Source organism: Nomascus leucogenys, chromosome 9, assembly GCF_006542625.1.
Source record: "Nomascus leucogenys isolate Asia chromosome 9, Asia_NLE_v1, whole genome shotgun sequence".
Classification (NCBI taxonomy): domain Eukaryota; kingdom Metazoa; phylum Chordata; class Mammalia; order Primates; family Hylobatidae; genus Nomascus; species Nomascus leucogenys.
Genome location: NC_044389.1, coordinates 90,250,019 through 90,538,376, shown reverse-complemented (window position 1 = coordinate 90,538,376; position 288,358 = coordinate 90,250,019). Strand labels below are relative to the sequence as shown.

Sequence of the window (288,358 nt, the reverse complement as noted above, 5' to 3'; positions counted from 1 at the left end):
TTGGTGTGATGCCCACTTCTGATCTTACCGTCTCTGTGACCCGATGTGTTATTGTTGGTCTCTCCATCTAGAAAATGAGGACCATACTTTCTTCCTCATGAGAATCAATGGAGACAGTCAATTTTAACTACACTAGAGCTTATAAATGTGCATCAACTATATCTTCATCAATGTATTATTAATATTGTTATGCCTATTGACAGAGTTCACATACTTGAAAGAAGCTCTGGTAAGGTGAGTAGTTAGTATACAGGAGATTTTATCCATGCATCTCCTGTTTATGTACCTGAGATAGACTTATACCAGGCTAAGTACCCTGTAATAAGAGGATAAATAGCATGGGTGCTCCTCTGCTTTTGAACTGTGCTTAACTTTGGCTTGGCATAGTTAACCTTGCTTTTCTGTAAAGGCAGGATGCTAAGCACTATTAGTTACAAAGGTGTGTGTAGGACAGTCTTTAATTTCTAGGAACACACAGGCCGGCTGTGGACAGATGTATCTCATACCAAGCACAGCATGAGTGCTAGCCCTGATGGGCATGCAGAGGACTATCTTGGTGGCACATAAAAAGTGGTTCAATCTAGTTAGCCTTCATCAAAAAGGGCATTTCAGCAGAATTTCAAGAATAGCACGGTTTTTAACAGGTGCTATGAAAGAGGCCTCACAAGGGAAAGGAAAAATATATGGCAAGGTACTGAGCTGTGAACATGCATAACAGAATCACAAAAAGGCAGAGGTGGAGAATAAACTATGAATGAAGGTTTTGTCAGATTGGGGAGGGCTTTGAACGCCTAGCTAAGAAGTTGGACTTCATTCCATAGGCAATGAGAAGTTATTACAGGTTTTTAAATAAATGAGCTATAAAAACCAAGATAAAATTTAGGAAGAAAACTCAAGTATCAGTGTGAAGAATTTCTTGAATAAGAGAAAGTATGTTGGCAGAGAAAAGAAGGAGGGAGCTGCTATGATTTATCTGGGCAAGGAAATGTTAGAACCTGAATTATGGAAGAGCCAGTGAGTGTGAAAATGAAGGAAGATATTTTAGAAACTTCTGCATATAGAATACAAATATAGCTTGATAAGTAATTAGATACGGGAAATAAAGAGAGGCACCAATATTTTTTGATAGAGTGACTGGGAAATTGGCAATAGCATTATTGAAGTAGAAAATTCAAGTAGAAGTACATGTTTGGAAATGAAGGCACATTTTTTACTTTTTGAGTTTGAGGTGCAGTGACACAGTGTGAGAGATGTTAGTAAGGCAACTGGAAATAAAGACGTCAAGTCAGAAAGAAGGTTAGAGCTGGAGATTTAGAAATCATTAGATTTCCCAGGGAGAAAATGTAGACGGGTATATAAAATTATGTGAGAAAAGATCCAAAAGTAATTCAAAAAGTACAGTTCAAAACCAAAAGAATCCAGAGTCACTGAAGCGAAAGAACGAAGGACTTTAAGAAGAAAGGTGTGGTCCCCAACTCACAGGCTGCAGAAAGAGCAAGAAAGAAGGAAGATGAAGAGCATTTGCCCACTAAAAGCTCAATCTGCCGATTTGACTTTAACCAAAAGCTTGCAACTTTTAAAAAATCGCATTGCATACATAGACACTTTTGAGAGTCCCCCCCGCAGGACTAGGGCCAATTAACACACTAGTTGTAAAACTAGATATTATAGAAATCTAGTACAGTAAGAATTATCATTTATATTTCTTAAATCCCAACTTCTTTCTCTAATATTATTTTTCTAGTTTTTCTCTCCCCAAATTACTCTGTTTCCAACAGAAAGTAACATTCGGGATTCGGGTGATTTTTTTTGTTTTTTTAGCCTTTCACTTTTAGGTATGTTTCTACTTTTAGAAATATTTTAGTCTGGGTGCAGTGGCTCATGCCTATAATTTCAGCACTTTGGGAGGCCAAAGTAGTTGGATCACTTGAGCTTAGGAGTTTGACACTGGCCTGGGAAACATAAAGAAACCCATTTCTACAAAAAATTTAAAAATTTGCCAGGTGTGGTGGTGTGCACCTGTGGTACCAGCTACTCAGGGGGCTGAGGTGGGAGAATCGCTTGAGCCTGGGAGGTCGAGGCTGCAGTGAGCTGAGATCATGACACTGCACTCCAGCCTGGGCAACAGAGTGAGACTATGTCTCTCTCTTATCAGATTTTATATATGTATATATATATATAGAGAGAGAGAGAGAGAGAAAGAGAGAGAGAGAGAAAGAGAGAGAGAGAGAGAGAGAGGTATATATATTTATATAAATTTATATTTAAATTTTTATAATATATAATAAATATATTAAATATATATATATATAGAGAGAGAGAGAGAGAAACCTCTTCCTTTCTGAAGAAGAGGTCCCTGGATTCAGGTTTTCAGCTGCCACAAATATATATATATATATAATAAATATATCTATACTTTGTTTACAGAGTGCTTATCTATAAATTATAATTTTAAATAGCTCTTATTTGAGAAAATTATAATTACTTAATGAGAGAGAATTCAAAATTACATCAGAAAACAGACAAAAAGGCCTTCGATTTCTCCCTGTTCTGGAAGCTCAGCAATGGGAGGAAATCCATGGAGAGGAAAATGAGAACTCCTTGGTGGATAGATATTTCTTACTTATATAGGAAAATGTTGCAGACCACCAAAATGGCTTGGCTGAAAAGATCCTCATGGTGGTCCACACAAGCTTTCTGTAGAAGTAAGAGGATGAGGTCCTGATGTCATGAACTGTCCTCTTGGATCCACCAGCACCACAGGTAGTTGTATTGGAGTTAAAGGTGGAGGAACAAGGCCTGGACACCAAGATGAGAATCTGATAAGAGAGAAAGGAAGAGGTTTCTCTGATGACAGCTGACCTTCTGCAGAGGACTGTGCTGGACTAGTCTCAGCTGGGTACTCTAATGCAAGAAGCTACCAGTGATTTCATAGGCTTGATTTTTGTCCTAGTGACTCTACATTTCCAGAAATGTCAGCCCTCAATCTACCTAGAGCTAACTATTTAGACTTATTTGTTTAGGTTTTGTTCTGTTTTGTTTTTTACTATAAAATCTATTTCACTCTGAAGTATAAAAATTGGTTAAATGGAATTAACTTTTACCAGTCACCCACCTCTGTTCAAGCTGTTCCTGATCACTCATTATTAAGGCTGACATCTTTTAAGGGTGACTTGAGGTCACTAAATGTTTATCTAAGTTTAAACATCTCAAGAATTTTACATTTTCTCTCAAATACTTTAGAAAGTTGCATAGCAAGGTATTTCCCCTTTCTCACAGCTAACTTCTTTTTTTTTTCCTCTTGCTTTTTTTTTTATTATACTTTAAGTTCTAGGGTACATGTGCACAACGTGCAGGTTTGTTACATATGTATACATGTGCCATGTTGGTGTGCTGCACCCATTAACTCGTCATTTACATTAGGTGTATCCCCTAATGCTATCCCTCCCTCCTTCCCCCACTCCATGACAGGCCCCAGTGTGTGATGTTCTCCTTCCTCTGTCCATGTGTTCTCATTGTTCAATTCCCACCTGAGTGTGAACATGCAATGTTTGATTTTCTGTCCTTGCAATAGTTTGCTCAGAATGATGGTTTCCAGCTTCATCCATGTCCCTACAAAGGACATGAACTCATCCCTTTTTATGGCTGCATAGTATTCCATGATGTATATGTGCCACATTTTCTGAATCCAGTCTATCATTGATGGGCATTTGGGTTGGTTCCAAGTCTTTGCTATTGTGAGTAGTGCCGCAATAAACATACATGTGCATGTGTCTTTATAGCAGCATGATTTATAATCCTTTGGGTATATACCCAGTAATGGGATGGCTGGGCCAAATGGTATTTCTAGTTCTAGATCCTTGAGGAATCGCCACACTGTCTTCCACAGTGGTTGAACTAGTTTACAGTCCCACCAACAGTATAAAAGCTTTCCTGTTTCTCCACATCCTCTCCAGCACCTGTTGTTTCCTGACTTTTTAATGATCACCATTCTAACTGGTGCCTCACAGCTAACTTCTAATTGAGTGAAAACTTTTGCTCCAAAAAAATTACCCAAAATCTAAGGATTGCTGCCCATGCCACCATTTCCAAAAGAAATCTGCAGTAATGAGGTCCCTGGATTCAGGTTTTCGGCTGCCACAATCTCATACAGCTTTTGTAGGAGAAGCCTGAACAAATCTAAAGCAGTTCACAGCCTCTTTGTGGCTATGATGACCAAATAGAGCTGCTTCTGGTTGCCAGTATCCTAGGAGTTACAACAAACAAGTAGGACACTCCACACAATTCAACCTGGTTCCCAAACTGCTCCCAGTAAATAGGAAAGTGCATCACTTAAGCTGTTCAATGGCAAAGGAGAGGCACATCCAAGGCGGAGCTATTCAATGCTCTTTCGTTCCTTCCTCCCTCCCTCTTTCCCTCCTTCCTGTCTTCCTTCCTCCCTCTCTCTATGTGTTTGTCTTTCTCTCTCTTCCCCCCTCCTCAACTTTATTAAGGGACAGACATAGAATAAGCTGCCCATATTTAGGTATACAATTTGATGAGCTCTGACATATGTATATAGGTATAAACCCATCATCGCAATCAAGGTAACAGACATTTCCATCACCCCAAATTGTTTCTTTGTGGCCTTTTGTAATTCATTCCTCCCCCTCCCTCTCTCTGCAGACAACCACTGATCTGCTTTCTGCCACTATAGATTTGTTTATATTTTCTAGAATTTTATATAAATGGAATTATGCAGTATCCCCTGCTTTTTGTCTAGCTTCCTTCAGCCTACGGATTTTTAGATTCATCCATGTTATTCTGTGTATCAATACTTCATTCCTTTTATAGTAGTATTCTAGTATCTTGATATACCATAATTGGCTTAACTGTTCACCTATTAATGAGCCCAGTTCTACAAATAAAGTTACTATGAACATTTATATACAAGTATTTGTGTGGAAATATGATTTTCTTTCTCTTGGGTAAACACCTGGGAGTAGAATGTCTAGATTATATGGTAGGTAGATGTTTGACATTTTAAGAAATTGCCACATTATGTGTTAGAACTGGTATTATTTCATCCTTAAATGTTTGGTAAGAGTTACAAGTAAAGTCATCTGGGCCTAGGGTTTTCTTTACTAGAAAAATTTTAACTACAAATGTAATATCTTTAAAAATATAAGATTATTTAATGTTGTCCCAAGGCTCATTAATACTGTTTGTTTGGGTTTTTTCTTTTACTTTTTCTTTATTTTGTTTTCCTTATTGTTTTTTCAGTCTTTTTTCTTTCTGTGCTTCATTTGAGATACTTCTATTGCTATGCCTTCAAAATCACTAACCTTTTCTTCTGCAGTGTCTAATCTCCTATTCATCCCATCTGGTATATTTTTCACCTGAAGCATTGATTTTTCATTTCTAGAAGTATGATTTTGGTCTTTTTAAATATCTTTCATGTATTTCCTTATCATGCTCATGCTTTCCTATATTTTTTTGAACATAAGAAGTGTATTTATAATAGCTCTTTTAACATCCTTATCTACTACATTTATGATTCATGTCATTTCTGTGTCTGTTTCTGTTGACTGATTCTTCTCCTCACTATATTATGTATTTTCCTACTTCTTTGCTTGCCTGGTAATATTTTATTAGATGCCAGACATTGTGAATTTTGGGTTGTGGGGTAATACATTTCTTTTGTTATTATGTTTAAGTATTCTTGAACATTCTTCTGAGACAGATACGTTACTTAGAAACAGGTTTGTTAGGCAGATCTAGAACAGCATTTAGTGTAGAGCTTGACTGCACTACTAAGGAAATGCCTTTGTGAGATCTCTACTCAATGCCCTATGTGTTAAGAGGTCTTTCCACTTTGAATGGTGGGAAGATGAACTATTTCTGACTTTGAGTGAGCTCCAGGGATTGTTCACCTGCTTCTTCCCACTGATTAGTTCCCTGGGCACAGAACTTTCCTTACATACATGCACTGATCAGTAATTAGGTAAAGACTTGGGGTTCCCCTTGCATATCTCCAGAGCATTTTCTCTGTGACTGTCTCCTGTTTGTATTCTGCCCTGTCAATTCTAGCCACTTTGGTCTCCTCAAGCTACAGACTCTTTCTCCTCATCGCAGGCAGGATTGCACTGCAGCCTGAAAACATTCACCGTGCAGCAAGCTGAGCCAATCATAGAGCTCACCTCATTTGTTTCCCTTCTCTTACAGATCACTGTCCTGTACTATCTATTTTTAAATAACATGATTGTTCCACATATTTTTGTCCTTTTGTTAAAGTTGTTTAAGGCAGAAGGGTAAACCCAGTCCTTGTTACTCCATCATAGCTCAATGCAAATAGCTGATTCAGGGGATTTAATGCCAGCTTCAGAAATCTAAATTATCATTTCTAAGGGTTAATGTTGAATAGTTGCTACAAATTTCTCAGTCCAACCCAGAGCCACATATGTGGACTAAGTGAATTCAGTGTTCCTTATATAAGTCTTATTTTCATTCCCATAAATTATGGTTCTAAGTATTATTGTGTTTTACGCCACATTTTCAGATTCAAGCCCAGTGATCTATTGCTATTTCCTCTCTGGCTGTGTGCATGTGTGCGTGTTTGGGATGTGTTCCTGTAAACACAGCATATATATTTTATATCCAGCTGTGTGCCTGGATTTAGGCTTAAAAGAAAACTTATAAGTACACCTTGTTTAATACCCATAAACAGGAAATAACTACTTGTGAATTCATTAATTAGAATCCTGTTTATGCAAGTATTGTAAAGGATAATCCTTTGTTTGCATGAGTGAAGTCCTGCTGTCAGTATGGAAAAAATATGGAGTGATGTTCTGCTAAAGAACCACCTGGGAGCTTCACCATACAGCCAGCCAGTCTCTGTCAAGAGACCTCTGCACTACCCATATCCTAAGATTAGGTGTTACTCTCAAAGGCATTAGCTCCTAGCTGGACTAGAGCCTTGCATGCGAATCAGTGGCCCATTGACCTGCCCCCTTCCTTTGACTCTGTTCCTAGAGCCGCCTTGGCAGCCTGCCCAGACCCTTGACATCTCAAGTTTGAGCCCACCTTGTTTCTCATGCCTGACTGAACCCAAGGCCATTTGCCTTTCCTTGACTTTTGGTATAAACTTTCTAGGCTCCTGTCTGCCTGTCCACCTGACCATTGCTTGGCTTGATGCCCAGCATATACTAAAAGCAAAAGGCAGGATATAGGAATCTACTTGTTTCCTCTGAACTACGCAAAGTCAGCCAGCAGTCAAGAGAGATGAATATGGTACGTATTTATAAAGTTAAATGAACCAATGACACAGCTACAATATTAATGCAATTCAACGGAACATTTCTTAAGCCAAGCACTATGCAGAGGTCTGTAAGACAAGTTGAATAAGATATTACATTAGCCTTGATGATGGGGCCTCACCCTCTAGCGTGGGAGACAGGCAAGAAAACAGATTATAATATACCACTGAGGGGACCACATCTTCTGTGTGCCTTTCTAGTTTCTAATTCACTACATTTATATATATATATATATAAGTTTATACAAAGACTATGTTACTACTTGATGACACTGACACTGTGCCCAGACTGACATCTACCAACAGTTTATATGTCTGTGTTTCTAACTAAATTGTAAATTCCCAAAGAACATGGGTCATGTCTTATTCCTCTCTTGTCACTCCCAGTGACCAATATAAATTTTCCTTGAATTGAAATACATGCGATGCATATACAAGGGTCTACTTCAAAGTAATAAACTCATCATACAAGCAACACATAATAAACTAAAGCACACTTCTTGATAAATAGTAATGATCCTAACTTAAGAAAATGTAGATTGTCACAGTTCACAATGGGAAGTGCTATAAAGGCTAACAAAGTAAACGCATTAAAGGTGTTCATTGTTCACCTTCTGGCAAGTTGCATCTTTAATTAATATATGTATGTGATCAGGTTACATCCACATATAAGCAACTCTAGCACTGCCAGCACCACACATTTGGGTGACTGACAAGATGGCAACTAGAATTCATATTTTCAAACAAGAAAAATCCTAGATCCCACCACTGTTACTATTTTCTGTTTCTTTGGACACGACTTCAGCTACCATACCTCTATCCTTGCCAGGAGGAGAGAGGATAACTCCAGATAATTTTGTGCCTAGGCAGCAGTAGTAAGGGTTTAGCTAGCCGTCAAGGAGAGGCAGGAGTTGGGGGCAGGGGGAGTCAGGCCAACTCTGGTTAGGACTCTTCCAAGTGACAAAAAGCCAGACTAAAGCTGCTAGAGCAGTAAATAAATAATAAATGGAAAAATATTCATGCTTCAGGCACAGCCAGACTCAGGGGGCTCAAACAGCGTCATCAGAACCCTGTCTCTCCATCATGTGGTTCTACTCTCCTCCATGCTGGCTTCATTCTCAGCCTGCATTCAGCTCATTGAACAATTCTCCCTTTGGTAGAAGCTGAATGCATATTTTCCAAAAACTTCTTAACGTGGCATTTGATAATGAATAAAGGATAAATGAAACTGTTTAACCACTCTTTGCTTTAGTAGGCTGCAATGTCAATCTCACTGACAACTAAAAGAATTAAAACACGATCTAACCAAGAGAGGGCTGGCACCTTCTATTTTGGCACTCCCTGAACTCAGTGGTGGTCAAGTCTTATAAACGCATACTATGTTATACAAAATGATGGATACACAGTTCTCTAAGTCTGTTTATAGATCTGAACCTTAATAAGCAATACTTTCACAGTTTATCTCTCGAAGTTCATGATAGGATTTATAATCCAGTTTGTGTGTGTGTGTTTTGGAGTTTGTTTGTTTGTTTGTAGACAGGGTCTCACTCTGTCATCCAGGCTGGAGTGCTGTGGCCCCATCATAGCTCACTGAAGCCTCGACCTCCTGGGCTCAAGTGATTTTCCGACCTCAGCCTCCCAAAGTGTTGGGCTTATGGGCCTCAGCCACTGCACCCAGGCTATAATCCAGTTTTTAATTACATTTTATATCCTCAGTTTTCCATTTCTCATGGTAAAATAATATCATTTGGTTCTTGCTCTTGTCTCTGCATTGGCCTGGCTTACCATGCATAATTTGCAAGGTCAGATTATGTTTATTCAAGTATTTTTCTCTAGGAGAGTGCTTGATAAGAAGTAGGTGAATAATACATATATTTTAAATGAATGGCCTGCATCTTCAACAGTCTGACTGTCAGCCTCTGCTATTTGCTGACTTTGCCAGTCCCTGTATGCCTGCTTGCTGACTCATCCAACACATATGGATCATATGCAGTGTGTGTGTGTGTGTGTCTGTGTGTGTGTAAATTAAGGTATAACTTACATACAGTAAAGTGCACCCATCTTAAGTGTACAACTTGATGAATTTCTAACAAGTGAATAGACTTGTGTGACCATCAACAAGCTCAAACATTTCCCAGAAAGCTTCCTTACACCCCCTTCCAGCCAATACTAGTAGTCAGATAACTATTATTCCAACCTCTATCGCTGTAGATGAGCCTGTTTTTGAACTTCAGATAATAAAATCATACAGCCTATCAGTTATCTTTGCTGCATAACAAACCACCCTGAAACTTAGTCACTTAAAACAACCACCATTTTATTTCCCCACACTTCCTTGGGTTAGCAATTTGGCTTGGGCTCAGCTAGCCAGTTCTTCTGTTTGTCTCACTTTGGGTCACTCACATGGCTGCAGCATCTGGCAACCCAATTTGGTGCTTTAAGATCTGATGGGGCCCAAATAAATATCTTTCAATCAGCTTCAAACTGAAAACAACCCAAATGGTGTTTTTGTGGGCTGTCAATTGTGCTCTATGTCTTTAGCAGGGTGGCCTGGGCTTTATCATATGGCATCCATGTTCCAACAGAGTGAGAGCTGCAAGCCTCTAAGGCCTAGGCTGAGAAGTCACACAATGTCACTTCCTTCACATTGTGTTGATTAAAGTAAGTCACAAAACAACCTGCATTCAAGGGGCAAGTAAACAGACCTGGTCTCCTGAGAAGAGTAATTGCAAAATATATGAAGACATTTTTGATTCACCACATACAACATGCACTATTTTGTGCATAATTTCTTTCAGCCAACTTCTTGTCTGTGAGATTCATACACAAGATTGTGTGTACTGGTAGTTCATTCTTTTGTATTGCTGTGTAGTATCCTATTATATGAAAACACTTCAAACCATTTATCTATTCTACTGGTGGTGGACATTTGGGTTGTTTTCAGTCTGAGGCTATTCTAAATAAGGCTGCTGTGGATATTCCTGTTCATGTCTTTTGGTGGACATAGGCACTCATTTTTATTGGGTATATAACCAGGAGTGAAATTATTGGATCATGAGGTATGTGTATGTTTAGCTTTAGTTGTACTGAAAAATATTTTTCCAAGTGGTTACTGCAAAGTGTTTTGGTCTAGAAGTTTCACAGTGGCTTTGGAGACTATTTCAACACTGCTACCCATGTGTCTTCTTGGGTTCTCAAACAAAACTATGGATTGTTTTTCTTCTGTCGGGGACCCCTGTTACTCCTTTAATGATAAAATGATTTCAACATAGCCATTTCTTAATTTATTTGATCCTAACCAAATTTCCTTGAGCATAAAAATATCAATCATTTTTTCCAAATTGTGCAGAAATATATGACAAATCTAGTCAGTGTAATTGACAACGTATGCAGCAGCTGACTCAAACAGACATGATGAGAATCACACCAACACCAAAGTAGGAGAGGAGGGGAAAGGGAAGGAAATTACTGTTTACTGGAGACCTCCTATCTGACAAGCACTGTGCTATGTACTCTGCCTATGGAATCTCATTTAATCACAACAATATTGTGAGGCTGGCTTAATGATTCCCATTTTGTAGATGAGTAAGTGAGACTCAAAGAAGCAACCTAAAATCACACTCATTTGCCAAGTGGCAAAGTCTAAATCTAAGTTTTCATATGTAATACCTAGCACTGTATCATATCGTTGTGAAATAAATATCTTTGAGATGACCAAGATTCATGAATTGTAGCAGATCAGGCTGAAACTAATTGCTTGATTAGAATGTGAATATATTGAGGCTCAGAGACAGCTAAAATGACAGGTGCTACAAATTCCTCAGCAAGTCCTCAAAACACAAACTAAAAATATCTCATACTTTGGTTTGAATGACTTTTCAAACCAAATTTCCTTCACCTATCTCAGGTCCCAGAGGGTGAATAGTATCTTCAACCTGCCCAGGAGTGAGAAGCATTGTGTGGTTGAAATAACCCAGGGTTCAAGGAAAGCATATCTGAGTCCACATTCATGCGATCTATTTCCTCACAGTATTCTCTCAGTTCTAAATTCTGTCTTGCCCCTAGATTGTAGCCTTTTAAGCTCCTTCATGAAGCTCTCCATGCCTTGTTGGAGTCCCTACTCCCACCTTCACCATTTACCCCTCACTCACTCTGACCCCAGGCATTGGATGAGTTTGTCTCTCTCCTGTGCACACTACACAATGACCTCGTAAGCCCTGCTGTCTTTGCTCAGTCCTTTCACTGGGCAAAACACAACCCAACCTAACATATACATGGGGCATGATTGCCATTTTTTTTTTTTTTGAGATGGAGTCTTGCTCTGTCGCCCAGGCTGGAGTGCAGTGGCGCAATCTCGGCTCACTGCAAGCTCCGCCTCCTGGGTTCACGCCATTCTCCTGCCTCAGCCTCTCCGAGTAGCTGGGACTACAGGCGCCCGCCACCACGCCCGGCTAATTTTTTTGTATTTTTAGTAGAGACGGGGTTTCACCATGGTCTCGATCTCCTGACCTCGTGATCTGCCCACCTCGGCCTCCCAAAGTGCTGGGATTACAAGCGTGAGCCACCGCGCCCGGCCTGCCTTTTTTTTTTTTAAGACAGGATCTCACTCTGTCTCTCAGGTTGGAGTGCAGTGATGCAATCCCAGCTCACTGTAATCCCCTCCTCCTAGGCTCAAGTGATCCTCCCACCTACACCTCCTGAGTAGCTGGGACTACAGGCACACACCAGCACACTCAGCTAATTTTTTTATTTTTTGTAGAGACAAGTTCTCACTATGTTGCCCAGGGTGGTCTCAAACTCCTAGACTCAAGTGATCTGGCTGCCTCGGCCTCCCAAGATGCTGGAATTACAGGAGTGAGCCACCGCGCCTGGCCAATTGACAATTTAAGAAGTAGTCTGTGCTTCCTAAGGTTTTGCCACATTAAGAAAACACTTGGTCTGCCTTGTATGCTATCAAAACAATGTGCCTCTACACACAACTGTTAATTCCCCCATACTTCCACACATACACATGCATGTGTGCACACAATTAACACATACACACATTAACACATACACACGCATGTGTGCACACACACATTAACACATACACAACATGCAACCCTCTCTTCATGGAAGATAACCAATGTTCTTGTCCTTTTCAGTCTGTCATTAAAGGAGGCATTTTTCTTCTGTCAAAGTTGAATAGGTTCCATAATTACCTAGGCCTTTCTTAAGAAAGAAAAAAAAAACAATCAATGCATGCTGCAATTGCCTCAGTCTGTGAGGTGCTTTTCGAGGCTGGGGTTCACTGTGCGGCTTTGAAGGTCACTCACCCCAGGCTAACCAAAAATGAATGTCCTTCTCCTGATAACTACCTAAAAGAACACAGGACCTGAAATGTTCTGAATTCTTAGAACTTTTACCCCTGGGTGACACCTAGGAAGTGTCTGTGAAAAAGCAACACTATGTGGGGATTTATTTTTGGGGTCTGGAAGTGTGATGATTAAGGGGACAGGCGCTGGACATTTGAATCCTAAACCTGCCACTGGCCAACAATGGGGAGGTTACTTCACTTTCTAGAAGACAGAAATGGTATTAATTGATTTCATATTACTGCTGTGGGACTCAGAGACAGAATTCATGGAAAGTGCTTCATACAGTGCTTAGCACATAATAAGACCTCAATACATGTTAGCTATGATTATTTCTGCAACCTCAGTCAGCATCACCATTTCATCTTCAGCCTGTCTCCCAATCTCCTTCCTCCTCCTAATCCTGAAATATTGCCCTAGATGGAAATAGTCACCATCGTCTTCACTTTCTACACTCTCATTCTGATCTGACTCAACCCAAACCTTCTCCACAAGACAAATCCCTGAACCCCTATTAGGCTGTTTTGCCATGTCCTGGGAACCTCTGTTCTAATGTAAACACACACCCTCTTTGTCCATTCTCCTTAACATTGGCTTATCCCTGAGGATACCATTTCCCTCATAACCCTTCCTCATGGTAACCACTCATCTTACAATCCATTGTCTTGTGAGGTGAGCATGCTCCAGTCACAATCAGGCTTCTCCCCACATCTGCTTACCCCTGAAATCAAGGCCATCCATATATAGCACCTTTTTCCATTTTCGTTGCTGCCATGTATCTTAGCTATTTCATAAATTATACTTGGTTCAAATTTTGTTCTTATTTACGTATTTAATAATTATATAGCATTAATGGGTGCATGAAATTCTACACCAGGCACTGGGGAAATAAAGGGAAATAAGACTTTATTCAGGTTATGGAGGAAATACCAGGTGAGCAGGAAGAAGGCAGACATAAAAAGAAGATAACCGTGTAATTAGCTTAATCAAGGAGATAAGTACTGGTATAGTGGAAGTTCAAACCCTATAGGTACCTCAAATATCCATATGTCAATTCTTCCTCACATTTTCTCGATCATCTCAACTATTCAACTTGCCCTTCCTGTAAAGAGACTCTCAATTTAGATCAGGTGATCTATAATTCAGAACTGCACACTTCCAAGATCTAAAACTCAAATTCCCTCTCTTTGCTGATAACCTCCAATCCCTATTAAACTTGCTGTCTGCTCTCATTTTCCTTCTATTCCTAAAACATTCCCCATTCTCACTATTCATTGGTCCTTTTGAGGCCTTTTCATAATCTCTATTTATTGCCATTAATTCTACTAGCCCAAGCTCTCCAGCGTTACTTACTTTAACAATTCCTAAACCTGGGTCTTCATCTTTACTCAAGTTTCCTCCTAAGGTACTAACCATTACTGGAGACACTAAAATTTTTTTTAATCTTTAAAAGCTGAATAGCTCCACTAAAATTCATATATCCAATTTCATCCTTCCCCTTTTCCTACTCAACAGTTTTTTTAACTCAATAATTCTCAGTCACATTCCCTACAAAGCCAATTCTACATAATTCCCTTTCTTCAAATCCTCCTACCACCTTGCCTCAAGTCAAGATATAGCTCTTTCAACTTCCCCAGTTTCTCCTCAAGATATCTTTAAATTTTGTCCATTTCTCTTCTTTCCTTCCCAGCACACAGAATGGTTCCCACTTTCCATACCTTATCCATCCCATTCCCCTTGAGCATCCCTATCAGCTATCAGTCCACAGGACTGTTCCCTTTCTCCTTCTCCACTGAGTCTTCCCTCTCAGGCAATAAGCAAGCTCAAACCTCTCTTCCTATCCTAGAAGAGCACTCTCTTCATCATACTACTCCTTAAGCTATCATGCGTTCTCTCTTCTTCTCTTCACTGCCAACTTCTTAAAAGAAATCTACTCTGCTGACTTCTACTTCGTGACCACCCACTCCTGCCTCATGGTTTTGCAATCTGGCTTCCAGCCCTGTGGTCTAATAACAGTGCTTTAGCATGAGCACCGAGGAAAATACAGGATACTAGAAGGATCACTTGAAACCAAGGTTGAAATAGAACAGAGTTAGGCCTTGTCAGTGGAATTCTTACAAGAATTAACCACCACCCAATTCTCACAGTGCTGTGTTGTTCATTTTAAAAGGAAAAAAGTGTTCTTAATTATTTTTCTGAAAGAGGAAGAAACTCCAAGATGTAAATTACAAATCATATGGCTCTTTTTCCTCTTCCCTCCAATACTCTAACTTTAGAGCATAATGACAATATATGGTGATTTGTATAACTATCTTGATTTATAATGAGTAACACAGTACTCTTTTACTTGTTAAGGTAGTTCCCAGGAATGGTAACATGGTTTGGCTCTGTGTCCCCACCCAAATCTCATCTTGTAACTCTCATTATTCCCATGTGTTGTGGGAGGGACTCAGTGGAAGATGATTGAATCATGGGGGTGGGTCCTTCCTGTGCTGTTCTTGTGATAGTGAATGGGTCTCACGAGATCGGATGGTTTTAAAAACAGGAGTTTCTCTCCTCTCTCTTTGCCTGCTGACATCCTCGTAAGATGTGACTTGCTTCTTCTTGCTTTCCACCATGATTATGAGGCCTCCTCAGCCATGTGGAACTGTAAGTCCAATAAACCTCTTTCTTTTGTAAATTGCCCAGTCTTGGGTACGTCTTTATCAGCGGTGTGAAAATGGACTAATACAAATGGTAATGAGTTAATTTAACGAATTCTTCCAGTAAGCCAGGAAAATAAATAATTAAAATTTGGAAAAACATATCTAATACGAAGATATAATATGTCGATCATCTCTAGCCCTTGCAAACAAGGACCAAGATACACACCCTTCTAACTAAGAATAAAATTCAATATTAATTTTCTGTTTTAGTGAGTTTGGGGAGGTTTGTACATGTAGCTGGTTCTATCCAAGCCTTTACTGTGACTCACTTTCACTAGGATTCTGCTGACAATTATCTCTAATGCATTCTTGTCTTGCAAAGTGTATCATTACTCCTGCCTTGACATATCTATCTTAGTGTCATCATCAATTAACCCCATGCTTGCCAGTTTCACAATATAGGATGCTTTATAATTATTATAATGACATTCAATCATAATATAAGAATCAACTGAACCTTCAGAACACTGAGGGTGTGGGCTGTTTGCCTGGTATCCCCATGTTTTAGACAACTAAGGACTTTTTTATTTTTGCCTTCTGCTCTATGCCTCATGCTATGTAGGGTGACATCTGAAAGCATCTATGGAGTGAGTCTTTCTGTCACTTTAAACAAATTTCAAAAGCATTGATGTATAATTATTTTAGAAAAAAATGGTGAGAAGAAAGTATGATTTGGAGAGTGTTAATACTCATAATCCTTGGTTCATAGATTTTATATCTTAGAGTGCTCCTTTTATGTGTACTTTCTTTTTTCTTTTCTTTTTTTTTTTTGAGACTGAGTACAATGGCGCCATCTCAGCTAGTGAGCTGCAACCTCTGCCTCCCAGGTTCAAGTGATCCTCCTGCCTCAGCCTCCCGAGTAGCTAGGATTATAGGCGCACATCCCACGCCCAGCTAGAGATGGGGTTTCACTATGTTGGTCAGGCTGGTTTTGAACTTCTGACCTCAGGTGATCCACCTGCCTTGGCCCCCCAAGGTGCTGGGATTACAGGCATGAGCCATTGCACCCAGCCTATGGGTACATTTTCAAGTAGAAGGAGCTCATTGGCAGGGCGCAGTGGCTCATGCCTGTAATCCCAGCACTTTGGGAGGCCAAGATGGGCAGATCACAAGGTCAGGAGTTCGAGACCAGCCTGGCCAACATAGTGAAACCCAGTCTCTACTAAAAATACAAAAAAAAAAAATTAGCCGGGTGTGGTGGCAGGTGCCTGTAGTCCCAGCTACTTGGGAGTCTGAGGCAGGAGAATAGCTTGAACCCAGGAGGTGGAGGCTGCAGTGAGCTGAGATCATGCCACTGCACTCCAGCCTGGGTGACAGAGTGAGACTCCATAAAAAAAAAAATGTAGAAGGAGCTCATTACAGTGACTATTCACCATCATATAATTAAGCAGGAAATAGGGCTCAATGCTGTTTGCCAGTACCTAAAAAACACAAGAGAAAGACAGTCAAGTTACATGGAAGCTATCCCCTCTACTGTAAGATCATGAAAGTAGAAAAGTACAGATAGCCAGAACTATCTCTTAGTTTCAATAATCTAAGAATACACAGTTGAGAAATTCTGCTTACTTTTATGTTTCACCAAGAGTATATTCAGTTAAGAACCTTAATTGTTAACTATGGAACAATAATGCACCTTTCCATGGCTATTTTCTGGCAAGTAAAGTCAGAAGCCTAAGGTAAAACTCCTCTACACTATAATTAAAGCTGGAATACATCTTATCCTTTGTCCAACACAGCTTAGTTATGCAATGTCATTCACATACCAAAGGGAATTCTAGTTGCAATGAAATACAAGCCACAGGGACGCTATAGAAATTTCCCACAATTATTTGTTCCAAAGTAAATACATTTCCTTTGATTTTGACAAAACCATAAAACACAGAAGTGTATTGTGAGCCTCTATTTAGCTGTATGTTTACCAATACCCTGGAGGCTTTACTCTTTGAAACACAACTAAATTACATCATGCTGTTTCATCTCTCTTCACTTGGCATGCATATATGTTATATCTAACAAACATCAGCAGGGCAAAACAATGAACTAATTCATGAATCAAGATTCTGTTTTATAGTTCACTTGTGAGGGATAATCATGACTTAGCTTAAATGATAACTCCATGCCTTGATTAAGGTTTCAAACTATGAACGTGTTGACTGAGCCTGGGTCCCTGATATAACACACAGAAAACATAGAACATTCATATTATCTTTGCTGAAGGACCCTAAAGGTTTTAGCTCATATATGGCATATGAACAAACAACTGAGTATACAGAAGACTGCCATCCTGAATTTTATCACTGCTTGGCCATAACAACAATAACTCTGTTTTCACTGAACTTTGTTTTCTCTTCCAATTAAAAAGGCTTCCAAATGTTCGAGTCTCTGTAACTCAAGCTTCCATAATCATACAATTACTTCAAGGGAGCACTTTGTCTTCAACTTAGATGGCCACATTTTTTCTCTCTTCATCTATTTTATTAGATAGTGGGTTAGATGAGATTATAAAAATAGCACTAAATGTTCATAAATCACATAACTAAAGAAGTCTCACTACTTTATAGTTTCTATTTGTGGTTACCCTTTTATTTATTTATTCATTCAGTAAATATTGAGCATCTAAAATACTCCAGGCACTAACACTTCAAGAAACAATACAGAAGGACCTCGTAGTTCCGTGCCCTCCTTTATCGTGGTTTGTTCACGTCCATTCTCATGAGCACGTCTTAGCTTTATTACCACCTGGAATTGGGCCATTCTGAACTCATAAATGCAAACTACATCTTCCTATCTGTGCCTCTCTTCTTTTCCTTTACTCTTTATAAACCTATCCTTTCATAGCACTGACACCTTTAGTTCCTCATCACTTGGATGTCTCCAAACATACCTGGGTTCAGACACCAGCTCACCTAGAGCCCAAAGTTATTAATAGTTAATCATTCTATCAACACTCTAGCCAGTAGGCTTCTTTCTGGCCTCCTTTGTCATCTCACTGCCTTCACCATAACCATCCCTAGCTCAGGTCAACCAAATTGGACCCACAGAAGCTGCAGTGGAATGGCATGGCCCCAGACAAAGTCCTGGCCCTTGGAGTCAGTCTGTGGTTTGTAGCTGCTTCTGTCACTTGCCAGCTATGTGACTTATATTAAGTGATTAACCTCCATAAGCCTCAGTTTCTTCATCCAAATGATGGAGATAATGACACCTGCATCACAGCCTTCTTGCAAGGAATATAGAACAGGCAACTGAAGCATATAGCATAGATCCTTGCATATAGCAGGCATGAATACATAGTAATTAGCATTATTTTTCCTACATCTTGTTCAGGACTGCTTTCTGGAGAAAATTGCATATTCATGTTGCTGGGCTCCATTATAAATTTATGAGTTCCAATCTCAGCTGGGCCCTCAAGGGTTTCTCATCTGCTCCATTTCCGTTCTCCATACAAGCTGTTCCAAACCTTTACTACTTTCCTCAAGGGTCCTCCCAGCTCCCTGCTTCCCTCACTCTCAGCAGGTGGCCTAACCTCCCCCTTCCCTGAGGTAACAGGTGTCTGTGAGCAAGTACAACTTCCCCTTCTGTCCTGACTTCTCCAATCAGCTCTATCTTCACGCCTCTTCTTCCACTTCATGCTTCTCTCAGACAAGAGGTATCCCTGCTCATTTGATCACTACCTAAATGATTCAGGAAGTATTTATTCGGAAGTATTTATTGACTGTATATCAGGCCACAGCTGGGTGCAAACCTGCCTTCAAACAACTATACTGTAAAGGACGAGACAGATCAGTAAACAAATAGGAACTAAACGTGGGACTCATGCTCCAATTGATGTAAAAACAGGTAGTAGCCAAGACTTAGAAGGTCAGCCAGGACAGCTTCCCATGGGAGACTGCATCTGAGCTAAAAGCTGAAGGAATAATAGCAGCCAGGTTGTGGGGAAGGGGAGGAAGCTTTAAGTTAAAGAAAGTGTGGTGTACAAAATTATGGAGATGTGGAAGAGCCAGGTGGTGGCCCTGGATTTCATTATAGACGTAGGAAACGTGGAGCAGCACAGCAATTGGATGTAACAGCAAGGCTCAATGCTCAGTTCATGGCACCAAGGGTGAGTGTCTTGGAGAAGCCAGACAGACCCTCTTGCCCTGCTCCAATCCAAGGCATCTCGTGTTATAGAGGATGATCAGGAAAACCCCTAATTGGGGCTTAATGCCCTGTGCTGGACATTATGGCTTTCCTGCACATGACTCAGGTGGGACGAATAGATTTTGACCATGAGCTTTAAGAAAGGTAGGCCAAGGTCCCTGCACCATTTTCTGTCTGCACTGAAGGAAATTGTAGTTAAAAACATTTTTGTTTAGAAATCCCATTTGCTTCCTTTTTTGCTATGTGTACCTTCATACATAGATTTGAGAGGAACTTGTTCTTTTGTATCCCAAATAAGGCAAAAGGAAGTTATAAATAACCTTCAAATTATGGGCTCACAGTTTCTTCTCTAAGAGTACAAAAAAGGTTGAAAACCTTCACCCTTTACTAGAAAGACAAGCTGTAGTGACCCTGCTATGGGCCATGGTGATTTCTGCCATTCACCTCCAGGCGCTGGGGCACCAGTACCTGCTCTGAGATCTGGGAACTTCCAGACAGCTGCAGTTTCTCATCTCCAAGCAGAGGGTTCAACACCATGGGGATCATATCTGAATGCTGTTTAGATATTATTTCTGAAAGGCATATAAAATCATTTGACTTGTTTCTATCCTGTTATGCACAGAATTTTGTCTCATTACACTGAAAAGAAGTGAAGTCACTCTCTTTTGGTGGTGGCTTCATGGCTTTAACAATATCTATATTCCAGTGTCCCTGAAATTTGTACCTTCAAAGCCTATCTGTCTCCTGAGTACTGATAAATTATTATTATTATTACTATTGAGACAGAGTCTGGCTCTATCACCCAGGCTAAAGTGCAGTGGCATGATCTCATCTTACTGCAACCTCTGCCTCTGGGTTCAAGCAATTCTCCTACCTCAGCCTCCCAAGTAGCCTGCCACAATGCCCAGCTAATTTTTTGTATTTTTAATGGAAATGAGGTTTCACCATGTTAGTCAGGCTGGTCTTGAACTCCTGACCTCAAGTGATCCGTCTGCGTAAGCCTCCCAAAGTGCTAGGATTACAGGCGTGAGCCACCCCCACCCCCAGCCTGATAAATTATGATTAGAGCCTGCTAACTAGTCTCCCTACTTTCACCCTAGCCCTATCAACACAGAGGCCAAGGAACCTCTGTTACGATGTAAGTCAGATCACCCCATTCTCTGCTGGATGCTCCCCAGTGGCTTTTCCTTTCACTCAGTGTAAACACCAAAAATTTTACACTGGCTACAAGGGCCCCACATGATTAGGCTTGCAGTGAGTGGCTTCTAAAATGGTACCCAATGAGCCAGTCCTCAGGTGGTCATGACCTTGCATAATACCCTCCTCTTATTGACTTGCTTCTAATTAGCAGAACAAAGTAGAAGTGATGGAATGTTACTTCTGAGATTTGATTTAAAAAGACAATGGCTTCCATCCTGAATTCTCTGTGACCTACCTCTGAGAGCAGTTGCTACTTTGTAAGCGGTGTATGGAATAGCCCGTGTGGCAGAGATCTGAGACCAGAAAGGACCTGCGACCTGTGAATGGCCCTGTGAGTGAGCTTGCAAGCAGATCCTTTCTGAGCTGAGCCTCAAAATAACTACAGTGCAGGGCAACATCTTTGAAGCTTCACAAGAGAACCTGAGCCAGCAGTACTCAGCTACCCTGTTAATGAGTACCTCTCTTCCTGAGACCCACAGAAACCATGAGATGATCAATGTATATTGTTTTAAGCTGCTAAATTTTGAGGTAATTCATTTTTGCCGCCACAGATAATTAACACAGTCCTCATTTACCTTCCTGCTGTAACTACTCTCTTCCTTTCTCACTCTTTTTTTTTTTTCCTTCAAGATGAAGTCTCATTCTGTTGCCCAGGCTGGAGTGCAGTGGTGCAATCTCTGCTCACGACACCCTCCGTCTCCCAGACTCAAGCGATTCTCATGCGTCAGCCTCCCAATTAGCTGGAACTACAGGCACACAACACCATGCCCAGCTAATTTTTGCATTTTTTTTTGTAGAGACGAGGTTTTGCCATGTTTCCCAGTCTGATCCCGAACTCCTGACTTCAAGCGATGCACCTGCCTCGGCCTCCCAAAGTGCCTGGACTACAAGGCATGAGTCACCACTCCCAGCCTCACCCCTTCCGTCCACACTGGCATCCTTACTGTTCCTTAGGCATGCCAAGGACTCTCCCTTAGAGTCTTCGCACTATTTCCTCTACCCAGACAACCATTTCCACATGGCTACCTTCCTCATCTCCTTCACCTTCTCAATGAAGCCGCTTCGAATCACCATATTTAAAATTGCAAACCTCCCCTCTAAGCTCTCTTTTTGCCTTCACTCTGCTCTACTTACTCTTTTTACCACAGTCTCCATCAGCTTCACATATATCACACATATAGCATTGTTGTTTTTTTTTTCTTTTCTTTTTTTTTTTTTTTTTGAGATGGAATCTTGCTCTGTCGCCCAGACGGGAGTGCAGTGGCACCACCTTGGCTCACTGCAACCTCCACCTCCCATGTTCCAGTGATTCTCCTGCCTTGGCCTCTCAAGCAGCTGGGATTACAGGCGTGCACCATCACCCCCAGCTAATTTTTGTATTTTAAGCAGAGATGGGGTTTCACCATGTTGGCCAGGCTGGTCTTGAACTCCTGACCTCGAGATCTGCCTGCATCAGCCTCGCAAAGTGCTGGGATTACAAGCGTCAGTCACTGCACCTGGCCCTCATTTTTATTTATTTATTTATTTTTACATAAAAGGCTGGGTAGGAGCCTAAAAAAATAATAGAGTGGTTGGGGACCCAATCGAGTTTTGAGACTATGAATTTATAATGCACACTAAGTTTTCTCAAGCAGCATGTGTAAAAGAGCACATTTTAAGAATTGTGACACTGATGTACGGTGGACATTTTCCAGGTGGATTCAATAGAAAGATAAGGAATAATAAGTTGAGGCAAGAAAGTGACAGAAGGATCATGTAGTTCATGTCAGATAGGGATGGACTACACAATAGGAAGGGGGCAGTTAAGAAAACAGAGGGCCAAAGAACAAGAGTTTCGAAGAGGTTGAGGAATAGATATACTAGGGACAAAGAGCTAAGCCCACCCCCAAACACTTGATCCCACCCACTCAAATCTCCTCCAAGCCCTGTCATATCAGTCATCTCTCCTCTCCTGGGATCTTTAGTCTTCTCTACGGCGTTCCTTCCTGTCTATCTACAAAAAAGCTTAAGTCTCTAACATCCCACAAAAATGTTACCCTTGAATAACACCCTTCAAACTTCCAGTTTCCTTTAGTATCAACTTTTTGAAAGAGACATCAATTGCTTCCACTTCCTCACTTTCCACTCAATTTCCAAATCAGTAGATTCATGCTTTACTCTTAACTCTACAAAAATTCCTCTGGCAAAAGTTGCTAAAAACTCAAATCCTAGATGTAAAATTATTTTTCAGTCCTCAAGCACTTGGACTTGTGCATTTCAGGCTGCTGACAACCTTGTTTGTTGAACTTTCTACTTCCTTATAGTTTAGCACTATTGTTGTTTTGAATCACCTAAAGAGGGTACATTGTGATCTTTTCCTTGCTAAAGCCTCTCAATATCTCAATCTGTGCCTGAAAGAAATTGTACCTAATATTTCTGTGTACCCAGCATGAAGCACAGCTCTGAACACATAGTAGGCACTTGACGGTTGTTTGTGAATGGATGTATGAATGGCTAGTTGGATGGATAGATGCATGTCAGATTTCCTGTCCCTAAGTGTTCATGACTCAAATGTTCCTATTCTTGGGCTTTATTTTCCACTCTAGCTTGCCTTGAGCAATATCATTCAATTCTATTATTTGACTATCTCCAGAGATAAGCACTGTTACCAGTTTCTTTCCAGTATATAAGCAAGCAAACAAACCAAGGTTAATACTATATGCATTGCTATGAAGTTCGCTTTTTTTCATTAATATGTCATGGAAATCATTCTGTATCATTGCATACCTCATTCTTATTACTAGATACTTAGTATTCCAGGGTAGAGATGTACTAAAATTTAATTAACTTCTGTTGATGACCATATTTTTCTTTATTACAAATAGTGCTATACTATATATCTATATATTTAGAGACAGGGTCTCATTCTGTTGCCCAGGCCTGGCCTCAAGCAATCCTCCTCCCTTGGTCTCCCAAAGTATTGGGATTACAGTTGTGAGCCAGTGCACCCAACCTAGCTATCTTTATAAATATGTGTTTGTACATGTGTGTGAGTGTTTCTGTAGGGTAAATTCCCTTTTTAAAATGAGCATATTTAGATGAAGAAAGATCTATCAATCAAATGGAAAATGAAAAAGAGCAGGGGTTACTATTCTTATTTCAGACAAAACAGACTTTAAACCAACAATGATCAAAAAGGACAAAGAAGGACACTACATAATGGTAAAGGGGTTAATTCAACAAGAAAACTTAACTATTCTAAATAAATATGCACCCAACACTGGAGCACTAAGATTCATAAAACAAGTTCTTGGAGACTTATGAACACACTTAAAAACCACACAGTAGTCTTAAACACACACACACATACACACACACACACACACACATGCAATAATAATGGGAGGCTTTAGTACTCCACTGACAGTATTAGACAGATCATCAAGGCAGAATACTAACAAAGATATTTGGGACCTAAACTCAACACTTGACCAAATGGACCTAACAGACACCTACAGAATACTCCACCCAAAAACAACAGAATATATACTCTTCTCACCTGCACAAGGCACGTGCTCAACCACTCAACCACACACTTGACCATAAAGCCATTCTCAATAATTCCAAAAAATCAAAATCATATCAGCCACTCTCAGACTACAGCACAATAAAAACAGAAATCAATACCAAGAGGATCTCTCAAAACCATACAATTATGTGGAAATTAAACAATCTTCTTCTGAATGACTTTTGGGTAAACAATAAAATTAAGACAAATCAAGAAATTATTTGAAATGAATGAAAACAAAGATACAACATACCAGAATCTCTAGGATACAGCTAAAGCAGTGTTAAGAGGAAACTTTATAGTGCTAAATGCCCATATTGAAAAGTTAGAAAGATCTCAAATTAACAACCTAACATCATACCTAGAGAAAGTAGAAAAGAGCAAACCAACCTCAAAGCTAGGAGAAAATAAGTAATAAAAATCAGAGCTAAACTAAATGAAATTGAGATGTAAAAAACAATGCAAAAGATCAATGAAACCAGAAGTTCAATCTTTGAAAGAATAAATAAGATCGATAGACCACTAGCTAGACTATTAAAAAAAAAAGAGGGATGATCCAAATAAACACAATCAGAAATGACAAGGGGGACATTACCACAGACTCCACAGAAATATAATACAAAAAACCCTCAGAAACTATTACAAACACCTCTATACACACAAACGAGAAAACCTAGAAGAAACAGATAAATTTCTGGAAACGTACAACCTCCCAAGATTGAATTAGGAGAAATCAAAACCCTGAACAGACCAATAATGAGCCCTAAAATTGAATAAGTAGGAAAAAGTCTACCAACCAGAAAAAGTCCTGGACCAGACAGACTTACAGCTGAATTCTACCAGATGTACTAGGAAAAGCTGGTACTAATGCTTACTGGAACTATTGCAAAAATTGAGGAGAAGGGACTCCTTCCCAACTCATTCTATGAGGCCAGTATCATTCTGATACCAAAACTTGGCAGAAACACAACAAAAAAAGAAAACTTCAGGCCACTCTCTCTGATGAACATAGAAACAAAAATCCTCAACAAAACACTAGCAAACTGAATCCAGCAGCACATCACAAAGCTAATCTATCACAATCAAGTAGACTTTATTCCTGGGATCCAAGGTTGGTTCAACATAGGCAAATCAATAAGTGTGACTCATCACATAAACAGAACTAAAAGCAAAAACCACGTGATCATCTCAATAGATGCAGTAAAGGCTTTCCAAAAAATTCAACATCTCTTTATGTTTTAAAATAAAAGAAAGCCCTCAACAAACTAGGTACCAAAGGAACATATCTCAAAATAATAAGAACCAAACCTACACCCAACATCATACTGAAAGGGCAAAAGCTGGAAGCACTCCACTTGAGAATCAGAACAAGACAAGGATGCTTACTCTCACCACTCCTATTCAACAGAGTACTCAAGTTCTAGACAGTGCAATTAGACAAGAGAAAGAAATAAAAGCATCTAAATAGGAATAGAGGAAGTCAAACTATCCCTGTTTGCAGATGACATGATTCTATATCTACAAAACCCCATAGTCTCTGCCCAAAAGCTCCTTGAGCTGATTAACAACTTCAGCAAAGTTTCAGGATACAAAAATCAATGTACAAAAATCAGTAGCATTTCTATACACCAATAACACCCAAGCTGAGAGACAAATCAATAACATAATCCCATTCATCATAGCCACAAAAAGAATGAAATACCTAGGAATACAGCTAACCAGGCAGGTGAAACATCTCTATGAGGAGAATTACAAAACACTGCTGAAAGAAATCAGAGATAACACGAACAAATGGGAAAACATTTCATGTTCTTGGATAGGAAAATCAATATTGTTAAAATGGCCATACTACCCAAAGCAATTTACAGACTCAATGCTATCCCTATCAAACTACCAAAGACATTCTTCACAGAATTAGAAAAAACTATTCTAAGACTAATTTGGAACAACAAAAGAGCTCAAATAGCAAAAGCAATCCTAAGCAAAAAGAACAAAGCTGGAAGCATCCCATTATTCAATTTTAAACTATACTACAAGGCTACAGTGACTAAAACAGCATGATACTAGTATAACAACAAACACATAGACCAATGCACCAGGTTAGAAAATGCAGAAATAAAGCCACACATCTACAACGACCTGATCTTCGACAAAACCAACAATGACAAACAATGGACAAAGGACTCCCTATTCAACAAATAGTGCTGGGATAACTGGCTAACCATATGCAGAAGATTGAAACTGAGCTCCTTCCTTTCACCGTACACAAAAATCAACTCAAGATGAATTGAAAACTTAAATGTAAAATCTAAAACTATAAAAACCCAGAAGAAAACCTAGGAAATATCATTCTGGACATGGCCCCAGCAAAGATTTCATGACGAAGACTCCAAAAGCAATTGCAAAGAAAACAAAAATTGATAAGTGGGATCTAATTAAAGAGCTTCTGCACAGTAAAATAAAGTATCAACAGAGTAAACAGCCAACCTACAGAATGGGAGAAAATATTTGCAAACTATGCATCCAACAAAATCTAATTTCCAGAATCTATAAGGAACTTAAAGCAACAAGCAAAAAACAAACAATGCCATTGAAAAATGTGCAAAGGACATGGACACTTCTCTAAAGAAGACATATACACGGCCAACAAGCACATGAAAAAAATGTTCAGTAACACTGATCATTAAGGAAATGTAAATCAAAACCACAACGAGATACTGTCTCACAACAATCAGAATGGTTATTACTAAAAAGTCAGTGGGGCGCCGTAGCTCGCACCTGTAATCCCAACACTTAGGAAGGCAGAGGCAGGAGAATTGCTTGAGCTCGGAATTCAAGACCTGCCTGGGCAACATAGAAACACCACACTCTTCACAAAAAGGAGAAAGAAAAGACAAAAATAGACAAAACATAACAGATTCTGGTGAGGTTGCAGAGAAAAGAGAATGCTTACACACTGCAAAAATAGACAAAACATAACAGATTCTGGTGAGGTTGCACAGAGAACAGAATGCTTACACACTGCTGGTGGGAATGTAAGTTCATTCATCCACTGTGGAAAGCAGTCTGGAAATTTCTCAGAGAACTTAAAATAGAACTACCATTTGATCCAGCAATCTCATTACTGGTTATGTACCCAAAAGAATATAAATCATTCTACCATAAAGACACATGCACACGTATGTTCATCACAACACTATTCACAATAGCAAAGACATGGAATCAACCCAGATGCACATCAACAGTGGACTGGATAATGAAAATGTGGGTACATATACACCATGGAATACTACGGTGCCGTAAAAAAAATAATAAGATCATGTCCTTTGAAGCAGCATGGAAAGAGCTGGAAGCCATTATTCTAAGCAAATTAACACAGGAACAGAAAACCAAATACCACTGTTCTCACTTATAAGTGGAGCTAAACAGTGAGTACACACAGACACAAAGAAGGGAACAACAAACACAGGGGCCTACTTGAAGGTAGAGCGTGAGGAGAGTGAGCATTTAAAAACTATCTACTGGGGCCAGGCGCAGTGGCTCACGCCTGTAATCCCAGCACTTTATGAGGCCAAGGCAGGTGGATCACCTGAGGTCAGGAATTCAAGCTCAGCCTGGCCAACATGGTGAAAGCCCATCTCTACTAAAAATACAAAAATTAGCCGGGTGTGGTGGTGCATGCCTATATTCCCAGCTACTCATGAGGCTGAGGCATGAGAATCACTGGAACCTTGGAACCCAGGAGGCGGAAGTTGCAGCGAGCTGAGATTGCGCCATTGCACTCCAGCATGGGCAAGAGCAAAATTCTATCTCAAACAAACAAACAAAAAACCTACCTATTAGGTACTATGCTGATTACCTGGGTGACAAAATTATCTGTACACCAAACCCCTGCAACACACAATTTACCCATGTAAAAAACCTGTACATGTACACCCAAACCTTTAAAGTTGGAAAGAAAATAAATAAATAAAATGGGCCCATTTAAAAATGTTCATAAATATTGACAAATTGCTATCCAGAAATAAATATTTTATCAATCCACATTTCTATCAAGATCACTCAAGAGGACTGGTTTCCTCACATCTTTACAAACACTAAAATATTAACTTTGTAAAAATGGTTGCCAATTAGACATGGGAAAAATATTTTACTGTGGTTTTAATCTGTATTTTTTTTTTACTATGAAGAAGTCAAGGACTTTTCAATATGTTTAATGAACATTTGTTTTCATCATTCTATGAACTACCTGTTAGTATTCTTTGCTTGTTCATCTTTTGGAGTGTTGATATCTTTCTAATTAATTTGTAAGAGCTTTTGTTTTGTAAGGCTGTTAACCTTTTGTCTGCCATATTGTTTGCAAATAGTTTTCAATTCAATGAAGCATTTTTCAGTGTATAAAGGCTGTAGATCCTTGGTGAATTGTATCTTTCATTAATATTAAAATAGTTCTCTATGTTTTCTTCAATATATCTTGTATCACATTCTTCTTTTATAAATATTTCTATCTCTAATTTCCTTTTGCATATATTTACCTGACACATCTTTCCATGGCTTGTTTTTAAAATAATCCGTTGTTATTTAAATTTTGTTATTTACTTTTAAGTATATCTCTTATAAATAGAAAATAGTGATTTTGCTCTTTCATTCAAAAAGACTTTGCTTTTTAGTTTAGGTATTGTTAAGTGGTGTGACAGAAGAATTAACTATTCACATTTATTTAACAATTAATATACTCTATGAGAATATATTAGGCAAAACACAGTAGCTTATGCCTGTAATCTCAGCACTTTGGGAAGCTGAGGCAGGAGGATTGCTTGAGCCCAGGAGTTTGAGGCCAGCCAGGGCAAAACCCTGTCTTTACAAAAAATACAAAATTAGGCAAGCATGGTGGCGTGCACCTGTAGACCCAGCTACTCAGGAGGCTGAGGTGGGAGGATTGATTCAGCAGGGGAGGTCGAGGCTGCAGTGAGCTATGATCATGCCACTGCACTCCTGCCTGGGTGACAGAGGGAGACTCTGTCTCAAAAATAAAAAGGTAATATATTAAATAAGGCCAGTTTAGCCTTTTTCCTGCCATCTTATCTTGTGCTTTTAATTTATATTTATTATACTTGCTTTTTCCACCCTTGCTTTTTTATTAGCTTTTGTTTATTTTAACTTTAACAAACATAACTAAAGTTGTATTTCTCCAGAAAAGTCAAGAATTATTCAGAATCTATAACCAAGCTCCACACAACCATCAAAATTGATCTTTAGCAGATTTGAATTCCTCTCCCCATTGTAAAGTTTAATATAATCTGCATTAGACTTTATAACTACATCATTAGCAAGCTACTATGAATTTTAAAGTGATTCTATCCTATATACTGGATTTCCCTTCTTGATTTCTTTATTATGTTACTTTTAATTTGGCTGGAGTACTTCTTTGAGTAACTTTTTAAATAAACAGTATGTAGGAGCATATTTTCTGTGTGTTTTCACATCTTCACAATAGCTTGACTGTGTGTACAATTCTAGGGCATCTGGTCTTTTATCCTTAAAATCCATAATCTCAGCATATATGGTTTGCTGATGAAAGGTCAGGTTCCAATCTAATTATCTTTCTTGGTAAATAATCTGGTTTGGTTTTTCTGCTGAGAAGCTTACACTAAGAATTTTCAAATGATATGAAGTCAAAGGTTACATAAAAAGAAACATTAATTACACAGCAAAAGAATCAACAAAATAAAAAGGCAAACTACAAATTGGAAACAATATTTTCAAGCTATATGTATATATATATATACATATATATATATGGTTAATACCCAAAATTTATGAAAAAATACTCATACAACTTAATAGCAGAAAAACAAATAACCCATCTAAAAAATGGTCAAAGAACCTGAATGGACATTTCTAAAGAGAAGACATAAAAATGGTCAACAGGTGTATTAGTCCATTCTTGCACTGCTATAAAGAACTACCTGAGACTGGGTAATTTATAAAGACAAGAGGTTTAATTGGCTCATGGTTCTGCAGGCTTTATAGGGCTCTATAGGTCCATCTGTTGATGGACTAATGGATAAAGAAACTGTAGTATATATATATATATATAAAATGAAATATTATTCAGCCTTTTAAAAAAGGAGCTACTGCCTAATGTGGTTTGGATTTGTGTCTCTGCCCAAATTTCATGTCGAATTGGAGGAGGGGCCTGGTGGGAGGTGATTAAATCATGGGGGCGGATTCCCCCTTTGCTGCTCATTGAGTACGTTCTCACCAGATCTGATGGTTTAAAAGTCTGTGGCACTTCCTCCTTCACTCTCTCTCTCCTGCCACAATGTGAAGGTTCTTGCTTCCCCTTCGCCTTCCACCAAGGGGAAGTTTGATTGTAAGTTTCCTGAGGCCTCCTAGTCATGTTTCCTGTTAAGCCTGCAGAACTGTGAAGTCGATTAAGTCTCTTTTCTTCATAAATTACCCAGTCTCAGGTAGTTCTTCATAGCAGTGTGGAAACAGACTAACACACTGCCAATTGCCACAACACAGATGAGACTGGAGTACATTAGGCTGAGTGAAATAAGTCAGACACAAAAAGAAAAATAATGCATGACATCACTTATATGTGGAATCTTAAAATAAAAACCTCAAATATACAGAGATAGAGAATAAAACACTGGTGATGCAGGTCAAAGGATACAAAGTAGCGGAAATTTAGGATAAATAAGTCTAGACATCTAATGTACAACCTGAGCACTATATGTAATAATGCTGTATTTTATTCGAGATTTCTGCTAAATTAGATTTTAGCTGTTTTTACTACCAAAAAAAGGGGGAGTCACTATGTGAGATGATGGATATGTTAATTTTCTTTACTATAGTAACCATTTTACTATCTGTATATATCCCCTAATATCATGTTATATACCTTAAATAGACACAATAACATTTTTTAAAAAGAAATATTAACATTTGTGATACAAATATAATTATTTCATAAAAGTGATTAATATTTACAAAGGCATAATAGCTTGCTTTTTTTAAAACTGGTTAGCAAAAAAGCAAATGTGGTTTATCTCCATAGTAAGAAAAAAAAAGTTAGGAAGTTATTTTCTAATGGCAATGATTTTTTTTAAGTCTGTAAAATTAAGCACTGCAAAAACGTTTCTCAATGAGGGTCTGTGGAATTGGGAGAGAACCCCTGATCCCCAGATTCCATCACACAACAATCAACAATGGCAGAGAATGTGTTAGGTACTTTTCCTACACTATTTTCTTAATGGCTCACAAGAAGCTTGAAAGGTAGGTGTTATTACCTATCTCCAACTTCTGGGAGGGGAAATTGGTTCTCAGAGAAGGTAAACACTTACTCAACACCCCACCACTAGTAAATATGTGGCAGAACTAAAATTTGAACCCAGGATTCTATGACCCCACTACACATCCTCTTTGTAGTATGCAATACAAAGGATCACCCCCATGTTCAAGGCATTAGTCTGGAAGCTGCGAACAATGAAAAGGTGAATGCCACAGAGGCCCTACCTTAAATTGTTCCTAGGTAGAACCTATTTAATTTACCACCAGCCCTCCACATCCATGAGTTCCACATTCGTCAAGTCAATCAACCACAGATCAAAAATATTGCCAGCGGGGCATGGGGGTGGAATCTGTACTGAACATGTACAGACTTTTTTTATTGTCATTATTCCCTAAACAATACAGTATAACAACTATTTACATAGCATTTAAATGGTATTAGGTATCATAAGTAATCTATAGGTGATTTGAAATATATAGGAGACGTGTGTAGGTTATATGCAAGTACTAGGCCATTTTATATAAGGGACTCGAGCATCCTTGAATTTTGTTATCTGTGGGGGTCCTGGAACCAATCTCCTGTGGTATGGAGGGAAAATTGTACTAGTTAAAAAAAAAAAAACTAGCATTTTTCTTCTTGATAGTAAAAATTAATTAGGCCATGAATCTGTGATTCAGAAGAAAAATATCCTTATCCAGGTGCATTTTTATACATTAGCATTTAGGGCAAATTGCCCAGAAATCCAATATTAATTTACCCCCAGGATCTCAGCCCATAGTTACTGTTGGAATTTTTGGCAAGTATATTTCCCTGGGGGTAATAGTCAAATTAAGAAGTCTTCTTAAAGAGAAGGTGTTAGACTCTTAGGCAGCAGTTCAAAGCTCAATGTTTAAAGGTGGAGAGGGATACCCAAGCAGGCAGTGCTCCAATGGCAAATGAGGTGAGAGACAGCCTGTTTTCCTGCCCTATGCTCCTGCTTAATGGATCCGCTGATAGTCTGATGTGAGGGTGACAATTTTTACCTTGCACTCAAACTTATAATGGACCATATTTTAACTTCTAATTGTCAAATTATTTTAGCAGATTTGGGAGATGAACACTTCCAGGGTCAAACCTGAACTCTCTGCAAGTATGAACTACCAATATGAGTTTCACAGTCCAAATAAGCATTTCCCACACCTCTACCCACTCTGACACTAGAGCGCAAGTAGATGGATTCTGCTCCTACTAAACTGAGAGTTCCCTTAGATCAACCAGGAAAATAATAATAGTAACAACAATTACTAACTTTATTGGTCATTTTCTATGTGACACACATTATTCTAAAAGTGTTACAATTCACTTAATCCTCCCAACAACTCTACGAGTTTGTATATCTATTTTATACATAAGAAAAAGAGAGATAAAGTGATTTGCCAAAGACTGTACAGCTTGTAAGTGGCAGACCTAGGATTTGAATTCACATGGGCAGGTCCCTGAGCATGCATTATTAACCATTGCCATTCACAAGTTTGCATGTGGTCATAACTGACCTTTATAGGCAATTTCCTTCATCAGTTAGATCAATCTTGCTTGGACTAAGTGCAAATTTGTTTGAAGAAATGGACTTACTTTAGTACTAACTCCTACAAGGTGAAGCAGTATCCTTTGCAGACTCCAAAGAGATCTAAAAGAAGGAATGTCAAGGAAACTTAAACATCAAGATTGGATAGGGTGAAAATCAGTCGGGGGACGATATTAGGAGAAAGCTACAACTAAATGGGCAGGTCAGTACGCATCCCCAAAACACGGTCTGTGGCAACAAGATTAAGTCATGCCCCATTACCTGGTAAGCCAAGGGTACTGAACCTGCTACTATCCTAATCAGAACTGAGTTATAATAAAAACTGGATAAAACTGAACCTGCAAATGGAAGGACTTATGGGCTGAGACGACAGAGGTTGGAAACTAGAATTAGCTTTATGTTCCTTTTATAGGAACAATTTTCAGGTCAATGTCCAATTCCAACTTGGGAAAACAACTACTTATAATTTCCCAGTTTGAATTAAAGTTCTACTCTCAAGATACCTGATCTACCTTAATGTCTCCTTAATGCAATGTCAATACAAGTTTGTTGATTGATGTCACGTATAAGATAGAAGGAAGGATTGATTGCATGTCATGTCTCCCTGTCTCCCCAGTGATCCTCTGGGAGAACCACTTTCTCCATTTTGCTCATAAGCACCTCCCCAAGATAGGAGCTTTAATCTAGAAAACTGCAGATGAACTCACCACCAGGAGCTAGCTGGCTATGTTCCAGCTGGCCCAGCTGAGCTCAACCAGTAGGATACAGTGTGTGGCAAGCCCAAGAAGCAGCAGCCCTGCATAAAACAGCTAATGAGGCATTTTTACTGTTTTAGAGTCACAAAAAGAATGTCTCACATTGATTAAAATTCCTCTTGTCGAAGTGAGACTGACCAGGAACCCAGAGATAAGAACGTCGGGTATGGGCATCCCTGGTTGGCTTTTTTAACTTACATGGCTGTGAAAGACAGGGGCTTGTTAGTTATTTGCATTTTCCCCACATTCAAGGTTTTCAGTCAAAGATTTCTCTGGCTGTCAAGGGAAGACATTGGCAGCAAGAAGGGGAGACTGGCCACCTTTTATTTCCATCAAACTCTAAGGCACTGCTTTCTGCCAAACTGCCCACCCCAGAGGAAAAGATCCTCTTTCTTCTGGTTTTGATCTAGTTCCCTGGCAAGATGGATGTGACTTTTCTTAGCACTTCTCTGCCTTCTGCCAAGGAACAGGCTGTTTGGACACATGGTCTCATTTCTACAATCCTTTAACTCCAGGAAACTTGTGAACCAGGGTTGATGTCAGGTCTGTTGGGCCCTATCTGGAATGAAGGTGTAGTCAGGAGGTCACTTCCTCATGTGATATATGTCTAGAGAAAGGCATAAGCTCCACGAAGTTAGGGTCTGTGTTGGTCTCATGCAGCCCTTATTCCTGGCAGTAACACATAATGGGCATGCAATAAATGCAGGTGTTCAATGGCATCTTTGAAGTGAATTTCTCAGTAAACTTACTTTTGCATAGAATCTAGTGGTGAGAAATGGCAATAAATGGGATAACGTGGAAGAAAGTGTATCCCGTCTTTATTCTGGGTGGCTATCACTGTAGGTTATAACATCTTTTCTTAAGGTATTTTGTGGGACACTAGACTCAAAAAGTCCTCAGCAAAAAACTGTTTTTGTGATCAAGTAAGCTTGTAAACACTGTATACCAGAATACCCATTCAACAGTTCCCATGTACATTAACCTATTAAAGAGACTCCTCTCTTTAGTACATTAACCTATTAAAGAGGCTCCTCTTTAATACATTAGCCTATTAAACTAAAGAGACTACTCTCTTTAGTACATTAACCTATTAAAGAGGCTCCTCTCCCTCCTCTCACCCTCCACCCTCAAGTAGGCCCCAGTGTCTGTTGTTCTGCTCTTAGTATCCATGTGTTTTCTTGGTTTAGCTCCTACTAATAAGTGAGAACATGCAGTATTTGGTTTTCTGTTCCTGTGTTAGTTTGTTTAGGATAATGGCCTCCAGCTCCATCCATGATGCTGCAAAGGAAATGATCTTATTCTTTTTTATGGCTGCATAGTTTTCCAGTGTATATGTATGACATTTTCTTTATCCAGTCTACTGTTGATGTTAAACCAGAATTTCTTAAGCTTTTTTTTTACCTCAGAATCTTCACCTTGCATCTATTATTTGCTATCCCATGGAACTAGTGTTCCTCTCAGCTCACCCTGGAATTATACTTGGAATCACTGAGTTATACCATGATTAATCCTCTGGCCCCCTCCACCATAGTCTTTAGAGTGGATATTTCAGACCTCCTTCTGAAATCATTTATTACATGACCCTGATGATCTATGGTTTCCAAATCACCCTACATGAAAATAGGAATAACAAGCTCCCTTATGCCTTTCTATGCAGGATTTTAGCACTATCTTCTCTCAGAAGAAGAGCTGGCTAAGGGCAGCTCTACATCAGCCCAGAAATCATGTACATTGCCTGGTATGGCACTCAAAGGGGGCTTAGGGGCCTGGTGGGAGCAGGACTCAGGTCACCCTTCATGAACACTGCTTCTTCTTGTGACTGCCTGTGATGGCCAGTCATGTGTCAGTTGGTCAGGCTAATGCACCCAGTCATTAAATCAAACACTAAGCTGGGCACAGTGGCCCACACTGTAATCCCAGCTATTTAGGAAGCTAAAGTCGGAGAATTGCTTGAGCCCAGGAATTTGAATCCAGCTTGGGCAACATAGTAACACCCTGTTTCTAAAAGAAAAAAATTTTTAACACTAATCTAGTTGTTACTGTGAGGTTGTCATCAATCAGTTCAGTTGGAAGACCTTAAGGGTAAAACTCAGGTTTCCCCGCAGAAGAAGAAATCCCACTTGGGGACAGCAGCTTCGGTGCCTGTGGAGAGTCTCCAGTCCCCTGCTGGTTCTGGGTCTGTGGGAGAACCTGGCTGACACACTGCCCATTGTGGCGTTCCCTCATCAGCATCCCTGCCAGACTGGCCATGATTTGAGCGAACACACCTCTCAGATGGAGTCAGGAGCCAGCAGGGATGATGACAGCATCTTCTTCCAAGGCTGGGGAAAGGGTCTGCCTCAGAGCCATGAGGAAGGATCAGAATCTGTAGGTCCAATAAGGCTGAGGAGCGGAGGCGGGAGGCCCTCTTGCCCTCCACCTTGAAGGAGCTGCAGTTTGTGTCTCTTTTACTGCTTTTGCCTAGTAGTGAGGCTGGGGGTGAATTACTTACCATGGATGTATATCCATGCCTAGGTACAGCCTGGTGAATTACTTTCTGGAAAAAAAAGTTTGCCTTAAGATTTAATTAATTTTCACAGTTTAATAATATCTCAGGGCATTTATTCTGCATTTAAGATAAAGAGCATAGATTTGTATATATTATGGAAATAAGTGGAATTCTCATTTTGATAAGAAAATGTGAAAGCCCAACCCATTTACCAGCACTGATAAGAGGGAGAGATGGGACGTGTTTGCGCACTTAGTGGATGCTCATTTGGCTATACGTAAGGAAGACTTTAATTTTCATAATAGGTATTTAGAACTTTAATATGTGAATACTAAATGATTCCATGTCTAAAATTTATCCTGAGAATGTATATAAAGTTATAACCTATAAGAAATTTCATCTCAGTTGTGAAAAATTAGAAGCCACTTGAATGTCCATCAGTAAGATATTAGTAAACTACAGTGCATCAATATACAATGGAATACAAAAAAAAATAGCTATCATTCATTGAATTGTGTGCCAAGCACTGTTCTATAAGGATTTCATACATATTAACTCACCGAATTGTCATAATAACCTTACAAGGTAGACTCTATGATCCTCTTTTTACTAAGGCACAAAGTGGCAGGGTGAACTCCCCGAGGTCACACAGTTAGTGAGGGATAGAACCAAGATTCCAACGTGAACATTTTGGCTCTAGAGTCTACACTCTGAGTCTATGCTGTGCCCCAGTCTCAAGAGCCAACATATGTCATTTAAAACATCCATATGGTCATTTACATATGTACAAAACAGAACAACAACAAAAAGTGGAAAATTCTATACTTTAACATGAGTGATCTTTTTTGCTAATCTGTATTTACTAAATTTTCTATAATAAACATCTACGATTTTGTAGTTTAAAAATAAAAATAATGAAATAATTTATTTTTTATTAGGAACCAAACTCCTAATTTCCCTGGTCAGAGACTAGAATCAGACTAGTGCAGACTGATATTTAGGGCAGCTCTCAAACCAATACATAAACCTAGGTGGCGTGAGAGGGCTCCCAAAGGGCCCAGGTCCCAGGCCCCTTGTCACACATACCACCCATGAGCCAGCAAATCAATGCACCCTGCAGGGAACAGAGCTAGTCAGACAACATCTTCCGGACCTTTTTTTAGCCAGCTTCCAAAGCTCAATTTTTTTCAACCCACCCAAGTTTTATAATTATCAACATTGACCATGAATTTCAGGTCCATAACATTTCCAAAACATTTTTAAATAAAATGAGCAATAAATGGGATAATTTGAGACTTCACAGAATACTTTGTGTGTGACTGCTCTGATCTCCTGCAGATGGTAAATGTATTGAATGATATGAGAAATAATTAAAAATGCAAAGGTTAGAACCATCTGGACCCTTAGAGATAAAATCTATGTATCTTCATTTGACATACAAAGATGCTAACACTCAGAGAAATTAAAAAACTTGCTCTCGGGTATTCAGTCTTTTAAAGGTCAAACCAGGATGAAAAGACAAGTTTTAGTTCCTAGTCCAATACTCTCTGCATTGAGCCATGCTACTTCAAGGGCTTGGGCTCAGTTGAAAAGAGGGAAGGAAGTATTGGTTATGACAGCAATCAATATTTTATGAAAATCATTTTCTATTCACTTCTATTACACTAGCAATATACACAAAAGAGAAGCATACAGAGTAAATGGTGACGGTCCCTAGCCACAAACTACAACTCCCTCCCTCCCCCCAGGTGGGGCACAGTGATTACCACAGTCAATCCAGTCAATAACTTGCCATTACATATGTATTTAGCGGTGTGCTAGAACCAGCTTGTACAGGTTCTTAAGAGCCAACTTAAATTTTCAGGAAATCTATGAGCTGGCTGTTTAAAATAAAAGCCATTATTAAATATTAAATTGCACAAATTTATAATCAAACTATATTAAAAACAAAGATAAGAAGTACTCAAAAAGCATCACCTTCCCCCTGCTTTTAATTACATTTTACCTTTGTCTATGTTCTTGGGGCCACTTATGTCTACTGTATCTGTCTTGTGGAAAGTCCAGTGGTGTGTTCCCAGCTTCAAGTCAGTGACTCATGGTGGTAGAATCCACCACATGGGGAGTATTTACACCACAGAAATTGACAAACGCTGCACAGCAAGGCCTTCCCTCCCTTCACCCCAGACAGCCAGTGCTTAAGCATTTACTAGCATATCATGATAGACACATTTTTTTTTTTTTTTTTTGAGATGGAGTCTTGCTCTGTCACCCAGGCTGGAGCGCAATGGCGTGATCAGCTCACTGCCACCTCTGCCTCCCAGGTTCAAGCGATTCTCCTGCCTCAGCCTCCTGAGTAGCTGGGATTACAGGCACGTGCCACCATGTCCAAATAATTTTTGTATTTTTTTAGTAGAGACAGAGTTTCACCATGCTGGTCAGACTGGTCTCAAACTCCTGACCTCGTGATCCACCTACCTCAGCCTCCCACAGTGCTGGGATTACAGGCATGAGCCACGGTGCCTGGCCAACAGACACATTTTTTTCAAGTATCTTTTTTCCTTACATCAATAGACTATTGAAAACTTTAAAGTTGGTTAAATGCATTTCTTTCCATTTGTAGAAATAAAGAAAAAGCACTCGCTAAAATAAGTGAAACATCTTTGCCATCAGCCAGTTTTTTAAACTACTACAGTCATGCACCACGTGACATTTTGGTCAAGACAGGCTGCATATACAAAGTGGTCCCATAAGATTGTAATATTGTATTTTTATTGTACTTTTTTATGTTTAGACACATTTAGATACACAGATACTTACCATTGTGTTACTATTGCCTACAGTAGTCAGTACATAACCTGATGTACAGGTTTGTAGCCTAGGAGGACCATCCCACATATCCTAGGTGTGTAGTAGGCTATGCTGTCTAGGTTTGTGCAAGTACACTGTATATTTGCACAATGACAAAATCGCCTAACCATCATTTCTCAGAACGTATCCCCCATTGTTAAGTGATACATGACTGCATTTGTCTTCCGTCCTTCATTGCCCTCCCTGTTCCCTTGATAATCTAGCCTTCTATTTTAACTAAATCCCAGTTCCTTTGAACTTTCTTCTTTGAGTACATTCTACCTCTCCTCTTCAATTCCCCACATCTCTCAAGCCTTCTTAGACAGAGAAATGATAAAGGTGCAGTTTTCTGAAGGTAATTAATTAGCAGGCAACCAAACAAGAATGGCTGGATTTGCTTTGCCACAGTAAGCACTAGATCCTGCTAGCTGCTACTTCCCCACTTCTGGGCTCCTGGGTGTCAGAGGGGGAGTGATATACTTAGTCCCTTTTGTTTACACACCAAAAGATTAGGTTTCCTTACATTCCTAAGTAATTTCAGAAGATTAACTTTTAGATAGGAAACTTCATAGGCTGAGCAGGCTGAGAAAAGAAAAAAGAAAAAAAATCATGTCACCCTCAAGCAGTTCCATCAAGGGATGAAATTTTAAATCACATCATGTCTCACACCCATTTCTTAGTGCAAAATAAATCACTTGAACAGAGTGCAAGCCAATTTTTACTTTAAAAATGTTGTGTCCTAAGGCTGTCTTCTTGAACTTCAAAAGCACACTTTGTAATTACTCTACCTATCAAAGGAAACTCAACATTTCACCTCCAATCTTCTTCAGCTTGTGTTATCATTTTTAATTGTTAATAAACCACGTTAATTTTAAACTGATTATTCTGTTTGGGAATTCAATGTTTTCAAGGGGAATATGTTGAATTATATACAAATAAACTTGTTTACGTACACTTCTTAAATATACTTGTTTACATAAGCTAAAGTTAAGTGGGGCTTTTTCTTGTTACCTGTCATTGGTTTTATTTTTAGTAATTTCTGTCATTTTGGAGACTCACAACATTTCATGTCCCTTGTTTTTTATTTTTTATTTTTATTTATTTATTTGAGACGAAGTCTTGCTCTTGTCCCCCCGGCTGGAGCACGATGGCACGATCATGGCTTACTGCAACCTCTGCCTCCGGGGTTCAAGCGATTCTCCTGCCTCAGTCTCCCAAGTAGTTGGGATTACAGGCACCTGCCACCATGCCCGGCTAATTTTTATATTTTTAGCAGAGACAGGGTTTCATCATGTTGGCCAGGCTCGTCTTGAACTCCTGACCTCCGGTGATCCGCCCGCCTGGGCCTCCCAAAGTGCTGGGATTACAGGCGTGAGCCACCGCATCTGGCATGTCTCTTGTTTTTTAAAGGAATAGTTTTCTGGAAACTGTTTTTATCTCTGAATTAAAAATGCCAGAGATTTTATCCACGTTTGTGCCCAACACTGATATCACTTGATTGTGAGTTGTGAGCCTTCCTGGGACTTTTTTTTTCTTAAGTAGAAATAGAGAGCCCAGAAATAAGGCCGCACACCTATAACCACCTGATATTCAACAAAGCTGACCAAAACAAGCAATGGGAGAGGATTCCCTATTCAATAAATGGTGCTGGGATAACTTGTGAGCCATATGCAGAAGACTGAAGGTAAATCCCTTTTCTTTAAACTATATACAAAAAGCAACTCAAGATGGATTAAAGACTTAAATGTAAAACCCAAAACTCTAAAAGCGCTGGAAGAAAATCTAGGCAATACCATCCTGGACGTAGGAATGCACAAAGATTTCATGACAAAGACACCAAAAGCAATTTCAATGAAAGCAAAAACTGACAAGTAGGATCTAATTAAGAGCTTCTACGCAGCAAAAGAAACTATCAACAGAGTAAACAGACAACCTACAGAATGGGAGAAAATATTTGCAAACCATGCACCTGACAAAGGTCTAACATCCAGAATCTATAAGGAACTTAAACAAATTTACAAGAGAAAAACAAACAACCCCATTAAAAAGTGGGCAGAGGACATGAACAGATACTTTTCAAAAGATGACATACATGTGGCCAACAAGCATATGAAGAAAGCTCAATATCACTGATCCTTAGAGAAATGCAAATCAAAAGTATGAGACAGCATCTCATACCAGTCAGAAAGGCTACTATTAAAAAGTCAAAAATATTGGCTGGGAGTGGTGGCTCATGTCTATAATCCCAGCACTTTGGGAGGCTGAGGCAGGCAGATCACCTGAGGTCAGGAGTTTGAGACCAGCCTGGCCAACATGGTGAAACCTGTCTCTACTAAAAATCCAAAAATTAGCCAGGCATGGTGGCACACGCCTGTAATCCCAGCACTTTGGGAGGCTGAGGTGGGCAGATCAGCTGAGGTCAGGAGTTTGAGACCAGCCTGGCCAACGTGGTGAAACCCCATCTCTACTAATAAATAAAAATACAAAAAAAAAAGGTCAAAAATAACACAGCTGGCAAGGTTGTGGAGAAAAGGGAACACTTATGCACTGTTGGTGGGACTTTAGTTCAACCATGTGGAAAGCACTATGGTGATTCCTCAAAGAGCTAAAAATAGAACTGCCATTCAACCCAGCAATCCCATTACTGGGTATATACCCAGAGGAATATAGAGCATTCTGCCATAAAGTCAAATCACACAAACGTTCATTGCAACACTGTTCACAACAGCAAAGACCTGGAATCAATCTAAATGCCCATCAATGACAGACTGGATAAAGAAAATATGGTACATGTACACCATGGAATACTATGCAGCCGCAAAAAAGAACAAGATCATGTCTTTTGCAGGAACATAGATGGAACTGCAAATTAACACAAGAACAGAAAACCAAATACCATATGTTCTCACTTATAAGTGGGAGCTAAATGATGAGAATTTACAAACATAAAGAAGGAAACAACAGACACCGGGGTCTACTTGAGGAGGGAGGCTGGGAGAAGGGAAAGGAGCAGAAAAGTAACTATTGGGTACTGGGCTAAATTCCTGGGTGATGAAATAATCTGTACAACAAACCCCCGTGACATGACTTTATCTGTGTAACAAACCTTCACATGTACCCCCAAACCTAAAATAAAAGTTAAAAATGCTGGGTGTGGTGGCTCACACCTGTAATCGCAGCACTTTGAGAGGCCGAGGCGGGAGGATCACTAGGTCAGGAGATAAGACCATTCTGGCTAACACAGTAAAACCCCATCTCTAGTAAAAATACAAAAAATTAGCCAGGCGTGGTGGTGGGCGCCTGTAGTCCCAGCTACCCAGGAGGCTGAGGCAGGAGAATGGCATAAACCCGGGAGGCAGAGCTTGCAGTGAGCCGTGATCATGCCACCACACTCCAGCCTGGGCGACAGAGCAAGACTCCATCTCATAAAAAAAAAAAAAAAAAAGGAAAAAAGTTAAAAAAACAGAGCGAAGGAGAGGGCTAAAAAAATAATTTACTAAACTCAGACCATAGTACCAACCTGTATGATTCATTCAGATTTGTTTAGATCCTTACTTTTTTAACAAGTTTTTTCCCAATCTGAAGCTAACTAGATAAGTGCTTTTTGTTATCAACCTGCCTGCCACTGTCAGCATGGATTATGTCTATTGAACAAATGCAATTATTTAACAACCATATCTTTCCACCCAGTCAATTTTCTCTCATGGTAACAAACAAAATGTCCTTGAGATAGAAACGTCATGCTTGTTTCCACTTTGTCACCAAGCTCAGAATTCAGGAGCTGGGAACAGTTCCTGCCTGACTAAAAAATTCTCAGAACATCCTTCTCTCCATTCGAACTGTGTCCATGTGCTGCATCCTCCACCTGAAGGGCACTCCCTCTCCCCTGCCCAATAACATCATGTTTCAGTGCCCTCCCTTGCCTCCTGGATAAAAGTGATATGAATTCCTCAGGCTCCCACTTGGAGCACTATCACTACCACCACCACCATCATCATCCTCTATCTAGGGCTTGCTGTGATGCCAGGCACTGTTTTATGTGTATTAATTCAAGTAACCCTCACCACAACCTTACTTCTTAAGTGCCATAATTATTCCCATTTTATAGATATGGACACTGAGGCACGTAGAAGTTAGTGCTGAAGGTCATTCGGCTGGTAAGTGACAGAGCAGGCCAGCTCCAGGGGCTATGCCCACAAGCATCCTACCATTGAACTGCTTAGCTACCTACATAGTTGTCTCTCCACTGGACTACACATTCCCAGAGGGCAGGCCCATCTCTTATCTATTCTTACATCACCCAGAGTGCCTGCCATGGTAACTGGTAAATCATTAACTGTTTATAGAATGAATGAATGGCTTTCCTGGCCTTTCCAGTGTGAACTGAAAGATATTGTCACAGAAAGACAGCCTGTGATGGCATCGGGGAAAGAGCACACCAACCTGGCAGCCCTGGAGTATACACATGGCCTGAAGCTAAGATCTGTCCATGCTGGACTATACAAGGTGACCAACATAGCTGACCTTTTCAGTCAAGTAAACACTGATCAAGTATCATCTCCCCTAGAAAGTGACAGTAAGTAAGGGGCCACAGATGATGCCTGACATAACATAATTCAGTGATTGAGGTTGGTATAAGCTAGCAGGGCTGATCCTGGGTTGTGGTAAAGTGGTGAAGGTTGGAATTGGCATATTTTTCTAATTCTTTTAGTGCTCCACTAGAAAAATGGCTGAACCTTATTCAATTTTTTATACATACTCCGTCTTTTCCCAAATACTATATATATACATATATACACATATATATACACACACATATATACATATATACACATATATACACACATATATACACATATATACACACATATATATACACACACACACACATATATATATACATATATGTGTATATATATATTCAGCAGATTTATAAACTGGAAGTGAGAAACAAAAAAACAAAAATAGAGACCAAAAATGGGACCTAGAATGAAACTAATACAAAAACATGTGCATAATAGAATCATTGTATATTTACTGTGGCTAGGAAAAAGATTGAAATATATATAGTACTTTATCACATATTCACAAAGGTTCTTCTTGTATCTTCAAAGTGGCCATTTTCTATAGCTAATGTCATTAGGTCCAGGTTGCAGATGAGGAGCTTGAGGCTCAAAGAGATCAAGAAACTTGGTTGAGTTATTCACCCACTAATAAGTGTGATTTGAATAAAGGCTGAACTCCTCAGAGGTAAGGAACTAATTCTAAAACCTGCTGCCTGAGAGGCCACACAACTCAGCTACACCTAACCCATCTTTTCCAAATGGAAGAAAACAACCAAAAATAATTTTGGTAAAATATTTATTTGTTCCTCGAACCTACAATTATTACCGTGTAACAATAAGCACTGCAGCTGTATGAAATCTAAGTTTGATTCCAGAACTAGTGTTTTGTGGAGCCTAATGGTGCCTCTTCCTGCATTCCTGTTGACATAAGTCACATTCTCTACCTAACCTCCTCTCAGCTTAGGCGTAGATGCTTTTCCTCAACCAGCTTTCTGGGTTAAGAGCAGAAACTTAAGATCTGAGTTAAGATCAAAACCTCCACTCCCTTTACTGTAAGTCCCTTGGGACTTCCTGAGCCCTCCTGGGGAGGGCTGCTGCGGAGGGGCATGGTCCCGGGCAGACTGCTGTTCGCTCTGCACAGGGCATGAGGAAACATGTGGACCAGTGGCCAGACATCCAGAACCCTGATGCTGCCTCCCCACTTCTAGTTAGGTTGGAACCAAAATATGAACCTGAAGGAATGCAGACATAGATGCTGAAAAAATGTAAAAAGCCAGCAAAAGAAAATTTTGATCATGATGAAGAAAGACTACTCACAGTAGTTTATGGGACAGGTAATTTATGGGATAGTTGCTTCCTAAGAGGGGCCTGTATCTCACTGGCCTCAGTGAACCCTGAATCTCCTCTCTTTCTGTCCCCTCCATCCTCAGCACTCCCTCCCATCCCCCTCTGCCACCATCTGCCTAAGGACCGTTCCTCAGCTGAGCAGTCCTAAGAAAGGTGATGCAGACACTGTCTGCCTAGAATGTGTCTGTGCCTCTGCTGCTGTTGTCAACATCTACAGTAGGCCCCACTGCAGGGCATTCCAGTCAACACAGTGAACACATAATACTATCCACTTAGACATGGGATTAGTGCTAGCCAGACATACTGAGGAACAAAAATTCCTTAGCCACCTGCTGACTTATTGTGTGAAGGAGAGGCCCAGCTGATGTGCTACAATCTTCCCTGAACAATAAAATCATATAGTGCTTTCTATTTAGAGACAGAATTACCACTAATGGGATTCTGCCAATGACACAAACACCTTTACTGCCCCATCTTTCCTAATTTTCCTAACGTGGACTGTTTCTGGCTGTGATAATGTACCAGCATGCACAACATAGATATTTCTCTTCAGAAAATTAACCACAATTCTGGGGGAGAAAACCCCAATAACATTTTGAGACTATCTGGAGTCCAGTTACTTTATCTATCCATACAACCATCCATAATCAATAGACTGGGTTTGTTCTTTAAATGTTTGTGGAGGTACATGAAATAAAATCCAAAAATACCTCAAAAAAGAAAAGGGATTTTAGGAAATAGTTTAACCATCTTAGCAAAATACTTTGACAAAACTACCACAAAATAGCAGACAATGCATTTACTGGAACAAGCTTTGAAGAAAATGTCCTAATCTTTATTTTACAAATAAAGAAATTGAGGCCCAAAGTAGTTAAATGAGTGTCCTAAGGTCATAGTACAAGTTAGTGTTAGGACAAGAAACTACACGAGCAACATAGGCAGCACGAGAAGAAAAATAGTAAAAGAAAATAGCTTTGAAAATCCAAGACTGCTGGGATTAGGCAAATCAGAGACATATACACACTCTGATCACCACTGACCCCATATGATTCCTTTAAGCCCCACTGCAATGCCCACTGCTCACACCCCTGCTATCCATCCTGGAGTAGATGCCATTTTATAGCAGGGGACACTGATGTCACAGATGATAAAAAAACAGTGGAGGACAGAAGTCATTTGAGCCCCTTCCTATCCTTACTGGGCTCACCTTGCACCTCCAGCAGTACTTTATTTATCTGTATTTATATATGCACCTCCCCCCACCAAAAAACTTGTTGCAAAAAAATTTAAGACACTTATTTTTTAAGGCTTAAGCAGCAGAAGTATATGACCTTCAATGTTTAAAAAAAAAGTACTGCTATGAAAAATGAGTTCAGAACATCTTCATCTTCTCACAAGATGAAATGCCCTCTTCAAGCTAAAATACCCTCTTCAAGTTGCTTACAAAAATAAACTAAAGGGGAATTCGCTAGAAGACTGCAGTCAATATTATTGAGTTTTGGGGTTCTTTAAAAAAATCAATGTTATCACTTAAGAACTAGCTTCCTATTGTCTACCACCTGGTACCTGTAGATTGAAGTAACAATTGGTCCTTGGTGACAGTGCTCAGTAAAGAAAACACATCAGCCTTTAAGGGTTCTCATGGAGGCTGAAGACCAAGGTGGGAGGCCTTAATGGAGACCCAAAGACTGTTTGGATCTGAATTTATTCACTGTTGACTCGTTTACAGACTCTTTTTTTCTCAACTTCTTTGTGATGTTTAATAATACATGAAGGTAAGTTTTAGCATATGAACTAATCACCACTGCCAATTGCATCAAACATAACTGTTAAACTGCGAATCTTTGCAAAGATGGACAGTGTTCAGAGCCTGGATGTGCAAATTAGCATCTAATACTGCATGTTACAAGTAACTGAACACATCTGGGACAAGAAACCCACTGCCGCTTAAAATACCTACTCTATTCTCTAGCACATCCCTGGTGCAATTAAAGAACCTAGTGCACAATTAAAATTCAGGTCAGCACACAGCAACAATGGGGCTCTTTGATGTGAGGTCAGCTTTGGTCATTCTCATATACTCATTAAACAGGTTAATCAACTTAGTGCAGAATATAGGATAGGAGTAACCAAACATCTATTTAATTACCATTACCCGGAGAGTTTTGGCAGAAATAATCTGTTTTATGTGTTTGACATAGCAAGTGCAGTTGCCTTGTCAGTGCATGCTGGAGCTTTATAAAGGTGCTATTTCTGGAATTACGTGATTTTTTTTCAGGTTATGAAATGTAGATATTAGACAAGTATTTGTGTATTATACTTAATTATTAATTAAAATAGAAAAATAGATGGTCTGGTGGGTGGCTTTCTCTTACTCTCCTGTACAGTTCTCTTTCTTAGTTAAAGTAACAAACCATGAGTCAAATTTGTAGATTCTGTCTTATGCTCATTATATTGTTTGCCATCTTTGAGTCAAGATGATGCTGATGTGACACATTCAAGTCAGATGAGTAAACTTGATTCATGTTCTCCTAATGTGCTTTGTTCAGTATACAAAAGGAAGAACAGTTAACGTGAACTTTTAGTGCCTATTGCAAATGCTTTAGTAGAAAGGCCTGGACTTTAAGGTCAAATAGACGTGGATTTAAATCTAGCTCCCTGATCTGCAGATGCTCATTTGTGAAATTAATGCAAGCCCTATTTTGCAGGTTGTTGTGAAGATAATAAAATAATGTATCTAAAGTGTTTAGTACAGTGCTTGGAACGTGGTAGAACTTAATGGCAGCTATTTTTATCATTAAGAAAATGCTTTCCTAACCATTTCCTCGTGCTTGTAATCCCGGCACTCTGGGAGGCCAACGCAGACCAGTCACTTGAGGTCTAGAGTTTGAGACCAGCCTGGCCAACAGAGTGAAACCCCGTCTCTACTAAAAATACAAAAATTCACTGGGTGTGGTGGTGTGCACCTGTAATCCCAGCTATTCGGGAGGCTGACTCAGGAGAATCACTTGAACCCGAGAGGCGGAGATTGTGCCACTGCACTCCAAGCCTGGGTGACAGAACGAGAGACTCTGACTCAAAAAAAAAAAAAAAAAAAGAGAGAGAGAAAGAAAGAAAAAGAAAAAAAAAGAAAATGCATTCCTAAGTCACTGAGAAATCCATAACATCATTAATCAGAGTGCAATTTTACTTTCCTCCCTAACAACTATATTCAGTACTCCTAATACAAGTCATTATTTTTTAAGGATGAAACTGAATATATGACATTGTGAAATTAAACAATGAACCCCCCTCACTAGACTTTTAAATAACAAGGTCTAAATGACCTCAAGAAAGAAGGCATAGTAAATGCTTCTTGTTTCATGCTCAAGTAAGATACAGGGGAGTCCCATCTTTGGGGAGTGGGAAGTGGCACGAATACACTCAAGGTTGAAATTCACAAGTAGCCCAAATAATCCTGGAATATTCCGTAGAAAAGGACACCTGATTCTCATTATTTGTGGTAGGTATGTTCTATAAAGTTACTGCAAACAGTAAATTAGCAAATCCTGAGCCATTGCTCCTAGAGGACATACCAGGTTAGGGTCCTTCAAGCCTCTGTTCACAACATTTTCATAATCGAGATGTAACCTTGTTTTATATGTGTTTCTGTCTAAAGAAACCTTCTCTAATATACACTGTTGATTCATTAACATTGAACTTAGAGCCAACAGCACTATAACTCATGCCTGAACAAAGTTTATCAAACACACATTTTTTTTTCTCTGTAAGGCACGTGAAAGACTTTTTGAGCTTAGGAACACTAAACAACACTTCAGCACTGTGCTTGAAGGGCATCTTAAACAGCAAAATCACCAACAAGAGCACAAAAATGCAAAAAAACACAAAACATGGCACTAAATTGATCTCAGAAAGGAAAGTTGGCAATATGAGAACTGAAACAAGACGGCAGAGCATTGCCTGGTTCAGCCTCAGCTGGGAAACTTGTGCACCGCGCAACTCAAAGTTTTTCACTGTTTGTTGCAGGTCTGTGAATGAGTGTGCAAGCACAGCAAATATTGATTTGGGGGTTACAAATTAATTTCAGTGAGTAGGTGGATTCACAAAGGTGCAATCTGCAAATAGTAAGGATCTACTGAAAATTGACATATCACCTCCCACTAAGTCCAATATAGCAAGTCTTTTCTTCACTATTTTAAGGAAAACTGTTTCCTTAGATAAGCACCAGATGAAGTAGTTGACTGGCATTTAGGAGCCACATTGTGCAAAAAACATGAGAACAAAACTAAACACTAGACCAAAATTTTAGAGAGTCTCAGAATGAGAAGATCCTAACCCTGTAAGAAGCAAGAGTGAACTGAGACCAACTAAAGGATGAATAAATTCAGATCTCCCATCTCAACATTTATTATGAAATAGTCAATTTAGAAATAACAAGAAAATATGACAGCTAGTAATTATGTTATGTTTATAAGAACCAGGCACAGTTCTAAGTTTAACTTATTGATTAAATATAGATCAACATAGTCATTTATTGATTATTTTTACTATTATTATTTAATGATCTGAGTTGTTGTTTCCCTCTATTTTTTGTTTAGAAATGTCAGTTTTGGGGTCTGAGGACAGACGCTATTAGGCTGGTCAGGAAAAGTGAAGTGAACTGGCAGGAAGACTAGAGGCTACTGAGTTTCTAGAAGTGCTGTCACCTCACACCATATATACGGGCACTTATTGGTTCATGCAGAAAGCAACAACTACTGAGTTGAACATGTTCAACATGTGGAATCTTCTTCAGAGACAGACAATTCTTAGGATGATAAAATGTTAGACCTGGATGGGAGCCTGACAGTCACCTAATTGAACACCTTCTTTTGGGGGAAGAAAATTGAAGCTCAAGATGTTATGTAACAGAGATAAGTAATAACATACATATAAATTGATCAGTTAGAAAAATTACATGATCATGTCAATAAATGTTGAAAGTAATTTTATGAAACCCATACTAATTTGAAAGAAAAGAAGCCGGGCATGGTGGCTCACTCCTGTAATCCCAGCACTTTGGGAGATCCGCCAAGGCAGGCAGATCACCTGAGATCAGGAGTTCAAGACCAGCCTGACCAACATGGTGAAACCCCGTCTCTACTAAAATGGCAAAACTAGCCAGGCATGGTGGTGGGCGCCTGTAATCCCCACTACTCAGGAGGCTGAGGCTAAAGAATCACTTGAACCCAGGAGGCAGAGGTTGCAGTGAGCCGAGATTGTGCCACTGCACTGCAGCCTAGACGACAAAGCAAGAAAAATAAAAAAAGAAATGAGGATGGGTGCTTGCCCTATCACAATAAAAATATGTTATAAAACCACATTACTTTTTAAAATGTGACAAAAGGATCAACAGACCACTGGAGTGGCACACATAGCCAACAAATAGAATATAGTGTTTGCATGTATGTATGGGTACACACACACACATAATATTGGGAAAATTGGTTAGGAATTAGGGAAAAAAATCACCTATAGCATCACTTGACATTATTCACCAAAATAAGTTATAGACAGAATAGAGTTAAATATTTTTATGAACTAGAAAATACAGATAAAATATAGGTTGACATTTATCAGACCTCTGTTTAAGAAGGAAATTGTAACTTTGATATATTGGAAGGAATTAGAAAAGAAAATATCCACTATGTAAAATCTCTAATCTTTTGTTTTAAAAAATGACCAAAAGTTAAACTAAACAAAATGCGAAATATATTTTGGCAGAGTCTGATGGTTGTCTACCTAGCATGGTTCTCTCCTTTTTACTTTACTAACAGAACCCCCCCAACCACCTTTTTTTTTTTTCTTTTTGAGACAGAGTCTCAATCTATCACCCAGGTTGGAGTGCAGTGGTGCTATCTCAGCTCACTGCAACCTCTGCCTCCCAGATTCAAGCGAGTCTCCCGTCCCAGCCTCCCAAGTAGCTGAAATTACAGGCACATGTCACCACACCCAGCTGATTTTTGTATTTTTAGTAGAGGTGGGGTTTCATCATGTTGGCCGTGCTGGTTGTGAACTCATGACCTCAAGTTGTCCACCCACCTTAGCCTCCCAAAGTGCTGGGATTACAGGCATAAACCATGGCACCCGGCCAGACCCCCAATTTTGTAAAAGTGGCAATGTATCCAATCAGAAATCCCATTTTAGACATCTTTGCAGCCAGAAGAGGTGGCTATATGATAAGTCTGGATCAAAAGACTGTATTGGAGCTTGCTAAATAGGGCATCCAGAGAAGCTTTATATAATAAAAGAGATAAACTGCAGCAAAGTCATGGTACTCCGCCCAAACCGCCTCCAACTCTCTACCTGCTCAGTGAGCTCACTCCCTTATTTCTCTGGGTTGTATCCCTAACAACAGGCACCTGTTACTTTCTTCAGAGGACTACTTTGGGCTATTACAGCCTCTTTGCCTGGATGTCTCAAGGGCCTGGGTGGTCAATCCCCACCACTGCCACCACCACTACTCCTCCCCCATCAACTGGAGCAGGAGTCTGTACACCGAGCCACTTTGCTTCAAGCTGACACAAACTCTAGCGTAATTTACACTCAGGATTCCTCTTGAGACTGTAAAATCCTTGACCTAAAATCACTCTTGCTTGGCTTTCTCTTCTCTATGCTGCCTTCTTTATTCCATTTACAGATTTCTCCTGGAAAAACTTCCTTAGTAAATCACTAGCATATGAATGGGTGAGGGGCTGCTTCTGGAGAATCTGATCTAGGACGTATACTCCGCTGACATGCTCTTCCATCCTTTGCCCTTCACACGACCACTTTTTTCTTTCCTGGAGCATGGATGAAATGCCTGGATACTCAACAGCCATCTGGCAACCATGAGGCAATAGCATAGAGTCAAAGGCTCACACGCTAAGGATGGCATAGCAGAAAGATGGAAAGAGACTGGATACTTGATGGCATAATTAAGATGTCACGCTAGCCCTAGCCTTCTTTTTTGTTTATTTTTCACTTTGTGATCCTCTCCACCACTCCCCCAGACGTCCTTTTATATAAGACAAGTAAACACTTTACTTGTTTATATGCCTGGTATGGGAGGCAAAACAATGTCCCCACCCCTTCCCCACCAGGGATATCTACATCCTAATCCCTTGAACCCGTGTCTATGTTATGTTACATGGCAAAGAGGAATTAAGGTTACAGATGGAATTAGGGTTGCTACTCAGCTAACTTTAAAATAGGAAGTTTATTCTGGATTGTCCAGGTAGGCTCAATGTAATTTAAAAATGTCTATAAAAGTAGACCAGGTTCAGTGGCTCATGCCTGTAATCACAGTGCTTTGGGAGGCCAAGGTGGGAGGATCACTTAAGGCCAGTAGTTCCAGACCAGCCTGGGCAACATAGTGAAACCCCCATCTCTACAAAAAAATAAAAACAATTAGCCAGGTGTGGTGATGTGCACCTGTAGTCTTGTTGCTTGGGAAGCTGAGACATAAGGATTGCTTGAGCCCAGAAGGTTGAGGCTGCAGTAAGCTATGATTGCGCCACCGCACTCCAGCCTGGGCAACGAAGTGAGACACTGGCTTTAAAAAGAAAGTGGAAGAGGGAGGCAAGAGAGAGATCAGAGTCAGAGAAGGAGATGTGATAACAAAAGCAAAGGTGGGAATGCAAAAATGTAAACGACTCAGCCTGTCATTGCTGGCTTTGAAAACAGAGAAAGGGATTGTGAGCCAGGGAATACAGGCAGCCTCTAGAGACTGGACAAGGCAGGGAAACAGATGCTCCCTTGGAGCCCCCAGGAAGCACAGCCTTGAAGACACTTCCATTTTGGCCCAATGAGATGCATTTTGGCCCCCTGACCTCTAGAACTGTAAGATGATAAATTTGTTTGGTTTAAGCCACCAAGTGTGTGATCATTTGTTACACAGCAATGGAAAAATAATGCACCTAGTTTTCTGTTACTTGCAGCCTAATACAGCTCTAAATGATATTTTTAAACTAAAAAATGGATTTTTCGTATATAAAAAGCTTATGCAAATCAATAAAAAGCACTAAGTCCAATAAATTGATGGTCAAATAGCACATGTAAAAACAAATAAAGAAGGTGCTGAGAAGCAACATGGAAATAGGTTTTTCACAAAAATACATAAAGCATTTTTAAATATCAAGAGAAAAAAATCACTGTTACTACATGAAGAAGGCAGAATTTATATCATATGTTTCCAACTATGTGTTAGAAAAAAATAGCATTAAAAAAAGACTGAAAAGAGAGATTTTACATGGAGAGATTTGGGGTGCTTTTTCCCTCTATTACTTTTTTGTATAGGTCATATCTAAATGGCTAATTCCCTCACTTTATTCAGGCCTCTTTAATAGGAAATACAAAATAAGCTTTGCCTTAAAAAATAATTACAATACAGTATGATATTTATAATAACACATGGAAGGTAAAGCCAAGTGCTCGCACAAAGGACGGGGAGGCTTTGCCTAGGAACCAAGAGGACTTCACAGAGGTGCGGGCAATTGAGTGGGGTCTTATCCAGGCCAACAAAGGAAGGAGGGCATTCCAGGTAGAGGCACGCCTGTGCACAAGCTCCAGGGTGTTGCATACACTGCAAACAGTCCATGATGGCTGTAATATAGAGTGGGAAAGAGAGGGCAGTGCAAGATTGGTTATGGTGAGGTAGAGGCCAGACCTGAAAGAGTTTGACCTTTATACCATAAAGAAGTAACTTTTGTCAGGAAAGAGCTGTGATCAGATTTGTATTTTATAAAGATGTTCCTGCCATAGTGTGAGGATAGACACGGGACCAGAGTCAATGAGATAAATTAGCTCTACTGCAATTGTCCGGGCAAGAGTTCTGAACTGAAGCATGAACAAGGGAGATGGAAAGAAAGAATAAATTCAACAGATAGTTGAAAAGAAGAGTCTATGAGTCAAGGGGATGAGTTAGAGGAAGTGGTGAGCCTGACTCTCAGTATTTATTAAACATCTTTCTACCAAATTTTTCCTAGGTTTTTAAGTGAGAGGCAACATACGTAACATTGCAGAAAGCCATGCAAATAATGCACAGTATTTACAGCTCAATGAATTATCACAAGTGAACACATTCATGTATTCCTCATGCATCCAATCACTTCTTGGACTACCGTAGCCTCAAAAGAATGACAACCACTTGCTAAGGCCATAAATCAGAATGTCACCTTTCATTCCTCCCTACCTCTCATATCATACATCTCAGCCATCAGCAAGTGCTGTCAGCTCTATCCTCAAAATATGTCCAGAATTCAACCTGTTCTCACCATCTCCACTGCTACTACCCTACTCCAAACTCATTTCTAACTTGGACTCTTGCCATAACCTCCTGTGTGTTCTCCCTCTCTTTCTAATCTTGCTCCCCTTCAATCTGTTCTCCACACAGTTGCTGGAGTGGTCCTTTTAACATGGGAATTGTATCATGCTACTCCCTGTAGTGTATTGCCATAATGGCGGTAGTTCTTCACCTCTCCCCGTGTCGGTGCCCTTTGCCATGTAACTTTGCAGTAATCTGCCCTGCCTCTTTGACTCTAGGTTCAGCCATGTGATGGCTTAGTAGTAGACACAATGCAAGCAGAAGCTTGAACTGGATTCAGGCTTTATCTTTTGCAAAATTGTGTCATACACTATGCTTCTCCCACCTTAGGTCTGAATTCAAGTCTCACGAGATGCATCTGATTGGTCCAACCTAATTCACATCCAGCACTCCAGCTGCAAGGGTGTCTATAAACCACGGGCTCTGCAACACAAGAAGGAGCACTAGAATGAAGTTGCCATGAATGAGGAATGATCCAAGTCATAGTAGCCACCACCTCTCTCCTGCTTCAATGTGCCTTTCCAGATTGCCTTGCATAGTCTTGCCCCTGTCCCTGCCATTACCCCCAGGATCCCCCTACTCTACTCTCTGGATCTCAGAGTCCTGGCCAGGGTTCCCAGGACCCACAGAAGATCCCGTCTTTCCCATGGGCCCTTCCCTGCCCACAAGGGCCTATGTTGGTCTCTGCCCCACCCTGCACAGTGTCTTTTAGTAATCTCCTCCCACACTCCACAGCTGGCCTCAGATAAAAAGGGATCTCCAGCCTCTCTCACTATGCACCTGTCCCCACTTCCTTCTCACTGCACTCAAGACTCGACCCAGCTGACCATTCTATCTCCACCTGGCCGTGGACACTAACCACTTAGCGTCATCTTTTTGGCTAAATTTGAATCCCACAGAGCCATAGTTTACATCAAATCTCCTCCTCTTTGGAGTTGTTTTTTCTCACTGTGTCTTTTATTTGGAAGCAGGACCATCTTATCCATTAGGCAGCAGTAGCGTAGTGCCTAGAGGTCCACAAAAATGCTTAATTTCTTTCAAAATCAGAATTAAAAAAAAAACAGAAAATAAGAATAACAAATCCAGCCTGGATTATATTCTTTTTTGAACACATTTATAGGATATATTTTTAATTTTTTCTTTGATGAAGAAAGGGGCCCACAAAGGCAAAAGTGCCTAAGGCAAACAAAAATCATAATATAATCCTGGTTGTCTCTTAATACGTTGTCACCTTTTGTAGGTGTATGTACGCTTCAACTTCATGCTATGAACATTGCCCAGGCTGGAGTACAGTTGCGCAATCATGGCTCACTGCAGCTTCGACCTCCCAGGCTCAAGCAATCTACCCACTTTAGCCTCCCAAAGTAACTGGAACTACAGGTGTGAGCCACCATGCCCCACTAAATTTTTTTCTTTTTTTTTTTTTTGAGACGGAGTCTCGCTCTGTCACCCAGGCTGGAGTGCAGTGGCGCGATCTCGGCTCACTGCAAGCTCCGCCTCCCAGGTTCGCGCCATTTTCCTGCCTCAGCATCCCGAGTAGCTGGAACTACAGGCGCCCGCCACCACGCCCAGCTTTTGTATTTTCAGTAGAGACGGGTTTCGCCAGGATGGTCTCAATCTCCTGACCTCGTGGTCTGCCCGCCTCGGCCTTCCAAAGTGCTGGGATTACAGGCGTAAGCCACCGTGCCCGGCTAAATTTTTTTATTTTTTGTAGAGACAGGGTCTCCCTATGTTGCCCAGAGCTCTATTTCTCCCCAGCACTTGTCAGTTGAGTGCACAGCTGCTTGGCCTTGGATCGGTCCAACTTGGCTACACGAATCACCACATATTCTTATTCACAGGTCTTTGGTGCAACGTAGGCACTTCGTGCCTTACCATGCTCAATGTCTGCAGATAGAGGAGAGAATTTGTCAGCATCCCCACACGTGGAGTTATAAAAGAAGCATCTCCAATGGTTGGGGGATTACTACAACAGCCAACTAATGGCTTTCCAAATCCAGTTTTGCCTCCACTTCAGAACATTGTCCACTGAGCAGTGAGAGATCTTTTTGACGGTGTGTACCAGATGGCATCACTTCCCTGATTATCCCTTTACAGGTTTCTCTTTGGAGGTAAAAGTACAAACTCACAGTGGCCTACTGGGACCTCCACCCTCCACCCCTGCCGGCCTCTCCAGTGTGTCTTTCCCACCGTCTCCCACTCCCAGCTCCACACTCCAGACCTAACCTGAATGTTCAGTTCCTCAAGCAACAACTTCTATTTCTTTCACAGACCTCCTACCTGCCTTCCCCTGGGCTTTCCCCTGTGGAGGTCAATTTTCTCTTTTCTCTTCACTTGGCTACTTTTCAGTCCCCTGCTGGGAAATGACTCTGACCCCAAGACTGGATTAGATTCCCCTGCTTCGCTTCCTCAACAGCACCTAGTATTTCCCCAACCACCAATGCAGTCTACTGTTCTTATCTGTTTAACATCAGTATTCTCAATAGACTGTAAGCTTTGTGGGGCCACCATTATGTCTGTTTGTCTGTGACTACATCCTCAGCACCTACCACAGTGCTTGTCCCATAGTGTCCCTCCACATATTTATTGACTGTAAGAATGAATTAACACATTAAAGAAGAAAAAGTCTCAAAAAGATAAAACCAAAAATAACTCTCAATGCCAAGTATCAGTTCACATCCACTAAAAGAACACAGGTGTGGGGCCAGAGAATAAGATATATGTGCCTCACTTTCCTCATCTGTTAGGTCTATTTAAAAAGCCCACCTTACAGGGTTGTTGTGAGTATTAAGGTAGTTAAGTAGGCCAAGGATGGTGGCCTCATGCCTGTAATCCCAGCATTTTGGGAGGCCAAGATGAGAGGATCACTTGAGCCCAGGGGTTGAAGAGCAGCCTGGGTAACAAAGTGAGATCCTGTGTCTACAAAAAATATAAAAATTAGCCAGGCATGGTGGTATACACCTGTGGTTCCAGCTACTCAGGAGGCTGAGGTGGGAGGATCACTTGAGCCCAGGAGTTTCAGGCTGCAGTGAGCAAGACCGTGCCACTTCACTCCAGACTGGACAACAGAGCGAGACCTGGCCTCAAAATAATAAGAATAATAATAATAAAATTTTAGAAAAGGTAGTTAAGGCCAGGCACAGTGGTTCATGCCCATAATCCCAACACTTTGGGAAGCCAAGGCAGGAGAGTAGCTTGAGGCCAGGAGTTCAAGACTAGCCTGAGCAACATAGTGGAATGCCATCTCTACAATAACTTTAAAAATTAGCCAGTGTGGTATCATGTGCCTGTGGTCTCAGCTACTCAGGAGGCTGAGGTGGTAGTATCGCTTGAACCCAGGAGTCTGAGGCTGCACTGAGCCGTGACTGCACCACTGCACTCCAGCCTGGGCAACAGAATAAGACCCAGTCTCAAAAAAAAAGAACAAAAACAAAACCAGAACAAGATAGTTAATATAAATAAAGCATTCAGAACAGGATTTAGGATATGTTGGTATTGTACATGAGGATGATGATGATTTACTTTTGACATCTTTCCAGGGTAGGATACTCCACATGACACAGTGAACGTGCAGGCACTTTACTAAGGCAAGCATGTGCCAGAAGGCACGTTTGTACACTGGTGATGCCCATTGCCCCATCCTAGAGAGGCAGGAGCAAAATCAGCTGAGACTGCTACTTCCTGAAGTTTTCGTTATCTACAACATAGTACAGAGTAGAAAGTTACAACCTTGATCTGTGGAAATGCACATAAACCACTGCTGCATTTTCAGCCCATCTGGAGAGTTGGGCCAAATGAGTATTCCATCTTTATCCTCCCAAGTCCCCAAGAATAACACATCAAAGAGCATGTTTGCATCCCTACAACAGATAACGGCACTGCCATAAGCTTCAGGGTCCACACATGCTACAGATAGAATGAATTAATAATTTCATATATTTATAAAATATAAATTAACCCAAGAAATATATCACTCCAAGTAAAATTCCGGCTTTTTGAAACTGAGCAGAGAAAGACACTTTGATAAATGAAAATCTAGTAAATTTTCATTATATGGCATCACCAAAATGGCATTTATCACATGGAAAAAATCATTCCTCTCTGATATACAGGTGTTGACACACCAGAAGCATCAGGTTATGGGGGAGAGGGAGGGGGAATCCAGAAAGCTGACTTTTAAAATTACATTTGATGAGTTAGCTATTTTTTTAACAATAGAAGGGAAAGTAATATGATCAGTAAGAATTCTAGAGGCTCTAGTGCATTTATGTAAGCACAGTAAATTATTCATAAAAACCATGGAGCATTTACCTTTGTCTTTGTGTATAATATACCATGTCTGTGTGGAACCCAGTTGCTTTGATGGTAAACAGCTATTCTTTCTGATACCTGGCCTTATCTTGCTCTGCTCTGTGTCGAAAGGTTCCCTTAATAGCCAAACTGGTTTTCCTGGAAGAAGAAGAAAAAGAAAGCAGTGCAAGAAATGTATGTATTAGACTTCTTTCTTTTCCATAATACTGTCATGATAATTTATATTCATATTCAAAGATGTAAGGATCCATACACCAGCTTTGAAGAGAAGTGGTAAAAAATGTAAAACAGCATCCTATATTAAATATACCATGGCAAAGAAAAAAAATTGTCAGTCTATTCTACAAAAATACAATACACTAAAAATCAACCTTTTCCATTCTCATGTCCCTGACCCTGAAATAGAATGCAAGAATGCTGTAGGCATGTGGATTATTTATTACTGGGTTTAGGGATTATTTTATTGTTGGATAGGCTTGAGGGAGGGTATGTATTATCTATGAGATATTTCCAAAACTTTTTAAAAACATCATTAGAGATGAGACCAACTCAGGAACATAAGGTTCTGTTTGTCCCATAAAGAATTTTCTATTCAGCACCTGAAATAATTCTATAGCTTGCAAATTTTGTATATATCTATATATCTCTCTACATAGATATATATTTTGTAGGATTTCATCCCTAAGATAGAGAAAAATAAGATTAAGTAAAGAAGAACTCATTAGCATCACCCCTAGGTAAAGAAATATGTGAGCTGAGATGGAAGGCCTGTATATGTAAAGCTAGGAAACACTTATTTCCATATTGCAAAATGTGTCAAGTTTTGTAGAGATAATAGTATTGACTAAAGAATGTTAATGACAATAAATCTCTCAGAAATACCCAGAACTGGAATCTTTCCGTCTAGCTCAGGATGGTCTGTGGAACAGACCAAGGAGCTCACCTTTGCCCCCTTCTCCTATTCTGTGGCATTTTCCATATGTTTCCAGGTAAACTAGAAAATTTCCCTCTAGCAACAGAACCTGGAAGTGGCACACAGAAGGACCCAAAGTTACCCTTAGTGGAAGCTCTTTAAGAGCCCCCACAGCTGCAGCCACAGAACAGACAGCAGGAGATTCTCCCAGAATCAGGCCTGTGAACTGTGCCCAGCCCAGGCCACCCGGCCTCTTGGCAAGGCCCACCTGGGCAGACACTCAAGGGCTGCAACCACACTCAGGGCCACCTGAGAGAAGGGAAGTGATTCTTTCTGCTCCATACTCCTCCACCGCACTGGGTTTTATTAGGAATTTCTATTGTATAAAGATTCTGCATAAATCATATGTATCTGAGCCAATTCCATCCTTCCCACCAGCACACCAGGGAAAACATTCAGTACTGAGTAAAAGAGCAGCACACGGAAAAAGGAGAAGCTGGAGTAGTGTGTGGTCTCTGTACTTGACCATATTATCCAAACTTCTTCCCAGACCTGTTCTTTCACAGCATAAAAATCACACTGATAATTCCCAAGCAGTGGGCCTGGGTAATATGCTGGATATAAACCTTATTCAAGAAGAGGAATAGTGGGTGATGCCAGTGTATAAAAACTACATGTTATTCAGAATTTCTATTGTATAAGAAATCTGCATAAATCATCTCTGGAAGTTTCTATTATTATTCCATTCTACAGGAGACAAAACCAAAGCTCAGAGACATTAAGGAATTTGCCCAAGATTACATAGCTGGTCAGTATATGAGCTAGGATTTGAACACAGATTTTTAAGACTGCATGCTCTTTTTTAACCACTAAACCAAATCATACTATTTATCTTTGTAGATCAGGCAAATGTGGAGAGTATGAAAACAAGTAATGGTTTCATCAAAATATGCATGTCAACTTTATCCATAGTATTTGAATGAGGGACAAGGCACTAAAAGTGTTGATTTATCATATACATACACACACACACACACACACACGCACACTTAGGCTAAACTAATGGAACAGTGCAAACACAGGAAGGCATATGTAGGACACAAAGGCTGTATCATGCGATTATATGATCTGATTCTGTGGCCACAAAGGGTTTCCTCCAGCCTTATGAATAAAGGCCTATATGGATAACCCCAGAGACTGCAAAGTATTAGGTTGCTGACTCCCTCTTCAGACTAATCAAATAGAAATACTACTAAAAGCAATGTGGTATCCTGGTTGGATCCTGGAACAGAAAAATGACATGAATGGAAAAATTAATGAAACCTGAAAAAAGTTTAGAGTTTAGTTAATAGTAATGTACCAACATTAATTTCTCAGTTTTGACATATACACCATAGTTATGTAAAATATAAACAGTAGGGCAAACTGGGTGGAAGGAACACAGGAATATTGTACTATATTTTTTATTTTTGAGACAGGGTCTCGTTCTGTTGCCCAGGCTGGAGTGCAGTGGTGTGATCACAGCTCACTGCAGCCTCAATCTTCCTGGCTCAAACAATCCTCCTGCCTTGGCCTCCTGAGTAGCTGGAACTACAGGCATGCACTAATACACTTGGCTAATTTTTTAATTTTTGTAGAGACGAGGTCTCACTATATTGTCCAGGCTGGTCTTGAGCTCCTGAGCTCAAACGATTCTCCTGCCTTGGCTTCCTAAAATGTTGGGATTACAGGCATGAGCCACAGTGCCCAGCCTGTACTATCTTTAGAACTTTTCTGTAAATCTAAAATTATTCCAATATAAAAACATCTTGTTTTAAACATTAAGTAAAATATAAATATAAATATAAGAGAGAGGGAGGGGGAAAGCAAGAGCACAGTCCTAGAGGCCAGAAAATCATCTTGCTAGCCTCTTAAATCCATAAAGCAAAATCATGCAGGATAATTTTGTAAATGCTTTTATATGTTACTGATATGGTACACAGGTGTAAAAGCATTACCTGTGTATATTTAAATAAGCAGAAAAACAATTCTCAAAGATCAGAATTGGCTGGGCACGGTGGCTCAAGCCTGTAATCCCAGCACTTTGGGAGGCCGAGATGGGTGGATCACGAGGTCAGGAGATTGAGACCATCCTGGCCAATATGGTGAAACCCTGTCTCTACTAAAAATTCAAAAAAATTATCCAGGTGTGGTGGCGGGTGCCTGTAGTCCCAGCTACTCAGGAGGCTGAGGCAGGAGAATGGTGTGAACCCAGGAGGCGGAGCTTGCAGTGAGCAAAGATCACGCCACCGCACTCCAGCCTGGGTGACAGAGTGAGACTCCGTCTCAAAAAAAAAAAAAAAAAAGATTAGAATCATACAGGAGTTAGACTAAAATCTTGCTTTGTCAAAACGGCTCTCCAGGAAGCTTACCCTCTTGTGAGCACTTCATTAGCAGGGATTCCCTTTGCTAGGGATGGGAATGAGAAGAATCTGTTGCCAGACACAAAAGAAGAATTGAAAAAAAAAATGGTAAAAAATACCATGTTCTTAGAAAAAGACTCAACATCCTTATATGTCAATTTTCCCTAAATAAATCTGTAAATTTATTAACAACATATTTCCAACAGAAAGGTTGAAATAATTTTTTAGGGGAACTCAGCAAGCTGATTTTAATTTTCATAAACATGCAAGAACAGCCATGAAAATTCAGAAAAGGAATAGAATAAAAGGGAACAAGCTCTGTCTGATTTTAAAATATATAATACAACTAAAACTTTAAAAACAAAGTGGTACTGGTGTCTAATTAGACAAACTGATCAATGGAACAAAACAGAATGTCCAGAAATAGTCTTGAGGCAAATGGGCGGTGATATGGAAAATATCACTAAGTTGTTTTGTTTGTTTGTTTGAGACAAAGTCTCGCTTTGTCACCCAGGCTGGAGTGCAATGGCATGATCTTGGCTCACTGCAGACTCCACCTCCTGGGTTCAAGCAATTCTCCTGTTTCAGCCTCCCGAATAGCTGGGATTACAGGTGCACACCACCACACCTGGCTAGTTTTTGTATTTTTAGTAGAGACAGGGTTTCAACATGTTGGCCAGGCTGGTCTCAAACTCCTGACCTCAAGTGATCCACCCATTTCAGCCTCCCAAAGTGCAGAGATTATAGGCATGAGCAACCGCACCCAGCCCTAAAGCTGTTTTTTTACATTATATATCCCACTAAAATAAATTCCAGATGTATTAAACATACATTCATATACAAAGTAGGTAAAAACATAGAAAGATGTTTTTAAAAATCTATTTTGGGAAAAGCCTCTTTAAGTATAACATAGAAATCTTAAGTCAGAAAAGATAAGAAATGGATATCTGACTACATAAAAATAAAAACTTTCTGAATAAAAATAAAAACTTTTTGTATTTTACTTTACTACACAAAGTAATATTACAAACATATTTACCAGTTTGCTGTTTATATTTTACTCTACTAAACAGAGAAAAATACAAACAGCAAACTGGTAAATATGTTTGTAACTCATATCCCAGAAAAAAGGTACTAATATTATCATACATAAAGAGCAATAACAAATTGACAAGAAAAGAAAAGCAAACCAATAGAGAAGTGAGCAAAGGATATGAACATACAGTTCAGCAGAATAGGAAATACATACTCAGGAGGCTAAGGCAGGAGGAGCACTTGAGGCCCAGAGTTTGAGGTTGCAGTGAACTATGGTTGCACTCCAGCCTGGGCAACAGAGCATGACCCCATCTCAAAAAAAAAAAAAAAGAAAAGGAAATATAAAGAGCTCTTTAAACTTACGCAGAGATGTTCATCCTTACTTGTATAAAAAGTACACATTAAAATACATTGAGGCAATATTTTCACCTTATGGACTGGCAAAGATAGAGAAATTTGATCAGTGTGAGGAAACAGGCACTCGCATATATGTGTAGTGGATATGTAAATTGGTATGATCTTTATGGAAAGCAATATGGCAACACAATTTCTATCAAAGCCACAAATGCCCATACCTTCTCACCTAGTAATTTCAATTCTAATAATTTGCACTTCATGCACATTCTCACAATTGGCATGATCTCGGCTCACTGCAAACTCCACCTCCTCACACAAACACAAGAATAATAATTACCACATTTTTGGTGCTAGCAAAAGATTAGATACTACTTAAATATCCATCAATAGAGGACAGGTAAAATAAACCAGAAAACATCCATATAATAGAATACTATGTTATAGATAAAAAGAATGAAGCAGCTCTAGAGAGACTGAGAGTAAAAGGCTTCCAGAATATGTTAAGTTAAAAAGGCAAATAATGAAACAATGAATGGCATGCTATCACATTTGTGGGAGTGGGAGGGCAGGGGGAGGTGTATATATATTTAGAAATGGATATAAAATCTGAGTTTTGGTGATGGAATTTCACAAGTTTTCTCTTTTGTCCTAATTTTTTAAATAATGAACATTAATTCCATTTTAAATAAGAAAAATAAACAAAGTTAATTTTTTAAGGAACTCAATCAAATGCCCTATAACTACTCAAACTCATTTCTGGAAAGAGAAGAAAGTGAAAACAAATAAAACCACCTGGTTCTTTAGGTCCCTCTCCCTGATCCTAAGCAGTCCCCATCCTCTCCCTGGGAAAACAATGCAGTGTTAAACCCTCAAAGCCTCCCAGCTCAGTTGTTAAGGTAATTGTGTTTACTCTTTTCCAAACAAAGTAATTTGAATCAGAAAAGTAAATGTGCTCTGTCTTCAGGTTCTTTGATGTCATCTTCCTCCTTGCTCCGGAGTGTATGATGCCTGCCTGCTGCCCAGAGCATTACACACAGATTCTCTAAGCATTGCCATAGCTACATCATTCTGCTTAGGATAATGATGTAAAACAAGTAAGACATAAGTAAAATCAAACTTGAAATAAAACAATAGGCCCTAAAAAAATAAGCTGTGTATGTTTATTTCTTCCCTTTGAACACTTATGCTGATTATGAAACTTTGGAGTATTTTGAAATTTCAGAACAATTTTTAGTGTGCTAAAGCCCCAGAGGCATGACTATTTTCTTTCCTGAAAATAACATCTGATCAAGGCCAATGGTATGTTTGAAACATTAAGAGCCAGTGTTTGTACCTCTTAAGCCTATCAGATGATTTCCCTCTAGATGACCCTTGTTAAACATCACATCAGCTCTAAATGTGATTTTAGGATTTTAGGTTCTTAAGACTCTGAAGCTAGTAGCTGTTTAGTCATCCAGGCCAGATCTATGCAGGCAAAGGACTGAGTAGTTCATGCTGTATTAGATGAATTATCTGAGTTAGCCAAATAAAATCCTCTTGCCTGTGGGCTACCTACTGTCTCCACTGTCCCAAACCACCCCACAGTCACTTCATTCTTACTCTGGGATGTCCTGGGTCTACTTGCCTGGAGCTTCAGCTTCTTTTTCCTGTTTTCCTCTTTTTAACACTCCTTTGCTCTGCCTTTTTTTTGTAACAACAAATTTGGAGTTGGAAGTTAACTTTAAGAAGACAAGAAAGTTAGGAAAATATTTAAAAGAAATCTGCTAGAATGTCCCTTGCTCATTTAACACCCAGGAGTTAAGCTTCTATAATGGCATTTAAATCCTTGGGTTTTTCCTTTTTTTTTTTTCATTACTTTATGTACTTGCAATAAAAACATTCCTTTAGACTTTAGAAATTCTAAATAAAACAAGAACAAAAGAGTGTTCCTTCTTTTCAACTCTCCACCCAAATGTTACCATTGTAAATCAAGGTAGCAAAGTAAATTAACTACTGGCATTTAAATGTTTGCTGTCCCAAATATTTATTCCTTCCTACTCCCCCAATTTCTTTTATACAAAACAATGCTCATAAAAACAATAAATACTCATTCTTTGTCTACTAAAAATTTTAGATCAAAGTACTGTGTGGTCCAAATCCTGAATTGTAAAAAGTAATGTTTGTTCAGCAGGAAGCCTTCAACTTCCCAACAGCAACCTGACCAAATTTGGTTTCCAATTTTCTCTAAGCACTGAAGTGCTAGGTGTAGACATAATAATACGATTCACTCCACATTTGCATAATATACTTTACATCTGGAGTTTCATTTACCCCTTAACTGCATGATGTGCTAGAATGGGATGTATTTTGGTGTCAAGAAAAACCTGAATGTGCTGTCACTTGATGCTCTTATGCAGCTACAATTCAGTTTTGTCATGGGTAAGAACAAGAGGGTATGTATGCCTACTTCTCTGGGATGCTGTGATGATTGGGTGAAATAATACATCCATGACTGCTGCCCCACAGTGGGCCTGCCCATTGTTGCACGTGCCATACCATGTTGTTTTTCTATGTTTGTATATTAGCATCCCACCACTAGAATGTCTACTCCTCTGGGAAGGAACTAGGACCCCCTCTCCACCTCCTTCTGCAGCCTCAGAGTAGCTTCCATGTACATTCTTAAAAACTGATTTAAGCATACTGATTGTTGAATTCTTTTCTTGGGCTCACAAAAATTACTATACCCCATACCACTGCTCCCGAGCAAAAGGGCACTGGAGCCTCTATTTCCCCTGCCACATTCCTACTTCTGGAGCCCTATTCAGGCTGAACATTTACAGGAGACGTGAGAACCTCTGGTTCCCTCAGCCTCTAGCCCTGAACCAAGCTAGGTTGGCACAAAGTAGCCCCAAACTGCCCAGTGCCTCACTGTCCTTCATTCACTGCACTTCAGCTCCAGCCCCACCCCCGCATGCACACATGCACATCACTCCCAGGCGTAGGATGCCAGGCAGTCCACAGCTTTCCATCCAGGCTCTTCCACAGCACTCACCACTCACACTTTTCTGCTGGCCTGATTCCCTCTGCCCAGAGGGTGAGAACAGCTCTATGTTTCCCTGAGGTGGAAGCCCTACCCCAGAGCTTTTGTGTGTGCCTTGTTCAGTGACAAAGTTGTCCCTGGGGACATGCTCTTGAGTAACGAACTTGACAAACAACTTTAAAATGACTACCAACAATCCACTCTAGGGCAGATTATCCAAGGGTAGATACACACTGCCCACCCCCTGCAAACTCTTTTGTGGTCCTATAATTTCCCTTGGGCTCATCTTTCAGGCAGTATGAGGAGAAATGACTGAGGCTCTTTCATAGTCTGGGTAAGTGGTTTTTGGTGAGGTGGACTACTCTCCTCGTAAATTATTCAGGAATGCATACTGATTGAAGCACTATTGAGCAACCAGTTGTGCTAGTTGCTACAAGGGAGATAATTATAAGACACAGCCCCTGCCTTCAGCAGCGTTATTAGAGGCACAGGTTCTATATAGGGCACAGGTTCCAAATCCCAGATCTGCCACAAACTATCTGCATGACCCTTAGCCTAGCTCTGAGCGTCAGTTTTCATATCTGTGAAATGGAGATACTCTACAGATTGTTTCCAGGACTAGAAATCACATGTGTGATATGCAGGGCAAGCAGTGAATAGGGTGTAAATGACAGGTGTTTGTTTCTGTTTTGTTTCATTGTTTTCTGAATGCTTGTTAAGAGGTGCTGTCCATGCTCTCAGGAGACCTACCAACACAGGAAGGAAGAGGAGGCAAACACATCACCTAGTACTACAGTAGACTTCTCCACAGGGTAAAGTTCTAGGGTGGGGCCAAAGGAAGCTGCAGTCATGTCTCCCTGGGGTGGGGAAGTCCTTCATAGAAGAGATGACACAAGCTAGACCATGAAAGATATTTAAGCATAGCACAAGTGGTGAAGACTGGAACGGCATTTCAGATGCAGGGAAAGCCTGAGAAAAGGCCTAGAATACTGCATGGAGTTGAACACCTGGAGCCTATGGTGAAAGCCTGGGCCCTGTGGTATGACTGTTGTGTGGGAGAGGACTGAGGGAGAATCAGAGGCAGAGCACAAAGTGATTTCTTGTAAGCAACTGAGGCAGGCAGTTGCTACTGAGCATGTTTTTCTTTTGATAATCTTTATTTTAATTGTAAAAACAACATACACTTATTGTTAAAGAAAAATTACATAGTAAAGAAGTACAGGGAATAAAAAGCAAATGATCCTGCCCCATTCCCTACAGGTAAGAGTTTAATGTTTACCCTTCTGGATCTTTCATTAGAGAGTATTTTAGGCAGGAATATGCAATGACCAGACTTGTATTTTTAAAAAAAATCACTTTGGGGCCGGGCACAGTGGCTCATGCCTGTAATCCTAGCACTTTGGGAGGCCAAGGCAGGTGGATTGCCTGAGCTCAGGAGTTCAAGACCAGTCCGGGCAACATGGAGAAACCCCGTCTCTACTAAAAATACAAAAAATTAGCCGGGCGTGGTGTTGCGTGCCTATAATCACAGCTACTCAGGAGGCTGAAGCACAAGAATCGCTTGAACCCGGGAGGTGGAGGTTGCAATGAGTTGAGATCATGCCATTGCACTCCCACCTGGGTGACAGAGCGAGACTCTGTCTCAAAAAAAGAAAAAAAAATCACTTTGGGTAGAAGGTAGTGGACGGGGTGACTGAAGCCAGGGAGACTCCCCAAGTGATGGGGCAGTTCTTTCAGAGAGACAGTGAGAGTCTGTATGTACTGAGGCAGTGCTGGGGGCGCTTGGTTCCTCACCCATCATGCAGGTGAGGGAGCGAGAGGAATGATAAATGACACCCTGGTTTTGGCTTATATGAATGAAATCAGATGCATAGAAGAACCAGAGGTTTGCAGGGGGAAATCATGAGGATAGTTTTGGGCATGATGAGTTTGATGTGGCCATTAGACAAGCAGAAAAGTATGTCCAAGGTCTGGGGCTTAGGAGAGAAATGTGGCTTAAAAAGCAGATGTGGAATACTTTTCATGAGGGGGAGCTCACTGAGGGAGAACTGGGGAAGGCCTATACTTAAGAAGCAAGCAGAAACAGGAGACCTTTCCAGGGAGATGAAGGAGCAGACAGAGGAGGAGAAAGAGGAGAACAGTGTGATGGCGAATAGGAGAGAACTTCAGGAAAGATCAGGGGAATCAAATGCTGTTCAGGGAACAAGGAGTCTGACGGAAGTGAGGGCCAGCTTTGCTGGTAGCAGTCATCAAGGAAGGGGCTGACAGTGGAGCAAGTTCAGTGCTTTGTTTATATTATCAGAAAAAGGCAAGGAGGAAATACGACACAATGTCCGCGAGTGTTACTTCTAGGTGTCCAGATGACAGTGATTGCTATTTTCTTCTGCCCCCAGAAAAAGGGTGAGGGAGGAAGATGAAAGTACAACATTCCAAAAGGACACCCTTTAAAATTACACAGATGAAGCAAGTTTATTCAACCTGCTTAAGCATTTAAAGTCTTAAGAGACGATACCAGCTTTATGAGGAATATGGCATAAAACAATACAGTCGTTACGTATTACTGCTTGCCATTTTGTACAGGCCACACATGAAGCACAGCGTGAAACTTTCTGGTTCTTCCAAAAATCCTCCAGAGCTAGCTCAGGAACTCATAGCAGGTTTTTCCCCAAGCTTCAGCCATGTGTGTCTATGATTTTTGCCATATCTCTTTACCACCAGTCTTATTATAAGCATTTTATTTAAACCAGTTGGTTTAAATAAAGTACTTCTTATATGGATCCAGTTATATCACAATAGTAAATGGAAAATCTAATATCACAATAAATAGTGGGCAACTAAAAAATAAATATAATGAAGGAAAAAAACCCTCTTAGTATTAATTCTAACAAGATTCTCTCAACAACTCGAGGTTTCTAGCCTGAGGCCTGATCTAGCTCTCTGGTAAAAAGGGAAATAAACAGGCACTAGAAATAGTTAAAGATTTGCAGGTACTGTAGTTCGAGTTTTCCCAGAAGCAAACCTGTGACTAGAATTCAGTTGCAATTAGTTTACTTGAGAGGTGAAGGAAATGTGGAAACCCAATGAGGGAGGTGGGAAGTGAGGCAGAAAAGAGAAGGAAGCAATTGAATATTATCAAGCCAGCTCTCACTCTGGACAACTAGAGCTTCATCCCTCTGAGGAAACTCAGGGAGCCAGTGTAAAACACACCTCAGAATTCGCTTACATGAAGAATGAGAGAGACGGGGTATTTATACACCAACTGCTGTTAGTCACTTGTTGAAGGCCAATCCTTAGGACATTAATTCCCCAGCATTCCTGGGCTGTCTTGTGGGCAGCAAAGCAGGTCTCATAGTCAAGAGAAGGCCTTGGGCAAAGAATATAAGGGCTGTAGGTGTAACTCTGGCAGGCATACACCCACTTGATAAAAGTGAAAAGGTATGGGCCAGGTTCCAACAGAGGCTGCTACAGGTACTAGACTGATAGAGAATAGAAAAGGAAATAGTTTTCTCATTATTTGAGTGAAAATAATTTACTGCTAGTCCTGTAAATCACTCAAAATCATCTCTCATACCACAAAGCCGGGCTCCCCCACCCCTGGACACCTTCAAATACTCTTGTAAGGCCTGAAACGGCTCAGCAAGGATAAAGCCTGGCCCAACACCTGTCCTGAGGGGCCTGGCGGAATTCCATCCAGGCCACTGAAAAACAGAACTTTTCAGATATTTTGCTTACTCTTCTCCCTATCAATTAGAAATAGCCTCATAATACCTGCCTGCTCAATAGAGCATTCCAAAAAAGTCATCTCTAGAGAAGCCGGTCACATTGACAACAAAAACAAATGATAGTATGACTGTTTACTTTTGAATGGAACTTTTACCTTTAAAAAAGGACCATCAAATGCCTTCTAATAACAGCTTCCCTGATTTGTTTAAAATATGATTTATTGTTTGTATGTATATTAAGCTATATCCATTTAGGAGATCACAACAATAACAAGAGGTAAAGTATATAGGTACTACGTGCTACGATACTTGTGTGTATGTATTTTTGTAGATATTCTTTCATTCAACAAACATTTATTGGATTCTATCTACAAGTCAGGAACTGTTCTAGGTACCTAGATTTATAGCAATGAAGGAAACAGACAATAATCCCTTCCCTCCAGGGAATTACATTCTACTAGGGAAGATAGTCAAAAAAATAAATGAATAAAATATATAGGATGTCAGCTGGTAATAAGTACTACAAATATAGTGAGAAAAGAGGATAAAGAGTACCAACAGCTGGGAGAGGAGTTATAATTTTAAATAGGGTGATCAGGGAAGACCTTACTGACAAGGGATATTTGGAAAGACCTGAAGGAGGTGAGGGAGTGAGCCATGTGAAGATCTGGGGAAACATTACTATGGAGAAAGGAAATAGCCTCTGCCAAGATGCTGGGGTAAGAACATGCCCAAGATTTGAGAAAGCGAATAAACTCAAGTGGCCAATGCACAGAAAGCAAGGGGAACAGTGAGAGATGAGATCAGAAAAGTAAGAGGTGGGTGTAGATCACATAGGATCCTGCAGAACATTGGGAAATGGTAAGCTGCTGGGGCATTCTGAGCAGAGGAGGGACATAAACTGACCTAAGTTTGTAAACCAAAAATATGCTAAGCCTCCCAACTGACTGTATGACCCCCTCTGTGCCAAGGGGATCCCAGAGAAACCCGAAAAACTGAATTCCCAGCCATAAGAGGAAGGGACGTCAGGCATGCCTGGTTATACCCCTCCCTTCCAGAGTTTAGGACAACTGACCAGCATTAACACTGAAATAAGAGATCATAAGACTGACAGAAACAGACTCTTTGTGGCAATAAGATACCAAATTCCAACTTGATTCTGATATAGCATCACATGAGATAGATGACTCTGAAGGAAATAAAGTGATTTTACCCTAAAATATATTCCTTTGACATATTTTGAAATGGTCCTAGAAAGCCCTCTCTTGGGGAAATTTGCATCTCTAGAAAATCTCCTTCCCTTTCTAGTTTTTCCTGGATCGAAAAGGGACTAAAGGAGAGTTTTGTTTTGAAAAGTTTTGAAAAGAGACATTTACCATCTATTCTAAGGCTGTTACCTGGAGGTTTAATCTAAATAACAAGAACCTTGGATTTCACAATCCTCCCTGCATCTTGACTCTAGCGTGTCTTTGTACTGACTTCAAGTCTAGACAAAGCTTAACTTTTTCAACCAACTGTCAATCCAAAAATCTTTGAATCAACCTGTGACCTGTAAGTAACCCCCTCATATTCTGATGTGTCCTGCCTTTTGGGGCCAAACCAATGTATACCTTACATGTATTGATCTATGTCTTTGTTGGTATCTTCTGTCTCCCTAAATTGTATAAAACCAAACTGCAGCCAGACATGGCAGCTCACACCTGTAATTCCAAAACTTTGGGAGGCCAAGGCAAACGGATCACTTGAGCCCAGAAGTTCGAGGCCAGGCTGGGCAACATGGCGAGACCTTGTCTCTACAAAAAATACAAAAATTAGCCAGGCATGGTGGTGTGTGCCTGTAGTCCCAGCTACTCGGGAAACTGAGGTGGGCAGACCACTTGAGCCCACAAGGTGGAGGATTTAGTAAGCCATGATCGTGCCACTGCACTCCAAAAAACTGTAACCCAACCATGTGGACATACTTTCTCAGGACCTCTTAATACCGTTCCCCAGGCCTGGGTCACTCATATTGGCTACAAATAAACCTCTTTAAATATTTTACAGAATTTGGCTTGTCATCAATAGTTTTAAGATCATTTTGTAAGCTTTGCAGACAATAGCAGGTATAGCATGGTAGAAACAGGGAGACCTGTTAGGAGGCTATTATAAATATCTAGATTAAAAATGATTGCAGCTTGAACTAGGCTGGTGAGAAGTAGCTGGTTCTGGTTATATTTCACGGGTAAATAATTTGTAGATAAGGCTGGGTGCAGTGGCTCAGGCCTATAATCCCAGCACTTTCGGAGGCCAAGGCGGGTGGATCACCTGTGGTCAGGAGTTCAAGACCAGCCTGGTCAACATGGTAAAACCCTATCTCTACTAAAAATACAAAATAAAAAATTAGCTGGGCGTGGTGGTGTACCCCTGTAATCCCAGCTACTCATGAGGCTGAGGCAGGAGAATTGCTTGAGCCTGGGAGGCAGAGGTTGCAGTGAGCAGAGATTGTACCACCACACTCCAGCCTGGATGACAGAGCAAGACTCTGTCTCAAAAACAACAACAACAACAAAAGAATTTGTGGATAGATTGGATGTGGGGAGTGAAAGATAAGGGTGAGGATGGCTCTAAGGCTCTTGGCATGAGCAACTGAAATAATAGATCTGCCATTTCCTGAGACAGAGAAGACTATGAAGGAACAGATTTGGGGAAAGATCCTAAGTTGGGTTTTGAAAATGTTGAGTTTCACATACCTATTAGACATCAAATAGAGGTTTGTAGGCAGCTGGATATGTAAGTCTGTAAATCTGGGGCTAGGTCTAGGCCAAAGATATAACTCAAAGTTGTTAGCATTTATAATATATTCAGAGGCATGAGACTGGATGAGGTCATCAGGAAATGAATTAGATAGAAAAGAGAAAGGGGTGAGAGACTGAGCTGTAGGGGCACTCCACCAAATACATACAGGTCAGGAAGACAAAACAAGCAAAGGAGACTAACGAATGGCCCAGGAGATCCGGAAAGAACCAGAAGCTGATGGCATCCTGGAAGTAAGGGAAGAAAGTGTTTGAAGAAAGTGTAATCAACTGTGTCAAATGCTGATGATGGGTCAAATAAGGGGGACAAGAATGGACCATCACATTTAGCAGTTTTGGTGGAGAGCTGGGGCAAAAAGCATGTCTGGAATGTGGTCCAAAGAGAAGGCAGAGGAGGAATGTATGTTCATTTGCTACCCACTTTGTGCCTATGATTTCAGTACTGTGTGGAACCTAAAGAAATGTCTAATTATTTCCTTGACAAAATAAAGCACGACTGAATATTAGCTCTTTTTGAATTAATTTGGGTTTAAATAAAGCTTTTCTTCAACAGTGTTTTACCTAAGTTATTTAAATGATTGGTGTAATTCTCTACTTTTCACATGAACAAAATATTGGCTACATACTACAGTATGTGGGGTAGATGTGATGGATATTCTGCATATGTAGTCTCTATGGTAAGTTAACAAATGTTTTATGTAAGTTAGTAAGTCTCTCCTCTGTTCTCTTCTGGTGAGGCACCAATAATCTGGAAGATGAGAAAAAGGAGATAGTAAAAAGAAAAAGAGGAACAAGCAATACTTCTGAATTATCTCCAACCTGCATGATGGAGTTAGTTCTATTTTAATCCAGTGTCAACGTAATAGATGGACACAAAGTCAATTCATCAGTGTTCACAGTGAGGCTTGCAGCATAATTACTGAGTCATGGCATAATGTAAATTGAGTTACCAAAATAAAAAAAAGAAATTGCCCCCTTTTTCCTTTTAAATTAAATCTTGTGTCATGTTCCTGGTCAGATCTGGATACAATTCTGAGTTGTTAACTATATAAATTAGTTGTAATGTCTGTAATACCACTCTTATTTGATTGCAAATTCCTCTTTCATCTCACCAAGACTAGAAGAAACTATAAAGAAATAGGATATCACTCATCTTCTGATTAACTGAAAGTGAGGGCAGAGTTTTATTCAAAGGATCATATTTCTGGGCTAGAAATATAATTATTATTGCTTTATTTCTTCTTCTTTTTTCTTCAATAAAAAAGGAGCAGAAAGAGACATTACAGCTGAAATAGAGTTACTTCCATGAAATGTTTCTCCCACAGTGCTGGGAGCCCTAAGATAACAGCCTTGTATTCAAATGTGAGAGGCAGAAAATGTAATTTACTTGAAGCATTAAGTGAAACAGAATAGGTTTTTTTTAAATCATCCACAGTAAGTGAAATATTCATAGTAAGTAATGTACAATGTCCATTTGATTTTCAATATTTTTTCAATTTGCAACCAAGAAATAAATAGATATAATGACAATGATTTTCATTTAAAGCTCATTGTCGCTATTATTGGAATAATGAATATAATTAATCATAGAGCATTAACTCTTATATAGAAAACAAGCAGGCTTATCTTGGTTTACAAGTGAGTGAAAGAGATAAAAGTAAATATTTAGTTATTAAGTAAACTCTCTCTCCTGCTTTACTTCTTAGATTGTGCCTTATCTAATTGCTGTCTGTCCAACCGATATTCTCATAGAAATTAACCCTTTTTACTTTAATTTTCAGCTCACTTATTTCTAACTTACATAGCCACCAAGCAAAGGCATTTCTTACTAAGGTGACCTTCTGGTACCAATTCACCACTTTGGGCACCAAATCATCCTTCCTATCAATTCTAATTCCCTTCATTTTCAGGGGTCAAACTATGAAATTCTCACAGCAAACCAGTGGAAACAGTTTCTCAAGTGATTTCACACCCCACATGCTGCAGGGTCGATGAAGAGAGCGGGAGGGATGAAATGCACAGGGGCGCAACAGCAAGCAGCTCAAGAGTGTTTTGTGGGCCATACTTGGAGTAGATCCTTAACATTGTTTTCGCATTATTGTTTTTATTTCCCTCACAGCATGCAATGTCTTTTTGGACTACCAGGCTAGTAATCCCAGAAGTCATCTGACCTGAACCATGTTGCAATCCATTCCATAGTCCTCTTTAGGACAATTTTAACCTATGTATTGATCACATTGTTTTGGCATGGACCTTTGAGCCCATATTTAAGTTAATTAAATTTTTTCCTTCCTGGAAGTTGAGGTTTATCTTCACCTTAGAAACAGAGAGGAAAGAGAAAGAGAAAAAGGGAGAGAGATAGAGAGAGACAGAGATGAACTTCAGCTATTTCACAATAAGGGGGAAAAAAGTCAGACTACCTCCTATCTGTATTTTTTAACACTTCCCATAAAAGAAATTCAGGAAATGCTATCTTTTTTACAGTAAGTACAATATTGTGCCACAGCCAAAAGATGTTCCTGTTTGCTGTGTTCAACTGCATGTTGAACCGACAGAGGCCAGAGGAATGCTAAGCCTAGAAGGTAAGTGCAGGGGGCATGCACAAATCCACGTTGCTCTCCTGTGCTTCTGCACCCACCAAAGAGCCTCACGTTCCCAAGTCTCTGGCACACAGCTGCCTCTGGAAATCACCCCATCGGGTCCTTAGTCACTTGCTTCCCTAATACCCTTCCCCAAACATCCATGTCTGGAGCAAACCAAGACCTCATCTGACTGTCAGTCTGTTGAGACCACAGACATTTCACTTACTACAATGAAAAACAGTTCATAATACAAATTATTTCATGCAATTTACTTGGTCAGTGTTTCAATTCAGCACTTTGATAGCCAATCCAATAACCTGAGTTCCATTTCTCTCCTTCCTATTAAGTATATTACAGTATTAGCATGTTTTCTAGAAAGGCATACTCTAAGGTGACAAGTTGTTCAGATAGAGAAAATAAATTACAGAGTTAAGGAATATATCCAAAGCAACCAGTAAGAAAACCACAAACGACCAACAAATGATATTTCACCAAAAATGTAGCTTAAGAAGTTGCTTTGAAATAAGTTCATCCCATAGGGGAAATTTCTGGGATGACTGAAATGTTCTATATTGTGATGGAGTGATAGTTTTACAGGTGTACATATTAATCAAAACACTTTGGGGAGTCTTTCAGAATCACCTGTGACTCTGAGGGCTGCCCAATTTAAAAAAAAACACACACACACGTGTTTATTTGTACATTTTGTACACTTAAGACCTATGCATTTCATTGTGTTTAAATTTTTATCTTAAAAAAAACAGCCCATCTTTCTGATCATTATAAACCAGTGGTGTCCAATCTTTTGGCTTCCCTGGGCCACAGTGGAAGAAGAATTGTCTTGGGCCACACATACAATATACTAACAATAGCTGATGAGCTAAAAAATAAAATAAATCATAATATTTTAAGAAAGTTTACGAATTCATATTTGGCTGCATTCAAAGTTGTCCTGGGCCATATGTGGGCTGTAGGCCATGGGTTGGACAAGCTTGCTGTAAACTGTCAGGGCCCTTTTGTATTGACCTCTGCGTGACCAGCAGGTGGCCCTGAAATTGTGTCTGCTATAATGCACTGGCTCTAATACTGCCCCCAGTTCCTGACACTCTTCTTCTGTGATTTACTAATTTTTGCTGTTGTCAAAATTACCCAAGATCAGCTCTTTCACTTTTTAAGATATATTTATCACATAACATTTAAAATTATATTTTATTACTTTAATAATGTTGGTTCATTGCATATAAAATTTTCCAAATGCAGCCAGGTGCGGTGTCTCATGCCTGTAATCCCAGCATTTTGGGAGGTCGAGGCGGGTGGATCACCTTAGGTCAGGAGTTTGATACCAGCCTGGCCAACATGGTGAAACACCGTTTCTACTAAAAATACAAAAATTAGCCGGGCATGGTGGTGCACATCTGTAATCCCAGCTACTCAGGAGGCTGAGTCAGGAGAATCGCTTGAACCCGGGAGGCAGAAGTTGCAGTGAGCCGAGATTTTGCCACTGCACTCCAGCCTGGGTGACAGAGTAAGACTCTGTCTCAAAGAAAAAAAAAAGAAATTTCTAAAAGCACAAAAAATTAAAGATCACAATAAAAATCTCCACTATTCAGAGAAAACTACTATTAGTATCTTACTGTCTATCCTTCCAGATATAGTCAACAGATATTGACTAAGTGCCTACTTTGTGCCAGGAATTGTTCTAGACATCAGAACTACTGTGGTAAACAAAACAGTGCCTCTGCTCATAGAGTTTACATTCTAATAAATGATCTGTAGACGTAAACTTTTAAAAATGAGGTATGATTGCACTTATTCACTTATAACTTTCTTTTTTAACTTAGCAATGTATCACTAATATCTTCATGTGAATAAAAATAATTGAGCATCATTATCAAAGCTGTGTGGTATTTCACCATCAAGCTATATTAGAATTTCACAAATCCACAGCTAGACCTTTCTAAGTTTTTCAAAGTTATAAATGCTTCTTTTTCTTCCTCCTCATCTTCTTCTTCCTCTTCTCCTCCTTCCTCTTTCTTTTTCTCTTTCTTCCTTCTCTTCCCTGCTCGTTTTCTTCTCCTTCTTCCTCTTCTCCTCTTACTCCTCCTCTTCTTCTCTTCCTCTTTCTTCTTTTCCTCCTTCTTCCTTCTCTTCCCTCCTCTTCTTCTTCATCTCCTCTTCCTCTTTGTTTCTCTACTTATTTTTCTCCTCCTTCCTTCTCTTCCCTCCTCCTCCTTTCTTCATCCTCTTTTCCTCTTCCTTTTTCTTCTTCCTCTTCTCCTCTTCCTTTTCTTCCTTCTCTTCCTTCCTCCTTGTTTTCTTCTCCTTCTTCTTCCTCTTCTCCTCTTACTCCTCCTCTTCCTCTTCTCTTCCATTCTTTTTTCTCCTTCTTCCTTCTCTTCCTTCCTCTTCCTCCTTTTCATCTCATTTTTCTTCCCCTTCTCTTCCTCTTTCTTCTCTCCTTTCTCCTTCTTCTTCCTTCTCTTCCCTCCTCCTCTTCTTTTTTCTTCCTCTTCTCTTCTTCCTTTTTCTCCTTCTTCCTTCTCTTCCCTCCTCCTCTTCTCTTCCTCTTTTTTCTCCTTCTTCTTCCTTCTCTTCCCTCCTCCTCCTCCAATTCTTTCTTCTTCTTCTTCCTCTTCTCCTCCTCTTCTTCTTCCTCTTCTCTTCCTCCTTCTTTTCTTCTCCTTCTTTCTTTTTTTGAGGTGGGATCCCACTCTGATGCCCAGGCAAGAGTGCAGTGGCACGATCATAGCTCACTGAAGCCTCGAACTCCTGGGCTCAAGTGCTCTTCTTGCCTTAGCCTCCTGACTAGCTGGAACTACTGGCGCAAACAATCATATCCAGCTAATTCATTTTTAGAGGTGGGGTCTTGCTATGTTGGCCAGGCCGGTCTTGAATTCCTGGCTTCAAGCAATCCTCTTGCCTTGATTCCAAAGTGCTGGAATTACAGGTGTGAGCCACTGTGCCCAGCCTACTCTCTGTACTTCAATGAAAATCTATGGTTCACTTTTATTTTTTTTTTCTTGAGATGGAGTTTCACTCTTGTCACCCAGGCTGCAGTGCAATGGCACGATCTCAGCTCACTGCAACCTCCTCCTCCTGGGTTCAAGCAATTCTCCTGCTTCAACCTCCTGAGTAGCTGAGATTACAGGTGCTTGACATCACGACCAGCTAATTTTTGTATTTCAGTAGAGACAGGGTTTCATCATGTGGGCCAGGCTGGTCTCGAACTCCTGACCTCAGGTGATCCTCCCGCCTTGGCCTCCCAAAGTGCTGGGATTACAGGTGTGAGCCACCGTGCCCAGCCTATGGGTCATTTTTAGTCACAGTAAAGGATAGTATGTTTATGTAATACTTCTCTACCATAAAAGCACATCAAGGCTTTAGAGGTACATCTCTCAACAAAAGAGTCTTTACCCATTTCTTCCAGAAAATGACCCTGCTCTTTTGTTCATCCTCCTCCTCTTATTGCATCAAGTTTAAATCTCTGAAATGGAGGGGAATGACTTTTGCAACTAAAAGAATTTTCTAGGCCTAAGGCCAATGCCTTATTAAAGTATTTTAGTGAAAACTCAAGGCACAGGACAGAATAGATTTACTATTATATCTGGCCCATGTATACCAAGAAGCAGTTCAGGAATTGTATCTGAAAATGAAATCTGCAGTGGGAGTAGACACTCTCCATGGTATATATTTCTGGAGAAACTTTTGATCCTGGATGACTCTTATAGAACTGCGGGTTTGGCAGTTTTACAGGGAGGAGAAAGTTATTCTAGAGAATATGATACAGAAAACCTTCAACTTATGTATTTCCTAAAGTTCAATGGTAAATCTATTATTTACAATGTAGAAAAGTACTCAACTCAGCAACACACGAGAACCACAACTATTCATTGCACACCTCTGTTATGGGCAAAGCACTGTTATAATACACTTAAAATGATTATAATCTCAAGTTACTTCACCAAGACTTATTTCACCCTCCCTAAGTTGAAAGTCTGAATTTGCCATGAAAAATAGTATATAACAGTATATTGTTATGATATTCTTTGATACATTTTTGATCACCTACTGTTTTGAGGGAAATGTGTAAGGCAGTATGGGGGTTACAAAGATGAATCTGACAAAAACTTGTCATTAAAGAGTTGACTGGCTGCATACAGTAGCCTCTAGCCATACTCAAGCACTCAAAATGTGGCCAGTTAGAACTGAATCATGCTGTAAGTTGCCGGGCACGGTGGCTCACGCCTGTAATCCCAGCACTTTGGGAGGCCGAGGCGGGCAGATCACGAGGTCAGGAGATCGAGACCATCCTGGCTAACACGATGAAACCCCGTCTCTATTAAAAATACAAAAAGAAAAAAAAATAGCCAGGTGGTGGCAGGCACCTGTAGGCCCAGCTACTCGGGAGGCTGAGGCAGGAGAATGGCGTGAACCCAGGAGATGGAGCTTGCAGTGAGCCGAGATCGCGCCACTGCACTCCAGCCTGGGCACAGAGCAAGACTCTGTCTCAAAAGAAAAAAAAGGAAAAAAAAAAGAACTGAATCTTGCTGTAAGTAAACTGCACTGGATTTCAAAGACTTAATATGAAAAAAGAATGTAAAATCTTTCATTAGTGAGTTTTTATAATGATTATATATTAAAATGGTAATAATTTCAACATTTGGGTTAAATAAAAGGTATTATTAAATTAATTTAATCTGTTTCTAGCTTTTTAAAATTACATATGTGACTTGCATTATATTTCACTTGGCAGTGCTGATCTGCATAATTATAGTTATCACCTACTGAGTGTATCTACTGTATGCCAGGTAATTTTATATCAATTATTTGTAATCTTCCATAAGGGAAGTATTCCAGATAAGAAACCTGAGGTTGTCAAAGGCATGTTAATTTATTCTTCTACATACCTTGCTAGTATATTTTCTATATACCAAGAGCTGCCACAGGAAGTAAGGATAAACAAAGTCCCTACCCTCATGGAACTTATGAACCAGTGTGAGAAAGCTAATAAGTATAGTAAGTAAGTATAAAAAATAGGCCAGGCAGTGACAGTAAAAGAAGATGAAGTCCATTAAAAAAATGGAGAGTGACCGGAATTGGAGTGAAGGCAGAAGGTTTGGGGGGGATGGCTATTTTTTAAGATAACAAGCTCTAAGAAGGGACTATCTGAAGTCAGGGAGTGAGCCCTGTGAACATCTACCTGGCCAGGAGCTTCTGGGCAGAGGCAACAAGGACTGAGGTGTATAGTGTGTGTGTGTGTGTGTGTGTGTGTATACATGTGCATGCATGTGCTTTGCACTCTGAAGGAAGAGCTGGAGAGCCAGTGGTGCTAGAGAGCAGTGAGCAAGAGGAAGCCAGGAAACAGCTCACATAGGGACTTGGAAGCCACAAGTAGGAAATGTTAAAGGATGACTTTGGCTGCTCTATGAGGCACAGACTATTGTGGGGCATGCATGGAACTTAGCAAGAATGGACGCCAGAGCACTTTGAGAGGTCAAGGTGGGTGGATTGCTTGAGGTCAGGAGTTCAAGACCAGCCTGGCCAACACAAAACCCCATTTCTACTAAAAATACAAAAAGCCAAGTGTGGTGGTGCACACCTGTAGTCCCAACTACTTGGGAGGCTGAGGCACGAGAATCACTTGAACCTGGGAGGCAGAGGTTACAGTGAGCCGAGTTCACACCACTGCACTCCAGCCTGGGCGACAGTGGGAGACTGTCTCGGAAAAAAAAAAAAAAAGAATGAAAGCCAGAGACTCGTTAGGAGGCAACTGCAAAGGTGCAGGACAGCGAGGGCTAACAGTGAGAGAGCAAGAGCTTCAACAAGGTCTGTCTTACTCAGCCACTGTGAGATACAAAGCAAAACAATGTAAAAATTATCCTAGTAATTTGAACTGCAAAAATCAAATATCTCAGTAATTCAAATGAATCTCAAAATATATTTGGCAGTCTGTGGTTATCAGAACTGGCAGTCAAAAATTACCGTCTAACCTCATAGGATAGTAGTTTATCTCTGTCCTTTGCTTTCTGCCAATTTAACCTAAGGGAAGTGGACTTGAGATCTGTTAATTGGCAGAGCGGGACTGCAGGACCTTTAAGTCACATTCAGATAAGGCAAATTAGCTTTATTTTTGCCAAAGAAAAGTGTTTGGTGGAGCCAGGTGACAATTTTGCAGCCTAAACTATTTGCACTGGCTCTCTCTACCATCTGAATTCACTCCCATCATTGTTAATTCTGAGTTTAAGCGTAGCCATACAAGCAAGACAAAGCTAAGGAAGGAACTAGAAATTGGCTGTGTCTTGGATAAATGTATATATGAGTACAGGTAACCTCACTCAAGGAGTCTGTTTTTATGGACAGAAGTGCTTTAAAACAGAAAGCATCCTCAAGGTCAAATGTCATACAGGCCAAGTTCTTCCTCTGAGAGGTAAATAAGGATTTAAAGCAGTTACCCAGTTTCAAATGAAAACAAATACAAACCATTCCCAAGGACACTCAAAAGTCATGTCATGAGAAAAAGGAGGCTCAATCCTGATGCTCTGGGTTGGTTTATATACTTTGATGGAACTCACTAGAAAATTGTTCAACTCCATATTTCACTGTGCCTTTGTAGGATGTGTTTTCTGGGCACTGGATGTAGATCTTGTCAATCAGGCACTTTCCTGGAGCACTAAAATGTACAGATTACACACATCAAAGGCAGGCTGCAACCACTGTAGCTGAAATTTACACAAATCTATGCGGCTAGTAACTGGATAAACAATGAGACTAATGACCTTGTTCTGCATTAATCTCCCTATGGCTCAGTTGGTACTGCAAGAAGGTTGTGGCTTTGGCTTCTAGCCTCAAACCAGGCATTACGTGCTTGCCCAATGCCAACAGAGCCCAGGAAGCCTGAGAATACAGCCCCAGTCCATCCATTTTATGAGGTACATTTACCACAATTCAAGAAACACATCCATTACTACATCCACCCAGGAAAGAGATTTATAAAAATAAGTAAATTCCTTGGCCATGCCTCCCCTTTCAGCGAGTTTATTTTCTTATAGAAGGCCCCAGGTTTTCCTTAAGTGTTTTCAGGGTCTCTCCATTGCCCCCCAAAAGCAAGATAGAATCCTTGATCTATGTTCCTGTTTTGGTCAAGAATAAATTTCAAAAAGGCTGCATCTGTAAAGAAAAGAGAAAGGAAGAATTGAAGTTGACCAGTGAACTTGATCAGCATCCACTTTTAATTTAGGACATTTGGGGAAAGGTACATTGAAAATAGAAGGTGCTTGGGCGGGCGCAGTGGCTCACGCCTGTAATCCCAGCACTTTGGGAGGCCGAGGCGGGCGGATCACCTGAGGTCAGGAGTTTGAGACCAGCCTGGCCAATACGGCGAAACCCCATCTCTACTAAAAATACAAAAATTAGCCAGGCATGGTGGCAAGTGCCTATAATCCCAGCTACTTGGGAGGCTGAGGCAGGAGAATCACTTGAACCTGGAAGGTGGTGGTTGCAGTGAGCCGAAATCGTGCCACTGCACTCCAGCCTGGGTGACAAAGCGAGACTCTGTCTCAAAAAAAAAAAAAAAAGAAAAGAAAATAGAAGGTGCTTTCTAAGTGCCAATTAAAATTCCTATAGAGTCCCTTCCATACAATTGGCAAAGGCTGAGGGTTGCTGCTGGCAGGAGGCAGCTGAAGGAGATGGAGCATCTCAGGAGGAGTCTGCACCCTGGGCAGCCTTGGGCCATGCCAAAGGGACCTAGGAACCCTGGAACCCCACCCACCTCCCAGCCCTGCTGCTTTTGTAACTTTGTACACAGGTCACACTGAAAAGCTCATATTGGAAAATGGCTCCCAATGAGCCCAGGAAATGGCTCCCTTGGTGGGGTTACCTTAGGTTAGAAAGGATCACACTGAAGTACATTCAGCTAAATGCCCTATGTACTACACCTGTGGTACTCCTGTGACTTCCCAGCCAGCCCTAGCAATAATCTCTACTGCATTGTAAACTTGAGATACTTCTGTCTGGGATACATAATCACAGTCTATTCTAAAACACAGATTTTTGTGGCACTTACACAGTCCCAAGAAACAACTCATATATACCTTTCTAGTCACTCTCCCCACCTGTGAGTCCTTACAACTGTTGTTGGGGGTATTTTATCCACATAAACATTACTGCTTTCTCAAGCCATTATACTAAGACTGTTTTCAGAGCTGCTGTAATGTGTGTTAAATGTCCCACAAAAAGATATTGTTTTCAGTGTTATTTTCTTCATTCATTTATGAATTCGTTAAGAGCCCAACATAAACACGAGTTAAGGCATATTCACCCTGTTCTTAAAATGTTCTCTCATCACACTCACTTGGGGGGGGTAAAAACCGCTTCAATGATTTTGGTGGCCTTTGTAACACAACTGATGGAGGCGTGGAGATGGTCCACAGCATGGACGTGAGAGTGTAACACTGTCCCCATTTGCTCCTGTGGTAAGGGTTTCTAGAGCTTCAGAAGTTTTTGGTTTTGCAACTTAACGGGTCCCCTTAAAAGGATCGTCTTTGCTTCATGGACTAATAATATCTTACATTTGTACATACTTTCACATGCATTATCTCACTTAATAGTATGGTATTATTATATCCACTTTTTCAGAGAGGAAACAGACTCTGGGAGAGGTTAAATGGCTTGCCTAAGGTTACCAATGGCATGAGAAGGAGTGGCAGGGCCCATCTCCAACCCAGGATTTCTGATTCTTCGTATCACAGTATTTCAAAGCTGTCTCTTTATTTTAGTTACTTCCATAACAACAGAAGTGAAGGGACCTACAGTTTTTTAACCATAAAAACACAAAGGTTTCTGACTGGTTAGTGGCCTATAGGAAAAGATCTCTGCAGTCTATCGACGCGAGGGTTTCAAATCATAGGGATCAACTGTGACAGTAAGTACTTTGATAAAAATATTAACATTGGTTTTCCAGAATCTAACTTCTGTGAAAGAAAACTACACGGTGCACCATATCATGTGTAGAAAAACAGGACCACTATACACAACGAACATATCCACACGTGTTGTGTCTCTTCCCAAATATGGCCGCAGAAGAAAGTGCGAAGCATGCTGAAATAAGACAATATTTACGGCTGAGGAAATTCGGCTTCACATACCGGTAATTATGAACAAGATATTTTCCCTAATAAAATTACTCCAAAACGAAATATAGAGAAACTGTTTCCCTATGTTCTCTTTATTTTATACCATGTGCTCAAGAATGGTCACAGAAAAGAGTCAAAGGGAGCAGAGAGAGAAAGAAAGAGAGCTATATAGAGAGCCGGCCTCTGCTGAGGGTTGGTTTTGCTTTAGAAACTGAAATGTGTCCAGGCTTGATTTTTATTTTCAATTCACATTTCAGATCCAGCTCCCCAAACTCTTTGATCTTTCTCCCTGTCTCCTTACCCGGAAGAGAACCCTTGGCCTTCTCAGCTGGGAGCTGGGAGCACACGTGGAAAGACTGGCTCAGATCCATATTCTTGCCAAATTTAGTCACACAAAGGGGCCTGCGAGGGAAAAAAGAAAGGATGAAAGCGGCAGCCGCCGCGACTTCAAAGGCCGCGCCGCCGCGCCGGGCCCTGCGCAGGCGCCGCCCTCAGCCGATATAAGGCGCGGCTCGTGCGCGCGCGCGGCCTTTCCGCGCGCGTCCCCGACCGGGGGGGCGGGCCGAGGGACACGGAGGGCCGGGGCGAGGAGGGCGAAGGGCTGGACGCCGCGGCCGTGCTACCCGCCGGCCTTCCAAAGCCGGTCCCCATGCCAAGTTCAGGCGCCTGAGAAAAGTTTTTCAGAAAAGAGGGACAAGAATGTCACGTCCTGCCCACGAAATGAGCAGTCCTGTGGCCTGCAAAATGACTCCAGCTCCCACCTTCATTCCAGCTCCGTTCTAGGCATTCCCCGTGCTTGGGAGCTTGGGTTCCCGTCGCGGAGCGCAGCCGAGCGACGGGGGCGCGTGGCCGGGCCCTGTCTGGCTCCTTCGGCTTCCTTGTGCCCGCCTTGCGTTCCTGGTTCCCGTGCGCTCTCCTACCGGCGCGATTCCTCTCCCCCTTGGGCAGCCTTAGGACGTGTGCCCTCGCCTCCCAGCTGGCAGAGGGGCGGCCTGCAGAGCGGGGTGGGATGCACCCCTTACCCGCGGGCCGCGGGAGGAAGCGGCCCTCCGGACAGCCGCGCCCCGGACCCCCACCCAGCGAGGCAGGGACGCAGGGCTCGGCCTGCACTGGCCCAGCGCTGGGAAAGCCGCAGGAGGGCGCGTGGGGTGGCGGACCCCGCTCGCTGGAGCCCCGCGAGGCTGCGCCGAGCTGTAGACGCCAACGGGCGCCGGCCCCGCGGAAGTCCGACGTCCGCAGGCGGCCGGATTTGGGAACGACTTTTTCACGGTCTCACGAGTTCCCTGATACCCCGGAGGGTGGGGGGTTGAGTTTGTTTGTCTTTAGGAGGCGGCAAGAAGAAGGGGAAGAACCCCTGGGACACAAACTGCCATTTCCCTCGCCCCCCCTTCTCTCCTTTTCCGCGAAGTCCGTTAAACTGAAGATGCCCACAGCTTTCCTCTCCGGGTGAAGCCGGGGTGGGAAATAGAGGGGGTCGGGGTTCCGCCTCTGGAGTCATATTATTATTTTCTAGCCCTTCTCCCTGGCTCCTGAGTATCCTCTTCCGTAGGCCCCGCCACCTCCTTCCTTTGGGATCCCAGCAAAGTTGTAGCTGGGAGAGAGTCCAGGCCACACAAAGGGGAAGACCCGGAGCCTGGGCGGGGGTTAGGACCGAGGGGGCGGAGAGGACCCGAGGGGCACCGTGCTTTTCTCTCGTCCTTGTAATTAAGGACTCACTGGACTGTCTGTAGCTGAGTCGAGTTGGCAGCAAAATCGCCGGGGGGAGGGGCTTTCTGGTGTGAGTGGGGGTCACTGCCCTGGCTCTCCTGCCCGCTCCCGAGCGGGGCTGGGCTCCGCTTACCCCGTGGGCAGCGAGGCCGTCTCTTCTGCCCCGCTCCTCTGTTCTTGTGCGGGGTGGGCGCCTCGCCCCCCACGCGCAGTTGAGGCGACGGCGCCCGATGTAGGAGGAAGTGTTGATATAAAACAAGTTTGTTCCCAAACTAAACCCAAACCAAGCAAAGCCACCAGGAGGGGAAAAACCAACAGCAATCCAGCCAGCCCCTAGCAATTGTTTTCACGGTCGAAATTAAATCACATCAAAACGCCCCCTGAAACCCACATCCTGAAGGAGTGAACCTACAACAGCCAACCTCCAGTCGTTCGCTCGAGTTCACACGAACAACTTGCCTCTAACATCCGAGGGAAGGGGGCGGCGGGCGGCGGGTGCCTCTCCCGCACCGCACCCACCACATCCCGGACCTGGGATCCCACTCGTACCCGAAGAGGCGGCTGCTTATGTTAATATCAGCCCCCACACAAATTAGAAAAGACCGCCCGGTGACAGAATTGCTTACGCCAGGAACTACACTGAATCCGTAAGGGAGGGGGAAGAACGTCTTCCCGGGGTTACTTCGCCCCTCCTGCGTCCTCCTGCTTTTTCCAAAAGAAAGACTTCACGTGGAAATGTCAACCTCTCTCCCAAACGAAGCTTTACAAATTCGGGGCGCATGGTTTTTACTAAAGCCCCTTCTAAGTGCTGCTCATCAGAAGATTTACAACAATCCTAAAGACAATCAGCTAACACCAGTTAAACCACTGTAAGGAAAACAGCCACGCAAATAGAGCAAGGTGCTGGGTGATTTCGTTAGAAACAATGTTTTCAATGGACGGGGTCTAAGTAAAATACCAAACGCAGCCCCCTATGCTTGGCCCTTCAAGTAAACAGTTTCCACTAGTTATTGTTCTAAAAATTCCCATCTTCTTGAGCTTCTAATCTTCAGGAAACCTGGAGCATAGGCTCCAAATGACTCGGGGAATCCAGAGTTCACATGAAGGAGAAAGTGGGATTTGAATTAGTTTCAGCACTTAAAACAGCGGGGGGATGTAAGAGTCATCATTTAATCTCTCTTTGGCTTCCAGAAACTACCCCCTGGCCATTCTGTGTTCTCCCCTCCCCCTCCTGAGGGTTTGATGAAAAGGAACCTCTACTCTGCTTTGGTGAAACTACATTTTCCAGTTGTTTTCCTATTGGTCAAATTGGTGCAGTTATGGGAGGACTTTTGACTTTGTTTTCCCATGTGTCTTTTAAGAATGGGGCTATAAATGTCTGACACAGCTACATGTTCACCTCTCTGGGACACTCACACTGGTGCCTAACTTTAAGGGAAGTGACATACCACCATCATCCAAAAACAAAAATTGGGTTTCTCTCTCACACACTAGCAGAATATACTTTTTCTTCTCTTGAGGCATAGCATTGTCAGCTATTAAAAATGGATTCCTTCACCAACCCCTTAATTTCACCCCAATCTCCCAGATAGAATTTACATGTGACTACTGGCCATGTTGTAGGGACCAACTGGATCCTTCGTAAAGTTTTAAAAATTGCTTCCTAGTAAATTCTTATTCCCAAGAAGTAGTCGTTATTAGTACGTGAAGTCTTAAGTGCTCACTTAGATACAGCATTGTTAAAATCTTTACCCATTCAATGTTCAGCAGCCTGAAATTTCACCTTTAGGAAAAAAAGAGGGATCTTTGCCAGACAATTACTATATAATGGAGCAAAATCTGATTCTGTAGTGTTTTGCTTGTTTTCGATTTAAGGGAGATGAAGATACACTTCTTTATGTCCTTTGTTTACTGTTCTGAAATTTTACAGATGGTTACTGTATTGGATATAATAATTTTGCCTAGATTTTTAACTGAGGGGGTTTGAGAACCAAGGGACAAAATGTAATGTGTTTTCAAACTTCAGCTTCCCTTCTGCTGTAACTTTCACAAAGTATCTCCTGAAAACTCCTGTCTTTGTACAAAATTCATCAAAGAGACAGTGGAGACTGGGGAATTTTTGAGGTTGTATTCGGATTTGCATCTTCAAGGGTCCCTTTCAGTTCGCAGTCCAAGGTGCCAGGGACTACCCCGTCCTCCCTCCCTCTTCTGGCTTTGCTCTCCTGAGTCCTTTTGCCTTCTCTTCCCCCTTTTTGGATTATCTTTTCATTCTCGATGAGGTTCCCACACACTGCGGTGTGTCTCTGAAAACCCACAAGAGACCTAGCACAACTCTCCGTACATCCCGTGGTGAGAACAGAATGAAAGAGATATTGTTTAAAAAGCAATAATTAAAATCTAGTCTTCAGTTCCTTCTTCCTCCTCATATTTTTTCTCCATAAGCCTGGAGATTTTATTTTCACTGGCTTGTTCCCTTGTCTCCAAAGAGCGTGTGTGTGATATTATATTCGGGAAAGCCACAACTCTCTTTTCCTTGTCGTTCTGTTCTCTCTTAATAGTTGAGCAATGTCTGTTATATTTTCCCCTTTTCCTTCTTTTCTCAGTCCCAGATTCCCGCCTCTCCCCACTGTCAGAGCATCTATCAATGTGGTGTCGATCACAGCGGCGGCGGCTTTCTCTTTCATCTTCCTCCCTCGGCCAGAGCCAGGGAGGGAGAGTGGGAGGCGTCAAGGAGGTAGGGGAGAGACTGGCAGAGGAAAAGGAGTGGGTGGGTGGGGGCAAAGAAAATAGATACTTAGATGATGAAGTCAAGCCACTGCGGCAATGTTTCTTGTCAGTTTCACGCGGGCAAAGCGTGCCTCTCGGTGGGTTATAAGCAGCGCCCGGTCCTTCCTTCTCTCGCCAAGTTGCCTGATCCTTCCCTCCAGGCGCGCGCGCACACACCGCACTCACACACCCCAAAACCAAGACTCGTCCTACAGGATCTGGGAAAAGAAAAAGAAAAAAAAGCCCTCAATCACCACCTCCTTCTCGCCGACTCCCCCTCACCCCCCGCCTCCCCTCCAGCAGGCAGCCAAGGAGAGCTAGAGGCGGGAGGGGAGAGGGAGGAGAAGCGACGCAAGTGGGTAGCTTTTCAGCGCCGGCGAGGCGCGGGAGGAGGAGAAGCAGTGGGGAGGCGCAGCCGCTCACCTGCAGGGCAGGGCGCGGAGGAGGGACCCGGGCTGCGCGCTCTCGGGCCGAGGAACCAGGACGCGCCCGGAGCCTCGCACGCGGCCAAGCTCGGGGCGTCCCCTCCCCTCGGCTGGGCGAACCCAAGGGGCGCAGCTCTTTGCTTTGACAGAGCTGGCCGGCGGAGGCGTGCAGAGCGGCGAGCCGGCGAGCCAGGCTGAGAAACTCGAGCCGGGAACAAAGAGGGGTCGGGCTGAGTGTGTGTGTCGGCTCGAGCTCCGGGCAGAGGCATTTGGGCCCGAGGCCCCCGCTGTGACTCCCCGAGACTCCGCAGTGCCCTCCACTGCGGAGTCCCCGCGCTTGCCGGCAAAAACTTTATTCTTGGCAAACTTCTCTTTCCCTTCCCCTCCTCCTCGGCCCCCATCTTCTCCTCCTCCTCCTCCTTCTCTAGCAGATTAAATGAGCCTCGAGAAGAAAAACCGAAGCGAAAGGGAAGAAAATAAGAAGCTCTAAAACGGACATCTCCAGCGTGGGTGGCTCTTTTTTCTTTTCCTTTTTTTCCCCACCCTTCAGGAAGTGGACGTTTCGTTATCTTCTGATCCTTGCACCTTCTTTGCTGGGGCAAGCGGGGCCTTTCTGCCCAGATCCCCTCTCTTTTCTCGGAAAACAAACTACTAAGTCGGCATCCGGGGTAACTACAGTGGAGAGGGTTTCCGCGGAGACGCGCCGCCGGACCCTCCTCTGCACTTTGGCGAGTCGTGCTCCCTCCAGAACCGGCGTCCTCATCGCGCAAATCCCGGCGACGCAGGGTCGCGGGGTGGCCGCCGGGGCAGTCTCGCCTAGCGCGCGCCGCGCAGACGCCCCCGGAGGCGCCAGCTACCGCAGCCCTCGCCTCCCAGTGCCTTTCGGCCTCGGGGGCGGGCGCCGGCGTCTGTCTCCGCGAAGCGGGAAAGCGCGGCGGCCGCCGGGATTCAGGCGCCGCGGCAGCTGCTCCGGCTGCCGGCCGGCGGCCCCGCGCTCGCCCGCCCCGCTTCCGCCCGCTGTCCTGCTGCACGAACCCTTCCAACTCTCCTTTCCTCCCCCACCCTTGAGTTACCCCTCTGTCTTTCCTGCTGTTGCCGCGGGTGCTCCCACAGCGGAGCGGAGATTACAGAGCCGCCGGGATGCCCCAACTCTCCGGAGGAGGTGGAGGCGGCGGGGGGGACCCGGAACTCTGCGCCACGGACGAGATGATCCCCTTCAAGGACGAGGGCGATCCTCAGAAGGAAAAGATCTTCGCCGAGATCAGTCACCCCGAAGAGGAAGGCGATTTAGCTGACATCAAGTCTTCCTTGGTGAACGAGTCTGAAATCATCCCGGCCAGCAACGGACACGAGGTGAGTGGGCCGCTGCCCGAGTTCCGAGAGGCGTGGTGGGTCCCTGGGAAACGCAGAGAGGGAGGAAGGGAACGAAGGCTCCCGGCCGCCCGGCTGAGGGTCCCGAGTAGATCCCTCGTTTGTTTTGGGGTGTGTGCATAGCTGGGCCCCCGGTCCGCATTACGTGTGTGTGTGTGTGTGTGTGTGTGTGTGTGTAGGATGGGAGGTAGAGGAGCAGGGTAACTTATTCCAACGGGATCAGTTTAGGGGGTTCGGTGGCTGAACGGTTGGTTCGCGGGCAGGAACCCACAATATTTCGTCTTCGGTCTTTTTGTTGGGCTGAGGGGTGCCATGCTTTAAAGCGAGTAGGGCTGAATAACGCTACTGATAAATTCTTCCGTGGGACGGAAAACAAAGTGCACACGCTATCTCTTGGTAGATGTCTGCAAAAGTGCGTTAAACCACCAAAGGCTTAGGTGGAGACGAGCAGAGCCACAGGCGGGAGGAAGGGGAGGCGGGCGTGGGCTGGGGCACGCGGGGCCGTCCCTACCACCGCCGAGCCGGGCCGCGGGGAGCAGGCCGGCCGATGGGGCGCGCGCCCGGGCTGCGGGGGCGGTGCGGGGTTCAGTCCCTGCGGCCCCAGCGCCTGGGCTGGCAGCTGGGAGCTGTGGGTGCGCCGAGCCGACCCATCCTAAGAGTACACCGCGGCTGTACCCCCCCTAACTCTAGTTTTCGCCAACCGCCATCACTTGGAAACAAACCCACAACTTTTATTTGGGGTTTGGGACCAGATCAGGCCTTAAATCTACGCAGAAGAAAGGCGGAGAAGCGGCGGAAGCCGGACACTAGTCCGGCAGGCTGGAAGGCGCTTTATCAGGTCTTCTGGCCAGCTGCGGGCGATAGAGCTGGTAACCTGAGTAGAGTAAATAGAGACACGTGGGTGCTGTGGTGCTGGCTAGAGAAAGCGCGCAGCAGGGCCGCGCTGGAGGGCTGTTTGAAGCCTAGTCCAGAGCTGGTCTAAGGGGCGGATGGACCCTGATACCCGACACTCCACTGGTCACCCTTGTTCCACAACTGGGAAACCCTCTGGAGGAAATCCGGTAGAAAAGTCCTGACACCCGAATGATTTAACCAACGCCTTTTCCCTCCAAAGAAACTTGGAGGATATACCTTTTTTTTTTTTTCCTTAAATGGCATCTTTCTACCCCCAAAAAGAAAGTGTGTGGTTTTGAGGGCGGGGACATTTTGGGTTTTAAACAGCGCGTTTAAGAACACCTCAGATCTGCCTTCTCTATCCCAATGGCAGAGGTGAGTACGCATTTTGAAAGGCTGGGGGCCTGCGTTCAGAGAACAGAAGGGTGTTCTTTACCCGTTGAATCCAGTTTGAGCGGGCTGGGGGCGGGGGTAGGGTGCACCTCACCCCGCGTAAAAGATTTGTGACTATTGTTTGCTGGGAAAAGGAGGTCAAAGGGAGGACACACGTCCAGAGAACCGAATAACATCCAAAACACAGGCTTTTTGCCAAACTTTCCTATTTGTAGAGCAGCCTCGCTTTCTACCCATTTTGCTAGTCCTGCCTTAGTCCATAAATAATTTTGCCACCCACTTCATATTCTCCATACTTTTCTGGTCCGGGTGAAGGACACTGCGTTCGAATCCGAGAGCACTCCGGTGTTAAAGCGTTACACTTTGCTGGGTGTTAAGTGGGCATGAGGAGGCCTGAGGGTGAAGGAGTAATACCACTGATTTGCACGTGGTTGAGTCTGTCTGGGTGGATGGTGATTACCAAAACTGATATCAACTGGGCTACCTTTTAGATGTCTATAACCTTACTCTCTAATTTTCCTCCCTTTAACCACAGAATCATTCTACTTTTATAAGCCTGCACTCAGCCAGCCATAGTAGGTTAAAGCTCGAGTGGAGCTTCTGCTGGAACTGCGCTCAGGGCAGTTGCCTTAAGACTGCATCTGAGTGGTTGGCTTGTTTATGTTTAAATGTCATTTTCAGTTGCAAAATGATATTTCAGCCTTTTTTTAATCAATCTGATTGAAGTGAACAGTGGTTGAAGAGGCTATCAAAACCATCAACCCCATTAACTCCTACTCCTGTAATATTAGGCATCCAAGGAGCCTTGATATGGTTTATAAACAGCAGTCAGAACAGCATGTGGCTCATTCCCAAATTTAACTATATTTTTGTTGGTTTTGTTATTATTTATACGTTTTTGGTCCTGGGTGGATAATAATCACTCAAAAATACGTGTTGACAAGAAAAAGATTTTGCAGTACTAAACACTAGCGTATGTCTCTCAGAGTAACAAAACAGAGTTGCCCCTAAACCTCTTCCTTTGAATTACCAGTGCACACACATTTGTATCATTATTGTCACAAACTCTAAGGTGATTTTCTTTCTTTTGGGTGTGGGGATTCATGATGTTAGGTGGCCAGACAAGCACAAACCTCTCAGGAGCCCTACCATGACAAGGCCAGAGAACACCCCGATGACGGTAAGACACCCATTCTACTTCTTCTGACTTTAGCAGATAAGGTGTGCAATTTGTATAAATAGGTGTATTTTGTTACTTTTGAGTTCAAGAAACTGGGTCTAGGTCAGACTACGCCCACTATTTTAATGGTAAAGAAAACGCAGGAAACATGGCTTACCTCTAATATATATTACATAATTTAAAAACTGTTTTTGAGTGAGTTAGGGACCTTTGGATTTCAGGTGGGTTCCAGATTATTTGGGAAGAGGAAATGTCTATAATGAGTTTTTCTCCTCCTCATCTTACCTTAAGTCCTAATTAGCTTAGATCTTTAGTATTTTTAATATATCATTAAGAAGAATGACAGTATATATCGATTTATTTTCCAACCAGAATAGTTTTGTGTGGATTTTCACTTGCAAAATTGCTGTTTCTTGTTCCTTATTACAGTGAAAAGGCCGGCAGTAAATGAGCAGAGCAGAATCTAACTTGTAAAAATATAAAACTTATAATTAGGAATGTGCATATCAGAAATGATACCCTTTCTCCCTATTTCTGATTCTTGCTAAAAACTTTAAAATTACATACATATGTATTTAGACTTAAGGAGAATTCTTTGTGACTTTAAAAGAATCAGGTCACCTTAGGGATTCCTTGTCAGCCTGTCTGTTCTCCATTAATTACTTAACAATTGGCCTAACTGAAATGAAGTGTTTTTACATACAATATGTCAACCAGGAGCAGGGAAGAGAATTATATATTAGGCTTCTTCCTCAGCTACAAGATAGTTACACAGATTAACAAGAAGAAATATACATATTGAACAGAATTTTTTTGGCAAAATGATCTCAGTGTAGCACATAAAATTAAGCCTGCCAGAGTTAATCCTTTATAAATTTAGATAGTTGCCTATATACTAGATAACAACTCTTTCAGTAGAATCTAGAAATTTTTCTAGAAATCTACAAGCACAGGTAGAATTTTTGAGTTTGTCTACAAGGCAAAACATAACTTCAAGTGTATAAATCTCTGTGTGTGTGTAGCTAGATGGCCTAATATATTTATATTACAGTTTTAGAGTTGTGTGTGTTCTGTATTTTTTAGTCCAGTTTGTTAGTATTAGAACAAATTAAGTTAGATGGATAACACTTATTTTTGTAAAAACATCAGTCAATAGTGGAAGAACTGTTTGAACCACATGTTTTTGAAACATCTGGTTTGCTGCTAAGCTATTTAAGAGAATAAATACTGTCAATCTAAAATAGGGCATAATAATCCAGTTACAGTATTTTGTAAACAAATCTTTTATGTAAGGTCTGATTTATCTTAGAACTATTAGATTTTCCGATGAAAAATACAGTAATATAAAAACGAAGTCAGTGCATCATTGATTGCTCTTTGGATCCTCCCAGGAAAGCATCCAGATGGAGGCCTCTACAACAAGGGACCCTCCTACTCGAGTTATTCCGGGTACATAATGATGCCAAATATGAATAACGACCCATACATGTCAAATGGATCTCTTTCTCCACCCATCCCGAGAACAGTAAGTAACATGCTGATGTTGCAAATTATGTTCAGAAGTGCAAATTGATTTGTATTTTGGCAGAATGTTTATTTTTCCAAACTCATTGGTAATGCTTTCATTATATATAACTAGTCATTGCTAAATAAGAGCTGTTATGAGGAATGGCCACCTTAAAACAGTGCTACCTTTGATGTCTTGCCTTTGGAATTTTAGCTTTTGGCTTATTGATTAAAATAAATATGTAACAGATCATAAGTTATAAAATCAAGTGAAGTTACATCAACAAATCCATGATTTTATGAGTATTGTACATTCTATGCTGATGAGAGGAAAAAATTGATTTACTTTTTCAGCTAAGTAAGGACTGTATAGCTTTTAATGCCCACAAGCTTTCTAGAATCAGAACTACTTTAGCTCATTTGGAGCTGAATGTTTGTTATGTTACTTTGGCTTTTAAAACAGTGTCTTATTTTATTGTATCAGCCAATGTTTCCTTAGGATCAGTTTGGCGGGGATGAGTTATTTTTGCTTTATCGTCAATTGTTGAGAAAGCATCACTCAAAGATAACCCTAATGAAAGTTGTTCCTTTTTTTTAATCTTGTGGTTTAGTTAACTTCTAAAATTCTAAAAATGCAGTGGTATTATAACTGCATTATGCAAATGCATAACATTATAAAGAATTTCAGGTTTATTTGATGATATTTCTCTTAGGAAGTGGAAACCTCATTTAAGTGAGAAAACACCTAATTGGTAACTTGTGTAGTACGTAGATGTAAAATGTGCTGGTGATGGAGTTCTCTCTTAGAATTAGCCCACCAGCGGTGGTGACGGATTTTTTTACTGACCCATCAATGTATTTACCTTCTCTCCAGCCCCACTCTCCCTTTGCCACCTAACCCCCAATGAAAAGCACATGTGTATGGGTCTCGGGGATCAGGGTTCCAGTCTCACAGCCCTGGAGGTCAAATCTCGGATTGTAAAATGGAACCTATAGTGTTTGACTTATTTGCCCAGTGTTTCTACCAACTGAAAAAAATCAGTCACAAACATCTGGGAAGAGTAACGTTGTTAATACCTTAGTGAACAAAATCTGGGAGTGAGACGATTCACTAGCAGAGAATAATGGCTCAAAATGAACAGTTATCAACAAGAGTATTTGTGGTTATCATTACACATAATCTTCAATTGTTGAAATGATACTTATATCAAATATGATCACTTTAAGCACTGTGATTTAGATGTTATTGTAATTATTTTCCAATAAATTTCTAAAGGATATTTGATCTCTCAGCTAGGGAATAGGCTTTTTCTAATTTTTATATAGTAGTTAAAGTGGAGATCTTGGGGTTCTAATCTTGAGGGAGATCTTGTGATGGTTGCTATAAGAAATAGGTATTTCATATTTTATTTTAAGGCTTTTCAAGTATTTAATGATAAAGATGTCTGTGTGATGAGGATGAATCTCCTACCTAAAAAGTAATTAAAAAAGCAAAAATAGTTTAATATTTAGAGGCCCCTCAAATAAATGCTTGAGTTTTTAAAGTTGTAGGAGACTTTAAATTTTTGAACAAAACATGCAAATATATAGATATCTCTTTAATATTTGGGCAGGTTTTCTTGTTCTTGGAGGGGGTGGAGAAGGGAAGGAGAATATGTTTTAGATAAGGAATAATTGAAGATTCCTGTTAAATCATTTTCAGAATAACAAATAATCTTTCCAAATCAAAGTAGTGTTGGTGACAATAGAAAATAGCCACCAAAACAGCCTTAGGTTTTTCAGCTGTGCATATACAGCATTTGTGGAATTTATTTCTTAAAAAGATCAGCTACTTCTCCTTTCAAAATGGTAATTTTAAGAAATCAATATAATGAAAATTTATTGGTATTTATAAACAATCCCTAAGAATATTGAAAATTAAGCTGATCTTCCTCTTTATGCCAGCATTCTGCCTTGTGTTTCCAGTCTTTTCTCCCAATCTACCAGTATACTAGTCATTTTGAAATTTTGATAGAAAATATTTTTTGATAGAAGGTATTTATTGTTAGTGTATATATTAAAATTTTGAGGTCAGTGAATCAAACAGTCATTCATTGTTTAGGAAAGATTTGTGGCCAGAATAAATGTTGGTCTGGGTAGAGTGTAGGAAAGGGGTGTGGTCAGGAAACAGTTACCTTACCCTGTTATCTGTTGCTTTGCTTTATTCTGTTACATATTAGGATGTATTTATTTTAGGCATGTTTTCTTGAGATATTCTGCAGTTTGCACAATTCCAGAAGCTTTTCAGCTGTAACCACAAGACTATGTAAATTTTATTTTTAGGGTCCAACTGAAGTGAGTTACAATCTTTGGTTTTTAATACCTAACAGCTGTTTTTAATGTGTCTGAGATCAAAAACACTAACCGGAAGACAGCCTCTCTTCTTCACCCCTAACCACACTTCTGCCTTCTTGCTCTTTAACTCTGTCCTTAGCAGGGCTGAGTGTTTATGTCGCTAACATCCACAGTGATAGATTTTCATCTAGGGTGTCAGGAGCATGGTGACCATTTGTGTTTAGGCTTAGGATGGGAGCATCCCCTTGGCATCCTCCTACTTGAATTTGCATTACGAACAATTGCTTGTTTACCGCATCTGCTTCCCAGAAGTGTTAGGACTGGAAAAACACCTGGGGTGGGGGAGGGACCTGACCACTCCTTCCCTAAATAGTCTTCTGTTTGTATCTAACTGCAGACAATCCAGAGGATACCAGCTATGGCCAACTGGCATGCAGAGAAATGTTTCTGCTGGAATCTAATTATAAAAAATGCACATGCTTTTGCTTATTTTTTAGACAAACGCTACTGTGTATATGCTCGAACAGATTTTACCTGTGACCAATATACAGTATTTTACCTGTTCAGGAGAACCACTTTCACTTACTCAGTTTTTTTTCTTCTCAAGGGGAATTTTAATTGGCAAATTACATCCCTCTAGAACTGGAATCCTTAGGGGTGTGAATGTGTCTATACCAGAAATCTTATGAATGGGTCTCTCACAGAATTTTAAATAAGAATTCTTAGTTCAGATAAATTGGGTCTAAGAAGAAAGCACCTGTCATGACATATTTGATGTCAGCGTGAGTTCTTAGGGCATAGTAAACCTTGGCTTGAGTTGGTCGTCTTCACTGAGAGTGAAGAGAAGATGCAGAAGTCTGTTAAATATTTTAAAGCCAGGACCCTGGAGAGTTTATTAAAAGCATACTCCCAAACCTTTCATTCTCTGAGCTTTATTTATGAAAATCCCTGTAGGCCAATGGTAAAGTATTAAAAGAAAAAAATAGTTCTTTACATCCCTAGTTTGGCTCTGGCAGTTGTGTGGTTGAACACTGTGTGAATGGTGAGCTTGGCTAGCTTTAATGTAGTGAAAGTTCCCACTGGCCTAATGCACTGTGGTTATTCATCTTAGGTGTCAATCTTCCATTTGTCCTGCATGCAACCCAAATGTTTAACACCTTAGAAAAGAAACATTTCTCTTCAGATGCTTGGGGAGGGAAAAGCAACACAGTGCAGGAAGCTGCAGCAAACGTTGCAGCTCAGTCACATCAAACCACAATAACACCTGGTCAGTGTAGTGCTGCGAACTTCATTGTTTTTGGTTCTTTGTGATCTTTCTAAGAGTCAGTTTTTAGGTGGGAAAGGAAAGATATGGGTGTTCTCATTTCAGCTGTCTTTTAAAATGTTTATTTTTTTGAAGTAGAAATTGCTATGAAAATGTTCCACGAGTTCTTTTCTAATTACCTTGTATAACTTAGTCATGTTGTGACTTTTACCTTAAGGGAATCAACACTTTGATTTCTATTAAACAGAATTATACCTATTATAACTTTGTCTTACCTACCCTCCATATTTGTACTTGCTTATAAACAGCTAAAATCTGATTTTGTCATTGTTCACATCTGGAATTAAGGAACTAAGTTGGACTTGTCTGATCAGTAAGCTTCTGAATATACCACTGTACGTGACATTGTTGGATATCTTTGAAAATAATTCCATAAATAATATTCAAAGATAGACGGAGACTAAGGCTTATATCTCATGCAAGATTTTTAAGGTAGAGTATCTTTTCACTTTATTGCAAGAAGCTAGTGAATTTGACTTAACCTATAAATAATTTTCACTTTTCTATTTTAAGTTGTGCACTTTTTGAAGATAAACACATTGAGTTTTCCCCTTCAAGTGGAGAATAAGTTTTAGAAAGTGTATTATTCTAACTCAAATGTATATATAGATGTCAGGAGAATGTGTGGGAAAATTCCTCAGAGCCCCCAAAGTTTCCTGCTTGATCCCTCCTTCATTGCATTGCTACAATTTGGGACAGGATCATAGTCAGAATAATTGGAAGCGCTTGCCATTCCCCCATCAAATACCTTATGGCCAGTTTGCTTATTTAAGTGTCCCAGGAAGCCATACTACATGTAACCCTTGCAGAGCTAATATTTCATTTACATGCCTGGTCCTTACTCAGATAGTTTTTTTGAAATGACCCTAGTAGTTTCTTCTTCATTGATAAAGACATGAGAACAACCCAAAAGATAATCTAAAAAAAAAAAGACCACACATTAAAATAAAGACCATTGAGCCAACCTGCAAAAATCTTGCTTTTGAAATATTTTTTCCACTCCCATACAGGTCTTAGATTTGCTCTCATCAGCCTCATTATTTTGATCCAGTCTTTCCTGTGGTCCGAGACCCTTATGTGATTTAACAGAGCAGAGGTAGGGTCTCACAAATGGGACTCTCTGGACTTGAATTTGTAGACTCACAAGTACTTGCTATAATATCAATTTTGTAGCGGATGAGTTTTTTTTTGTTTTTTTTTGTTTTTTTGTTTTAGTGTTGTTCTTTAGGCAGAACCATTTTGGGCTTACGTGATTGAATTTTTTTTTGAGAATCAAATCACTTCATTTTTGACTCCTTTTGTTCCTCATTTATGTATCATAGACATGATTGGAATTTTATAAAGCTGATTTCCTTTTGATTTTGGTAAAAGACTTGGAATTTAAAGAGAAAACATGCCAGCACTGTCTGTGGCAAGCAGAAAAACATATATGTTTTATTCCCAGGTGAAAGTAGAGCTCAGCATTATGTAGGTGCTGCTGTCTTGGGACTAAAGGTTGCACGCACGCTCTCTTTTTTTTAAGGGAATGTTCATTTAAAACTTGTCCTCTTTAAAGCTGTTGCTTAAGTGATTGTGCTGAGCTGAGCCAATCTGTAGGAAGCTAATACTGTAGTAATCAAGACACTTAGTACTCCTCCGTGCTATCCTCACATGTCCTTACTTATTTAGAAAAGGCAGCCATTGGATTTTATTCAGATAATTAAAAAATTATACTTTAGGTTCATGATTACTTTTTAAATATTATGATCTTGAAGTACCTGCCTACCTGTAGACTCTGCTATAAACTCTTTTAGGGATGTAAATGATCCAGTCTCTCAGAGAAGATGGAAGCCTTAAAATATCCTAGAGAACAACAACAAAGGCTGGGGGTGGAGGTGGGGGGAGTTGGGAGTTAATCTGTACCAAAGTGAAGAGTGGGGACTTGAGCAGAGGACTGGATAGGGAGCAGGAGGCATTGCTAACTCAGAAATTCTGATAATCTAGCTGGGACTATTTGCAGACTGTTAGCAGAGGCTGTGTAGAGGATTATAAAGTCTCTGTAAAAGAGTGCATTTGTATGTAATACCACTCTAGCTAAACCTATAAACCTGCTGCAATTATCCACTTGTTATCTGTAGATTTACTTACAAAGCTCACTGAGCGATGGTACTCACATGCCTTCAATCTTATAGGGAAAATTGCAAGGGCAGTGCAGAGCAAGCAAGAGTTTTGTTGCTAACCCCATTTTTCCATTTGTAGGAGAAATAGGACTAGCACAGAAGGTTGCATCACAGAGTGTCTAGAAATACGATTTATTTTTGCAGCTAATTAGTGACAAGTAGAATCTTTAAAAACCTGGATTTGTTGACAGTTTTGTCTACCTATGCTCACACATAATCCTATGTGGAAGTTGATGACAGTTTTGCAGACGAAATTTTGATCTTCATCATAGTAATTTATTGTCATTGTTATGTTCACCTGTAAAAAGTTGCCTATTGCTCGAGGCAGGTGGATCACCTTAGGTCAGGAGTTTGAGACCAGCCTGACCAACATGGTGAAACCCCATCTCTACTAAAAAATACAAAAATTAGCTGGGTTATATATATAATATATATTTATGTTATATATGTTATATATAATATATATTTATATTATATACTTTTATATATTTGTATTTATATATAATATATATTATTATTATGAGCTCTACTTTTACCTGGGAATAAAACATATATGTTTTTCTGCTTGCCACAGACAGTGCTGGCATGTTTTCTCTTTAAATTCCAAGTCTTTTACCAAAATCAAAAGGAAATCAACTTTATAAAATTCCAATCATGTCTATGATACATAACTGAGGAACAAAAGGAGTCAAAAATGAAATGATTTGATTGCTCAAAAAATATATATATAATATATATTTATGTATTAATATATAATATATAAATATATGTATATAATATATATAATATATATTATATACATATATAATATACGTATATAATATATATTATATACATATATAATATACGTATATAATATATATTATATACATATATAACATTATATGTATATAATATATAATATATACATATATAATATACATATAATATATAATATATAAATATATTATATATTATATGTATATTATATATTTATATATAATATATAATATACATATAATATATAACATATAAATATATAATATATTATATGTATATTATATATGTATATATAAATATATATATAAAATTATATATAAATATATAAATATATAATACATATAATAATATATTATATTATATAATATATAACATATATAATATAATATAATATATAATATAATATAATATATTATAATATATATTATAATATATTATATTATATATTATAATATATTATATATTATATAGATAGATAGAATGAAGAAGTAGATATAAGTTAGGCTCTCTAAAAAAGGAGAGTGGTTCTAGGGTAGCTTTAATTTTATTTTATTATTATTGTCAGCTTCTGAATGAAACAGTAACCAAAGCAAAATTTTAAAATTTGACCTACTAAGATGTATTTGTTTTATTTGTATAAGTTAATGCAGTACAAGTGTAATTTTGTTACATACATAGATTGCATAGTGGTGAAGTCAGGGCTTTTATAGTATCCATTATCCAAATAACATATATTGTATCCATTAAGAAATTTCTCATCATCACCCCCCTCCTACCCCGTCACCCTTCTGAGTCTCTACTGTCTGTCGTTTGACACTGTATGTCCACATTATTTAGCTCACACTTATAAACAATAACGTGATATTTGCCTTTTTACTAAGATATTTTTATGTCTTTTTTTAATCCTGGAAAACCTTACAATAAAAATTATAAAAAATGTTGATGATAGTTAATCATCTAGTAATCAGTTACCATCATAAAGTAACTGGGGGACTATCATCAGCAGTCCTCCAGTTTAAACTCAGGGACTGCTGATGAATTATGTTAGTTAGAGTCAGTCTAGCATAGAGTAGAAACCTCAGTAAATTTGCTGAGTTAATAAAGAATGTAGAAGAAATATTGCATGTGTGTTTTCTGGATATTTCCAAATGATCTGTCTTTATGAAACCAAATGCTATGTGAAAAGTAAACCTTAAAGTGTTTACTAAGTAATCCTTAGTATTTGATTATTTTACTTTTTCTCTTATTTTTTGCATTGGTGAATAAAATAGCATTAGACCAGTGTTTTTAATGGGGCAGTCAAAACTACTTATAGAATATTGAGTTTCCAGGTAACTCCTGAAAACAGTCAGCCGGGGGAGTGCACTACTGGAATAAAGAATGGACTAGACCCTCATGAGGATTTATCTTAGGAAGTACTTATCTGTTAGTTAGATCCTAGAAACCTAATTGAAGAAATGGAGATGATAAAAATGCTTTTTTCAGAAGGATTCTTGAGATGCAAACACAATACTAGTAAAAAGAAAATCATCTTCAAGTATGTTTCAGAATCATGTGGTTAATGCTTTTCAATTCATTTTTATTCTCTTGGCAATAGAAGGAACTTTTTTTTCAGTAACACGAGGTATTTTCAGCCATTAAAATGTTCTGTCCTTTTCAAATACACATGGCAGCCTCAGTGCTGACTTTTTTAGGCCATTGTGTGTTGTAAATTGATTCTATCCTTTCGCAATGTGGTGAACAAAATTTTTGAGACTTAATTAGGGAGAGATAGGTAGACAGTGCCCTATGAAGGCTAAACATAGAGAAGGGAAGGACTAGGCTAGATGTTAAAAGACCTGAGATCTAATGTCAGGTCTCCATCATCATCTTCTGAAAACTTTGGGAAGGTTAAATGGCATATTAATATCGGGCTTGTCTACCTGATCTGGTTGACAAGAAGTTCAGATGGCACAAAGCCTGCAAAAGCGCTGTTTTCTAGCTGTGGCCGCAGAGCAGGAGTCTAAGATGGTGTAAGTCAGTGCCTTGGGCCCCACCTGGTGGGATTTCTGCAGCCATAAGAAGTGCTTGACTCTACCCGGGAAACTCCAGAGAAAGGGAAGAAACTTTGAGTTCGTATTGTGCCATCATGCTGACTCAGAATTTGGATACTGGGTGAAGGCCTTACACAAACCTTTACAAAATGTTTGCATAAATAAAAATTCAGGGGAATGTCATCGTATTTTTACAGATCTGATTTTCCTCTCTTGGGCTTGCTTCCCTCGTGATTGTTAGGAGAGCAGCAGATTTTCTTCTTTAGCACCGTAATCCACCATGAAAGGGAATGAGACCTGTGAGGGAACAGATTTCTAAATTTCAGGTTTGTTAGCTGAAAGTCTCATATCCTTCTAATATTTTATATGAAATTGCCAGATAACTCTTAACTAGTTGAATGGAGTTGAATTGAGGTAAGAATATGTTTTTGGTTAGGAGATTTTTTTTCCCCCCTTAATCCTATAGGAGCTGGGTTTTTTCTCTCCACTGCAAAAATTATAGAGAAAGGATATCCAGGAGCCATGTGAAGGACAACGGGCAAGTTATTTTTGTTGCCCTTCGAATTTCCTTCTGGCTTAAATTTTTCTAGCTTTCTTGTCACCGAAAAGGATCAGGTCCAAAGGGATGTGTTGGCTGGACAGCAAGGAGAAATCAATGTTTTTCTAGCCTCCTGGGAAATTCCAGCTTCTTTCCTTTCAGGACTTTTCTTTTTCTTTCAATAAAATCCCATGAATGTTAAATATTTATATATTGGATGCAGCTTTCTTTGTACAGGATCCCTCAATTTTGAACACTATGAATGGTACCTTAAAATAATTATGGTCATATCATCTTGGTATACTAGTTAAAATGACCTGGATCAAGGAGAAAAGCTGCTGAAATCTTATCTCAAATATATTAGACTTTGTTTTGGCATCTTAAAGTCTGTAACAAAACCAAAAGTATGAGGTAAATAATATTTACTGTTTATTACAGTTGGGCTGACCAGTCAGCTATCTGGCAGTGTTTGGAAAATAATCATTGCTTGAATTATTTTTTTTTCTTATTTGTATTCATACATTAGAATTTTAAGTTAAAACTCAAGTTTTTTTTGTTTTTGTTTGAAAGAGAAGGAAAAGCAACTGATTTTTTTTTTTCACTACTACCTTGTGCTACATAGTATGCAAGGCACCTTACAGGGTTGTCATATTTAATTTAATCCTAATGTGAAAACTGGAGTGAGTGTTATACTCCCGGTGTTAAAGACAAGGAATCCATCCTCAGGGACAGCAGTAATCTGCCCCAATTTAATATGCTTCCTTAAGGTCTAAAGACTTGTTTGTTTTCATTAAAAATAGCCATATTTACCTTTAAGAATACAAAGTACTTATTAAATTCACCATAATATTGATTAAAATTGAAAGCAGAAGAGCAATTGTTACAATTTTCTTGAAAATTTCAAAAATGCTTAACCATTTTTATTAAAATAAAAAAGAAATTTAAAAAGCAATACATGTTCACTGGAAAAATTAGAAAATTCAAATAAGGAAAAATAATACCAAATATTAAATTCCCAGCATCACATTGTTAAAGACAATCACTTTTTCTATGTGGCCTTTTAGACTTCTTTCTGTGCACACATATAAATGTAGGTAAACAAACACAAATACTTGTTATATATTCATGGCAATAGGAACATAGTATATCATTTTGCAACTTGCTTTTTCGCCACCAACATATTACGTATATCTTTTTCTATTAATAAATACTCTTCTGTAACATCATTTTTAATAGATTGCCTAATTAACCAGTATTTTATTGGTAGACATTTAGATTGTATCACCTTTTTCCCCACCTTATGCAGTACTGTGATGAAATGCATATATTCTAACTAAAACTTTGCACAAATTCTGAATTGTTTCTTTGGAACAAATTGCCAGAATTGCAGTCAAAGGCGATGCACCTTTTTAGGTAGGTGTTACCTGCACTGCAATTTAATCGTAAAAACATGTTTTTTAAGTTAGTATTTAAAAATATGTGCTTGTTTACATTCAACTTTGGTTGTGGTTAGTGTTTTGAGGCTGATGATTTTCATGCCTCTTCAAGTCAAGAATTAGTCCAGCAGAGTCAGACAGAGGGAAAGTATAACATCAGCTTTATTATTAATAAGGCCAGACAGTATCAGGAAGTATAATACCAACTGTATTATCAATAAGGCTACATTGGAGAACATGACTTGAACTGTGATACAAACCGTGGACTTCCATTGATTTTCCTGAATTGAACACAACACCAAGCCACATGCCTCTTCTGCAGAGGCAGGGTGCTCACATCCTGTAGAACTGGAGACGAGACCAAACCCATGTTTGGGCAAGCTGGCCCGACAGAGAGGACAAAGGGTCAGTCTGTCCTTGCTGAGTTCCTGCTTCTAGGTTGCCAAAGAGATGAGTGTCCTTCCTTGTAGAGAGTGCATGAGGTGCTGGGGAGGGAAAAAGACTACAGCCACTGCTGAGAGGGCAGCAGTTCCTACTTTAGTGACCAAGCTAGGGAGGAAGGGAAAAGGGTGAGGTGATTGTCTCTTTAGTCATGACTTGCAGTCAGTGAGAGTAGGGTCCAACCAAGATAATGGTAAAATAAATGAGTAAATAAATGAGAGCAACAGCAAAGCACTGCTGTTGGAGTCCATATACCTAGATGCCACCACTCTGCTACTGACTAGATGTATGTTCACACTCTTGACCCTTGGTCTCCTCATCTGGCATTGGTGGTGGTATGGCTGGAAGGTGGCCAGTGGCCTCTGAATTACAGGTGTTTCTGTTAGAAAGGCAGATTACTGGCCCCCTCTGCAAATGTCCTGAATCACACACTACAGGCAGGTCATGTAGATGCACTTTTAACAAACTCTCCATTGAGTCTTCCATAAAATAAGTTTTAGAAAAACATTGGCACAGTAGATGCTCAGTAATTTAACTGAGGTTCAGATAACATAAATGACTTTCCAGAGGTCTCACACCCAGAAAGCAGTGGAGCTGGGACTCCAAGTGTGGCCCTTTGGCCCCAGGCTTACTTTCTCTTCACTCAACCATATTGGGCCCTAATTGAGACCACTAGCACTGTTCACCTGTAGTCAGATCTCATGAGGTTTTCTCCCCAAGTGCCTTTCCCCACTGGCTATGGGATTAAACCACATTCTGGGGCATTATTTTTGAAAGCTTTCCACACCCTGGAACCATCTCCCTTTCAAGTCTTACCTCCTCACCACTCTACCTTGCAGCTTATGATTCAGTTACACTCCCAGACCTGCATCCTAAACCCTTTCCCAAAACCTTGTCTTTGGATTCTTGTAGCTTGCTCTCGCTGAAATGCCCTGTTCTCTATTCCCTGCCAGCAGGGTCTTGTCCATCCTTAAAGGTCTGAGGTAAGTGCTGCCTCCTCAGTGAAGTTCCTCCGGATTCCACCATCAGTCAAGACTGACTACTCTCTCTTTCAGGTCCTCATAAGTCCTCCCTCAGAGCTCTGTAGCCATGTTTTCCAATAGGTTTTTGTCTTTGTGTTTGTATTTCTCATTGATTGTTAGTTTCTTTAGGATAGGGAGCTTGTCTTATTCATCTTTGTTGCCCAGAACCTGTTATATTACTTGCCACAGAGCAGGTTACTCACCAGATGTTTGTGGAATAAACAGAACAGAAATTTTAAAGCTTCAAGAATGTAAGGCAACAACACCAGATATCAATCCATATTTAAATGGAATCTCTTAAAAATATATAAATTTGTATGGAATTGCAAAGCCAAAATGGAGCTTAGAAATTATTTGAGCATTTCATATAGAATCCATGGACTAGACGTTAGTTATTAGTTTTGAGTACTTAGTACATGCCAGGAACTGTTCTAAACCCCTTCTATGCGTTAGCCCATTTAATCCTCATAGTAACTCAGTACTATCTCTAATATCCCTGTGTTACAGTTGAGGGAACTGAAGTATAGAGAAGGTTGAGAAATGGCATGCAGGGCATAGAGAAGGGTAAGGACGACTGTAAACAGGTCAAGAAGTGGAAAGTCAGATAGTTTACCCTGATTGCACAACTGGTAAGTAGTGGTACCAGATCGAGGCTCAAGTCTTCACTTTCACAGCAGAGTACTTTGTGCAATTTCAGCTTATTACCATTTCTGCCACTAGCATGCAGAAGATGCTAGATGACTATTGAATCAGTGAGTTTCTCATAGGTAAGATGGAAATGATTCTTAGTAGGGTTTTGTGAGAATACAATTGGAAATCATACATTTCTTTATTTTGGGTAGTAATAGCTATTATGGTGCTAGTGGAGAACACAAGAGTTCAAAGGTGACCAGTTAGTTGTGGAGGAGGGAAAGAGTTGTGTAAAAGATGATGTGTGTTCCTAGCCTGATGGTGAGAGGACAGTATTAATGGAAATAATTAATTTGGAAAGAGAAGCCAGTTTGAAGACAGGCATTCATGAGTTTAGCTTAGGAATCATTGTTTTCAGTTTTATGCTAAGAAAACAAAATTAACCAAGATCTGGAACCAAACCACTTTACATTATGGGCATCTTTTTGGTCCATACTTTATTTGATGTAAGTCAATGATGCCTCACAAAATCACTTCACTTATCTATGAAGCTTCCTGGACCTTGACCAGAAACCTCCAGGTGATTATGAGAAATAAGTATTTTGTCCAAGGGTGAAGAGAGTACTGGTATTAATAATATAGTAGCATGTAATATTTAATGATGTACTTACATGCATTTTTCTTATTAAATCTTTGCTATAACACCATGAAGTGAATGCTACTAATATGCCTATGTTTCCAGTGAAGAAACTGAGGCACAGAGAAGTTACTTGAATGTCCATAGTCCCAACCAGAGTTTAATAAGTGGTAGAGAATTTGGATTCAAAGTCAGGTATTTTCAGGAGCTTGGGCCCAATTCATAAATCAGTTCATCTGTCAGAAGTGTTGAGAGTAATCCTTAGTCAATAAACTACTTTGAGGATTAAAGGTATCTGTTATACTTTTATTAAATAATGTAAATGGCTTAAATAAAAGGTTCTAAGAATACTTGGAAATTGTCTTCTGGTTCATTCAACACATAACCATGTGACTGCTCAATGTATTCTTGAAAATTCCCAGGAAATATTGCTTCCTGGGGTATATCAGACATAGTTTGATAAGTGTCTGATTTTTATGGGAATCTCTATTGCTCACTTCTAGAGGCCCAGTGTCCCTGAGTCTTAAGGACTAAATAGATTAATCAAATAGCTGTATGACCAAAGGTTTCATGTTTCTTAGAATCTTTTTGGCAAATGATGTTGCCTCCTTCTTACATAAGAACTGAGCATTTACAGGCAAAAATCTGCCAAAGAGCATTCTTTGCACAAGAAGCAATTAAAATGTGGTATGTGCTTCATTTTTAGGAGCAGTTAGTGGTGATTTTTGTGGTATCATGATGTTAGTTAAATAAGAGAAATTAGTTTAGAATTAACTGGAATTGTGATCATTCCTGAGAAGTTGCAACAGTGAGTTTCCTTTAAAAAGCGAAGAAACTTTTCTTACTAAGGAGACATTAGGAACAATCTTTTCTTCTTTTTCTCAAAAGGAAATATCTTTTTTTGTTGTTGTTTAATATCTAAAAATGGGGGAAAACCCATGAAAGAACAGAAAAAATAAATAAAAAGTACCTATATTTCTGTCATTCTGATATAATGGTTTCATTTTGATGAATTGTTTCATTTCAGAAATTCTTTCTGTATCTATACCTATAATACAAACATTTTTATAAATGAGCTTATAAGATTATTATTCTATTGTAATCTTTTGTCATTAAAAATGTATTACGTGTGCTCATCTTTTTCTGTGAATGTAGGTCTGTGTCATCAGTTGTAATGGCTGGATAGTATCCAGTTATATATACATGTGTACGTATATATATACACATGCGCATATATATATATATGCACACAAATATATACACACTTTATTGGATTTATCCTCAGTTATGGATGTTAAAGTTTTTTTGTTGTTATTTTAAATACTACTACAATGAAACCATGTTAAAAATATATTTATAATATATTTGTTTATGTTACTTGCTGGTTCATAGCTTTCTTGATTTAAGAGAACTTTTTACATAGTAAGCATGTAAACAGTTTTGACAAACTATTCATGAAATAATGGTTCAAAACTGTTTTACACCAACATCGTGTATCTGTTTCTTTACTCCTGCACAATTAAGATCTGCTTGCAAGTTAATATGTAAAGAACTCGCTACTTAATATAAGAAAATTCATAGTAACTCAGTGTTATCTTTGATATCCCTGCAGCATTAATTTGGTTCATTATTTATATTTAATTTCAGGAGTGAAATGCTAATACAGCTCTTTTGACCCTCATAGGATGGTGCAATAACCAGAAAGCACATCTTATTCCAGTTCACTAATCAGAAGATATATGTTGTTATAGGAGTTTCTGAACTAATCCTGAAGTTTAAGGATAAACAGGTTTCCTGGTAGAATGAAGATAAATACTAAAGAATGTTTTCAGGAATGATTTATCATTCATTCCGTAAATATTCATTGAAGATACTTATTTTGACAGTCAGTGTGGATACATGATGATAAAAGCAGAGTCACCACCCTTAAGAAGCTTACAGATTAGTGAGGGAGAGACACTTGTGCAAACATCCACAGCTGAGCAGAGTGAGGCAGGCATGACATCACTACTACAACCCAGGGATACAGGTGTGGACAGAGCCTAGCCTGCTCACCCTGGAGTGTTGCAGCCTAGTAGAGCAGTTCCAGAGGACTGTCTTTATATGTACTATTCATTCTTTACCTGCTTTCAGTTCCATGTGGCCCCTTTGAAACGTGGGGAATATTTGGTTTGCTTGTTTAAAAAGGGTTGTGTAGACAACTCTGGGCTGGGCCAGGAAAGTTGCTTGATAATTTTTTTTTTTTTTATTAAAAGAGCATTCATGTTAAGTAACCTAAGACTATTTAAGAATAGAACTCAGAAACTCAGAACTATTTATAGAGCATTTGAAATGAACAAGTTTATAAACATTGCTGCCAAGTTAACTGATGGTTGGTAAGAGTGGAGGCCAGGACTTAGACCCTCTTCTGTTTTATGCTGTTGGTACTGTGTCACTGTTTCTTTAGTACCACCACCAGAAACCTTTACCTTGGGTGAGGCACTTGCTTTTTGTACTATTTAACCACATTTTAAATTGTTGTTGTTAAATTTGACTACAATTTGAATTTGGCAAACAGAATATTATGAAGGTAGATAAATTTTCATTTATTTACATATGTCATGTAGTGGCTGAGAACACATGCTCTGTCTGCATCTTAAGTGCGTGAGCCCAAATCCAGGATTAGCCACTTAACTACAGGTGGGAAAATTGCTTTACCTTTTTGTTTCTGTTTCTTTCCTCACAAGTACTTTGAAAAAATTTCTGTCATCCTAAAGGTAAGTTGGAAAGAGTAGGAAATGACTATTTCAAAAATATTATTTAGTTACCACATATAGGAAATACTTGGTCAGAATTCATTGCAGGGAATCACTATACTGCTAGGAATAAGGTATCAACATAGGACCGTGAATTGCAGGCCTGAGGACATTAGATCCCATTTAGTGAATAATGTGAAGCCAACAAAAAGTCACATAATACATGATTATATGTACTAGATTTTATGAGGGCTTCTTATGTATCTACAGAGGAAAATGGAGATTAAATTTTTCAAAAAGAAATATTTCCTCCTAAGATGGCTGGGTATAAGGAAAAAACAGTCCTCTGTGTAGTATTGAGAGAAATGTGACATTTAAGCTACAAATGAAAAAACGGTTCATAATTCAGGGATATCTGAGATGTTTGTTTTTTTCTTATTTGTTATTTTAATCTTGAGTTAATTCAATAATGTCTATGCAAATTTGAAAACATTGGCTACCTGAGAAAAACCTTTTAAAGACTTTTTTTGTTAGACTTCTATGGTTGCTAATCTCGTGGTGGAGGAAAAAATACTGACATGGAGTTAGGCAAGTCATTGACTAGCCATGTATCCCTGAACAGACTAGTCCCTAACTTCTTCAAGCCTGTTTCCTTCTCTCCCTCCCTCCCGGGCCTCTCTCTGTAACCCAGGCTGGAGTGCAATGGTGTAATCATAGCTCACTGCAGCCTCAACTTCCTAGGCTCAAGTGCTCCTCCTGCACTTCCCAAAGATTCAGGTGTGAGCCACTGCACCCCACTGAGCCTCAGTTTTCTTATCTGAAGTTCTAATGAAGGACTGTTGTATAGACTAAGGGAAACACAGTCATGTCAGTGTGCTTCCCTTGCTTAAAAGCTCCTGGACTTCTTATGGTACCAGACTTTAGAGCTCACTCAAAGAGAACACACTTGCATTTCTCTTGAGTTGTTTTATCAGTACAGATTGAGTAACCCTAATCCAAAATCTGAAGTGCTTCAAAATCTGAAACTCTTTGAACACTAACATGAAGATCAAAAAACAAAAAACTTGTCGGAGCATTTAGGATATTGATTTTCCCATCAGAGATACTGAACCAATAGGTATATAATGCAGATATTCCAAAATCTGAAATGAAATCTGAAATGCCTCTGGACCTAAGAATTTTGGATAAAGGATACTCAACCTGTACCGAAAGCATCAGAGTTTACCTCAGTGCTTTGAGAAAGGAGGCTTTTTCTGCTCTAGAGGGGAAGCAAGGTCTGATGCTATGAGAAAGGTAGAAGATTGACTCAATACTTCTTTTTGCCTGGTTCTGGGAGGGCATCTTATACGCTAGTAACTTATTAGGGGCACCACAAGTGCATACCTGTTATACCAAATCAGATCTGGACATCTAACGTGAATAATTCCACCGGTATATAATGCTTACCATTAAAGGTCTGCCTTTGGAACGCCAACCCATACCTACTTTCTGCTCATCCTCTGCTCACTCTCATAGAATCCTGGAACTCCTTGACCCTAGTCATCATCCAGATACGCCTTTTCATGAGCAAACATTTGGTGTTTTAAAGTCACAAGGTCGCTACGTGGACAAAGACTAAGCAACATAGTTTTTTTTACTCATGGAGAACGTGTCCAGGAGAGCTTTTCCTCTGGCTTTTGTTTAATTGGGATGGGAGGAATTCATTCACTTATTCATTCAGCAAGTGTTTTTTCAGTGGTCACTTATTTTTAAAATAGTTTCATTTTTATTGAGATATAATTCACATAGCATACATTTTACCTATTTTGAGTGTACAGTGTAGTGGTTTTAGTATATTCACATAGTGCAGCCATCATCACAGTCAGTTTTGGGACATTTTCATCACCTCGGAAAGTAACCCTATAGCCTTTAGCTATTATCCCCTTATCTCTCCTTCCCTCAGTGCTCGCCCCAGGCCTAAGCAACTAGTAACCTATTTTGTCTCAACGTATTTCCCTATTTGGGACATTTCATAAGAATAGAATCATAGGCACATACAGTATGTAGTCCTTTGTGACTGGCTTCTTTCACTGAGCGTAATGTATTCAGGGTTCATTCATGTCACAGTGAGTATCACAGCTTCATTTCTTTTCCACTCTGGCTTCCATGGCTCCATCTTGCTTCCTGAAGGTTAGATCAGTACAGTGAGGAAAGGAGTTGATTTAATCTGTGTTGAGAGGAAGAAAAGTGAAATCAATTGATATTTCAGATAACTAAACCCGTAGTGAGAATTATTTTATTGCAAGCCCTCATCAATTAAAAATTTTGGCCACTGTATAATTATTTATGAATTATATACCTGAACTATATAATTATCTGATTATTTCAAATAAAATTGATAATTTCTCATTAGTTTGGTCAGCTTCTCGACAAGTCTTGTCCAGTGTCATTATAGATTTTAGCTTTAACGCAAGCTCTTAAAGGGTTGATATTAGAGGTAGAACTGTTGGCTTTGCCATTTTCTTGATGTTTTTTGTGCTTACATTATTACTGTTATCTTCAGTCCACTTGGCATTCTTGACCATCTGGCATACAGAGCAAACAGGGGCCCCAGTGGCAATTTGCATGTTAAATATTTTTGGTAAAACTTAAAATTTTTCATATAAAAATATGTATTGACGTTGTAGTATTTTCTTCCTGCTGCACCCCAGTGGGTAATGCTATGTACTCTTTGTATGATGTGGGATAACCAACTATTCTAGATTGATGGCTGGGGAAAGTAAACGGGAACTCTATTCCTATTTGTTCCGATAAGATACTTTTGAAAGTGTGGCTGTTGAGTGTTTCATATGAAAGATTTTATGAGACCTGCAGATTATACAGTATTCATGAGGATACTCTTTTTTTTTTTTTTTTTTTTTTTTTTTTTTTTTTGGCTGGTTGGGTCGATTCTTTGCTGTACAGATTACTTGCAGATTGCTCAGAATCACCTAGGTTTGCTGCACCCTGAGCTCTGGGCTGAGGCTGTGTTTCACCCTTGTGTGGCCCAGCTAAATGACATCATTTGAGGTTGTGCTTCATGGTGACCTTGTGGCATCTCCTGTTCACCCCTCCTGTGGCCCTACCCTCCAGCAGCTGTGTGGGAATTCTGCTCCTTTCCTTCTCTCTAGATTAGCTGTCTGCACTAGGGCACTTGCTATTTTAAACCAAAGATGTACTGTGTGTGCAAGTGATGAAACCGCTTGAAAAGAAGGCTCTGTGCTATCTGAGACAGTTCTCAGTCTTTCACGAGCATGTTGAAAATTGGGCACCATCCAATTTTTGACATATGATTGTAGATCTTGATGGTAGAACTCTGCCAGTTCCCAGGGGGATCTGCTTGATAAGCTGTTCATTTGACTTGGGGAAGACAGGAGAGCAGTTTAAACTCAGCTCCAAATATAAGGACTGTTTCTTTAACATGTGCCTGGGACCAGCTTTGTTCTTCACTGAAGGAATAACCAAAGGAAATGGACTTAAATTGTTGAAAGAATTTAGGTTGGGAGAATTACTTCAGAGAGAGGGATTAATAAACATTGGAATGGTTTATCGAAGGAAAGCATGGAATCTGGTTATTTAAAGGTTTTAAGAGTAAATTTGTATTTGTGTGAAGCAATTGGAATGCCTCACCTGGAGGGGTCCCAGACTTTGGGCAGTACCTATTAACTCCTCCCCAACCGGCTTGCTTCCCCCACTCCTCACCTCTGAGGAATTTTCCTTTCCTTTCAGTAAGGAGCATACGGACCCTCCAGGTTCTTCAAGAGATTATATTCCTTCCTGAAGGGAAAAATAAATAGGCCAGCACATAGATTATGCCATATAACGAGTCTCCTGTGTATCATTACAGTGTTGTCACCTCCATTCTCAATTATGGCAATTTTTGCTGAGGGCAGTCTGAGGAATGTGTGGAGCCCACGGCTCGGGGGGCTACTGAGATTCCATATGCTTTTAGTTTGTCTCTGCTTAGCCACTGGAGTGCCTCTCTCAAGGTTGGTGGCTGAGCAAGTGGTGCTGTGTTCTCTCACATGCTGTTCAGGTGACTAAAATTCTAAGTACAGGTTTCTCTGAGGAGCGCCTTGAAGAAGGTGGGGGCGGGGGGTTGAGGGGGCGCTGTATATTGACTTTTTCCTTTGGTTTGAATGAGAAGCTTGGGATGCTTCCAGTGACTGTTTTGCTTGTTACTTTGCAAGAGAAGGCTAATGATAGAATCATAAAAGAAATGTTTTTTTGCCTGATAATCTGAAATTAGAAGGGGGCCTTGGGATATGGAAAATGCGATAAGCTTATTAAGAATGCAACCTACAGAAAAATATTTGATAACACTGGAACTTATTTCCGGCATTTTCCGAAAATGGTAAAATTAAGGAAAGATGGCACTTTTCCAAGAGAAAAATATATAGATTTTGAGATGTTATTATTCAGGTTTTCTTGCTGATTTTGCTTTTGCAATTCTGAAATCATGTAGTTTGTACCCTTTCCTCTAAAGCGAAACAAACCCCTAATGAAACAAACATAAAAACTGTAACCCAGTAAACTGAAGTAGGCAGGCTGTTAAAGAGTTTTCCAGTTCTGCACAGTTACAGACAAATTTTCAAAGAAAATTTACAGTTGGGTACCTTACAGCCAGGTCTGTTGATTCAAAATCCTTTCAAACAAAGATGGCTTTTGTTTGCCAATTACTTGGTGTTTCAGAACTAAGAAGTTTTGTGCAGAATGAAAGGAAGCAGTTATTTCATAGTCATTTCTCCTATGTCAATAAGTTTTAGAACTTTGTAGACTTGGAAAAGTTAAAGACTGATGGTTCATTGACTACTGTCTACATAAACAATATTAAATCTTTGTGAAAAGGGGACTTCGTTAAACGAGATGCATTTTATTTTATAAATTCTCTTAAGATTCTACTTTCCTGCTCTCTCCATCCATAATCTTGTCATTTCAATGTGAATGTAAATTCAGAGTTTCTCTGTAGAGCTATGTAATATTGATTAGGGCAGACATTTTCAAAGGCAGCTATTAACAATTAGAATTGGAATAACGGAAGGTTTTCTTACTAGGGAGTGATTACTGGACATATATAATACTATATGTAACACCAGAGACATAGTATAGTGATTTATGGTCACCCTGCTTGCTTTTTATGTTGATTTTAAATTTAATGATGGATGAATTACACAATGTATTTAATCATAAGTCCAAAATGTCTTAATTATTTTTAAAAAATTAGAAATAGCTTTACTCTTAATTTCCATTTTAAGAAATAGGATACTAGTGTTGATGTATTTTGGTTATATGTTCGTAGGAATTTTTCTGCCTCTTTTGGTGGCATTAGGTTTTGATTCAGTTGTCAAGACATGATCCTGTCAGACTGATCTGTGTCTCTGTATCTGGAGCCAGAATTGAAAACCACCTCTGACTTTCCCATTCTTCCTCTTCTGTTAAAGGAATCATGCATTTACAACTTCCCAAATAAACCTGTGATTCTTACAAATGCAAGTATCTGCTCTGCTTAGTTGATTAAAAAGGGCTAAGGAGGAGCAGGTAAGGGCGAGGGACAGGTCTTGAGCAGCTGCACCCGTTCACCTTGCATCAGGTGTCTGCAAAGTCTTCAGACCAAATACATGTTAGAGTCCCTTTCCCAATTGGAATCACTTACCCCATCATTTTTATTTTACCCTTTAGGCTTGAAAAAGTGTGTATTTAGCCATCAGTTCATTTTGTGTGGTCTGAGTTATAAAATGCCCCTGCTGGTTTTTCCATATGAAAAACATGGTTTTCATTTGTGGAAACTTATATAATTTTTTTTTCTGGGTCTTTTGTGCTGCTTTAAATTAAAAGCAAATGTATTTCCCTCCCCTTCATTCTTGCTTCCCCACCCCCATCTTTGCATGTTCCAATTACAGAGTTGTGAAAATAAGTCATCTTTCGGCTTTTGTTACTTTAAAACAGCTATCGGTGATGTCAGAGTCAATACTAAAAGCATTAAGAATGCTGGCAGAATGTAATGCAGCTGCAATCCAACATGATGCTGGAAATGGGGTTGAGAGCATAAAGGCTTTCCATATTCCCAGGGCGCACAACTGCTCGCGGCCTTGGCTTTGATCTCTTCAAAGGCTGCTGCCTCCTCCTAGATGGAGAGACTTGGCTGCCACTCGCTTGCATTGAAAAAAGGCAGAGGTCTCTATTCAGGCAGAAATCAATCACTGTGCAGAAACAATTATGTGTAATTCAACCATCATGAAAACAGGACGAGATTACGGGTTTGTTACCTGAGTGACTGTGTGAAGACGGGGAGCAGAGAACACTGGAGTCCCACTGACATGCCACATCTCGATGACAATTATAGACATATGAATGATGTGGCGGGTGGGGGAGGCACAATGACAAATACTGGTCACGCTGTCCAGCAGAGCAGAAAATGAGGTTACAATTGGGAGATAATGTTTGCATATGTAACCATATTTCAGCAAGCTGAACAACTTCAGGGAACAGACCCTGAAAACTCTTGTGAATATTTGTATGTACAGAGACTAGCATATGAATTTGATATTGGCTGAATTAGGACAAAAATAATCCTAATAATTTGAGGATTATACTGAAAGAGAGAAGGAAAGTGAATTTAACTTTGGTTTATTACACTTGCTAATTTGGAGTATACACTACTGCTAACACCAAACTCTGAAAACACAACAACTTTCTAACCTAATATATATGGATCTCTCTTTAAACATCTTCTGGTTCAAGAATAACATTTTTATTTTGAATCTGTACACTTGTCTCAAAAAAGCATTATGTTTTTTCATCTTGATTGAGGCTTTTTGGGGAAATGATTTTTGTCAGTTGTACTATCTTCCCTTGTTTTCAGATTTAATTTTTGAAAAGCAACTTTCTCAAATGTGTTGAAGTTTCCTTTCACTGAGAAGAAAAGCAAGGCATTTTTCTAGGTAGGAAATAACTTTTTGCTTAAAGTACAAGTGTGCTTAATCTTGAAGCCCTGGCATGCAAAGCTATCGAGGTATTTTTTTTATTTTAACTTGCTTCTTGTCACCTAACAAAGGCGTAGGAGTAACCTCACACTTCGCTAGCTAACCTGACTCCGGGTGAGGGGAAAGGCAAAATAAGATGAAAACCTAGATGGCTGATTATAAAATGGTATTGCTTCTGCTCAGTTTGATACCCAGGCCTGGGTTTACCTTTTATGCTGCTCCAGCTTAGACATCAGAGGCGTGAGAGCTGCTTTGAGTTACAGATCTTCAAACAATAAGTCAAAACAAAAAATCAATCCCCTCCGGTCCCTGGGTGCAGTTATCGAAAGATAAAAGAGAAAAATAAAGTTATGCTAAAGCAGATAGAGGAAAGGAGCAGATATGCCAAGGAAACACGGAGGACAAGTGCAGAGTTGAAGTGGGCCTCATATGAGCCAACATCAATGAATTTTTATCTTATCAAAAAGTTTTAGGGTTGCCAGTTCTTTTCAAACTGGATCCAGTCTGCTCCAGGGCTGCCTGGAGCGTTGGCTTCAATGAAGTTGCTTTTCCCCCCTCCCTCTAAAATATAACCACATAGGAATTAGACTGCATTTCACTCAAGGTATAAAACTTGCCACAGACTTCAACAGCAAATTAGGGGTTTTGATAATCCCTTGACATTTTGAATATAAATTGAGGGGAGTGTGTGTGTGTGTATTTTTATGTTTATTGAAAGCTGAGATTTACATGAAAAGTAAGGCAAATCTCTATAGTGTGTTTTTTCTTCAAGCCAAATTTCTAAGGAGAGCTAGAAAGTCCCCATGAATTCTTTTTGAGGTAAGAAATCTGTGTTTTTCCTCTGTTTCTTGTGGGTAATGTCAGATATTTTTGGATATTAATTATAACTATCTGAACCATTTTAGATGGTATTTTAACATATGAGCCAGTATGTATTTTTATGAATCCGGGTTATAGTTTGAAGAAAAAAGCCTTACATTTTTACATATTTTTAGAAAATAATAAACCAGTTTACTCAATTGTTTTACAGCTGTAAACGTTTGTGAGATGATCCAAGCTGTGGTTCTTCTGTTAACGTCCCTAAAGGCCTCTCACAAAATGGCAGCACATATTTCATTCTTGTCCTTCCCTTTGCTTCCTCATTGTTTTCCTTACCGAGAGTTATGTTCCTGAGCTAATGCCAGCAGGGGCAGCAGGGCCAGGGTGGAGGTTCAGGCTCTGCATCCACCTCCCTAACCACTGTGGAGCCCAGCCTGCACCTTGCCCTGTGATCTGTGCTGGACATAGTCACATTTAACAGCCCTTCAAGTTTCCAGGTTTTAAGGGAGAAAAGGATAGTTAGCTTGGCATTGTAGATGTAGATGCCATGCTATTTAAAGATGCATGTTCTATATATAAACTCTAGTTAATCATTTGAGTAAAACCATCATGACTTTCCTTTGCATAGTTCAGATGACTCACTGTTTTGAAAACTATGTAAACTCAAATGGAAAACAACCACGCACTGATGGTTGCAACTTATATTTCCCAGTATAGAGTTAATGAGCAGAAAAATGGCAGAGCCACTTCCACACATCTAAGGCTGAACATTTTTTGGAACTATTAGTGAATGTACTTTACTGTAAACATTGAAGCTTAACAGTATGTTCTATAGGCCCTGAGAGGAGGGGAATGAAGATTCTTTCTAGTTTCTTACAATTATACCATGGCAGGGAATCTCAGTCTGTATTTTTAGGTCTTTGTCCTCCAACTCTCCTTCAGGCTTGGTTCAGCTAGCATTTCCACTCCAGTCTCTCTTTACCATTTCCTATCCTTAATCCCTTCTTGTTATCCTTCCAGGCTACTTAGAGGATGTTGCTATGAGTGGCTTCATGTTTACATGCAAAGAAGGGAAGGCAGAGGAGGAAAATGGGGCATGGTGGCACATGTAGGTCACATAGGCACCATGCGTCAGCAAGCTCTGTTCTGTCCCCCATGGAAGCACCTTTGAATTCCTGTTGTTCTCAGCCCTAAATTCTCAACTCTTCTATTCTCATATAGGCAGTGGCAACTTCAAGGAGTTTGGAGGAGTGGGGGCTAGACCCCATAATCTCCAGCAATACCCTTCGCCACCCCAAATAAACACCTATGCTAAGTAAAAATATTCTTCAGATACAACATTTACTTCAATCTTGCAACCAGATTGCTGTTCCTAAGCCCCCTTTATGTAGAAATGCATATGCTAGGTAAGCTGTCAGGCATACTCGTGTGTGTGTATACACACACACACACTTGTACATATAATGCAGTGTTTAAAGCTCATGAGTCAGATTGCCTGTGCTTGAATTTCACTGCCAGGCAAGTTCCTAAAGCATTATAATGCTCACTTTCCTTTTCTGTATAATGGGAGTAATCATAGTAGCAACCCATAGGCTTGTGTAAAGGCAATGCAAATACAGAGCATAATTGATACCTCTTTTTGTTGTTGGAAAAGAACAATTCCATTCCATACATCATGAAAACATTATTTGCATTTCATTACTGACCTTTTGAGATGTACTCTTTCATCAATTTGTTTTATGCATATTTGATATTCGAAATTCCACATTTGACCAGCTCCCCGAGTAGAGGCCATGGGTGGAGGAAAGAACTGAGTCCAACAAGTCTCATCTAAACCTGTATTTCTGTTGAAGAAGCAAAAATAGGAGATTTTGTTGGGGTCATCCTCAAGACTGCATAATCATGAGAGAAAATTATGTGGTTAATAATTTGTTAACCTCTTAGGTTTCAGTAATTTGGAATTTAGGAAAGCAAAATCATAGTTCACATTTTTCCCTAGTCTTTTTAATGTTAATATACTAAAGGAAATTAGATATCTCTTTCAAAGGAAAAATGTTTTAAAATTAGGTGAATGCTATATTTTGGCATGTTATATTGGGTTGATATATTCTATAGGACAATATTAAGTTTTTATTACAGAGTCTATGAGTGTGTAATTCATTAGCATTTGGAATGGTAACAGGAAAACCATATTCAAATATTTTGAATCACAAAATGTGAATTAGGATCTAAAATTTATAATATTCAGGGATATGATGGGTGAGATGAGCAAGATTCAAGTTAATAGATTATTATAGTCTTCTGAATAAAACCAGACTCTGGACAGCAAAGTAACCAATATCATTCCTTCCTACATTCAGACTTTGCTCTTCTTCCCCCCAGCACACACAGCCTCTAATCCTCATGCCAACAAATCAGTGCCACTTTCCTCTTTTCCTATCTTTGAGGGCATTTTTATCACATAAATACTCCACATAGAAAAATCCAAGTTTTAGTATGAAGATAGCTTTATGATGTTTAAAATATTACTTGGACTTTCTGTTTTAATTGTTCTTTTGGTTGCATGAATCAGTTTTTTTGGTGGTGATTTCTGAGATTTTGTTGTATCTATCACCAGAGCAGAGTACACTGTACCCAATGTGGAGTCTTTTATCCCTCACCCCACTCACACCCTTTCCCCTGAATCCCCAAAGTCCATTGTATCATTCTTATGCCTTTTCAATAGACTTTCTGTTTTAATAGGAAATTGCTAGCTTTGATGATTTGTGATGTTTTGTAAAAAATGTTGAAAATAACTATTTAAAAAACTATTCTTTGTAGCTTCAAAATTCTGTACTGTTTGAAGAATAATTACAATACTTATTTAGGGAGAGGCACCAAATACATATTTTAACTAACATTAAAGTCAATTTTAAAGTACTTACAATAAAGAAAAAGTTGACTTTTTAATAAGCCAGAAGAAACTTAGTCTGAGTTAAATAGCTTTATCCTTAGCAAAAATGACCAGACAACCTCTCAGAATTTTAAAGGAAGACTTAGAGCCCTTATTGGTAGCTATTTAGTTTTCAGTGACTACATACTTATATATAGTAATTTCATAAAAATTATTGGAAGTTATTTCCCTTTTTACCCTTGGATATTTTGAGTTAGAACATTATTTTTAAAATCTTACAAGCACAGTAGGGTAAATAATCACAAACATTAATGTTTTTTAAAGAAAAAGACACCTTATTGAAGGGCAAATGACCCTATATTATTAGATTTAACTATTTAGTCACTGTAAGAATTACATAGCATGTTTTATACAATGTGTGAATCGTAACTCTAGGTCTGCAGTTATAAGACCCCTGAAAGACAAAATTATGGCATTTGATCATATGTATTGCTGAACTTTCCAGATCTGGGTGGGGTATCCAAACCTGGAATTGTTACAATACTATGCAGCATAAGCATCTAAAGTTTAAAAAAAAAGGAAATTTAAGGAGATAAGAAGTATTTGAACTGGAAATATGCTATATAACTGTACATGTTTTTATAAAGATTAATCCTTTGATTTTAGAATACTTGGTCAAATAGCCAGTAGAATTTAAGTTTTGAAGGTTTGGGGGGAATATGCATATAGTAGAAGGACAAAGCAGAAATGGTTAAGAAAGATAAGAATTTTATAACATGCTAAACCAACACCACATGAAATTTTATAGGTGCAGGTTCTTTATGAAACTTCTAATGTTTGCACATTTATTTTAGAAAAAATGAACTATGCTTCTGAAAGTTATTTTACATTTAAGTTCAGAGTTATTTCCTGTTTTCTTCTCTTGTCTACCATAACTTGTTTTGGTTTTTTCTACCTGAATTTTAACTCTCGAAAGATTTCATTATTTTCACATCACACCATCACCTTCCCCTGAGCAGCTGAGACCAGTTTTTGCTCATTCAACCTGTTTGTGTAGTAATTTTGTGACTGATTTTCTTCAGGTATGGGCAAGGAAGAAGTCATACTGTTTGTACAGTTCACATTTGGGCAGGATTGGGGAAAAGGGGGATGAAGCCAAAAAGAAAAAGTTCTTGGAGCCAGCCCATGGGGTGCGTGGGAGGAGAGAAGGAATTGCAGGCTCCAAGCGAGTTAGCTTGAAGGACTCACAGTGGATAATTACCTACACTATATGGCTGGAGGAGGGCTACAAGTCTCCACTTGCCTAAAAACAACTCCCCCGCTGGCAGGCCATTGAAGTGTCACTCAGCCAGCTTCCTTGCCCCCAGTTCCCACTGCTAGAGGCTCTCCATAGACAAAGCGGGGCGTTGTTGCCTAGAGGCCCTGTTCTTGCTGGCTAGCAGACACAGCATTGTACCTCTCCTGGGGCATGCCAGTCCCCCAGTGGGAATAACTCCCTCCACCTTCACTCTCGCTATCCTGAGCCTCCACTGGAAGGGATGCTTGCATTTCAGGGCCATCACCAGAAATAGATGGAAGCGCATCTCCATCTGTATTTGAGCCTGCTATCATTTGCCTCCTCCTACCCTTTATCACTCTTCCAGGCTAAACAGTCTTAGTTCTCCATGCCTGCTGGTTTCAGAACGTTTGCTGTTCTGGCCCCCCTCCTAGTTACATTCTTTGTTTTGGCCCAGTAAAAGTTTGGGTTTTGAAGTACACTCAGTGCTTCAGATTGAGCTGGCCCTCACAGGATAGGAGTGGTCTGTAGCTTCCCTCATTCTGGACGTTTGAGTTCCATTAATGCGCTGCAGGTTTGAGAGTCTTAATAGCCTCTTGACACCTGGGCTCAAAGTAGATTTTAGGCAGCTAAAACTCCTATCTTCCTCTAACAAGTTTGGTTTATGGACCCATCAACTTGCAATGTTTTATTGTAATCTATATTAGCACCCCCCTTCTCAATTCACTTGGTCACTTTAGTCGTTTGGGGTCTTTTTGGACCCAGTGATGTAGTGTTTTTTATTCCTTCCATTTTCTTGTCATATGGGAATTTGAAAGGCAGGCATCTGTATCCCCTTTAAAGTCATTGATTAAAATGTACGAAGAAGCAGGGATGCTGGGTGGGTTATCATTACCCTTTGAGTATATGAAAGGGTTCTGCTTCAACTTGGGAATCAGATAAGAATCCTGGATCTCCCTTTGGCTTGCTGTGTGACCTTGAGCCGTTTACTTTAACTTCTCAGGGTTTTAATTTCCTCATGTATAAAATGATGTTACCTCCTACTTCATAGAACAGAGTAAGGACTGGAGAGTATGCATGCAAACCATCAGATGTGCCTAGCACATTGTAGTGGGCAATACGTGTTCTTTTTTAACCTGTTTTGGAATCACATTGGTAGAGTTTAATCCTTCATCTGTATGTCTTGATGTATTTGGAATAACTCTGTGTGGCCCATCAGCTTCTCCAGTTTCCTCTTTTCTAGGATGGAGTGCCAGTGCTGTAGCCTGCTCCTCCAGTGCCCTGTATTATTCTACATTTGAACTTTAAATAAATAAAGCTGCTTTGGATGAGCAGTGGAGCCCCTCTCTAGCCCTCTTTGATTACACTAGGTTAATTTGTCAGTTGATAATTTAGAAGTATGACGTGTGGACACACAGTGGATAAGGGAGAAGTGTAAGAGCTGTCTTCCATAGTGGAAGGACTGCTAGCATGGAAGAGGAAGTGAACTTACTTGTGTATTCACTGAGGACAAAATAATATGTGTCCACAGTTCTTTATTTGTAAATTTGGAATTGAAAGCTATGCGAAAGTTGATTTTTTTTTTTTTGGTAAATTTGGTGGCAAAATCCAACTTTAATTAATGTGAAGTTATATATACTCGTTAGCTCACTAATTGTGAATATTTATATGCTTCACTGCAAAAATACAAATGTGTTTGATGATGGAGTGCTTCCCTGGACCCCATTGGGGAGAGTATAAAACACACAGTATGTGTGCCCTATCTAAAACCTGAAAAATTAAGTTGTAAGACGTGCAGCCCCAAGAATTTCAGATAAGAGATTAGGGGCCTGTACCAATGAGTAGATAGAAGTCTTAGCAAATACAACCAAGTTTAAGGAAGACATCCTCACATATTTGACAATAAAATGAGATTATTTTCTGATGTAATGACATCTCAGACACAGATCATTCATGGTGGAGGTGAGGGTTGCCATGAAACCATCTATTAAGGATGTTATCAAAGGAGTTTATTGAGTAGGAAACTGGACCTCAAAGTCCCTCCTAACCCCACATAAAATACACAGTTTTGCCAGTGCAGAGGGCACATGCCTGTAGTCTCAGTGGCAGGAGAATCACTTGAGCCCAGGAGTTCAAGTCCAGTTTGGACAACACAGCAAGACCCCATTTCCTTAAAGAAATTTTTTTTTTTAAAGGACATAGTTTGTTTAGCCCTAGGTGGATGAGCTCCAACAGAGGTTTCTCTGATAGAATGAGCTTACAGCCCTGGCCCATTCTGAGAATTAAGCCATAAACTGAACACGGGACACTATGCTGGAGAGTACAGACACCTAATGAAGGATGAGTCTGTAATTGCTTAACATGTATTACTTGTATTCCATGATTACATAGTCACTGTCACATTTAAATAAAAGTTACATGATAAACTCTCATTTAATAAGGTTGATCTAACCCGGTGGTTTTCAAAGTGTGGTCTCCAGATCAGCCACATCGGCATCACCTGGGAACTTGTTGAAGATGCCGAGGCGGGCGGATCACGAGGTCAGGAGTTTGAGACCAGCCTGACCAACATGGTGAAACCCCGTCTCTACTAAAAATCCAAAAATTAGCCGGGCATGGTGGTGTGTGGCTGTAATCCCAGCTACTCAGGAGGCTGAGGCAGGAGAAGTGCTTGAACCTGTGAGGTGGAGGTTGCAGTGAGCCGAGATAGCACCACTGCACTCCAGCCTGGGCGACAGAGCGAGACTCCATCTCAAAAAAAAAAAAAAAAAAAAAAAAAAGAAATGCGGATTTCAGGCTGGGTGCATCTGTAATCCCAACACTTTGGGAGGTAGGGGCAGGCAGATTGCTTGAATCCAGGGGTTGGAGACAAGCCTGGGCAGCCATGGCGAAACCCCATCTCTATTTAAAAATACAAAAAATTAGGTGGGTGTCGTACATGCCTGTAGTTCTAGCTACTCAGGAGGCTGAGGGAGGAGGATGGTTGGAGCCTGGGAAGTGGAGGTTGCAGTGAGCTGAGATTGCGCTGCTGCACTCTAGCCTGGGTGACAGAGCAAGACCCTGCCTCAAAAAAAAAAAAAAAAGGCAGATTTTTGCTCTCATCCCGTATCTATTGAGAATGCTGTAGTTGAGGGCTAGAAACCTGCATTTTATTAAAATCCCTCCAGGTCATTCTGATGCAGGCTAGTTCAGTAAACAGTATCAACTAGTTTTCATAAAGAAAACCTTTGGAGGGCCCATAGTGCCTGCACTCCAGGTCTCAAAGTATGCTTGGAGATCTAGGTTATCCTATGCCAAGGTGCTATCCTGAAAGGACTCTAAATGAGACTCGAGATGCAAAAACAGAATAGAAGAGGAAAAAGGGACTGCAATTGGGACACCAAGACAAAGCTTTTTGGGAAGTATGTGCTTTAAGACATGGGTAAGATTTTGAGGGGGTACAGAATGGGATAGTATTCCTTGCTGAAGGAGGAGAACAGTAAAACCTCTTCATTGGCTGGGGAACAGAATCGTCTCTAGAATGTCAGTGGGAATACAATACTAACAAGAGAGAGCTCTTATTCGCCAGACTAGTTAATTACGTTTTTTACATAATGTGAATATGAAATAAATTCTTTTTGGACCCAAATGCCTGCCTTTATCCTTATTAAGGGTAGGCACATCAGTCTAGTCCTGTGATACATTTTGGATTCCTGAAGCTGTAGCCCCATTGCCTAATTAGATCCTCATCCAAATTGTCAATAGAAACCTTTATCTTGGATTTGAAATTTCCTTCCAGGTTGACCTAAATCCTAATACTGCTTCAGTGCATTTTGTTGCACTAGAAAGAAATAACCCTGATTTCATATGTGGTTTTATACAACCAGTATTTCATTGAACTCACTATTATATCATCATACCCTATACAACACACCTAAGTTTTTTACTGGGAGTTTTTACATTTTAAGCTTTTTATGAGATATATTTGATACAATAAGCTGCATAAAGGCAGGGTTTTATCTAGGACTCTTAGCATGTCAGAAACTTAAAAAAAAAATTTCTGTTTCCAAAGAGCCCATGTCTCATAGAAGCCATAATTGTGCCTAGTAGCTTATATCAGCTTGTGTACAACTCAAAAACACAGGCATTTGGTGGTATTCAGCAACCTTGTTTTTCAGACCATGTAGGCAATTTGTGGAGATTGGCTTTGATGCTGTTGCTTGAGTTCAGAGTGTTTCCAAATGTCTTTCAGCCAAAATTATGTCCAGTGATATATGGAAGTGTGTTTTTGTGGTGGTCTTTTGCATAGCTGTATAGGCATTGTGTAGATACTCTTGAGTAGATTTTTATTTAAAACTTTTTTTTTTTTTTTTTAGAGATAGGATCTTGCTCTGTCACCTCATCCAGGCTGGAGTGCAGTGGCACCATGATAGCTCACTGCAGCTTGGACCTCCAAATTAAATGCCTAGCTAATTTTTAAAACATTTTTAAATAGAGACGGGTCCTTGCTATGTTGCTCAGGCTGGTCTCGAGCTCCTGGCCTGAAGTGATCCTCCTACCTTGGCCTTCCAGAGCACTGGGATTACAGGCATGAGCCACTGCTTGAGTAGTTTAAATTAAAATAAGCTGGATGTAGTGGCGCCACCTGTAGTCCCAGCTGCTCTGGTGGCTGAGGCGGAGGATCACTTGAGTTCAGGAGTTTGAATTCAGCCTGGAAAATACACTGAGACTCCTCAAAAAAAAGATAAATAACCTGGGAGGAAAGATACAGTAGTTGGCGAAAAGCTTCCTAGGTGATTTAAGTTAAAGAAAATATTATCTTTAGCACCTTACCACCACCACCACCAAAATGCAGTAGTTTAATATTGTTTAAGAAAAAAAATTTTGTATGCCTCATTAATTTTCTTTCTTCGCTTGTTAGTGGAATGTCTAAGTTCTAGGAAGCAACTTGGGAAGGGCAAGGAAGGGAATGTGTTATTTTACATTTAGTAGCAATTTAACTGGAAAGTCTTTTTTTTTTTTTTTTTTTTTTTTTTTTTTTTTTTTTTTTTGAGTCAGAGTCTCACTTTGTTGCCCAGGCTAGAGTGCAGTAGCATGATCTTTGCTCACAGCAACCTCTGCCTCCTGGGTTCAAAGGATTCTCCCACCTCAGCCTCCCTGAGGTGTACACTTGGGATTACAGGTGTACACCACCACACCTTGCCAATTTTTTTTTTTTTTTGTATTTTTAGTAGAGACAGGGTTTCACCATATTGACTAGGCTGGTCTTGAACTCCTGACCTCAAGTGATTTGCCTGCCTCAGCCTCACAAAGTGCTAGGATTGCAGGCATGAGCCACTGCGCCCGGCCTGGAAGGTCTTTTGATGAGCTGTAAACAGTTAATAATATCATCTTAGGCTGATAGTGCAGCATCATAGAACTGCAAGTAACCTAAGAGAGCATTCCTGTGCCTTTAAGGATCTCATCAAAATTATCCAGGTAGATAGTTATCTGTCAGACTCTTAATGGTCTCATTTAAGGAGAATCATATAAGCAGTCTTAAATAACTGGTTCTGGTCACCAGTGTTATCATCTGTCCTCCTCTTTTTTTAGCCTTAATTCCAATTGCTGCTCTGAATGTCCTTGTATGAAGGGAGTGATTTGAAGGGCTATTTTAGCCCACCCTAAAACTCAAAGGGAAGTATATGAAGTAGTATTTTCCTCTAGGTGATTATTGGAATTGATCTTATGGAAGAAAAGAAATGAAAAATGGCATCACTATTGAATACCTTGGTTGTCATTCACCCTGTAAATAGTATCTTTACTCATAACACAGCTTAAGAGGACCATGTTTCTTTCCTAAATAGATACCATTTGTTATTGGTACTTGAGAAGCACTAAGAAAATTGTTCAAAGTATACACAGTGTGATTCCTATGTGTAATCACAATGTGATTATACCCTACTAAGTACCCAAATTTGTATCACATTTTTTGTGCCTAGGATTTGCAGCCGCCTTTTACTAACATAAACTAAGCATGTTTCTAACTTTATTGAACAATTAGAATGCCAAGGTATGACCTTTTTATTAATGAGGAATATTTTGTTATTGAAAAGACTTATAGAGAATGAGTAGAACAACCTTAGTTTCATTGTTTATGAAGTGGAACATCCTGGCAAGGTTTTTGTTCTCTATCTGGAATTTTCTTAGAATCCAGAAAAGTGTTGTTTTACTTGGATTGTTCTCTCTCTCCTTTGCTTCTCCATTATTCATGAAGGACCACGTTTTTATAGAACAAAGCATTCAGAATTTATGCAATCCATACATGGTTTGAGTTTCTAACTATTACAAGCAAAATTATTACCCTGAGGCTTAGAGAAACTATGATTCAGTGATATTTTTTCTTCCTAAAATTACAATTTGCTTTGGAATTCCAGTGCTCTTGGAATGCTAGAGGTAAAGAAAGCATTCCAATTGGCCACTGGTTCTTGGAAATGGAAAGGGTTTGTGTTTTTTGACCTCCTTCTAGTGATTTGGTTGGCTAATCTACATTTTATGGTAGAAACAATGTGGAGTTGACCAGAGCTGCATATACTCAGAAGGACTTTGAAGTGGTCCCATTCCTGCAGAGGTGTTCGAAGGAACTTTCTGCTCTGTATTCCCGTAGAAGCAGCAGATTCAGTAATGTGAGGACTTTGAGGAAGAATAGAAGCAGAAGGGATGTTCTGATTCAGCTTTGAGTGTTGGGAAAGGAGGAAGTGATGAAGCTGGTGCCCAGTGGACCCTCTCCAGGATTCTTCCTGGCCTGATTTTTTAAAGTAAAAATGTTAGCCTATAATTTGGTAAATATTCTTTCATCTGTAATAATATTTATTTGATTGCTACAGACAACCACTTATGATGGACATTTTTATGGGTTTCTTCTCTTCTTTGTCTTTTAATTTCTATTAAACCAACAACAAAGGAAATACATTTAACTGTACTGCCCTAATAGAGAACTCTTCTCATGATTTACAATTTTTTTCTAGTCCTGCCCGTATACATAGGTATTGTGTACATTTTTTAGTCTTACCTGATTAGGATTATAATAATCGATAGGTTCATACTGATTGTCTTTTCAATAAGTATGGCTTCTGTATCTTTATGTATTTATTTGCTAGCTCAAATGAACATATTTTACATGTTAGAAAAGAACTCCTTTAAAATCAGCCTTAAAATAAGTTATGCCTTTCCAAAGGGCAAAAGAAAGCCTAAATCATAACTTCAGTCATCAGTTTATCATAGGAAAAAAAAAAGCCCTTCCTCAGTGTTTTTTTCCCTTGAGAATTTTAATCCCACCTTGTTTTTCTGCCAATGACTTACTGATATCTTGCCAAGCTTTTATGAAGTTTTTTAAATGATAAGTAATTTTGTTTATGTTGTAATCATTTATATTTAGGAGTTCTTGTTTCACTTTGTTCATCTTTTTGTTGTTTTTCTTGAACCCATAACTGGTGTTTAGAGGGCAGGACTGAAGATTCTTGTGAAGGTCCTGACTTGATTGCTGGACTCTGCTACCACTGGTAAAATTTCCTTGGTGATAACTCTGCTCCCTCCCAAATAGGTGAATACTCTCACTTTTGTAATAGAGTTTGCATGTGTATTTATTTTGAGAGTCTGCCATTCTCTCCTGAGAATGGTACATAATTCATTTGCTAATTTTTTCCAATAATCATAATTACATATACACACATTTATAAACACAAATAAAATATAACACATAAGCAAACCCCCAGTGGTTGGAGAGTTAAGGAAGTAGAGCCTGTAGGGCTGAAATGGTCAGGACAGACCCTACAGAGAGGGTTCAGGGCCATGTGGAAACTCCAGAAAAAGGGATGCAAGGACAAACACCCAATCTCTGACCTCGTTCTTTTTGCCTAGTCCCAAACCCTTCAGATCTTAAATTTCTGTTTCCCATAATCCAGACTTTTTGTCTTGTACAAGTTACATACCCCCCTGTTGCATTCTTAAGTTCTCTTGACTGCAATTTTCCTACTATTTATATTCCCAAAATCTTTGGTTTCCTACAGTCACGATAATTTATTTTCCGCTTAAATAAGTGAGAAACGGCTAGATACCCTGCCAAAGTAAGTGAGATGAGCTATAAAACCTGTTCAGAATACTACCAGTAGTCCCACTGAGGTGGTTTTCAAGTGGAAGGGGAGAAGGAGAGAGAACATAACATTTATGTCAACACCGATAGTAATTGTACATAATTTGTCATGAGTGAATCCCTGGGTTTGCTTCTTTCTTGCCACTTCTTTCTCCAGTTCTCTCTTTAGCCTATCCCTGGAGAGTCACATGAGATTCACCTTCAGTGATATATATAGCAGCATTCAGGCGGTAAACATTTCCATAGATACACAACTTTATAAATCACATAAGTAATTTGTAGATATTTTTATTCCTTTGTTTCCTAGATTAAAGGGTTTTGACATGACATGAAGAGCCTTCCCAAAAAATAACCCAAATAATTAACTTGTCAAATGAGAAGTCCCACGTCTGATCACTGAACCTCTCCCTAGTTGTAGCATTCTGTTCTTGGCCTCTGGGCCTTCACCTGCACTGTTCTTTCTGCCAAAATGAGCCCCCAGCCCACATGGAAAACTCCTACTTCCAGCCTAGCTCCTATGTCTCCTGAGAAGCATTCTTCTAGCCCCTCATTGGCCGTATAATTACCCCTGTAGTATTTTGTTCATGTCTCACATACAGCATTTTCCACATTGTATTGAAAGTTGTTCATTTACATCTCATCCCCATCATTAGACTACATACAGATTCTTAAGGACAGAGATCATGTTTGTATGACTAGCCCCTAAAATAGAGCTACACACACACACACACACATATCAGTAAATAATAGAATACATGAATGATATTTTCCACCTATTCTTTTTGTTTTGTTTTGTTTTTTGTTTTTTTGAGAGAAAGTCTCCCTTTGTCACCCAGACTGGACTATATTGGCATGATCTTGGCTGGCTGCAAACTCTGCTTCTGGGTTCAAGCAATTCTCATGCCTCAGTCTCCTGAGTGGCTGAAACTACAGGCATGCACCATCATGCCCGGCTAATTTTTGTATTTTTAGTAGAGACGGTGTTTCACCATGTTGGCCAGGCTGGTCTCGAACTCCTGGACTCAAGTGATTCGCACTCCTTGGCCACCCAAAGTGCTGGGATTACAGGCCTCAGCCACCATACCTGGCTGCATTTTTCACCTAATTTTTATTAAAAAAGAATAAAAAATCAGGAAATGAATATTTTGAGAAACTATTAAGTTATAATTTATCCTAATTCATGATTATTCCAATTGCATTTTATCCTGGTTCTTTTAACCACTTTTTCTTCATTTCTATCACACCCTAATGTACATACCAAAGACACAAGAAGATCAAATTCTGTAATCAGTTTAAGTCCTGGTTGGGGACTTAGATGAAAAATTTTCAGTGGAGAGATTGCTAAAACGGACTAAAATGACTTCTAAAGACTTATAAAAATATCCATGATATCTCTGGGTTTTTTTAATTACTGTCAAAAATCTAGAATTGGCTTCTTATTCATGTGTATTTTGCAATTAAAGAAACTTATAACTGGAATTTTAAGTCCTTAGTGGAAAATGGAAGAGAGTTTCAGAACATAATTATGACCACTAGACTCAGAAATAGGACTATTTCCTGAAATAAACAACAACAGTAAAAAAATTCCCTATTCCAGTAAAGTTGTTTCATGTACATCTAAGTACTTAAACATTGTAATTGGCAGGTTACGGTTAGTTTTGTGAATTTTGTGAAAAATCTGATTGGTGTTAACACTGTTATCATTGGTAATTTTTTGAACTTAGAGTTTTAAGTAAAACAACATTTACTTTTTAGGATCCATAATACACCTAGGATTACCTTATACATGAATCACTGCACAGTCACACTGCTGTACTTAAACTGTTGTGGGTCAATTGTTTCCAAAATCTGACTACTAAACTGTTTTCCAAATATATGTGCTAAAAAAAAAAAAATCCCAAGGTATGTTATGTACCAAGCAAGTGATTTTTCTGGAAGAACTTAAAGTTGTAAAAATCCCTGTAATATCATAAAAACTATCAGCAATATGTATATGTCTGCTGAACTTTCACAAATTTTCATTAATTTATTCAGTAAATTCTCAAACACTAGATATTTTACCTGTAATAGTGGGAAACCAGAAAATGATAGCATGTGGAAGGATATATTTAAAACAGCTCGAGTCATACCACTGTAAATAATATTGGTAAGGCCAGGCATGGTGGCTCATGTAGTCCCAGCTCTTTGGGAGGCTAAGGTGGGTGGATCACCAGAGGTCGGGAGTTCGAGATGAGCCTGGCCAACATGGCAAAACCCCATCTCTACTAAAAATACAAAATTAACCAGGCATGGTGGTAGGTGCCTATAATCCCACCTACTTGGGATGCTGAGGCAGGAAAGTTGCTTGAACCTGGGAGGCAGAGATTGCAGTGACCTGAGATTGCGCCACTGCACTCCAGCCTGGGCGATAGAGCAAGACTCTGCTTCAAAAATAAATAAATAAATAAAGGTACACTGATGACTAAATTATATTGAATTGATAAATGCAGTGAATACCAGTAAGTTCAGTGCATTAGTTCAGAGACATAATTACTGGCCTATCATGGGAAAATATGTTGGTATGTTAGAATTCTAAGTCAGGACGAGCTATTTTCTATATGATTAGCCTTTTAGTAGAGAAGTCATTTCAGATACAACCAGTCAAGAATAAGGACTCCCACAGGTTGGTAACAGCTATGCCCCACCCAAGTGTATGGAACAAACCTAGTGATACCTAGAAAGGAGTGTTAGAAAATCTGTTTTAGTCCTAGGTCCAAGTTGACCTTTGGACAAATTACTTGAAGACAAAAGAATGTGGAAATCCGTAAAAGCTCTGAAATCTTAAAGTGTTTTCATAACTTTTATGTGGTGGCCCAAACTGACCAAAATTAAGACTTTTTATAGCCTTGTCTTTCCTACTTGGATGTTTCACTAAAGCAATGTTCATGTTCCGGGCATGGTGACTCATGCCTGTAATCCCAGCACTTTGGGAGGCTGAGGCGGGTGGATCACAAGGTCAGGGGTTTGAGACCAGCCTGGCCAACATGGTGAAACCCTGCCTCTATTAAAAATACAAAAATTAGCTGGATGTGATGGCGTGCGCCTGTAGTTCCAGCTACTTGGGAGGCTGAGGCAGGAGAATCACTTGAACTCGGGAGGCAGAGGTTGCAGTGAGCCTAGACTGCACCATTGCACTCCAGCCCGGGGGACAGAGCAAGATTCCATCTCAAAAAAAAAAAATGTTCATGTATCTGTTTAAGGGGTATGTACTCCCCACACTTTGCTGGGGATGTTACATAATATATAATGTGCATTCTGTATTTTCATATATGTGAATATTTTGGAAACTGAAAAAATATCTGGCTTTGTGGGTTTCATCTAACATATATGGACCAAAATATCAGTTATCTCATGTAAATTAGAATAATAATACCATACAATCTTGCTAAGAGAAAAGTTTTTTGTTTTTAATTTTTTAAGGTTGAGTCTCTCTCTGTTCCACAGGCTGGAGTGCAATCATAGCTCACTGAAGACTCAACCTCCCGGGCTCAAGCTATCCTCCCACATCAGCCTCTGGAGTAGCAGGGGCTACAGGGGCATGCCATCACACATGGCTATTTTTAGTTTTTATTTTTTTTGTAGAGATGGGGGTTTCTCTATGTTGTCCAAGCTGGTCTTGAACTCCTGGCCTCAAGTGATCATCATGTCTCAGCCTCCCAAATTGCTGGGATTTACAGGCATGAGCCACTGCACCTGGCCCAGAAAAGTTTTTGATATCAGATTATAGATTGTTAATTTTAGATTTAAAGCTGATATTAGGCATCTTAAAAATTGGTGTTCTGGCATTATGGTAGATGTGATACTCTAAGCAATATCTGCTGAAGTACACTAAAAATATGGAGATATATTTTACACACACACACACACACAAATGACACATATGCATAATACATACTCACAAACATGCATACATATATCCAATCTGTAAAGTTTTTTCCCCAAAATATACATTTTGAATGCATCCATGAGCTGACTGAAAGTTAAGGGTACTCAGAAAGCAGTAAATGGACCACTAAGGCCGGCTGTTGTAGAATGTGATGAACCAGGCTTCAGATCCTATCTTGTAGGGTACTCAGGACAAAAAATAGACTAATAGGTAAAAAAAAAAAAAAAAAAAAAAAAAACCAACCCTAGCAGAAAGCTGGGGTCCCAAAGGCTATATCTTTAGTGTAAAGGCAAACTAGAAATAAACCTACCTTCCCAGGGAACTGCAGTGAAAATTTCTTGTCTCAAGTACTGTCACTGACTAGAAGAGGAAAAACGCTGTCCTGAGAATTATAACTGCAGCTGGCTTTCATGCAGGTTTGCAGTCTTAGTTCATATTATCAAGGGTGACCGAAGGACCCCAAGCTGAGAATTTCCTCAACAGAGACCTGGTTTTGTAATGCTTCACAGCATATGGCAGAAGTGAAGGCAGATTCATTCTGGAAGCACGTACTATATAGGCCTCAAGTAATTTCTGCAGATAAACTTATAAGAAATGGACACTTACAGTAAAGAAAAAGAAAAAAGAATAGAAAATCACAACACACAGGAAACATGGCCCCATGAGCCAAAGTCAACATATGCAGTTGAATCAGACAAAAATCTTGAAATCTGTATTGTCATAAGTGTTATCCAACATGGTAGTTACTACATGCATGTGACTATGGAGCACTTAATTAGTGTAACTGAGAAACGGAATATTTACTTTTATTTAATATTAAGTTAAATAGCTACATAGCTGATGACTATTCCATCGGGCGGTGCAGCTTTAGAAAATAGAATTATTGGCTGGGCATGGTGGCCCACACCTTTATTCTCAGGACTTTAGGAGGCCAAGGTCAGACGATTGCTTGAGTCCAGGAGTTTGAGACCAGCCTGGGCAACATAGTGGGACCCCATCTCTACAAAAAATAAAAATAAAAATAAATTAGCTGGGCATGGTGGTGCACGCTTGTAGTTCCAGCTACTCAAGAGGCTGAGGTAGAAGGATCACTTGAGCCCAGGAGGTCGAGGCTACAGTGAGGCTGCAGTGAACCACTGCACTCTAGCCTGGGTGACAAAGTGAGACTCTGTCTCAAAAACAAAAACGAGAATGAATGAGTGGTAACAGTAGATTAGACCTGACTAAATTAATGAAACGAGGGATCTGAAGAAATTATGCAGAATTTTAGAGACCAAAAGGAAAATTATGAAAGGTATGAAAAAAATATGCCATGATCAACCCAGAATAAGCTGATGGAACTATGATAATAACAGATAAAGGAAGATATAATTCTGAATCATTATGCATATAATAATGTAACTTTAAGATCTATAAAGGAAAAATGGACCAGAGCCACAAAGACAAATCTACTTTCTGGTAAGAGATTTCAGCTTATCTCTATCAGTAGTTAGTAAATCAGCAGGAGCCCCCTACCACCTTAAAAAAGTAAATAGGCTATAAAAGATTTGAACAACCATTAAGCTTGATCAAATGGGTTATATGAGCAGCTATATCCAGCAACTCTAGAATATAAAATATTGGGCCATGAATAGCATGTTAAAAAACTTCAGAGGATTAGTTGTGACACAGCCATATTCTCTGCTCAGAAAACCATTAATTTAGAAGGAAACAACTAGAAAAACCCTCATTTATCAATAAGGAAAACTCTTCAAAGGTCAAAGAAAAGATTTCAGGACTGAATGGTAATAAAAAGTTTACATATCAAAACCAGTGATGTGCAGCCAACAGGTACTTAGAGGAAAGTTATGGCATTAAGTAGTTATACCAGCAAATAAAGACTAAAATGTGCAGTAAAAATGTGGTGGATCAAAGAGAATGAATGAGGCATGAAGAATGATTGTAGCACAGTGCAAGCAGGGACTAGTGGCCTTTGCTTCTAGCAGTCCTTTGGCCCCTGTATTTTTGGAGAGTGCTCATGACATTGTTAGGTATGAGTTTTTTTATGATCTTGGCCAGAAAATATTATCCAAGTTATTGGCAATAACTGGTCTAGCAAGTAAGAATATGGAAGTGACAACTCTGGCCTGGCGCGGTGGCTCACGCTTGTAATCCCAGCACTTTGGGAGGCTGAGGCAGGCAGATCACGAGGTCAGGAGATCGAGACCACGGTGAAACCCCATCTCTACTAAAAATACAAAAAAATTAGCCGGGCGTGGTGGCACGCGCCTGTAGTCCCAGCTACTCGGAGAGGCTGAGGCAGGAGAATGGCGTGAACCCGGGAGGCGGAGCTTGCAGTGAGCCGAGATTGCACCACTGCACTCCAGCCTGGGCGACAGAGCAAGACTCTGTCTCAAAAAAAAAGAAAGTGACAACTCTGTAATGCCAGAAATACTGGGGTATAATTGGCTTGTGCATTGGTATCTGTATTTTTCCTCAAGAGTTAAAAAAAATTCAGCTCCTTTTGTTGAGTATATCAGTAGCAGCAGCTTTGGTTTAGTAGGTAGATTCTCAGAGTGTAGTGTCTGTACCTCTGGGGTCCCTGAGACATTTTTAGGGGGTCCATGAGATCAAAACTCTTTTCACGATAATACTGTCATTTTTTGCCATTTTCACTATGTAGACATTTGCACTTGTATGAAAACAATACTGGGAAAACTGCTCGTCACTTAGCGCAAATCATGGCAGTGGCACCAACTGTAGTAGAAGTTCTTTAGTTAGTATATTCATCACCATGGACTCTCAGTTAAAAAATGCTAGTGTCATTTAATAAAGTAGTAGAAGTTATTAATTTTGTTAAACCTAGGCCCTTAAGCACATGAATTTTTTTAGTATTCTAGTGATGAGATGGGAAGTACATATAAAGCACTTATACAATGTGGCAAAGTGCCATGGTTGTCTCAAAAACACCAGTATGATTGAGTTTTTACTTTGCAGAGTGATCGACAGGTCAGCTGTGGCTCTTCAGACTTGGTTATTTGGTAGACTTGGTTATCAGAATTAAGTGAAATGAGCCTATTGTTTTAAGGAAAACAGTTATCAAGTACAAACTTCAAGCTTTCAAATACAAATTAGAATTTTGGAAATCTTGTATTCCGCAACATAAACTTGACAGCTTTCCTATCCTTTAATGTCTCTTCTGATGAGTTCAGTTGTGATATTGACAAATGTGATTGTGATATTATATAATGAAACAGGTAAACATGGGGAAAATCTGCATGACTCAGTAACCCAACATTTTTTAAATGATCAGTGTTTGTTGCAAAATCACATGTGGATGATAGATTCATTCAAAGTGTAGGACTTTGATAGATTAATGGATTTCAATATAACAGAGTAGGAAAAGTTCACTGATGGTTTCAGATTCCACATTGCAGCTGACCTTTAAAAAATTACTGCTTTGTCCATTGTATCAAAGAAGAATATTCATAATTATCTTAAAAAGCTATTAAAATAATTCTTTCCTTTCCAGTTATGTATCTGTGTGAGGCTAGAATTTCTACATATACTTCACAGCAAATTTTATGCAGAAGCAGACATGAAAATTTAGTTGTCTTCTATTAAGCCAGATGTTAAAGAGGTTTTCAAAAACATAAAATGGTGCCTGGACACAGTAGCTCATGCACGTAATCCTAGTACTTTGGGAGGCTGAGGCAGGAGGACTGCTTGAGTCCAGGAGTTTGAGACCAGCCTGGGCAACAAAGCGAGACCCCATCTCTACAAAATATAAAGAATTATCTGGGGGTGGTGGCACATACCTGTAGTCTCAGCTTCTTGGGAGGTTGAGGCAGGAGGGTTCCTTGAGCCCAGGAGTTCAAGGCTGCAGTGGGCCGTGATCACACCACTGCACTCCAGCCTGGGTGTCAGAGTGAGACCCTTCCTTTAAATACATGCATACATATACACACACACACAGACACACGTATATATAAAATACATACATATAATGGTACAACTTCCTATAAAAATATTTATGTTCACATGTAACAATTTAAACAGATTGTTTTTTAGCAAATTAATAAATATTTTTTAATTTTCTCAGTTTCAGTTTCCAATATGGTAAACATTGATAGATATAATCCACATAAACAAAAGCTCCTTGGGTGTCCTCAGTAATTTTCAAGATTATAAATGTATGCTGAAACCAAAAGTTTGAGAACCACCAGTTTACTAAGTCAAACCTTTAGGCCACCTTATAGGAAAGACTTGAGGCTACCAAATGCACAGATACATGTGTGTTTCTTTTTGTAATGAAGGCTATTGTGATGGGGCAGATCATTCAACATACTTCCAAACAGGCCACATCCTGAAATTGGCAAAGACCTTTACACCTTTTATTGAGGGTTTTTTATTTTAATCTTTTGCATTACAGTGGGACTTCTTGAAAAGTGTGGTGATTCTCAGTATTTCATTTTGTACATTACCATAATACTCTTACATGACATTTTGAGCATCATAAATCTGAACTCTATTATTAGGTTCAATATGTAATATGGACTCAGAAATTTCTTGAATGAAAATTTATGATGAGAATTAGTCATATCCCTAGGGTTTAGTTAGTGAAAACAAAACCTCAGTGTGTGCATTCAAAGGTAATCAGGAATAGAAATTATCTATTCTAAATGAAAGGAAAAAACATAGAAAATTTCCCCATTTTAACAGAAAACAAAGACAAGTGATTTAGAACCCAAGGACTTGCCTTTCTCCTCAATATGTGATTTTCCATCACCTGATGTTGAACTTTTATCTCGTATGTGGGAGTTAGCTTTCAGTCCTACAGTTATAATCTGTATAGCTGACCTGCTTGAAAGGCAAAGAAATTGAAAAAAAATGTTTCTTAAAAAATCTTATTTTTATGTGTTTTTCTTTGGTGTAAGTTGCTTGACTGTATTTCATCACAAATCATGTACTGTGCAGTATAGTTCCCTTACAAGGATGCATGCTGTTGAATATACACACAAAAAATCTTTGTTTGAAAAAAAATAGTTAGAAAGTTTGTGTTTTAACCAAAAAGAAGCTCAAGAATAGATTAGACCGTAACAACAAATTATGTAAAACAAAACCCAGAAAACAGGTCTGGTGGACGTTGTGTGTTATACTGTCTCATTAAAGAAAATGAGTCAAGATTGATCTAATTAACCACACAGGTTCACTACATTTTACCTACTCGAGCAGGCTGCAGTGGCCATCTCCTGCCACAGCTGTTTGTTTAAATTGTTCACATGAGTCATACTGAGAAAGAGCCTTTAAAAAAATAGGTAAACAAACTATTTGAAATCTCTGTCTTCTACCTGATAATCATCTAAGAGAAGCATTGTAATTATGTACTTGGGAGAGTCCCTGGCCTAAGGCCTTTCTAAACCTGAGGTGGCCTTAGATAGTTATTTAGAAGTAATATCTTTTCACATGTCATTCATTGGATGTATAGTGTTTTATGCAGTCTTTTACCTTCATGTTAGTTTAACTATAGCATGACAATTCACAGTTCGCATTAAGCCTAAGTTTCGCACTCAAAATCATTTTTGTATAAAATGTATGGAACTTGACTCTTGACAAATCGATGTGTTGAGTATTTTTATGTCACTGTTTAGCAAATGCAGAAATGTAGATTTGTGAAAAGATGACTAGAGATGAAAGCATGAATTCTTTGCCACCTTCCAAGTTAGCAGTAAGTATTAATAAGCTCATCTTTTAGAAAACAATGCAATGGAAATAAAAATAATTATTTGTTCTTGTGGTATGCTTGAAAGGATCATGGACTTTGGTGAAAGATCTGGATTTGACTCCTACCTCTACTACCTGTTGGCTGCGGGATCTTATGCAACTCATTTAGTCTAAGCCTCGTCACTCCCCACTCCCTAAAATGGAAATAATGATAGCAATCTCACAGAGTAGTCATTGGGACTGAACATTTATTTAGCATAGTACTTGGCTCATAATGACTGCCCCAAATGCTAGTAATAGTAGTTGTGGCTGTTATCACTGCTAATATTAAGTTATATTTCACAAGTGCTAATTAAGTCCTGTTATCTTCCTGAGCCTTGGTTTTCTTATCTCTAAAATGGGGACTTGAGAGGTGATCTCTAAGATTCTTCCAGTCAGACCTTTCCAAGTCACCCTGCAGAGGTTGGCAAGCTACCCATTGCTGGGATCCTTCACGCCCACCCTGATCCCCTCCCTGCTCTTCCCCTCCCTGCAAAGCTTCTCTCTGGCCAGTTCTGCTCAGCAGGAGGTCGTTTGATCAAAGTCCTGGGAAAGGTCAGACATTCCTGGAGTGGTGACACTCAGCTGGCTGCAGGAGCTGCCCTTACAGAACCTTGTACTGCAGAAGCTCTAGCTCAAATGGAGAGGCTTTTCTAGCAGCCATTTTCTGAGCACTGTGGCGTAGCCCAGCTGGGGAGAAAGTTATTGAAGAACACCTGTTTGGGGGTGGCTGTCAAAAGCTTTGTTATGCTTTCATTTTCTTTTGGGATGTGCAAATGGTAGGAATAGAAAGGTGGGGGTTAAATCTTGTCATAAAGATGCTAACAAGTGGTAAATTACACTATAGTTAAAACGTGCAACCATTAAAAATTCTGTTAAAATATTTAATCAAGGGAAAATATTTACATGTTGAGTAAATTAGATTATAAAATAATATCAAGGTTGTTTTTAAAAAATGTTTATATGTGAAGGTATAATGGAAAAAAATTAGGAAGAAATTTATCTCTAAGTTTTTTTCCGGGTGGCAGTATTAGGTTATTTTTGTTTAGATTTTCTAAATGTTTTACATGGGTTGATTCTAATGAGGAGAAACAAAAGAAATAAAATCAAAGAAAGAACCTTAATTGCTTATCAGATGAAAAGGCTAACCTCTTCACAGAAAAGAGGATGTGTGAATGTGAATTGTGTACAGTGATGTCTCACAGTGAGGGCACTCTGTGTCACATGTTGCCACCTTTGGTGTCTTGTGGGCTTGAAGCTATAGAATGTGACCAGTCCCTTTACTTGTGGGCACTTACACAGTGCTTATGATGTGTCCAGCACTGTTATTGGCACTCTAATACTAACTTATTGAATCCTCTCCACAACTTCCTGAAGCAGATCCTGTTATCCTTATCTTACAGGAAACTGAGACACAGGGATGTGAAAACACACAGGGCACACAGCCAGTGAGAAGCAAAGTCAAGATTCACACACAGGTTCACCAGTCCCCAGAATCCAGGCGCCCACCACATACTGTTCCACTTTGCCCTGAAGTAAGACTCTGAGAGCCCTCGGGGCAAACAGCTCTCAAGTTGGATTTTATGTGTATGGCCATCATGAGGGTTAATTGGGATGTACTGTACTCTAGTGTGGTTCAGAAGTGGACTCGGAGGGCTCTTTGGACCCTTCTTTTTTTTTTTTTTTTTTTTTTTTGAGACAGTCTTGCTCTGTCGCCTAGGCTGGAGTGCAGTGGTACAATCACAGCTTGCTGCAGCCTCTACCTCCTGGGCTCAAGCAGTCCTCCCACCCCAGCCTGTCAAGTAGCTGGGACCACAGGCATGTGCCACCATGCCCAGCTAACTCTTCTATTTTTTTGTAGAGATGGAGTTTCACCGTGTTGCCCAAGCTGGTCTTGAACTCCTGGTTTCAAGCAGTCCTCTCACCTTGGCCTCCCAAAGTGCTGTGATTACAGGTGTGAGCCACTGTGCCTGGCCTGCACCCTTTTTTCTTGCTTACTGTTTCTCTTTCCTGTCAGCTGAGTCCAGCTCATGTCCCCCTGCCCTTTTCACTGTTTGAGTTCCAAGCCAACTCCCACACAGCTACCTTGATCAGATTTGACTCTCTTATTTTACCTCAGAGTCAAAATCTTGCCTGGGCGGGAGCGCAGCAGTGAGCCTATAGCTTAACTTGGAATTGAAACCACCATTTATTTTCCTTCTGTCATTGTCAGGGACCTCAATTGTCTCTACAAAAATAGCTTTCCATAACTGCTCCTCAGTAGAGGGAAGAAAGCAGTAAAGAGGAAGGGGCACTGCAGCCTTCAGACCGCAGGCCTGCCTTACAGCCGTGTGTGTGTGTGTGTGTGTGTGTGTGTGTGTGTGTGGTGTGTGTGGTGTGTGTGTGTTACATTATAGGCAGACCTCTTAACCTCTCTGAGCCTCAGTTTCCTTATTGGTAAAATGCAAGGATTGAAGTAAATGAATTTCAAGGTCTCACTGCTCTGATGTTTTGAAAAGCTTCAGTGTATCTTTCAGTATTTTCCATTACAGATTCTTTTTTCTCATGCTGTAAATGCCAGAAGCAGAGAGAGGTTAGTCTTATCTATTTCCACAGCAGCAGCTACACAACTATCTTATTCTTTCTCTCTTTAACCTCTTCCAGTCTGATTAGGACTCAGCTTCATCCTACTGTTTTGATAGCAATTACCTATTCTGTGGCATCAGCTACTATTTATTTTTGAGGTAGAGCTCAAAGTTACCAATTCTTGGGTTATTAGCACACTTGTATTTAGAAAGACCAATAATGTGAACCATCTTAAAATTAACACTTAAATAGAAATTTTCTCAAGGTTACATAGCAGAAGAATGACATGGACTCACCATAGCCACTGAGAGAGGGGATCGCTTCCCAGTATTAAACCGAATTATATCTGAGTAACTTCTCTTGATCAAGTCTCACCACCGTTTCTACTTACTAGTACTGTTCTTGCCCTCAGATTCGTTCAGTTGTGTCTATTGATCTCTGATCTATTTGGATAGCTCATTTCCAATGTATAAATTTGGATACTTGCATTGTCAGTAGATACTTTTTGTCCCCAACAGATAGTATAGGTGTGCGTACGGAATTATATGTGGACATAGATCTTTATTTGAAGCCTTACAACCTAAAATGCATTACAAATTGCTTCTTTAAATTTAGCCTCCTGGATTTAGGTTGTCCACAGCAGGCCAGTGGGAGCACAATTCGGATGCTCGTCTCCTCCTGTCCCATCCTGTCCTGTTCCGATCCTTTTAGGCAGAAGCTCCCTGCCCTCCTTGAGCCCCATAAGTGCTGCTCGGGATAATTCCATCCTGGGCAAATGCAGGGCGGTGGTCTCTGGAGTTTCTGTTCACGGAGGAAGCCGGCTGTTCCATTTAGAACAAGGAAGCATAGTTCTCTCAGACATTGCACATGCGCTTCAATGTGATGTAACCTGACAGCCCCTGACGGAAGTCCTAAGGCTCTCTCTTTAAACCCTTTTCCAGAAGGCAAGGTGTTTTCCTTGCTCTTTGGCTGCTGCTCACAGTATTTCGTGTTATATCCTCAGACATTAAGTCCCCTATCTTTAGCTCTCAGAGTTTGTCTGCTCATATGCACCACACTTAAACGTCCACATCTAGAAAACACTCTTGTTTTCACATCACTTGGGGCTGTTTCCCCAAACTGCTTACCTTTTCACCACCGAGGCTTTGCTGTTTTCCTCATTTTGACCTTTTCTTTTTAACATAAGATGCTTCTGTGTTGTTTCTGCAATAACCACTTTCTGGAAGGGCCTAGTTGACATTTCTTATCCTGCTGTTTTGACATCATCATCATATATATGATTCTTTGCATACAAAGTGCTTTTACAAACCCTTTATCGTTTAGGCCAAGCTTGGTCCTCCTCCCTGGCTTCTTGTTACAGATTCCCTTACTTGACTCTGATAATACTTTTTAAATTAGTATGCTTACCAAGTGGGTTAACAATAAAGAAGAGAGAAAATCTCTGAAGGACACTTTTCCTTTATGTTTGTTTGCCTAAATGCTAAATAACTGGCCTATTACAGTCACAGAGTATGACTGTAACTACTGACTTAAATATGCTGATTTTCTGCACTGAAAAGAATAGCTTTTGATAAATGTTAATAAATAGCTCAAAATTTTTGACTAATCGCAACTTCCTGAATTTTCTCTAACATACTTGCCTTAAAAAAAACTCCAGATTGCTTTAAACTTGTGTGTTTGTTTTTTATTCTTTGTCTTCATATAGTGGTTTTTTAAATGAGTTTAGGGTCTAGAACTAAATCTTTTACAGCTGAAAGCAGAACAAAGCAACTTTCATTTGGATCCGTCTTTTCTTTTATTCAAAATGATTATTCTAAGCAGTTGTGACAGTGGGTAGCTGAGTAGTAGAAATAGCCACATAGTGCTTCATCCTCCCTGCCTCTCTTTTCTCTCCACATGCATACCTGCAGTTTATCCATGGTCCCACCCTCCCAACACATTACTGCTGTTTTGCATTTGCCCGTCCTCCCATTTGAAGGAGTGCCAGGGAAGTCCTGTTGAATTCTTTGAAGAGCAGATTTGTAGGTGTTGTATGTTTTGGTATTTTGACAGCACTAGATGCAGACTTGGGTTTAGGGTGCTGTGATCTGCGGCAAAAACAGGATGTTTTAGGTGAGCCTGACTGTACAGGCTGTGGGCTTGTGGCAGGGTGGGTACTCCCTAACTTTGGTCCCCATTTCCCTCCCACCCCCACAACAATTTCTTTGTGTGTGGGTTTGTTTCAGGACTTGTCAAAAGACAGTCGTTCAGTAGGTGTTCCCTTCTCCCCTGTAACACAGCTGCAGAGATCTGCACTTCCCCCACCCAAACTCAGCTGGCTCTCCTCCCTGACACATGCCCCTCGCAGCAACTAGTGCTCTGGGGCTCTTCTACCTTTTTTCTGCTATTCTCAAAATGCTATCTGGTTCCACATAGCTTTCTTTCTGATTTCCAGATTGAAAAATCTGAATAGATTTACTGGCAAAATGTATTTCTTCCTCTTTAGTGTACTGTATGGCACTAAACAAAGAGAATGGTTTCCATCATTGTATTAATTAAAAAACACACCGCGTCTGTTTCACTTTAAGAACATCTCACCTCGGATAGCATTCCACAGCTCAGAGATATGGCAGCATCAGGCTTCCATTCCTGGGCTTCTGCCATTCTAATGTTGTTTATCCTCCAACAGGGTGGTTTCTGACAGTGCTTTGACGACGTTGTCTAATGGTGTACTTAATGGGTAGCTGGGGGATGTCTTAGAGACAGATAATATTTTACCTTGTAGAGTTAGACTCTGGTTTGACTCTGCCTTTTCTGAGAAGGTGGTTTCTGTACAAGGGTGTAGGATTAAAATCAGGAGCATATGCTAATTATGTGAAACTATTTGTACTAATCCCACTTGCAGGTAATGACATTTGTTTACTGTGCAGCTGATGTTGATTTATCTTTACATTTTATCTAGTTAACAAACATACTTATATATCATTATGAGCCAGGAATCATTCTAAGAACTTAACTAATAGCAGCTCACTTAATCCTTAACAACCCTATACAACCCTATGAAATAGGTACTGTCATCATGATCCTTATTTTCCAATGAGGAAAAATCAAGGCACAGAAAGAATAAGTAACTTGCCCAAGGTTGTACAATAAGTGGCAGAGTTGAGATTCAGCCCCTGGCAGTCTGGCTGCAGGCGTCATTCTCTTACTGCCCCATGGCTGTGTGCCCATGGGTGGGTGGGGGTGGCCATCACACAGTCCTGAATGGCATTGCAAGGGACATTTTTCTCGTTGCCTGGAGAAACCAGGATCAGAACACTCTACCCCAGGGATGGGGCACGCAGCGAAAAACTGACTCTCAAGCCTAGGAGCTATTTGTACTTGCTTTGGCACTTCTTGGACCTCTGCTTACAGAAGCAGATGCCTCACAGCCCTCATCTGACCACACGAAAGCCATCATAAGCTCATAGGACAGGGTTCCAGAGATGGAAGCTTCTAATGCCCCAGCAGCCACACAGTGTGTATCAATGCCTGACCTCCCAACGTCCTAGCACCATTGAACTCCTGACAGGTCATTACCACTGTTTTTTGCCTGTTTCCAACAGCCCAGCTCTTTGCATACTCAGATCACTAGCTGCTGAGCCTTGTAGGGGAATTAGGGCAGGGTTGATTTCACAGATGAGAAGATACAGTGTCAATAGTCCACTGTAAGACTAGGACCTAAATCCTGCTGCCACTTTTTTTGTATGTCAGTACTTTTACTTTTTAACCTGAGACAGGGTATCAGTCTGTCACCCAGGCTAGAGTACAGTGGCACAATCACAGCTCACTGGAGCTCCCAAGCTTAGGTGATCTCCCACCTCAACCTTCTGAGTAGCTGGACTGGAAGGGTGCACCACCACGCCCTGCTAATTTTTTTGTATTTTTTTTGTAGAGACAGAGTTTCGCCATGTTGCCCAGGCTGGTTTCGAACTCCTGAGCTCAAGCAATTCACCTGCCTTGGCCTCCCAAAGTGCTGGGATTATAGGCGTGAGCCACCATGCCTGGCCTGTATGCCAACACCTTTCTTGCCTCCCTCTACCTCATTCTTTCTTTACTCTTCCTCCTCTGATTAAATAAGGTAAATGGTGATAAATGACAGTTAGGGCTGGAAATATATATGGTGGCTACAAAAGGTAAAGAATCACTTTTTGCAGGGATCTCCTGTTTTCCCCTCCTTTCCTCCCTTCAGGCAGGAGTTGTGTGGCCTGCAAGATGGCCTGGTTGCTGGAAGGTGACTTAGCTAATAATGCAGTTCATTGGCTGGGTCCCCAGGTGCACTCAGCAGGTGGTGCTTTCAAAGATTAGCTACAGGCCAATGTGCTGAGAATCAGGATAATAATGCAGCTCTTGTGCAGTTATCACAGCTTTAGATACATTCAGGAAAAAAGCCAGTGGGAATGGAAGGAAGGCAGAGACAGTCACAACCACCTGGGCACATCTGGCATTTCTTCATTTGTCCTTACAGGGGCTCTGTTTGCATCATTAACACGAATAATTCTTTCTTCCTTTTCATTATGTGTTCTTTCCTTTGGTGTATCCTATGGAAATATTGGGGGTAGTTATTGATTAGCACTATATTTTGCCTTGGAAGAACTTAGAGAAGATTATTGATCCAATTTTACCCAATTGTTAGGTCATCTTTCTATATACTAGATTACCTATCTTTCATCCAATTTAGTAAGTGCTCATTTTCATTGAAATGCCATAAAATGAGTTGTAACCTAGAGTCTGGACAGATTTCAGAGATATTATGGTTCTAGGACCTACTCAAAGTTTGAAATAATATGAAAGATTGCAATGTGGTTACTAAGCAGCCATGAAGGGCTGTGAATTCTGCATATTTTCTGTAATTCTTACTACAACACTGTAAGGTGGATATTATCTTCATTTTACAGTTGAGGAAGCAGAGGTTAAGTCACTCATTGAGGATGACGGAAGGGAGCAGGGTCGAGGTTTGAGCCCAGGTCTGTCAGTCTTGTCTCATACCCTAGGAGACCCACACGATGTGCCCATGCAGGGGGTGGGGCACAGATCAGCTGCGGTGATTTCCTGAGAGAAGCGGTGATGCCATTTTTAGGAGAGTAAAGAAATAAAGAACATTGATATGTCTGTCTCTTTAGTGGGGAAAAAAGCTCCATTGTGTTTTTTTGCTTTAAAATATCCATAAAAATTCAATCTCAAAGACGATTGCAATCAACCTATTAGCAACCTTCTAGGCAACAGACAAGCAGTAGTTTCACTAGGGGCATATTAAGGCTATTAAGTTGTAGAGATAGTAAATGCCTGTAATGTATGATGTTTGAGAAAAATTCTGACTTCAGAGAAACAAGAATAGTGAAACTTGTTAATTTTAGAAAGTGAAAACATGCTCCATAAGGAAATGGTTCATAATACTTAGTGACCCCTGCTGCTGTACTCAAAATAGGAGAGGCAGAAACATTTAACAGTTAAGTATTGTTTGGAGAATGTTAATTTTCTGCTTGGAAAACTGTTTAGCCAACAATGCCACCTGCCTTTCTTCTGCATCTCCCCTCCTACTGGAGGCTGTGCGCTCTTGCTGAAGAGAACAGTTCTAATACAAATCCTCATTACATTCCCTTTCACACCTTTCCCCCACTAGACTTCAAAAGTGATAATTGCTTGAAATACTGGGAGAAAGCAATTTGTATTGGTAAAGCTCCCATGAACTTCAAACGAATCTGTGTTCTCTAATGGTGACTTCTTTTTAATTATGAGGCTGGGCAGGTGTGTATTTTGTGGACCTGCTGCGCCTGCCCCCCTTCCCCAAGAGCCTCCCATCTCAGCCTGGGACACTTGATGATGGAAAATAACTTCTCTGGATTAAAAATAAACATCTCTATGTATACAGTGAGAGGCCGTAGTTTAGAACCTGAGGGAATGTCTTATTCAGGACCCTGAATGTTTTGCCTTCTGTTTTCTAGATTAAAACTTACATTAGACGGGAGTGGTAATATCTAGTGCCTATTGGTCACCATTCTAAGCACTTCACATGTTTTGTTTTAACACTTACATAGTACTTGCTGTGTGCCAGACGCTGTTCTAAGTGGTTTGCAAATATTAATGCATGTCCTGCTCGTACAGTCCTTCAAGGGTCATTCTGTTCTTAATACCATTTTACAAATGAGGAAACTAGGCACATGGAGATGGAGAGACTTACCAAATATCACCCAGTTGGTAAGTGACGGAAGTGATATTCAAACCCAGGCAGTCTGTCTCTGGAGTTCATGCTTAATCACCTTCCATACTGGAAAACAGCTTGTCCCTTTTTCATTTTTAGAGGCCTTTCTAGATGATTACAGCCTCCAGCAAGTCAACAGCGTTTAGCTTCCGTCTGTTAATAATTGAAACAAATTGAGCGCCGAGGAAGTGCTCAGGCTAAAACACTGAGATGTAATAGTTGATGGCCTTACAAGGAGTGGATTTCTCTTCTTTCCTCCAATTTGATTAGTTCTGCACAGGGGCTAACTGAAATATGCCTAAAGATTGCATGTCCACAGCAGATAAGTAGCTTCTAGCAGATTTAACAAATTACCCTTTGTCTGTCAAGCTCCTTTGTTATCAAAACTACATCCCTAGGTAGAAATGTTAAGTTTTTACACATCAAAGTTTGCATGCTAAGCTGGGGACACTGGAGAGATCTATTGAATTTGATACTTGGTCTGGATCCAATCCTGTATTCCTGGTTGCAGATACAAAATGAAATACACACATAAGTCAACTCTAATTATTTGTACCATCTTCACTCCAGATCTTTTTAATGTAATTAAGAGGGTCAGAGTAAGAAGGAGGAGAGAGAAACTTGCAGCTCAACAGGAAGAGCTCGTTTGCTTGTTTTCTGTTTATTTTTTAACCTAATATTTAACTGCTAATCCTAACTCAGTGCATGTGTATCTTATAAATAAAGAAACTGAGAAGTTAGTGATTTGTATTGGTTTCTTGAGTGATCCTGTTTACCACATGGAAAAGTCTGGTAAGATGAACAAGTGGGACTGCAGCACTTGAGTGTTTCTCCTGACAGTGTGGCTGCTCTTATTTTGATGGAAGTATCCCCAGTTTCAAGACCACTGGACATCTCCCACATTTTAATATAATTTATTTTATACATACAGAAGGAGAACAGCATCTTTATCCATGTCATGCTTTAGGTTGGCTAGGAAAAATCAAGTCCAGAAAAATATTATTAGCGCTGCACCTCTTAACCAGGTCAGGTTGCAAGGAGAAAGGGTATACTACGAGTGAGTCAAATCTAGAAGAAGCTGAAAGTAAGAAAGAGGCGCTATGACAAACTGATTGCAGATAAGATGATGATAATCTGAGACCTTTTTTTATTACCAGCACAATGTTAGGGCTTGTTACAAAACAGTCATCTCTTGCAAAGCACCTGAAGGTTGATGTGGAAAATCTGAGCAACTGGAAAGGAAACCTCAAAGTTGAAGCACACTATTAAAAGCTGTGTATCAAGGTTGAGGTCCTTTGCAACTATACACTTTCCAGAGTGATTGAATAGATGGTTGGGTCTCATCGAAACTTGCATCTCTCTTGAATTAAAGTGAAGACCAGCCTCACTTTGTAGCTTGCTTTGCTTTTGCCTGTCCCTGCCCAGGAGACCTGTCCCTTTCTAGCCTGCCTTAGCACTGTGGATGTCTGACTCTGAATTGAATTGTGAGAGCTGTGCTTTCTGGAGATCTCCTAGCTGTAAGCATCTAGAAGATCAGTATAAGCATCTTCATGTGGTAATTGTCCTTCTGAGTTATGTGCCTGTAGTAGGTTTTCTGTCTGTTCTTTCTCTTATCAGTAACAGGGAAAATGTCAGTGAGAAGCAGCATGTTGGGGGGCGGGGGTGAAGAGTGAAATTGGACTGTTAGACTCCATGATAGTCAAAGGACATAACATCCTATTTTACTGTCCTTCAGAAGAGCTAAAATGTTCTCAGAGAGTGACAAAAAGATGATAGTTACTTCCTTGACAGCAACATAGGGAGAAACTTTATGAAAAGCCAAAAAATTTATATGCGTCTGACTTCAGTGACTATCCAAAATAAATGTCAGAGTATACAACTTTTTTTTTTTATGAGACAGCTCAAGTAGCTCTACCATTTCCCTTTTTTAAAAAAAAAATAAAATAAGCCTTTTCTCTGATTGTAAGGATTATGCACAATATTCTAGATAAAAATTTTGGAAAGCATAAGAGACAAAAATTACCTATAGTCTCACAAGTTAATATTGTGGTTTACATTTCAGTGCATATACTTCTGGTCTTTTTTTCTCTTCGTAGACTTTCTACGAAATTTCATATTTTTCCCAGAAGTCAGGCTGCTAGATCTGTGTGATCTTTACCAAAAAAAGAAAAAAAACAAACACCTTTCTCTCTCTCTGCTTATAAATTCTATCAAGTTTGCTTGCAAAGGTCATTGACCTCAGCTTTTCTTCTGAGGCGTGAGTCCATACATTCGTGCAGAATAAAACCAATAAAAGTCATAATGAGGGGCAGAGAGAGTGGATTGTTTAAAGGTTCAGTCCTTTTGAGCAAGATCAATGAGTCTTTTTATCTTAAGAGGCATGTGAGCTGTGGGGTTTTTTTGTATTTTCCAATCATGCACAAGTGACCAGCCAGCTGTTGGACTCTGGGTGACAATGCTTGTGTCTGACCTGCTGTCTGATTTCTTCTCATTCTTCTGTCACTACCCATTTTTTCAACCTGTGTACTGCCTCCATGCAGATGGGTTTCCTCTCTGCACTCACAGAAGTAGAAAAGGAATGTAAATATGTGTAAATTCCCCTTCATTGGTGAGTGTTTTGGGATGACCATGTAATGTCAGTTTTTCTTGCATATTTTTGACCAACTTGACTGGGTTTTGGAAAAATAATTTGTATTTCTCCCACTGATCTTTGCAACTCATCCAGGATAGGTAGTCTTCTGGAGCTATGGGATGGTTCGGAACCAGAAGTTGAGCCTTAGAGTCTAGTGCTGGCTCTACTACTTTGCAGCCCGATGACCTCATACAAGTCACTTTGTAACTTGTGTTGCATGAAACGACAACAAAAGTACCCTAATGTGTACATCATTGTACCATATTGTCGCTGACTTGCTTCCACTGGACACTGAAAATGAAGCCCATCATCTTTCCTCATCCTGCCTGCCTGCCCCATCCTACTCCGTAAAGGCAGCCTCAATCTTGAAAACCTGGAAGCCTCTTTCTCCTGACCTTTCCCCTTCACCCAGCACACCCAGGCTGTCACTGTCTTCTTCCCTTCCTTATTACCTCCTGCCTGGAGTTTCATCTCCTAATGGCTGGTTTTGTTTTTAACATTCCGCATTATAGGTGTTTGCATATATGTCTTACCTCCTTGAGTAGATACTAAGTTTCTTAGGAATAGTGATGAGATTTTACTTATCCTTGTCTCCTTGCCATGCTTCCTTGGGATAGCACCTTAACATGGTAGGCATTTATTTAAGTACTTTTTGAGTTGGATAGATGAAATTAACTGATGGGACCGTTGATCTCCCTGAGCCATATCTGGGCTCACCTCTGAGCATTTGTGACTGTGTCTGGTAGTAGCTTTGTATCCCAGGTGGGGCACTGGATTCGGAATGGCAACATTTGGAGCCCGACTGCAGACCCAGCTGCCTGACTTTTCTGAATATCACTTTCGTCATTGACTGACTGAGGGTGGTTAGAATTTATTGAACCCTCAGGCTCCTTCAGCTTTGCAATTCTACATTAATAAACTGCTTTGCACTTGATTACTTTGAAGTGAAAGTTTCCCCCCTTTCTTTATAAGGTAAATGAATATTTCATCTCAAGCCCAGGAGTCACTTTGCACATATCCTGTGATGGGAGGCTAATGAAAGCTTTGATAGAGACCTTAAATTGGGAGAGATGGGATCATATCCATTGCTGTATCATAAGAATTTCACCAGATCTATAGAGAAACGAGATAGAAGACAAAATTTTCATTCATAGCTGTACAAATCATGATTTGAAACATTATTAAAATTAATTTTGAAAACACTTGGGAAAATGGAGATGTTTGAGGTAAAAACAATTTTTGAAATTCTAAGAGTGGCTTTTAACCTTTTCATTAGAACCCTAGTAGTCTTCTTAAGGAGTGGATATTAAAAGTGGATTTAGGCTGGGCGCGGAGGCTCACACCTGTAATCCTATCACTTTGAGAGGCTGAGGCGGGCGGATCACCTGCGGTCAGGAGTTCAAGACCAGCCCGGCCAACATAGTGAAACCCCGTCTCTACTAAAAATACAGAAATTAGCCGGATGTGGTGGCACACGCCTGTAGTCCCAGCTACTCAGGAGGCTGAGGCGGGAGAATTGCTTGAACGCGGGAGGCAGAGGTTGCAGTGAGCCAAGATTACGCCACTCCACAATCTGGGCAACAGAGCAAGACTCCATCTCAAAAAAAAAAAAAAATAAGTGGATTCTTCATGCAATTCTAAGTTTAAAAAAACAGTGTTTTTAAATGTAGGGAAAACGTAAACCCATAGTATTAAGTTCTGAGGGTTAAATATGTATAGCTTCCAGGTTATTGGTGAAGACTAACTGGGCCTGATGACAGAGACTTTTGCTCATGCCTGTGATTTTAGAGTCTGCACGTTCTCTTCAGCTCCCGTGTCACACGCCTATCTCTCACCTGGCAGCTGAGAACAAGCCCAGAAGACAGTGCGGACTCCCAGGAGGCTTGCACATTCCCTAATTGTCCTCTGGCAGTTTGGAGGATACTTGAAAAGGCACACCTCCAACTCCTAGCTGTCAGTTCACCGGCATGCCCACAGAGAGTCAGATTGATGCCATTTATGGAACTCCAGAGAGAGCCCTGGAAGGGGAAGGGCAAGAAAGACTAATAACAACCCTTTTGCCATCATGGGGAGATAGGCCCAGGAATTGGGGGCGGGGAGTGGGAAGGAGCATTCCTGGGTATGTCCTTCATACGATAGTTTGGGTGTCACCTGTCTGCCTAAACATACACAATATGTCATGCTTTGCTGTGGGTTGGACACTGGTTATATAGCATCCCAATTTTAGCTTGCTGGCATTCCCCTGTCATCACTACATGTGAGATTACAATGTTCAGAGATATAATATGTATACACAGTAAAATTTCACTTGGATTTGCCTTCTGTATAAAGTAAAATTAGCCTTCAATCAGTGGTTTTTGGTATATTCACTGTGTTGTACCACTATCACCACTGTCTAATTCCATCACTCCAAACAGAAACCCGGTATCTGTTAGCAGTCATTCTCAATTACTCCCTCCACTTAGCCCCCAGCAACCCCTCATCTACTATGGCTTTGCCTGGTCTGGACATTTCATATACATATACATATCATATAATATGTGGCCTTTCTGTTTATGGTTTATTCACTTAAGAGAATGTTTTCAAAGTTCATCCATTGAATGTCAGTACTTTGTTCTTTTTCATAGATGAATAATATTCCATTGCATTATATATACCACAATTTGTTTATCCATTCATCAGTTGATGGACATTTTGAATTGTTTTCAGTTTTTAACATTAAGAACATGTGTATATATGTATCTGTGTGAATATATGATTTCAATTCTCTCAGAAGGAGTGGAATCACTGGGTCGTATGGTAGTTCTGTGTTTACCTTTTTGAGGAACTGCAAAACTGTTTTCTGTTTCTTTTGAATATCTTTAAACCTCAAAACATCAACTACTTAGAATTTTTTAAGAGGGAGAGGGAATTAAATTAACACATTTGGTTAGAGAAAACAACTGAATTTTAGTAGTCAGAGGAGAAGGAAAAATTCAGGTTATGTTAAGCAAAAGAAAACATTATTTACATTGACTTACAGTATCTCCACATTTACACATTGAAATGATTAAATAGGGTGGGTGGAGAAAATGAATTCCCACAGATCTTTTAATAGATATATCCAAATTCTGGTGGAATCAGTTGTAATTATTGTCAAGAATTAGATGTAACAAGGTAGAGAAGATATCTTGAGCATTTCTAGTTAGCTGGAAGAATTGAGAGTGGGAAGAAATTTGTAGCAATATGGAAACTTAAGGGGAAGGTGAAAAACATAGGCACATAAATTCATTCCTTAAAATGGATGTTTCTTTGTTCTATGGATGGGATTTTTCTGAATATGCAAGAATAGCTTACGTTCTTTCTTGACATCCCATTTATCAGCTTGTCCTGGCAATCACAAGGCTTGTGAATAATTTACTGATTGATTGTACTGTTCATTAGCACATTCACATGATATTACATAAACATTTCTAAAACATAAACACAGATGATTACAGCATTTTAGGAGGAAGGCAAAGGTTCCATAGTGATTCTTTGTTCTTTGGCTGCGTGTTTGCAGCTTGACAATTCTCACTCTTGCCTCTGAGGCCTAGTGGCCCACTCTAGGTCAACTTTTGAGACCCACGTAGTGACAGGAGCTGCGTGCTCTTAGAGAACCAGAAAATGGGCTGCATCATGGTTTGGTGAAAGAAAACAGGATTGAGTTCTACTGCTTTTGGACTTTGCTGAGCTTTCTTGTCCTTTTCTGAAACATGGAATATTTGTTAATACCTTTCTTGCAGGGTGATAGTGAGATCCAAATGAGATAAGGGTCATGGAGGCACTTTGTAAACTAATGTAAATGTGATGGTTTTCATTATTGTTTAATTCTAGCTTTCTCCCTCAAGACATCACCCTTTTGTTGGAGGAGCTCATTCATAGCTATACCACACTGCCAAAGATGTGTCCTCTTTGAAATAAAGTACTTACTGGAGACTTAGAATCCAGACCACTTGAATAAGACAGGACTCTTATTCCACCTTTGCTGTATGTAAGACCCTAGCTCTGTAATCATACAAGGCATAGAACTTAGAACCACTGAACATCATCTCCCTGTATCAGCTGGAGTCTTTGGACTGACTTTATGCAACTGACTCTAGGTGCCTCCCATCTCCTTCCCTTCTTCTGAAACTGAGGAATGCCACTTTCCTCATCACAGACTTGTCCAACTGAGTTTTTCTGTGAAGGTTAATTTAGTGGTAGAGATTCAAGGCAGGTCAAAGGCACAGGAGTACAGAGTGGTGCCTTTGCTGAAGAAAGGGCATAGCTCTTTGTGGAATTTTGGCAGGATGACCCCATCTCATCTGTAGGTTGTAATGATTAGCACAACCTTTCAGGTCCCTATGCTGGAAGAAATCAGGTTACTAATAATTTTTATGAGAATTGAAGTAATGTAATGACAGAATGCTCCTGCTCTGTGTCTTAAATCTGTTCTGTAAGCTTTATTGATGTTCTTCAAATTACCATTTATGTTCTTGCAGATTCCCAGTGCACGTTGCCATTAAACCAGTGCCTACCATCAGCAATGTGGCATTGCTCCATTTTAAAACTGATTCTTAAAAATGTTCAGTAAATAAGTCCATCCTTTTTTTTGTTTGTTTTTTTGTTTTTTTTGTTTTGTTTTGTTTTGTTTTGTTTGAGACTGGGTTTCACTCTTGTTGCCCAGGCTGGGGTGCAGTGGTGTGCTATCTTGGCTCACTTGCAACCTCTGCCTCACGGGTTCAAGTGATTCTCCTGCCTCAGCCTTCCAAGTAGCTGGGACTATAGGCGCATACTACCATACCCACCTAATTTTGTCTTTTTAGCAGAGATGGGGCTTCTCCATGTTGGTCAGGCTGGTCTCAAACTCCTGACCTCAGGTGATCCACCCACCTCGGCTTCCATATGCAGTTCTTTCTTTTGCTTTCCTGACTTTTCCATAGCTGCTTTTAGCCATAGTGTCAGAACTACAAAATATTAGAGTGTTGAAATTCAAAATTTAGAACCCATGGGATCATGGGGCCACTGGAGCTGGAAAGGGCATTGGAGATCATCATTCCCATACTTTATCATTTGTTGATAGCAGGAATCCAGTGCTCACTCTTTATCATTTCTTGATAGCAGGAATCCAATGCTCATGGGTCACAAACTGCAAGTTGTTGCACACAGGAACTTGCCTACCCACTCCTCTCACTTCTGTTTACCATTCTTGCTACATGCAAGAGTAGACCGTCTTGAGAACATTCTTCAGTAAGCCCTTAAATTATTTTTACTTCTTTACCCCTCTTCCCGAGATTCACAGTGGTTTTCAGAAATCCCTAAGCTGATTTTCATATTCTCTAGAAAGAATTTGTTTCTTGAGTGAACCTGCTGCAAAGACAAAAGTCTCTCTCATCTTTCTCTATTTTAATACTGTATTTAGCCCGATGTCAGCTTCTGTGCATTTGGCCTGGACAACTGGTCTCTGATATATTGCCTCATGTTGAAAGCTGCATTAATTATTCTTTAATGCACTTGTGAAATAGTCTCAATTATTTGCTTTTTTTCTGTAAAATTTGTGTCTTATGGATAACTTTCTAAAATAATCACATCAAGCATTTTACATTATGCCTTACATTAACGATTTCCTTGAGAAGTAAAAGGAAGAAAATACCTGTGAATCTTCTACAAATCTCTTCTCATTGCTGTGCAGTAAAGTTCCTCCTTGTATCCAGTGACTCAAACCCAATGCTGTCTAGGCCCAAGGCAAGGAACCAGGCAGAGTAATTAGGGACAAATGCCTGCACATCCCTCCAGTGTTACAGGAAGTGGATCATGAAGCAGGTCACACCAGACCATGTTAACTGATAATCTTTGAAATTTTTCATCTGAAATAGTTTCAGACAAAGATCAAGATTATGATCCTCTTGTTTGTCAAAGAGAAATAAAGAAAAGAGTTTTTCACCTAGTAATTTAGGAAGGGATTCAGTGTTTGCCAGTGGGGTGCTGTTATATGTGAAACAATTAGCTCAAGGGAGAGGGGACTTTTCACATGTGCCAATTTCCATGGTATAAATAATTGTACTGTGACCAATTTCAGGCTACCAACATGATAAGAGGCTCTCAAAATTCCTGAAAATTTAGCCATCAGCTCTCTGAGCTAGAACTAGCCAGCTCCTGGACAACTGTAATTCAGGGTAATGTAGATTGCTCTTGGGAAAGATACATAGATTAGGCATTCAGTATCTGTCTTGAATTCTTCACGTTCCCCTAAAAGAGATGGAAATGAAAATAAACTTCAGGAGGAATATTTTCTATTTTTAATACATGGAACAAAATGGAGTTTATCTTTGATTTTATATTCACAGAAGTGCCCTTTTTCACTAGCAGAGAATAGCTGTTGTCTTCGCTACTACAGTTTTCCATGGGTTATAGAATATTTCCTTTTTATAATTTATTAATATAATTGAAAGTCTTTTAAAAGGTCTTTAAATTTTGCTTCCTCCTTTTTGAAATAAATGTTTTCAGGGAAAATGTTCTCTTCTGGCTTGACTTAGTTGAGAGCTTTAAGATGAAGCAAAGTTACATAGAACCCAGTTTATGTAATCTGCTTTCTTTCTCATTTAAGTTTTCAGACTCAATTCCAACTCATTTCAGGTTTTGTTTTTAAGTCTATAACAAAGGGTTATTTTTTTCTTGACTCATATAAATATATCCTGTGAATAGTGTTGTCTGCAGCAGCATTTTTCACTCAAGATAAGCTCTGCTTTTTCTTCCTAGATAATGTGCTATGATGTGAAATGGAAAAGATGGTTACCTGTCAAGGAATGAGTTCATCAGTAACTTGTAATGAATCTGAAAATGTGTATTAGGTATTTGTAAAAGTTATCTGAGTTGACTGGCAAGTTGAAGAAGTTACATATAACTGCTTCAATACACACCATTTAATCATAAAGATCATTCTACCCTGCTTTTAGTAATTTTTTTTACACCATAAAATGAAAGGTTATAGTTCTGTACTAGTTGTCATATAAATATTTGGTTTTAAATATATTGACTTTAGCATTAGGAGAAATACCTAATGTAGATGGTAAGTTGATGGGTGCAGCAAACCACCATGGCACGTGTATACCTATGTAACAAACCTGCATGTTCTGCACATGCACCCCAGAATTTAAAGTATTTATATATATATGTATATATATACACACACACATATATATATACACATATATACACACATATACACATATATACACACATATATATACACACACACATATATATACACACATATATACACACATATACACATATATACACACATATATATACACACACACACACATATATATATATATATATATATATATATACACACACACACACACATGTGTATAGACTTGACTGTCAGTATGGGATATTGAAATGCAATGTTAAATTACCAGCTCTGCCACTTACCTTCTCTGATTTTCAGTTTTTTTACCCATAAGAGTTCTTTTCCATACAAGGAACCTTTGTTTTAAACACGCCAATTTTTTTGTTTAAGTCAAATTGGAGTACTAGACGGAAAGGGGGCAGTCCCACCTACAAATTTTTAAACTGTAAGCAGAACTCCTGATAGAAATATAGTGCAGATCACAAATGCAAGTCATATATGTAATTTTATGTTTTCTTAAGCTACATCAAAAGGTAAAGACAGGTAAAATTAATTTTAGTAATAAATTTATTGAACATAATATTTCAAAAATGTTATTTGAGCATGTAATCAGTATAAACATACTGAGATCATTTACATTCTTTTCACACAAAGTATTTGAATTCTAGTATGTATTTTACACTTATGGCATGTCTCAACTTGGACTAGCCACCTTTCAAGGGCTCGACCTAATGCTTAATGGCTACCATATTGGACAGCACAACTCTACAACGCTATAGAATAGCTTTAATGCTGATCTTACAGTATAAATATCAAATTTACATGTTCATAGAAAATGATTTGAGTTTTCCAATAACTTTACCTCCCAATTATTCATACTTTTAGTCCCAATCTTACTGATAGTAGCTGAACCCAAATAACTTGTATTTTCCCCATTTGATTCCGAAAGGCTCTTCAGAAGTTCTGTAGAAAAATGAGGACCCCTGTAGACATAAATGTTATCTTTTCACTTATTAAAACACCCAATTTTAAGCAGAGAATACTGTATACATATGGCACTTATTAAAATCAGAGAAGGCTCGGTGGGACAGAATTATACACATAAGCATTTCTGTTACTGTTCTGTAAATCCTTCACACCTGATCTTAAAGAATCAGTTTTACTTAAATTAAAATAAGGCAAAAGCTTTTCATAGAAACTTAAGTGTGAAAGCCCCCGCTTTGAACATGAAATAATTAGATTTAAGTCTGTTGGCTTCGCCTGTGGAATTTTGCACCCTCCATTTGCAGTCTGAACATATAAACAGATCATCTGCACTTCGTATCTGGGTAGCTGTGGGACTTCTCTGACCTTGACCTTGGGAAGACTGTAGCTTGCCAACCCCGCCACAGGAGATCTAGAGTCCATTTCTCAGGCGCAACCATTCATTGTTTCCTGCTGGACATTCTGAGTGCCAAGGAGAGCTCTTCCACCCTCTAAACTGGGTAATAGAGAGAGGTGTGGCTGTGGTGGCAGTGGGAAGTCCCTCCCTCTGAATATGCCATCCCTGAGCAGTGGAGGCAGAGAGCCTTTTCAACCAACGTGTCCCCAGACCAGCACCAGAAAACCTTGTTGAGTCTATTCAGGATTGATGGCTGATGAGGTTCTGAGGAAATCTTTCTGGAATTTGTCTCCCCTGAACCAGCCCGCCCCAAACAGTGCCCTCCCTCTCTAGTTCTGGAGTCCCTGGGGTTGTGTCATGTTGCCTCCGGTCTGAGCTTTCTGGATGGTATACAGAGAAAGCTTTTGCTCCTGACTTCTCACTCACTTTAATTGATTTGTTTACCTTCCATTATTTTCCACTGACCGGCACAAATACTACTTTCATCAAGCTGACTCCACTTCAGCTTATTAATCATAATAAGTTATGATGCAGTGATTGGATTAGTAAAATACTTCTCTCAGAATCAGGCAGCAGATATTAAAAAATTTCTAGGTTTTAATCATTATGGGTACATAATAGGTATGTATATTTATGGGGTACATGTAATGTTTTGATATAGGCATACAAGGGGTAGTAATCACGTCCGGGTAATTGGGGTATCCATCTCCCCTATCATTTCATTGTGTTAGGAACATTCCAATTCCACTCTTTTAGTTATTTTAAAACTTACAATAAATTATTGTTGACTATAGTCACCCTGTTGTGCTAGCTATCAAAACTAGATCTTATCCTAACTATATTTTTGCACTCATTAACCATCCCCACTCCCCCAACCCCCATTCCAAGCTGCTAGTAACCATCATTCTACTCTGTATCTCCGTGAGTTCAATTGTTTTAATTTTTAGCTCTCACAAATGAGTGAGAATGTGGTTATTTGTTTTTCTGTGCCTGGCTTATTTCACATAACATAATGTCATCCAGTTCCATCCATGTTTTTGCAAATGCAAAGATGTCACTCTGTTTTGTGGCTGAATAATATTTCATTGGGTATATACCACATTTTCTCTATCCATTCATCCATTAATGGACACTAAGGTTGATTCCAAATCTTAGTTATTGTGAATAGTGCTGCAGTAAATATGGGAATGCAGATAGCTCTTTAATATACTGATTGCCTTTCTTTTGAGTATACCCAGCAGTGGGATTGCTAGATAATAAGGTGGTACTATTTTTAGTTTTTTGAGGCAACTCCACACTGTTCTCCATAGTTGTCATATTAATTTACACTTCCACCAGCAGTGTGCAAAGGTTCCCTTTTCTTTATACCCGTGCCACCATTCGTTATTACCTGTCCTTTGGATAAAAACCATTTTAACTGGGGTGAGATGATGTCACATGGTAGTTTTGATTTGCATTTCTCTGATGATTAATGATGTTGAGCACCTTTTCATATACTTGTTTGCCATTCTTGTGTCTTCTTTTGAGAAATGTCTATTCAGACCATTTGCCCATTTTACAAAGGGATTATTTCACTTTTTCCTATTGAGTTGTGTGAGCTCCTTATATATTCTAGTTATTAATCCCTTGTCAGATGGGTAGTTTGCAAATATTTCTCCCCATGCTGTAGGTTGTCTCTTCACATCGTTGACTATTTCCTTTGCTCTCCAGAAGATTTTTAACTTAATGTGATCCCATTTGTCCATTTGCCTTGGTAAGGCAGCAGCTTTAAATCTAGGGATCATGGGCCACTTCTTTCTCTGTCCTCCCCTGTGCATACTGCAACTCCTCTGCCCCAACCCATTGATGTGTGATTGTATTTGTGTATAAAAACATTTATACACAGCTTTCATCTTATTTTTCATGTCCGTGATCCCGAAAAGATGAACCATTGGATTCTCGCTCTGCCCCATGTCCTTCCACTGCAAAGTTTTCCATACCTCATAGAATCCCTGCACCACTATAGCTAGTGGTCCAGGCAGGCAGCTGCTGCTGCTGCTCCTCCTCCTCCTCCTCCTGTTTCTCCTTCACCTCCTCTTCCTCTTGCCTCCTTAGAATCTGGTGAGAATCTGGTGGTCCTTTCTTTTACTTATGCCCCATCCCTCTATTTGACCTCTGAATTAACCACTGTAATGCCTTACTTGTACTATTTTACCACTAAGTAGCACAAGTAAGTAAGTTGCAAATGTTTTAGTTTTTTGTTTTTTTTTTTTTGGCTCATTTATCTTGAATGACTCTGGTTCCTTCTCTTAATTTTCAAAGTATTTTCTTCAACATGAAAAATGTACTTAGATGATTAGGGGTATGGTGAGGGTGTTGTGAAATCAATCAAATAATAGGATGTTGCAACTTTACATAATTAGATGTCATTTTTCCTTTACCCTGATCTTTCCTCAGCCTCTAACCTTAACCCCAGTCCGTCTATTTACAGACTCCAGTTACTGAAAACAATGGGTCTCCTTTTGGCTCCCAGAATGAATTATTCTCAGAGCCTTGTTTCCTTCTTGATAAAACAGAAATCTTAACACCTAGCTTAGGTGTGGCTTTAGGATTAAATGACTTAATGTTTGGAATTCATCACCTTACAGAGAACTTGGAGAATAGTGAGTTTTCCATGCTTTTTAAAAGGGAGCCCTTCCAACATTCTGTTGTAGTCTGATTGCCTCTGGTGACATCAGTTTTCTCCAAGTGGTCCACTGTTCCTGTCTAGATGCTTCATTACAGTTGAGCCCACAGCAGGCCACATTCACTTGGTTGAGGGGTAGTTTGGAACAGAGATGGAGAGAGGAGCTGAGCACCAAACAGTGTGGGGCAGGAAGAGCAGGGACTTTGGTATCAAACAAATGCCGGCACAGATCCTCTCTCTACTAATTATTACTTAGCTCTGTGTTCAAAAAGACTCAGCCTTCTCATCTATAAATATGGGGGTAATAATACCCACTTACATGGATGAGTGCCAGAGTATATAAAAGCACTACTGTAATGACTGGTACTTACTAACTGTGCAACCCATGTTAATTCCTTTCCCTGTGATATGTTCCTTCCCCTCTTAAGAAAACATTTCAGTTGTCTGATGATGGTGCAGGTCTCTAGACCATTCCTTTCCCTCCAGAGTTGGGCTCATGGACCATTTGAATCTTAAGATCCTGGGGCCTCGTTCTTATCTGAAAAATGCAGCTGCATCACCACCAGTAGGGGGTCTTACATTTGAAAGCCACATCAGACCTGAAGCAGGTGTTTGGCTTTGGTGGATCTTAGGAAATATTTCCAGTACCTTGTTTCTGAGGTCTAGATGCAAGAATCAATGTATCCTTTTGGAGTAAATCTGCCTCTCTTTCTGGGAAGGCTTGAGAAGCTCAGATTCTCAGAAAAGGAGGGAAAGGCGCGACATGAAGTTACATGGCTTTATCTCACGAGTACCAGACTTCTGAAGTGTTCAATGAAAAGCAAAAATGCCACCATAACAATCAAGGCCAGATGAAATTCCTCATCTCAATAAGTTGATGAAGTGTTAAAATTCCCCTGGATTCAGTTATTACCAGAAGATTATTGATTAAATGCACAGCCAGTTGAAACTCGAGACCTTTATGCACAGCCAGATCCCACACTTTGGGTTTAGTTTAGTTAGAACCTGGAGATGTGGAAAATGAGGACTAGCTACCAGGCCAGCAGGTTTCTCCCCCAGTTACTCCTCTATCCAGGAGGCCCCAGGCCTTAGCCAGCAGGGAGATGAACCACCTTTTTAGTTCTTCCCAGAACCACATCCTCTGAGGCTAACAGCTTTCGTGACACCTTCAATTCCTGCCAGCAATGAGTGGGTCATTTCTGGGAATGCTGCTTTGGGGGTGGCTGTCAGGATCCCTAAGTGGCACCCACTTTGTGTCCACAGGAGGTATGGGTTTTATTGGCTGTGATGCCAAAGAGGTCCTTACCTGCAGGGACCAGCAGCCAACCAAGCTTCCTTGGAATGTTTTCCAGTCCTGGAGAGAAAGGCTGCAGTTGAGTCTCCATAACTCTACCCACTTCTGAGGTGCTTCTTTGTCTCAAGTGTTTCCTGTGCCTGGGACAGAGACCACACAGCCATTTCATAGATGTCACATGCTGTCAGGTGTGGCCCAGATAGTCACCTCAGCGTCCAAGATTTTATGAACTTGGCTTTCAGGAAGGCCACATGATGTACAGGTAATGAGCTTGGCCTCTAGAGCCAGACTTCTGCATTTGAATCCTGGCTTGGCTGCTTGCTAGGGCACATACCCTTCAAGAATATTTTCTTCTCCATACCTGTTTCCTCATCTGTAAAATGGGGATAATAATAGTACTTGGCCTCAAAGCTGTTGTGAGGATAAAGTGCTTAGCACACAGTAAGCAGTTGGTAAGTGTTAATTGATGTAATTACTATGTATTATGTGGGTAGGTTGGCCTGATGGTGATTTGCAAATTAAGAAAGGGTTTCAAGCTTCTCCCTAAACAGCCATCCTTGATATTTTCTCCCTTTTCTTTCTTTTTTTTAAGTATCTACTCTTTTTATCTTTTCCTTTGCTCACCCACCAATCACCTGCCTGAGATGAAAGAATGTGCAGTTGGAATCAGAAACCAAGGGTTTTGGCCTAACTCTTACTGCCTTGTGAGCTTAAACAAGTCACTGAACTTCTGAGCAGAAGTGGAGAATTTGGGGTGACTTAGGGCTGCCAGGTATCTCGTAATGCTGGAGTAACTGTGCATCCTGCTACCCTGGGATAATGAAACGGCACACATTGGGACTAGCTGGTGATTCTCAACTGGAAGCTAAGACTTACCTGATTCTATCTGTGAATCAAAGAGCAGGTGATTTTTACCTTTTCTCCCTCCTTCCCTCCCTTACAGGAAGATGTGTAGTAGGAAAAGCACCCGAGTAGGAATCAGGAGACTTGAGTTCTATTAAGTGAGGTACTTACTATGTGTACAGTACCCAGCACAGAGTAAGAGCCAAAAGGATCGAATTTCTGTACTGCTTGATTCCACTGTATTGGGCAGCCCAGGGGGTTCATTCCCATTGTACTCAAAATGCCCCTGTGTTACTGGAGATGTGTAGTGAGCAGGGCTGTACTATTTTATACAGTAGTCCTGGCTTGACCCACCCCATTCCCTGGTGACCTCTGTTTCTCAGCTTCCAGTGTGTAAAATTAAAATAAGGAGCTAAAATAAGCTACTAAATGTACTTTAGGTTTCTTAGAGCTTAAACATAATACAAAGGCATATACTTAGATACACACTTTCTCCTATCACCAGGTTCACTTTCGTCATAGTACTTGATGCTGCCTTTTCAGATTTTGCTTGTCTTTTTTTTTTTTTTTTTTTTTTTACATATTCGTTGTTTCCAATACCCACCCCTTGCTGCTTGACCCCACTTCCAGAGCCCCAGAAAGTAAGCTGCGTGAATTAGAGACCTTATCTGTGTGTTGGTCATTGGTGCTAGAAACATTTTAGGTGCTTAATAAATACACACATATGCACACGGGCATGTATAACTCTGCATGTAATGTAGCCACTTAATTTGTCTACAAACACTTAGTTGGTTGATTATTCTTCCCCTTACCTACTCCCCACAAGAAAATATATACCACATTTTGTTAGGAAATTAAATGAACGGAATTAAGAATGGTTATACTGGCTGTCTTAAAACTTAACCAAAGTAGCAGTGCCGGGGTTCTCACTTTGTGCATGCACATAGTGTCAAGGGGCAGTAACTCGTGAAATCAGAGGAAGCCCGCAGATTTTTGGGCTGAGGACTCTTGACCATGATGATGATGTGCCACATATCTGCAGTGTAAGTTGGAATCCACTTTTTTCTGTTTATATACGTAATGGAGATGGTTGGCAGGAAGCAAACCATAACCCTTGGAATTCTGCTCACACATGCTATTGAAATTTCATATTACTTTTATTATTTGGCCACAAAAATGGACATAATCCTTGTTGGCTTTAACACACCTACTAGTACTGCTTTCGCTATCCATCTTGCAAAATGTAAGACAAGGCCAGGCTTAAATTAAAATCCTCGGCTTCTTATCTCTTTCCCACAGGAAAGCAAATCTGTGTTGAAAACCGTAAAATTAAGAGGAGAGCAAGGATAGCATAATTTAGCAAAAATTCATGGCACCAGATTCTGAGCTATATGACTGGAGGGATAGGTCAGACATTAAGAAGATGCTGCCTGCTAATGCAAGTTCCTTAAGGTGGTGCTCTGGTAAAAAAGAATATATCCAGAAGATTTCCACAGTGTTTACTCTTTATAAGTACCCTAAGAAAATATCTTTGTAGATTGTTTGGCAATTATGCTTATTTATGAGACTTTTAAAATGAAACTGAAAGCCATTATTCTAAAGTACATTTGAAATCTATTCATTTTAACATTAGGGTGTTGAGATTTGTGTTTCCATTTTAAAAAGAGTTTGTAATAACCTCTTCCTATCCTCACATCTACCCACCCCCACTTCTAGCATTCTAAATTCCATGTATTTAAGAGGCTTATTCTGTTATTTGGAAAACTGCATCATTAACACTTGAAAAGCATTAAAAGATTTGTTTAACCTTTTACACATTTATATGCATAGATGTTTGTGCTGAGGTGTGTAGAGAAAAATTGTGTGGCTTTGATAATGGCACTCTATTTAATATATGCCAAGAGCTATATGAGCTATGCAAGTTTTGCCATTAAAGAAGAGCTGATAATTATAAAATAGGGAAAATCTTGTATGGAAATTATATCATTTTCCAAAAAGTGTGATTTTTTTTCGTTTGCTTTTTTTTCCCCCTGTAAGTTTCTTTTGGATGGAGGTTGTAATGATAGGGTATAGGAAGAATTACTAGGGTAATTATTTCTAATTTTTCTGAGGGGAGTCCTCATTGGAGCCACATATTTTTATGCCTAATTTGTAAAAAATATTAAGTTCAAAATTAGTGTATGTCATAGGTAAAGCCACCATACACAAGTGTGTTTTGGGGGCCTTCTTAACCATTCAGATATGGACTTACATTTTAAGCACTTCACATTGTGCAGCTTTAGGCACTTCCTCAAATTTTTAAAAAATATGAATATTTGCTTCAGGAGAAAACTGATTCCACATGCATTTTAGTCAGTAATATAGTAAGATCTTACTAATTCAAACTAATTATGATGAAGACATGTCTGAACTAGTGAATTGAGCATAATGATGTGCTCAATTTCTCTTAAATTCATGTTACCCATTACTATAGTGTTTTTAAGTAGAGATTTTCCTGCAACTGCTTTAATTATTAGATTAGTTTAAAATCAGAAACAAACACCTTTAACAGGTATATAATTGTGTTGAGTCCCTTTTTCTTTGGTGAAGGGGTTATTGAGTCTCTTTAAAATGATCCCCCTAGAGAAGTTGTTAATGGGTATAAAAATACAGTTAGATAGAAGGAGTAAGTTGTAGTATGTACAGTAGAGAAATTGTAGCTAACAATAGATTATTTAATAGCTAGAAGGGAAGAATTTTAACGTTCACAACACAAAGGAAAGATAATGTTTGAGGTGATGGATATCCCAGTTATCCTAATTTGATCATTCTACCTTTTATACAGGTATCAGAATATCACATATACCACAAAATTTCTACAGCTATGCCATATCAATAAAAAATAAATAATAAATAAGTGATTTTACTAATTAGGTTAAACCTACTTAAGTCTTCTTTGTATTTTTTAATTACTTAGTAAGCACTTTTGGGTTGGGGGGAAACAACCTTTGTAACCAAAGTAATCACAGGTTTCAAATTGATGAAGTCCAATTAGATAACTTGAATTAAAAAGCGTGACTGTTGACTTCCAAATTAAATAATAAAATGTTTGTAAACAAATATAAGACATATAAAGTGTGTTAAAATATACAATTTTAACAATTAAAAATATTATTAAAGCAGTATTTCCGCTGGTCACGGTGGCTCATGCCTGTAATCCCAGCACTTTGGGAGGCCAAAGTGGGCGGATCACAAAGTCGGGAGTTCAAAACCAGCCTGGCCAACATAGTGAAACCCTGTCTTTACTAAAAATACAAAAAAAATTAGCTGAGTGTGGTGGCGGGTGCTTGTAGTCCCAGCTACTTGGGAGGCTGAGGCAGGAGAATCACTTGAACCTGGAAGGTGGAGGTTGCAGTGAGCCAAGATCGCACCACTGCACGCACTCCCGCCTGGGCGACACAGTGAAACTCCATCTCAAAAAAAAAAAAAAAAAAAAAAAAAAGGCAGTGTTTCATATTATGCAGTTCAACTCAAGATTGGAAATTACTTTTTATCAATTAATATTTATGGAAACTAGAGAAGCAGAAGATGAACTGAGGAGGGCCAAAGCATAATGGCTAGTCATGTTTGATTGACAAAGCTATAAAACTTGAAAGAATGGTGTAACATGGTTCTTAAAGATGTACAACCATATAATTATGAACTTTATAAGCTGAGGGGATATCAGTATAGGAAATTTATATTTATTGGGTTTAAAAATTTATCCTTCGAATTGGCAATATTTATTCATTTATTTGCTCATTGGACAGTTTTTTACTTTTTGTGCCAGACATATGTAATGAATACAAATGTTGTAAAACATTCATAAATTTTGCTTTAATTCACTCTTTATTGACTTAACCTGAGGATATAATCTAAAAGTGTAAATATATATGTACAGAAATTCATGCCATCTGGAAGAGTAGTGATCAACCTAAATCTCTGAAGAGGCACTGGTGAAATAACTGATAACTCATGAATATCAGTGACATATTCATATATTTGAGAAGTATTTACCATGGAAAAATTCAGAAAAATTCTAAAAGAGACATTTCCACTTGTCCAGGTTATGTCGATGACTGGTTACTGCTGCTGTGTGAGATTTTTTCTTTGGGAGAAAAGACGAGCTGGGCATCCATATTAACTATTGACCTTGTGGTTACTTTGCAGTCAAATAAAGTGCCCGTGGTGCAGCCATCCCATGCGGTCCATCCTCTCACCCCCCTCATCACTTACAGTGACGAGCACTTTTCTCCAGGATCACACCCGTCACACATCCCATCAGATGTCAACTCCAAACAAGGTGAGAGTCCCTGTCTTTCCAGGCCTTTTTTTTTTGCCAAATGAAGAGCCAAGCCTCGTCAGCCTGAGTGACCCTCCAGATGCCGGTGCTCCGTGTCACTGGGTAGATCAGAATATGTTTTTACAAGACAAGAGTAATTCATTTGATAGCAATTCTTTGGAAACACGCAAGAATCTGTTACATTTATTATGCATTATTAAAAAGCAGAAGAAAAGCATAGCAGGGCCACTAGTGACAGCTCTGAAAATCTTTCATTCACAATGTAAACCAATAGATTGTGCAAATATACTAAAAATTCAGTACTCTACAATATTCATTTATTTCAGCATGTACAAGATGTTGATGCTGGTAATTTTAAAATAGGAATGGGGAAAGTAGGAGATTTTTACTTCAGATGTTATTCTTTTGAATCTCTTTTGGTTATTCCACTATATCCCTATGGTGCTTCATCTTTTGTTATTTACCAGCACTAGGTTACATATTCTAAATAGTCATTGATGTATAAAACCTCTATTTAAAGTCCAAGAATCATGAATCTTATTTTATGCCTCTGCATTAATATTTGCTTCTACTTTGTTTATAGAAAAAATATACAAGAGGTCTGAAAAATTAAAACATCCTGTTTCTGCCCGATGTGTATGGGTACGAGTTGGGAGTAGGACAGAGAGCTCTGGTGTACCAAGCCTTCTGGTCCCATCACTCAGGGCGAACCTCAAGGGTGGATTTGCTCTCAGGGTGGCTCGTTCCTCTTTGCATGCGCATGCACACTTGGACTTCAACAGGGTCTTTGAAAGTTCAAAATAAAAGATTTTTTAAAAGGTGAAGGCAGAGGACGTAAAGGGGTAAAATTTGCCACTGCCTACATTTTACCCTTTTGTCCATCCCTTTCTGGGACTTACAGTAGACAACAAAATTTAATGGCTGTGTGAAAAAGAGTGGCATAGAGGCTGGGTGTTCTTTCTACTACTGGTGAACACTTCTAGATTAAATACTTAAAGCTTTCATTGCCCTTCCTTGTTAAAACAGAACGCTTATTTGAAGACTTAGTTACTAGTGCACCAGACTTGAGTAGAGTCTGAGTACTCTGACAAGGTGAGAGTCACTTATGCAGACATTTCCAGGTTTGCTTCTGTTTTTTATCCTCAGTCCTTTCTCCACCCTGCTTCCTTTAATCAAGAGCCTCCAAAAAATTAGGAATGTCCAAGAGTCAGGTCTATGGCTGTATAGTGAGAAAGGGAATTAAGATAGGGGTCTCAGGAAGCAGGCTGAGTTTGAGAGGGAGGACCAGTCTTGGTCGTGGTGAATTTGAAGTGTCTGTGAGATACCCAAGGGGAGACAGGAGATAGGCCACTGAAACGTGTGGGTCACAATCTCAGACCAGCATCCGAGCGGAGGTGCACATCTGGGAACCTATTTAGTTGTTAATTATTTCTTTATTTAACAATTAAATAGTGCTTACCCTGTCCTAGGTCCTGTATGAAACTCTTTGAAACATTAACTTTTTAAAAAGAATAAGAAATCAATCATAGTTCAGTAGTTTTCTCTCTCAAGAATAATAGGACAGTTCAACTTTTTAAAAGAGTTAAGTTTATAACTGGCTCTCAATTACGCTGATAGTTTCTCTTCTGTTTCCATTTCTTACTGCCACCCTACCTTGTTTTGCATAATTGTTAAGTTATATCATTGCTTCTCAAACTTTTTTTTTTTTTTAAACTCTCCAAAACTACAGAGAAGGGACTAATGGTCATCACCAGAAGTTGTCTGCTTGCAGTTTCTTTGGTCTTTATTTTGTTCTAAAGATTGGTGTGATTTTTGTATTCTGGTCCATACACTATTTGTGCTTGTTTTAATATAAAGATCCTGTTTTATCCCAGGCCTTGTGTTCCTTATCATCATGTACTTCTGGAAATACATAAACTCCAATTTGAAAAAAGCACTCACTTGGATGATACTGAGTTTGTGTCATTCCAGTTGGGCACTTTTGTTGCAAAGAAAATAAGCTTACTAGATCTCTTGCTTTTAATTCTTTTTCTCTCCTGCCTTTTGGGGTATATCATGAGCTCAGCTGGTTAGTGCATGATGGTACCGAGGCCAGAGCTGCTGGTTTCAAAGATCCTAATAGACTAGTTAGCTGTATCTTCCCCCAACCCCTCCACCTCAGCCAGAAAAAAGCAACCGAAGAATATCATATTCACACTTTAACCCTAGATAGAACTGTTCCATAAATATAAAATGTTTGCCAGCAGAGCTCATTCTCATTTGTGGAAAAACAACTCCAGGTTAATTTCCTATTAGGGAGCACATTAGTTTTCACGTGTGTGTGTGTGTGTGTGTGTGTGTGTGTGTGTGTAAGGGAAAGTACATTAATGCCAATTTTCTCATTATGTGTCTGGTAAAAATATCAAAAGGACAGTGCTTTTAGGAAATCCTAGGTTTATATGTCTGTTTTTATCTATGTGTTACCCATTTGATCCTTACAAATAACAACAAATACTTATACTTTTGCACCAGGCACTTTTCCATAGTACATATATTAATGCATTTATTCTTCACAACAATCTTATTCTTATTTTATAAAACAGTAGCAATTAAATAACTTCCTCAAAAATACATAGCTAGTGAGCAGTATATCCATATAGTCTGACTCCAGTATTATTTCACCTATGTCTATAGAAGTTACCTATACAAGTTTAAAAATCTTAAAGGCTATGCTGAGTATATCCTCCAGCACATAATAAGTGTTCAATAAATACTAGTTGAATAAATGATGTGAAATGTGCTGGGCACAATGTGGTTCATGCCTGTAATCCCAGCTACTCAGGAGGCTGAAGCAAGGATCACTTGAGGCCGGGAGTTTGAGGCCAGCCTGGGCAACAGAGTGAGACCCCCTCAGCTCTAAAAAAATAAAATAAATAAAAAATAAACTTTAAAAAAATGATGTGAAATGTGTCTTCAGTGGCATAGTAGTTGGTGGAGAGACACACACTTCTGAGAATCTTTGGAAATAGGATTTTTAAAGGACAGCGACCTATTTAGAAAACCCAGATCCACTTTCTGCCTATATAATGACCTAAGCCACATCATGTATTTGCATGTACATGCCAAATGGTTGATAATATTGACCCAGCATATGGAATGGGTCTGTTTTAACACTTCTGACTTCACTTGTTTGTTCAATTGGTCAGAAATATTAACTGAAAGCCTCCTCTGCAGAAAACCGTGGTTAGATACGTAAATTGGTAAAATGTGATCATTTTCTCCAAGCAGTATATAAGCTCATGCAGGAAATCATTTGCACAGACTAACTATAAAACAAAATGAAGAGCATCCCAAGTACCACATTAAAAGTACAAATAAAAAAACTTGTAGATTCAAAGGAGAAAGATTTCTCAGAGCTGTAAGTTAGAGAAAATTGCCTATGAGAGGAACATTTGAAAGAAGAGTAGAATTTCTATAGCTACAGTCAAACGCCTAGCATAGGACCTGTCCTCTTGTTCCTTCCTTCTTCCTTCTAGCAGAAGAGTGACATCCAACTAGTTGGTATTTTTTGTTCTGTTGAATCACTTCTGAACAGTATCACTACTGCTGTGTTCTAAACATGCTTAGAACATGGAGTAGCACGGAGAGTAAGAGTTTAAGCTTAAAGACATGTGACTGCAAACAAGTTGCCTCTCCATGTCCCAGTGACAAAAGTTCAGGACAGAAAACAGATGCCTTAACAGTCACTTGGTCCCTCTAGACCTCAATTTCCACAGCTGTGAAATAGAGGAATTAAAGTAGATAATTCAGGGCTGTGGTTCATGCCTGTAATCCCAGCACTTTGGGAGGACAAGGCGGGTGGGTCACCTGAGGTCAGGAGTTCAAGATCAGCCTGGCCAACATGGCGAAGCCCTGTCTCTACAAAAAATATAAAAATTAGTCGGGCATGGTGGCACGTACCTATATTCCCGGCTACTCGGGAGGCTGAAGCAGGAGAATCACTTGAACCCAGGAGGCAGAGGTTGTGGTGAGCTGAAATTGCGCCACTGCACTCCAGCCTGGGTGACAGAGGGAGACTATCTCAAAAATAAAACAAAATAAAATAGATAATTCAGATAGTCTGTGACCGCTACGATTTTCAAGTTAATAGAATAAAACATTGAAATTTTCACTACGTTTCTAATGTTTTTCAGGGTTGGTCAAGTTGTATTGCTTTTATTTTATTTTGTTTACCCCCGCGACTGAACAATCCCCTTACAGGCCGTGAGATTTGGGGAGGTATCTGGATCTCAAGAGTTAAGGGGGAAGCAAGTTGAAAAACCTCCTCAATGATTCTGATATGTTAAGAATCACTACTGCAAACTCCCCCACCCCCAAAAAATCCTAGGGTAAAAAATTCATGTTCTGCTGTAACCAAAAGAGTCAGTATTTCTAACAAAAACAATTTTTTTAAATAAAGGAGATTTGAGACCATTATTTTAAAAACAGCCAAACACGAGATGATTTAAGGTAAGCCCTCTGTTGAGAAATTAAAGAACTTTTTTCTTTCCCACCTACTTTCTGTAAGAATTGAGAAATAGTTTGTTCTAACTTCAAAGTTGAATTAACACCAGCTTTCAAGACAGCACTTCTTGTCATTCCCAATTTGAAGGCTTTCAATATCTTTAAGATACAAATGAAATTCCTAGGCACTTTAAATAGTAAAAAGCAGAATATTTAAGAAACATCTTCCATGTACTCATCTAATTCCACATATTAGCCAGCATGTAATATTTACAATCACTAAACTTATAATCTGGGTGTTAAACCTTGGAATATATGCTTGTATATGGAAGTGGTCTTTTAAAGCCATCATTAGCTATGTGAAGACACATCTGTGGCTTTTTTCTATTCTAAATCACTTTCTCCCAAACACATTGAATCTAAGTTTTTGTATTTTACATTTTATGCATTTGTCTTGTCATTTTTTTTCTTCTGTACCTAGGGTAAGGTATAAAGGGATGTCACTTGGGAGTGGGATTACATATAATCTTTAGGTGGTTTTCACAGTTACAGGGCAGTGTACTCCAGGGAGTGTGAGCTCAAGAAACAATTTGGTGACACTCTCATTTTCTGTGGAATTCAGCTAATCCAGAACAGCTTGACCTTGCAGCCCAGAGGACTCAACTTGATGAAGAGCTTAGACAGAGACCAAATGAATCATATCAAGTGTGACCATTATGGGGCTGAAGATGACTCCTAATTAATCTTTGATCCTCTGAGGTGTCACATTTCCCAAATCTATGTGTCCATAAGGGAACCAATGAAAATATGAAAATGGCAATTTACCTAATCCTTGAACACCATGGCAAGCCATCTACTTATGAAGGGCTGTCGTTTTCCATTCTACAAAAAAATCATTCTCATTCTATACAAAACAATTGTCTACCATTTTCTTAAATAATGTGAAACATTGAGGGCAAAACAAATAATTTAAAAGTCTATTTTGATGATTGTATTACTAGCAGCATCTTTACTCCTTTAGGAGTTCCTTAAGATAATACTGTCTGAAGGCCCAGTTTTCCCAGATGTTGAAATCTTGAGAAAAGCTAACAAATTGACTCCTGTTCCTTGGATCTGGTAAATAAATATTGTTTCATTCTGAACCTTAAGTATGAATGGTATAAAGCATGTAGTTGCATTTCTGGTTAAATATCCTGTGAATCCGTAAATGATACCTCTCTGTTCTGTTTAACAGGCATGTCCAGACATCCTCCAGCTCCTGATATCCCGACTTTTTATCCCTTGTCTCCGGGTGGTGTTGGACAGATCACCCCACCTCTTGGCTGGTAAGAACCTTGCTGCACCCTTCAGCCAGGCATTTGAACACATGTTCCTCCACTTTCCATTCATGGAAATTAGATTTATGAATGGTAACACTTGTGGAGTTGAAGAAATTTCACATCAACAAGCAAGGTTCTAACTTTATTCATTTCAATTTAAAAGATTAAAAAACATACAGACTTTGAAATGGATTGATCTGTTTGCTAATATGGGTGGAAAATGACAGTAGCATTTGCTTTGAAGCTTATAGTTTTATGGATTCCATTTGTGGCTTTGGGCATTTGCTGTGCCTGTACAAAGTTAGTGCTCAGTGTGGTTCTTATTTTCTAGGTTTTTTTATGAACAACTTATATTTTTCAAAAATGAATGTAGACACATTGAATATCCACCTTTACTTGTAAGTGGGCAAGTGAGGTAAATGACAAAGATAACTAGAGAGAAATTCAACAATATAAGAGCATTTTTGGGATGTTAATGAAGTAAGCGTCCAATTTGAGTTCAGAGTAGAAAAAAAACATTTGGGGGCCTTTTTTCTGAATATAAACGCTAATGCTCTTTATTTTGTTGTTTATTTCTAAAAATATGCTTACTGCTGCCTTCAAAATCTTTTCAATTATGAAGGTGAAGGAAATATATTTTGGGAAGGAAGAATAACATAGTATAGCCTATTTTTATTATTTTATGATTAACCCACAACATTTCCTCCTCCCACTCCCATACTCTGTCCACTCTTCCCTCTCCAATTCTCCCTCCATAAAAATAATTCTCAACTCTAGCAATTGTTTCTCTCCTTTTTCCACTCGACTCTCTATGCCACAGCCCCCATGTCATTGTCCCCCATCTCCCTACCTGGACATCCTTGCATTATCCTTCTTCAGCTAGGAAGGGTCATCCTGCCATGGACAATCCAGCTTTCTCTCTTTTTCTCTCTCTCTATCCCTAGCATTACATCTCTTAGTAACTGCTTGAACTTAATTGATTATGCATACACTTTCAAACCTAGATCAATTATTCTGTCTGAACTTAGCGACTTAGGGGCAATAGTCCTGTGCTGAATTGTACCACTGGCAGCTGGAAATAAAGTCTGTGTAAATGAAAAAGAGATGTAGAAAGAACAGGGAAAAATGGACTTCTCAGGGTGGAGAGAAAATAATTCCAGTGAATTAATCTTTTATTTCTTGACTTTAACGTGTATATGGGGGAAATGGTACAGTGTTTTTTAAAATGTTTATTTTTATATAAATATACAATTTTATTTTCTGTCTTCCCTTCCTGAAATTCTCAAAGATTCTGATAAGAAGTCACTCAGCTCCTCTGAAGGGAATATTTCACTATTCTCAGGGTTCTGTTATATTCAATAAACATTTAAGTGCTTACTTTGTTCAAAGCATTAATGGGGTTGGGAGAGGGGATGGGATAAAAGAGATGTAATTCATGGACCGTTTGTTTCAAAGTGGAGGGTGGGAGATTTCTTTCAAGGCAAATGACGCTTTGATTGGGTGGAGGGTGAGGAAGGGGAACGGTTACATATCTGAAAGAATCCTGGGGTCTGTAATACTTCCACAAGATTCTGTTTGAATATCGCCCTCTTCTCCCCTCATCCAACTCTTACTACTGGTTGGTAACTCGTGTTTTGTCATTGATGGGTTCCTTTCTTCTGTGACCTCAGGCAAGGTCAGCCTGTATATCCCATCACGGGTGGATTCAGGCAACCCTACCCATCCTCACTGTCAGTCGACACTTCCATGTCCAGGTAGGTGGAGGTGGAAACCGGGGTGCTCGAGGACAAGTTGCTCTTCTCGTGCTTGCATCCTGTGCGCCTCTGCTTGCCTTTTGGTTGGCTAGGAGGGTGCATACCTCAGCCATGTGTCTGTCTGTGCAGTGTGCCTGGCTCCCACACTAGGTGTCAGAGAGAGTCCCGGGTAGGAGCTCTGCGCTGTGCCCCGGCCGGACCAGCCACACCATCGGGGGATGGACTCAGCCTCCCTGGAAAGCGTTGCCTCCAAACGAATTCATGGCCACCTGACTGTGGGATGGGAACTGTCCGAAAAGCGGACATTACAAGAAGAGTTTGTTTGATTCAAAATATGCCGGGGGTTGGGTAAGGGAGGAGGATAAAACTGGTTTGGTCTCAGCTCTATAATTTGCTTCCTCTGTGGAAAGTTGTATCAGTTTGATGCAGCAGTGTTTGAAAATGCCCAGATAGTCTAGAGCCTTCCTGGGCGGAGGCTGTCAGAAGAGACAGAACAGTGTAGACAGGCTGGCAGGCCATACAGGGTGTGTGTCCTAGTGTGTGAATCAGGCCCTGTGTGGACATGGTCGTGCCAGCGGAGCTCGGGAGGCCTGCTGCGCCACACCGAGAAGCTGCTGTGTGTGATGCTTTTGCTTCTGGAGAGGATGGCTCTGTGCCCTGTGCTTGATGTACACACACATTTGGGGTGCATCATCTGTGTGTTCGATGTGGCTTTGTCAAGGGAGCTAGCATTATTGTGCCGGAAGTCAAACTGGTGGGTTATTAACTGGTTGTGAATATGTCTTTTTTATATGGATATAGTATTCAAAGCTTCTGTGGTGAATTACAGTTTAAAAAAATTTTTTTTTCCATTGAGTTGTAAATGTTGCTGATTGTGGGAGGAGGTGGAATTAATATCCTTCCCCTTAAAACATATTTTTATATTTTTTAACATTGTAAGAACTATCTGATGATAGAATTCTCACAGGCAAATAACTAGCATCATGTATTTTTGCAAGTAATACATTTAGCAAAGCATCATTATTTAGTCAAATATTTGTATTTTTACCATGCTTCCTTCATATTTTAAAATTTGTTTTTGAAAAATATATATCCTAGCAGAGTTCCTTTCAAGAAGAGGAAATTAATTGTATAGGCTGTGATGAAAGACCTGAGAATGTTGTTCTTGCTGAATTAAATGTTTACTTTAAAACAGTTTGAAAAGCAAAAATTTCTAAAACATATCCAAATTTATCTAGAGAGCTTATTGAAAGTACTGTCTTTATTTTATTTTTCTTGCATGGCAGTTTCCCTCCTTTGTGTTGGCTGGTGGTGGATATTTTAAGATTTTTTTAATGCTGTCCAAGCATACTTGGGAAAAAGCCTTTAGCAAGTGTAGTTTTTTTTTTGTTTTTTTTTTAACCTTGATGCAGAACTTTATCCTTCCTTTAAATTCTTCTCCTCATTTCTGTTATCAGTTTTCCATAAGATCAGATCTCTGAAACATTAGTGTATTTCTGCACAGAAAATCATTTTGGATGATGTTAATGGAAACCTTATTAAATGGGAGACTGATTCCTATCCGTTTTCTCAGTTGTTCCCTCCTAATACGGATGAAGAAGCCAATAATATGAGAAAATTCTCATTGTGATGGTTTGCTTAGGAATATAGGCAGAGATTTTAAAACATGATGTCTTTTGCTTTCATTTAGAAATCATTTAAAAAGCCAAGTCTTATAGTGTTATATTTCCAATAATTACTTTTAGTGAAATTCCTATTTCAAAATTGCTTTGCAAGAAAAATGATTCACTTTTTTTTTTTAATCCCATGGCCTGCAGCCCTCCTAGGAAAAATGTCAGATTCTACTATTAGTTTGAAAAAACTACAGGGAATAATTATAAATATTTCCACCTGAATATAGAAAGAAAAAAATAATTATCAGCCCACTCTAATTTATAGTTAGTGCTTCTGTGCATAAAGATGTGTTTTTACTCTTAGCCAGTAGCAGTTAGTGGATTGCTTTGAAATTCCCTCTAGTTTTTGCTGCAACAGCAAGTAGTACATTGTTTTCTTCTCTTTCCTCCTTTTAGGTTTTCCCATCATATGATTCCCGGTCCTCCTGGTCCCCACACAACTGGCATCCCTCATCCAGCTATTGTAACACCTCAGGTCAAACAGGAACATCCCCACACTGACAGTGACCTAATGCACGTGTAAGTATCCACCCGGGCTCTGCTGTGATTGCCTTGGGATACTGAAGATTTCTACACTGTTGCTCCTTTGCAACAGTGATCCTTCACCCCTTTCTGTTACTGTGAAACTCAGTGCACCTCTGCCTTGAAAGCTCTGTCCCTGAGGACATTAAGCAGCTTCATTCCTACTGTGCTGATTTTGATTCTGAGGTCGCAAAGGAGCACAGACCTTAAAAGATCATGGGAACCTCACTAAAATGGAAGAATCTTCAGAACATAGGCATTCAAGACTCTTGAGCTGTTTAGCCATTTACCACCAAATTTTCATTTGGTTCAGATTATTGGGGAGAACCTGTTCCTACCTGAGTGAAGTAGATTGGAGGGTTTAATGCACTTTCTTCTGGAAGTGCAGTTACCCTGGCTCTAAGCTTCAACAGCACAGAATTCAAGGGAAAGGAACAAATAAAGCCCAAGATTCCCTGTTGGGCCAGGGTTGTCTCAGACTGTGAGTGCAGACCTAAATTAATTTACTCTGAAGAGATGAGTAATTAGCTTCTTAATCTAGGTTTTGTGATGGGAGGGTGGGGGTAGGAGGCAGCATGTGATGGTCCATAAAGCCCTTGCGAATGTACGCAAAGGCAACATGCATTTGTTTGGGGGAAAAGGTCTAAAGATTTATTAGCTTCTCGAAGTGGTCCTTAACCCCCTGCAAAAGTTAAGAACCTCTATTCCGTAAGAGGAATGATCACCTGTGCTGTGTGTTCAGCTTCTTCTGAGGGGACCAGAGAACTCGGCCTCAGAGCCCACCTGGAGCATCTTCACAATGCCAAGTCCATTTCTACTTCGTGTTCATAGTTCTATAATGACAGGTCCACTTTCTCAAACCAAAGGGTTTTATTCTCAGTCACTGAGTAGATAGGAAGCCCTATTGGATGGGTTGTTTGCCTCTTAATGTTTCGTCAAATGAGTCAAGAACTGCTCTTCCAAGTTGGTGGTGTTCTGGGGCGAAAGGGTTGTCCCCATCCTGAGTGCAGCCATGTGAGCAGGTGCTCTGCATTTCTCGTCCCCCATCCCTTCCTCATTCCTTCCACCCCTTCCCCTAACCACCACCACCACCACCTTTTAGGAAGCCTCAGCATGAACAGAGAAAGGAGCAGGAGCCAAAAAGACCTCACATTAAGAAGCCTCTGAATGCTTTTATGTTATACATGAAAGAAATGAGAGCGAATGTCGTTGCTGAGTGTACTCTAAAAGAAAGTGCAGCTATCAACCAGATTCTCGGCAGAAGGGTAAGTAGCGGAGTCATGTATAAATGTTCATGGTAGCCATGGAACTGCTTCATGAAAATCTGCCCCAATTTAATCACATATCCGGTGGTCATAGAATGTATTTGCACTTCAAGATATGATATGATGCATTTTAAACAATTTTGATAACTGTTTTTACTGTCATTCTTTTTTTTTTTTTTTTTTTTTTTTTTTTTTTGAGACAGCATCTCACTCTGTTGCCCAAGCTGAACTGGAGTACAGTGGTATGATCATGGTTCACTGCAGCCTTGACCTCCTGGGTTCAGGCGATCCTCCCACCTCAACCTCCCGAATAGCAGGGACTATAGTCATTGTGCCACCATGCCTGGCTAATTTTTTTTTCCAATTTAAAAAGTAAACTTTAATGTTGAAAATGCAAACTTGGGGAGGGCAGGAAGATCACACACAAGGCTGTCACTTCACACTTGGAGGGTTGCACAGTGGCCGGGCAGAGGCGCTCCTCACTTCACAGATGGGGTGGCAGCTGCGCAGAAGTGCCCCTCACTTCCCAGACAGGGCAGCAGCCGGGCAGAGGCCCCCTCACTTCCCAGACAGGGTAGCAGCTGGGCAGAGGCGCCCCTCACTTCCCACACAGGGCAGCAGCCGGGCAGAGGCGCCCCTCACTTCCCACACAGGGCAGCAGCCGGGCAGAGGCGCTTCTCTCTTACCAGTCAGTTGGGTGGCCGGGCAGAGGGGTTCCTCACTTCCCAGTCAGTTGGGCAGCCAGGCAGAGGCGCTCTTCACTTCCCAGACGGGGCGGCCAGACAGAGGGGCTCCTCACTTGCTAGACGGGGCAGCGGCCAATGCCTGGCTAATTAAAAAACAAAAATTTGTAGAGATGTGGTATTGCTATGTTGCCCAGGCTGGTCTCAAACTTCTGGGCTCAAGCAAACCTCCCACCTTGGCCTCCCAAAGTGCTGGGTGAATAAGTGGGAGCCACCGTTCCTGACCCTGTTATCATTCTTTTTTGTTTTGTTTTGTTGAGATGAGTCTCGCTCTGTCACCCAGGTTAGAGTACAGTGGCATGATCCTGGCTCACTGCAAACTCTGCCTCCCAGCTTCAAGTGATTCTCCTGCCTCCGCTTCCCGAGTAGCTGGAATTACAGTTGCCTACCACCAAACCTGGCTAATTTTTGTATTTTTTTTTTTAGTAGAGACAGGGTTTCACTGTGTTGGCCAGGTTGATCTTGAACTCCAGACCTCAAGTCATCCACCCGCCTCGACCTCCTAAAGCCCCATTATCATTCTTTAAACAAATATTTATTATCCTTTTAGGTCAGGCATGATGCCTGGAGATTAGGTAATAATTGCTGAATAAAATAGATGCAGCCACTGGGCACGGTGGCTCATGCCTGTAATCTCAGCACTTTGGGAGGCCGAGGCAGGCAGATCACGTGAGGTCAGGAGTTCGAGACCAGCCTGGCTGACATGGTGAAACCCCATCTCTACCAAAAATACAAAAATTAGCTGAGTGTGTGGTGGTGGATGCCTGTAATCTCAGCTACTCGGGAGGCTGAGGCAGGAGGCAGGAGAATCACTTGAACCTGGGAGGCGGAGGTTGCAGTGAGCCGAGATTGTGCCACTGCTCTCTAGCCTGGGCAACAGAGAGACTCTGTCTCGAAAAATTAAATAAATATCCACCTAGAATTTACATATATTTTAATCATTGTTAGGGCCTGTATTAGCCAAAATAGATACAGCCCTTTCTGGAGCTTCAAGTTTTATGACAGAATACAGACATTAGACAAATAATTAGCCAATAAATAGATAATAAAAATTATGATAAATACTGTGAATGTAGGGAGTAAGATTCAGTGAGAAAGAACAGTAGGGGCTTGGGCAGGCCCCTCTGAGGAAACTATCTCAGCTGAGATGTGAGAGCTAAGTAGAGACGAATGGAGAGAGGTAGACTCCCCCACATGCAGATGGAGTAGCATGTGTGTGCCGCCTCTGAAACAGGAAAGCGCTTAGCTCTTTTAGGGAGCTACAGCAAGGCCTTTGGGGGACCATCCTGGCAAACAGAGGTGGCCACTCCTTCCAGGACAGAAGCAGAGGTGTTCTACCGTGAGGCTTTACATGGAAGAATGTATATCCTGAGGAGTCTTGACTCTAGAAAGACTGTTCTCCAAATCTCAAAGTGTACACCTGCCAGGTTTCTGGGTTTCCCTTTTCATTCATTCTTTCACCAATGCTATGATATTTTTCTGAGCACCTATTATGTACCAGGCAGCAGCCTACAACTAGGATAGACACTCTAAGATTTTTTTATCCAACTGTCAGCCAAAAGACATACATAGTCCTTCCAAGTACTTTGCATGGGATTGAAGTGATTTCAGTTAGATGGCTGAAGAGTGGTAAGAAACGTTTGAATTTCTCTAACTTACATTTTCACCATAGTCACATTATCATTATAATTTTAGAAATGTTTCATCTTGATTTGTTGATGCTCTTCATATCTGTGTGGTAGCCTCTTAATTTGTGACCGTGTGTTTGTTTTTGCAACCTCTCAAGAAATTCATGATCGGCAAATGAACATTCAGTTGAGAAGGATCTAACAACCCTTGTGAAACATAGAGGATCATGTGTTAGCTATTGTCGATGATAATTTTACCAGGTCTGTTCTGAACCTAACAAATTTGAGCATTTATAATAGAAAACCTTTAGGAGGTTTCCAGTCCATGTGAGCAGGAGGGAAGCAGAGGCCCCTTACATTATTGATCCCCATTGGATAGCCTCACAATGCAGCGATTTCCAATCTGCCAGTCACCAGGGTTTCCAGGGGAGGATGCGGTGATAGATTATAGCTTTTTTGGTGTCCTGTGTACAATGCCCTATCTCCCTGTGGATTCTTAGACACTTAATAACAATAATTACGATGCTTTCCCAAGCCAGATCATGGCAGATGAGTGATTCCCATCATCTTGGAAGAACTCCGCCTTAAAAGCTGATGATCATTTTCCCTGACTCTTTAAAAAAAGAAATCAGAGGAAAAGAAGGGCTGATGTTTTTATTTCAGCTTGTATGCAACTCTTAGTTTTTTCTTTTTTCTTTTTTGAGTTAAGGGCCCCCTGGCCCTCCAGTGGGAATTACTTTCCTGCTCAAGAGAGTGAGGATATGATATGAAGGTATGCTTCCTATTCTTAATGCACATTTCCAACAGTTGCTACTTTCTCAGCTCCCTTAACAATCCCCAGATCCAAGCATGTGTCCTAAAGGACGGTTCTTATTTGGGGTCTCTGTCTGTCTCTGATTTAGACACCTGTTTCTATTTATAGGTCTCTGAGATCTTTGATTAAGATCAGGTTTTCTATCCTTTCATAACTCCCCTCTGGCAGGGCAGCCCTTGCTAGCTCTTTAAAGTATCTGGCATCAAAATCATGACGTTTTACACTGGGATAATTTGAGTTCTTAAAAGTGGATCTTAAACCCATCCCAGAACATTTTATCTTTTGATTTTTATTCATCTTTAGTATATCTCTAAAATAGTGTTCATACGAATTAATCAGTTTTATTTTTAATCCATATTATAAATAATATCACAAATTTTATTTTAAAATAAGTCTTTTCTCTTCAGACCTTCCTGGCTATTAAAGGAAATCCCTTTATCACAAATTTGTCATGAGAATGTTTTATCTTGGAACTGTACAAGTTTATTCAAATTAAATGGTATTTTCCCCACAACTTGGTGAAATCTTGACAATAAGATTTGATTTTTAAAAAGTTTGACTCTTTATTTTGCAGTAAACAGAGATAGAGAAGCATTTTTAGTCAATTGTGTTTCAGAAATTCCTGTCAAGAAAGACCATCCTTCAGGTCTGTACTAGACTTTGTTTTTGTTTTCAATGCAAAACTTTAATTACATCATTTTATCTACTGTTCATTTTGGTCAGTGATCTTCTATTTGTGAGTCATTTTTGTACATTTAAAATATCAGAGAACTTCCTGGCTAACACGGTGAAACTCCGTATCTACTAAAAATAGATTTTTTTTTGAGACAGAGTCTTGCTCTATCACCCAGGCTGGAGTGCAGTGGTGCGATCTTGGCTCACTGCAACCTCCACCTCCTGGGTTCAAACAATTCTTATGCCTCAGCCTCCTGAGTAGCTGGGATTACAGGCATGCACTGCCACGCCTGGCTAATTTTTGTATTTTAATAGAAACAGGATTTTGCCATGTTTACCAGTCCGGTCCTGAACCACTGGCCTCCAGTGATCTGTGTGCCTCAGCCTCCCAAAGTGCTGGGATTATAGGCATGAGCCACTGCACCCTACCATAAATATCGCTTTTCTTTTAAAAAATCAAGGATTAGCCAGGCATGGTAATGTATTCCTGTAATCCTAGCTCAGGGCTGCGGTGGGAAGATTGCTGGAGCCCAGAGTTCGAGGCTGCAGTGAGCTATGATCACACCACTGTACTCCAGCAACACAGCGAAACCCTGTCTCTTAAAAAAACAAAACAAAACAACAACAAAAAACCAATGATGTTTCCTTTTGTATCCAGTTTGGTTTTTCTCCCTGTGAAGGTCTGCAATACTAGGTCAGTGTTCCAGGTTTAAAAAGCTGTCAGTTGCTAGCAGCAGTGTGACTTTTCCATCCCAATTTAAACCACCGCTGCTGCCCCAGACAGATTCTTCTCAGGCTCGATTTGTCTAATGTTTATTCTACTGGTACAAAGAACTGTACTTCAGGTAACTGTTTCCAGGGTTGTGTTGTTTTGTTTTTCTGGCACCTCCCTCTAATTTTTTTTTAAACAAAAACACATCACCTGATTTGCCTTTAGGCTCAGGGCAAGCCCTGCTGTGTGTCATGCTTTTTAACCTCACACTCTGCACTTCTAAAGCAATTAAACAATAAATCACCTATCCTCTTCAGCACAGACGGCCTGACTTTTAAGGGGCTTTCAAAGGAAATGGACTCTGTTGCCCTGCTAGTGGGAACTGCTGCTTCTCGCACTGGAGGTTGGAACTGGAGGTGGGGTGTGGCCGGAAGGTGCTGTCATGTCTCATGAAATCAGCTTCATGTTCTGTTGTCAAACAAGAGCAGCAGGTGTTTGTTTTCTCAGCTACACTTTAGAGGCTGAGTCCAGGTTGATTAGGACATAGACATAGCCTCCTCTAGGAGAAGTTTTTCTCTCTCATCAACCTCTCTCACTCTCTCACTCTATCCTTCAACCCACCCACAACCTTCTTATTTAAAAATCATTTTAAAAAACATGAATAGGGAGATGAAAATTAATATGCAGGGCAGCCATGAATGGGAAAGAATCTCTTAGCCTGCAGTGGGAAGGAAGCAAAATGGGAAGCTCCACACCTGAGAGCTAGGGGAGCAGGAGCAGGGAGGCTCCCAGCTGACAGATTGTGTGTGCACACAGGTGAGCACATGCGGCTGCAAAAGTGAGCGTGTGTGGTGTGCATGTAGTTTATGTGCACAGAGGAGCATGTGTGTTATGCATGTGGGTGTGGGTATACGTGCTCGGGTGAGCATGTAAGTGGTGTGTGTGTGTTGTGTGTGTGTATGTGCTCAGGTGAGCATGTATGTTTGCGTAGTCTGGGCTGTGGTCTCCTCCTTGTATAGCTACCATCGCCTCTTTGTCATACCCTCATGGACAGTGGTTCTGCCAAATCCCAGATGATTCTCCCTGGAAAGTTCTGCCGGCAGATCCTGGCATTGGGGAAGTTGGGAAAATACATGAACACTGTCTGCTGGGGACTGGGGTGAGTCATGTGCAGATGTATGCAAAGCAGTGTGCAAATGTAAACCCCTTAAAATCCCAAACAGATACCTTTCCTACATAAACGACTTTGTTATATATGCTATATAATCAGTTATGTAAAAAAGAGACAAAAAGCTTGAAGGATATTAGCAGCTACATTCTTCATATTAGAAATTACAGTCTCAAATTCTAGATGGAAAAATAAACTTAAATAATGCCCCTTGCTGTCCATCAGAAGGAAGCTAAAAGCCATAGCCATAAATCCATAAATGCTTGTGTGACTGGACAGTGTCATCAGTGTTGTCCCTATGGACAGCATCTATATGAGTGTGAGGAGACAATGAAGAGATGGAGATAGGCTGACTTTTCATGTCCTTCTCTATAGATAATCATATGATTAAGGTTTCAGACTCTTCATATGACAAAATGGGAAAGTGTTCATATGAGGAAAGGGTGTATCTGTTTTAAAAGACATCTGGAAATTAAAACATTTTGCGTAAATAAAAAGTACTTGGGCTCAGATATCAGAATATGCTACTAACTGTGAAAAACGGTTAAGTTGGGTGTTGAGGTTCACCAGTGAAAGTTCTTTTTAATTTATATTGGAAAAGAGAAATGGTGGGTGACAGAGACCATTTTACTTTGAACACTTTGGTTGACTTTGATGTGTTTCATGTGATATCGGAGAACAGGATAGAGAAACCAAAGTTTGAGTTTCACTGTAGCCACTAGACTACAAGTAGATTTCTACAGCACTTGGCACTTGGTCTTCTGCAATTTAAAAATAAATCAAAGTTTAAATGCTTAATATTTTCATTTTTTGATTTTTGAAACATAAAATATACTATTGCTATTTTGCTTACTTTTGTTTTTTCTTCCTTCCTCTCTGTTTTAGTGGCATGCCCTCTCCCGTGAAGAGCAGGCTAAATATTATGAATTAGCACGGAAAGAAAGACAGCTACATATGCAGCTTTATCCAGGCTGGTCTGCAAGAGACAATTATGTAAGCCCCTCCTCCATACCAGTGGCTCTCCACTCTCACTCATTCGCTCTTTTGCTTTCAAGAAGGAAATGTGTTTTAGGGTGTAAATAATGCTGGTACTACTTATTTTTTGGAAGTTAATGAATTTTGTAATAAGGATTTCATGGATATATTGCATTATGAAAGCTTTGAGCTATCTTTTTTTTTTTTGCTATGGGTGCTAATGAATGCTTTTAAATAAAATTTTTGAAATAAACTAATACCTTATTATTAAAATTCGATAAAAGAAAAATTTAAAAAAGACCATAATCTTACTATGTAAAGGCAACATTAGTAATAACTACTTATATTACTTTCTAATATTTTTTCTATGCGTGGTTTTTTTTTTACTTGTATATTTGTGTGCGTGGGTGTATATATATACATGTTTGTTGCATACTTCTCGATCTTATATTTAAAAAGCATTTCTCTGTTATGGCACAGTGTTTATGTCTATCAATATTCCATTACGTGAATTTCACAATTTGATCGTATTTTTTCCTGCTTTTAGACATTTAAGTTGCTTCCTATTGTTTTCTTACAAATGTAAATATTCCTTCAGTGAATATGTCTGTACATAACAGTTTCTTTCTGTATTTAGGACTATTATTTATGTTGAATAGATTCATTGTGGAGGTAAAGGATATAAATATTTTAAAGTTATTTTGTGGTTTTTTTTGTTTGTTTGTTTGTTTGTTTTTTTGAGACAATCTCACTCTGTCGCCCAGGCTGGAGTGTGGTGGCATGATCTCGGCTCACTGCAACCTCCGCCTCCTGGGTTCAAGCAGTTCTTCTGCCTCAGCCTCCCAAGCAGCTGGGATTACAGGCATGCACCACCACGCATGGCTAATTTTTTGTATTTTTAGTAGAGACGGGGTGTCACCATGTTGGCCAGGCTGGTCTTGAATGCCTGACCTCAGTTGATCTCCCTGCTTCTGCCTCCCAAAGTGCTGGGATTACAGGCATGAGCCACTGCCCCGGCTATTTTAAATTTCTTGATGCATATTGTCACATTGCTTTCCAAAGGACTGTATTATTTTATACTTCTTATAAACAATGTATTCAGGTGACTGTTTTGCCACAGACTACTTAAAACTGGGTAAAAAAATCTTTTTTCATGTTGTTGTACCCCAGCATCTATCATGTATTCTATTCAGTGTAGGTATATCATGTTTAAGTCACACTAATTTTATCAGCAGGAAATACCTCATTTATAGTGCCAATTGTTTTATTACTGTAGAATTTGAGCATCTTATGTAGTCTTGATAGGGCAAAGACTGTTTTATAGGGGGGAATATTTTCACTATTTAAGCTGTTAAAGTAATTTAATATTTTGCAGTTATTATGTCTGAGTTCATGCAGCCTGCTATAATAAAATACCATGGACATGGTGAGTTATAAACAACAGGTTTATTTCTCACACTTCTGGAGCCTGTGAAGTCCAGGATCAAGGTGCAGGCAGGTTTGGTGTCTGGTGAGGGCCTGGTCCCAGTCTTCTGGCTGTATCTTCGCAAGGTAGAGGAAGGGGGAAGAGAGTGCTCCAGGGTCTCTTTTATAAGGACATTAATCCCCTTCATGAGAGCTCCTTGCTTAGGCTGTGATCACCTCCCAAAGACTCTGCCTCATTATACCATCACATTGGGGGTTGAATTTCAGCATATGTATTTGCGAGAACACAACATTCAGTCTATAGTAATTCTCACGGTCTATGTGAGACAAGCATTAGAAATGCCAGCCAGGTCAGTCTTAATAAAAGTAGAATTATTTCTTTTCAAAAGAGCAAGAGCGAAGCCATTAATTAATATACAATTTAATATGTAGCCGTTGCTTTAGGTGCTCCTGTGGGGCTCAAGTTCTCACAGAGAAGGTGACAAGGATGCGTATCTGAGGTCATACACACATGGAAACTTATTTCTGGAAATGGGTTGCACAATTTATTTCCTATAATGTGCTCCACAGAAGTCACTTTAGTGGTCAAGGTTTGGAGTTCAGACATTGGATATAAGTTTGACACAGGAAGTAAGAGTCTGTCTGTTACTTATGGGAAACAGCATAGTCAGCTCTTCTGAGTTATTTTGGTTGCCTTAATAACTACCATATGCTGATGGTTAGGAACTGTCTTAAATTCTTGACCACAACCCAGTGGTGGAATGAATATTATTACATGGATATTATTACTCCATTTTTCAGGTGAGAAAATTGAGAGGCTGAAGAGTTTAGGTAATTTATCCAAGGCCTCGTAGTAGGTGGCTAAGCTGAAGTTTTCACCCAGGTCACTCTGACTTCAAAATCTACAAGATTTTCCTCCTCCTGAGTGGATTAGCTCAGTCTTCCAGTGCCGCCTTTTTGTTTTTGTTTGTTTGTTTGTTGAGACAGAGATTCGCTCTTGTTGCCCAGGCTGGAATGCAATGGCACGATCTCGGCTCACCACAACCTGTGTCTCCCAGGTTCAAGCGATTCTCCAGCCTCAGCCTTCTGAGTAACTGGGATTACAGGCATGCACCACCACACCCAGCTAATTTTGATTTTTTAGTAGAGACAGGGTTTCTCCATGTTGGTCAGGCTGGTCTCGAACTCCTGACCTCAGGTGATCTGCCCGCCTCAGCCTCTCAAAGTGCTAGGATTATAAGCGTGAGCCACCACGCCCGGCCCGGTGCTTTCTTAAGACTGCTGTAGTTGAAGAATTTTCACCCCTGAACCAGGCTTCTGTTTTCTGAGCAGCAATTGCCATCTCTATATAGAGCCCCTGCCATGCCCGGTAAGTAGGAAGATCAGTGTTCACCCAGAGGGTTTCAAAAGTGTCTTCTTCTGGCCAGCCATGGTGGCTCACGCCTGTAATCCTAGCACTTTGGAAGGCTGAGGCAGGCAGATAACTTGAGGTCAGGCATTCGAGACCAGCCTGACCAACATGGTGAAACCCTGTATCTACTAAAAGTACAAAAATTAGCTGGGCATGGTGGCGTGGGCCTGTAATTCCAGCTACTCGGGAGGCTGAGGCAGGAGAATTGCTTGAACCCGAGAGGAGGAGGTTGCAATGAGCCCACATCGCGCCATTGCACTCCAGTCTGGATGACAAAAGCGAAACTCTGTCTCCAAAAAAAAAAAAAAAAGTGTCTTCTTCTAATCCTGCCCTGGGTGTCTTTTGGATGTAGTTTGTCTAAAGGGGAAGAGCTAATCTTCCTCATTTGACCTTTATAACCTTCATTGTGCTGTGAATTTTATTCAGCATTGCTTGTTGAATGCCTTTAAATTTATTTTTCTAATTCTTAAGTAATGAGTTTTAACTTTTAAAAAGACATAAAAGAAACACCTACATATTCTATCTCTTTCTGTATCTGCTCTCTCTTCTCCATGTTGATAGTTGGGAAGAAAGTAGTTTTAAAGAAAGCTACAGTAATGTGAATTTATCTTTAAAGATTTCCCTCTGCACAACTTTTAAAGGAAATTGTTTTGCATATTCCTTGAATGAAGGGAAAGCCCAGCTTCATTCATAGTGTTTTCATCATAATCAAAATAAGTCATTCAATTACTGAGGCAAACAGAAGCTGATCAATGATAGTACTTTATCTAAAGATACTGTTCTTTAAATAACAGTACTGTACAGGGATAGAATAAAGGTAAAATGAAGGCATTTAGTGCCAGAATGGTATCCTGATCCCCAGTGAGATCGTGTGAAATATATATCTCAATTATTCAGTATTAAAATACTCTATTACATGACATAGATTTATAATTTCAACTTGTTTTTATAGCTTTGGCTAATAACAGGCTAATTAATAGTGCACAAATTTTCTTGGGTGATATTAGCCAAATATTTATAATGTTAGAACTTTTCAATTTAGTTTTTAATGCTTCCCAATATTATATAGTCCATATAATTTTAACAAAAAAATTTTTTTGTTTTTACCATACATGAATTTTGGTTTTTGTATAACTTGACCTTAATACATCCAAACTACTTAGTTCTTTTTGCATATCATAAATGTAGATTCTCTTGAAGAACTGGTTGATATCCTAGAAGGTAACAGGTGATTTGATTTAGCGGTAGAAGCGTAACGGTACCGGCTCAGTTGGTCACTGTGTGCCAGCTATTTTCTAGACATGTGTGAGTGGGGGAGCATGGTGCTAAGAGACCCAGGTGGTGCTCTGGGGACAGAGTCCATTATAGCACCTGTGAGGCATTCAGTCATGCAGTGAGCTCAGGGTCATGGGGAGCGAGGAAGAGGAGCCCCAGCTCTGCCTGAGGGATGGACCAACAAGGTGTGGAGCAGAGAAGGTTCATGGAATAGATAACACTTGAGACACGGGTTGAAGGGTAAATGGAGCTGGGAAAGAAGAAAGTGTGAAATAAGGTTCCAGACACATGAAATAACCTTGTAGCAACTTCTGAGCCTTGCAGTAATTACATTGAAAGGACCGTTGTGGATACCTGAAAGAAGCGTGCACTCCCTCTCTACTCCCTGTCCCCAGAGCACCTTTAATAATCTTTAAAGAAGCCCCACTTATAGGGGTGGATTACTTGAGGTCAGGAGTTCAAGGCCAGCCTGGCCAACATGGTGAAACTCCGTATTTACCAAAAATACAAAATTTAGTCAGGCATGGTGGCGTGCGCCTATAATCCCAGCTACTTGGAGGCTGAGGCAGGAACATCGCTTGAACCTGGGAGGCAGAGGTTGCAGTAAGCCAAGATCACGCCACTGCCCTCCAGCCTGGGCAACAGAGACTCCATCTCAAAAATAATAATAATAATTACTATTGTTATGAGAGCAAGACTCTATCTCAAAATAATAATTATTTTAATAGCGTATAGCCATAGTCCGCTTATAGTAAATGACCAACCTGCATCAGGTATTTTCAAATAACTAAAATGGAACACATATCATATCCAATATCTCTAACTTATCTCTGCTGTAATAATGAAATTAACAATTTTTTTTAAAAGCTGTAAGATTGTACCATATGTATTTTGTGGCTCTATAAAAGTGCATATTTCTGCACCTCAAGGTAGTTCTTCATGTCACATGGCCATTGAGGCTTTACAGCTTCAGAAGGGTGACTGAAATCATCCTCCCCAACACTGAGGCGAAGAGCAGACAGCAGTGACTCTGAGAAACGGCACATCAAAAATAATGGAATCTTCTTTCAAGATTGTTACTATTTTTTGAGACGGAGTCTCACTCTGTGGCCCAGGCAGGAGTGCAGTGGAGCAATCCTGGCTCACTGCAACCTCCGCCTCCAGGTTCAAGTGATTCTCCTGCCTCAGCCTCCCCAGTAGCTGGGATTACAGGCATGCGCCACCACGCCTGGCTAATTTTTGTATCTTTAGTAGAGATGGGGTTTCACCATGTTGGTCAGGCTAGTCTTGAACTCCTGACCTCGTGATCTGCCCACCTCGGCTTCCTGAAGTGCTGGGATTACAGGTGTGAGCCACCACACCCGGCCTAAAATTATCTTTGAGGACAAAGTAGTTATCAAGGAAAAGGGAAAATTAGACCACTACAAGTGGGATCTAAGCTTTTTAATTTGGCACTGAGATGTTTTGAAATGTATTTGAAATGGTGTGCATATCCGTGTTATTTTGTCTGTTTTGGGAAGTAAGGTCCTTAATTGACAGAAATAAGTCTTTGAGATATCTTCAGTTTTCTCAGGTTCTCTCACTCTCTTCTCCCTTTCTCCTTGGTTTTGTCGTTTCTGTGCCACAGGGCCTGTGGGTACTCAATTAACACTGGGGAACTTTTAATTAAACAGTGGAATTCACAGTAAGGTTTATCTTAAGCACTACCAGAAGTGGGTTCTCAGTGTGTTGGTTAGTAAGAAAAGGAATGGCTCATTAAGCTGGCTTTCCTTGAAGAGGGTCCTATGGCCACAGCTCTAGGACATCATCCGTGTGTGTGTGTGTGTGTGTGTGTGTGTGGTGTGTGTGTGTGTGTTGTGTGTGTGTGTGTGAGAGAGAGAGAGAGAGAGAAGGCCCTATGGCCACAGCTCTAAGACATCATTGTTTGTTTGTGTGTGTGTGTGACAGAGAGAGAGAGAGAGAGAGACAAAGAGAGACAAAGCATCTACCCATGGTGTCAATATTGATGATGTTAAATGTGAAGCTATAGAGACAAAGGTCACCAGGTCACTATTTTCTCTCGTTCTCTTGCTCTCTGACTTTGTTTCTAGATAGAGATGGTGAAGAGGGAGAGAGAATGAGTCATCTTTACCTCTTTGTTGACTGCCTGCCTGTACTTCCACATCACATTCATCTGTGTGTTCATGGTACAATGTGTGACATGACAGTATACCTCTCTTCTTCCAGGGTAAGAAAAAGAAGAGGAAGAGAGAGAAACTACAGGAATCTACATCAGGTAGGCACCATGAGACTTTCCAGTCAATCCTCAGGCTTCTGACAAACACCTTTTAAAGCAGTTTGTATCTCTCTACACACTGCTTTCTTCTGTGACTGTAACTCACGATTCTTTAACTCTGCTTTCACTTCCTGAAATTCTTTTAAAAATTTAAAAGACCCTTCTTTTAAATGTGACTGTGGGAAGGTACATGTAAAAACTGTTTCCCAAACCCTGTCACCTGGAATCCTGGTTGTAAACTGTGGGATTTTGTTTGTTCGTTTGTTTGTTTTATTTTTGCTTCTGTTGTCTGTGTTTGCTTTAACACTCTTGCCTTTTTACTATTTTATATAACTCCTTAAAGATACAATATTTTATGATGATTAAATGATATGTTACCTGGTGTTCCCTTGAGAATCTCTTTTGTGATTTGGGTTTTTTAAAAATATAAAACATAATGATAGGGTTTGTCTTTCTTGTACATTAATTCAAGACGTCAGTGAGGTCCCATTTATTTTCCTTTTTTCTTTCATTAAAAATAAGGCCACTACTTGTACTGCACAAATAAAAATGGCTGGTATAAGAACCATGAAAAATAAAGCAAACAGGTTCACATGATATTGTAGCTACTACGTATTTGGAATGTAAAAAAACCTCTTCAATAAAAATTTGTTAAAGACACAATTTTCTGCAGGTACAGGTCCAAGAATGACAGCTGCCTACATCTGAAACATGGTAAGAACGACTCTCTGGTCCTACTGCTGACGTTAGTTGTTATGAAAAGAGGCACTTGCTTGTGAATCTTCTTGCTCATAAAGAGTTCATTCGACATTGCTCCTTAAAGAGGAGAACTCAGCAAAATCAAATTAGTGCTTTAAAAAATCTGATGGTTTTTATACCGGCTATGTATTTGCAATATAGTATGCTTTTATCTTTTCTATCCCCTTTGGCCCATTTATTCTTCCTCCATTTCCTTTCCCCTAACTCTTTCTTCTAAACCATCTCTTAGAAGAGATGTGGCAAATCGGCCTGCTTAAAAAAAGAACAAACAACAACAAACAGTAAGCAAAATGCCATCTTACTCAGCAAATCCAGGGTGGGTTTGAGGAGCACCATTTTAGCCCAGAACTCCCAAGCTTTTGCCCAGTAGAGATTTTTTCTCAGTCGAAATCACCTGTAGTCACTCAAAAGTAATGTATTTGTTTCTAGTCAGAAAGCTTATATATGCTTTATATTTTTTCTATTATTTAATATGGCATGGACACTTATTTAACTGTGTTTCTTCTATCAAGTATTTCTCTTTATTGGTAACTATTGCTGGATTTTACTCTAGTATTTATAAGTAATATTTATTTTATTTCTTTTTACTATAATTTTTTATTTATTTCTACATGACCACTAGCCCAAGGAACCTGACATTGTAAATTAAGGCTTGGTCTTTATTAAGCTGTAAATTAGCAGTGTGTGTACCTCTCCTCCTGACAACAGTTCTCAAAGGAGCTGCCTTTTTTGGTTATCCTCTCTCTAAGAACCCACATCCAGTCAATCACCAAGTCTTCCCATCCCTGTCTTTGGGCTCTGTCTTGAGCCTTTTCTCTCACACTTACCACTGCCATAGCCCTAGTTCAGGTGCTTAGACTTTCCGTCTGGAGTACTGTAATACACGTTAATCATTTTTCTGCCTCCAGACTTTCTTTCTACCAGTTCATCCTTCACGTTGCTCCCGGAGGGATTTCCTACAACTCAGATTGTGCATCACTTCCCGACCTAGAAACAGCCGGTACTTCCCATTGGCTAAAAGATAAAGCACCCGCCACTTGGTGTGTGGGTCTGCCCAGCCCTGCCCTTGCAGCTTTGCCCCCAGTCACTCTTGCTGTCTGCCTCCCCTCACTTTCAGCCTAGCCCTTCTGAGTCCTATGCTCAGTCCAAACAAAATTATTAGCAGTTCCCCACATGGCGAGAGGGCACCGCACATGCTGTCCCTGGGCTTCGAAAGCCCATTTCCTCTACAGAGGAATGGATAGACGTGTGCAGTGTTTCTTAGGAGAATAGTGTTATCCTGCAGCTCATTTGGCTCTTGACTAAACCAAGTGGCCCTTACCTAAACTTTTAGAACTTAATTTTGGTGCTGAGATTTCAAACAACTTGCCCAAAGGGGCCAGCAGAGATTTTGGTACCAAATAGATCTGAGTTTTAAATCAGTTGATTCCCTGAGCAATCTACTTCAGCTTTTTAATCTTCATTTTCCTTACCTGGAAAAGGGGACTATTGATACCTACCCCCTGCGGTGGCTGATGTGCAGGATCTGCCCAGCGGCCAGCACACAGTTGGAGCTCAGACTCGTTCTTCCTCCTACTGAGACCTAAGTCAATTGCCCTCTCCTTTGTGAAACTTTCTTCATCTTTATTCAGATTCCCCAGGTTTTTCCAAATCCCATCACTGTAGTTTTATGATATCAAAACTCTTCTAAACTAATACTGAGTGGCAAGCTTTCCTCCAAGTGAAAGGAGGACCATCCCTTCATATAAGATCAAAAAATAATATAATCATTTTAACTTAGTGGCTATTAATCAAGAACCTCTTCTGAGCCAGCCACCTGGCTTGGTTATTAGAAGCACAGATAGGATATAAGCATGGCTGATGACACCCACCCCAGTAGCTCATGGCTTCATAGTAGAAGTAAATCTAGTCAAAATCACAAGCCTTGTAATTTTTTTTTAATTGTTTTAATTACTGAATACTTAGAAATGGCCAGAAGTTTTTTCATGTTCTGCCTCTAAACAGAAAGCCCTCAGAATGGCAGTGTGCTAAGGGCTGGTACTTGATTTACCTCACTTCTGTTTGCACCAAAATCTGTGAAGCTAACTATTTTTATTAAAAGCATGCAAAAATGTATTTCTGCATTTCAGAGTTTGGTACTCGATTTGGTGTTCTTCACGATTAGCATCCTATGGTATTTTAGATGTAAAAGATGGCTATTTTTGTCCTAAAGTGTATCCCAAACATCTTTTTCTAGTAAGTCACAGCTGTCATTGTGCTTTCTTGTCACTTATTTATATTTTCTTAAGGTTAAGATGTTCTCTGTATCCTGCATAAGAAAAACAAAGATAACCCTCTGTCTCCACCCCACCCCCCAAAAACATTCTCAGGCCATCCCGCCGCTGGTGAGGCTCCAGTTGGTTGAGCTTCCTGTAATCAGAGTCTCTGGTGTTGCCCTCCCTCTCATTCGTGGATCAGTCATGCAGCCTTTGAAGTCACTGCCCTGCACACCATCCGAGTTTGGAGACCAGAACTGGCAGTTATTGGATAAGAATTGTAGAGTGGAGAGGAGCTCACCCACCTTCATAAAGATTTCCATAAATTAGACATGATAATTATTTCTGTTGTACCCCCACCCCTTCCTTTGTTGTAGGAATTCAGAAACATTCTGTTTGTGTAGTAGCTGACTTGTTCGGTCATGATTCAGCAATTATTGAGCACCTAAGATAGGCCCTGTGGAGACTTGTATGACCTGGAAATAGAGTGTTGGATGGAGCAAAGAAGATCCCTATTCTCACAGTGCTTGTTATGTTGCTGTGAGGGTAGTTGATTAAAAAAAAACAAATAGGAAAATATAAGTACTATAATAAAAATAAATTAGGGAGTAACTTAGGGGTCTGCTTTTAGATTGGATTGTCAGGAAAGGCACCTCCAAGGAGGTGGCACCTAGAAATAACTACCGTTATCACAGAAAAATGGAGGGGGTCTTCTGTTCTGGAACAGAGCCCTGGCAAAGAAATGAAAGACAAAGGGAACAGAGCGTCATGTTTTGGAAAGAGCAGAGCCCAGGTATGAGGCCACCCAGTCTCCCAGGTTAGCTCTTGTGTAAATTTGTGCGGCCTGGGGCAGGTCACCTAAAGCCTCTGGTTTCTCGGTATAAGTGAAGGATTGTGCCCAGCGTCCTCTGAGATCCCTGTCTGTCTCTCCCTCAAGTCCAACTTTCTGGTCTGCTTTGCTTTTGTGTGGTCTGCACTGCCTCCTAGTGTTAGAGGGACTCAGATCTCTTTTTTATTTCCTAATTTATAGTCATCATTTTATGTCCGAGTGGCTCTGTATAACTATAAAGCCTCTGCACGACCTTGAAAATGGCTTATACATGATGGGGATGTTCTTCAGTTCCTGTACAGATCATCCCCTCTGTCCCTCCTTCCTCCCCAGGATGGCTACCTTGTGTCCTGGGATATTTAGAAGTATTGCCTCTAGTTTGAGGGTTTGATTTTCCACTAATATAATAATATGGTCCCTTGTTTGCCAGACTACGGTCATACTAGTGTTGACCTCACCTTAGAAATAATAAAATACTTGATTAGAACCAATCCTCCAGGCTGGGCATGGTGGCTCATTCCTATAATTCCAGTACTTTGGGAGGTTGAGGTGGGTGAATTGCTTGAGCCCAGGAATTTGAGAGCAGTTTGAGCAACATGGCAAGATCCCTTCTCTACAAAAATTAGCTGCGTGCGGTGGCGTGTTCCAGCTACTAGGGAGGCTGAGGTGGTTGGATCTATTGAGCCCGGGATGTCAAGGCTGCAGTGAGCCGAGATCACACCACCGCACTACAGCCTGAGCAACAGAACAGGGCTCTGTCTCAAAAAAAAAACAGAAAACAAACCAGCCTGGGCAACCTGGCAAAACTATGTCTGTGTAAAAAATAGAAAGCATTAGCTGGGTGTGGTGACACACACCTGTAGTCCCAGCTACTCAGGAGACTGAGATTGAGAATAGCTTGGACCTAGGAGTTCAAGGCTGCAGTGAGCTATGATTGCACCACTGCACTCCAACCTAGGTGATGAAGTAAGAACAAAACACTTGTGTTTTCATTTCTTTAAAGATCCTATGGGTTTCATGGAATGCTTCGCATTTTTTGATGGGCAGTGCCAGCGCAGTGGCCGCATGCAGCCCAGCGGAGAGGCTGGCTCCTGAAGCAGTGCTTTATTCACCTGGTTGTGTTCCTGTCTCCCCGTGTGTTTCTACTTTTGAACATTAAAAAATTTTTCACTCTGGTGAAATCAGATTGAAACAAATAAATTACCATTAATGTGGTCTCAACACTGTGGAGAAACTTTTAGGATAATTGGAAATGAGATCCCTAAAAGCCATTCCTCCAGGTTGGAGATGGTGGTCCCCAAGCAGCAGGGTCTTTTGGAGAGGCCAGATTCATCTGTTTAGCTTTTTGGACTCGTCATTTGTGGGAATGCTGGGAGCCCAGGGTCTCAGGGGATAAGACTGCACACACTATCCTGGGTCCAGCTGGAAGGCCGGTGTCATGAACACTAATCACTTGTTTACTCACCACGCAAACATTTAGTGAGGACTGCTGTAAGTCACGAATCCTGTTAGGCGGTGGGGGTGCTTGCAGATGAGATCCTATCCCTTCCTGGAGGAACTTCAAGTTTAAGAAGATACAGACATATTAAGTGGGTAGTTATAAAAGAGTATGTTTTATGCTGTGAAGAAGTGGCATGCTGTGCCTTATATAAAAATAAAGAGAATAAGGAAGAGAATAAGAAATCGGAATGAAATCAAGGAAGGCTTCCCGTAGTAGATAGCACTCAAGCTGTCAGGTTGGTGGCAGAATTTGGGGGTTTGATAGCTCAGTAATAGAATTGATGTGAGTTTCCGGTGTTTGGGATATGTTTGATTTAGAATACCACCTCAAAATCTGTCAGAAGTTAGAGATTATTATCAAATACTGAACTTTGCTTTCTTCTTGACTTAAGATTTATATGAAATTAAAGAAGTAAAGAATTATTATTTTTGAAGTGCTGGAGAGAATTATGACTGAGTTTACTAATTTAACAATTTTCAAAATTGGCTTATTAATATTTACTTTATCAAAACAAATACAAAAAGCCTACCATCTTTAAATTACATAGATTGAAAAGATATTTTTAGATACTTTAATGTATTTCCTTTAGTTATATGACGTAAGAGTTAGTTTAAAAGAAGGAACAGGCTACTTTTAAAAGATAAAAAAAGGCTGGGCACAGGGGCCTGTCATCCCAGCACTTTGGGAGGCAGAGGCGGGCAGATCACGAGGTCAGGAGTTTGAGACCAGCCTGGCCAACATAGTGAAACCCCGTCTCTACTAAAAATACAAAAAATTAGCCAGGTGTGGTGGCAGACGCCTATAATCCCAGCTGCTCAGGAGGCTGAGGCCAGAGAATCACTTGAACCTGGGAGGCGGAGGTTGCAGTGAGCCGAGATAGCACCATTGCACTCTAGCCCGGGTGACAGTGCGAGACTCCGTCTCAAGAGAAGAAAAAAGAAAAAAAAGATTAAAAAAATTCTTCTGGTTAAACACATTTGGCTAAATAAAAACTTCAGCCTTTATTTCCCTAGGGCCAAGAGATGAGCATGAGGGGTAATTGCTAAGCTCAATGTAGCAGTTAATGTTCAGTGCTTGGATTTACGTTTTGAAGAAGATTGTCTCTGGCTTTTCTTTGATGATGATGTTTGAGAGCCTTATGGGGTGGTTAAGGCTTGAGAACTTGGGGCTCCTGGGTCCTGTGAAGCTGTGCTACAGAGCTGACAAGTTGCAGAGTGGGAATAGAAGCACCAGTGAGAGGACTGCAACCCTGAGGGTCTGCCAGGAGCTGTGCCTGGTGTCCAACATTTAGTCCTGTCCTCTTAGAGCAGCCAGGGAGTGTTCTAAATATTTTCAGTAGTCTCAATGAGAAAAATATTTCCTATGATTTTTGAAGCTCACTCTGGTAAGTTTGACACTTTTGCCTAATTTTTGTTCCAAATTCTGTTCCACAATGTAGTCACCAACATTAAATATCAGTAAGCTGCTGGGTTATGTTTAGTTAGAAAACAAAGCCAGATTCTTAAAAATTAATAAAATTAAAAGGAAATTGGAGGTAGCTGAAGAACTCTTAAGTCTTGTCCAAGTCTCAGAGTAAAAATTAAGGCTTCAGCAACTAGAAAGTGAAAAAATGACATCCTGTTTTCCATTCTTTATCTTTTGTAACATACTTAGAAAGCACCTCAGCTAGAATTGTTACCAAACAGGCAAAAGACCCCTGGGGGTTCAGAACTCTTGGGAAGGAAGCCTGCATCTAGGGAGGGGAAGGGGGATGTCAAACTGGGGAGAACCAAGTGTCACACAGCAGCCAGGGCAACATGTGGCTGCGCAGCTACCCTTGGCCACAGGTCGGCACCTCCTGGGAAAACTTCTGCACCCTGCTCAGCACTGTCCCACACTTGGCCTGCAGTGGGTTTTTTTTCTGAATAGTGGCCTAGCCCAGTTGGGGGAACCTTGTGCCACCATTTTACCACAGTGGTGAGGTCCTGTGGAAGCGACTGCTGGCGTGCCGTTTATCTTGTATGGATTGCCAGATCGCTGCATAGGAGGTGGAGGTTGTGGTGGCCCAGAGAGGCTCCCATATGTGTCGTTTCTGGGAATGCTCCAGTCTGAGGTGATGGCCTACCCATGTCTTCCTTCTTCTTATGCTTGTGTTCACAAATCCCTGTGACACCTGTCACAGACTAACAGGAAATGTGTACAGGATTCACAAGGTGAATGACACTTGACTACAGATAATCTCAGGCTTGGTCTCATTGTCTTAAATAGCAATGGCAGCATAATGACAGTGTGGTTAGACTCAATTATGCGTGGGCTGCAGGTTTTCACATCCTGGCCATTGCTCCAGGATCCCTTGGTGCATTCATGGGAGCCTTTTGATGGCAAGTGCCAGAAACAAATGGTGCTCACTTAAGGAGAAAGGGGAAATGTGTTTTAAGGATATAGGAGCGTCTTGTGGAATCCAAGGACAGTAGTGCAGTTGGGCCAAAAAGAAAGCTGGAAATTGGAGAGCTGTCCAGACACTTTCTCTGCTTCTTCCATCTGCCCCTCCCTGAAAATCACTTCCTCCTTCCCTTCCCAGATTGACTGTCTCAGTTCTTTGAGCCATATGTTCGGACCAGTCAAGCTATGTGTTGTTACAGTATCATCTCCCAAAGAGACAATAATTCTTTCAAATTCCGTAGAAGCGACTCTGATTAGCCCAACTTGGGTCAAACTTCCACCCCAATCCATAATCAGCTGTGGCCAGAGGAGAAGGTCACATTGTACAAAATGGCTGTCAGGAGCTCACTGCTCTAACAGTGTTGGAGTTGGGATAATGGAGAGGAGAGCTGGACAGCAGCCCGACAGATGTCCACTATAGCTCACTAGTAAGCTGATAGTTGGGGTGGTTTTATCTAGACAGCTCTGTGTTAATAAAGAAATTGGGTTAGGTTCATGAGTACAGTGAAAGCTTTTAAGAATGGGCAGTATCCCTTCCATCAATTCTCTTTTCTCTCCTTAATGATCAGAAGAGCTAGAATTGTGTTTAAGTTGCCTTGGGGAGCAGAAATAGAGAAATAGACCCTCAGGTAGCAAGACTGATCAGATGCCATTAAAAAATAATAGCAGAGGGAGAGAAGTATATGAGGTTCATTAAAACCCTCTTGAAATGCTTCATGTTTAGTATTGTTCATGAAAACTTACAAAATGTAATTAAGATCAATGCACTAGGATATAGAATAAAAAAGAAGTATTTTGGATCAATTTTCTTTAAAAGAACTGTTTGTTACTAAGTTGTGAGGAACTGTGTGGAAATGAGCCCTTCTGGATAATGGAGTTTTTCAGAGAAGCTTTATGGTTTACATCTTTAAGTGTCAAAACATGTCAAAACATGTAATTTTTCAAAACAATTTTGGATGCAACTCTGTCTTCTTCAGCAGAGTACATTGAAATTGAATACGAATACCTCATGCCATTATTTTACAGTGAATATTACATGTGCCACAAGGGGTATGGCGGTTTGTATAATACTATTCTAAATGACCCCAAATAATGTGGAATTTTAAGAAACTGCTTTTTAATACTTCTTTTGTGGCTTCCTTTGCTGTTTGGGACTATACCCTCTGCCCACAGTAGTATGTTTCTTCTGATCTGTGTGGATTTAGGAACCGGGACAATGAAGCTTAATTGAATAATATGTAAATTAAAAGTAAATGGGGTCTGAGTTGGGGTATAGAGAAAGGCTAAAATGTGCTATTTTAAGAAAGGCTGAAATGTGCTATTTTTGCGCATAAATTTCATGACATTACTGTGATACCTTGAGATCATTTTAACGTGTTTTTCCTCAGCAGTGTTCTTCATAAATGAAGCTGCCATGTTACTGAGAGCCAGATGAGTGGGGAATCCTGCTGTTCATAGCTGTCTGTGACCTTTAGCAAAGTAACTTTATTCTTTTTGACAGAATGATAGAAAAATTAAAAGCATTAAAAATTAAACTCACTTTTTGGCATAAGGTTTACATCAATCTCTACACTAAATTTTTCTAACTGCCTATATATCGTTTTTGTGAATCTAACTTTTTTTTGTATTGGGATTACTTTTTCTCAGCTAGCATCATGCTTTTAGAAACATTCTGTTTCATAAGAGATATTTTAATTAATTGGCAGAATACTCTGTTGGTCTTAATTTTCTACCAGAAGTTCTGTAATAGTATGAATCTTGCTTGCTGCCCCGAATGTGTCGTGTGAAGTTGGAACAGCAGAAGTGGTCCCAACCTGTATGGACCACCTGTCACATTCCGGAGGCTTTAACAGATGCCTCTGCATGTGTTGCCTCCTCTCGTTCTGTAGCAGCCCCATTGTGGGGTGGAGGGGACAGATTTCAGTTCTGTCTGAAGGATGAGAAAACATCACTTGTCCAGGGCCACGCAGCTGGCGAGCAGCAGCGCTGCGTCCGCAGAGTGAATTACCATCAGCTCTGAGCCCCAGTTCTCCATCCTCTGCTGTTAGTGCACTCACTACGCTGCTTCAGGGCACCTGCCCTGCACTCGCCCGGCTCTTCACATATGTCTCCCACATCCCGCAGCGCACCTGATGAGGTAGAGCAGCTTCTTATCTTCACTCAGATGAGGAAACGTGTTTGGTACGTTCAGAGTGCATGCCAGAGATTTCCAGGTGGTAACCGACGGACCCAGGATCCAAACCCAACCCAGGACTGTCAGTCCTTAGAGCCCACACTCTAACCCACACAAGTTATCACCTCCCTGTGCTTAACCAGATGCACAGGTGCACACACAAATGCTGGCATAACCGTGGAAGGGCTTGGTTTGGGAAAAAAAGAAAAAGTGTGCCCTCATCCTGTCACCTCATTTGTAGAAGGTGAACTTAGCATCTTTAGTGTGAGAGAACGTCTGTTAAGAGAAATGTGGATTGGATAGCGTTTGGAGGTGAGTAGATGAGGGAGGTCTACCTAGCTAGTTATTGCCCTCTGGAAGCACTTCAGCTGACAGAACTACAATGGGCTTTTGAGGCTCTCTCCTTCAAAACTTGCTCAAGACCATTTCTCCCATGTTTCCCATGGTAGGAAGGATCTAGCGGTCATGACCTGCACCAGGAGGTCTGGCCTACAAATAGGACACATGTCCTCACAGAGGAGACAGACACAGAGGGCCAGGCTGATCAGGCAGAGAAACCAGTAGCTACAGAAAAATTCCCCCGGAGTAATTCATTAACGGTCACAGGCTTGTCTCAAAGTCATCTTGACATTGCCAAAGTCTGGTTGAGCTGATGGTAATTCACTCTGAATAGCCACAGGGGAGGAAGCCGCCCAGGTCACTCAACCTTGCCTTGGTAGAACATGAATCCAGGAGTGGCGATGACCCCTTTCCTCCCACCTCCAGCTTCTGGGAATCTTTTTGCTTTAAACCTTTGTGGTTAGGGGATTAACTAACTAGTCTTGAATGCTGGGACTAAGGAGTCATTCAGCTGCAGAAATAAAACTCAGTGTTAACCTTCCTAACCACACATTTTCATTTTTCTTTTTTCTCAAATGTTGGGTAATGTTTACTGTCAAGGAGCTGAAGCTGTCTTTTGTAGGTTATATTTCCAGTCTTAAGGACGTAAATTTCAAAGTTAACTTATGTGTTTGTTTCTCTTTATCATCCTTCTTCAAACAGAGCATGATATCCTGGGGGTAGCTGCACTGTTACAGATGTAGACTGCCTCCACCAGGATACAGGGGTTGTTGCCTAGGGATGGACAGACAGAATGATGGAAGGTAGGAAGGAGATGAAAAAGTGAGTGATAATTTAGTTCCAAAGTATGGTGGAGAGAGCACGTATTGAGAGAGTTCAGAGGCTCATCCTGCTGCCTATTAGTTGGGTGACGTTTGGCAAGTTATTGAACCTCACGCAGCCTCAGTGTTCTTATCTGTAAGTGGGTGGGAAGATGCAAACTGTAATGATGATAATGTGAAATTCCAAAGTCCATGTCTCAGTGCCTGGCAAATCAGTGCCCAGTGGACAGTGTTTTCGTTCCTTCCCCCTCACCAGCTTCTTACAGACAAGACCACCTTCAAGTCAACGAGACTGTCACTTTTGTGATGACAGGAGGCCTTGGGAACAGCCCAGCACTGGGACACTCTAGGGGTCACCATGGGCCAGTCATTTTATGACCATATTCCTAAGTCTCTGCTAAAAAAGCAGGATTAGACTAGCTCTGTCATGCTTGCTTCCTGCTGTAGAAGTCTGTACTGCTCTTCCTTCCTACACACATGACATTGTGCAGCAGAAGAGTTCACACCCTCAAATCACAGGCTTTTGTCAGTTTTTCCCAAGGCGTAAAAATGGAGACAATTGGCATAAGGTGTGTGGTGTGATGCTAGAATGCGATTTTGCAATTAAAATCTGTGAATCTGTTTAGCTCTCATAAAACCAGTCTCTGATATTCTCCCCTCAAATTGCACATCGTTTAATCTTGTGCCTCTTGTTAGTAGCATTTGAGAGTGGCGTGAAAGGAAGAGGATGACGAAGAAAGGGTCTTTTATTCCAACTCACTTTTTTTGTATCCTCACCAATTCTAAATAAGGAAGTGATATTACATGATGGGGCAGGGGTGCATTTTGTTCCTGGACACCAGCTTTGCTGCCCTTGCCTTGGCCTGGACAGCTTGAACTGACTGGCCAGTGAGCCCTGAGTGGCACCCTGACAGGGCTGGCCCTTGCCTGCTCCTGACCCTCCACTCCACCACCTCAGAGCTCATCCATAGGCTTGTCTCCTTGGCCCTTCCCTTCCAGAGGACAGCCTGGGGAGGAACTCCCAGGACATGAGCTGGCCAAGCGCTCTGCTTTTGGTAGGATTTTACATTTATTTGGGCTTAGAGAGAAGGAATTTCCCCCTTTCCCATTCTTCACTCCTGAGTCAGGGTCTGTAAAGCCCTATTGGCCCAGGGTCAGTGCTGTTGACCTCCCAGAAACAGGCCCACTCTTGAAATCTTTAGATTCACCTTTATTGCTTGGGCTTTTAGTAAGGAACTCTACCCATTTGGGTTCATGGTTCCATTTGGTTGATGGCATATTTTGTCAAGACTGGAATTTGGTCCAGGAGAGGATCGGGGGTTTGGTTATATGGGGTGGGGTGGGGTCTTGTGCTGCCTTTGCATCCCCAGTACAAATGCGTGGTGACTCCTGGTGGAGGGAGCCCAAGTCTGAACATACGTAAGATGGGCCTTGCCTCACTCCCTTTGAAGCCCAGCCGCAGCCAGAGAGCAGTAATTGCTGGCTTTGATTGCGCAGACTTCACTGGTGGGTTGGGCTGTGCCGGGGCTCGCCTGGCCTGGCCCAGCTTCAGCCGCAGCCCCCCAGTGAAGCCTTAGATGTGGGAAAGCTCCAGCCTCTGGAGCCTCATGCCTGTGGTTTCTTGAAAAGAATCTGGACTGGACCTGTTTTATATCTGTAAAGCAACACTACGAGGCCCCCGTTTCTCCCACTCGGAAGTAAGACTTGGTCTCCCCTGATGTCCCTGTATTTTAAAAGAGCCACCAGGGACAAACTGCCTCATTTCATAGTGAAGGAATTTCTTTGCTTTTTTTTTTTTAAGCACTAGTCCCTGGAAGGGGATTAGTTGCTTTTTGGTAAGCAACTGTACAGAGGCTCTCTGAAGCCAACTTTCCAGGAGAATTTGCAAGGTGACTCCATGGAATAAGGAAATAACAGGTGGGAAAATGTGAGACTGTGGAAAGAAATGACTTTATTAGGAGATGTAGACTCTTTCTTGGCAAGTGACATACTATCCTTTAGGTAAATGGCTATCTCTGGGCACCCCTGTTTGCGTTAATCACTATATTATCACTTGTACTCAGCTTAAGAAGAAAGGAGGAGAAGGCACCCTTAGGTAAGGCAGTGAAGGGACAAGAAGGCTCTGGTGGAGCTGGAAGTGCAGGGGGCTCTAGATTGGAGGTGTTAGCCCTGCTTGAGAATGGGGCCACAGCAGGGCCATGGAAGTTGTCTGTACCTCAGTACTTCACAGCTCGCTGTGCCAGGCGCAGTGGTGGGATGGCCCAACAGAAGGGCAGGTTGTCTCCCTCAGGCGTTCCTGGCTGCCAATGGCCAGTCTATTCTGAGTCCCAGTGCTTGTCTCAGGCGCTAGCCTAGGACTGCAAGGCCAGGCCTCATCAGGAAACTAAATGTTTTCATGTCAGACTGAGAGGAAAACCTTCCCAGGAAGAGCAACCTGGACCAAGCCTTTGCAAATCTGTGATGCAAAAGTATAATGTCAATAGGAATCTGTGGGATGCCCTCTCCCACCCCGGGCTCAGCTAGAGCCCTGTTTCTTTCTCCATAGAAAGGCAGGGTCCTTCATAGCTCTTTGATCCTCCTGCGTGCGGGATCCATACCTCTGTTCAGTAAAAGTATCACAATGCTGTAGTGTTTTCCTGTTAAACAGGAATGGTTGATTTTCCAGGAGAATAGAAATTGAAATTGTCATTGGAGGACCTCCTCAGTTGAAATCATTCTGTGGCTGATTTCTTCCTATTTTGTTTTTTGTTGGTTGGTTTTTGCTTTTTCAGTAGCTACCCAGGTATACAAATGGCTTCTTTGCAGTTCCGATCATCTTTAGGGGCCGCACTGGGCGTAACTGGAATAATAATGCTAGCTAAGCTGCTTGCAGGGCTTGCTCTGCGCTGTGCACTTTGTGAGCACTTTACATATAGGAGCCAAACCTCTTTCCAACAGCCTGAGGGGCAGGTGTCCTCGCACTTCCCATTCCATAGATCACCATCCTTCCTTGGAAAGTACTTTGTGGACTGTAACTTGCCATCTAGACTTTTGTATTCATTGTTAAACTATGTCAAAGTTTCCTTTTATTTCTCCTTTACTTTCTTTTTCCATTGAAATGAAGGTGTATGATAATCCACCATTATTTAGAATGAGTTACTAAAAGGAAACTTCTGCTTGTAACACTGATAGCAGAATCACAAGCACAAAGTGTTGGGATTCATCTGAGGCTGTCCAGGGATCCAGGTTGAGAAGGTGCTTCCAGCATCGCTGCCACCAAAGGAAAGCAGCCTCCCCAAGTTCAAAGCAGCGGAAGCAGGTGCTCTCTGGAGTGAAGGAACGGAACTTTGCCATGCTTTTACTTTCCTTTTGTCTTTGTCTCATCTTGTTACAATGTTACATTTTACTTTTAATCACTTTTTAAAAAATCTCAGATCATTAAAGCTTTGGGGATGTGGGAGTTCTCTTCTTTGAAAATCATTATCACCAATATCTGGCAACATTATTTTCACATATTTGCTGAGTGTCCTTTCCAAGGTTAACATTAGAGATCCTAGATGTTAGGAAGGAAAAAAAAAAATCTTGAAAATTGCAAGATCTTAAGGAAAAAGGGAGAGGTTTGTATCCTCTGGGCTGTGAATATGAGCGGACAGAGCACATAGCGTCACGGGAGCTGGCAGTGCGTTGGGTAATGTGAATATGTCTGTCCTATGTAGAATCATACAATGGCTTCCCACAGTGGACTAAAAACACCAAACACTGCAGAATGACATATCTTTCCCTGATCTGGCTGTTGCCCGCCTTCGCTATCCATGTTTGGCTGTTTCTTACTGGTGTTTTTCAAATTTTTTTTGTTCTGTTTACCATGACCCAGAGTATTAGCTACATTTCACATCATAACTCTGGGCATACATATACATGGAACCAAAGTAAAAATGTCACTATATTAACTCTGTAGTGTACTCTCAGGATTTTTGACTGCATAGGGCAATTCGTTTTAGCCATCCCCAAATGAACAAAATGGATTAATTAAATGCAGAAGTTATAAGACATATATGGTATGGAATAGAGGTTATAATCTTAAGGCCTATGGCAAATTCATATTAATAGCATTTCATTTGTTCCTTCTTGAGGTGGAAAACGAAGCTCATTCCCAACGTGCAAAGCCAAGGCAGCGACCCCAGGACCTCTTCTGGAGATGGAAGCTTGTTGAAAACCCAGACTGTCTCCACGGCCTGCCCAGTCGACCCCAAAGGAACACTGACATCAATTTTACCCTGAGGTCACTGCTAGAGACGCTGATCCATTAAAGACAATCACTGCCAACCCCTCTTTCGTCTACTGCAAGAGCCGAGTTCCAAAATAAAGCATAAAAAGGTTTTTTAAAAGGAAATGTAAAAGCACATGAGAATGCTAGCAGGCTGTGGGGCAGCTGAGCAGCTTTTCTCCCCTCATATCTGTGTGCACTTCCCAGAGCATCTTGCATCCAAACCTGTAACCTTTCGGCAAGGACAGTAACTTGGCTGCATTTGCCTGCCATGCGCAACTGGAGCCAGCAACCAGCACATCCATCAGCACCTCAGTGGAGGAGTTCATGGAAGAGTTCCCTCTTTGTTTCTGTCTTCATTTTTCTTTCTCTTCTTTTCTCCTACAGCTTTTATTTAACAGTGCAAAAGGATCAGTTTTTTTTTGTTTGCTTTTTTAAACTTGAATTTTTTTAATTTACACTTTTTTTAGTTTTAATTTTCTTGTTGTATATTTTGCTAGCTATGAGCTTTTAAATAAAATTCAAAGTTCTGGAAAAGTTTGAAATAATGAAATAAAAAGAAGCCTTCTTTTTCTGAGACAGCTTGTCTGGTAAGTGGCTTCTCTGTGAATTGCCTGTAACACATAGTGGCTTCTCCGCCCTTGTAAGGTGTTCAGTAGAGCTAAATAAATGTAATAGCCAAACCCACTCTGTTGGTAGCAATTGGCAGCCCTATTTCAGTTTATTTTTTCTTCTGTTTTCTTCTTTTCTTTTTTTAAACAGTAAACCTTAACAGATGCGTTCAGCAGACTGGTTTGCAATGAATTTTCATTTCTTTCCTTTATCACCCCCTTGTTGTAAAAAGCCCGGCACTTGAATCGTTATTACTTTAAATGTTCTGTATTTGTATCTGTTTTTATTAGCCAATTAGTGGGATTTTATGCCAGTTGTTAAGATGAGCATTGATGTACCCATTTTTTTAAATAGCAAGGCACAGCCTTTGCCCAAAACTGTCATCCTAACGTTTGTCATTCCAGTTTGAGTTAATGTGCTGAGCATTTTTTAAAAAGCTTTGTAATAAAACATTTTTAAAAATTGTCATTTTATTAAGAGTGAAGTTCCTGATAACCTAAAATTGCTAATGAACTGAATCCACAGGCCAGGGCAGAGCTGGTTTGTAGAGAGGAACAGTTTGTGTGAGAGGGGTGCTGCTGGTGCAGCCTTCTCCAGGGACAGGCCAGAACCGGCTGTAAAGGGGCACCTTGCCCTGTCTCCTAGACGTGCAGTCCTCAAAAGTGCTTGTATGGCTTGGGCCTCTCCCTCCTTTTCCAGGTGGTATGAAACACGGTCAAAGGAAAGAAGAGGGTTGCCGGGATTCAGATGGGAGTGAGTCCTTTCCTGAACACAGATCCTCATGAGCTCCCACCATCTGGTTGTGGTGCTCATTGAAAGTCCGCAGGCACCGCCTCTCTTCATAGCTCATTGGTATTCAAACTGGGCTTCCACATTGTGGGGTCCCAGTGGAGAAGGTATGTCTTAACACCCCCACCCATCTCCCCAGTCAACATTTTGTAAGTCCTGAGTTGTATTTCGTAATTTTTACCTTACTAGTACATGTTATAAGTTGGTATCTGATTAGGAAAAAGCATATTTTAAGTTTAAAAGAATATGTCATGATCTTCCACCATGGTTTTCTATCCCTTGAGCTACTTTGAGAACCGCAATCACTGGTCCAACTTAAACCTCTCTGCTGAAATTCTAGCTCGATTTCCCCTTTCTAACCTTCGGTGCAGCTGGGGAACAGCTGGCTACCATACTTATAATAACCCTCCTCATACTGTACTTGAAGATTGCCATTAAATCACCCCTCAAATTTCTCTTCTCCAGGCTAAGTAATCCCAATTCCTTGAAACTTTCATCATCAGTCCTTTAATCATTTTCATTACTATCCTCTGGAACCTTTCCAATTACTCTTCATTTAGTCCTAAACTTGAACCAGGAAAAAAAGTATTATGTTTAGGGGGCCTACTTGTTATAAAGGTTTCATATTCAGCCCTGGCCAGAACTTCATTTGAAAATTATCTCTGAGTTTTCTTAACATGCATAAACCAAGTAGTTAAAAACAGTCTAAAGCTGCCACCATGATCTTTTTGAGAGTTAACTAGAAAATCTAACAAAATGGTAAGGGAGGTGACAGTGGAGCATTATGCCAACACATTGATGGGCTCTTCTGGATGTAGAGAGAAAGCAATTAATAAAAGTCTGTTCATCCAGGCAACAGGCATAGCTGGATCTATACCTGAGACTTGAGGCTTGGCCAAAGCCCGCTCAACTCTTCTCTCCCTCGGTTCCTCCTCCTCTGAAAAATGCAGAGGCCAAGTCCCGAGTCTCAGGTGTGTATATCCTGCTATGGTCCAAATAATCCATTTCTTTCAACTTCACAAAAAATTGGTGAAGTTGAAAGAAATGGGTTGTTTGGACCCTCAGCCAGTTCCTTCCACAAACTTGGTCCCCTCCTAGTTTCCTGTATTTCTTCCAGAATAATTTTTCACAAGTAACTTTGATGTCACTGCACAGAGCTCATTCTGGGCTCATTCTGCCCAAATCCTGCTTTCTGTAGGCAGCAGTTCTGGGGGAAAGTCAATAGCCCCCCTAGAGATAGGGATCAAAGTGGGCGTCTGCGGGGAGAGGGACACTCCTCTGGCCACTTCTTCTGTTTGATCTTGAAGGGATTTGGCCTCCTTCCCTGCAGCGAACTCAGAGCTGAACTGCGTGCCAAGAAGAGGCTAGGTCAGCCTTCTTTCTGGGAGCTGAGCCTTCTCTGAGGTCACAGCTGGCATGCGGGTCTGTATGAAGGGGTGTTTTCCTCTTGGTTCTAGTTTGGTTGCTAGGGCTGCTGGCAACTACCTGTTTAGCTGGAAGGTGACTTTGAACTGTTTCATGACTACAGTTGTCTTAAGTATTATACAATAATTTTTTCTTCTAGTTTGGTCTACGGCTGCAACAATATGGAAACTCTAACAAAGGGCCTATGAACAATAACAAGATGTCTGTGTGGCTGTGCTTTTAAAGAAGAAGAGTCATGAGTGAGTAATGTATCGTTCTGACAGAAAAGAGGCACCTAACATCCGCATGATGTAGTAGTTGTTGAAAAATCACATTTACCACTTCTGCCACACAATGTGATCTTCCAGATGTGGAAGATGTGAACTTTAAGAGCTGCCCTGTGAAACCTAACCTCTAAAGATACACAAGAAAATGTGGACTGCTTTTTAATAGAAACTAAAATTTGATGGCAATTAAGTGTCTTAATACTAATAGGATGTAATTCTATACACCATTTATACTGATGTGGGAAAAAATGATTGGTTTTCTTGGCAATAATTCAGTGGATATCATTCTGAAAGTGGCTCTTCTAAATTTCTTTAACTCTTTTCTGGGAAAACTTTTATTATCTTTACTCTGCAGCTAGGCGTGACTCAGGGAGAGTGTACCAAGGTGACTCAGGTACACCTTTAAGCAGGGTGTACCAACAGCAACTATTTAAAATAAACATTATTAGCATGAATCCAAGTAAACTGTACACTTGTTAATTAAAATTAATTTCACTTGAGACAAGTGAAAACTACTTGCCTTTATTGAAGAAACAGTGCTAATATTGTTTATAGCATTGTTCATCAACAGTAAACTGGTGTTAAATAATAGATGCATTCATTCAATACATTTTTACTGAGCACTTTCCAATGGGCTATGCTCAAATAACTGGACACCAGAAAAAATGTTTTGTATTGTCTATCTACTATAGGCATGTAAGAAATGCCTACTGCCTGCATTTGTTAAAATGAGCAAGTGTCCTTTTCCCTGGATGGTAATTTGGACTTAAAACAGGTTATATTAGGAAGGAGGTGGCCCAGCGGGGAAAGCCCAGGTTTAGAGTCCACAGAGCTGGACAAAATCTATTCATCCCACTGTTGGGAACGGCACACTAAACCCCTCTGGGCGCACTTCCTCATGGGCTAAGGTATCACAGACATCTGTCAGGGTATGTGAGAGGTAAAAGAGAAGCCTGACAGGAAGTGACTAGTAAATTAATTTCCCCTTGAATTGTTTTATAATGTGTGAGAAAACATGTTTTGTCCAGTGCAAAAAATATCTTGTTTATGTATTGCCTTGTAGCCATAGAACATGTGAGCATATTTCTGCCTAGGGAAGCAGTGGGTAACAGGACTAAGCACTCTATTTTGGAGTCAGGACCATGGAAGTACTTGTACAAAAGGGGCAGAGTTTGGATTTTATTGGGTCATCTACACTGATGTGTTCATATAAATATTTTTCTTAATACATAATAGCTTGGGATGTTACCAGCTAAATTATTAAATTTTTGATCCCCACTAAATAAGTGGGAGAAATTGGTAGAAAAATGTATTTGCCAGATGGAATGAGAACACTGCATACAAATAGATGTCATCACGCATCATTTTAACGGTTTTCTCTGTAGTCACAGTGGAATTTGTAGACTTGTCATTTTCTCTTCTCCATCTATAACTTGTCTCAGAATCTGAAATCGGTGGAATCACTGAATTATATTCTACACCATAGTGATTTTTTTTTCCCCAACAGGAAGATGTATGAGGCAACCAAAGTAAAACAGATCCCCACAAGCTGGCCTGGTTGTCATTACAGGTCCTTTCAAAGTTAGTTCAGACTCCCACTGCTCGACTGGAGGATGGCAACAATGGCTTTAGAATCTCGCCTGCCCTTCACGCTCAGCCCTAGAGACAGCCTTCAGCACTGCACAAAGCCTGGGCTGTGCAGTGCTCACTGCAGGGCTCACTAAAGCTCATAGGTGCTTTGTGAGCAATCTCATCTGCTCACCACATGCTGGCATCTGGTATAGGCTTTGCCTGCTTTGCTTCTCATGTTCCAATTAGCTGGGGCTGATCTTTCCTCAGTGCCTTGTCCTACAGAGTGCAAACCCATTCAGGCAGCCCTTACAAAAACCACCTGGTTTTCAAGAGCTTTCGACCTGAATGAAAGACAATATCATGGCCACTGCAACTTTTATACTCAGATCTGTTTAGATTGTCTCTGTTCTTCCCCAGGCCTTTGCTCCCTAGAACAGCATCTCTCAGACTGGATGATGAGATCTTTAGCTGGCAGGGATGAGGATGTCAAGGAGGTGCAGAGTCTTAAGGAGGCCGTGGTTAATCGGGAAGGGGCAGGCACTGCAAACTGCAAATCACGTGAATGAGATGAGACGTGTTGTCCTCTCCCAGCATTTGGGATTAACTATTTTAATAAAGGGATGCATTTAATAAAGGGTGTGAGTGTGCACACATGCACACACACACAAGACTTAAGAAGGGGAGGACAACAGAAAAAAAATCAAGATAAAAGTATTAATACCCTTACATTAGGCCTGTGATTTGTGATAACATTGTGCCAGCTAGTGGCAGAATCCACCATGAGACTGAGTGCTGAAAGGGTAGCTGGTTCTAAGCAATCTGTGTGCACGTTCACTCTGACTGCTCTGTGTGTGTGTGTGTGTGTGTGTGTGTGCGCGCGCGCGCACGCACACGCACAAGATAAAGTCTCTGCCTAGATATGTAGACTTTGGGGTTGGACAGAGCTTTTCCATTTCACCCCCCTTGGTCCTACTACAAATTGGTGTGGTGGAAGGATAGATTGCTCTCCACTCCCACCCTTCCCTACAACTTGAATATTGACGCTAAAGGGCTCCAGAAAACTACTTGGCAGCAGCATATACCAAAACCTCCACATAGAATGAGGCAGTTGGAAACCATTCAAACTGCCTCAAGTAGGAAATTCTGTTTCAGAAATGCCATCCTCACTCCCTACTAGTTTTGGAGGCATCTCAATTTCCTGTCTTCTACACCTGTAATCTGAGTGGTGAAGTGGCTGTTCAAGAGCAGGTAGCAAGGGCAGAGTTCTTATTCCAGGAGGTTTTCTCTTCTAATACCTGCTTGCCTGAGAACAGACTACATTTTCTAGTAAATATTCCAGTAACTGCATCTGTAGAAGTGAAGCTGAGGTGTCTCGTGAAGTTTATTGACATCATGAAGCTCCATTGCCACTCTGTCATCCAAAGGGATTCTACCTCGACAGACTAATTTATTTTAAGAGATGGGGTCTTGCTATGTTGCCCAGGCTGTTAATTTATTTTGAGAGATGGGGTCTTGCTATGTTGCCCGGGCTGGACTCAAACTCCTGGGCTCACACAATCCTCCACCTCAGCCTCCCAAGAAGCTGGTATTGCAGGTGTGCACCACCCCACCCAGCTTGACAAACTGATGTTCAAGTTAGCTATGGTATCCTCTCCCCTCCTTGATGATGAATCAAGAGCAGCTTGAATTTGTTTCAACCCTAGGGGCCATCCTATTGCTCCCTTGGCTAAAAAATTAATAGACCTAGTAGGGACTCCCACAATTTTGTTCTGAATAAATCTTTAGGAGTCACCTAATGTCATATAAAACTACTGGCCACTACAATCCTAGCACTTTGGGAGGCTGAGGCAGGTGGATCACTTGAGGTCAGGAGTTCGAGACCAGCCTGGCCAACATGATGAAACCCTGTCTCTACTAAAAATGAAAAAATTAGCCAGGTGTGGTGGTGAGTGCCTATAATCCCAGCTACTAGGGAGGCTGAGGCAGGAGAATCGCTTGAACCTGGGAGGCAGAGGTTGCAGTGAGCCAAGATCGTGCCACTGTCCTCCAGCCTGGGTTACAGAGCAAGACTCTGTCTCAACAAAATAAATAAATGCAAATAAATAAAACTACATTATGATAGAATGAAGCATCATTATGCTCCTGTTCATATGCCACCACTTCTCTAATTACCATGTGTTAGGAGAATCTTGGGAACGTCTCTCCTACACACCTGCTGTTTGTCTGGGGTCTTAAATCATCCAGTCTACTGCTCACACATAACATGTAGCCTACCTGAGTGACAGCAACCCCTTTCTGACTAGCCCTGACCAGCACCTCTCTGAAAGTGCGGGAAGACCTCCCAGAGGAGCTGTGGGGTGGAGTGCAGAGCCCCAGCACTGGTCTTTTTGCCAGGTAGCCCAACTGCTTAATTTCTGAGACTCACTTTTCCAAGACTCAGGCCTGCTCTGAATCTTCAGCCTACTCCCCGCTGCTGTCACATGTTCAGGGCTGTCATCTGTAACCTGATGAACATAGGTTACTGGGGCTTCCTTCACAATTGGCCTATAGATGCTAGGCAGTGTGCTCAACACCTGAAACCTACTTCACTTGGTCCCCAGCAACCTTATGGCATAGGTTCCATCCTTATGCCCATTCTTCCAGATGTATCCAGAAAACAAATAACTTCTCTAGGTTACACAGGTAAAGGCAGTGGAACCGAGAACTAGAATCCAAGTTGGTTTAATTGCAAAGCCCATGCGGTCAAGTAGTTGTGCTACCATCCTGTAGCAGCAGCTACAGTTGGTGATTTTCACTAAAACACTGAATAACATCAGTATCAATGACAGAGTTCTCTGTCTTTCAGGAGTTAAAGTTTGTTATGCCATGTCAAATGGTAGCAAGAAAAAAAATGCTAAAATAGACATTAAAACTGTGATGGTGAAACAGTGAGACCAATTTAAAAAATAGAATTTACACAGCCAAATGGATTCTTTCAAAGTATAGTACTGAAAGCACAGCCATGATTTCATTGTTCAAAGCATTTTCTCAGATTACTATTTATGTAGCATCAATGCCTGTTTACAAGAAAATTAGTCTCATAAAATTATAGCCACACCTTATACTTTTGGTAGACCTAATGAGTTACTTAGGTTGAAATGTTAAAGGGATTAAAATGAAGGTGGGACAAGACAAAAGCTTGTTTCAAATATGTGAACAGTATAACTCACAAAGAGAAAGCATAATTAGTGTATGTTGTTGTATAAGCCATGACTAACATAGTGGCTGTAACCTCTCCAGTGATGACTGGTTGAATCTTAAATGGGTTTCTGAAAGCTGATGTGTTAGTCAAAACACTTACTATTAACGGAACCCAGTGGAGAGTCATTTTCTTTTTTTTTTTTTTTTTTTTTTTTTTTTTTTTCTTATTTTTGAGACACAGTCTTGCTCTGTTATCCAGGGTGGAGTGCCATGGTGCCATCTCAGCTCACTGCAACCTCTGCCTCCCGGGTTCAAGTGATTCTCCTGCCTCAGCCTTCCGAGTAGCTGGGATTACAGATGCCCGCCACAACGCCTGGCTAATTTTTTGTATTTTCAGTAGAGACAGGGTTTCACTATGTTGGCCAGGCTGGTCTCAAACTCCTGACCTCATGATCTGCCCCCCTCGGCTTCCCAAAGTGCTGGGATTACAGGCATGAGCCACCGCACCCAGCCGAGAGTATTTTCTAACATCGGATTTGTACACAGTAGTTTCTGAGTTCCAAGACATGGTTCCACCTACCCCCACGCTGTGTCATTGAACAGTTCCCAAAGTGGAAATACACTTTACAATTGATGTCAGAAAAAGTTAACTATTTTCCCCAGAAAAACTACTATTAACAGTGAATCTTAAGAACATGAAAGGGCCATGATTTTCATTTTACAAAGATATCTTAGCATTAAAACGATCCTTCAGAGAACTCCATTTTACTAAACAGAATCGAAGTCTAGGTGATGGCTATCAGAGGCTCACCATCTTTTTCAGCAAGTCATCTCCTAAATTGCCTGGTTTTCTTTTTAATCTCAAACTTACACTTGTATTATAGGCAAATAAAAATATCACTGGCCGGGCACAGTAGCCCACACCTGTAATCCCAGCACTTAAGGAGGCCGAGGTGGGTGGGTCACGAGGTCAGGAGTTCGAGACCAGCCTGACCAACATGGTGAAACCCCCGTCTCTACTAAAAATATAAAAATTAGTTGGGCGTGGTGATGTGTGCCTGTAATCTCAGCTACTCGGGAGGCTGAGGCAGGAGAATCGCTTGAACCCAGGAGGTGGAGGTTGCAGTGAGTCGAGATTGTGCCACTGCACTTCAGCCTAGGCGACAGAGTGAGACTCCATCTCAAAAAACAAATAAATAAATAAAAATATCAGTGAGAGGAAGCATAGGAGAGAGGAAAAAAAGTGGCCAGGTACGGTGGCTCACGCCTGTAATCCCAGCACTTTGGGAGGCTGAGGTGGGCGAATCATGAGGTCAGGAGTTCAAGACCAAACTGGCCAGCAATGGTGAAACCCCGTCTCTACTAAAACTACAAAAAATTAGCCAGGCATGGTGGCACACGCCTGTAGTCCCACCTACTCGGGAGGCTGAGGCAGGAGAATTGCTTGAACCTGGCAGGTGGAGGTTGCAGTGAGCCAAGATTGCAACACTGCACTCCAGATTGGGCGACAGAGCAAGACTCCATCTCCAAAAAAAAAAAAAAGTATCCTCTTGACCTAAAACTTGGTCTTTACTTTCAAGTGTCATAAAAGATTCTTGACAGTTAGGAGGCAAGTTTGGGGAGGTGAGGAGAACCAAGAGCAGTGAAACCAGGGCCAGCAGCACTGCCAGGACCCACCCTCCCTCTGGAACAAGTGCTGCCAAAACACAGTGGAGGATGATGCAAGGCACCTGGGGCTCTCACTGAGGCTCAGTTCTTAACCACAGACTGAAGCAAACAGCAGCAGTGGGCCTATATTTGGAAGCAGAGAACTTGACTGACATGACCTTCCCTCCCCCTGCCCCAAGAGCTCTCTGTGGCAAGCAGTACATTCACCTGAGAACGCAGAGACATGGAGTTGGGAAAGAAAAAGGTACTCCCTCACCTCTGATGTCTAAAGGAAGGATGTTCAAAATCCCTTCTTGGTCCCAAACATGGTGCATGGAAAATATTTTTTGAAAACAATAAAAGGATATTGAGAGGCTAGGCCTTTTGACTATTTGGTAGGCTTAAAGTGCATTTTAAAATGCCAGCCAGAAAGACTGCTGCAGCCCCTACCTCCTCATCCTGGCAGGCTGATAGTCGCATTGCTGAGTTACATCTTTCCTGGAATTCAGTGGTCAAGAAAGAACCCTGCCATTTCCAGGACAAGGGCCTGCATCCTATGGGGACTCTGGTGAGACAGTAAGGAAGTGAAGCCCCCACTTAGGCCCAGGGAAGGTCAAGAGCCAGCCTGAGAGAAAGCAGGGAGCTGTCAGACCACAAGGGTAACCTTTAGCGATGGAAATGCGGGTGGCCTCACAGGTGCTTCCTTTTGTTCGTTAGGCAGCATTTTATAAGAATAACCTAAAAGTGTCCTACCCAGGTTCTATGTGCGGTACAAATGCACCGATGTATTTATTTTTCTACTATGTTATAGATTCAAATTTTTTAAAATTAATAAGCTCCCTTTTATCAGTCATAAAATGAAGAAAAAAAATCTCTCGACTATTAGACCTATGACCCAGGACACCAAACAAGGATGCCCATTTTAGGGAGAGTCCTGTCTGAAACTTTGGATCTGAGATTTTCAAATGGGCTATTTTGTACTTAATTTTATCAAAACCTAGTTCTAGTCTAGGCTCTGTGACAAAATATTTAGTGACTTTGGGCACATCCCTTAAGCTTTCTGCTAATGAGGCTATTGGACCTCAGGATTTCTGATGTCTTTCCAACTCCAAAATTCTATCTTGGAAGACACTTTCTCAAGCCAATGATTAAAAGAAGCTTACGTTACACTATTTCACTTTGTTGGCAAAGAAGAAACAGATGTTCCTTAAAAATTGTTCCTGTGCCCTTATTACTGCTTTCCTGGTAAGAAATCTGGCAGCGACGGCCACAGGCAGGTTTCACACAAATGCCTTCTCCTGCCATTCCCTCCCCATCACTCCCACTTTAAAAATTAACAGCAGGTCAAAGAAGAGGAGAAATAGCTTCTGCCTAAATTACCAACTTTTTACTTTCATAATCATTTGAGTGTATTACAATTTTATATTATACATTTTTTTTTTCAATTCAAATTTTCAGACTGAAACATTGTTATTTTAGTAGAGTCAATTTACAGGCAATTTGCAACAGTGATTTCTCATGGAAAAAAAGACACAGACAGACAGTAATCATTCAGATCTGTGGAACTGAATGACCATGAAAACTGACCTCCTGCAAACCATGCACACAGAGATATGCCGACCCATCCAGCAGCAGCATCTTCACGATGAGCTGAATAAAGACACCTTATGTCGTGCCCCAAACGTAGGGCAAGACTCAAAGCTGCAGGTAGTAAAATGTTCTTATAAAGGCAAGATCCAGGTGCTGCTCGCTGCAGTGCTTCACAGACTATACCACGTGCTTGCCGGTGGCTTGTGACTCTCCCACGCAGCAACAGTGAGCATGGTGCACTCGCACTCTCGGAGGAAGTACTTTCCCCTTGATGAGAGAACGAATCCAGGCAATTCTTCACAAAAATGACAAGGTTCAAAAAACATGTTTGCTCCAAGGCACCAAGGGCGTAAAGCTGTTTAGAAAATACACAGAAATGAACAGACTAAAAAAGGGAATTAGTTCTTAATGGAGAATCTATTACTGCTGTAACTGGTGTAATAATCACTTCAATAGATTACAATCAAAATGCACATTTATTAGACTGTGCTGTGTGAGGGAATGTCTGACCAAAGAGCATTCCCACAGGCACTCGGGGCACTGACTGGAAAGTGCTCTCAGGGGTTCTTCTCAGAGCCAGAGAAGCTGCACGTCACTTATATTTGTAAAATCCTTCTCCAGTCTTCTTGCCAAACTTGTTCTCTGCTACCAGCTTATTCAAGGATGGGCTGGGCTGATGTAATGGGTTCTCTGCATCCATTTCATGCCACCCTATTGAGAGGAGGGAAGAGAACTCAGGATGAAGTGCTGGGTTTATTTTTACACCTTGGCATTCCCAAGGACAAGTCTGGAGGCCTGCCTCTGATGTGGGAGAGCCCCCCAAGGCATGGCGCCTCTCCGGCCACCACTGCAGAGGCACCAAGGAAGGCTGTGCTGGTGCAGCCACATCAGCCCCAAAGCTGCTGCACTGCCATGCACCTGTGCTGCCTGAAGCCTGGCCCTACTATAGTCCTCTTGCTTATCCAGTGTCTTCTCAGAAATCACTAAGGCCAAAGGCCCAAGTACACTGACAGAAGCCATTAATTTGCTTGTTCATCACGGGCACAGTTAACTTTCAGAATACACGTTAAAAAATCTGCATTCCTGCCATTGGTATTTTGCATCCACATAAGATTCAAAATTTAATTCTTCAACTAGCATTCTGTGAAACTTGGGAACAGATAACTACATTCAACTTCAGTAGTCCAGTTTTAATTATTATTTTTACCCTGTCTTCAGAGCTATTACATTACAATGGATATATTTTTTTAAATGGATGTGTATTTTGCTTGCAATGGAGGTTACACAAATCTATTTATGTGATAAAATAACACAGTGTACCAGTGTCAATTTTCTGGGATTTAATATTGTAGTATGGCCATATAACCATTGGTGGAAACTGGGTGAAAGGCACACAAGACCTGTCTGTGCTATATTTGTAACTTCCTGTGAATCCATAAAGGGTTTTTTTTTTCTTCAAGGTTACCCTGTTAAAGAGACACTAGACAGTCACATTCTTCCTTCTCCTGACATCTGTTCATGAATTCTCAACCTGGTGAGGCAGGATTTTGGAAGGTCTTTATTAAGACCCCTGCTAACTTTTTTTAAAAAGGCATTATAATTTACAGTTCAGAAAAACGACCTCAACTCAATTAAAAACAAAAAATTCCAATTCCTACCATCCACGATGAACTTTGTAGTATCCAGTCCGACATAATCTAGAAGCTCAAATGGGCCCATGGGGTAACCGGCTCCTAATTTCATAGCAGTGTCAATGTCTTCTTTGGATGCATCACCTAAGGAGAAAACGGCAGCACTGGGTCACCACCACCTTTCCTTGAATTCTCCCTATCACAGAATTAGCCCCAGAATTACTAAAATTTTATATGCTTGCACAATAAAAAAATGTCTACAGTGAGACTTTCTGGCTTGGGTAAGATTTCCCCTCTAAAGTACATGCCAAAGAGGTCATAAGATTTTATTTTATTTTTTGAGACAGAGTCTTGCTCTGTCACCCAAGCTGGAGTGCAATGGCATGATCTTGGCTCACTGCAACCTCCGCCTCCTGGGTTCAAGTGACTCTCCTGCCTCAGCCTCCCAAGTGGCTGAGACTACAGGTGTGCACCCCCACACAAGGCAAATATTTATATTTTTAGTAGAGACAGGATTTCACCATTTGGCCAGTCTGGTCTCAAACTCCCAACCTCAAGTGATCTTCCTGCCTCAGCTTCCCAAAGTGCTGAGATTACAGGTGTAAGCCATGGTGTGTGGCCCAAGATTTTCAAAGCTACTGCACCACTGAGGTGAATTCCAGAGTACTGATACCCTGTTCATGGAGACAGAAGCCTCCATGCCTGAAACTTCAGCTACTTTCAAATAAATTGGGATTTTCCAACTCTGGAATCATTTATTAAAGTATAATTTAATGCTAGAGCATATTTTTGATTTATAAATAAACTTTCTTAAAAAAGAAAACTAAGCTTTCTGCTTTTGTATGTATAGTTATGTATTTTTTTCCCCCCCCAGTTTTTTGGGTTTTACAAGTAAGGAGTATTCCCCTGGCATCACATTTCACACAAACCTTTTAGTCATGATACCTTTTAAAGAAAAGCCCAAACCCGAGTTAGAATCACCACACATTTGGAAGTCTGTTGAGTAGACTAAGACAAGGATCAATGTGCTTTTCCCTTGGAAATTTACTCTTACTATGTCCTTTGGCCCCAAGAGGCCTTTATGGAGAACAACCTGTTCCCTTTCTTTGAAATCAGAAAAATAGAATAGTCTGCAACAGGTGGCTATCTATAATTTTGTTCCAATGTGTTAAGATGAAGTCAATCAAATCAAAGCTAAAGAGAGAAAAATGTTAAGACTCTCAGAGAGAAACTACTTAAACATCGATAAAGATGACATATTTTTAAAAGCATATAAAGTACTAAAGTAATTCCAAAGGATTTCAAGGCATTTTAAGGTGACTAAAATACACCACAATTATTTATTATGGTTGACATTACTAATAACTACACTAATTAGGATTAGAGACGCCTGAGAAATCATGATTTGAGTGTTAGGCCATAAGAAAGCAAAGAAACAAAAATAATCATATAGGCAGCCTCATTCATTCATTCATTCATTCAACTTCTATTTATTATGTAGCAGGCACCATAGATGTAGAATGAGACAAAGATAAACAAGACAAGCACTCAAGGTACTCATGACATAATGGGAGAACTCAGATGTGTAAGCCAAAAACTTCAACATAATAAGACCTGAAGATTCATGACTCACACAGCTCTGTGTGAGTAAAGATGGAGAGATTTACTCACACTGCCAGGCCTTCACCAAAACCACCCCCATGCCTGGGTCCTGGAAGGTGAAGATAATCCTGAGATGAGCAGACCAGGAAGCGCATTCTAGGTACAGAGAACAGCACATGCAGAGGCAGGAATGGGAAGAAACACAGCATATTTGGGGTGTGGCTATGAAGCTTAAAAGTGGGTTCTACTCAGAGGATTTCATTAGGAAGCCCCGCAGCTTCTGTGCTGGTAGAGCCTGGGAATGCTGGAAGTGCCGGCCTCACAGGCTCCTCAGGCTTGGGATATGCTCCCTGTGCCTAGGGTGCTGCCCTCGGACAGCTTCGGGGCTCAGTCTCTCACTTCCTCCAGGCCTCTGCTCAGGTGTCATCCGTCAGAGAGCCTCTTCTCCTCCCTGCATATATAAAAAAAGCAACTCCCTGCACTAAAGGCCAGGACATCAGGACAAGACTCTTGCCACCCCTTCCTATCTTCTTCTCCACAATTACTCATCACAACCTAACATGCTTATGTACCGGTTCATTTATTACGGGCAGTCTCCCTGGGACAGAAATCTGACAGCATAATAGTTGCAACTCAGCTAAAGCCATTTAATGAAATCTATATTCAAGGAGAGGACAATTAACCCTAGAAGCAACACTGTAATTCCATATTCAGAGAGTCACTTGAGGACTGTTTTATTTCAAGAAATAATATGAAGATACAGCACATGATAGAAAAATATCTAAATAACTCTACAAAGTCAGCACAACTCTAAAAATCCTGCTCTTAATAATGCAGAGCAAAAGAGGCAAACTTTCAGAAACAGAAAAATAAAATACAGAGATTGGTGTGCCAAGTGACAGTTAGATGTGGAATCACGCTTTAAACTAATAATTCCTAAACTTCTTTAGAATCAAGTACTTCTGACAATCAGACACCCTCTCCATAAAAAATGCACATATACCCCAAATTCTGCGTCAACCTTAGGAAGTTTATTGGACACCCTCTCCCACCTCCTTCCAGTTAAGAGCCCGTAACTCCAGACAAGACAGCAAAGGAAAGCTTCCTCAGTGAACTCCAGATCAGCACAGCTGAGGGCCTGGGACTTGCCCAACATCTGCTTCTTTGTCTGGCTCAGCAGCACCACCTGCCAACCATTCTTAGCATGAACAACAGAGGCACTCAGCGACAACTCAGAAACAGCATTTTTACTCATCAGCAGCTGCCTATGTGCCCGCCCTACACAGCACCTTGGGGCATATGAAGATGAAGAGGAGCCAGAGTGCCCCAGAAAACAGAGTACAGTAAGGGAAAGAAAATACCTGACATGCTACAGGGAAGACAGTGACAAGTGACCCAAGGGAGAGCCAAAGCAAGAAGAGTTGTGATGACAGAGATGACGTCCAGCTGGGAGCTCTGCAGACACTCAGGTGGGGCCACGTGGGAATGGCGGGAGTAGTTGTCGGTGGTAACAGCAGGGGGAGAGGGTGGCCAGAAGGAAGGCTCTCTGGCAGAGCTTGTAGATGGCAGGAAACCAGAGAACCACTGAGCCTGTCTTGAGCAGGGGCAACAATGTGAGCAAGATGTCACATGGTGACTGGAGGGCAGGCTCATGGTCCTCCCAGGCCTGCTGCCAGCAGAGCCCTCCTGCGAAGAGCTGACCATTCAGCCCCACCATCCTGCCCACACTGGCCATTAGAAGTGGGTGCCTGGCAAGGGCAGCAGTCCACTGTCAGACACAGCCTATCCAGCCTCTGTCCCTCTGACTCGCAGGGGTGACAGTGACTGGGGCATGCATCAGGCCTCAGTCACAGTGTGAAAGAACAAGAGCAATAGGAAGAGTGAGGACAGAGGTGGGACACTGGGAAAGAAGGCCCAACATGGAAGCCACAATGAGTGGACAAACAGCAGAGCAAAAGGGTGTGAGCCTCCACGAGATTCCATGGGGACTGGCAAGAACTGTTAGTGGCGGGGGCCCGGTCATCCAGGAGGCCTGACCTACAACAGCACACACATCCTTCTAGAGAGCCTGCACCACTCAAGGCAGCACTGGCCAAACCATGTGCATGGAGCCCCAGGTGTATCAACAGTGGGGTACAGAAAAGTTCTCCTTGCATGAGTTCAGAAACAGTCACAGCGTCTGCCGAGGCTGTGCAGGGGGTGTGTGGGCAGATGCAGCAGGCGGTGTCTCAACTTCCTGGACAATATGATACTTTCTCAGTAAGCACAGTAGTGGGGACCAGTCAGGAAAAGACACGAGTAGCGTGAATTACTCTCCTACCTAAGGAACCTCATGAAGGCAGCCTGACTGGGATGGGGAAAAGCTGGGATGAAGAGGTGGAACAGGCATGACAGACAGGAATCAAAAGTGATGAACAGATGTGGCAGACAAGAGAAGGAGCCTCCAGATGCTTGAGGCTTCAAGGTGGAACTGTGTGATGGAGATGGCGCGGTGGGCATGCTCTGAGCACTCCTCTGTGTTGGCTGAGAGGAGGGAGCAGGTGGTGGGCACGGGGACATGGTAAGAGGCCTAGGGTGTGACTGTAGTGTGCAGTGGGGAAGCAGCACCCACCCCAGGCAGGACACCCAGAAGCAGATTCTGAGAAGGTGGTGGAAAAAGAAGCAGAGGGACCAGCAATGATAGGCTGTTGAAGCCTATGCCCAGAGCAAGCTAAGAGCATGACCTGAGGCCAGGTCCTGCTCGTCCAGCTTCAGGCCACAGGTGGCCAGGGATGGTGAGGGCCAAAGGGCATGCACCTGTGCAGAAAGGGACCACAGACAAGAAGAGGGCTTTCAACTTACCATCTGATACTTGGTGCACTGGAGAATGTATCAAACGGACAGTGAGGAAAAAACCATTAAGAGGTGGATCTCTCACATGCTACATTCTAAAATATTACATTTTGTTAAAAAAAAAAAAGACATACAACTGCCTTTCAAGGTAGGGTAAAATGCTCTGTGCTTTCTTTGAGGTGTAATTAGGCATATTTGTTGATAGATAAACACAGAAGTGTTGGTTTGATCTTGGAGCAAAAGTGAGGCAATTGCTTCCATAAATCATAGAGAAAAGTTTTAATATTTAAAGCAGATTTTGAGGAAGCAAATGTGCTTTCATCTCTCTGGAAGAGCTGGTGTAAATGTTTTATTTAAAAAATGACACTCTCGGGAGTGAGCATTTATGAATGAAGTAATTGAAAACAATTACATTTGCTTTTTATCCAGTCCTATTAAGGCTTGTTTGCCTTTGAAGCAGACATGATAGCTACCTTTCCAGAAACCAGGGAGGGAAAGCAGGCAGGAGGATGCAGATCAATTTAGAAGCCTGGACCCTGTCCCAAGTCTGATATTTCTACAGCAGAGAAAAGCATTCTTTGTCAATCAAGTACTGAGGAAAACTGTTTACACCATTCTTAAGGTTACAAAAAGTACATCATGACATCATTCAGTAAGGACAGACTACTAAAAACTGTCCTTACCACATATCGGCCTTGTCACATATTTCTAATCACCTACAAGTATTAGAACCTTAAGGAACTTTCAAGATCCCCTAGCCTAGTGATTTTTACATTATGATTATTTTTAAAAGCAGTAAACCTTTTAATCAAAAGCAGAGAACCAGGATATCAATCTGGGCCGGCCGTGCAATTGCTCTGGCTGGGACTGTAGTGGGGGTGGTGGGAGTTCCAGAGGCCTCACAGGGAAGCCAGGAGGCCCTGGGAAAACAGTGAAAAAGGTACCAGGGCCCAGGGTACAGCTGAGCTCACACAGCTAGAAAACAGACACTGCTTCCTCCATTGTGTACAGCCTGACCCCTCCTAGAGACGCTGAGAATTCCAGACAGTGGCGCCAGGAGCTGAGGCCTGCTGCTCCTGGCCTGGGTCGGAAGGATACCTCGTTCATACAGCCTGATTGCTTCCATGAGGTATGGAACCAGGAGGCGGTTAACAATAAACCCAGGAGTGTCCTGTTTTGGGAGAGAGAAAAACAAAAAACTAGTAAACTTTCATTAAATGATATCTTTTGTGAAGTCACCAAATTGCCCCTTCTTACCCTGGATCATGTTTGCCCTGATTTATCAGGCTGTACATTTTCAAAATTTGCAGCATGGCCTTATTTCTATCTCATATGACAATTTATCCAACAATCATAGTACTTAAAAAAAAATTCAAACCCAGATGTCCCACTGCACAGATCCTTACATAAGACAGATCAAGGCACAGGTGTGACCTGGAAGAGCATGGCTTTGGGACAGGCAGATTTGGGTTCAATCTTGAATACTCTCTTGGTCTTTCTGTCACTCTGAATCTGTTTCATCATCTGTGAACTGGGGGTGACAGTTTGTCTCAAAGTTGTAAAGATAAATCAGTAAACACATAAAATTCTGTACACACAGCCCTACACCCATCCCTTTACTCCTCCTCTTTCCTCCCACTTCCCTTTCAAGAATTGACAAAACATCACACTCCACCTTGAATGGTCCTCAAAGGAGGACTGCTTTCCAGGCTCCCTGGAGCCACTCCTAGGCTACTCAGCATCTTCTCAGGTTCCAGCGCACAGTGCAGTGGAGCTGACTTGGGGGCAAGTGCTCGGACAAAGGAGCAGAGCCACTGACAGAGAGCTGGCCTTTCATGGCACACCCCCTAAGACCTCTGCATCCTGCAGTGACCCCTGTGCCACATACGCTTTTCATCCGTTTCCCTTCTCAGTAACTAACATTAATCATCTCTCCGGAGGACAGGTGTGGGATTTGGATTTTATCTACTGATCTCTTCCGGGGACTTGTAGAGAAAAACAGGTGATTTTTTGTTGAAGCTGATTTCCACTAGGCAAATGGTGCCTCCTCTTTTGTCAAAAGGCTGTGATCTTCCTGAGGGCAGAAATCCTCACCCTGGCCCGAACTCTGTATTCCGTTTCTAGCACACACCAGGTACTTCCTTAATGTCTGAATTACAGATGACCAGCACTCCTCACAGAGCTAACTTGACTGCATGCTGGGAAACTGGACAGTAACACAAAGGATGTGAACCTCCTTTAACCCTAGGCAAACTGAAACCAAGCCCTAACCCCATCTATTGCCACATGAGCACAAAGATGCACAAACAAGTTTTATCAGCTTAATTAAGATCATGGAACAATACAGACTTTATAATTGAGGCAAAAATACTCTTTTCAACTTCAAAAGGTTCACTATAGACTCAAGATAGGGTACCTGAGAACATGAAGCTCCAACAGTTAATATCTTCTACAGAAAAAGCTCATAGAGCTCAATAAGGAAAAAGTGCCAAGACTCATTAAATATTTAAACTCACTGGCCAGTTGCAGTGGCTCACGCCTGTAATACCAGCACTTTGGGAGGCCAAGGCGGGAGGATCACGAGGTCAGGAGTTCAAGACCAGCCTGGCCAAAACAGTGAAACCCCATCTCTACTAAAAATACAAAAATTAGCCGGGTGTGGTGGCACGCACCTGTAGTCCCAGCTACTCGGAAGGCTGAGGCAGGAGAATCGCTTGAACCCAGGAGGTGGAGGTTGCAGTGAGCTGAGATCGCGCCACTGCACTCCAACCTGGGCGACACTGCGAGACTCCATCTCGAAAAATAAAATAAAATAAAATAAAAATAAAAATAAACTCACTAGTAATAAAAAAATATGCATTTTTGCTAACAAGATTATCAAAGGTTTTTTCCCCCACTGTAATAATATTTGATGCTATTGAGAATGCAGAGAGACAGATGCTAGCAGTATATTGGTGGAATGTGAAAAGACACAGTCTTTTTTTTTCTTGGCAGGGTCTTGCTCTGTTGCCCAGGCTGGAGTGCACTGGCATCGTGATCTCAGCTCACTGCAGCCTCCACCTCCTGGGCTCAAGTGACCCTCCCACCTCAGCCTCCCAAGTAGCTGGGACCACAGGTGCACACCACCATGCCCAGCTATATTTTTGTAGAGAGGGTTTTTGCCATGTTGCCCAGGCTGGTCTCGAACTCCTGGGCTCAAGTGATCCACCAGCCTTGGCCTCCCAAAGTGCTGGGATTATAGGCATGAGGCACTGTGCCTGGCAGGAGACACAATCTTTAAGTAAAGTAATTTTATTTTATGTAATCAAATTCATATTTTTCAGATTCTTATTAAACACATTTTATTTACTATACTTACTGTGTGCCAGGTACTGTTCTAAATACTTGAAAAATATTAATTTATTCATTCCTCATAATAATCCTGTGAGAGAGGTACTGTAATTATCCCTATGTGAGGCATGAGGACACTGCGGCACAGCAGGTTAAGTAGCTTGCCTAAGGTTACACAGCTAATAAGTGCCAGCACCAGGATTTGAACCCAGTTGGGCTAGTTCATACCCTTAACCTTTGTACCACAATCCCCTCATGAAGTCTCACTAGGAAGGCACATTCCAGGCACATTAATGTCCCTCTTCTATGTCAAGTATTGGTAAAGTACAATACTGTAGGCCAAATCCAGCCCACAGCCTGTTTCTGTAAGTCAAGTTTTACTGGAGCACAGCCACACTCATACTGCATATACTGTCTATGGCTGTTTTCATGCTACAACAATAGAACTGAGTACTTGCAACAGAGACTGTAGGGCTGAAAATATTCACTATCTGGCCCTTTACAGAAGTTTGCTGACCCTTGTCCTATGTGGTTGCTATACATTGTCCAGATGCCTCATCAAGAGCTTCAATAAGTGACCCAGAAAGACCCTCTGAAAGCCCTTAGAATACCACACAGAGAGAGTTCTGGAATGACCTAACAAGAACAATTTAATGAGAACAAAGAGTTCCCATCTCTGCAGCTGCTGTGGCCACTCTGATGGAAGACTGAATCATTACTTTGTAGATTAATTATTATGCTGCTGAAGATAATCATTAGCTTTTCCCTGTATTTCCGTTTCCATATCTTTTTGTCTTGCACAGATGTTCAATACTATTACTACTTTCTTCCACTAACAAAGCACAACTGCGTAAGAAAGTACAATCATAACATCCAATTATTAATATGATTTTAGAAATCTAGATGACTTAAAACTACAGAACTAAACAAATAAAAAATGGGTATTAAAGCATGAGACTCCCTAACAACACTTTACCCATGGACGGGGAGGAGCAGGACACACAAGCCTGCTCTCTTTGGCTGCTGGAGTCCACCTCAACAGATGGCTTCTTCAGATGATTCATGAACAACATGATTTTTCATGGGTTAGTACAGTACTATGAGTTCAAACTCGAGAATATTTTAGAAAGCAAAAGTTTGCTATGAGAACTATAATGATATAAAGGATTATGGTTAAAAAAAAAAGTAGATGACTTATATATAAATCTTTGTAATGGTGTAGCATTTTGTGACACAACTATCCCTTAAGAAAAACTGCAAAGTCATGCATAAGTATAGTCCCTGAGTTTTGGGGGAACTAAAGAGGAACTAAAGCAAATGGAGAAACTGAAGGTAATCAAAATAATTACCTTCAGGTAGGTTAACATTTCAGCAACTGGGATTTTATGTATAATAACTGGGCAGCTTAAGAAAGGGGAAAAAAAGATGGAGGTCAAGCAGACTTCCCACTAAACCATGCTGCTTCTTGAAAAACAAAACAACAAACAATAAAAACATAATGCAACTTTCCGGTGAGAAACAGGTTCCTTATTGCTACTTTGGCAGGTTGCTCTCTCACTGTCTTATCATTTATTTCACCATCTGTAGTATTTCTTGCAAAAGTAAAGCCCTCATTTTCTGTTAGGGATGTATGTGTTTACCAAGCTGTACCTGACACACAGGGTTCTGACTCCCAGTGGCCTAGTGGAAGTTACAGCTGATTGGGCAACCAAAACCATTTATGAAAATGTAGCCATTCATCAGGAGACAAAAGCCAGGACAGAGAGCAGTCCCGTGTCTTCTACTCAGCTGGTGTCCTGAGCTCCATTCAGGTCTCCGACTATTCACCTGATGGCCTTAGGCATGGCTTAGGAGTCCAGTTGCCCTGTCTGCAAACTAGAACAGGAGGCACGGATTGCTCTTTACAGCACGTGGACAAGCTTGCAGTATACAATGCTCCTTCTTTCACATCATTCTATGAGAAGAATTCTACCAGGAACAAGTCAGGGTCCAAAAAGAAAAGAACTACCTCCTTCCCAAGCTACCCATACTCTTACCTTGCAAGAAACAGGATGCTTTCCTAGGGCTTTGCTAAAGTCTATCAAAGATTCAAATGTCTTCTGGCTGGTCATTGGTGTTTTAATGACCTGGAAACGCAAAGCAGAGAATTATGACCAGAGTGTCAGCAAGCAACTTCAGTAGAATGGTTCAAGAAATGATTGATCAAAAGGCTCTACATAGGCAACAAAAATAGCTTTGAGTTTCACCATAGAGGTAGGAATCTCAAGCCAGAAACAATGTATTTCCCAAAATGACTATTTTAAGACAACAGAGGCCGAATGTGGTGGCTCATGCCTGTAATCCCAGCACTTTGGGAGGCCGAAGCGGGCAGATCATGAAGTCAAGAGATCCTGGCCAACATGGTGAAACCCCGTCTCTACTAAAAATACAAAAATTAGTTGGGCGTCGTGGCACGCGCCTGTAGTCCCAGCTACTTGGGAGGCTGAGGCAGGAGAATCGCTTGAACCTGGGAGGTGGAGGTTGCAGTGAGCCGAGATCATGCCACTGCACTCCAGCCTGGGTGACAGAGCAAGACACCGTCTCAAAAAAAAAAAAAAAAAAAAAAGACAACAGTGTATTGTAGAATGTACAAAATCAAGGCTTAAAATACAAGTGTATGTGTGTACATGTGTGTACAGGACAGTTTTACAGGCTTTGTTGTTGAGACAAGCCTGGGTTCAGTTGCACCACTTACTGGCTGTGTGACCCTGAGTATGTTTCTTGAAACTGAAATGACACTGAAATCACTCTGTTCATCTCAGGAAGTTGAGGCGAGAATGAAATTAGATTGGGAGTAAAGCACAAAGCCTAAGCACAAATGCTCAATAAATGCTGACTTCTATTATTTAATTATTAGAAGTCTGGAAGTATATGATGGTTACCCTTAAAGTCCTCTACATGGGACCTGACCTTCTATTATAGATGAGGAGGAGCCCCAGGAAAGTGGAGTAATTTGCCCAGTGACAGTTCTCCTGGACTCCTGAGTATTCCTCCCATGACTCCACCCTCAGCCACACAGATGCTCTAGAGGCCAGTGGCCCCTTGGCTTCAGAACAGACTCATCCTGCTGGGGAAGGCTTTCATTTACAGCAAGCGGAGCCTGCCACCTGCTCCAGCAGCCCTCCTGACCTCTGTGAGGTACAGGCAAGGGCACAAGGGCTGCCTTACTGGCATCGGTAGGGGACGGCACCAAGCACAATGCCCGGCACAGTCAGCCCTCAGTAAGCTTTTAGAGAACTCATGTGCAATGGTAAATGGGAAGAACCAGATGAAGTATATATATGTATTTTTAAACAGGAGAGATGCATGTTTATTCACTCATTCATTCATTCAACTACATACACACACACCCACACACACACACATATACACACACACATTTATACACACACACACATATATATATATGTAAAATGTAAAGGCCAGTAAAGAACTTCAATCAGAGTCAAAGGGTTTACTTCAGACCCTTCATGGGATCTTAGGCAACTGCCTCACCTCTCTTCTCTAAAATGGGGCTCATGGGCATGTCTTCCCTGTGCAAGAGGGCCGTCTGACCTGGTGAACTAATGAGCTAGTGTCTGTGCAGGGATGAAAGGTGCTATATAAACAAAGAAGAGTTCTCACTCCTGTTTTCTTGTGATCACAGCCTGGGCTATGGTGTCATGCCGTGACACCAAGAGAAGTGAATGGATGGAAACAGGAAAAGACACAGTGAAGATGGAGAAGAGGAGCAGGACGAGAAAGACCAGAAGCCACCCTGAGGGTACCACAAATCAAACAGAATCCCAGAGCTGTTTGAAAGGAGGTCTAAAAAGTCTCCATCAAAACCACAGACTGAGCTGGGACAAACACTGCTGACTCTGGAGTTTTCAAAATAAGTTTTTGGTTTAAAGGAGTTAATAACAGTGAAGGTTTGTTTCTTTTTAAACAGGAGAGATGGATGTTTATTCACTCATTCATTCATTCAACAAACAGTAATTTGTACAGATACACTGCTCATAGTTCCAACAGAGTCTGAAAAAAAAATACATATATACATTCAAATGAGCCCGGTCCTAAGTAAAGGAGCCACTCAGCTTATACAAGTCATTTTGGTGTACACCACCAGCAACAAAAGGAAGAGCTAAACAATAAAAACTGAATAGAGAAGAACACTTTTACAAAATACTTTCTAAAAAATAGTAGCATTTGCTAAACATCGGCTGTTAACAACCAACACACCACATTTCCAAAGACAAAAGCATACATTACCAGATAAATGCAGTTGAAAACATTATTAAATCTACAGAATGTGCCTATCTCCAAAACACTTATATATACAATATGATAACTAAAGAAATCAACTAGTCCCTAAGTACTGAAATGTTGGAAATGTATGCCACTTCTTTGCTCTTATCTGCATGAGGATAAATGCTGTTTCTTCTGTTCCCCAAACCCCTCCCCTTCATTCTTCAACTTCTTCAAAAAATCAGCCTTAGGGGATAGGAGAAAATAGGAGGAAGCTGAGAAGCAATGTTAGCAAGACAGAAAAAGTCCCATTGCAAGATGGTCAAAGTTGTCACTTGAGAGAAAACTCTAGAAAAATGGTCGTTATTATGACTTATTAAAAATGCTTATGCTGAGTAGTGGTGAGGAAATGAGGAGGATAAAGGAAGGAAAAGGGAGTTGGAAAAGGCAATAATGAAGAAAACAGACGATACACACTCCCAGAGAGGCCACAGCCAGTGTCTGGAGGTTTGCCTGGCCCCACATCACCCACATGGCAGCATCAGCGTCCCCCACACTTCGCACGGCAATAACTCCTCAACCTCAGAACAAATGCTACTTTAATAGCGGCTGCTCCTCAGACCCTGTAATTAGGACCCTGTAAAAGGCAAGTTGTCCCATTTCAGGTGCAAATTGCCTACTGTGACTCCAACTCCAACATATTGGGAGTCTCCAAGCATTCCAAACAGGATGCTGGGGAAGCGTCCCTGCCTCCCCACTCCACCTTCCAGGTTTGTGGTCAGGAGGCTCACGGCTATCAGAAGCTGGTTTTATTTTTTTACTTTTAGGGTTTTTTAATTCGATATAGGATCTTGCTCTGTCATCCAGGCTAGAGTGCAGTGGTGCAATCACAGCTCACTGCAGCCTCAACCTCCCGGGCTCAATCAATCCTCCCACTTCAGCCTTCCAAGTACTGGACACTACATGTGTGCACCAAAACCCCTGGCTGATTTTTCATTTTTTGTAGAGATGGGGTCTTGCCATGTTGCCCAGGCTGTTCTTGAACCCCTGGGTCTCAAGCAATCCACTAACTTCCACCTCCAAAAGTTCTGGGATTACAGGCATGAGCTGCCACACCCAATGGGAGCTGATTTTAATAGCTCTGATCACAATGCACAGGAGATGTACCTCCTCCGGGGACAATGCTAAGGCACCATTACATGGGGTCAGAATTAACCCCAGGAACTGTGGACAAGCTAGTATAGTGGATCTAATGAGAACTGCATTTACAGCATGGGCAAGCTGACCTGGATGAGATAATATGAACACATGTAGCTGCCCTCTTCTGTGGTCCCATCAAGCCCATGGTTTCTAGTGCTGCCTTCCCATTCTGATGCCTCTCAGCACTGCCCATCAGCTCTGGCACAAATGAGTAAATGACATTCCACAAAGTTAACAGCCTTTCTGGATATCACTAAGCAAGACACAGGGCTGTGAAGAAACAAAGCATAGGAGCCCTCCTAGATATGAGGCTCAGGGACAACCTTCTACCCTCAGGTTAAAACCCATCCTAGGCAACTGATGGCAGGGCTGGTGTACCACAGAAAAGCAGGACTGAGAGAGCTGGCAGAGCGGGCAGACACACACAAGCTGACACTCACTGACCTCCACAAGTTTCATGACGGGCACTGGGTTGAAGAAATGGAGGCCAGCAAATCGGTCTTGTCTGGTGGTGGCATTGGCTATGCTTGTAATCTGCAAGGAGGAAGTGTTGCTGGCAAAGATTGTATGTCTGTGAAGAGAAAATATAGTGGAGTATCAGAGTGAATCTCATCTTTCAAAACAGCATGACTCTTGAGTGCAATGCACAAACAAGGTGACTGCTTACTGCCACATCTGTTGTCCTGACCTATTGGGGGAATCAGGGAGAAGACACATCTTCATATAAGAGGCTGAAATCAAGTGACTTCAGCTTTTTAAAAATTTTTAAATTTGAAAGTAAATAAAATTGGAATTTCCTGTTCCAAAGGGGTATTCAACCGAAAATCCTTCCTTGATTTTCCAGAACAAAATTTTCCCTACCTACTTGTATTAGTTAACTTCCAAGGTATGTGAGATAACAAGAGGTGGCTAATTGATCAAGCTACTTAACCAATCCCAGTCACAAATGAAACTCAGTGATCAAAGAATAATGAAAGAAAGACACCTAAAAGCAACAAAATTCTAAATGAACACATACACCCTCAATCAGAAACATCTGATAATAAACATGAATTAAGATATTTTCCCTGAAGTGAAAAGCTTTATTTTTCAATTGGATGCGAATTGAATGAAAACAAGAAAACCAACATGGTTCAAAAAAATTTTAAGGTTACACAGGAAGATCTGGGGAAAAGAGGATATAGGCATATGCATATATAAGACATTAACTTATTAATTTAAAAAAATCCATACTGACTTAAACCAAATTTAGTTTTTTAAGGCCACAGTAAAGAGCCAAAGGCATGAGAGGAAAAGCTTTAAACAGGTCGACTTCCAGGCTTTCCTGCAGCGCCACCTTGCGGATAAAAGCATACAAACTGGCCTGGTGCTGATTCCAACCAAGATGGCCTGTTGACAGGGCAGGAAAGGCAAGGATCCCTTACTGACCAGACTTGGGGGTTCCTGCTTACCTAAAAGGCAATACTATAATCTGCTCAAATCAGGGGTGGGTGGGAGGAGAGGAGGAAGAGAAGGGAGAAGAAACCAGTTATTTGGAAAGGAGAGAAAAGGGGTAAAAGGCAAGGCCAGTGTGGGTAGGTAGCGGAGAGCCTTCTCTTTCCAGGTATGAGCACATCCGCCTTCTCCAACAGCTTCCAAGGTAGTCCATTTAAAGGCCAGGCTTTCCTTTTTTAAAAAAAAATGACATTTTTTAAGGTCTTAACATTTCAGTTTTCAAAGTTTCTTGCTTGTGGTCATTGGGGAAAATAATATAAACTATTCCCCATTACAGAAGGTAATGAAAAAAAGATCCTCTTCCAATAACAATGTGTGTGGCCAACGCAAGCACTGTTCAGCCACACAACCTGCACCACAAGCACCTGGAACCACAACAGCAGAGCAGGGACAGCCTGGGCCCAAGGTTGTGCCAGCTGTGGCTCCACACTCCTCTTAAGAAAAGAAAGTGTTATTTTAAAGATTAGTATTACAATCGTAATACCCCTTTTCATAGAACGTTTGAAGGGCCATTCACCTGCAAAAAGGGGAAACTCGGGCACATTTGGTAAAACAAAGTGACATCAGAGCCCAGTTCCAGGTATCGCCAGTCCAGGGCACTCTGGCACATTTTATCAGAAAGAGGAAATGATCTCTCCCCAGCAGACCTTTGCTTCTGCCTCTCCCAACTGGGTCAGGCTGACACTGTTCCTAAAAGTCTCACACTGTCTTCTCTCAAGACAGTGTGTTTACATATTAAACACAAAGGACAGTCTTTTTGTCCACAAACAAAATGTACTCTGGACTGGGCACGGTGGCTCACACTTGTAATACCAGCACTTCAGGAGGCCGAGGCAGGTGGATCACTTGAAGTCAGGAGTTCGAGATGAGCGTGGCTAACATGCCCCATCTCTACTAAAAATACAAAAATTAGCTGGGCATGGTAGCGCACACCTGTAATCCCAGCTACTAGGGAGGCTGAGGCAGGAGAATTGCTTGAACCTGGGGGGCAGAGGTTTCAGCGAGCTTAAGATCACACCACTGCACTCCAGCCTGGGCGACAGAGCAAGACTCCGTCTCAAAAAAAAAAAAAAAAAAAGTACTCTTATATGTTCCTGGAAACACTTGTCTTGAACCATCTTTTGTTTTTCTCATTCTGACACTCAGGTACCAAAAAAACTGCTTTTCTCTTAAATGTTCTAAAAGAAAATCGACAACACAAGCACAGTGATTACTAGCAATGCCCCCAGACCCTAGTATCAAGACAAGAGGGGTGGTGGGGACGGCAAAGGATTCAAGAGTCCGTACTTTGTCTAAAGGGGAAAGTCAGGACTTTGATCTGGCTGCCTGTGGGCCTGGTCATACTTTTCATTTGTGTGTCTTAGGCTGCTGCTAGAGAAGTCATGTTCCTCTCCAGGATGCAACTGTTTCATCAGGGTTTCCAACCCGAAATGTATCACTTGACTATATTTTCTTCTCCCATTATAGGATCAAACTGTAAAATTTGTCAGTAAAGTACCTCTCAATACCGCTGCTTAAAAAATGTAGCAAGCATTCAATAATGGTGGTGATCTAAAACAAAAACAAACAGTGCCAAGAAAGGTGGAGAAGGTCAGCAGCCAAGTCACATCTTTGGTATGACTATGGGTCATGTCTTCTTTTCACACCTCACATCTGTTTTGCACCAATTCAGGTGAAAGAGCCTAGTGTAGTGCCTGATACACAGCAGGCAATCAGGAAATCTGAGCTAAATTAAATGAGTTTCCTAAACAACTCTGTACAATAGGTACCAGTGCTGCTGCTATTTTACACATGGGGGAAGCTAGTCTTAGAGAGTTAGAGCCAGAAAGGTCTAGGAAATTATTTACCCCAAACCCCTCAACTCGCATTACAGATGATGAAACTGAGGACCTTTCCAAGGCTGGAGGTGGTGGGGGGTCAGCACCAGGTCCAGGCCTCCTTTCTGCAATAATCCTTCTTCTGTACCAGACATGGACAACGGAGGGCAGTCAGGCCTTTCACTATCACCAAGAGTGACCAATCTTTTCAATAAAGATCAAACTGCTTGACAAAACTCCCTTTTTTGCAGTGGGTATTTATTATCCCTGAGGGCTCCCTGCTGGCCTGGGAGCCAGTCCCGGTACCACAAGTGTCTTCTGTTTTTGTCAGATGTCTCTGCAGCCTCTAGATGCCCGTGTGAAATGCACAAGGACACTGATTGGCAGTGATGGACAGATGACAGAAAGGCGAGTCCCTTCTCTTTGTCAGGGTCAGGGCCTCTCTGGCCACAAGGCCACCCATCTCTGAAGGTTAACATTCCGACAAGCTGGTATGCAAGTGTCTCTCTTTAGCTACTGCCCACCGGAAGTGCCCTGAGAATTGCTTTTGTCATATAATCTTATTCTGCCATTCAATTCCAACCAAGAAGCATGAAAATATAGTCAAACAAGTCACTAGAAGAGCACTGATCAGTGGGTCAGGTGTCACACACTCGAAGCCTCTGGATCCCGAGGTACATTCTGCCAGGAAGAATTCCACCAGGAAGCCAGCCAGCTAAGAAGTCAATGCTCCTTTAACACCCCCAAGAGTACTTCGATTGAACCCAGATGAAGCTCAAAACAGGAAAGTCCTCTCTGCCTATAGGCATTCCCTTCAATTACACCATTCTGTTTGCTCCATCCAAAAAAGGAGGAAACACAGAGCTGCTCTGAGGGTCCTTGGCAGACAGTTAAGGAAACGTAGGGTACTCCTATGCCCGAGAATGGAGCACAGGAGTACCCTACATGTCCTTAACTGTCTGCTGTCAGATGTCTCTGCAGCCTCTAGATGTCACTGTGAAATGAACCAAGGAACGTCAGAGCAGCTTCTGGCATAGGAGTATCCATGACCTACACACTTCAAGAAACATATAGGCCTGTCCCTGGATGGACCCCTCCATGTTACCATGGGTAATTCTACACTCATTTGGGACAAGGATCAGATCACAGCAGCCCAAGCTTCTTCGGAAGCAAACTGGGAGTGGGAGGATGGAGAACAACAGAAACCATATTGGCTTTTCTTGAAATAGCTGTGGGGTAGGAGAGAGGGAGGTGGATGAACTTGGTCAGAGGATCCCTTCCTGGGAGAAGGCAATAAACAAGGAGGAAAGTTCAAGGCCCAGGGAGGGACCCCTCAGAACCTGTCAAGAATGTCCAGGGGTTATGAACAGATATTTTTCAAAAAAAGACATACTAGTGGTCAATAAACATATGAGAAAATGCTCAGCATCACTAATCAACAGAGAAATGGAAATTAAAACCACAATGAGTTTAGCACCTGATACCAGTCAGAATGGCTTTTATTAAAAAGTCAAAAACAAAAGATGTTGGTGAGAATCTGGAGAAATGGGAACCCTTGCATGCTGCTGGTGGCAATGTAAATTAGTACAACCTTTAAGGAAAACAGTACGGAGATTTCTCAAAAAACTAAAAATAGAACTACCATGCAATCCAGCAGCCCCACTATTGGGTATATATTCAAAGGAAAAAAACTCATTCTATCAAAAAAATACCTGCACTCATATGTTTATTGCAGCACTATTCACAATAGCCAAGACATGAAATCAACTTAAGTGTCCATCAATGGCTGATTAAAGAAAATGTGGCATATATACACCATGGAATACTACTCACCTATAAAAAAGAATTAGATCATGTCTTTTGAAGCAACATGAACAGGAGTGAAGGCCATTAAGTGAAACAACTCAGTCAAATACCATATGTTCTCACATATAAGTGATAGCTAAATAACAGGTACCCATGGATGTACAGAGGGAAATAACAGACACCGGAGACTCCAAAATGTGGGAGGGTGGTGAGGGTTGAAAAATTACCTATTGGGTACAGTGTTCACTATGTGGGTGATGGGTATACTAAAAGACCAGACTTCACCATTACACAATATAGGCATGGAACAAAACTGCACTTGTACCCACAAATCTATAAAAACAAAAAATAAAAATGAAAAACAAAAATAAGGTTAAAAAAAAAAAAAAAAAAAAAAGAAGATTGCCAGAGGTTACATACTCAGCAGCAAACTTGTCCAGCCTTTTGAAGAGCTCGTTTTTCACCTTCAGATTCTCCACAATGGCTTCCACCACCAAGTCTGTGCTGTGGACAACGGAGGCTGCATCCGTGCTGGTCGCTATGCTGCTCAGGGTCTTCTCCACAAATTCATCGCCAGCCTAATGCAGTGGCAGGAAGACGAGAACATTTACCGGGCTCACTGGAAATTATCTTTCAAGTTCTTAGCTCTGCTCCAGTTAGTAAACTGGGTGTTCAGAGCACCTGTATTGGCCTACCCTATCTGTTCTCAAAGTGTCCACGAAGCCTGTAATTTATCCTTCCATAGCTCCACGCCATCCATTAGTCTTGAGGTGGTGCTGACTATTCCTCTCTAATAAAAGCAGAGACTAGCTCCTATTAGAGCAAGGGCAAGAGCCAGGGTAAGAAAGCCGACTTAGCATTTATCAAATAATTATTGCCTGTCATATGCCTGAAACTCTTGTTTCTGAAACAAGCTAGATACAGCCTCTGCTGCCAAACAGCCTGTAGTTTTCATTGTTTCCTCATTTTCCTCCTGTGACTCCAGGTTTCCACAGACCTCAATAAGGACAGAATCGGAGATGGTGCCTCTATAAGCCGCCATTTTTATTTCATGGTGTAATTTGTCCACAGGGCATCAAAATAGTCATAATCAGCAAAGGCATCCAAAATCCTCATGGAGTAAGCAGCTAGATCTCAGCTGTTATACAGAAATATTCTACTAGCCACATTAAAAAAAGGGAAAAGACGTTCACAGGTGAAATTAATATTATTTAACCCAATATATCTAAGATGCCATCACTTCAACAGGTAATCAATATTTAAAACTATTGAGATGTTTTATATATTTTTTCCCCTATTATAGCTTTAAAATCTAGTGTCTATTTTACACTCAGAGCACATCTCTATCTAGACTAGCCACATTTCAAGCACTCAGTAGCCACTTGTGAGTAGCTATTATATTGGTGGTCAGTATAGAGCTAGATAAGCATAGTATGTCAACTAGGCAAAGTGAAACTGACACCTCCCTCCTCAGTGGTGTCCCTGGCAGAGGAGAGAAACCTCAGGAGTATAGACTCCTGAGGAGTAGCTAGCCAGAGCTAAGCAACTTGAGCATAGGGGCCATCCTTTTATCTTTAGGGTGTGGCTCAGAAACTCAGCCCAAGGAGACAATTAGCTGAAAGTTTGTAAACAAGGGGAAAATGCAGGCTATCTGGGTCAAACTCATTCTGTCCTAGACTCCAACCCTCAGCCCAGGGCTCTTATAATCTCATCTGTCTGGACCCTCCTCATAACATCCCCTGCATGAGGTCCCACTACAATTAAGAATATAAGGGACAGGTGCGCGGGCGCAGTGGCTCACGCCTGTAATCCCAGCACTTTGGGAGGCTGAGGCGGGTGGATCACGAGGTTAGGAGATCGAGACCATCCAGGATAACATGGTGAAACGCTGTCTCCACTAAAAATACAAAAAATTAGCTGGGCGTGGTAGCGGGTGCCTGTAGTCCCAGCTACTCAAAAGGCTGACGCAGGAGAATGGCGTGAACCCGGGAGGCGGAGCTTGCAGTGAGCCGACATTGCGCAGCTGCACTCCAGCCTGGGCTACAGAGCGAGACTCCGTCTCAGCAAAAAAGAATGTAAGGGACAGGTGAAGAATATCTTAATCTAAAAAGTAAAGTAGAAGTTCCTCTTCAAAGAGACTCTCCTCCCCATCTAATTAAGAATAAGTAGTAACTTTTCTTAGAAGCAAAATTTATTCTAAGACCTGTGATAACATTCTTAAATATCTGCTAGCTGTAATAAAGAAATCAATGTACTTTATGTTCTTAGCTCCACAATTTAGCCTAAAGATTTGCCCTGGCATGCTTATACTGGTCCAAGTGGGCATTAGGTCATAGCCTGTTCCTCTTCCTTATTTAGAGGTGTTTACACCTTTCTCAGCATTCCACAAGTTACTTCCTCCTTTCTTTGTTCTCATCTGCCTTTGCCTCTTTTAAAAAGTTCTAAGTTGCTAGCCAATCAAAACAAATACATTTGAATGTGAAGTCCCGTTCCAGCCAATAGAAACCGGACACAGCAGTAAGGTGGATGTGTCAGGTTATAAATGACCCTTTGTTCGGTGTACTCTTGTGGCAAAACTGCTGGCGAGTGTACCCTTTCTGCAGAAAGTAAAAATGGTCTTGCTGAGGAAATTAAATTTATGTTCAAGTGCTATTTCTTTATAGCACCAAAGAACAAGCATTTCTAACATTAATCTGCCTGTGATATTTATTATTTGACTTTCATCCTAGAGAAGGTAAAATTATCTCCACCGTCATCTCTCTGGCTTTTAAAGGCCACTAGACATTGGGGAAAAAATGCATATCAAAACCACAATGATAGCAGGACTTGGTGGCTTATGCTTGTAATCCTAGCACTTTGAGAGGCCAAGGTGGGAGGATCACTTGAGGCCAGGAGTTTGAGAGCAGCCTGGGCAACACAGTACAACTCCATCTCTAAAAAAAAATTTTTTTTTAACTAGCTGGGTGTGGTGGCTCACATCTATAGTCCTAGCTACTCGGGAGGCTGAGGTGAGGGAATGGCTTGAGCCTAGGAGTTCAAGGCTATAGTGAACTATGATCATGCCACTGCTCTCCAGCCTGGGCAGCAGAGCAAGACCTCATTTCCAAAACAGAAAAACAAAAAACAAAAACACCACAATGAGATACTACTTCACACCTAAGATGGCTACAATAAGAAACAAAACAAAACAAAAATGGAAGATAGCAAGTGTTGGCCAGGATGTGGGGAAATTGGAACCTTCGTACATTGCTGGTGGGAATGTAAAATAGTGCAGTCACTACAGAAAACAATTTGGTGGTTCCTCAGAAAGCTAAATATAGGATTACCATACAACCCAGCAATTCTACTTGTAGGTATATAACCCAAAGAATTGAAAAGAGAGACTCCAAACCAATAGTATACCAATGTTCACTGCAGCATTATTCAAAATAGCCAAAAGGTGAAAACAACCCAATTCCATTAACAGATGAATGAGTGATATGGTTTGGCTCTGTGTCCCCACCCAGATCTCACCCTGAATTGTAATAATCCCCACATGTTGTGGGAGGGGCCCAGTGGGGGGTAATTTATAAAGGACGGTTCCCCTGCACATGCTCTCTCTCTTGCCTGCTGCCATGTAAGACATGACTTGGTTCTTCCTTTGCCTTCCACCATGATTGTGAGGCCTTCCCAGCCATGTGGAACTATGAGTCAATTAAACCTCTTTCCTTTACAAATTACCCAGTCTCAGGCATGTCTTCATTAGCAATGGCATGAGAACAGACTAATACAATGGGTTAAAAAAAAAAGTGGTATAAATCCAATGGAATATTAAATTGGAATATGATAATAATCCAGTGGAATATTAAGCCATAAAAAGGAATGAAGTTGGCCGGGCGTGGTGGCTCACGCCTGTAATCTCAGTACTTTGGGAGGCCTAGGTGGGTGGATAACAAGGTCAAGAGATTGAAACCATCCTGGCCAACATGGTGAAACCCCGTCTCTACTAAAACTACAAAAATTAGCTGGGCGTGGTGGCATGCGCCTGTAATCCCAGCTACTTGGGAGGCTGAAGGAGAATTGCTTGAACCCAGGAGGTGGAGGTTGCGGTGAGCTGAGATTGTGCCACTGCACTCCAGCCTGGTGACAGAGCGAGACTCTGTCTCAGAAAAAAAAAAAAAAGGAATGAAGTTGTGACAAATGTTACAACATAGATGAACCCTGAAAACTTTATGCTAAGTGAAATAAGCCAGACACAGGACAAATATTGTATGATTCCACTTACAGGAAGTATAAATGTGTCAGTGTAATTAATGCTACTGAATTGTATAGTTTAAAATGGCAAATTTTATGTTATATATATTCTACCATAATAAAAAAATTTTTAAAAGCATCTAGATATACCACCTTGGATACCCGAAGTGAGAAACAACAAATGCCTTGTGTGTACTTTTCTCTGGCTGCATACAGCGAGAAATTCTATCCAAGCCCCAAGGAAATCAATCTTAAGCAACTTTAACAAGATGACAAAAGGTAAATTAAAATTTGTTTGGGTGATTTGTGCTGTATTTCTAATTAAATGCAAACTCCTAAGTGAAAGTGCGCTGAAAAAGTAGCATGGCCCTTAGTCACCAACTCCTCCTCATCCCACCATGCTGTTTTTTTCCCAGCCTCCACAGAGTTCCTCAAATTCTTCTATCTCTTCTGCTCCTGGCAAGTAGAATGATTCACTCTTAGTTTCAATAAATACCATATTTATTATATCATTCTCTTCTTAACTTGTAGTATAAAAATTATCTTCCTGTTTCTTCTTCTTCCATCCTTTTAGCAAAACAAGTGTTCTTCAATTCCAAATTATCATGTTCTTCTAGAATGAGTTCACCACCTGTACAAGCTTTCTTCTCAACCTCAAATCCCACGCAACAAAATGGTTATTTACTTCTCCTGTTTTGCAATCAGTACCCCCTGAATGTTTAGTAATTATGTAATTATGTTATTATATTGGTTTAAAGTTATGGAAAAATGAGTTTTACACCAACAAACTGGAAAAAAAAAAAAAGCAAGCAAGCCAGAAATCCCCCATTGCCCTGCAAATGTAAAGCAGTCAGAGGACTTGTCTTGAAGACATCAATAATAAGAAATTACCTTAGGGTTTTCTGCAAACTTCTTCTTTGCCACTTTCCTAAGGCTTTCCTCAATTCCCTTTTTGGATTTTGCCAGGATGTCCTCTGTCTGGTCTACCAACACTACTGTGTGACCAGTTGCTGCAGCAACCTAGAGCAACAAAAGAACAATTTCTTTTTAAAAGAAAGAAAACATAACACGCACATGCACACACCCCACCCCAAAAAAACAGTGGCATTTCATATTCCACATGAATTCTACTACCATTCCATTCAAAATACTGAGTGAACATCTGATAAGTCAACATTAAGTAAACACACACTTCTTGCCAGGCACTGTTCTAAACCCTTTATATTGAATACAACAAATTCTTGAAACAACTGTAGAAGGTTAAGAAGTGTCCCTATGGTCACTCAATGGGTAGACAGCAGAGAGCCGGAATGTGAATCAAAGCCCTGAAGGCCACACTCTAAATACTTCTCTGTACTGATTTTAACACTGCACTGTTCCATTGAGGGGCCACTAGTTACATGTGGCTATTTAAATTAATTGGAATTAAGTAAAATTAAATATTCAGTTCCTCAGTGGCACTAGCCATATTTCAAAGTGCTCAGCAGCCTGTTCCCACAGCACCCACTCCCCAGCCACCATCCTTTTCTCCTTGGAGCTGGAGCCCCTTGTGCAGCTTGGCCTCTTGGCCCTTCTCTTCTGCAGCCCTTAAATCAGTAATAGGTAAGACTTTAATAATGGTGGCAAAAAGACTCCTGTCTCCAAGGGCTATTTGGTGAAAGACTCCCATGGAAATGAAGTCTTTGGGATCAGCTAATTTAGAATGGGCAATTCCCTGCCTTCACCATGCCACCCTGGCTGAGGGAGGAATCCTAGGGTAAGGGGAATGTTTAGTGAAGCTGCCCAAGCTCACACACAGCCAGCTTAGCTTAGTCACAGTGAGTGACAAATCAATCCCTATTTCATCACTGTCTGGCAATAGCTTCAGCAAGGATCATGGAATAGGTATTGTGGCTAAGAGCAGATCATTGGGTCACCTTGATTACCTTACAGGCATGTGTAAGTGAATTAGTTCAGGCCAGAAGCAAGAGGACAGGCATGACCTAATATAATCATAAATGATGCAAGAGGACAGCAGAACTGAGATATCCCTCAGGATCTGAGAAGCCCCCTGAAAACCATTGCTTTGGAACCTCGATGACACCAACAGTGTGCAGGAGAGGGGCAAGTTATCGAGAATGAACTTGCCCAGAGAAGAACAAGGAGATGACAGAAATAGTCCCAAACCATGGTCGTGATATAAGATTTCTGAAGCCAGGCAACCAAAACTCAAAAGCAGAAAACCAATGAGTAAAAGAAACAGAAACAAAAGAGCAAAACCTAAAGGCAAAGACGTTCAAATCCCAAGGCAAGATTTCTGAAGAACAGTTTTCAAAATGGTAAGACAGGTTTTAAATGCAAGGTTATTTCAACTGCACTCATGGCTCCCTGAGAAAGCAGCACACGGTGGGCTCATGTCTGAGCCTGTGGACCCGCAGGCTGCATCTGCACCATCTGGGAACCAAGGCATGAAAACACTCCCAGGACCAAAAAGTCTGACAACCAGGACTGGGCAACCGGGGCAACGGGGGATGAGTTATCTTGATACAAGGACAGAGGCAAGCAGGAAACCAGCCCATCAGCGGAACCATTCCACAGGCTGCGGGCAGGCAGCAAAGTAAAACAATGTCCCAAAAGCAAAACCCTCATCATCCCAAACCAAGGTTTTCCCCTAAGTGGCAACGGACCAAGGCCCATCTAGCCAATGATTCAAATCATCTGATGCAAATTTGAACCTCCAATTCAATAAATTCAATGTAAAAAAGCAAGAGCAATTTTTGTGCAGAAAAGACTTAACATGGCAGACCTGAGACTGCTATCCTTAGAAAAAGGCCTGTTAGCAAGGTTGGCCCTTGGCTGGCATCTGGAACTTAGATCTTTCAGGAGGGTTCTCAGCATTCCCTGATAAGTATGCCTTGCTGTGCCTAAACTGTGTGTGCAAACAATGCAGTTTATGCTACATACTTGCTTTCCTTCTGAGGGTATGGAATTTTCTAACTTGCCAGGTAGAGGGTGTTACATGACCAATCCCAACAAAAAACCTGGACACTCTAATGAGCTCTCCTGTGTTAACAGAAAAACCAAACTCTGTAAAATATTTTAAAGAGATTTATTCTGAGCCAATGAGTGACGACGGCCCAGAGGACAGTCTCAAGAGGTCCTGAGAGACTGTGCCAGAGGTGGGCTGGTGGGCAGTCAGGTTGGTTTGGTTTTGTCCATTTTAGGGAGATAGGAATTGCAGGTAACATTAGAAATCAATGCATAGAAGGTAAGCATTGGTTCAGGCTAAACAGGTGGGAAATCTCGGAGCTGGGGCTTACAAGTCATAGGTGGATTCAAAGATTTTCTGATTAGCAATTGGCTGAAAGAATTAAGCTTTGTTTCAAGACTTGAAGTCAGTACAAAGGAATGCTTAAATTAAGAAAAGGGAGTCTGCTGTCACATGATGCTATACAAGAGGTTGGAAAGTAAGCCACATTATAGTAGGTTAATTTTAAAAATATGTTTAACAAGACTATGGTTTGCAGGGAATGACTTAATGCATGCCTGGCATGGGCTTAGGTTTGTTTCTACAAAGAGTCTGTTCTGTCAGTCTTTTGGTCTCTATTTTAACGTTAATACTGATCAGTTGTGCCTAAATTCCAAATGAGAGGGAGTTAGAATGAGGTGCCTCTGACCTCCCTTCCCATCATGGCTGGAAAGCTCAATTTTTCTCCTTACTTCAGTTTAAAGGCTGAAGCATTTTCTATAATTTCGGACTCTCCAAAATGCCTACACTTGCATACCTGGTCTAGTAAGAAGGCAATAATTGTATGCTGTAAATGGTTATTCCTGGCAGACTTTAAAAAAAAAATTCTTTTTACTTTAGCTTTTCTTTCCTCGATTATCTCACAAAGCTTCAGGAAAATACAAAGGAAATCTTATAGTGTAGACATTTCACAGACATACATAGAAAGGACACTCCTGCTTGAACCCAAAGTGCATATTGTTAGGTCTGAAAGGAGAAAATACAGGCAAACGAGAAATTTTAATTCTCCTTAAAAAATTTTTCCATTTTATGGTAAATCTCTGTGATGCAGGTCACAATTTATTGTGTTGCAATAAACTACCACTATAGCATAACTTCAAGTGATTTCAAATTATAGTAGCATTTTCATTTTACCCATGTGCAGAGATCAACCCAATCTAAAAGTGCAAGGTTCCTTGCCATCATTTCTTATAGTCATACCCTAGAGACACAAGGTCAGTAACTTCTAAGGGCAACTTCAAGTCTTAATCATCTTTACAAACCCCAGTGCCCAACCCATGACCCACAGTGAGCAATCAATGCATGAACAACATATAAACAAGCTTAATAAAATATCCACAGGAGTATAGGTCCAATGTTCTTCGATTAATCTATCCACCTGGAGTTGGTGTTCATCTCCTACTGGTGCATTAGTCTAAATGGGCCATCACAGAGATGGACTCAAGATATTAGGTAGGCTATTCCTTTCTCTCATTTGGACCATTAAAAACTACACAACTTTTATCCCCAGACTGGTTCGACAGGCTATGGTACTCTAAAGCATGGGTGAGCAGCCATAGGCCACCTTGAAGGCCACATTGTTTATTTCTGAATTATTAGTGCACTTGTCTTATTTCTTCTATGAGATCTCCAAGAGCTGAGAGAGCCAACAGAAGTGAATCTCTATCTAGCCTCAGAAAGAACTTAAGCCTTGCCAGGCACGGTGGCTCACACCTGTAATCCCAGCACTTTGGGAGGCCAAGGCGGGCGGATCACAAGATCAGGAGATCAAGACCATCCTGGCTAACACGGTGAAACCCCGTCTCTACTAAAAAATACAAAAAATTAGCCGGGCATGGTGGCGGGTGCCTGTAGTCCCAGCTACTCAGGAGGCTGAGGCAGGAGAATGGCATGAACCCGGGAGGCGGAGCTTGCAGTGAACCGAGATCACGCCACTGCACTCCAGCCTGGGCGACAGAGCGAGACTCTGTCTCAAAAACAAACAAACAAAAACTTAAGCCTTTAAAAAGAAAAAAGCCAAATGCAGCAAAAATAACAGGTGCCACATACTGAGCATCTACTATGTGCTGGGTTCATAATCTGCGTTTTCCAAGACTATTTCTGATTAATCCAACAACCCTAATCCATTTTATAGATGAGGAAAACTGAGGCTTAGAGAGGTTAAATAATGTGTTTAAGGCCCCAGGGCTAGTAAGTGAAACTAACACGTACCACCCTCAACAAGAATCCTTCAGCTTCAATCAAATTAAAGTCACAGTAATAGCAAAAATTACCTGATAAACAAGAGCACCTATGCAGACAAATGACAGTTTCCATGTCAGCATTACAGACTCAAAAGCAACACAGAACACCCTAACCCTTTTGTGGTTCTAGGACAAGGGTTCTCAAAGTGTGAGTCATGGACCAGCAGCAACAATCACCTTGGGACTTGTTAGAAATACAAATTCTCAGACTCCACTCCAGACCCAGTGAATCAAACTCTGGGTAAGGGTAGTGATTCTGATGCTCACCAAGGTTACAGAACCACTGCTCTAAGATCTGTGCTCCGATCCAGCACAGATTAGAAACAAGTGGGAATATTTAAAAAGCCCAAACCCCAGGCCCCACCTACAGATATTCTAATTCCTCAAGCCTGGGGTGGTGCCTAGTCATTGCTATTTTTAAAAACACCCCCAGATGCTGAGCACTGCCCTAAAATAACCTGTTGGCCCTGATCCCTATCCCTGTCTACACCAGCCACTCCTGGGTTGCCATCTATCTCCTCAAACCACTGAGAAGCTCTAAACCAACTGAGTTCCAAAGTCTTCCTGTTGCTCTCTGAAAGTTCCAGACGCTATGCTGAAGACACTATTGGGAAGACTCCTCCCCCACACATTCCCCAAGGAAAGGTCAAGCCCCACCAGGCCTCCTGCCTGGGACTCTTCACATCAGGGTCTTGCTCCATCAGTCCTACATAAAGCTTGCTTCTTAATTCCTTTCTTGAAGGTCAGGCCCTGCACTTGCTTCCTTGACTATGTTTATTCCAGCCCCTTTCTCTGCAATAGCGCTTTTCTAGCCTTGACCTCTGGCCACACTTGCATTCACCCCCTGTACAGATCCTTGATGGTCACCTGCCTGCTCCTAGCTGAATAACCACCACCTTTGAGCTTTGATCCTCCTCTCTTCTCCACAGGCTACAATGCTGGGAGAAAATCTTGAATCTCCTAGAGAAGAAATTCCTTGAAAGACTCCACAACCAACTGAAACCAGAGCCCATTGAGGTTTGCCAGCCCTAATAACAGCTCCCATAGAGAGTGCTTTCCAAATGCCAGACACCAGGCCAATCCTATCTCATTTAATTTTATTTAATCAGTTCTCCAAGGTCAAATGTCAATTTTAATGAAGCATCACTTTAGTTATGTAGTTTGTTCTTTCGAAACAAGATAATTATGATATTAAAATCTGGATTAAATGAGCATATGACTGTTTTTGATATTTGGAAGAGGAAAATTCATCACAGTTACCATTATGCCTATAACTAATTATTCTTCCAAAGAATGAATCCGGGCAACACACACATTTACAACATAAATACTGTACTGACCATTGTGAGGCCCCATTCTTTAGCATTCAAAGTCCTAACACCAACATTATCAAGTGCCTGTAATTGCTCCATTCTCCCACCACTTTTCTTTCTTCAACTTATGGCAAAATGTCCTTGGAGGAGACACTGTGGCTTCACTTGGCATAAATAATAATATGAACACAAATGCACATAAAGGCATGGATATCTCAGATCTCGTTAGTGATGAAACATTCAAATCATCCAGAATACACTTGTATTAATTCTAGGATCATCCAAAAAAAGGCAAATTTTAAGAGTTTTTAACTTAAGTTTTAGATCCCCAAAGACCCTAGTTTGAAAAACAATGGCTTGATTTAATCTTTTTGGTAACCATAAGATCAAATATTAAGAAAGAAGGTATCTTGATTAGGAGTTTCCAATACAGAAAATAAAGAAAGAAAAAAAAGGTGTATAGGGTGAGTTACAGTATCAAATAAACATTTAAACTGAATACAGTGTTATCACTCGGTTTAACATTCCTTTTAGTACCACATAACATCCTGAATACTAGTTTAGGGACATCTTACCTCTTTAATAGCCTCCCAGCTGGGCTTCCAGCCTCCAAGCTCAGCTCTCCCAACCCTTAACATCTCTGCAGGGTCATGTTCCTTCCTCCAGCAGACACCCAGGTCTTGAAGTGTAACTCCTAAGGCTGTCCTACACATGTTCTTCAGCTGCTTCTTTTGACCCTAAAAATCTCTTTTCCATCTAACTTCTCTCTTCATTCCTTTCTTGAAAGAATTATCCCTCATTCCTGCTGAGGCCAACCTCTTTCCTATGACAGATATGGAAGTTCATGGTTATGGCTTCCAGTTACTCCTCCTGAATAAAATCTGGGGTCCTTCAAGTTTGGATTATTCATTCACAGCCTTTGGTTACATGTTGATTTGAGGCTGCAAACAGAACAAGAAGTGCTAAGTTTCTCTTGAAAACCAGGCAGCTGCACTGGAGCATACCACAACTTGGACAGCAAAGAAGCCTTTGTACAGTTGGGGTAAAAAAATGCAGAGGTTAGAAAATGCTTCCTTTTGAATGATCAAAGGTTACAGACAAAAACACTTGGCTTCTCAGAGGTGTGTGCTTTTGATCCTCTGCCCAAGGCTTGTGCTCCCCTAGGGATGGACCAAAACTATCACTTAGAGCACCACGCTGCGCATGCCACTGCATTCATTCCTTCACTGACTGCAGCCTATTGACTCAACACCTGCCTTCCAAGGTGAACAAAACAAAATCCCCTACTCTCAGAGAGCTTGCACTTCTTATAAATTATCCCCTCTGATCTTCATAAATGCCTTTGGGGAAGGCACATTATTCTCACTATCTACACGTGACAGTGAGCTCAAGCTGCCTGCTCACATGCCTTTCTTGACCCTGGAAGGCATGGTGAGGTCTGAGGGCAATAGCCTGAAACAGCATTGAGACAGGCAAGGGCCAGGCTCTAGAGTCTGTGTGCCAAGTTGGGGATGGAAAACATTCCTTAACCTCAGCAGGCTGTCTCCTCATCTATAAAACAGGGGCAACAGGGTTGTTGGGAGGGTTAAACGGGTTAATAAAAGTCAAAAACCTGCAGTGGTGCCTGGCACATCACAATAGCTTGGGGTTTTTTTTTTTTTGGTTTGTTTAATTCTGGGCTGCCCCCTTCTTCTTTCTGCAAGGGTCTGAGGCGTATTGTTGGATCCAGGCACAGCCTTCTAAGGTAAAGTATTTTATTTTGCTTTTGATCTTATGATTCTTACATCTTCTGATTTCATGACTTGTTTTTCAGTTTTCAAGTTTTCCCTTCTGTGTCCTTCTATTTTTTTACAAACGGGCTGGGATCTTGCTCCATATAAAAAGGGAGGAAGAAAAGGACCTTCCTTAATCACCTGAGGCTGGCCTTTGCTTTACCACCAAAGTCTTTAAATTACTTGGTGGCATGGTGATATGTGGAGAAACAAGCCTATAATTGGAGTTCCTGAGTTTAAAACCTGGCTATGATTTGAATGTGCCCTCTTCAAAAGTCAGGTGCTGCCAATATGATAGTAGTGAGAGGTGCGGCCTTTAAGAGATTAGGCCATGAGGGCTCCTCCCTCATGAATGGGATTAAAGGCTTTTATAAAAGGACTTGACAGAGAAAGTTCGTCTAGCTTTCTTCCACCTTCTGCCATGTGCAGACAGCCTTCTTCCCCCCGGCAAGACACAACAAGTAGGTCTGCACCAGACACCAATGCTGGTACCTCAATCTTGGACTTCTCAGCCTCCAGAACTATGAGAAAATAAATTTCTGTTCTTTATAAATTACCCAGTCTCAGGTATTCTGTTAATAGCAGCAAAAAAAAAAAAAAAAAAAAAAAAAGACTAAGACACTGATTTAGCCACTCACTCACTGTGTGACTTTGGGTGAGCTATGAAGCCTCTATGTCTTGGTTTCCTGATCTGTCATAAAGGTTAGTAACAAAGGTACCCACCTCAGAGAACTGTTGTGAGGATTAAAGAAGTTAATGTGTTTAACGTGCTTAGACCAGTGCCAGACACGTGAAGGTGCACAAAGCTTGTTAGCTGCTATTTTACTCACTACACTTGGTGCTTCTACTTTCTCCTGAGCCATTAAATTCCTAAACTCTAGTAATATGGCTTATTTCAGTCTGTTAGTGCTGCTATAACAACATACCAAAGACTGGGTAATGTATAAACAACAGAGATCAAGATCATCAGCATGTTCAGTGTCTGGTGAGGGCTGTTCTCTGCTTCCAAGATGGTGCCTTGTTGCTGCATGCTCTGGAGCAAAGGTCCCCAACCTTTTTTGGCACCAGGAAGACATGGGAGACAATTTCATGGAAGACAATTTTTCCACCGTCTTGCAGGGAAGAGGGGATGGTTTGGGGATGATTCAAGTGCATTACATTTATTGTGCACTTTATTTCTATTATTATTACATTGTAATATATAATGAAATAATTGTACATCTCACCACAATGCAGAATTAGTGGGAGCTCTGAGCTTATTCTGCTGCATCTAGACGGTGCCATCTGGGGATAATGGGAGACAGTGACAGATCATCAGCCATTAGATTCTCACAAGGACACGAAACCTAGATCCCTCACATGCACAGTTCACAATAGGATTCATGCTCCTATGAGAATCTAATGCCACTCTTGATCCAACAGGAGGCAGAGCTCAGGCAGTAATGCAAGTGATGGGGAGCGGCTATAAATACAAATGAAGCCTTGCTAGCAGCACACATCCTTCTATGTGGCCTGGTTCCTTATGGGCCATGGACCAGGAGTTAGGGACCCCTGCTCTGGAGGGGATGAGCACTGTGTCCTCACATGGCAGAAGGGAGAAAAGGCAAAGTTGGTCTCTCAAGCCCCTTTAAATGGCACTAAGCTGTTCATGAATACAGAACCCTCATGACCTAATCACCTCCTAAAGGCCTTATCTCTTAATAGTGCTGCACTGGGGATTCAGCTTCGACATAAATTTTGGAGGGAACACAAACATTCCTATCAGAGTAGCTTCCTCCACCACCACTGCTGCATGAAATTAGATACAGTTGGTCCCCTCTTTATCTGTGGTTTTACTTTCTGTAGTCTCAGTTACCAACAGTCAACTATGGTCCAAAAATGTTAAATGGGAAATTATAGAAATAAATGATGCATGTTTTAAATTGCATGTCATTCTGAGTAGTGTGATGCAATCTCGTATTGTCCTGCCTGGGAGGAGAATCATCACTTGGTCCAGCATATCCACACTGTAAACTACCCAATCCATTAGTCACTTGATAGCTGACTGGGTTATCAGATCAAAAAGACATGGTATATATAGGATTTGGTACTATCTGCAGTTTCATGCATCCACTGAGGGTCTAGGAATGTACTCCCTCTCCTCGTAAGGGGGGACTACTGTAACTTATCAATGGTCTACTAAATTGCTAAAGTCAATGCCTGTGCTTGGGCTTCATCTTCTACAATAGCCCTGCACATTGCCAATAAAAGTTTCATTTTTGAAACTCTTCAGTTTCTTATCTGTCTGTTCCTTTTAGCCATATTAATTGACCTCTCTTGATCTTCTAAGCCTATAAACAAGGACATCCTTCAAGGTTCTGTTTCCAATATAATTTCCTTCTGAAATTCCAATCATTCTCATACTTCCAACTGTGCCTGAAACCAAAATAATCTATCTAAGCTGCAGTCATCACCTTGACCCTAAAATCAATTCTCCTTGGCCTTCATTAATGGCACCACTATTCTGTAGGTCACAATTTTCTGGACAACACTTTTTCCTTAATCCCAACCCTTAACTGCTGTCCAGAAATGTTCTATCCATTATTCAGGCCCATTTCAAATGCTACCCTCTCCATGAAGCCTTTTCCTAAATGAATGTACTTTCTATTTTGAAACCTCAGAGCTAGATTTTTACTGCTCTTATTGTACTACTTTACACCAAAGTAAACTGTGTCATTTAGATCTCTGTCTAATCTCTGCTCTTAGATTTAAAATCCCTTGATGGCAGAAATTGATTTGGTCTTTGTATCCCTTAGTACTTATCACATGCCTTGAATATGATAGCTGTTCAATAACTGCTAAATAACAAATGCTTTGGATGGTAGTAACCTGATTCTGTAGTCTTCCCCAGCCACACCACATGTCTCCTTCCTCTGTGCTATCTCATGGCTCTGTGCCCTTGCTCATGTGGTTTCCTCTGCCAGACATGTCCTGCTCCCTCACTGCTGCTTCATGGACTTCAACTTACCCTTCATAATCTAACATGGACACCACCTCTCCTTTAGTGAAACTTCTCCCAACCCTTAGTAGAGGTAATCACTTCTTCTTTGTGCCTCTAGTGATTTACAGATACAGCAGATCTTTTGTGCAGGAATTCAAATACTGAAAGAAAATAACTGGGTGTCGCGCTGGTGTGAACCACCAATGGCTGCTCAGTTATGTAATGGCAGCCCAGTCCCCAGGATGTGAACAGAACAGAGAAATAAAAACTTAACTGGTTATAGACTATTTCATGTCATAAGAATCTCACTGATTTCAGAATAAAACTTATTAACCAACCAGAGCATAGGAGAAATCCCAGATGTGAAAGATGAATCATACACTTGAAATAGAAAAGCTAACCATACCAACCTTTTCTTCTTTAAAAAACTGATATGTAATAGCTGTACATATTTTTGGGGTACATGTGACATTTTGATACCTGCCTAAAATGTGTAATGATCAAATCAGGGTACTGGGATATCCAACACCCTGAACACTTATCTTCTCTTTGCCAACACCAACTTTAGATGATGAAATCAAGATAGTACAGAGAGACCTTTCAAAAGTGCTGTTGCATCATCCACTTCAGATTGTCAAGCTGCTGTTACCACAAATCCCATAGGGTGGTTAGGGTGGTTAGGAACACTCCTATCTGCATAGGGTGGTTAGGAACACTCCTATCTGCAGGCCAACTAGAATTTCCAGTAAATTTCCAGTAAATACAAATTCCATAGAATTTCCAGTAAACACAAATTTCATAAACATACAGGCAGTACAATGTATACATGTATCTTTTTTTAACATAAGCCTTTTTAATGTCCCTTTTTCCTTAGCGTAAGATATATATACACACTATATGTCATATCACATCTTAAGTATTTAAAAACCATACTTTAAGGTAAGGTATGTAAACTATTATAACTTTCATCTGTTTCAGGTCAAATCCCAGATATGACAGGTAGGCTGTCTGTGCCATCATTACAATTAGTTGTTCATACCTGTATTTCTTCCACTACACAGTAGGTTTCTCAAGAGCAGCAATCACATCTTACTTTTTACCTGGCCTGATGTCTAGCACAAGGGAGATATTTCCTACTCATGAAATGAACACTTGAATGACAGAGCTATTTTTTCATAAGCCTCAATTTGTAAATTATTTTAGAAATAAGTTCTCAAGAAGTCATGACTGGTTTTGTTGGTAGAAACCTTTATGACAAACTTTGTGTAAGCTTCAAGTTACTTTAAAATTATGAGAAATCACATTATTAGTTTGAAAAGGACAGTAAGAAAAAAAAGGAGCTAATAGCCAGAGTCTTTAGTCAATTACTAAGTGGAAAAAACGCCACAAAAGTCTCTCTCTGTTATTTTGGTGAGCAGATTAACTGCTTTCTAGTACTGGTGGTTGTGATGCTAGGTAAAAGGGGAAATGTAGGGCAGTTGCTATGCATTGCCCAATGCAAGATCAATATTCTTTAAGTGGTATCCAGCCCTGTGATTTCAAAATGGATGTGTGCTTAATTCACTCCAACATGTGAATGTGTCTTATACCTTTCATCCAAGAGGCTGTAAGTAAGGCCAGAGGCATGCCAACCCTGTGTCTGTGCCTGTCTGTGAGGGGCACATGTGTGAATCAGGTCAGAGATGGCCACAGACACACAAGCTCACTGCTCTCCAACACAGGTTTCTTCTCTATCACAGAAGGGAAACTAACATACCCAACTTCTCAACTACTTTAAGAGATTGGCAAAAGCATTTATTGTTCAGGTTTATTAGCTACAGATAATCAGGATCATCAATTTTGAGAGGAGGAAGACAACCCAGAGATCATTCAGTGTGGTGGCTCTCAAACGTTTTAGCCATGAACACCTTTTTCCATAAGAATGTATATTGAAGACCAACATGTAAAACAAAGGTCAGAGAAGGAAACTTTGCTAACCTTCCAGGAACCATGAAGGAGATTCATGAAATCTCTAATGTCCATCACAGTATAATGTTAAAAACCTCTGATCTATTCATACCCATTAGGATGGCTATTACTAAAAAAATAGAACATAACAAGTGTTGGCAAGAACATGGAGAAACAGGAACCCCTGTGCATTGCTGATGCACTGTAAAATGGTGCAGCTGCTGGGAAAACAGTACAGCAGTACATCCAAAATTATATACCCCAAAATATTGAAAACAGCCACTTGAACAGATATTTGTACAATCATGTTCAAGCAGCAATATTCACAATAACCAAAAAATGAAAGCAGCTCAAGTGTCCATTGATAGATGAATGGATAAACAAAATGTGGTCTATGCATACAATGGAATATTACTCAGCTGAAAAAGGATGGGGATTCTGGCACATGCTACAACATGGATGAACCATGAAGATACTATGCTGAGTGAAATAGGCCTCTCACAAAAGGACAAATATTATATGATTCCACATATATGAAGTAACTAGAATAGTTAAATTCACAGAAACAAAGCGGAACAGTGGTTGCCAAGGGATGGGAGCAGGGAGAATGGGGAGTTGCTGTTTAATGGGTACAGAGTTTCAGTTTTGCAACATGAAAATAATTCTGGAGATGGACAGTGCTGATGATTACACAGCAATGTGAATGTATAAGGCCACTGAACTGTACCCTCAAAAATGGTTAAGAGGGGCTTGGCATGGTAGCTCACACCTGTAATCCCAGCACTTTCGGAGGCCAAGGCGGGCGGATCACCTGAGGTCAGGAGTTCAAGACCAGCCTGTCCAACATGGCAGAAACTCGTCTCTACTAAAAAATATAAAAATTAGCTGGGCGTGGTGCCGGGCGCCTGTAATCCTAGCTACTTGGGAGGCCGAGGCACGAGAATTGCTTGAACCCGGGAGGCAGAGGTTGCAGTGAGCCAAAATCACGCCACTGCACTCCAGCCTGATGACAGAACGAGATTCTGTCCCAAAAAAAAAAAAAAAAGGTTAAGAGAGTAAATTTTATGTTATGTATATTTTACCACAACTGAAACAAAAACAACCTATAATTAGCCAGGCGTGGTGGCACATGCCTGTAATCCCAGCTGCTTGGGAGGCTGGGGCAGGAGAATCACTTGAACCCAGGAGGGTTGAACCCGGAGGTTGCAGTGAGCCAAGATTGTGCCACTGCACTCCAGCCTGGGTGACAGAGTGAGACTCCGTCTCAAAAAACCAAAAAGATATGTCATACATATAGGCAATAGTGTTCCATCTGAAATGCAGTTCTGTGTGAGGTACTTCTGTCTGTGTCACTTACTCCACCAAACTTCCATGGCTCCTCATGATCAAATCAAGCTCAAATTCTACAAATGGCATGCAAGGCCCTTAAAGGACTGGGATTCACCTCCTCTCCAGACATACCACTCACTATTGCCTCATGCATGACAGTCTTAACACCACCACAAGGCCAGTAGCTCCCTACATCTGCCTCTCAACTCCAGCCCTTCTCTTGGCCTCACCTTCTCCCCAACTTCACCTATTAACTAAGCCTAAAAATCGGCCGGGTGCAGTGGCTCACACCTGTAATCCCAGCACTTTGGAAGGCTAAGGCGGGCAGATCATGAAGTCAGGAGTTAGGGACCAGCCTGACCAACATGGTGAAACCCTGTCTCTACTAAAAATACAAAAATTAGCCAGGCGTGGTGGTGCACACCTGTAATCCCAGCTCCTCGGAAGGCTGAGGCAGAAGCATTGCTTGAACCTGGGAGGTGGACACTGCAGTGAGCCAAGATCGCACCTCTGCACTCTAGCCTGGGTGACAGAGTGAGACTCCATCTTAAAACAAAACAAAACAAAGAATCATTTCCAGATAGTAAGCCTACTCCCCAAGATCCTCTCAGCCCTAAGCTAGATGTCCCCCCACGTGCCCTGTAACATCCCTGCATCTGTGTACCACAGCACCTACCAAACTATGTTATAGTAATCTGAACTCTTCTACTGTAGGCTCCTGACCAAATGGCATTCATCTTTGTACACTGAGAACCTAGACCCTGCCTGGCTGTGGCTGGCCCTCAGGGAATGTTGACTGAATAAACACATTTGTTGGTAAAGTCAAGATGAGACCTGGTGGCTCTTTCCACTGCTGTAGCTGATGGCCTCTCCTCATAACGTAAGCTCTATTTAGAAAATAACTGCAGAGAAACAAGTACAATTCATTCTCCTGAGTCATGCAGTAACACCCAAGTTACCGCCAACTTTCTGGGATGGAGAAGGCAGTGGAGAAGTGAACCACAAAAAAAGAAAGGCCTTCTTTTTCTCCTTTCATAGACATCTGTTATTTTTACAACAAATGAGGAGGACTCTTCCTGGCAGTTTAACTTGAGTGACCATAATTTAAATCAACCCACTGAGAACTCATGTTTTATATTACAGTGACCTACACGCTGGTAAGACCTTGAGGACAAGCAGTCTGCAATGGAAAAAAAATATTTGAAGGCTATGTCCTTAGCTCCATGACTTTTCTAGGCCTGGTGGAAGGCAGGCTTAGCTAGAGAGGAAATATTTTTAGACACGGGTGCTTCAGTTGTAAAAATAGGCTAAGTGACTAGCACATGTGTCAAAGCCCCAGAGTACTCTGACCACAGGACCAAGTAAACATGCCAAGCAGAAGCACACTGGATTTATTTATCTTTGTAGATGTATCAAGAAGATTTGAAGCAGCTTTCTCTGAAGCACAACTTGAGTGGTGAGTCTATGAGACCTACATCAACTGGCATGGTGACTGGTCTCCCTATCATCTCCTTCCTCAACAGTTCCACTGGATGTCCCATGTGCCCAGACATTACAAGGAGGGCCACCGTTTTCATCCTCTCTCCGGAAAATCCCAAAGTTATGCAAACTATCTACCACACATGATTTCTGACTTTCTCAAGATCCCCAGAATAAGTAGACTGAGTCAGGGCTCCCTGAGGCCAACTGCGCTTCAGAGGCTGCAGCGCCTTAACAGCAAGTCCTGCCTTTTACGGTTGTCATGGTTTGATCCAGAGAGGAAAAAAGTCATACGACAGTTGCATCTCTCAGGGCTGGCATTTCTGAGTTTATGATTGTCTCTGGTTGTGTAATGTCTTGAACTCTGCCATCAGCACAAGTTGTCTTCCCTGACTTCAACAATTAGCAAAAGGTGTTCTGTTGAGGATGTCAACCACCACCACCACAACCAGCTGGTTTGTTCTTTTTTTGTTTGTTTTTTGAGAAGGAGTCTTGCTCTGTTGGCCAGGCTGGAGTGTAGTGGTGTGATCTTGGCTCACTGCACCCTCTGCCTCCTGGGTTCAAGCAATTCTTCCAGCTCAGTCTCCTGAGTAGCTGGGACCGCAGGTGTGTGCACCATGCTCAGCTAATTTTTGTATTTTTAGTAGATACAGGGTTTAACTTTGTTGGCCAGTCTAGTCTCGAACTCCTGACTTCAAAGTGATCCGCTTGCCTCAGCCTCCTGAAGTGATGGGATTACAGGCGTGAGCCACCACACCTGGACTGGTTTTTTCTTCAAACAGTTAAATTAATTGGCCAGACTCCTTTATTAGACTTCAAATTTTACATTTCAAAAAGTATTTCTAAAAGGCAAAGAAAGTGTGCACCCATTTTTAGACTAGAATTGTGTTACATAGTTTTTTTTAAACTCAGTAAGTGTGTAGGTTTCATAATAACCCAGATAACCTCTCCCAGACTTCTCACCTCCCACAAATTCTGAAAAGGTAAAGGGATAACCAGACATGTCAACAGCATGGTTATATTTAAGAATCCTTGGAAGATGTTGCTATGATGGACACTTTCCGGGTAGAGGAGAGTTATAAATCCAAATGTCTCTCTAGGAAGACTAATATGACAATGTTTGCCATGATGAGTGGGCTTTTTCTTTTAGTTTTTGCTGAAAGGACCAATTAAGAGGCTCCCATGACAATTCAGGTTAACACACCTGGTCTAGGAACTGCAAAGGAGAGGGCAGAGGAAAGAGCTCTCCCCTGACCGAAAAGTTACAGAGCCTTTTCTGGTATGGAGACACTGATTGTGATCCCATCTTCAGAGTACATGTGGCTGGAAGAACAACTGCAGCAACAGGAGGGGCAAGCTCTCTGGAAAAAGCTGGAGGGGTAAGAGGGAGGGAACATAATGAATTAGATCTTGGCAGGTGAGTTTGAGTCTGCCATGGGCAGAAGGATGGCAGCACAGCACCCTGCTGTAGACGACCGGCAGGCAGACTAACTTTGAGTCCAGAGCTAAGGAGACGTCAACCTGGGATGTACTGATTCCAGAGAGCCACAGAGGAGCCCCTGCCATGGATGCCACACTTCTCCCCACAATACAGCACACGCCAGAGGTGCAGGCAGAACTGAATTCAGGCTTGGGGATTTACAGGCAGCAGAACAGAAAAGAAACTCAAGTTCTGGCCCCAGCTCTGCCTCCGACCATTGACCCCAGGAACCATCTCTGCAGGGGTTATTATTATAATGGTCACATGAAATTAAATAAATCAAAATTATTTGAACAGAATAAAGTGTCATATTTTGTAGAGTGGTTTTAGCTCTTCGAAAGCCAGTAAATGGTACACTGAGATTATGTTTCTCAATAACCTACATAAATAAGTCTTAACATCTTTAGAATTGCTAGAACTCCCTATATCAGAACTCTTCCGACAGTGAAGACAACCTAAGAGAAATCCTCACTAGATCAGGTCTGATGGGTCTATGTGAAAGCAGCTAATATTTATCAGACAGTTACTATCAAATACACTAATGCTATTCTAGGAGCTTGTATATTAGTTCATTTAACTTTTACAACTGTGAGGTAAGTCTCATTATTCCCAGGTAAGTAAAGAGGCAGAGAGGAGTTAAGTGATTCGCCCGAGGTTCCTAAAGGCAGGATAGGAAGGCTAGCATCTAAACCCTGGCAGGGACCTCATAGCCTGTACTTTTGAGATTAGAATACCACTACCAGAAATAATAACATCATGAATATAACAGGGGGAGCCACAGAGAACATTCACATTATCTTCCTGTGGTCCTAGTAGAACTAGAGAGTGAGGTGTGTGTGCCTACCACAGATAAGGAAGAGAGAAGGGAGAGGGGAAGAAAGAAGAAACTCAAGCAAGGGGCAAGTGACTAAAGCTGGAGGCAGGACATGGCAGGAAAACGCCAAAACCTGACTAAGTACCACTTCTGCTCTAAAAAATGTCCAAACATATCCCATAACATTATTTTCCGCTGCCTATGAGCCCTACCTCTTCTACCCTCTGGGAATGACAGTATCTCCAACCTCACCTTAAGTCCAATAACTAATATGCTAATAGAGGGTGGTTCTACATCCCAGTACCTCAACCAAGAGCAGAGAACAGCCCAACAAAGATAAGCAACAACTCGGGAAGTGGGGGGAAAACTTCATAACAAACAGACACATCTCATGCCCTTCAGCAGGAAGGTAACAACTGGGAGTACAAATATTCCCTCCATAAGGAATAGTCAAAAGGAGAGCTTACAGCCAGGTAACTGTGCCAGTCTCCTGTGATCCTGAAACTTCTCCTAGGCGTCTGTACTGCTTTGCAAGCAAAGCAGTACTGTACTGTACAGCTCAACAGAGCTGTACTCACAGTAGAAGAGAATAAAGCTGAAAAAATACAAAACAACTCTGATCACTCTTTTTCAGCATGAGGAAATGCAGATTGGGGGCAAGAAGAAGAGATGAGAGATCAAAGCCAGTGTCTGGGGAGAAGCTTTCAGGTCTACCTGAATCCTTATCAAGCATGGTAAAGTCACACAAAATGCCTGCAACGTAGCAGGCTCTCCCTGCCCTTACTTTGTTTTTAATAGCCAAAGAAGCTCTCTCTAGAAAAAATACGCACTTTCTGCTTTTTAAAAAGGAGAAAGAAAAAAATAAAGCAAGCTTTGGAAGAGAAGAACCTACCCCCAACCCCCTTTAAGATGCAAACTTTCTCACTTCCTCAAAGAAGAGTAGTGCACTAAAAAGAAGGCTGCACCAGAGAGCATGTAAAGTGTCTCAAGGAGGACATCTGAAGTGCCCCGTTCCCAGGGAGCCCACCGGTTCCTCACAAGTAATCTAATGAAAGCTATGCATTCTCTCTGGGCTCCTCATATGAAAAAACCCAATGTATGAAGCAAAGCCTAGAAAGGATTCAATACTGGAGAAATGCACACAGCTACCAGCTTTCTTCCTTTCTTGTTTTCCTCTTTATAAAGCGAAAAAACAACTTGTTCCCTACTCAAGGCTCATTTAATCCTATAAGCTTCTTTGCTGGCCTAAGTATCCAGTGAAGATAAATTAGCAATCAAAACCAAGTCAGAAGTGTATAATAAGCAAACATGTGAAACAAGTTAACTTTAAATATTAACCTGCAGTCTAAGGGATTCTTTTTTTTTTTAATTTAAAACAAACAAAAATGACAGGCAAAGTAGATACTCTCGGAAAATACACATGTACAAATGGCCTGTGCTCTGATCAAATGTAATTAAGCACTGAACTTGTCTTAAATTGCTTAATTGCTTGAGAAATGCATCAGGCTCCCACAAAATCTATTTAAATACTTTTTCATCCTTCTGAGCACAAACTGAAACACGTGTTTAAAATGACAAAACTATTAAAATTATAAGCAGAACTGCACCTTGACTAACATTAAAACTACGTCAGAAAGTTCAAGAAAATTAAGCTAATGAAAATCAGTAAGATAACCTCGATACTAGTTTGTGATTGTACTTTTATGGCTTTACTAAAGTTTAACAATAAAATGGGGGGTAAGTAAAAAGTGTTCTCCCTCCTTTCAGAGGTCCCTGAAAAACATACCCGCTGCAGCATCAGCGGGTATATGCATTCAAGATTAAGCAAGATGGAACAGGGAATCATGACCAATATTCTCCATCTAAACATTACAGGCCTACCTCAGCAGCTATGATCAGGATGGGAGTGGATATGAGGCAAAAAGGGCAAAAGGACAAGGACAACTGCAATGAAGATGATGATGATTATTTTTATTTATCTTTTTGAGACGGAGTCTCGCTCTGTTGCCCAGGCTAGAGTGCAGCGGTGCGATCTTGGCTCACTGCAACCTCCGCCTCTCAGGTTCAAGCGACTCTTCTGCCACAGCCTTCCAAGTAGGTGGGACCATAGGCGCATGCCACCATGCCTGGCTAATTTTTTTGTATTTTTAGTAGAGACGGGGTTTCACCATGTTGGCCAGGCTGGTCTCGAACTCCTGACCTCAGATGATCTGCCCACCTCAGCCTCCCAAAGTGCTGGGATTACAGGCTTGAGCCATCATGCCGGGCTGAAGATAATTATTATAAAGGCAGCTAACTTTCTGTGAACTCTTATTATATGCCAGACACTGTGTAAGTGCTTGACATATGCTAATTCATTCAATTCTCTCCCTACGGGGCCAGTACTAGTATTAGTCTACTTTAGAGATGAGAAAACCGAGACACAGAGGTAAAGTAACTTTCCCATGTTAACACAACATGAGGCAGAGCTAGCATGCAGACCATCCAACTTCCTATACTGAACTGTAGCCCATCTGTACTCAAAACACATCAACTAATTCGTCTCTGGCATTCAATAAGCAAAACAGATTTACCCTATGCCAAAAGCTGTTGGTCCAAGGAGCATAAAGAATGAAGCAATACTGCCTAGAACTGCATGCTACAGGGTAGAGTGCAAAACCAGATCAGCTAAACCACTGCAAAGCATTGCTCACAAATGTTTTACAGGATCAGAGCTGTCAACTAAAGTAACTGAGGTTTTTCCAAACTGTGTTACATAAGGATGGAACTACTGTTTCTTATGGTTGTCCACTTTATACATTTCTGGTCTTTATAACCTTTCAGAATGACCGTTCCATTATGTGTCCAGCCTATGGCATAAATAGCTTTTTTTTCCCTTAAGTTTCAAAAGGTACTCCCTGGTCCACCTATTTAAGAGTTTGATTGACAAGCACAAGCCTGTGTTCTCCATTAATGTCAATCATTTCTCCTTACTCCTTTGTCAGGTGAAAGCTCCAACACCATACCTCTAATTTTATGTATTGCCCCTCTGCCTTTTAATGCAACACAACATCCATTTTTGGCTAATGATGGATGCAGCATTCAAAGAACTAAGTACCCTGATTTTCTACAAAAGTTGAAGTGATGCTTTCTACTTAGTTTCTTATCCTTTTCCACTGCTATCTTCAAGGACACCAGCTACAAGTTTCTGGATCCATTTCCCATAATGTTCCTGGAGGCTGCTTAAGGCCCTAATATTTTGTTACTAAGATGTTGTTAAAACGTTTTTAAAAAACACATTGTTCTATTCCTGCTCACAACAAATCTCACTCTCACAACCTTGGGAGAGTTTGGTGGAGCCTGGGAATACAAAGTACTCAAACTAAACTTTCTCTTGAGTATAACCTGTGGAACTCTTAGGTTAAAGGGAACTCCTCCTCCCAGTCCACATACAACATAGATTATGGGGATACTATAACCTAGCAGCCAGGGGATCCACAAAATAAAAAGGGCAATGTATGTCCAAAATTATGGTCTCAGAGAAAATGGGAGACTGTAAGAAGTCATATAAATAAAACATAACAGGGATATAGCTTTTAGAAGAAAATGCAATCAAATAAAAACGCTGTAAAAAACTTGCCAAGGAGAAGAAAATTGAGATATATAATACCTAATAGTAAAAGGTTTTTTATGTTTTTAAAAAGCAAGCATGAAAGCGTGGACTTGGCTGGAAACAAGACACTGAAAAAGTAAACTCTCTCATGACTGTAGCCACAGTAGTACTGTCCCCAAGAAAAATTAGATGACTATAACCGCCTCCCCCAACAAACCAAGTTGCAAAAGACTGAAATGCTAAGAATATAATCAGCTAGGATACGAAAACCATGGTTCTCCAATGTGAGCTGAAACGGAATAATTAAAAAAAAAAAAAGTACAAGCATTACAGTAGCCAGGTAATCAATCACTCGCACAACTGAGCCTGAACCACAGCTCAGCAGAACAATGGAAAAGCCCTGAAGATGTACAATGCATAAAAGACTTGTTCCGGCTGGGCGCAGTGGCTAACACCTGTAATCCCAGCACTTCGGGAGGCCAGGCGGGCGGATCACCTGAGGTCAGGAGTTCGATATCAGCCTGATCCACAAGGTGAAACCCTGTCTCTACGAAAAATATAAAATTAGCCGGGCGGGGCGCCTGTAATCCCAGCTACTCCGCAGGCTGAGGCAAGAGAATCGCTTGAACCCGGGAGGCGGAGGTTGCAGTGAACCGAGATCGCGCCATTGCACTCCAGCCTGGGTCAAAGAGTGAGACTCCGACACACACACACACACACACAAAAAGAGAGAGAGAGAGACAGAGACTTATTCCGCTGCAGCGCCAAAATCAGAACTCTGCACAGACGGCACTATTTCAAAGGTCAAAACCAGGACCTCAGCAATCTTCCATTAGGTGACTTTACAAAGTGCTACAAAAGTCATGACTATTACTATTCTTTACAACCTAGGAAGCGAAGGAAAGACCGGGGAGAGCCGGGAGGCCGTTTAGGAGAGAAAACTACTTTGACAAAGACTGCACAATTACAGAATAAAAATCAAAAATAACTGATAAAATTAAAACTGATCGCAGTTCATGTCTTTGGCAGCAAACTCCCGTTTGAGCCGAGCAGAACAAACGCGTTATGCCTGAACCTTGTGCACATATAATTCTTTCTTCTCTCGCACGCCCCGCTTCCAAAATGCTTTCACCGCCACTCTCCGTGGAACCTTCAGCGGGCCCTGGGGGCGGCCAGAATTTTCCAAACGAGGAAACTGAGGATCGGCCCAGAACCCTGAATTTTGAGGGGAGTGAGACTTGGGCCCTCACAGGCCCAGACGCGAGATATTTCAACTACACCGGGGAGGGGCGGGGTGAAAACTCCCGGGTGTCGGGCTGGCGCAGGCCCCTCGCGGCCGGTCCCGCCAGCGCTTCCACCTCAGGGTGGGCGGCCATGCGCGTGGGCACGCTGCAGGGAGGGCCGCTCACCTGGGCAATGCCGGCGCCCATCAGCCCGCCGCCGATGACCGTCACGTGCTTGACGATTATCTTCTTGGCCGAGGCCGAGGCGGTGGACGAGGAGGACACGGAACGCATGAACTGCCTGGTGACGAAGGCCATGGTGTGGTAGCGGCGGCGACAGCGAGGAGACGCGGGCGGGGAAGACGCGCGAGGCGGCCAGCCGCGGAAAGCCAGACTCTGGGGGCGGTGACCTACGCTGCCCTGCCGCCCGCGCGCCCCCGGCGTCACCGTGACGTCACAGGGCGGGGGCGGGGCCTCGAGTCCCGCTCTGCCCATTGGTCCGGGCTGTAACGCCCCAGCGCTGAGCGGGTATACAGGCGCGGGCTCGCAGCTGTCAGCAGCTGCAGCCCGAGTGAGCGCGGGCTTGAAACCTGCTGAGCAGCGGGACCTGGCGGCTGGCGTTCTGGTGTGGGGCCGAGAACAGACCATTCTTCTGAAAAGCCACTGGCCCCTTGTTCAATGAAGTGAGTGGTGTTGACTCTGTAATTGCTATCCTTTGATGACGTGTGCATATCTAGGCTCTGAAGAAATATGTGCTGCTTGGCTGTGTCGGTAATGGACCCAAAATGTGCACCGTTGGTTGATGTCACCAAATTATCAACTCGGGATTATTTTAATCCCGTGGACAGTGATTGTTTCCCCTAAAAGAGAAAGAAATGCAGACTGCGAACACCCGAAACAAATGTCTAGTGACCCATGAGTTACAATGCAAAAATCAGGCTCAGGGAGGGTAAAGGGAGAGTTGACCTTTAGTTACCCATCTTGACGTTGGACGTCTATCAGTGCAGTGAACATGTGGACTGTTTAAGGTCATAGAGTAACCTTTGTGGAATAACGAATACTATTAGAAAGCATAGGAAAGAAATGTCTTGTCAAATATATGGAAGACTCGATAGCAGCTTGGCCAATCTTCTCACTCAGGTGAATACTTTCTAATTACTGTAACTTAGTGATATAGGATTCTTATTAATTTATTTGCTTTATGTTTAAATATTGTTAACAAGAAAAACTTTAAACAAATTAAGTTTAGCAGAGTTTATTTGAGCAAAGAAAGCATGAATCAGGTAGTATCCTGAGCCAGTAAAGGTTCAGAGAGCTCCAGCCCCTAACAGTGGGCAAGCCGCATTTATAGATAGTATTTTTTGCAGCCTGTAATGGGCTAAAAGCTCCGCTGCGGTGATTGGCTGAGACTTGGCCACTTGTTAGAGGAACATACTCTCAAGTTACATTGCAGTTTATTTACATATTAAGTTTGATTATGCTTTCCGAGGTAGGGAGGCAACTTTAGGCCAGATTTAATTTAATAACAGTTTCCTCCTTTGGATCGGCCTCTCAGTTTTACGAGATTGACCAGAACCTTGTTTTGTCTCAGTATGGAAGTCACAATGTCAAATTAGTTGAGTGATTATACTTTCTTCATGTTGTTATTCTAACTGTAATAACACCATTTGGTATACAAAGGATGGCTGCATAGAGACATTGAAGACTCTCGAGGGGAAACAACACACATCAGGGAGACTGTTATGGCCACGAGAAGGAGTATAGCAATACACTGAGGTACACACCTTAATAGGAGTCTCTGCAAACTGAACTGATCAAAATCAAACAATTCAAAGTTCAGGCAATAAAGATAGTTCAAAGTATTTGAGTCCAATTGGTCATAGTCTAATTTAGGGCATTATGGCGATTAAGGACTGTTAGAAATGCTTGTTTCTTGGTGCTGTAAAGAAATAGCACTTGAACATAAATTTAATTTCTTTAGCAAGGCCATTTTTGCTTTCTGCGGAAAGAGTACACTCGCCAGCAGTTTTGCCACAAGAGTACACCGAACAAAGGAGGCAGGGTCATTTATAACCTGAGCATCCACCTTACTGTTGTGTCTGGTTTCCATTGCCTGGAACGGGACTTCACATTCCGTATTTGTCTTGATTGGCTAGCAACTTAGAAATTCTTAAAAGAGGCAAAGGCAGAGGAGAACAAAGGAAGGAGGGAGTAACTTGTGGAATGCTGAGAAGGGAAAAACACCTCTAAATAAGGAAGAGGAACAGTCTATGACCTAATGCCCACTTGGACCAGTATAAGCATGCCAGGGCAAATATTTAAGCTAAATTGTGGGAGCTAAGAACATAAAGTACATTGATTTCTTTATTACAGCTAGCAGATATTTAAGAATGTTAGCACAGGTCTTTGAATAAATTTTGCTTCTAAGAGAGGTTACTATTTATTCTTAATTAGATGAGGAGGAAAGTCTTTGAAGAGGAACCTCTACTTTACTTTTTACAAGGACCATAGTTCACTGAATGACCTGATTCAGCCTTATGGCCTGATTTAAAGAGGTATCCATTTTTGTAGTTAGCCTGGTAACACAAGTTATAATAACCTGGAGACCCGCTAAAGAAGCATAAAGATTAGAAAAGTTTGGAGTAGCCTAGCTTGCCTTTCACTACTCAGGATGCCTACAAACCAACCATTAGCTGCTCCCATAAATGTATCATGTGTTCCTTTCCCCTGAGAAGTTTCCTTAATATATTCAGTGGCAATGTTTAGAGAAACAGCAGTATCTGCCATCTTTTAAATTAAGTTTTCTGTAGTAGTAAAATTAGAGGAAAAATAAGTGCAACATTCAGTTTTATTCAGCACCATGCAAAAGCCCCCAGCATGAGCAAAGAGGAGATCCAAAGTTGTGTAATGTTCCATGAAGTGTGTTTGTTGAACACAAATGTTTTGATCCACTGAGAACATTTGAGTAGCTTCTACCCTCTGAACCCCTAGGAGGTCTGACTGGCTACAAATTCAAGATTTTCCCCAATTTACAGATTAGTTTCAAATTCCATACAACAGGCACCCTGCTAATGCCAAGAGTAAGTTCCAGCAACTCCATTGGAACCTTTCCTCAGTAGAAACTAACTTATCTTCATCTATTTTTAGGTTGGTGCTTCCTTTGATTATTGACTGCTTTAACCTCTGATTATGAAAGGTATTATGGGAACTTTCAGGGAAGGCTATTGGGATGTAGGAGCGAGCCAGGCCAAATAGCAAGATCTGAACCAGTGAGGAAACAACAGAGAAGGCAGATTATACACCGACCCGATATAGGCCCTCGGGGGCTTGAAAAGAGGGCCACTTAGTGGTGTTTGAGCCAAGGTCAGTTAAATTTGTCCACCCACAAGTTGGCATAGCTCCTGAATAAAATCCAGTGGTGAACTTACTCTTCTGTGGTCCCTATATAGCATGTTGTAAGGGTGCAAACCACTGGATCTAGTAAAAAGACTTTGCTAGATTTAATCCAGTGAAATCATACAAGCAATTATTTGTACCCACATAGGTAGTCCCCAGCGTCTTAAGTATGCAATGCCTGGAAGCACAAGATACCTTTTGCAGGCATTACTGTGATAGTTTTTTTTTAACTTTTATGTACAATTGACACATAATAATTGTACATATTTATGGGGTACAGTGTGATATCTCAATGCATGTATATGTTGAACAATGATCAAATCGGGATAATTATTAAATAATATGTCACTTTAAACATTTATCACTTCTTTTGGGGGATAACATTCAAAATCATCTCTTCTAGCTATCTTGAAATATACAATACATTATTATTATTAGCTGTAGTCATTCTACTGTGTAATAGAATAGCAGCTTTTATTCTTCCTGTCTAACTGTAACTTTGCACCCATTGACCAATCCCCTCTATCCAGATTTTTTATATTTGGTAACAGTTTGGTTATTAACTGGAAAGATCAAGATACTATTTTCAGCAAGTGTAGGAAGGCAGGTAGCAGTGATGTGTAGCATATCAAAGATAACCTTTCTCTCTTTCCTTGGGGTTGCAGGGTGACTGTCATTAGGAACACAGAGAGGCATTAGCGTTAATGTAATTGTTTCCAGATTTTTGGGCATTAGCTCATAAACCCAACAGTTACTCTGGTTTCTTGGAGACCATAAGACTTTGCCAGAGCCATCCACAGAGTATCATCCCAAATTGACAAGGAAATTCAGTTATTTCTGTTGCATACAACATTTTGAGATAACAACTAGAATTATGATTAATAGCCTTATACCAGGACTATTAGATTTCTATTAATTTCTTACAAGTTCTGAAATACATATTAATAGCATATCCATACATATGTAATTCAAAAAAGTCTAGCATTATTTAGGGTTTTCCTAAAGAAAGGGAAGGAATTAGTATTGCAGGAAATAGAGAAAAAAGGAAAAAAAGAGAAGGTTTTCATTATAGCAAAGAACGCTTGATCTGCAATATTAGGAAAGCTGTCTACATATAGGATACCACATGCTTCTAGGGAAAAACTTCCCTGATCAGCTTTATTTCAAGGTCTCCAACAGATTTATAGTTCCAGAAGTCTACAGGACCTCTTTTGTGTTGAGAAATGCAGATCCAAGATTCAAGGCCTTGAAGTTTGCTGCAGAGAAGAACTTGGTGTGGTCCCTTTCAACCGAGTTCAAGTACTGTCTTTCTCTGGAGTTATTTCCAAAAGACCCCCACCTCCAGGTTCTATATTATGAAACACTTGGTTGTCATCAGTTGGTGGGTCACGAAGGACTTCTTTCACTTGCTAAAAATATGCCTTGGCAGAATGCATTCAAGCCTTGCACTATTAAGTCATGTCAGGGTTTATAAGAGGGGAAGATACATGAGACTTCATTATTAGGGGCTTATGCCTTCCAGTAATTATTAGTAACCAGTATTAGGGGCTTATGCCTTCCAGTAACTATTTTATGAGGGGTCAATTTATGTTTTACAGTGGGAATGGATCTTATTGCCATCAATCAGTAATATCTTTGACCAAGGCAATCCAATCAATTCAGTTAGCTTTTCCTATGCTATTGTGTTTATAATACCTATTTAACTGTTTTACAGCTTGTCCAGTGAAATGCATACCTCTCTGTTGCTGGAAATTTCTCTGGCAATGCCCCGTAAGGGAAACACATTTTCCAATAACCTTTTAGCTATGTTATATCATTGGCCTTCCTGCATTGGAAATCTTCTATACAACCAGAAAACATGCATTTAAAGTGGAAATTGAATGAAAGCCATTTGTAGGTGTTCATGAAATGTATCACCTGAAGTTTTTATTGTCTTACCACAATTATGGGTTTGACAAACCAAACATTGGTTATAAACTATTTTAGCAATTTTGTAACAGTCACCCCACCAATCTTTTTTCATAATTTGAATAATTTTATCTCCTCCATAATGAGTCATGGAGTGCAGAGCTTTTAATATTGGAAGATTTAAGACTCCAGAAGAACCAGGCAGCCATCCAGGTTCTTCATGCATCCAGGCTTAACACTGGATTTACATTCTCTTAAATACCAACTTTGTTTCTCCAATTCAGGTGCTTATAGCACTATTTATTGAATAGGTTTTATCAAATGTAATTTGACTTGGATCAATATTATATAGTTCATTCAAGCTGTATATCTTAATAATTTCAGTACTGGCTTAATTAGCATGAAATTTGGCCCAAGTCATTTCCTTTGTATTATTTTTTATTCTGTGTGACATTAGGTTAGCAGTTTTATGAATCAGTCAATTTCTTCATTAGAGTCCTGGGAATTCTTACCCAACCCAATGGTGTGATTTTAAAGTTATGAGAAACCTGTACTTCTCAGAGTTCTTTCCATAAATCTCCTTGAAGATGAACACTTTAGGCTTATGGTTTCTCAGAAAGTACCAGAGTAAACAATTAACTATCTATGAATGACAAGACTTAAAATGGCCACGACTTTAAAGGTCTGGGAAGAGTTCATTACAATAATGACACAATTGACAAGGAAACTCAGTTACTTCTGTTGTATTCAACATTTTAAGATAATTACTAGAATTATGACTGATAGCCTTATAGCAGAACTATTAGATTTCTATGAATTTTACACAATTTCTCAAATATATATTAACACATTCATACAAATATAATTCAAAAAAAGTAGTAGTATTTATTATTTTATAATCCTTCCCATATAATTTATCAGATCAGCCCAATTAGTTTAATATGTCTCTTTCTATAAGAAGGGATATCCTTTTGAGATATTCTGAAGGCCCATATGGAAAATCTCAAAGTTAATTCAATTTCAAGAAAAGACTTAATTTAGAATTTTATTTTGGAAAGTTTATAAAAAATATCAAATGTTTAAAACATTTGATCAAAAAAGGATCACAAGTCACTGTGAACAATAATCATTCATTTAACCAGAGTGATAATTTAAAGACTTCAAAGACAAATACAGAAAGTTGCAGAGTTGTAACTTACATTTTTTAATAAAGGGGACTCAGTTTTCATAAGTGATCAAAAACCCAATAAAGGCAACATGAAGCACAGGAAATTATCTTGGTAAAATACAGAATCTTTGCTTCCTAGGCCAATTATATAAAAAGTAAAGAAAAACTTTTCATAATTTCCTATCAAGAGCAGGCCAACAATTCAAGAAAACCTTATTGTTTTAACAGAGAGGACTACATTCTAGTTTTGCATCACTGTACTTTTGATACTAATGCTCAACTTTTGGAGAAACTCAAATAATTTTCTTCTAATATTAGCCAGCTTAATCACACATAAAACTCCATTTATAAGATTCATCTTCCAGAAAACTTCTACAACTTCCTTATCTGTTCAGTTCTTGTGCTATACTTTTCCTCTTCACATTTTGGAACAACCAGTCATTCTATTTGAGGACAAAAGTTACTCTTTTTTTCCCTTAACAAAAAAATTCTCATACCTTATAACCTTTTCTTACCCAGAGCACGTCTTAACTTCCTGATATACTTGCATATAGAGTTTTTCTCTATTTCTAATAATTCTATATATTAAATAAAATAGATTAATTAGAATTTTTTTTTTTTTAATTTGAGATGGAGTCTTGCTCTGTCGCCCAGGCTTAAGTGCAGTGGCGCAATCTCAGCTCACTGCAACCTCTGCCTCCTGGGTTCAAGTGATTCTCCTGCCTCAGATTCCAGAGTAGCTGGGGCTACAGGCACATGCCACCATGCCCAGCTAATTTTTGTATTTTTAGTACAGATGAGGTTTCACCATATTGGCCAGGCTGGTCTCGAACTCCTGACCTCGTGATCTACCTGCCTTAGCCTCCCAAAGTGCTGGGATTACAGGCGTGAGCCACCGTGCCCAGCCAATTAGAATTCTTAATCCTTAGTGACTTTAACTGCCACTGAACACTACAAAGCAAGCAATTGTGAACTGTCTACATGGCCCATGGAACTGCCACATCACTCATCTGTACCTTGGCAAATCTATTAATCATTACTTCTAGAAGCATATGCTTTCTTATAGTACAATTTATCAGTGTCGCCCAGAACACGTTTGTAACAAATATCTTTAGTGTATCAGTAATAAGAAACTGTAGAGGAGACAAAATTTCATCTCTAGCCTCTTAGGTTTTCTTTTTTTATTGCTAGGCCTGAGAATTAAATTGTGATTTGTACAGATTTCCCTCAAGTTCAGTTTTCCATCTTGATAAGAATGTTAAGACCTTCTAATATAGGAAGGACTGTTTTACATGGGAACTTTATCTTACGTCTGTTTAACTCACTTATTTTTAACAATTATGCATAGATTGTTTATAAAGATGAGACAGTAAGCAGCTAGTCATCATCTAAGTTATTTCTCTTGCTGACATATTTTGTGATCTAGAGGTAACATAAGTTTATTTTACCAGTGAACCTAGGTAGGAAAAGTTATATGCCTGTATTATATTTAATGCTGAAAATTCTGAAGACATGACTGTTTTAATGAAATCAACAAGATTCTTATTTACCAAGATCACCCAAGTAATGTGAATTTGAAAAGCATTTTAGTTCTTAATTTTCTGAGTGAATACTTCATTTATATTAGCGCTTATTTTTGAAAAACCCAAATAAATAGAGCTCTTTTTCAATTCAATTTGGCAATATCATAAGGAGATACAAAAATATCACACATGTGTCATACATACAGATCTGTCCATAAACGTATAAACAGATACAGATCTTCTATAGCTTTCATTTAAAATTTTTAGCCATTTGCCAGGTGCACAATAATATAAAACTCAGTAATTTATTAAAAAATATCTGAACCAGAATTGTTTTCCTGGCCAATAGAATAAGATTTCCTGCCCTCATGGGTAAAGCTTTTAAATAGTATTTGTGAATACTATATTTAAGATTTTTTTCATTTGTTTTCTGTAAGCAACCTTATAAAGAGGCAATCTTTGCTTTATTTACTGCTTTAAATGCCTGTACATGCCAATTTAAAAATGTATCCCATTGCTTTGTGGCATTTTGGATTCCTTTTTTAATGCCCCTGCAAATGAACAATTTTATGTATGTTAAAATTTCCCCATTGTAACAACTATAATTCTAAGTTGTCCTAGTAAGGGACATTTTTTAAAAAACACACAGGTTCTAGGCCCATAATTTTTGTGCATAAAGTTAGCTGGCATACCAAAAAGTGGAGTCCCAGATTCTTGGAATCCCAGACTTTTCTTTTCTTTTCTTTTCTTTTTTTTTTTTGAGAGGGAGTTTTGCACTGTCACCCAGGCTGAAGTGTAGTGGCACGATCTGGGCTCACTGCAACCTCTGCCTCCTGGGTTCAAGTGATTCTCCTGCCTCAGCCTCCCAGGTAGCTGGGATTAAAGGCGCCTGCCACCATGCCTGGCTAATTTTTATATTTTAGTAGAGATGTGGTTTCACCATATTGGCCAGGCTGGTCTCGAACTCCTAACCTCGGGTGATCTGCATGCCTCAGCCTCCCAAAGTGCTGGGATTACAGGCATGAGTGCCTGGCTGGAATCCCAGACTTTTTTTTTAATTTGGAGAAATCTATTTTCAAAAGATACTGACCTCAAGCCTCTGACTAGATCCAATCCAGTTACTTAGATCCAATCACATCCCAGACCCAGTCCAGTAAAATTGCTCAAATAAAGTCAGAGAGGTCAAAACAAAAATTCATAGAGCTTGAATTTAAGAGAGAACTCTGCCATGATCCCAGTTGCTGTGAGAGATGAGTGGGCACATAATCCCTGGTGAGTACCTTCACTTGGCCATACTGTGCTCCTGTGTGTCCCTGGAGGTCTGCTTTGGGTCCCACTTCTGACACCAATCTATTAAAATAGATACTTTAGACAAATTAAATTTAGTAGAGTTTATTTGAGCAAAGAAATGGTTCATGAACTGGGTAGCACCTTGAACCAGTAACAATTCAGACAGCTTCACCCAGCAATAGTGGATAGGCACTATTTATAGACAGAAAAAGAAAGTGACATATAGAAATAACCTGATTTGTTACAACTGTTTATCTGCCTTATTTTGTCATGGTCTGTGCAGTTGCAGCCTGTAATTGGCTGAAATCTCAGTTGCTATGATTGGCTGAGACCTATCTACTTGTTACAAGAATATACTCTCAAGTAAGATTGTAGTTTGTTTACATATTAAGATAGGTTACAGTTTACTATGTATGGAGAGAACTTTAGGCCATACTTAATTTAACAGTATATAATACAGACCCACGAACATCAAAGAAGTCCTCCCCCTACTAGAAGTAACTGTCATAGTGGATCCTGTGTTCACTTTTTTTTTTTTTTGCTTTGATCTCATCTTTATATATAATTTTGTAAAAAAATTTCAGAAAGCACTGTTGTTGAGCACCATGTTAGGCTTGGGAGATCACTACTGGCTGAAGAGAAAGTGTTAGGTTCAAATAATAAAATCCATTAAGTGCTAGACTGTAGCAAATGCAAAAACCTATAGGGTATAAATGAAAAAGGAAGATTGCATAGACAAACTTAGTAACTTGAAGCATGAGTCAATTTATGAAGAAAAGAGAATTTGCTTCAGAGGAAGCAACAAATTCAAAGGCAGAAGCATAAGAAATTAATGCAACAGGAAAAGGGGGTAAGGAATTAGGTGTGGTTAGAGATGAAGCTAGGATGATAGATTGGGAGGATGATTAGGTGGGTTTTTAGTCCTCATTTACAACTTGTGTCAATCCAAGGCCGAACATAGTCTAATTACAGTGTTGTCATATATTTTTTAATGAAATTTGTGTGTAATGGACAGCAGTGATGCTTCAGTATGGTACATTTTCAGATCTGTAATTCTTTTCCTTGGGAAAGAGAGAATAGCCACTTATCTTAGTCTACTTGGGATGCTATAACAAAATACCACTAGTTTGGTGGGTTATAAACAATAGAAATTTATTTCTCACAATTCTGGAGGCTTGGAAGTCCAGATCAAGGCACGAGCAGATTCATCCTACTTCCTGGTTCACAGATGACTCCTTCTCATTGTAACCTCACGTGGCAGAAGGGACAAGGGAGCTAGCTCTCTGGGATCTCTTTTATAAGGTCTAATCCCATTCATGAGAGCCTGCCCTCATGACCTAATCACCTCCCTAAGGCTCACCTCCAAATATCTTCACATTAGGATTCAACATAAGACTTTTGAGAGGACACAAACATTCAGTCCACAATACTGCTGCAGTATTTTTTTTTAACAATTCTCAAATCTGAGGTACCTATAGTATGTAAAGATGTGATGTGGCCAGGTACAGCGGCTCATGCCTATAATCCCAGCACTTTGAGAGGCCAAGGTGGACAGATCACTTGGGCCTAGGAGTTTGAGACCAGCCTGGGCAACATGGTAAAACCCTGTTTCTACAAAAAAAAAAAAAAAAAAAAAAAAAAAATTAGCTGGACATGGTGGTGCTTGCCTGTAGTCCCAGCTACTAGGGAGGCTGTGGTGGGAAGATCACCTGAGTCCAGGAAGGTCAAGGCAACAGTCAGGTATGATCATGCCACTGCACTCCAGCCTGGGTGATAGGGTGAGACCCTGTCTCAAACAAAACAAAACAAAAAGTAATGTAAAGAAAGGAGCACTGTAGCCAGAATTCAGTGTCCTGGCATAGTCACTAGTGTGCCATATGACCTTCTACAAACACTTACCCTCCCTTGGCTCCAATGTCCTCATCTCTCAAAAGAAATAGTTGGATAAACAACCTTCTAGCTGTTTTCTACTAAGAGTCTAACACCACTTATCATCTTCTAAAGCGGGAGGGCCACCACTGCCCCTCCTCCTGCCTAGTGCTGATCAGATGACAGTTACAATAGAATCATTCTTCTTTTGCCAGAAGTGCAAATCATTTCCCAAATGTGGCCTTGGGTTTTCAGGAGCCCAGTAGTGACTTCTGTGGTCCCTGACTTGCACCCTCACCCTATTATTGGAGTTGTGCTTCATTTCTCTCTGTGGAAAGAGTGAAGTATTGGGAAATGTGGTCACCAAACCAACTCAGAGACAGCAAGTGCTTTGGCAAAAGAAAGGGCTGGCACAGAACAGAGTAAGTAATGACTGCTTTTATTTTTGTCCTATAAATGGATAATTATAGTACTTAAAAAATAGACATCAAAGAAGCATTATCTAACAACATACATGATGGTGGGCTCTGAGTGCAGCAGAAGCAGTGCGTAAAGTAGGTCCTTTGCCTCCAACAGAGCAGTGGTGGGCAAAAAATATCAATGCTTTTCTGGTTTTCAAGCTTTATGAAGTAGGCAGGCAGAGAGAGCTGAGCTGACACAGTACTGACACTGTCAGGTGATAGATGCATCGACCCAAGCACAGGATTTTTTAACAGCCAGGAGCATTTGGGTTTGGGATTCATTGAGTAAGTTGGGATTTTCCTTCTATTTGTGAGAAATTAATAATTTCTGGCTTATGGATAAAAAGTGAAAAATTAATGTTGCCTCTCCTGTTTTGTTGAGCAATTTAAAAATTTCATATGGCAGAAAACCAGAGGCTGTGGCTGCTCAGGGTGGCATGACAGCAAAGTCCAGAAAGTTCAATCAAAAGCTTACCTACTGCAAAATTAAAGATGGGTGACATTACCACTCTTGTCAGCAGAGTTTTCAAGGAAATAATCATATGATTTGCATAATTAAGACATAATTGGTTCAGAAGGGAATGATCATGTATTTGTATGGCAAACTGAAACATGCTCTCAGGATGACTTATAAGACATGTAAAATCTCTAATAATACTGAATAATTTATCAAATAATTCTGTGCTCTTGAGCTTTTAGAAAAAAAATTTATCCTGGCAGACCTTAATTATCTTGGTTTTTCTCATCATGCTAGCAGTTGTTGTAATACCAGGTGCTTTCTACCTCCATTTTCTCCTCTACTTAGAAAACTTTTATTCCACTTAGAGAGCATCATGGCTTTCCAAAATAGCGAGTTGAAATTAAAGTCTAGAAACTGTGAAGCATAGGATTCCTGGGATCAAAGTAGTCAAAACACATGCAAAACAAACATTTGTATAAAATGCTGCCTTTGGAAAAAGAAGGTGATGTGTAGTACAGCTTATGCAATCTTGATTCAGGGTTTTAGGCATATTCTGCAATCTGGGTGAGAATTTATTTGGACTCTTGCTAAGGAGATGAAATGTTCATTCCACCCCAAACACAGATTTTGCACACAGAGGGTGACAATAGCCTATTTTACCATAAGTATTAGTGGCTCTGGGGTTTCACTGAGTATAGGTCAGGATTCTATTTTATGGGAAGGGAAAGATTTCTGAATTATTGAGAATGAACTATTTTTCTAACCTCAGCCAGCAGTCTCCAAAATGCTTGCATGAGATCATAAGACTCACTAAGTTGGACAATGAGAACCATGCAGTACACATTCATTACTACCCAAGGGGGGAACCACCTACAGAATGTGTCCTTTCACAGAAATTATACCTTCTGATTTGTTTTCTTACAATTTCCAGGTACAAAGGTTTATGCAATGAAAACTAACCATTCACTGGCCTTAAAAACAATGATAATAATGATGGCCATCCCTTTGAGCAATTTTTATATGCCACTCAGTTAGGTTAAATGGTTTTGCATGTCATATCAGCATTTATTGAGCCCATTGCTATTTTTACACCATTCTGGGCACTACATGTGAATTCATTAATTAAATTCTCACAATAACCCTATGTGGTAGGTACTAAGGGTACCCATCTTTTACAGGTAAGAACGTTGAGGCCCAAAAAGGTTCAGAAACTTAGCCAAGGCCACACAGCTAATGAATGGCACTGGCAGACTTCAAATTCAGGACAGTCTGTTTTTAGGGGTCGTGTTCTTGACTACATGCTGTTTTGCCTTTTCATAATGACCCTCAGCCTTTCGTGCTATCCTCATCTAAAATGAAGAAACAGGTTTGGAGCATTTCAACCATTTATTAAATGTAGCTCACCTAATAACTTGCCAGGCTCAGATTTTATCCCGCTCTGACCTCAAGGCTCTCATGCTTTTCACAATTCCATACTCGTTAGACAGTACCCCTGCTTCTAGAGGGGAAAAAAGGAGGGAGATGTTCTCCAGTAAACATTATCTATGTTTAGATTTGGAGCTTTTGCTGTTATACTAATATTATCATAAAAATTAGGCCAATTAATATATTTGGACATTCCTACTAATAAACCTCAGAGCCGCAAGTTTCCCACAGTGATTCCCAATGGTTCTACCTGAAGAGTGTAAGAGTCATGTGTTTATACCATCTGATTTCCAGCATGCAGAATCTTGTTTCTCAAACACAAACATCCATTTTTAATTGTTTGTTGCTCACCTCTCCTTGATACTTCAAATTCTTATCAGATACTTCAAATGTAACTTATCAAAATTTGAGCCTATTATTTCCTGCCCCCCACCTAACTCAAATAGCTTCCACCTCTTCTTGCATTTGATGCCTCAGTTCATTACGAACTCCCCATCCAAGGGGCCTTGTGATGTACCGTATATCAGCAGTTTGTCACTTTTTATTACTGAATATTCCATTGTATGGCTTTACCAGGTTTTGTCTGTACATTTAGCAGTTGATAGACATTGAGGTTGGTTCCAGTTTGGAATTATGAATAATGCTGCTATGAACATTCACAAGCAAGGAGTCTTGCTATGTTGGCCAGGCTGGTCTCCAACTCCTCTCAGCTTTCTGAGTAGCTGGAATTATAGACATGTACCACTGCACCCAGCTTGGACATATATTTTCATTTCTCTTGGGTAGTTTTGTGTTTAACTTTTTGAGAAACTACAGAATTGTTTCCAAAATGACTACACAAATTTTATAACCACCAGCAATATATGAGTTCCTTTTTCTCCACATCTTCACCGACACTTGTTATTTTCTGTTTATTTGTTATAGCCATCCTAGTGCCTTGTCACGTGTGTGAAAAGTTACGCTTAATGCTCTTCCCTAATTACTAACGATGTTGAGCATTTTTATGTGCTTATTAGCCATTCATGTCTCTTCTTTATTAAAATATTTCTTCTGGGGCCACCACTGCCTCTCTTGCACTTTTGCCAGAAGTGCGGATTGTTTCCCAAATGTGGCCTTGGGCTTTCAAGAGCCCAGTAGTGACTTCTGTGGTCCCTGACTTGCACCCTCCCCCTATTATTGGAGTCGTGCTTCATTTCTCTCTGTGGAAAGAGTGAAGTATTGGGAAGTATGACCCTGGTCACCGAACCAACTCAGAGACTTATTTTCAGTATGTACTCATGAATTCTTAGTCTTTCCAAAGGTATATAATTCATTACTGTATTTGTTTGATTATTTTGATTTTCCAATTGAACCAGATTTGGCCAGTGGGAATCTCTCCAAGATGGTTCCTTTGTGACATTTCCCCACTATCTTCTCACTTCTTGATTCCTCACCACCTTCTCACTTCCTGATTTTTGGACATAACAAGGCTCATCTTGTACCTCTTCTGCCCTAGCTCCAGAAACAGCCATTTCATTTGGAAGCTCTGGTTCCTCTGAGTGGAAATGGTATTAGAAACCAAGGTCTGGGCACAACCGTACTTTAAAGAGAGTAATCTGGCAGCTGAGTGAAGTATGCATTAGTTCTCTATTACCCTGTGTATTAGTCTGTTCTCACGCTGCTATGAAGAAATAATTGAGACTGGGTAATTTATAAAGAAAAGAGGTTTAATTGATTCACAGTTCCAGATGGCTGGGGAGGCCTCAGGAAACTTACAATCATGGTAGAAGGTGAAGGGGAAGCAAGGCACTTTCCTCACAAGGCAGCAGGAAAGAGAAGTGCCGAGAAAAGGGGGAAAAGCCCCTTATAAAACCATGAGATCTTGTGAGAACTCACTCACTATCATGAGAACAGCATGGGGTAACTGCCCCCATGATTCAGTTACCTCCCACCAGGTCCCTCCCATGACACGTGGGGATTATGGGAACTACAGTTCAAGATGAGATTTGGGTGGGGACACAGCCAATCCATATCACTGTGTGACAAATTACCACAGCTTTGTGGTCAAAAAAAGAAAAAAAAAAATCTCACACTTGGTTTTGATCAAGGAATCAGGGGTAACTTAGCTGGGTGGCTGTAGCTAATGGTTCTTCATGAAACTATAGTCAAAATGTTGTCTAAGTCTGCAATCATCTAAAGGCTTGACAGGAACCGGAATATCTGTTTTCGAGATGGCTTGCTCACATATGGTACATGGCTGTTGACAGGATGTACCATATTCTTACTGGCTGTTAGCAGGATGCCTTGGTGCCTTGTCACGTGAGCATCTCCACAGGGCTGCTTGTGTGTCCTCACATGACAGCTGCTGGCTTCCCTTGGAGAAAGTGACCCAAAACGGAGCAAGGCAGAAACCACAATTTTTTTTATGACCTAGCTTCAAAAGCTTCAAAAGAATATGGTATTCAGCCAATTGATTGGCTGAAGATGAAATCACAGGGGTGTCTAAATTGTCTTCACACAGCTAAGTCTTCCCAGGGAAGGGGGAAAGGATGTTCTCAGAACCAAATGGCATCTCTTTGTTGAAATGCTAAATCTGAAAAATATCTCAAAGATCAGTTCTTTAGGTTTCACAATAGTTATGTTATCTATAGGAGTAGCTTGGGAGTCACAGATCTTATGACCTCTCATGTGACTTTGGAGCAGAAAGCAATGTACAGAAAAGCAAGCTAAGCAGTGGTAGGTTATTGTTTAACCATGCTTATTCTTTAGCAAGGTTCAAGCCCCAACCATAATTCTAATCTTGTGTTACGAATACAGCATTAGTCTCCAGCAAGAGGGGAGTCAGTTTTCCGTGCTTCAAAGTTTAACTATAAACTAAATTCCTTTCATATTATCTTGGCCTCCATGTTAGAATAAGCAACAACAAAAAGAAAGAAAAAAGAGAAAAGAAAGAGAGAAGAAGAGAGGAAAATAGAAGAGAAGAAAGAGAAGAACCTGTGAGGTTAAAAGCAAGATAGTCATGTTAGATTTCTCTCATTACTTACAATTCTGCAAAGGTAGTTTCACTATGTTCAGGGTTATATTCAGGTGCATTTAGGCAAAATTCTTCATCTTAAAGATTTTAACAATGTTGGCGTATACTAACCATTCAACATATTTTTTGAATGAATAAGTGAATAGCTTGAAATATATGGATATTTAAAAACAATGCCATTTCATGCAGTAACTCCCACCACAGGCTTGAGTTGTGGTCCCTTAGGAGTTTCTGTCTCCAACTTATCTTTGTGTACCTGGTCAGATGTTTCCTGAAAGGAGCAAGCGTTTATTGTTTTTCATACAATTACGTTTCTTATTAATAGGGCAGAAAGTATATACAGCATATACAGATATACAGCTAAATGGTATTACATTAATCCCAGGCCCCCAGAGAACATTATTTAACATCCAATGTAACTTTTTTTTTTTTGAGATAGAGTCTTGCTCTGTTGCCCAGGCTGGCGTGCAGTGACACTATCTTGGCTCACTGCAACCTCTGCCACCTGAGTTCAAGCAATTCTCCTGCCTCAGCCTCCCAAGTAGCTGGGACTACAGGCATGCAGCACCATGCCCGGCTAATTTTTTTTTTGTATTTTTAGAAGAGACAGGGTTTCACCATTTTGGCCAGGCTGGTCTCGAACTCCTGACCTCAGGTAATCTGCTCACCTCAGCCTCCCAAAGTGTTGGGATTATAGGCGTGAGCCACCACGCCCAGCCTCCAATGTAACTTTTGCCTTTAAGAATTTTTTCTTTGAGACAGAAAAAAAAAATCTTCAAAATTCTTCATCTTAAATATTTTGACAGTGTTTGGCAGATACTAACCATTCAACATATTTCTTGAATGAATAAGTGAATAGCTTTACATTTATGTATATTTAAAAACAATACCATTTAACGTAGGTGCTTGAAACAATACGAAGTAAGAATCCTACCTGTGATTGTTTTTGGTAGGTCCTTAAGATTTGGCATCTTACTCTCAATATATCTCTCTTTCTCTGTCTCTCTCGCTGTCTTTTTTTTTTTTTTTTACTACGGTGGAATTAGACCAGGGGTCAGAACATAGGTTTTAGTCTCCTTTAGTTCATCTACTAGGAGACTAAATTAGATAATCTCTGAACTCCTTTTTAGTTCTAAAATTCTATAATTAAATTCTAGCATATCATCATTTTGGACTAAAAGTTTTCTTTTTCTTTTTTCTTTTTTTTTTGTTTTTTTTTTTTGTTTTTTTTGTTTTTTTGTTTTTTTGAGACGGAGTCTTGCTCTGTCACCCAGGCTGGAGTACAATGGTGTGATCTCGGCTCACTGCCACCTCTGCCTCCCGAGTTCACGCAATTCTCCTGCCTCAGCCTCCTGAGTAGCTGGAACTACAGGCGTGTACCACCACGCCTGGCTAATTTTTGTATTTTTAGTAGAGAAGGGGTTTCACTGTTCTGGCCAGGCTGGTCTAGAACTCCTGACCTCAAGTGATCCACCCGTCTCAGCCTCTCAAAGTGCTGGGATTACAGGCATGAGCCACCGCACCCAGCCTAGACTAAAGACGTTTTCAATTAAACATTCTTAGTATGCTTTAGTAAGAGCTATTGAGGCTTTCATTTTACATATGAGTATTAAAGTATCATGAATCAAATAGGCTCTGTGCTGTAAGAAATAACTCAATAGGCCTGGCATGGTGGCTCATGCCTGTAATCCTAGCACACTGGGAGGCCAAGGTGGGAGGATCGTTTGAGCCCATGAGTTCAAGACCAGCCTGGGCAACATGGTGAGACCACCATCTAAAAAAAAGTACAAAAATTAGGTGGGCACAGTGGTGCATGCCCGTGGTCCTAGGTCTTCAAGAGACAGAGGTAGGAGGCTCGCTTGAGCCCAGGATGTCCAGGCTGCTGTGAGCCATGATCGCGCCACTACACTCCAGCCTGGATGACAGAGTGAGACCCTGTCTCAAATAAAAAAAAATAAAAAAAATAACTCAATTGCTTCCAGGCAAGCTATCGCAATCTGGTAGGACATTGTTCCTTTATTTTTTCAAGGAATAGATGCTCGTTATAGAAAATTTGAGAAATATAGAAAAGAATTAAGAGTAAAACAAAAATCAAACATATAAATTGTAAGTCAGATCATGTCCCTTCTCTGCTGAAAACACTCCCATGGCTCCCATTTCATTCAGATAAGAGCAAGTCTTTACCCCACGCGCTCCCCCGCACCACTATCCGCTACTCTCTTTCATCAGTTCACTCTGCTTCAGCTGTGCTGTTTCCCTGCTGTTCCTCAGACCTTGCAGGCACACACTCACTATGACGGCTTTGGACTTGCTGTTCCCTCTGCCTGGGGTGTTCCTTTCCTAGATATCTACAGGGCTCATGCCTCAATTCCTTGGCTGTTCACTTAAAAATCACCCTCCCAGTGAGCACACCTTCCCTGGTCTCGCCACTTAAAATTGCAACCTCTCCCTGACATTTTGTATCCCCTTGCTAGTTTTATTTCTTAACACTTATCACTAACATGCTACACATTTTGTTTCTCTTATCCATTCGCCTTTTTTTCCCCTTTCAGGAATTAAGCCTCTTTTTTTTTTTTTCTTTTGAGACGGAGTCTCACTCTGTCACCCAGGCCGTAGAGTGGTGGTGCAATCTCTGCTCACTGTCACCTCCACCTCCTGGAGTTCAAGCAATTCTCCTGCCTCCGCCTCTCAAGTAGCTGGGATTGCAGGTGCCCGACACCACGCCCAGCTAATTTTTTGTATTTTTAGTAAAGACAGGGTTTCACCATGTTAGCCAAGCTGGTCTCGAACTCCTGACATCAAGTGATCCACCTACCTCGGCCTCCCAAAGTGCGGGGATTACAGGCATGAGCCACAATGCCTGGCCAGGAATTAAGCTTCTTACATCACAGATTTTTCTTTTGTTCACTGCTGTGCCCCAACATCTAGAACAGGCCTCATAATTATTTTGTGCATGGATGAGGGTGGATATTCCATTGACCATAGTGTTGAGCATGTGGAGTTTTTACTCCTTTTTTTCTTTTCTTTCGATTTCTCTTCTCTTTTGCTATCAAATATATCACTGCAATGAATAACGTATCCCAAACTATTTTTCATCTGATTATCTCCCATAGTTAATATCTTAGAGTAGAATTTATTGGGTTAAATGGCATAAATGCCTAATTTTTAAAATTTGGGGATGATTTTAAGTTACAGAAAAATTGCGAAAAGGGTCCAAAGTTCTCATATTTCCTTCACCCAACCTCTACTAATTTTGACATCTTACGTAACCATGGTTCATTTGTCAAAACTAAGAAATTAACATTGATATAATACTATTAACTAAACTACAGACTTTATTTGAGTTCACCAGTTTTTGCACTAAAGTCAGTATTCTGTTCCAGGATTCAATCCAGAATGCCACTGTGTTTTTAGGAATAATTAGGATCTTGGTACATATTCTTAAATTTTCTCCAGATATGTGGTTCCAGTCTGTATTGCCAACAGCAATGTATGACTACTTCTTCCTTATCAATACTTAGTATTTTCCTTTTTCAAAAATATCTTTAAAATTCAATGGTTAAAAATGGTGTCTCACTGTAATAGTTCCATTTCAATGAATTTGAAAAATGTTTTATATTATTGGCTGTTTGTATGTCTAAAAATTTTTGGCCAGGCATGGTGGCTGATGCCTGTAATCCCAGCACTTTGGAGGCTGAGGCACGTGGATCACTTGAGGCCAGGAGTTCAAGACCAGCCTGGCCAACAGGGTGAAACCTTTTCTCTAATAAAAATATAAAAATTAGCTGGGGGTGGTGGCGCATGCCCGTAATCCCAGTTACTCGGGAGGCTGAGGCACAAGAATCGCTTGAACCCAGGAGGTGGAGGTTGCAATGAATCGAGTTCGAGCCACTGCACTCCAGCCTGGGTGACAGAGTGAGACTGTCTCAAAAAAAAATTGTATCTCAAAAATTAACTCAAGATGGATTAAAGACTTAAATGTAAAACCCAAAACTATAAAAACTCTAGAAGATAACCAATACCACTCAGGACATAGGCACTGGCAAAGATTTCATGACAAAGATACCAAAAGCAATTGCAACAAAAGCA

The 288,358-nt window shown here is 40.7% G+C and overlaps 2 protein-coding genes and 1 long non-coding RNA gene across 7 annotated transcripts; 1 reads left to right on the top strand and 2 right to left on the bottom strand.

Annotated features, from left to right (window-relative positions):
• Positions 1-82,108: 82,108 nt before the first annotated feature.
• Positions 82,109-86,410, bottom strand: LOC100591925. Its single transcript, XR_004031747.1, has 3 exons — positions 85,472-86,410; positions 85,012-85,112; positions 82,109-82,746 (listed from the first exon to the last, which is right to left on the bottom strand). It is a non-coding gene; the product is annotated as an uncharacterized LOC100591925 (long non-coding RNA).
• Positions 86,411-89,552: 3,142 nt separating this feature from the next.
• LEF1 (lymphoid enhancer binding factor 1) lies at positions 89,553-210,368 on the top strand. Of its 4 annotated transcripts, XM_030819197.1 has the most exons (12): positions 89,577-90,961; positions 93,380-93,446; positions 94,838-94,971; positions 169,693-169,825; positions 175,542-175,632; positions 177,297-177,380; positions 179,450-179,572; positions 180,678-180,840; positions 187,466-187,573; positions 193,893-193,941; positions 194,615-194,655; positions 209,152-210,365. In XM_030819197.1, exons 1-11 carry the CDS (start codon positions 90,749-90,751, stop codon positions 194,647-194,649), a joined length of 1,200 nt encoding a protein of 399 aa, XP_030675057.1. In that variant the 5' UTR covers positions 89,577-90,748; the 3' UTR covers positions 194,650-194,655; positions 209,152-210,365. The 4 variants fall into 4 exon arrangements, with proteins under 4 accessions (XP_003257780.1, XP_003257781.1, XP_030675057.1 ...); XM_003257732.4 differs by lacking the exon at positions 177,297-177,380 and having other exon boundaries at positions 89,553-90,961; positions 209,152-210,368; XM_003257734.4 differs by lacking the exons at positions 89,577-90,961; positions 177,297-177,380 and adding an exon at positions 91,785-92,248.
• A 9,773-nt stretch (positions 210,369-220,141) lies between these two features.
• Positions 220,142-268,218, bottom strand: HADH (hydroxyacyl-CoA dehydrogenase). Of its 2 annotated transcripts, XM_030819196.1 has the most exons (9): positions 267,943-268,218; positions 245,469-245,597; positions 240,765-240,922; positions 235,672-235,798; positions 231,798-231,887; positions 227,530-227,602; positions 226,441-226,458; positions 222,025-222,141; positions 220,142-221,077 (listed from the first exon to the last, which is right to left on the bottom strand). In XM_030819196.1, exons 1-9 carry the CDS (start codon positions 268,072-268,074, stop codon positions 220,959-220,961), a joined length of 963 nt encoding a protein of 320 aa, XP_030675056.1. In that variant the 5' UTR covers positions 268,075-268,218; the 3' UTR covers positions 220,142-220,958. The 2 variants fall into 2 exon arrangements, with proteins under 2 accessions (XP_030675056.1, XP_003257778.2); XM_003257730.4 differs by lacking the exon at positions 226,441-226,458.
• Between the last annotated feature and the right edge of the window lie 20,140 nt (positions 268,219-288,358).

What these genes read in the sequence shown, in the direction of transcription:
- LEF1 (XM_030819197.1), top strand. Translation starts at nt 90,749, where the DNA reads ATGCCCCAACTCTCCGGAGGAGGTGGAGGCGGCGGGGGGGACCCGGAA. An exon ending in CAGAGAACACCCCGATGACG is followed by an intron (nt 93,447 to 94,837) that starts GTAAGACACCCA and finishes GGATCCTCCCAG; the next exon opens with GAAAGCATCCAGATGGAGGC. An exon ending in ACCAGATTCTCGGCAGAAGG is followed by an intron (nt 180,841 to 187,465) that starts GTAAGTAGCGGA and finishes TCTCTGTTTTAG; the next exon opens with TGGCATGCCCTCTCCCGTGA.
- HADH (XM_030819196.1), bottom strand. Translation starts at nt 268,074, where the DNA reads ATGGCCTTCGTCACCAGGCAGTTCATGCGTTCCGTGTCCTCCTCGTCC. An exon ending in CTGGACAAGTTTGCTGCTGA is followed by an intron (nt 235,799 to 240,764) that starts GTATGTAACCTC and finishes TTCTCTTCACAG; the next exon opens with ACATACAATCTTTGCCAGCA. An exon ending in TACAAAGTTCATCGTGGATG is followed by an intron (nt 221,078 to 222,024) that starts GTAGGAATTGGA and finishes TCCTCTCAATAG; the next exon opens with GGTGGCATGAAATGGATGCA.